This window comes from Dromiciops gliroides, chromosome 3 (genome assembly GCF_019393635.1).
Source record: "Dromiciops gliroides isolate mDroGli1 chromosome 3, mDroGli1.pri, whole genome shotgun sequence".
NCBI classification, from domain to species: domain Eukaryota; kingdom Metazoa; phylum Chordata; class Mammalia; order Microbiotheria; family Microbiotheriidae; genus Dromiciops; species Dromiciops gliroides.
The window spans coordinates 417,314,402-417,602,759 of record NC_057863.1 but is presented as its reverse complement, the minus strand read 5'-3'; the positions used below and the strand labels follow the sequence as shown (position 1 = coordinate 417,602,759).

The 288,358-nt window shown below is 38.7% G+C and overlaps 2 protein-coding genes across 9 annotated transcripts; both read left to right on the top strand.

Annotated features, from left to right (window-relative positions):
• The first annotated feature begins 46,904 nt into the window (after window positions 1-46,904).
• LOC122751351 (40S ribosomal protein S18-like) lies at window positions 46,905-47,335 on the top strand. Its single transcript, XM_043998360.1, has one exon. It carries the CDS (start codon window positions 46,905-46,907, stop codon window positions 47,211-47,213), a length of 309 nt encoding a protein of 102 aa, XP_043854295.1. The 3' UTR covers window positions 47,214-47,335.
• A 7,444-nt stretch (window positions 47,336-54,779) lies between these two features.
• MYO1B (myosin IB) lies at window positions 54,780-283,554 on the top strand. Of its 8 annotated transcripts, none has more exons than XM_043994423.1 (32): window positions 54,780-55,116; window positions 104,920-105,063; window positions 130,442-130,557; window positions 163,042-163,136; window positions 178,970-179,074; window positions 183,577-183,623; window positions 192,334-192,397; window positions 210,376-210,474; window positions 210,734-210,837; window positions 211,890-212,037; window positions 212,372-212,490; window positions 218,050-218,136; window positions 219,283-219,348; window positions 228,762-228,767; window positions 230,561-230,665; window positions 232,762-232,824; window positions 236,168-236,368; window positions 237,717-237,943; window positions 239,351-239,551; window positions 242,509-242,602; window positions 244,506-244,655; window positions 248,573-248,641; window positions 252,552-252,638; window positions 252,917-253,003; window positions 255,683-255,769; window positions 259,966-260,040; window positions 263,324-263,458; window positions 267,142-267,248; window positions 273,681-273,813; window positions 274,959-275,111; window positions 276,812-276,939; window positions 281,410-283,554. In XM_043994423.1, the coding sequence occupies exons 2-32, from the start codon at window positions 104,929-104,931 to the stop codon at window positions 281,531-281,533; spliced, it is 3,417 nt and encodes a 1,138-aa protein (XP_043850358.1). In that variant the 5' UTR covers window positions 54,780-55,116; window positions 104,920-104,928; the 3' UTR covers window positions 281,534-283,554. The 8 variants fall into 8 exon arrangements, with proteins under 8 accessions (XP_043850358.1, XP_043850361.1, XP_043850360.1 ...); XM_043994424.1 differs by lacking the exon at window positions 54,780-55,116 and adding an exon at window positions 81,525-81,565; XM_043994426.1 differs by lacking the exon at window positions 252,917-253,003.
• The last annotated feature ends 4,804 nt before the right edge of the window (window positions 283,555-288,358 follow it).

The window sequence follows — 288,358 nt, the reverse complement described above, 5'->3', positions numbered from 1 at the left end:
GCTATCTATGGAGAGTTAGAGATAGAGCTATATAATGAACCAATCAAACATTTCTTTTTAAATTAAATTTATTTCATTATTCTGAACTTAAAAATAAAACAAGCATTTCCATAACATAGTAGAGTAGGGGAAAACAGATGCTTGCGTATGAAACTACAAATCTATTATGTACAATTTGCCATTCTTCTTAAATATATAATAAAATTACCATGTAACTTTCTTTTTTTTTTCCTTTTCTTCCCTTCCCCTCTCTGTCCTAGAGATGGCTACCACTGGACACAAATGTGTGTATATGTGTGTGTATGTAAAACTATTCCATACATACTTGTATTTATCAGTTCTTTCTCTGCATATAGATAGCATCTTTCTTCATATGTTCTTTGCAGTTAATTTGGGTATTTATAATACTAAGTGCCCTAATGTGTGCCAGGAACTGTACTAAGTACTGGAGATACAAAAAGAAGCAAAAGACAATCCCTGCCTTCAAGGAGCTGACATTCTAATGTGGCAGACAACATACCAACAAATCAGTACAAAGTACATTAGACTTAGAATTAAGTTGGGGGAGGCTTCCTGCAGAAGGTGGGATTTTAGTTGGGACTTAAAGGAAGCTAGGGAGGTCTGTAGGCAGAGCAGAGAAGGGATATCTTTCTATGTATAAAAGAGAGCCAAAGAAAATGTACAGGGTCAAGGGATAGAGTAACTTGTTTGTGAAACAGTCAGAAAGCCAGTGTCACTGGATCAAAGGCTACATGATGGGGACTAAGGTGTGAAAAGATTAGAAAGGTAGGAGGGGACAAGGTTATGAAGGGCTTTGAATACTAGAGCATTTCGCATTTGATCCTGGAGGTCATAGAGAGTCACTGGAGTTTACTGAGTGAGGTGTGCAGTGACATGATCAATCTTCTGCTTTATTGGCTGATTGGAAGCTAGATTGGAGTGAGAGAGACCTGAGGCAGGCAGACCCTCCAGCAGGCAGTTGCAATAATCACAGTATAAGGTGATGAGGGCCTGCACTAAAGTGACAGTGTCAGAGAAGATAAAGGGTAATATTTGAAATTTTGCAAAGATATAATCAATAGGCCTTGGCAACAGATTTTCTTTTGTGACCTGGACTTGCTTCCATATTTTGTATATTTTGTATATTTTGCAGTGAGGAATCCAGGATGACTGGATTTTTTTTTCTTTTGAGCCTGAGGGACTAGGATGATGGTGTTGCCCTCTACAATAATAGATAAAATAAATGGGGAGGGTATTGGGAAAAGATAATGAGTTCTGGTTTGGACATATTGAGTTTAAGATGTCTGCTGAATGTCCAATTCAAGGTATCTGAAAGGCAGTTGGAAATTGTGAGATTTAAAATTGGATATTAGATCATAAATCTCCCCTACTTAACCTTTCCCTTAATTTATCTCCCAGACTAGTAAATGGAAGAAGCTTTTGGTTTTCTAGATAGACCTTTTATTGTTATGGTAGTCACAAGGTGATGGTGATTAGAAGGATAGGAAAGTAGAAACACAATACAAATCGTCTTAAGTCTAAGCTTAGTCTATATTCCTTATAAAAACTCACCAAAACCAAAGGCCACCTTTGGAGAGAGAGAGAGAGAGAGAGACCGTCTGTGCAGCACAGTCAGGAGACCAGCAGAGCAGGAAAAAAGGCCCCACTTCCATTCTCTCCTTGTCTTTTAAGCTCTCACCCCGGAAGTCGAGTGCGTAGCAGGCAGTCTGACGTGCGCAGCAGGCGGACTGTTGGTATCCTCCCCAAAAGGGTTGTAACGATTGGAATGACACCACCTGCTGGAGACACTGTAGAAGAGTTCCGCCCATGAAGCGAAGGTCTTTGAGGGCAAGACCAAGAGTCTTTTCTTTGGCGTCAGGAAGTGACGCAGGCTAGTGGGAGGAGGAAGGAAGAGACTGGCGCTCAGTCTCGCTCTTTTTCCTTTGGACTCTGGTGGAGAGCGGAGCTAGAAATGTGCTCTCCCTTTTATAGATAGAAATCTAGGCCTTTCTCTCTCTCTTTACCAAATTCTTATTCTCCTTAATAAATTCTTAAAAGTCTAACTCTTGCTAAAGCTTATAATTTATTGGTGACCACTCATTAGATATTTTAGACAGTTTAGCTAGAATTTTAGCCCTTAACAGGGTGGTCCTTCAAAAACTGGCATCTTTCAGTTATCCTAACCGACTGTTAAAAAACTTTCATATTTTTTTACCACAAAATGTAAGATTGGAGATCAGCTGAGAGTCTTTAATTACTATAGAATGGTAATTACATCCATAGGAGCAAAGGAGATCATCAAGTGAAGTAACATAGAAGGAGAAGGTGGCCCTGGACTGAACCCTGAGGTATATTCGCGATGTGGAAGAAGACGCAGAAGAGGAGACAGAAGAGCAGTTAGATAGGTAGGAGAAGAACCAAGAGAGAGCGGTGTCCTGAAAACCTAGAAAGAAGAGAATATCAATGAGGAGAGAGTGAATATATATATATGTATATTTTTATAGATAGCAACACATACCTATATAGAGAAATCTATGGACTTTTCTACCTATATATCTGTATCTCTTAATCTATAGCTATGTATCAACATGTAGAGAAAGATAGATATACAGATGATCTATAGATAGATAAATGTAGATGTAGACATAGATGCTGATGGATTAGCTCAACGGCCATGCATTCAACGATATGTCGTAATCTGAGCAGTATGAACTTTTCATCCATTCGGGTTTTCCTATGTGGACGGCTAGGCCAATTCCCTTTTCTGTATATGTCATTGAGGAAGCACTATAGTGTTCCAAGGTTTAATGCCATCTCCAAACAAAAACATTGGAGATCCTCATCATCTAAAGTGGGGTTCTTAACCTTGTTTGAATGGGCCCCTTTGGCAGTATGGTGAAGCCCCTATAGACTCCTCTCAGAATAATGTTTCAAGTACATAAATTAAAACACATAGGATTGGGGGCAGCTAGGTGGCGCAGTGGATAAAGCACCGGCCCTGGATTCAGGAGGACCTGAGTTCAAATCCAGCCTCAGACACTTGACACTTACTAGTTGTGTGACCCTGGGCAAGTCACTTAACCCCCATAGCCCTGCAAACCGCCCCCCCCCCCAAACACATAGGATTATAAAGGAAAACAATTATATGGAAATACAGTTATCAACATATTTTAGAAAACAAGTTCACGGACCCCAGGTTAAGGATGTCTTTCTATACATATCCTATATCATACTGCATGAAATTTCTGGTGAGCTTAAAGTCTCCTCAACATATGTTTAGGTTTATATTTAGTTAGTGGTAGAGAGGCTACTCTCTCATAAATTGATAGTCTAACAAGAAATATTGGTTGCCCTTAAAAATATCCCATTTTCAAATATAAAGGATTTTAAAAGGAATATAGACTATGTATATTTAGTATTAAATTATGAAAATAATAAAATTTTAATTTACAGTTTTCTAGATGGTATAGAGGAGGGGGAAAGAATCAGAGCTATGATAGAAAACTTACCTTAGCAAACCTTTGACATCAATGCAGAATCAGTAGCTGCTCTGAAATGAATAGTCTTAGAGAGTCTCTGAGACCAGTTCTCTATTCCCTAAGCATTCTGGGTATTGGGTATACCAATGTAAGGAAGGCCTCTTCCAACTGCACAAGCCTAGGAAATCTTTCTTTCCACATATTAGCATAAGAAATCTTTTTTTTTATGCCTAGCATCCTAATTTTTAGTAATCACTCATGTATGGCAGATTATAGATTAACACAAAAATTAATTTATGAAAGATTTCAGAAGTTACATAGACTCTATCCACTGGGTGGCACTATACACTCTAAATGAGGGACATCCAAGGGCACACTGTAGTGATGGTGTTTGCCATCTTCCCTGGCAACAAGATTGTCAACCTATGGTTTCTAGGCCTCTTCAGTTACTGTGCCCAGGAAGGCACATTCCTGGGTGTTAGAGAGCCAACAAGAATTGTAAAACAGTGAGAAGATAGCTCTTCAGCTGCCTAGTGTTGATGAATATATTACTTCCATAAGACATTTGCCATTCACATAAAACTCTTGATTGTAGATATGGAACAAGAAGAAAACACATCAAGCAGATGTTGCAATTCAGAAAAATATCTTATTTTTCAGAACTCCTCTTTGTCCAACAGAATGGGTTCCCCTGCCACACCCTTTCCTTCTTCTATACCCTTAGTCTCTTTCCCTGCCCTGGAACTCCCTCTATGCTTGGAACCTCCCAAGCCAGAAATGTCTAGTCTACTAGCTAACTGATGTCAAATGTGGGAAACCAATCAGATCCACCTGAGTGGGACTTTGCCCTTTCCTAGAAAACACCTGGCCTTTCTCAGCTTCCTGGAATTGCAATAATGCTTGGAGCATGACAGGTGTAGCAAGACCTTGGTTTAGCATTCTGGAGACATGATGGACTTTCTCCCCTTCCTGCTTTTGCCTTTAGATCATCATGACTGAGGCTCTTTGGCAACACCTCTGACTGTGTCCCTCTCCTGTCTTTCTCTCCATTCCCCCAGCTGTTGGCTACTACCTGAATTTGGGGGTGAGTGCTGCCTACTAGTGTGCTGGTAACCAACTCTCTTGATGGTGGTGGAGAAGTATGAAGGACATAGTTTAGTCTACATTGTTAATCTTTTCTCCATCCCTTTCTTAAGTCTAGACAATCAAAAAACCAATAAATTAAGCCCTGATTTGCTGATTTCCTAGGTGTGAATGTTTAACACTGAAAATTTAACAATTGGTTTTCCTGATTTTGAGCTGGTTCCAACACACCTCAGTGCTACCCTCGTTTGGAGCTACAAGCTGCTGCTCCAGTTTAAGAGGTGGAGGTGAATACTGCCCCAGCATCCTTCCTTGGTTCCTCCTGCTTCTTCCTCTATGCTTCTTTGGATTTAAGTCAAGTGGCCTCCCTTTAAATGTATCCAACAAGAGAGCCTATTACCTTCAACATTAACATGCTTGTCTAACTATTTGTTATAAGGAAAAATTAGTGGGGAAGGTGGAGGAGCATAGCAGGAAATGATTATGATCTTTTAAAAATCATCTATAAAAATTTCTAAAAAGAAACCATGTACAACAAGACTCTCCTTATCTTTCCTGTAATGTTAACTATAAAAGGAGATGGGGGTGGGGGGCCAGCTAGGTGGTGCAGTGAATAAAGTACCAGCCCTGGAGTCAGGAGGATCTGAGTTCAAATCAGGCCTTAGACACTTGACACTTACTAGCTGTGTGACCCTGGGCAAGTCACTTAACCCCAATTGCCTCACCAAAAAAACCCAAAGTAGATAGGGGACATATATAATAAATTGTTTATGCATCTGAGAAAGAGAGATAGTCATAGAGGGAACTTAACTAATTTTAATTTATTAACAATAAAATAAAGAATACAGCAAGGAGGTTATAGCTGTCTTCAAGTGTGGGAGATTTGTTATATTGGATGTCAAGATAATGGAATGTGATAGATGAGATTTGGCAAATACTCAGGAGCCCACCTGAGTGGATTACTGGCTGATTTGACTGGATTAGTAGTTGACTAGATTCTAAGCACATCTGGCTGGTACTTGAGAGTACTTAAGAAAGCATGGTTCTCAGAATCTAAAAAAACTTTGAACTTCCAACCCAATCAACCAACCAGCTTGAAGAACCTCCCCATTCTGGGAGGGGACAGGAAGGAGTAAAGGGGAGCCTGCGTGAAGAGTGCTGCCTTTTTTGTTCCTGACTTGGTGGTGACGGGGAAAGACAGAGAGGAGCTGAGGAAAGATAGGATTGCGAGGTTGTAAAAATTCTGTTCTCAATCTTTCTCTTTCTATATTTCAATAAACCCTTAAAAATCTAAACTCGGGGGCAGCTAGGTGGCACCGGCCCTGGATTCAGGAGGACCTGAGTTCAAAACCGGCCTCAGACACTTGACACTTCCTAGCTGTGTGGCCCTGGGCAAGTCACGTAACCCTCATTGCCCTGCAAAAAAAAAAAAAATCTAAACTCGTTTTATCAGTGATTTTAGTCAGTTTCCCCCAAAACTGGGGGAACAGATTAGAACCCACATTTAGAATTTTAAATTACACATGGAAAAGGGAATCAATTTGTCCTATTTGGCTCCAGATACCAGAGTATGGAGCAATGACTGGAAGCTGCAAAAATACAAATTTAGGTTTAATGTAAGGAAAAAACTTATAGATGACCATGTGTCTGGCATGCTATGGTGGGGATTCCTATTCCCCTAGGGGATGGACTGTAGGAGATAGCTTCTGAGGTTCTTTCCTTCTCTGAAATTCTGTGACTTAGTAGCATGGCATTCTCTGACATAATCACCTGGATTCTTCTTGTCCTGATTTAGGACATGGTGTACAGTTGTCTTGGCTTTTGTCTTGCCAAAGGACTCTGATGACTGGAGGAGAGAGTGAGGCTAACAACTTTATGAAGTTCTGCCTCATTTAAATCCAATTCACCTTCAGGATATCATAGGTCCTCTTAAAGAATGAAGGACAAACAACAACAAAGGTTTCTGCATTAGACCTCTGCAAAGAGAGAGAAGGACTGCCAGAGCAAGTGTTGACAGTTAAACCTTTGCAAACATCTCTTACATGTTGTGCCTCATTACTATTATATTCTAAGTTTAAGTTACTCCTACCATGGATGGATGCTGTGTATATTTGTAGGAAGGAGTAAACTAGGTTTTAAGGAGAATGTTTTATATTAAGTGTCTTTTTTGATGTGGGATGGAATTTAGGGTCAAATTGATCGTGAGTCGTCCCAAAAGAATTACAAGACTCTGTGACTCAGTTTACCAAGTTTTATTGCAATACTGTGAATGAACACAGGGAGAGAACCAGAAATGTAGAAAGGTATCTCTTGAATAGGGAAAGAAAAGACAGTTATATTTATAGTATGGATAAATTGATTATCAGTCTCATAATCTCCACCTTAGGGAGGTACAGGGGAGGGCCTATCCTAATTTAGAGTTCCTGGGGTCCTAAGCCAACCCCTAAGGCTGGTACCTTTTTCCATGGAGGTGTGTTTTAGGGGTTTACACATCGTAAGGTGAATCTGGGGACAAATCTGACCTTTTCTGAGCATGTCACTTTTTGGTTCCCATGTCTAGTTTCAAAATATTTTCATTTATCAGTTTGAATTTCTATACCATGTCAGTGTATCATTGTTATAGTTAAGGTCTCTATGATCTGCCTCTGTGTGTTCTTGTTATGAGTGGTGATTAATGTGGGTAACAGAGAACCTAGGCCTTGACTTGTATTAATGAAGACTCAAGTTTTAAGTTATCCATTAACTGGGGTCTGAATCCCTTTTAGAGCTCAGATCTAAATTATAGCTTGGCTCTTGGGTTTTTCTGTTAACCCCTTTTTTGCCTCCTACATCATATACCATGTTATCTGCAAGTAGTAGTAGCTGCCTTCTGGGGACCCAATCTTCCCATTTGAGTTGATGAATGCCGCTATTTCTCCTCCTCCTCCTCCTCTTTCAAGACATACCTTATGATGTCACTTGGTTCTCTGAGAACAAAGTACAAACAACAACAAGACTTGAGGTAGCACTAATCAGGCCCACAGAATAACTTGTTATCTGTGGCAGAGCTGCAGGCAAATCTGACTATTTTATATTTAGGAGTAAACAAAAGGCTTACAAATGCAACAGCAGAGAGTAAGCTGACTTCAGACTCCTTGGAATGCACCAATCATGGAGAGGTTTGATAAAGAGGCACACAGGGATTCAATATCTATGCCTTTCCCTGGTCATGTTTTTATAACCATCAATAATGGTCTTTTTCCATCTTTATGTCCCACTCTCCCCTCTGGGAAAAGAGATCTAGTCTAACGAGATGGTCTTATAGTCCCAGGCCAAATAGGTCTTTGTAGGACTACATAATTGTATTTTCTTTTTTCTTCCTTCCTTCCTTCCTTCCTTCCTTCCTTCCTTCCTTCCTTCCTTCCTTCCTTTCTTTCTTGGTGAGGCAATTGGGGTCAAGTGACTTGCCCAGAGTCACACAGCTAGTAAGTGTTAAGTGTCTGAGGCCAAATTTGAACTCAGGTCCTCCTGACTCCAGGGCTGGTGTTTTATCCACTGCACCACCTAGCTGCCCCATGATTGTATTTTCCATTGGAAGTGCAGCAACACATTCCAGCTGTGGTACTCACATATTCTTTTTGTTTTGTTTTGATTTGGTTTTGGTTTTGGTTTTGGTTTTGTGGGGCAATGAGGGTTAAGTGACTTGCATAGGGTCACACAGTTAGTAAGTGTCAAGTGTCTGAGACCAGATTTGAATTCAGGTCCTCCTGAATCCAGGGCTGGTGTTTTATCCACTGTGCCACCTAGATGCCCCCCATGGTCACATATTCTTCAGGAGTCTGTGTGTTTCTTCTCAGGTAAAAAGGGCAGAAAAATATCCAGAGACTTCTGAAATGTTTCCAGGACTACTCTACATCAGTCTGGTCATTGTCTTCATGGGTGGGGCTGGCATTTTCTAGTATGTAAAGTTCTCAAAAAATCCTAGAACTCTACTATTTACTTATCTTGGTGAATTTGCTACATTTACCTGTCTTTCTATTTGGTGGGTGGGTGTCAGGGCAGGAGGTGGTGGAGGAGCATATTTTTCGCCTTTCAGTAAAATGTTGTCTATGTTTATTTAATAGTTAATCTCTTTTCTTTGTTCTGGAAAAAATTTACCTAATTCATGATTTCATTCCTCTTGAAGGCACCAAATGAGTACTAGGCCAGGGTTCCTCCCCTGCAGACTGCTGTTAAAGGACTCAAAGGAAGGTCACTCAGCAAACACACTGCTGAGAAATGGAAAATGTCCCAGCAAGCTATTATGTTTATAAAGGAAGGTAAATACAGTCTTTCAAATAGTTTTCAAAAACCGTCCAGCCCACAAGAATTATTTTTACCCTTCTAAAACCATTCAAATCAAACATGAAATGACAGACTTCTGGGCTTCTTAACAAAGGAAATAAATTACACTGAAATGGTTATCAAAAAAATATATTTTTATATTCATGGATCCCCTGAAATCTATCCACAATCCCTTTAATAAGTCCATGAACATAGGTTAAAATCTCTTGGTCTATAGCAGGGTTTCTTAAACTTTTCAACTCACAATACCCTATTGCCTGAGAAATATTTATGTGACCCCTTAAAATAGGTTTACAAAAAATAGGCATACCCAAATTTTTTGCAACGGCAAATTTTTTGCAATCTCATTTAGTTACACAGTTTAAGAAGCTTTGGTCTATGGAATGGGGATTTAAGGACATTATAAAAAAATCTGCTATCAAGGGAAACATAATGTTTATTTTAAAACATATACATATGTCCTAATTGATACAAATTATCTAAATTAACTGAATTGATTTAACAAATTTTTAAATTCTCCACTTCACTTTGCCTGTGCTGGTGAGAAGTAGACTTAAGTGAGACATTGGAACTCTTTAAGAAAGCTGATTGGAATCTTTCCAAATTTCACATTTGTTTATGTTGAATAGAACAGAAGCTTTCTTACTTGGGAAAACATTTTTTCTATCCCTCCCCTTTTTCTTTTAAAAAAATTCCAACAAAGACCTGTATTAGAGTGGGAAAGATTTTCTGAGTCCCAAAGGAGCCTTTCATTCTTCCTGAAAGATAGCTTAACGGAGTTGCTGATAGGACCGTTCAAGAAGATAAAAACTCTAGCTGAAAATAACTTTTAAGAGCACTTTAGGCATATTTTCTTCATTCATAATAACATTTATCATGTGATTCAATACAAATCCAACACTAGAGATTTTTATTACTCTGCTGTTTGGTTCCTGTACATCCTCTAACATTTCCAACCTCTTCTTTAAGAAGATATGTCATTCTGGATGACCTCTGGACTTGATCCTATAACCCATTTATTCTTTGGGAGGTTTCTTTCTGATTCTCCCTTTGGAGTTTTTCTTTGAGTAGACAGACACATCAGAGGAGCACTAGAAGTGGGCAGTTAGGTGGTGCAGTGGATAAAACACCAGGCCTGGGGGTGGGGGTGGGGGGTTGGGGCTTGCCTGTGGTGCCATAGATAGAACCCTGGACTTGGAATCAGGAGTACTTATCTTCCAAGTTCAAATTTGGCCTCAGACACTTACTAGCCATTTGACCCTGGGCAAGTCACTTACCCCTGTTTGCCTCAGTTCTTCATCTGCAAGATAAGCTGGAGAAAGAAATGATGAACCACTCTAGTATCTCTGCCAAGAAAACACTAACTGGAGTCATGAAGAGTCAGACACAACTGAAATGACTTAACAACAAGTAGAAAGGAGATCGCTAAAAGGACAAAAAAAATTTTAATCATTTTACATTATTTTGCCAACATTTATATCATCACCGTAATAGGAGTTCTACTATACATTACAAAGTAATTGCTGCAGCCCAAGTGCAATTGTAATCAGATTCATTATGTAGAGTTAACAAATGAAATTTTGAAATCATTTTCATCACGCCTGCCTTTCAGCCCCTGATGTAGCGATATAAGGAGTGCCCTTGTCCAATAAATACTCAAGTGCTCAATTGGATCTGTTACAAAACACAGTCATGCCTGCCTGTGTTGTGGAACTCTTGTCCATGTTCTCTATAAGCTTCCATTGTACATCTACCAGGGGGCAGCTAGGTGGCGCAGTGGATAAAGCACTGGCCCTGGATTCAGGAGGACCTGAGTTCAAGTCCTTTAGTCTTCTCCTCCGTCCTTGTAGCCCCATCTCTCATCTGCTTCCCTCCAGTCTCTTTATCTCCAACCTTTCCAATCTTGTCAGCCGCCTCTTAACCTATTCTCAGCGCCCCCCCCATCTCCTTGTCCTAGGAGGGGCACCAGCACCTCCCCCACAGAAGAGACCCTGAGGGCCTAAGGCTTTCTAATCTCAGCCTAAAGGTAGGGTCCCCAAATCAAAATAAATTTCCACACCACCTTCGGACAAAGTCAATAAAAATATAATTATGTTTTGGGTTTGGTTTTTTTGTGTGTATGTGAGGCAATTGGGGTTAAGTGACTTGCCCAGGGTCACACAGCTAGTAAGTGTTAAGTGTCTGAGGCCGAATTTGAACTCAGGTCCTCCTGACTGCAGGGCCGGTGCTTTATCCACTGCGCCACCAAGCTGCCCCAAAAATATAATTATGAATCAATATTTTTTTTTCACGAGTGGGGAAGGACAACCAAATCATGTTTTTTTTTTCTTTTAAATTAATCAGATGGCCAAAATATTCTTCACCTGGTACCCAGCCTTCTGGTGATTGTCTGTTCCTAAATAAGTGACAACTATTTTTCATTTTTGTCTTTGTATCCCCAACACCTAACATAATTTTTTTGTTTGTTTGTTTGTTTGTTTTTGCAGGGCAATGGGGGTTAAGTGACTTGCCCAGGGTCACACAGCTAGTGAGTGTCTGAGGCTGGATTTGAACTCAAGTACGCCTGAATCCAGGGTCGGTGCTTTATCCACTGCGCCACCTAGCTGCCCCCTAACATAATATTTTGCATGAAGTAGGCCATTGATAAACAGTTATTGAATTATGATTGCATAATAGCTTTAGAGTGAAAGGAACCTTAGAGGTCACTTAGCCTCATCTCCTTGCCTTCCCTCCACCCCTCCACCCCCCACCCCCCCACCCCCCGCCCTTTTTATACTTGAGAGAACTGAGGCCCAGGGAGGTTATATATCTTGTCTAAGAGCACACAAGTATTAAATGGCTGAGGCAAAATTCAAATCCAGGGCCTCTGACTCCAGATCCAGCACCATTAAATTGATGTCTCTGTCTGTATGCAGCTGGACAGATCCTCAGGTGGCAGCCACTATCGATCTTTAGGCCAATACTAAAAGCCTTTCTAACTTGGCAGGAGTTGGCATACTTGTGCTCTGCTCAGGCAGCCTTTAAAAATCCAAAGTCTCTTCCATACCATTATCAAAAAAATTACCTAGATAAATGAGGTCTAAATACGTTCTCCTTTGAGATTTGGGCCTTAAGTTCTAAGCTCCAATTATGGCAGAGACTTAAGCTTATCACTATTACTCAATTTCCTTCCTCTAGCATCTCCCTCAGTGTTACACAGACATCATACCTCATAGGAACATTCAATAGCATAACTAGATCTTTGGGTGGCTTGGGGTGGTAGTGGGAACAGGCATCCAGTCTACTAACACTGAAGGGATGTTTATTCTTAGGTGACTGATCTGATAACTTAGATTTTTTTCTTTCCTAGCAGTGAAGACTGTAAGCCACTTGAGGTCAGGCATTCTGTCCATACTTCTTTTTTTACTTTCCTAAATATGGCAAATATAATGTATCAAAAGAATATATACACAGGATGACAAGAGGAAAGCCAAGTAGCAGTTGGGTGGCATGTTAAATTGAGATAGGATGAAGAAAGTAAAGAACCATAGATAGCAATTTTTAGACCTGACATAAACAGAGGAATAGGCTCACTAGGATGTAGCAATCAGCAATTGGAAATGACCCTCCTCCTCCCACCCTGACCCCAAATACCGTGAAATTACTAACCTAGTAATAAGAGAGGAAAGAGGCAACAATCTTTTTTAGGTATCGGCTAAGTAAAAAAGGCAGTGTCACACTGATGTCATTAAAAACAACAGTTATGTTGCAAATGTGTACAATGGAGGAAAAACTTACTGGACTATATTTAGTGGTTGGGCTAAAAATTCTTTAATGACACTTCAAGCAGTAAATAATTGCCCAATTATGTTACAAATATGTTTTTCCTCTGTGACAACAATCATGTCCATGTTTAAAGTATTGAATGTTTGCTTCTGAAATGATTTTAAACCATTAGCATCATAAACACAACCATTTTGGTATTTCTGCAGTGAAAACATAAAATGTTCTTGCAGTTTTTCAACTTGTCATCAAATTGTTTCCAAACTGCCACAAGGGTTTGACACACATTTGAGCACAAACTGATTCCTAACAAATGGTCAGATACATGTGTATACCTTAATTTGTGTTGTGTATACTTCAACAGTCACTTCCTTATTTCTTTCTATTGCCAGGTACTTGTACTTCATCAGCTGTGCAATCATACGATCAAGGTGTTACAAACACTTCTGTTCTTGAAGCACAAATATCAGGCTATTTGAAAACTGTGATTGCTAGGCATGTACATCATAAGGCATATTGAAAACCTCAGGGACCATTGCAAATGATCTGTAGAAACAATTATACTGCCACTCATTGCAGTATTAAGGCTGCTTTCCAATCTATATTTATCTACTATCCTTCTATCTGGAAGATTTTCAAATGATTTTATGGCAATACTGATCACTTATTTAGTAGAGTTTTATTAGTATGTAGCTCGTATGCTAGGGGCAGAAGAGAAAAAATATATCTGAAGAGATTATAAACATTGTCTGTGAAAAGCAATATGCACTTTAAATACATTAATCACTTAATTGCAGTGCTTGTCATTAGCCATAGAAAAGTAAATATATTATATCATAATTAGCTATCCATTTTCATTGATTGGTTAGGTAGCTAAAAAAACGAGTTGATCCCATCTTTCAGCAAGAGAACTGGTACAATTCTCCTACCATTTTCCAATACATGTTTGTGTGAGTAAGCATTTTCACTTTATTCTCATTTTAAATCAAAATATAGAAAGAAATTTCATATGGAACCACATTTAAGATTGTATGATTTTGAGTCAAAAATGCAAACCTTTGTTCATATAGAAAAGCCCAACTTTGAAATTATGCTTATATATGATTATCATATTATGTTAATCATCTTCCAAGTTCATTTAAAATGTTATTTATCTTTTAAAAAATTGTAACATAAATTCGACATGAAGTCTTGCAGTTAATAGTAAGCATATAAGGTCTTATTGAATTATTTATTTTAACTCTTACAGACTTTGAAATAAAATATTTGTAATTTTTTAATAATTTGAATTTTTAAATTTTACATTTTGAGTTCTTGTAATTATAAGGAGAATAAAATTTTATAATTGTATAGTGTTAATTTTAATTTGGAGCTTTGGGGGATATAACATAATTGCAGTTATTGTAATAAATAAAAAATATTATGAATCATATGTTAAATTACTCACAACACATTTTGTCTTATTGAAAGGGGGAAATGGAACAAAAAACACTGGGAGCCACTGGACTAAGAGTCAGAAGACCTGGATTAACATTTTTATTTAAAGTTTTGAGTTTCAAATTCTATCCCTCCCTTTTTCCCTCCCTCCCATCCCCCCTCCTTGAAGTGGTAAACTATCAGATATGTTTTACTTCTACAATTATGTAAAACATTTACATATTACTCATTTTATATAAGAGGACTTGAATAAAAGAGAAAAAAGAAAGAAAGTAAAAAATGGCATGCTTCAGTCTGTGTTCAATCAATATCAGTTCTTTCTCTGGAGGCAGATAGTATCATTTAGTCTTTTGGGATTGTCTTGGATCCTTTTACTGCTGAGAATAGCTAAGTCATAAGTCATTCATGGTTCTTTATCAAACAGTATTGCTGTTACTTTGTAAAACATTCTCCTGGTTCTGTTCACTTCACTATATATCAGTTCATGTAAGTCTTTCTAGGTTTTTCTGAGATCCTCCTGCTTGCCATTTCTTATAGCCCAATAATAATCCATTACAATCATATACCACAGATTGTTTAGCTATTCTCCATGATGGGCATTCCTTTGATATCCAATTCTTAGCCACCACAAAAAGAGTTGCTATAAATATTTTTATGCAAATAGGTCCTTTTCCCTTTTTTTGGGGGGGGGATGTCTTTGGGCTATAAACCTAGCAGTGGCATTGCTGGATCAAAGGATAAACACAGTTTTATAGTTCTTTAAGCATAATTCCAAACTGCCCTGCAGAATGGTTAGATCAGTTCACAACTCCACCAAGAGTGGATTAGCATCTGAGTTTTCCCATGTCCTCTCCAACATCCAACATTTTCCTTTTTTATTATATTTGCCACTCTGATAGGTGTGAGGTGGTACTTCAGAGTTGCTTTAATTTGCATTTCTCTGATCAATAGTGATTTAGAGTATTTTTTTTTCATATGACTATAGATAGTTTTGATTTCTTTGTCTGAAAACTGCTTGTTCATATCCTTTGACCATTTCTCAATTGGGGTGATTCTCTTATTCTAAACAATAGTCTACACACACACACACACACACACACACACACATGCTGGAAATAATTCAGAAGTGCCAAGTTTTGGTGTATATATGTGACAAATCTTAGCCAACTGAGCAATTGTCCTTCCATTCTCATTTTAAACTGCAAGGTTATGTGTGAATCATCTGGGGATATTAAGATCTATTTCTTTCTAAGAAAACTTTCTCGAAAGTTAAGAAGAGAGGACTTCTGGTGCCAAAATGGCAGAATGAGGAAGGAAGCCTCCCAAATTTCCCCTCCAAACAACTAGAAAACTGCCTCAGAATTGTTCCAGGGGCAGGGAAGTGACTTACTAGTCCTGGGGTATGTGTGTGTGGGGCGGGGGGGGGGGGGGAGGTGGTGGGAGGGAGAAGAGCAAGGGCTGAGAGCAGCAGCCTCTCAGCAGGGGCCTGCAGCAAGGCTCTAAGCCTTGTGGTAAAAAGGTTTTTAACAGTCGGTTAGTGAATACGGAAAGTCGACCACCCTTTCAGGGAGGAGACTGACAGCTGTGTATGGGTTACGCACGTCAGTCCGGCTGCTAAGCACTCCACTTCCAGGGTGCGAGCTTAAAAGGCAAGGAGAGAATGGAAGTGGGAGCTCTGGCCTGCTCTCCTGGTCTGATGACTGGCGCGACACACAGACAGACGCGGACTGGAGTTGGACGCGGCCTGGCTCGGCGTTAGCAGCACGTGCTTGACTCAGTCTCTCTCTCTCCCCAAAGGTGGCCTTGGGCTTTTGGTGAGTTTTATATGGAATATAGACTAAGCTTAGACTTAAGACTATTTGTTTTGTATTTCTACTTTCCTATGCCTCTAATCAACATCACCTTGTAACTACCACACAATAAAAGCTCTAACTAGAGACCAGAAGCTTCTTCCATTTACTAGTCTGGGAGATAAATTAAGGGAAAAGTTAAAGAGGGGAAAGTAATGCTCTAGTATCCAATTTTAAATCTCATAGCCTGGAGCAATACATTTGAGAGGATGGACCCTCCTGCAAACCAACAGCCTCCTAGGCAAGTGAGCAGTCTGAGCTGCACAGCAAGGCCCCTCCACACTAACCCCACCCCCAACAAAAGCCACCTGCGAGGCCTTGACCCCACTGCTGACCAGTAGTGAAGCCCCACCCCAAGTGCCTACAGTGAGATCCAGCCCCTGGAGCCTACCAGCAGAGAGACTCTCTTTCCATAGCAACCCAGCAGCAGGGCACCACCCCTGAGGCAGACCAGCAACAAAATCCCTTTTCCAGGGCAAGCCATTGGAAAGACTCTTTTATTACAGCAACCCAGCAGCAAAGCCTCACCCCAGAGCAACCCAGTAGCTAAATCTCACACCCAGAGGAGGCCAACAGGGAGGGTCCAACCCCACCCCAGTACAAGCCAGAAGAGAAACCTTCCCTATAGAGATAGAAAGCAGCTAAGCCCTGGAGCCCAGTGAAAACCAGCAATATAACCTGGAGCCCCAGCACAAAAACTTGGGACAGTCCAGGAATAGAGCCCAATTCTCACATTAAAAACACCAAGTCCCCCACCCCTCCAACCCACCTGCCAAAAGCAGAAATATGAGCAAAAACAAAACAAAAAAGCTTGACTATTATTATGGTGTTAGGGAGGATCAAGGAATAGACTTAGAAGAGGACAATAGTGTGAAAATGAGTATTTCTGAAGCCTCAAATAAAAATATAATTTGGTCTCAAGCAGAAAAAGAATTGCTAGACAAGCTTAAAAAAATATTTTAAAAAGCAAATTAGAGAAGTAGTAGAAAAACTGGGGAAAGAAATGAGTAATGAAAGAATCATTAAAAAAGAGTTAATAGAATAGAAATAGTTATACAAAAATTTACCAAGGGAAAATAACTCCCTAAAAAATGGAATTAGCCAAATGGCAAAAGGAAGTACTTAAAAAATATAATTGGAAAATTGGAAACTAATGACTCTATGATACAGCAAGATATGATAAAACAAAATTTAAAAAATAGAAGAAAATATGAAATTTATTGGAGAAACAACTGATCTAGAAGATAGATCCAGAAGAGATAATATAAGAATTACTGGACTACCTGAAAGCCATGATAAAAAAAAGCCTGGACAACATCTTTCAAGAAATGATCAGAGAAATTGCCCTGATATATTAGAATCAGAGAGCAAAATAGAAATAATCCACTGATCACTGCCTGAAAGAGATCCTAAAATGAAAAATCCCAGGAGCATCATAGCCAAATTCCAGATCTCATAAATCAAGGGGAAAGAATTGCAAACAGCCAAAAAGAAACAATTCAAATACCATGGACCTACAATTAGGATTACACAGGATTGACAGCTTCCATATTAAAGAACCAGAAGGCTTGGAATATGACATGCCAAAAAGAAAAGGAGTTGGGTTTATAACCAAGAATCACCTACCCAGAAAAATCAAATATAATCTTTCAGGGGAGAAATGGACATTTGACAAAATGGAGGACTTTCAAGCATTTCTAATTAAAATATGGAATAAGAGGCTGAATAAAAAATTTGACCTCCAAATACAAGACTCAAGAGAAACGTAAAAAAGTAAACAAGAAACAAGAAAGAGAAAACAGAAATTCAATAAGGTTAAACTGTTTATATTTCTACATGGCAAGATAATATTTGTAACTCAACAACTGTATTGCTTTTAAGAGCAATTAAAAAGAGTATGTGTAGATAGAGGGTGTGGATATAAGGTGACAATGATAGGATGATAAAGAAATTGCACTAGAAGAAGATGGAGGGGGAAAACTGAATGAGGTAAATTATCCTACATAAAAGAGGCATGAAAGAGCTATTATAATGGAAAGGAAGATGGGGGCCATGGTGATAGGCAAGGCTTAAATGTTATTCTCATCAAAATTGGCTCGAAGAGGGAGTAACATACACAGTTGGTTATAAAAAACTATCTTACTCTATAAGAAGTAAAAAACAGACAGTGATAGTAGAGGGGGGAAGGGGGAAAAGGGGATTGATAAAAAAGAGGGTATATTGGCCCAGGTTGGGGAGGGGCACAGGCTCTTTGGAACTAACAACCACAGCACACAAAGTTTTGCTGCCTGGTTAATTAGCAAGTTGGCCCTGGGTTATCTATGGACTATAGAACAGGCCAGGAGAGTGAAGAACCTGCCCCTCCTTAAATCATACCACCTTAGACCCCCTGAAGCTTGGGACAGTACATCCTGGAAGCAGTGCCCCACTTTAATAAGGAGTTAAAAGTCAAGTAAAAGACCAGCAAGATGAATAGACAGAGAAATATGAGGACCATAGAAAGTTTATTTTGTGACAAGGAAGATCTAGGTACACCCTCGGAAGATGTTAGCAACATCAGGGCTCCTACATCCAAAGCTTCCGAGAAAAATATGAATTGGTCTCAGGCTATAGAAGCACTCAAAAAGGACTTTGAAGATAAAGTAAGAAAGGTAGAGAAAAAAATGTAAAGAGAAATGAGAGTGATGCAGGAAAGTCATGAAAAAAAGTCAACAGCTTGAAAAATTGGCCAAATGGCTTTTCCAAATGCTCTCTGAAGAAAATAATTGCTAAAAAATTAGGATTTAGCAAATAGAAGCTAATGACTTTATGAGAAATCAAGACACAATAAAGCAAATCCAAATGAATAAAAAAAATAGAGGGCAATGTGAAATATCTCCTTGGAAAAACAGCTGACCTGGAAAATAGATCCAGGAGAGATAATTGGAAAATTATTGGACTACCTGAAAACCATGATCAAGGAAAGAACTTACACACCATCTTCCAGGAACTTGTCAGGGAAAATTGCCCTGATATTCTAGAAGCAGAAGGTAAAATAAAAATTGAAAGAATTCACCAATCACCTCCTGAAAGAGATCCCAAAATGAAAACACCCAGGAATATTATAGCCAAATTCCAGAGCTCCCAGGTCAAGGAGAACCAGAAAGAAACAATTCAAGTACTGTGGAGCCCTGGTCAGGAGAGCACGAGATCTAGCAGCTTCTACATTAAAGGGCTTGAGGGCATGGAATATGATATTCCAGAGGGCAAAGGAATTGGGATTACAACCAAAAGTCACTTACCCAGAAAAACTGTGTAAAATATTTCAGGGGAAAAAATGGGATTTGAATGAAAAAGAGGACTTTCAGACATTCATGATGAAAAGACCTGAACTGAATAGAAAATTTGACTTTCAAATACAGGACCCTAGAGAAGCATAAAAAGGTAAATAGGAAAAAGAAAGTAAGAGGGAAGTTAAAAGGTTAAACAGCTTACATTCCTACATGGGAAGATGATATGTCTAACTCATAAGAAATTTTTCAGTAGTAGGGCAGATGATAGAAATAAATTCAGACAGAGGGCACAGGTGGGAATTGATTATCAAGGGATGATATCTGTAAAGCATTTATTTTTTGTTTATCTTTTTTTTTTGTGGGGTGGTTGAAGTTGGGTGACATGCTCAGGGGTAGAGTAGTGGGTGAGTGTCTTGTGACCCTGGGTCCAGGGTGGGTGCTTTGTCCACTGTGTCACCTAGTTGCCCCATGATGACATCTTTAGGGTAGAATTGAGGGGTGAGAGGATTGCATTGGGGGAGGAGGAAGCGGAGAGGTAGAATGGGGTGAAATCCCACATGAAAGAAACAGGAAAGGGCTTATGGAGTGGGAGGGAGAGATGGAGGAGGAGAGAGGCAGTGAATGAGCATTACATTCAGCAGAATTGGCTTAAAGACCTCAATCTCATCAGAGTTGGCTCAAGGAGGAAATAACATACATACTTAATTGGGTGGAGTAATCTATCTAACCCTGTAGGAAAGTAGGAGGGGAAGGGGATAAGGAGGGAGGGGTGAAAGAAGGGAGGGGAGATTGGGGGAGGGGGCAGTCAGAAGCAAATCCCTTTTGAGGAGGGATTTGAGTAAATTTGGGGAAGGGATTTTAGAGTAAATCTGGGGAAGGGAATAGAATGGAGGGAAACAGTTAACAATAACTGTGAAAAAGAGAAAAGGGAAAAAATTGTACAAAAAGTATTTATAGCAACTCTTTGTGGTAGCTAAGAATTGGAAATTAAAGGAATGTCCATCAATTGGGGAGTGATTAAACAAGCTGTGGTATATGATTGTAATGGAATATTATTGTGCTACAAGAAATGACAAGAAGGATGATTTGAGAAAAACCTGGAAAGACTCATATGAACTGATGTATAGTGAAGTGAGCAAAACTAGGAGAACCTTGTGCACTGTGAAAGCATTATTTTTCTATGAGCAATTGTGAATTACTTAACTACTCTAAGCAATTCAATGATCCAAGACAATCCCAAAGGACTAATGATGAAGCATACTATTCACCTCCAGAGAAAGAACTGATATTGATTGAACACAGACTGAAGCATGCTATTTTGCACTTTCTTTTTTTTTTACTTGAATCTTTTTATATAAAATTACTGATATGGTAATGTTTTACATAATTGCACATGTATAACCTATATCTGATTGCTTACCACCTCAGGGAGGGAAGAGGGTAGGAAGGCAGAGAATGAGAGAAGGATAGAATTTGGAACTCAAAACTTTAAATTAAAAAAAATACTAAAGAGCATAAGAAAAATGGAACTTACCTTAAAATGATAAGTAATATTTATCTAAAACTATCAGCAAGCATTATCTATAATGGGGATATGCTAGAAGTCTTCCCAATACAATCAGTGGTGAACCAAGGATGCCCATTATCACCTCTTTTATTTAATAATGTAATAGAAATTTTAGCTATAGCAACAAGAGAAAAATAAGAAATAAAAAGAATTAGAATAGGTAATGAAGAAATGAAACTATCACTCTTTGAAGATGATATGATGTTATACTTACAAAATCCTGGAGAAGCAACTAAAAAATGACTTGAAATTATTAACAATTTCAGCAAAGTTGCACGATACAAAAGAAATGCACATAAATCATCAGATTTCTATATACTACCAACAAAATCCAGCAGCAACAGATAGAAAGAGAAATTCCATTGAAAATAACTATAGACAATATAAAATCCTTGGGAATCTACCTGCCAAGACAAACCCAGGACTTATACTAACACAACTATAAAATATTTTTCACACAAATAGAGTAAGATCTAAACAACTGGAAAAATATGAATTGCTCATGGGTAGGATGAACCAATATAATAAAAATTATGATTCTATCTAAATTAATCTATTTATTCAGTTCCAAATCAAACAACAAAAAATTATCTTATAGATCTATAAAAAAAATTCATCTTGAACAAAATCTCAAAGACATCAAGGGAATCAATAAAAGAAATGTGATGGAAGGTAGTCTGGTCATATCAGATCTCAAACTGTATTATAAAGCAGTAACTATCAAAACAATCTGGTACTGGCTAAGAAATAGAGTGGTGGATCAGTGGAATAGAATAGGTATGAATTAAACTATAGTAAATGATCATAGTAATCTAGTGTTTAATAAACCCAAAGATCCAAGCCTTTGGAACAAAACCTCAATTTTTGACCAAAACTGCTGGCAAAACTGGAAAACAGTATGGCAGAAACTAGGTGTAGACCAACATTCATAACATATACCAAAATAAGGTCAAAATGAATACATGATTAAAGGTGATACCATAAACAAATTAAGAGAACATGGAATAGTTTATCTATCAGATTTATAGATAAGGGACAAATTTAGAACCACAGAAGATATAGAGAGTGTTAAGGGCTAAAATTCTAGCTAAACTGTCTAAAATATCTAATGAGTGGTCGCCAATAAATTATAAGCTTTAGCAAGAGTTAGACTTTTAAGCATTTATTAAGGAGAATAAGAATTTGATAAAGAGAGAGAGAAAGGCCTACATTCATCTATCTATTTAAGGGAGAGCACATTTCTAGCTCTCCTCTCCACCAGAGTCCAAAGGAAAAAAATGAGACCAAGCGCCAATCTCTTCCTTCTTCCTCCCACTAGCCAACATCACTTCCTGACACCAAAGAAAAGACTCCTGGTCTTGCCCTCAAAGACCTTCGCTTCATGGGTGGAACTCTTCTACAGTAAGTCTCCAGCAGGTGGCGTCATTCCAATCGTTACAAGAGAATTACAAATTATCAACTAGATAATTTTGATTATATGAAATTAAAAAGCTTTTGCACAAACAAAACCAATGCAACCAAAACTATAAGAAAAGCAGAAAACTGGGGAAAAACTTTTGCAAAAAGTTTCTCTGATAAAGGCCTCATTTCTCAAGTATACAGAGAACTGAGTCAAATTTCTAAAAATATAAATCATTCCCCAATTGGTAAGTGGTCAAAGGATATTGTGAGAAAATAATGGGGTTTTGGATGCCTAGAGGCCCCACTCAAGAGGATTATATTAGGATTGATTGGATTGACTTTCCTGATTGACTGACTTAAAGTTGACTTGATTGAAACCACAAGTAACTGAGAGCCTAACCCTGGGGTGGGGGGAGGGTGGTTCTCTATAACTAGGCACATTCTGCTCATGGACCTCCCTCAAGTCCAGTGAACCAATGGATTTGGGTGATGCTAGCCAATTAGCTTGAAGCAGTGTGGAAGGACCACCTCTAGTTGGGACCTGCAGGAAGTTTCTGGTCACACAGGAGGAGGGACTTCCTTTTTTGGCCTAAGTCTCATAGGTGAAGGCACCTTTTTCTCTCTTCTTCCCTAGATCCTAGTGAGGCTTTCCTAACTTTCAGGGCAATGTGCTCTATTTTTAATAGTACCTAATATGCCTTAATAAATGATTAATGCCCCAAAACTGGTGCTAAAGCTTCTAATTTATAAGTAGCAATATATTAGACACCCCAGCTAATTTCCCCCAAACTTGGGACAGAAATAAGGCAATCACAAATAATTTTACATGTTACAATATGAACAGGCAATTTTCAGATAAAGAAATCAAAACTATTTCTAGTTGTAAGAAAAAATGCTCTAAATCTCTATTGATCAGAAAAATGCAAATTAAAACAACTCTGAGGTATCACTTCACACCTATCAGCATGGCTAATATGACAAAAAGGAAAATGTTGAATGTTAAAGGGATGTAGGGAAACTAAGACACTAATCCACTGTTGGTAGAGTTGTGAACTGATCCAAATAATCTGGAGAGCAATAACTATGCCTAAAGGACTATAAAACTGTGCATACTCTTTGATCCAGCAATACCACTACTAGGCTTATATCTCAAAGACATCAAAAAATGGGAAAAGAAACTATTTGTGCAAAAATATTTATAGCAGCCCTTTTTGTGGTGGCTAAAAATGGGAAATCAAAGGGATGCCCATTAATTGGGAAATGGCTAAACAAGCTGTAGTAAATGATTGTAATGGAATATTTTTGTGCTATAAGAAATGACAAGCAGGATGATTTCAGAAAAATCTGGAAAGACTTATATGAACTGATATATAGTGAAGAAGAGAACAAGGAGAGTGTTGTACACAGTAACAGCAATATTGTTTAATGAAGAAGTGTGAATGACTTAGCTATTCTCAGCAATGTAAGAATCCAAGACAATCCCAAAGGACTAATGATGAAGCATACTTTCCACTTCCAGAGAAAGAATTGATATTGATTGAATACAGACTGAAACATGCTATTTTTCACTTTCTTTTTTTCTTTTATTCAAGTTTTCTGATACAAAAGGACTAATATGGAAATGTTTTACTTAATTGTACATGTATAACCTATATATGATTACTTACTGCCTGGGAAGGGGGACAGGAGAGAGGGACAGAGGGAGTGATAGAATTTGGAATTCAAAACTTTAAATAAAAATGTTTTAATAAAAAATGGTTTCAAAAAAGGAGTAGTAAATGCTTGTTGAATAAGTCCAATGATGTTACTAGTTCTCAAGTTTATTGAGAGGAAGAACTGTGTCCATAATAACTTTAAAGCCCTGGAATCCAGCAGGATGTTGTACACAATAAGCATTGAATGCACGTTTGTTAAAAATTGAAGATGAGGGACGGCTAGGTGGTACAGTGGATAAAGTACCGGCCCTGGATTCAGGAGTACCTGAGTTCAAATCTGGCCTCAGACACTTAACACTTAACTAGCTGCGTGACCCTGGGCAAGTCACTTAACCCCAATTGCCTCACTAAAAAAAAAAAAATTGAAGATGAGAAGGAGGAGGGGAAGGATGCAAGAGAAGGACAAAAAATAAAATGTGAACAAAGGCACAGTGTTGCTAACAAGCCAGGATAATTAATAGGGTTGTATTCCTGGCAGAAGACCCATAAAGGGCAACTTTTAAGCAAAGGAATATTTTTAGTATTCTGAGAGGTGGGACCAAAATGTTTATAAAAGAATTTCCTTGGGGGAAGGGGGTGGGGGGAGATAGCTAGCCTTGGTCAAAGCTGAGTTAACTGCTCTAGTACGAGCCTTTGATGGATACCCAGGGCTTGGGCTTCTGAGGACTACTTTGTGACCCATATGATGAGACTGAGGATTAAACTGGACCTTCCCTGAACCAAAGTTTTGTTTTGAGGTTCAAAAAACGATTCTTGGACAATCCATCCTCACTGGCAAATTCCTTGGCTGCAAACAGCAATCCCGCCTACTTTCACCTCATTTGAATTGGGACTGTTGACAGCAGACAGCTGTCAGTCAGGCACAAAGAGCATGCACAATTGTACTAGCCAAGCTTAAGAGGCCTCCAAAGGCTGAAGCTCCAATTATCCAGCTGTAGTGACTCCATTTCACGCTAAACAGCTGTCTCGGATCAAAGAACTCTTCAGCTATGACTCAACAAACCATCCTCTGCTGAGCCTTAACTCAGACTCATTGTTCAGCCAAGTCAATTTTGTTTCACAGACACAACCCATGGCTGGTACATGACCTCATAGAAAAAAGAGTAAAATGGTAGTATGAAAGGCATAGTTTGAGTTCATTGAATAGTATCTGAAAGAGTTAATGCAGCTTCTCAAATTGCTCAAACTGACTCTCCTATAGGAATGTTCAGGAGCAAGCTTGATTGTTAAATTTCCATTGTGAACATTTAGACCTCCCCATACAAATAAGGGGTGGTGGAGTGGGGGGCAGCTAGGCGGCACAGTGGATAGAGTGCTGGGCCTGAAGTCAGGAAGATTCATCTTCCTGAGTTCAAATCTAGCCTCAGACAACAACTGACTGTGTGACCCTGGGCAAGTCACTTAACTCTGCCTCAGTTTCCTCATCTGTAAAAAGAGCTGGAGAAGGAAATGACAAACCACTTCAGTAACTTTGCCAAGAAAACCCAAAAATGGGGTCACAGAGGTTTAGATGTGACTGAAAATCACTAAACAACAAAAATACAAATCAGGGACTGGTTTATTGTCTTGTTGATTTCCAGACTCAAGAAAATGATAAAGAAAATGTTAGTAATGCAGATTAAACTTAAAAGTATGTTTTGAATACTTTTTTTTTTTTGGAGAGTCAGTTGTTGAACATTTAACTGCACACCCCTGATCCTGTGGCTCCAAACATGAAAGGACTTGTCTTGTCAAGTCATAATCAGAGGAACTGGGTTTGAATGAGGGTTTTGCCACTTACTATCTGTGAACCCTGGGCAAATCCTTTCTCCTCTCTGAGGCCCAGACTCCTCCTCTGAGAAATGGGGTTAATAATAGCTGCTATCTCAAAGAGCTGTTTTTATGAACAAAGTGAAATAACATACATAAAAGCACTTTGCAAACTTTAAAGCTCTAAATGCAGAAATTTGTTTTGATTGACCGCATGTGTTTAGAACACGATTTAGAACATATACTTCTGGCTTTCTCAGTGGGGAGGGAGAGAAGGTAGGAGGGAGAGAAAGCAAGATCTTCTTTTGAAAATAAAATGAAATTTCATTTAAAAAATCTTAAAGGGTGATATAAATGTTAGTTATTATAATAATTACTATAAATGACTCCCTCTGAGCCTTAGTTTCCTCATCTGTAAAATGAGAGGGTTGGATTAGATAATCTCTAAAATTCCTTTTTCTGCTCTAAACCTGCAGGTGTCTAGGTACCTAAATAACATGGTATATGGGGGAGACAGGCACAGAGTATTTATTTATTTGACTGGTTGGATAAATAGGGAACATCAGCTTCCGCATTAGGGTTCAGTTTCTTTTCACAGACACATTTAAACCTTAAAAAATAAACACGTCTGTGATGTGTATATAGAAGATTTCTTTCTTTCTTTCTTTCTTTTTTTTTTTTTTTGCCTTAACAACATGAGGTGTTGTGCTCTTGGCCATAGTCTCTTTCTCAAGGAATGCCTTTCTTTATTCCCCAGTCCAAAATTAGTTCTTTAATTTGAAGCAGTTATGAACATAGTACTAAACTTATCCCTAAAATTTTCTTCTCCCACATCCTATCCTCATCCCACCCCACCCACCACCCTGCAGAACCCCACCCCCGCATTTTTTTCCTTCTGCATTGTTTATTCTGAGTTGTTTTTTTCCTTCAGACTTCATCCACCAGGACCTGCAGTGGTTGGGTTTTCCCAAATCCCTTAGTTACACTCTTTAAAGATCCCTAAATTCCATCTCGACAGAATGGAATGAAATCTCCATTCATTTCAATCAACTCCCAAGTTAAATCTAAACATCAAATTCTCCAGTGTTTTAGTGGGGATCTTAGGGCTCTATTGATTTTTAAAACCTCTTCTAGCTTGAAAATTCTGAGATTCTGGGTCTATATATACAGTGAGTGGGAGTATAAGAATTATTGGGGTGAGGGGTCAGGAAGTAGAGGAAGGTCAGAGGTGGGAGGTTGGGGGTTGTGAGAATGATTAGGGGTGTTGTGAGAATGGTTGGAAAGGATGTGACCATCCTTTTCACCTCTCTTCTCTATAGATACGTGCTACCACTCCACAGTGTGAAACTCTGCCTATGTCTTAACTCAGCCTGGTAGATATGAAAAGGGGTGAAGCCCATGACCCGTGGTTCTCTCACAGCTCCCTTGTCTGCCCTTCAGGCTTCTAGAAACATAGTAAACTTGCATACCCAGCAGCCAGTTTGAATGGAAAACATTCAAACTAGGAATAGAAACAGAAGGATACTTTTCTCTTCTAGGTGGCTAAGGGGACTGGAGGTTGGGGGGAAGGGTTGTATGATCACACATGACCAGAATAGATATTAGAACACAAACCTGTACCAGGTTTTAAAATTTGTGCCAATTATTCTTATATATTCCATCTGTTATGGTGCCATTAAAGTTGTCATAAACCAGATCCATAACTAGGGTGGGGCAGTGAAGGCTTTGACCTGGAATGCCTGTCATGTAAGAATTGTGCTTCTATCTCGGACAATATTTCTGTACCTCATGGAAGCTTTCACCCTGTGCTGCTGCCTCGCATATTCACAAGCCACTATATCTCTCTTCAAAGGGCAGCTAGGTGGCACAGTGGATAAAGCACTGGCCCTAGAGTCAGGAGGACCTGAGTTCAAATCTTACCTCAGACACTTACTAGCTGTATGACCCTGAGCAAGTCACTTAACCCCAATAGCCTTAAAACATCTGGGGCCATCTCCAGTTTTCTTGATGTATGTCTTGCCACTGGACCCAGATGGCTCTGGAGAAGATAGTGAGGTTGGTGACCTTACAGAGCCCTGCCTCACTTAACTCCAATTCACTGCAAGTGATGACATCACCCTGATGTCATGGTCCTCTTTAAGACTGAAGGACAAACAACAACATACCTCTTCCAGGGTCCCTGAAGTTCATCTGTTAACCCATCAATGAATATTAAGCACCTATTATGTGCCAGGCATAATACTGAGCACTAAGGATACAAAGAAAGGAAAGAACTGTTCCTACTCTCATTGCTCACACTCAATAGGGGAGACAACATTATTAACCTCTTATTAATATCATAACTACGTACAAACAAGTTATAGACAGGATAAATTGGAAATAGTCGCAGAGGGAAGTGTCTAGAATGAAGAGGAATAAGGAAAAGTTTCCTCTAGAGGGTAGAGTAATAGCTGTGTGATGAAATAATGAGATTTAGCAGATACTCAAAGACCCACCTGGAGATTAATCTAGACTGATTGAATCAAGTGAGAGTGATTAACTGCTGATTAGCTTACTTCAAGTTAACTGGATTGTAATCACACCTTGAGAACACCTTCAGAACCAATGGATTTGGATGACACCAACCAATCAGCTTGAAGCAGTGTGTAAGGACTGCCTCTGTTCCAGACCTATAAAAAGTTTCCACAATCAGCTTGCTGGAGAGTTCCTGATTAAAGCAGGCTCTTGGAGGAGGACTTGAGGAAGAACCCAACCAGGCTGGAACTCTATGCGAGATAGGCCTTTTCTTAACTTTCTGAACTCCTTGTGAATACCTGTATGCTTTGATAAATGTTTAATGCCCAAAGACTGGTGCTGAAGCTTCTAATTTAAGGCGACCACAATTTAGATTTTAAACATCACAGTTGGGACTTGCAGGGATGAGGAGGGTGAGTATTCCAGGTACAGGGGACAGCCAGGGGAAATATAGAAAGTGGGGATATGGAGTGTGTGTGAGGAGCAACAAGGAGGCTCCAGTGTCATTGGATCAAAGAGTGCTTATCAGATGGAAAGCACATTTTTGCCACATCCCAGGATTAAGGGAAGAAATCACTGCAGCCTTCTCCTACCCCCATACATTTCCTTGATTCCACCTTTGTAGCCTTCCTTGATTCTACCTCCTCCCAATTTTGAGAGTTATGGGGTCAAAGAGCTATGCTTTAGGGCAGAGAACTGGACTCTGGAGGACAAGCCACACCTACCATGGCTTGACTCCACCTAAGCATAGGTGAATGACTCCCATGAAAGTTACCTGTTGGATAATGAATGCGAAGACTTGGGGATTTGGGTTAAGTTGGAATCCCAAATCCTTCCTGCATTACAGATGATCTTCTGGCTACACCTCTCTCTACTCCCATCCCCAACAATAGTTTGGGCTATCCTGAAACCTTTGTTCTCCCTTCTCCAAAGCCCTAACCTATGAGGCATGTCCTAGGGTAGGTACCTCCTCCTATCCTAGCCGTTTGTGCTAAGAGCTTAGGTCTCTCCCTGAGATCTTCTTTTCCACCTCACAACTCATTTGCCCCAATAGCTCATCTTAGCTCTGCCATGAACCAGGAATCCTGAACATGTGGATGGTCTATCAATAAACCAAGATCCATTACACAGTCCTAATGGAGAAATATTTGTTAAGTCTTTTCTCATTTTTTTTTCAGCTTTGCAAAACATTAGTGTTCCTGGGTGGTGAATGACTATACTTCTAGCAAGACCTTTATAAAGCATTTCCCTTGCATTGGTTGGACTGATTTTTCTAATTAAGTCTAGCTAGATCTTATTTGGAGTAAGTCTTTTTTATTTTGGACTAAGACAGATAGTTTAATATAGATTATAGAATCTTATATTTAGAACTAGAAGGGATTTAAAGTCCAGCCTCTTCATTTTACAGATAAGGAAGTGAGACTTAAAGAATAACTTAAATCAGGGTCATATAGTTGTTAAGTGCCTAAGGCAGGATTTGACCCCAGGTCTTTCAGACTCCCAGGCCTGCTTCTATCCAATATACCATGTTGCCTCTCAATGTCTTATTCTTGTGACAAATAATTTTTATTTGATATTATACCATGAGCAGCAGAGCCATGATGGTGGAGAGAAGCCAGTAAACTCCCTGATATCTTCCCAGTTTCCCTCAGAAACAATATTAAATCAAACCTCTAAATGGATTCTGTAGCTATGGAACCTACAAAAAGACAGAGTGAAGTAATCTAGCTTAAGACAATTTAGAAAGACTATAGGAGAGGTTTGTCTCATTTGGATAAGAGGGAAGTGCAGCCCAGTACAGATGGTATCCAGACAAGCCAGCAGGAAGCTCTTAGCCACAGCACAGATTGTCAGCCGAGGCCCTGTGGTATTGGCTCAGCAGTCTAGTGGCACAGCAAGCCAGCTGTGAGGCCTCTAGTACCAGTGCAGCAGATAAACTGTCAGCCTGGGAACCTTGCATACAATAGGCAGAACTAGGCTGGGTCACCCCAGCACAGTGAGCAAGCCACAAGCTCCTAAGGACCTGATACAGAAAGCCAGTGATCAGGCCCTAACCCCAGTACAAGAAGCTTGGGACAGTGCCCACTGTGTCCCAGGAACAGAGTTCAATTCCAAAAGTCATGAAATAGGATAAAAATGAGTGAGAAACAGAAAAGAACCTTGACCATAGAAAACTACTGTGGTAACAAAGAAGACCAAAATACAAACTCAGAAGAGGACAACACTGTCAAAATGCCTCAAAAAGGATTTTTAAAATCAAATAAAATAGGTAGAAGAAAAACTGGGAAAAGAAATGAGAGTTTTGCAAAATAGAGTCAACAGTTTGAAAAAGGAAGGACAAAAATTAACTGAAGAAAACAATTCCCTAAAAATACAATTGACCAAGGGGCAGCTAGGTGGCACAGTAGATAAAGCACTGGCCCTGGATTCAGGGGACCTGAGTTCAAATCTGGCCTCAGACACTTGACACTTACTAGCTGTGTGACCTTAGGCAAGTCACTTAACTCTCATTGACCCACAAAAAAAAAAAATTAAAAAAAAATACAATTGACCAAATGGGGGAAAAAAATCCACTGAAGAAAACAACTCTTTAAAAGTAGAATTGGTGGGGCAGCTAGGTGGCGCAGTGGATAGAGCACCAGCCCTAGATTCAGAAAGACCTGAGTTCAAATCCAGATTCAGACACTTAACACTTATTAGCTGTGTGACCCTGGGCAAGTCACTTAACCCCAATTGCCTCACAAAAAACCCCAAACAAACAAACAAACAAAAGTAGAATTGGCCAAATGGAAAAGGAGGTACAAAAGCTCACTGAAGAAAATAATTCCTTAAAAATTAGAATTAGGCAGGTAGAGGCTAATGACTATGAGATATCAAGAATCAGTCAAACAAAATCAAAAGAATGAAAAAATAGGAAAAAAAATGTAAAATACTTCATTGGATATTACACCACAAGCTTGGACATCTCACAACTCCAGGAGAGTCAAAGAGCAATGGAAGACCACCTGGTTTACATGAGAAGGTTGCAGCATAATATCAATTATAACTTACAAACGAGAGATAGCATAGAAAGCATCAAAGACAAATGTGACTGAAAAAAGGAACTGGGCCAATCATGTGGAGAGAATGATAGCTACTAGAGTGCTAACAACCCGAGTATTGCACTGGTGTCCTTGAAGATTAAAGGACCTAGAGCAGGGGTTCTTGGCTCCCATTTTTTTGTCATGGACCCCTTTGGCAGTCTAGTGAAACCTAGAAAATAATACTTGTGGTCTACATTCATAATTGAAGGAAAAGATAAATTTTAGCTAAAGGATAGTACAAATTAAGATGTAATTTTTTTTCCTATCCAAGATCACTGAACCCCTAAAATCTATCCATGGACTCCTGGAATCTGTGAACACCAGGTTAAGAACCTTTGACCTAAAAGAGGATCTCCCACGAATTGGATAGAACTATGTGGTCTGGTCACTTACCTGAGTGTCAATTTCCTCATTTGTAAAATGGGAATGAGAACACCTGTAGTCCCTATTTCATGGGGTTGTTGTAAAGGCTCAAATGAGGTAATATAGATAAAACGCTTTGCAAATCTTAAAGCATTATATAAAAATCAACTATTTTTATCAGTCATAAGTTCTGGACTTAGAAGACACCTGGGTTTTCATTCCAACCCTGTGGCCCTGCTCAAGTCACATAACTTCTTGCCACCTCATTTCCTCATCTATAACATGGGGACAACAATACCTGTGTACCTGCCTCAGTGAGTTGTGATGAAGAATGAAGAAGAGAATGTAGTGAAAAGTGCTTTGTAAACCCTAATGTGCTATACAGAACTCCACTGAGTGGTGTTGTGGCATGGTTAAATCCTACTCCAGTGTCTGCACTTAATAGCCATGTGATCTCAGACAAGTCATTAAACTGTTTTCAGCCTCAATTTTTTCAACTATAAAATGGGTATCATAACATCACCTAGCTCACATGGTTGTTGTGAGAATCAAGTGAGATTTTTGTAAAACACTTTGCAAACATTACACTGTCTTATAAATGTGGTTACATAATTCTATCCATTACAGTGATGAAGAACCCATTTTCTAGGATTTCAAGTTTAGGACTGGCCTGAGTCATTTATAAAAGGTATGCAACAGTCAATCATGTTGCAGCTGCTGATCTCCATGCCAGGATGGATCTTTTTTGTTCATTCTTTTCGGGTTTTGCCGAGGCTCGTCAGTGACTAGATTCATGGTCATCTTTCTTGGAATCACTCAGCTGAGAAATAAGCACTAAATGACAGGGTGCAATTGATCCATGTGTCACTATGATTGTTCAGTTCTAGGCATGCAGGAAATAGGTGTTTGAAGTGAACCAATAAATCTCCTCTTCCAGGTTCAAAATGGCAGATTGGTTTGTTCATGAAGGTTAGGGAGGGAAATGCCCTATTTGGACTCAGTAAGAGAATTACGGCTATTACTAATAACTGGGGTTTTGTTTTGTTTTGTTTTGGTTTTGTTTTTTACAGTAACTAGAAACCAAGATTTGGTGCCTTGGGATGGAGGTATAGAAGGGCCTAGCAAGAGAACAGAGGATATTGAACCAAATGCTTTCCAGAAAACAAACAGAAAAACTGTCTTTACTCATAAGTGGTTATAGATGTTAACTATACTCTGGTATATTAGGGAAGGGTATTTCACAAATTTCCTAAGAACTTTGATAGCAGATGGAGAGTTGAAACAAATTTTCTAAATATGAGGCAACATGTATGCAACAGGGACCACTAAGAGTGAATAATGGAAAACCTTGCCTTTCTGCCCCATCATATGAAACCATAGATTACTCACAAGGAAACACAGTATGGTGTAGTGAAAAGTGTTGGACTTGGATTCAGAAGAGGTCTAGGTTCAAATCCTACCACTACACTAAATTAAGTGGGAGACCACTGGTAAGTGTTTCTCCATCAGTAACCTGACAGATGATTATAAAATTTTGAGGAAGTGAAAAGTAGACCCTCCTCTGGAAAAATGTTGATACCCCTCTGTTTAAATGACTGAACTTCTATATCTTCAATTTTATGCAGGAAAGATAATATATATTATCATCATGAGTCATTAACAATTTAGATCTATTAATCTATCAGATTGTTGAGCCAGTCTTGGGAAGTAGGTCCTGAATTAATAGGTCGAAGGTCTGGTAAATTTTGATGGGCAGGGTGAGGAGGTTTGAGTGTTCAGGAAAAGTGAGTCACTTATAGGTGGCATGTTGTAAGGGTGATAGAGTATTGGGTAGAATACAGTGGCATGAAAGCATTGGTTGCCTTAGGGTGGGGAGTATGGAAGTGATGAAGAGTCATACAGAAAAAGATGTGGGTGGATGCTGAAGGCAAACTTTACCTTACTGTATAATTTTACCTGGTCTGTCCTTGCCTTCAGCATGTGGGCTCCAGACTTTTGCTGCCTTATATAAAGCTTCCTTAGCACCTATCATAGATACCATCTGGGACAAAAATAACCCAAACAGACCACTGAGTAGTACCAAGTTCTAAAGTCACCACTCAAGATATGCTGAGAGGAAGCACCTAAGACAAAGGAAACGAAGACAGGAAGAACTTCTAAATCAGACCAAATATATAACAAGGTCTGTGCTCCAGGTGACACAATTTTGAGGGCATTCGTGGGTCAGTTCTTAATATATCTGAAAAAGAGGAAGATTAAATGACTGGAAAAAAAATCATGGATGTGACCACTACTGAAAATAGGCATTCAAGGAGGTATCAAAGAAAACTGTACTTGGCCTTTGACCCAGTGATATAACTACTGGATCTATATCCAAAAGAAATTAAAGAAAGAGGAAAAAGACCTATGTGTACAAAAATATCTAGAGCAGCTCTTTTTGTTGTGTCAAAGAATTGGAAACTGAGGGGAGGCTTATCAGTTGGGGAGATGGCTGAACAATTTATAGTATTTATTTATGTGATGGAATGCTATCATAGTGTAAGAAATGAGGAAGGGGTTAGTTTCAGAAAAACCTGGGAAGACTTGTACAAACTAATGCTGAGTGAAGTGAGCAGAACCAGGAGAATACTTTATACAATGACAACAATATTGTAAAACCAAACAACTTTGAAAGGTTGAGGAATTCTGAAAATTCCAAAGGATTCATAATGAAACATGCTTCCCAGCTCTGGGTTGAAAGGCGATGGACATTTTTTTTTCAAACATGGTTAATTTTGGAATTTGTTTGTAATTACATGTTTGTAATAGGAGTTTTGGTTTCCTTGTTTCCTCACTGTGGGTGGAAGGAGAGAAGAGGAGGTAGAAGAGAGAGAAGGTTGATCTTCATGAAAATAAAATAAAATTTAATTTAAAAAAGTCAATAACTACCAACCTTTATGTCTATTTTCCAATCTTTATAAAACCTTTATGAGAATAATCTATAGATTTATCAAGGGCATCTTTCATGAAAAAAAAGGGAACAGCTAAGCTTTCACATATGATATTCTACAGCAGACCATATTTTTTATAGTCATGGAACTGACTAAATTTGGTGACTCTAAAAAAATTGACATAATAGAGCAAAATGCTACTTTAAAAGTTTTCCTCTAGTTAGCTGTATTCCATCCATCCGTAACAGGACACTGACCAATGAGGAATCAGTCCTGAGTGTGTGCACTTGTTGAGTCTGCTTTGGAAGGTCCTGATGATCTATGGGCCTGGCTCTCTACTTCAGAATATGCCCAGGAATTCTATGACTATTTCCTGTTTACTTACTACATGGTGAAGAAAAGCTTTTTCATGGTTTCTGAGCTAGAACTGATCATGCATACAAAAGGTCCCAGTGATTTGTACATACAGAGACCCAATAGACCCTGCCTTCTCTGCCTGGCTGTGTTTGAGTGAGGAGGATGGGTCCTCCAGGTTGGGGAAGGGTCCACTGGTGATGCCCCATTTAGATGTGAACTTGGTGGGGGGGGGAGTGCTTTGCAGAAAACACTTTAAGTTGGAGCCCACTCTCCCCAGGGACCAAGGCAGTATAAGAGAGAGGGTACCTTCCACTGATGGGATGTTTATGTTTCTTTTCTTGCTATGTCTCCTCAGCAAATATCACTTTTGTAAAAGTGTGTTTATGTTAATTAGTTAAATTATACAAAGGACCTAATCACTGGGTCTGTTGATCACACAAGGGAGATATTAATTATAACTGGTGATTGATATTGTGGAGAACACATTGGAATGAAAACTTGAGCCAATAGCACTAGAAAGATATACACCAATACCTCCAGTATACCCCAGGAACCCTAAGAGGAAGACATGATCTTGTTCTGGTGACCCAATTTGCCATGAAGAGTGGAAATCAGGATAAGAACACCCAGAGCACATATGTTTTACACATATAATAATATAAAACATGATTTTCATAGAAAACAGAGATAACCTTGTTTGATTCCTCTTAGTGCTTTTTTTTAAATTTTTAAATTTTTTTTAAATTTTAGTGAGGCAATTGGGGTTAAGTGACTTGCCCAGGATCACACAGCTAGTAAGTGTTAAGTATCTGAGGCCGGATTTGAACTCAGGTACTCCTGACTCCGGGGCCGGTGCGCCACCTAGCTGCCCCTCCTCTTATTGTTAATGTCAAGTGAGGCATAAAACAGGGAGACATTTGTTCATCAAAGTTGGTCACTGTGGTAGAGAATGTTCAATGATGAGTTAAAGTGGAAGAGGGAGTCCCTACAGATGGCAATGTGCTCTGTTTCTATTTATGGATAATGTTGTGTTGATTATATTAAGTCCTAGAATATTACACAGCCTCTTAAAGGAGATCCAGAAAAACTAAAAAGAATTTGGTCTACATGAAAAAAGCCAAGTTAGATGAAGAATGCCTGTAATATAGACTACAACATGCAGTTGAATGAATAGTCCATAGAATAGGTCCATCAGTGCATATATTTTGAATATACACTGCAGATGGAAAAAAAAATACTACATCCAAAATTGATTGACTAAGAAGAAGACAGTGGGCTTTGGAAAATAGGAGAGTGCTTTCAAAGTTCCAAAACTTCTTTTTTTTTTTTTTTTACTCCAATGTTCTTCTGGTGATGTTTTATGGCTTCAAATCATAGAGTACCAGAATCTTTGAGAAATCAAATTGCAGGTCATTCAAAGGACAATGGAGAGATTCATGGTAGACATAAATAGGCTGCAGCATATTATGAAAAACGAACCGTGTACAAAAAACAGGGCAAAAGATATCATCAAAAAGATATGTGACCAGAAAAGGAAGTAGGCCAGTATTGATGTTACAAAAGTACAAGTACTGTCACATACAAGTCAGTACATGTTAATACAAGTGTTGTCATGAAGTACATGTATATCTCCTGTCACAATGTCAGGACACTTAGAGCAAAGCCCCCAGTCTCTTGGGCAGATTCTCTGTGAAGGATTGGCTATAGGACATGGACAAGAGTTGCATTGATAAGAAGATGTGAATGGATTGCAATCTGAATCGTTAGAGGGAGAACCCATGTCAGTGAGGTCACAGATCTATTAAAATATTGAAAAAAAAAGTATCTAAGGGACAGCTAGGTGGCACAGTGGATAAAGCATCAGCCCTGGATTCAGGAGGACTTGAGTTCAAATCCGACCTTAGACACCTGACATTTAGTAGCTCTGTAACCCTGGGCAAGTCACTTAACCCTCACTGCCCTGCAAAAAAAGAAAAAAGTTTTTAAAATAAGGGTGGTAATCCAAGGTGCCAAGCATGACAACTTCTGTCCCTCGTCGTGGGCCCACTCCTGTTTGATGATAGGTCCTTGTGGGGATATCACATCAATTCAGCTATCAACCGATATTAAATTTTCATTAAGATTTCTTAGAAAGGCCAAGATACTGTTATCTAACCTTAATAGGAAAAGGATTCGAATGCAACGAAACTTAAAATTTCTTATTATGAAAGGTCCTAAAGGAGTAGCCAAGGGAGAAAATGGAGACCGCCATCACTTTAAACATACTGGAGCCTGCATAGGAATTCGTGATGTGACATTATCTGTATATAGAACTGCAGTTGGAGTGGGAACTGTAGTTTTCTGGCTTTGTTTGGGGCTGCCAGAACACAGTCATGGTCTTGGGAGCTACCGAAAGAAAAAAATAAAAAGCTTAAGAGTCTCCTGTAACCAAGGCAACAATTTCTACAATGACCATGGTCATGCAAAGTAAAACAACATTGAGAGACAGAAAAACTCTAATTATTTCAATGATCAGTTTTGCTGCCAGAGGATTCATGGTGAAACATGCATCCTTTCTCTTTAGAAAGAGTCTGTGGGTACACAATAAGGCATGGGTGGGGCAGCTAGGTGGCACAGTGGATAGAGCACCAGCCCTGGAGTCAGGAGGACCTGAGTTCAAATCCGGCCTCAGACACTTAACACTTACTAGCTGTGTGACCCTGGGCAAGTCACTTAACCCCAATTGCCTCACTAAAAAAAAACAACAAACACAATAAGGCATGGGATTGGTTGGTTTGGTTATAAGTGAAGGTTACATGGAAAGGGTCATTGGGAAGTAATTGACATGTAGCTTTTTCTAAAAAAAAAAAATCTATAAAATATTTATTTTTTAAAAGAACTTCTTGTAAGGTTCCCATCTCTGAAATGAAGCTGGGGACATGAAGTCCTAGAGACCCCAGTCATTTGAGTGATGACTTGATGACAAGGTCTCCCAGGAGGAAAGGCAGAGACTCCATCCCTCCCATTCCCCTCCCCTCAATGCTGATTGTTAAAACAAAACGAAACAAAAAATTAGTTTCTTTTTGGAATGAGGTTTATTACAAGAGGAAAAAAATCAGCTTGATTTTGGCGTTTTTTTACTGGGAAAAGAATTGTACAAGTATTTTTGTTTGGAAAAGATATTTGTCTTTTTTCTTGGAGTTGAATTGTTTTCTACTGTTGCAATGTTCTGCTCAGGCCCTTAAGCCTTAAGCAGCCTGTAATTTGGTTTATTATTCTGTGTATTTTTTAGGTAGTATTTTATGCAAATTATTCCCCTTCTGATATCCTTTGGTCCAGGATTGAGCCCTGGGTTTTACTTGTATTTAATTTCTATTTTTTTTACATGTTTTTATATTCTTTCCCACAATACCTGAGGACAAGGACTGCTTGATTTTTTGCTTCTATTCCTAGGACCTCATGCAGTACTTGTCACATAGTAGGTGCTTATAAATTATTTATTGATTGATATATCATAATGTTTGATCCTCATTGTAACACTGTGAGGTAACCATTCAGAATTCAGGTTAAGTAGCTCACTACTGCATGCTGTCCATCTTTTTTACAGATAGTCTTTCCCAATGCCATTTATGTTTTCCTTGTAGCTATATAAATTGATCATTAAGAAAATTTCTCATTTTATTTAGTTCTCTGGGAGGATTTTAATACCGGTAAGTCAGTATGTGTGAAAATGCTTTTGGGGAATAAAGACAAAACGAGAGTTTCTTTAAAGGTGGGCAGTATATAAATGAGCTTATATATGCTTGGGGCAGCTAAGTGGCACAGTGAATAGAGCACCAGGCCTGGAGGCAGAAAGACATCTTCCTGTGTTCAAATCTGGCCTCAGCAACTTACTAGCCAGGTGACTCTGGGTAAGTCACTTAAACCCTGTTTGCCTCAGTTTTCTCATCTGTAAAATGAACTTGAGAAGGAAATGGCAAACCACTCCAGTATCTCTGCCAAGAAAACCCCAAATGGGATCACTAAAAGTCAGATAGAACTGAAAACGATTGAACAACAATATATGTTTAGGACCTGGCACAGTGCCTAGCGTGACATAGTAGGCTCTTAATAAATGTTTATTAATTGATGGCTCTTACAAATGCCAAGGCTAAAGAATGCTAGTTAAAGTTCACAGCAAAGAAAGCAATTAGAAAATGTAGTATTTCTCTCCTGTTTATACTTTAAACAAACACACACTCATTTATTTGTTTAACAAACAGGTCCAGAACCCTTCCAGTGGGCCATAATAGCCTCTAGGAGTTAAAATTCCTTTGCATTTCACGTCTGGAAAGGCCCTCAGTATGTTTGTATTCCACTCCAACTATCTAAGCTACTTGAACATTGCTAATGCCTATAATGGAATAAAGTATGCTAAAAACCTAATATTTATCACTTGCAATCACACTATAAACTTGAAGGGTAATTTGTGAATTTACTAATTGTTTTTTTGCTGTATTAACTGATTTCATCTTTAATTATAACCAGTCTCTTTCTCCTATACTTCTCCTTAGGTGGGGGGTGGGGGGGTGGGGGAGCAACTAGACAAGAAGTTTTAATTAGAAAAATAAGAGTGCTCCAAACAACAGTCTAGTAAAAAGAACTTGGTAGGAAGGTTGACAGTCACTTTTTCTCTGTTTGATTTATGCCTTTTGTAAAGTTTCGCCACAATGGAAATGACATGGGCTCGCAATCAATCAAAAGAAGTTTCTCCTGTGAGAAGCAAAACCAAAGATGACCAGATAACAGGACAGACATATTTAGGAATGAAGGGACTATTAAAGTTTAGATTGACCAACTAGATATCAAGACAGACATACCTAAGAAGTAAGGATAAAATTCTATAGCAGGAAAGTCAAATAGATGTGGCTTCTACTACCTGACCAGAGCTAGGAGACAGAGATAACCCCAGAGGTCAGGACCGTCATTTCAAAAAAACCCTCTAGATTCTCAGGAATATGACAAGCATCCAAGCTTTCACCACCCCACCCCAAAAGGGAACTTTCCAGTTTTCAAGTGGACACCCCATCAGTCCTCTGTAAAAGCTTTTGCCTTCCCTCTGTTAGAGGAGGAGAATGTTTCTTTTTTTGTTTTTGTTTTTTTGGTGAGGCAATTGGGGTTAAGTGACTTGCCCAGAGTCACACAGCTAGTAAGTGTTAAGTGTCTGAGGCCGGATTTGAACTCGGGTAGTCCTGAATCCAGGGCCAGTGCTCTATCCACTGCACCACCTAGCTGCCTGAGGAGAATGTTTCTAAGCCCTCTTCCCTGAATGATGAAGTCTTTGACTATCCACTCCAGTCACCTTCCCTAGCACCAATTAAAGACTACTTTAATTCTAATTGGATTGTGTGTAAGAGTATAATTCTTTTTTTGAGGAATACTTAAGAACTACCACAAACCCCCATGTCAGGAAACATCTTGTTACCTCTGCTGAGAGGAAATAAAAAACCAAAACGAAACAAATTATTTTACTAGTGGAAATAGCAAGAAGTTAAATTGCCAGGTATCACAGGGGAAAAAAAAGTTTTGGGCAAATTGAATTCTACTGAAAATGTTTTTTATAATTGTTTGAGGTGTCCCAGAAGTAGTTAAATTGCAAACAAGTAGGATTTCTTTTTTTTTCGGGGGGCAATGAGGGTTAAGTGACTTGCCCAGGGTCACACAACTAGTAAGTATCAAGTGTTTGAAGCCAGATTTGAACTCAGGTCCTTCTGAATCCAGAGGCAGTGCTTTTTTCACTGTGCCACCTAGCTGCCCCCGACAAGTAGCATTTCTATAAAAAAAAATAAATAAAAGTGTTATACTTTGGAATTCTGGTGTGAAATTTTAATGTTTTATTCTGTTAAAATATTTTAAAAGAGACATTGGTTTAGATCTCAAAAAGGTATAGTACATATATTAATATATTGCATATAAATAATAACAAATAATATAGTACATTATAAAAACAGTACAGATAAAAATCCCCTCCATTATTCCTTCCTCAAATCCCTCTCTTCCCATCCTCAAAAACTCTAATTTTCCAGCCTTTGAGAAGATCCATTAATTTTTAAAATGAGTAATTTCATGTTGCCATTTATAACCTAGATTACAAGATTCTTGGAGTAAAAGGATGCTGAAAATGTTACAGAACTATTTTTATAATATCTCCTCTGAATTTCAGGGGACAGTAAAAAAGAAGCATTTATTTTTTTTTTTTGTATTGAAAGTGGTCAAAGGATGCAAATAGTTTTGTGGGGTTTTTTTTGCAGGGCAATGAGGGTTAAGTGACTTGCTCAGGGTCACACAGCTAGTATAAAGTGTCTGAGGCCAGATTTGAACTCAGGTCCTCCTGAATCCAAGGCTGTTGTTTTATCCACCGTACCACCTAGCTGCCCCTGCAAATAGTTTTCAAAGGAATGGTTGCAAACTCTAAATCCTCCATATGACTAATGGTAAGAGAAATGCAAATGAAAATAACTGTAGTTTCATTTCATTCCTTGAAATTTGGCAAAGATGACAAATAAAGGGAATTGGACTGGAAGGACTGGAGGAAGATATAGTTCACCCTATAGAAAACAATGTGGTAAAGGAGGAAAGAATATGGGGTCTGCAATCAGAGGATTGGCTTCAAATTCTGGCTCTTGTCCCCTCCTACTTGTATGACTTTGGGTAAATAATCCATTGGGCAGCTAGGTGGCACAGTGGGATAAAGCACCGGCCCTGGATTCAGGAGGACCTGAGTTCAAATTCGGCCTCAGACACTTGACACTTACTAGCTGTGTGACCCTGGGCAAGTCACTTAACCCCCATTGCCTCGCCCAAAACAAAACAAATCTTTTGGGTAAATAATCTGTTCAGTGAGTGAGTTGGACTAGATTATGTCTATCATCCCTTCCAGCTCTACATCTATAATCCTATAATGTGTTGCTGGTGGAGCCATGAATTAATCAAACTCTTCTAGGTATCAATTTGGAATTACAGAACAAAAGTGACTAAACTGTATTGGGTGTCTAACCCAATGGTGTTAAAGACACCAACCTCCGTCTTCTTTCTAGAGGTCTCCTTCTCTCCAAGGCCAGCTCTTTCCTTGGTGCCAGCCCTTTCCCGCTTTGGCTCTCTCCTGCCATTGGTCAAACTGCCTGATACAGGTGCTTCTCCCTCCCATCAGCCACTCCTGTTCCAGGGGACAGCATGGTGACTCCAAAAGAGAAGACACAAAATGGATGTGGGCCCACCTCAGGTATCAGCTTGCCTAGGCAGGACATATGTGGTGCAGCACCTGCCACTAGACCGTCTAGACACTTCAAAGTCATACTCCTTACTATGAAGAAGACAGAAGAGAGGGGCTCAGCTAAGCGGGGGTGGGGGTGGGGGGTGGGGAGGGGTGTAAGGGAAACTATTTCAATATAAAATGATAGGAGATCTGGCTTAGCTATTGATTAGGAGATCCAACCCAGTAATGAATCATGGTGGCTGCTCTCCCCAACCCCCCATCTTCCATGCGGTGAACACAATTAGCCCCTGAGCACTCTCCAAAGTGGAGGGAGAGGGGAGTACCCATAAATAATAACAAATAATAAAGTACATCATAAAAAATAGTACACATAAAAAAAACCCCCCTCCATTATTCCTTCTTCAAATCCCTCTCTTCCCATCCTCAAGAACTCTAAGATGCTGCACTAGCCTAATCAATAACACAGAACAATCAGTCTAATTCTTTGGGGCCTACTTTTTTCACTCTTTGTCACTTCATACAAATCTTAACAATTCTTCTTTGACTTCCAATTTGTCGTCCCTTATTGCAGCTGTGGCATAGAGCATCTAGCACTGGTGTCTGAATTAGGAAAAACAGGGTTGAAGTCTTGCTTCTGATACTTCTTAGTTCCCTAATCCTGAAAGTCGTTTATTTAACCTCTTGTTGCCCCAGGCAGCTCTCTAAAATCATAAATTACAAAGCAGAAGCTAATATGAATCATACTAAAGGGGACCACAGAGGCCTCTACTTCAACATCTTTGTTTTACAGACAAGAAAGTAAGAGGGCGAGTTAAGGATATCCCCAAGGTTATACAGTTTGTGTGTATCAGAAAGAAGATTTGAACCCAGGTCCTCTGATGCTTGAACCAGTGCTTTTTCCATTGTGCAGATCTTGGTGGTTTTTTGTTTTTTTAAAAGGTTAAAAAAAAACCCAATCCTTTTCATAAGAATCATGTACAGGGCAGCTAGGTGGCACAGTGGATAAAGCACTGGCCTTGAATTCAGGAGGACCTGAGTTCAAATTCAGCCTTAGACACTTGACATTTGCTAGCTATGTGACCCTGGGCAAGTCACTTAACCCTCATTGCCCTGCAAAAAAAAAAAAAAAAAAGAATCATGCACCACAATTTATTCTTCTATACAGCAATTACTGGGCACAAAGACTTTGTTATTACAAACTCCAGTGGTTCCCAGTTGCCTCCAGGATCAAATACAAAATGCTTTGTTTGGCATTCAGAGCCCTTCATAACCTAGTCCCCTCCTACCTTTCCAATCCTCTTCCACCTTACTCCTCTCTCTCACCTACCAGCTAGTTTCTCATCCAGTGACACCAGCTTGCTGACTGTTCAGTGAACAAGACACTCCATTTCTGGCTCTAGGCATTCTCTCTGATTGTTCCCTATGAATTTAGGCTCTCAGATCAGAGTCTATTGTACCCATGCTGCTTCCTAATGCCCTCGTATAGGTAAATACTGAGTATAAAAATACATATATTCATCTCTACTGTTTTAGGAACAGAGGTGTCAAACATGCAGCCAGGCGTGTGGCCTGAGGACCTGCAGAACCAAATTAAAATGTAATTGGGAAATATTTAACAAAATAAATAAAACTGTGACAAAGCATAGATAACATTACATTTTAAAACCAAGTCGACATGTGGCCCATAGGGATCTTTATGTGAGGTTTAATGGCCATTTTTCTATTTGAGCTTGACATGTCTTTGTCACTTCATACATATGACATTTCACAGCTGCTGGGCTGTGAAATGGATAGAGTGACAGGCCTGGAGTCAGGAAGACTCCTCTTCCTGAGTTCAAATCAAGCCTCAGATATTAACTAGCCATGCATGCGACCCTGGGCAAGTCACTTAGCCTAATTTGCCTCAGTTTCCTTATCTATAAAATGAGCTGGAAAAGGAAGTGGCAAACTACTCTAGTATCTCTGCCGAGAAAACACCAAATGGAGTCACAGAGAGTCAGACATGACTGAAAAACAACTAAACAAGAAGAAACATCATGGATGTAGACAAAAGAAATAAAAGTCATGAACCCAGGCTTTAAGGACCCACAGGATAACGGGGGCAGAAAACATGCATACAGGAGAATCATTATCAACCTACATTTTAGTAATTGCAAAATGATGGAGAAAGATTGAATTCTTCAAAATTGAGGGAATGGAAGAAAGATATGATCAGAGGGCATTTGAGTTAATCATTGGTGGCTTTATTCAAGAAAAGCTTGCTTAGAACTTGGTCTCAAAAGAAAATTCATACAAATTGGCAGAAAGGATATTGGGTAGAATGTTAGGAGCAAAGAATAGAACTTTAGAGTTGGAAGGGACTTTGTGGTTATTGAGTCATTTCAGTTATGTTCAACTCTTTGTGACCCCTTTTGGGGTTTTCTTGGCAAAGATACTGGAGTGGTTTGCCATTTCCTTCTCCAGCTCATTTGACAGATGAGGAAATTGAGGGGAAAAGGGTGAAGTGACTTGCCCAGGGTCGAACAGCTAGGAAGTCTCTGAGGCCAGATTTGAACTTAGGTTTTCCTGATCCCATGCCATGTACTCTATCCACTGTACTACCTGGCTACCTGGAAGGGACTTTAGAGATCCTCAAACTCAACATGTATTTTTTACAAAGGAGGAAAATGGTAGTGAGGTGCGGCAGTGGATAAAGCCCTGGACTTGGAATCAGGAAGAGCTGCATTCAAATCTGACCTCTGATGCCTCCTATGTGACCATGGACAAGTCACTTACCCTCTGCTCCCCCACCTCCTCGGAAAAAGGGGATAATATTAGCACCTACCACACAGGATGATGAAGAGTATAAAATGAGCTAGTATTTGTAAAGCTCTTAGCACAATGCTTGGTACACAGTAGTCGCTTAATAAATGCTTGTTTAAAAAAATGTCTCAGAGAAACCCGGTGACTTTCTTAAGACTGTGTATCCAGTTAATTCTAGAACTAGAACTAGAATGGTGAGGTCTTGACCTGCTGTACAGTATTCTTTCTCCTGTATCAGATAAAAATAGGATGAAATCTTTATGCTCCACTTCAGGGTCTTCTTCCTTGCTTCTATTTCCCATGTTAAACTGTTCTAGAAGCTACACAGTGTAACAGAAAGAGTAGGAGTCAAGAAGTGTTGGTTGTGGTGGGGATCAAATGAGATAATATCTATATACATTACCTGGCATAGAGTAGGTGCTTAATAAATGCTTATTCCCTCTCTTCATCAGCAAGGCATTTAATCTCTCTGAGCTACCATGATAATTATGGTAATCATCACCTAATAAGCATAATCATCTTCATATCCATAAGACTCTGGTGGATAGTCATACCTACCTTGACCTCTACAGCCCTGACCTTTAATTAGAGGGGTCATTGAGGTAGACCATAATAGTAGTAATCATTATACATTTGATTTTTAGTCACTTGCCTCTGAGCTTTGAGATCTTTCCTTTTTGGATCCCGTGACTTAGTAAAAAATAATCTCATTATTTTCTCCCCTATATCTTTGCCATACATTCCCTCCATTGACTTCAGAACAACCCATTCAGCCATGATTATGTTTCCCCAGATTTTCATTTTGCCATTCATTAACCTATACCTTGTTCTTTGATAGATTGTTGATTGATCTATAAAATGGGAATAATAATTCTTGTAGTACCTACTTCATAGGGTTCAGAGGACCTTAGATTTATAGTCAGCAGGGGCACTGGAGGCCGTGTCCTTAAACCCCTTCATTTTGGAGAAACTGAGGCCTGGGGAGATAGTGACTTGTCTAAGGAGAGGTACACAGGTCGTAAGAGAGGCAGGATTTCAACTCATCCTCCAACTCCAGTGATCTTTGCACTGTACCATGTTGTGAAGAACAAATATGATAACCTAATTAAAGTGGTATTTAAATGCCTACCATTTTATGAGATTATTATAGATATGTTTAGATGTAAAAATTCTCTGTAGAAGAGAAGCAAGATTTCACTTGTTTTAATCCAAATCATTTCATATTTTCATCCTGGTGAGCATTTTTTCACTCAGGTATTTAGATAATTTATATTTTTCACCCCTAAATCTTAATAACACCCTTTCTGTGTCAAGGTATAAATGGGTGATTATCTTTTTCAGAAGACTGAACCAGACAGTAAAAAGTGATCTACTATAAGTGATGGATTTATTATTATCATTCATTCTTGACAACAGCAGAAAACATTTTCTCTGCTCCTCTCTCGTCAGAGTATTATAGATAGAAGGTTGTAGGGAACCTCAGAAGCCATTTTCTCCAACTTCTTCATCTGGAGCTAAGACCAGGGGAGGCTAAGTGATTACCCAAAGTTATCCGGGTAATAACTATCAGAGCCAGAATGTAAACCCAAGTTCTCCCACTTCAATCAGCCTTCTTTCTGAAGTAGCTCCATGCGAATTACCACCATTCAGCTTTTCGAAATACAAAGTGAGAATAGTTTTGTCTGTTCAGTGGTTTTTTTAGTCTTTTTTGACTCTTTGTGATTCCATAGAGGAAACTAAGGCAAACAGGGTTAAGTGACTTGCCCAGGATCACACAGCTAATAAATATGTGAGGCCAGAATTGAACTCAGGAAGAGTCATCTTCCTGACTCTAGGCCCAGTGCTCTATCCACTGTGCCAGCTAGTAAAAGGGTTTAAAACGCTTTCCAGAGAAGGCTCTCACACCACCATTGCAGCCATGTCTCTTGTAATCCCCGAGAAGCTCCAGCACATTTTAAGAGTGCTCAACACCAACACTGATGGATGGCCATCATAGCCATCAAGGGTGTGGGTCGAAGATATGCCCATGTAGTACTGAGAAAAGCAGACATTGACCTTACCAATAGGGCTGGTGAGCTTACTGAAAATGAGGTGGAGCGTGTGATCACCATCATGCAGAATCCTTGCCAATACAAGATTCCAGACTCGTTCCTTAACAGGCAGAAGGATGGAAAGGATGGAAAATATAGCCAGGTTTTGGCCAACGGTCTGGACAATAAACTTCATGAGGATCTGGAGCAACTGAAGAAGATTCGGGCACATTGTGGGCTTTGGTACTTCTGGGGTCTCTGAGTCCTGGGCCAGCACACCAAGACTACAGGCTGCAGGGGTCGAACTGTGGGTGTGTCCAAGAAGAAGTAAACATCTTCACTGGCCACCTTGTCTATTAATAAATAGTTTCTATCAAAAAAAAAGGGGAGGATTTAAAACAACATTTAAAATCTTAGGATCACAAAACCACAGATTATTAGATCTAGAAGGTCTCTTAGAGCTAATTTAGCTCAAATTCTTTGTTTAAAATATAAGGAAGGGGCGGCTAGGTGGCGCAGTGGATAAAGCACCGGCCCTGGATTCAGGAGTTCCTGAGTTCAAATCCGGCCTCAGACACTTGACACTTACTGGCTGTGTGACCCTGGGCAAGTCACTTAACCCCCATTGCCCCCCCCACAAAAAAAAATAAAAAATAAAATAAAATATAAGGAAATTGAGCCCCACAGTCACATGCTGAATCAGAGACCAAGTGAGTTCTAAAATCAAAGCCTTATTATTAATTTAGGTTATGAGATTTATGAAAAATGATGGTAAACACTTTTATTTATATATCACTTTATGAAGCAGATTGAACTAAATAATCTCTATCTAGGGTTCCTTCCAGCTCTAAGAATCTATGAATCTATTTTACATTAGTGCTAATTTCTAAAAGAATGATTTCCATGACTACTCATGTATAATTTATTTTGAAATGCTTGAGTTCTAGTGGGTGGGGGTGGGAATAGAGGAGGAAGAGAAGTTGGAACAATTTTTTTTTTAAATTGATGTTAAAATTTGTTTTTACATATATTTTGGAAAATAAAATTCTATTCTAAGAGTGAAAAAAAAAAGAAAAAAAAAAGAATGAGACAGACTTCCTCTAGTTATATCTTTATTTGTTGTTGTTTCTAATGGTTTGGTAATAGTTTGGTCCAAGTATTTTTTAGGACTAACATTCAAATAAAGTAACTGGGTATTATTAGGTTTGGAGTTCATTGATATTTGATATTTCTTTTTCAGAGGTTGCAAGAAGAAGAGGAAGGAAGAGAAGGAGAAGGAGAAGGAGAAGAAGAGGAAGAAGAAGAAGAAGAGGAAGAGGAAGAAGAAGAAGAAGAAGAAGAAGAAGAAGAAGAAGAAGAAGAGGAAGAGGAAGAGGAAGAAGAAGAAGAGGAAGAGGAAGAAGAAGAAGAAGAAGAAGAAGAAGAAGAAGAAGAAGAAGAAGAGAAATAGAGATAGAGAAAGGGGAAAGATGTAGGTATGAAAGTGGCAGCTGGGTGGTACAGTGGATAGAGTGCCTGGGCCTGGAGACTCATTTTCCTGAGTTCAGACCCAGACTCAGACACTTATTAGCTGTGTGACCCTGGGCAAGTCACTTAATCCTCGTTGCTTCCATTTCCTCATCTGTAAAATGAGCTGGAGAAGGAAATGGCAAACCACTCCAGTATTTCTGCCAAGAAAACTCCAAATGGGGTCACCGAGTCAGACACAACTGAACAACAAGAAGATGAACATGATAAATGTGGGAGGATAATGGAGATTGGTCTGATTGGTTTACAAGGCAGGTGTTGGAGCAGAAGGAATAAATTGAGGGTGGGGCCAGATTATAAAACCTTGATTGTTAGCAAAGGATACATATGTATACTTGGTGCAGGAGGCCACAGGGAGCCTGTATAGGTCCTTGGGTAGGGGAATAATAGAACAAGAGATCAGTTAGACTAATTTAGGTATGAAGTAAGTACCTGGGCTCAGGAAGTAGTATATCTGACAGAAGTTCTGGATATTCATTAATAAATTTGATATTAGGAATAGAGATGAAGGAGGGATTAGATTTATTCTATCCAATCTCAGGGGGCCAAGTAGGGGACTAATAGAACTTGCAAATAGGGAGATTTTGGCTTGATATGAAAGTAGAATTAGCTACCTTGGAAGGGTAGTGAGTTCCCTGTTGCTTGAGGTGTTCAAGTGGAGGATGTCTCACCATATATTGAAAACATTTTAGAGATTTCTGCTCAGGTAAAGATAGTACTAGATGGCCTCAGGTCCCTTCTAACTCTATGATTCTGTGCTGTATTGCAACTTCCTCTGTGGCCATTCTTTCTATGCCAGCTGACAGCTTGCCAACTTTTTGCACCCATCGAAGGAAGGTGAGAGCCTCATTAAATTCACTTCCTGCTCTAAAATGCCTACTTCTGTGCCTTAGTCATTCACAAGTGGCAGCATTCATTCTCCTCCCAGTTCAGTTCTGCTCTGCCTTTTATGACTTCTGCTAAAAGGGCAGTCTTCATTCTATACTATGTTTTAGGTTGTCATCCAGGAAATGATCCAGCTTGACACATGCTTTCAACCCTCACTCAGGGGCAGGAGTTCCCCAAAGCTCTTTGCTAAGAGTTCTCTCAATATCTTTCTCCCACCGAGCAAACAGAACCAAATCTGCCTTTTACTAAAACTTGGCCCACTTCCAAGATCAAAAGGTTATAGAATTTTCCCATTCTTCAAACCATTTGTTTACATTTTGGTATTTGTGAACCTGTGTCGTGAATTTGTGCTATTTAGAAAGGTTGAACTGTGAGGCCAAGGGCTTAATACAGGTCAGGGAGACTCAAAGGCATCCTCTCTTGTGAACCTAAAATCAGATGAGCAAAGCAGGGAAGTGAGTCTGAAAAGTTTTATTATTAGATGCAAGTCAACTTGTCTACTAAAGAGGCTAGGTCTTCATTAAAACCCTACTTGAATGGCTCTTCATGGTCTAGATTTGATCCTGAATTCATAGGATCATAGATTTGTGGTGAAAAGGGGCCTCAAAAGCCCAACCTCTTAATTTTATAGATGAGGAAACTGAGGCCCAGATATATTAAGTGACTTGTCCAAACTTCCCAAAGTAGAAAGTAGCAGGATGAGATTTGCAACCCAGGTACTATGATTCCAAATACTTTCTCACGTCACTGAATCAAAACCTCACACAGGCTTCTCTGAAGCACAAACTATTTAGTCCAAGGAAGGTGACAGTTAAATTCGGAGAGATTCATTGCTAGGTTGGTTGCCAGGAGATGATGGGGTTTTTTTAGGTTTTTTTTTGGTGAGGCAATTGGGGTTAAGTGACTTGCCCAGGGTCACACAGCTAGTAAGTGTTAAGAGTCTGAGGCCAGATTTGAACTCAGGTCCTCCTGACTCCAGGGCTGGTGCTCTATCCACTGCACCATCTAGCTGTCCCAGGAGATGATGTCTTTTGGCCACAACAACCCATGAAATCTAGTAAAATAGAGAGAGGCTGTGATCCATGGGTCTGCATCAGTGATGGGAGGAGTCACAAAAGAGAAAGAAATATTAGTTTTTGATGTATTGAAGAGAAGGCTGGAATCTCTAGGGCTGTCATAATGCCTTCCACACATACTAATTGAAGATAATGGTGATTATAGTCGTGATTACCTACCTACCATATATCCTTCGGGGTAGGTGTTGGCTTTCAGAAACCCCAGGAACTGAGAATCTCCTTTAAAAGTTCTGAGAAACAAACGCAGTTCTTATTCCTCAGAGAGACTACACACATTGCTATGCAAGGTTTGGAAGTTTCTAGTTCACCTCCTTTTTAACAATTTCTAAATATAGGACAGCCCATTTAAACCCGTCCCCATTTACAGCAATTTATGTTATTAAAGGATAAAGTAGATAGTATCATGAGTAACACCTATTGTTACTACAATGCTTTTTAACACCTTAGCCTAGTCATTCTCACCTCATCCCAGATGGGTTAGGTCAGCACCCTCACCTTTTTCATTGATGAGGAAACTAGGGCACAGGTTAAATGACTTATTAAAGTGAGTCAATGGCAGAACAGAAATAAAAATGTGGAAATCCTGATTCTCAGCCTGGAGTGGTGGAGGCAGAGCCCATATTGAGACCAGGAAAACCTGAGTTCCTACCACAGGATGTCAATTACACGCATATTTTAAAAAGGTTAAATGGTTATAGAATATAGCATGCCTATTTTCAGGTAGTATAGACATTTGTACAGTCCTCTCCTTTTAGTTAAAAAAAAACTATAAAGGGGCACACTACCTATTACTCATTTCTCTCTATCATGTTATGAAAAAGAAAATGAAACTTTTTAGGATTGAAAACTAAGTGTACAGTTTAGCATAATTTCCTTTGGTTCCCTAAGCAATAGGGTTAAATGGTAGTTTTTTGATAGTCAAATTCTTGAAAGCTGAAACTTGTTCCTTCCAGTAAAAGAGAGAAAAGTATTGTTCAGAATGCTCACTTTCTTACTGTAGGCACCCTAAAGGGTGGATGCATCAGTTGCAGAGAATTCTCAGCCTCTGGACCATAAACCCTAAGATCCCACCTACACTATGGTCCATCCTCCACTCAGTTGTCAAAGTAATCTTCCTAAACTGCCACTGTGGCCAGGTCGCATCCTCTCTCCCCCTCAATAAACTTCAGTGACTCTCTATACCCACCGGGATCAAATATAAAATCCTCTTTTTGACATTCAAAGTCCTTAATAACGGGTCCTTTCCTATTCTTCCAGTCTACTTACACCTGACTCACCCCTAGGTACTCTTTGACCAGGTGACACTGACCTTGCTGCTCCAGGAACAAGATACTCCAGATCCCAACTCAGGGCTCTTTCACAGGCTGTCCCCCACAGCTGGAATGCTCTCTCTCTTTTCATTTTTTACTTCTTTACTTCCCTGGCTTCTTTCAAATCCCAGTTAAAATCCTACCTTCTGGGGCAGCTAGGTGGCACAGTGAATAGAGCACTGGCCCTGGAGTCAGGAGGACCTGAGTTCAAATCAGACTTCAGACACTTAACACTTACTAGCTGTGTGACCCTGGGCAAGTCACTTAACCCCAATTGCCTCACACACACACAAAAAATTCCTACCTTCTACAGGAAGCTTTCCCTGGTCTCCTTTCATGCTATTGCTTTCTTTCTGTTTATTATCCCCGATTTATCATAAATATTACATATAATATGTACACACATGTATTTGCGTATATGAATGGATGTCTGTATACATATACACATATATGTATATACTTGTAGACAGATGTTTTCATGTTTTTTCCTGTTGGACTGTGAGCTAACTCCTTGAAACCAGGGACTGTCTCTTGCCTTTCTTTTTAGCATGGTGCCACACAGTTAACGCTTAATAAATGTTTATTGACTGGCAAAGATTGACTGACTAGTGCTGTACTATTGGCAGGCGAGTGGGATCCAAAGGGCATGCTGGAGCCAGCTCATACCACCTTGCTAGCTAATTAAATTTTCGGTGTGATCATTCTTACCTTGGAAATCAGCAAACTAGTTTTGTTGCTCAGTAGTTTCAGTCATGTCTGACTCTTTGTGACCCCTTTTGTGGTTTTCTTGGCAAAGATGTTAAAGCGGCTTGCCATTTCCTTCTCCAGCTCATTTTACAGTTGAGGAAACTGAGGCACACAGGGTTAAATGACTGGTTCAGGGTCATGCAGCTAGTAAAAGTTTGCAGCCGTATTTAAACTCAGGAAGGGAAGTTAGCCTCACTTCAGGCCTATACTCTATTCACTTTACCCCCTAGATGCCCCACATACTTAAGCACATGTATTGTGGAATGTAGATGCTTTGAGAAAAATAATGCTTTCATAATTGTTTTTATATACTCAGCATCTAACAATGCTATGCATATAGTAGGCACTTAAGTGTTGAATTGAATTGGTAGATTACAAATTGTAATAATATAGAAGCAGATTTTTTCCTGTGCTATAGCTCTATGTGGACCTATTTTATCATTTAGAGGTTAAATTAGTTTTCAATGGCATATTAGAGGTACTATCATTGATTATGTTAAATATACATGTATAATTGACATAGGAATATATCTTTATATTTTATCATCCATTCTAATGTTGCACTATATTTTATGTACCTGTTCAAATAAAAAATGTGGAATCACTATCCTGCATCTTTGTCCATAAATTTAATATTCCATAGTGGATGCATTCAGAAAACCACTAGTATTTACTAAATCTGAATGTGTATTTCATATATAACATTGATAACTAATTTAGTCTTGAAATTGTCAAACAGGTTCAAATAAAATCATATGATGTGCAAAATAAATTTCTTTGAATATCTGTATATATACATATTCACATGTTGCTATAGATATGTAAAAGTAACAATTTATTTATTTATTCATTCATTCATTCATTCATTCTTCATTCATTTATTTATTTTTTACGGGGTAATGAGGGTTAAATGACTTGCCCAGGGTCACACAGCTAGTAAATATCAAGTGTCTGAGACTGGATTTGAACTCAGGTCCTCCTGAATCCAGGGCCTGTGCTTTATCCACTGTGCCACCTAGCTGCCCCCAACAATTTATTTTAATAAATTGAAACAAACTATAAATTAGGCCTAAATTTATAGTTTTGTTGATAGTCTAGTTTTAGTAAAGTGATTGAGAAAATGTCAATAACGCAGATCAAATTTAAGAATGTGTCTTGAATACATTTTTTATTTTTGGAGAGTCAGTTGTTAGACATTTAGCACCATCCTCCTGGACTGGGATCCTACTTATAGATTCAATAAAGTGATAGAGTAAATGGCAATAATATAGATTAAACTGAAAAAAAAAAGCATCTGTTGTGGGCACATTTTTAAAATTTTCAGAATTGGTTATTAAAAATTTACCAGGTGGACAGCTAGGTGGTGCAGGGGATAAAGCACAGGCCCTGAATAAAGGAGAACCTGAGTTCAAATTCAACCTCAGACACTTGACACTTACTTTCTGTGTGACCCTGGGCAAGTCACTTAACCCTCATTGCCTCGCAAATAAATAAATAAACAAATAAATAAATAAATATTAGCAGCATACTCCTAATTGAAATTCAATTAAATTCAACAAACATTTATTAAGCACCTTTCATGTACCAGGCATTGTGCTAAGTGCTGAGGATACAAAAAAGAGGTAAAAGACAGTCCCTGCCCTCAAGGAGTTTACAATCTAATGGGGGGGGGAGGACAATATGCAAATATATAAAAAACAAGCCATATAGGATACATATAGGATATAAAGGATAAATAGGAAATAATTAACAGAGAGAAGGTAATGGAATTAAAAGGGTTGGGGTAGGCTTCCTGTAGGATCCCATTTTTCATGCTCATTTTAAAAAAAGCAATCCTGGAAAGCCCTGGTGCTTTTACTGCAGGACACAGAGTAGGCTCTATGGATCCCACAGAGCTAGGCATACAACAAGCACTTAATAAATGCTTCATCTATGGGTGTATGAATGGGGAGATGGGGTGTGGGTGCAGGATTTGGTTGTGAGCTCCTTGAGGGCAGGAACTGTCTTTTGCCACTTTTTCTATCTCCAGCGCTTAGGGCGGTGCCTGGCGCAAAGTAGGCGCTTAATAAATGTTGATGGACTCGATGGATGGATGAACGGCTTGCTAACCTTAGCAGAAGCCACAGCTGGCGGAGGGGCCCGGCCTGCGCTCTGCGCTCACCTGGGGGCGCTGTGAAGCCGAGCGGAAGGCCAGACAGGCGGCGAGCGAGGGAGGCTAGCTGCCTCCTCCTCCTCCACCTCTTCCACCGCGGCTCCCTCCTCTGCTCTCCTCCCCGCCGAGGGGCGACTCCCGGGTGGCGAGGTCGCCGCCCCCGCCTCCGCCTCCGCCCCCACCGGCTCTCCTTTCTGCAGCCGGCGAGGGGAGTGGCCGCCTGGCGCTGAATGACTGCCTCCTGAGAGCCCAGTCGAGCCTGCCTGCCTTCTCTTTGCGCACGGGGCAGACGGACGGACTGAGCGCGTCCCTGCAGCGCCGCTCGTTCCTTCGCTCGCGCTCTCGCTTGGCTCGGTTTGCCGGGGACGCGGGGCTCGGAACCGCTGGAGGCGGCTGCAGTAGCGACAGCGGCAGCAGTCTGTGCCCGCGTCCTGCGGGGAGAGCGGAGGTGTGCGGCGTGGAAAGGTAGCTGGCTCTTTCTTTCTCCCCTGTCCTTCCTCTGCGCTTCGCGTTGCGCCCCGGAGCTGGAGCCGGGAATGGAGACCCTTGCTCCAGGGAGTGCCAAGCAGACAGCCCTCGCCGGCTGCAGTCGGTAGATCCCCTAGAGAGCAGGAGTGAGAGCGGAGATTGGGAGGAAGCGGAGATTCTCTATATGTTGGGATTGCTCTTTTTTTTTTTTTTGGTTGGTTGGTTGGGGCGGAGGGGGGGGGGGTTGCAGAGAGAGCAGAGGCTTGGAAGAATTAAGTTACGCTTAGTTTGTCCGCACCTCCCTTTTGCCCACCGAGAAAGGGAAGTCCAAATTCTCACTCTCCCCCGCGAACTCCCCCCAAACCCCCCAAACAGAATTTGATTGCTTCTCGTTGTCCCTGTTTTATGAACACAAACTCGTTTCATTCAGTGTGGGAATGAAATTGAAGAATAAAGCGGGGTTCTGGGGGGGCGTGTTCGGGGCAAGGGCATTAGGGGTCCAGGTGAAGTGTGCGGTGGGTGGAGGATAAGAGAGCAAGATGGGGTTTCCTTGCATGCAGCTGCTCCTTCCTCCTTTGTTCAGGCACCGTGGCGGGGGTTGCCCTGGGTCCTGTTTCCTTGCCGGGATGGGATTGATTCATGATGGGGATGGGGGTGGGGGCGGCGGTGGGGGGAGGGAGATGGATTGAAACCAGATTAGGAAGTGGAGAAAATTTACATTTGAGGGACTTGTGGGGGAGGGCTGGAGATTGATGGTGTGTGCCTGCCTTTCTGGGGTACAGAGGAGTTGAGGAGGGGTGATGAGAGGATGGGGGGGGGGATGTTCCAGCCGGCAAACCTTTCGTTCAAGGGGCTGTGGGTCTCTTGAGCTGGCTTTAAAAAATGCTTTGTTGAGGTTGTAACCATATGTTTATTGCTGCAACAAGTTTGTGTGCTTTGTGGTACCACTGAGAGTTTCTTCAGTAGTTTGTTGAAATCATAGTTTGCCAGGTATCTTGGAAAGATGGGAACCTTTGGGGTGAACCTGGAGGTTTCTTTTTGTATCCTTTGAACTAGGCAGAACTCCCAATACATTAGGGAAAGCAAATGTAATGCAGATTCACATATGGTTAATTTTATACATCCTAATAGAGGATAGTATAAAAAAATCTCTCAGGAATGTCTGGGGGAAAACCACCAAAGGGACAGACATTGCTAAATGTATGAATCAGATTATGTAACATTCACTAAAACAACCCAATTCAAGGACTTTCCCAGCAAATAATAATAATTATTTGTATTTAAAAAAAAACACAACAAAAAAACCCCTACAAAAATAGTTGAGAGGAAGTGTAGTTTTCATTAGAGAAGAGGTTTTTTTTGTTTGTTTTTTTAATTCTTCAGTTGTGTTCTCTACTGTAAGCATGATGAGTCTGGATAAAGGAAGAAATAACACTTGGGAGTTTTGGGGAATCTGCTTTTATTGAGGGAACATAGCCCTTAAATATAGCACATAGAGCATTAGTTAACTTTATTGAGATTGGAAGCACTGACACACAAGTGGAACTGCATGAAGAAAATTGTGTTTTCCGGGGAGAGGAAGCAAGTGAATGATCAATATTTTTGAATGGAGTATTTCAAACATAACTGTGTCTGGGAGGAGCCTGAAGTTTCCAGGCATTCATGGTTTGGGCCCATGGGACACTGGTGGAAGGGGCCCAAAATTTTACTGAATGTGTGACTGCTGTGGTGATAGAGAGAGACTTTTGAGTAATACTCAGATTGTAGTTAGTATTCCTTGGCAGACTGTTTACCAAAAATTAAGATTGGTGTTTTCCTGGGACAGCCCTTAACTCCAAGGGGGCAATATTTGTTCTTTGAGAGAGAGTGGTACCCTACCTTGGTCCATCTCTGTAAGGTGAAGCAATTTTGAAAGTTGACTTTAGGAGAATTGGGAGCTTGCTCTGGAAAAATGTTTTCTGCCCACCAACTGGTAATGGAAAAGCATTGTACATACTGCTGAGTGTGTGCCTTTTGACGTGGGGATGTGGTCAGCTTTTCAGGGCCTGCCTGCTAAGCAATGGGACATGTCCTCAGAAGCCATTGTGAGTTTCAAATTGAAGTGGGAATTTTTCCAACCAGGCAAGCTGTTTGTTATTATAACACAAAGCTGGGCAAAACATTCTGCCTTCTACAGTTAACAAAGAGTAACTTTTTCAAAAAGTTTCATCATTTTTAACTTTTACAGAATAATTTACATCATTAAGGGAAAAACCACATTTGATTATCTAACTTCCCAAATAACAATTGAAATATTCTTTAATGAAATACACACCACAATAGAAAATGACTGCTACAAAGGAAACACATTGGAGGTGGGGGTTACTGAGGGAGAAGCTGATTTTCCAGCATCCGGCTATCCTATTGTGTGATTGTATACAGTATTAAGGCCTGCTACAGGCTTTACCCCTTCTGAATGAATCATCATTTTGCCAGTATCAAAGACAGGCTTTCGCCAGCTGTGAAGTGGGACCACTAAAGGGAAATGGGATGGGGGTGGTGGGCTGGAGGGAAGGATCTAAGAAGAGACTTCTCTTGGTTAATTATCTCCTATTTACTCTGTGTATAGCTTGCTTTGTGTATATTTGATTCCATGTTGTCTCCTCCATTAGATTGTAATCTTCTTGAGGGCAGGGATTATCTTTTGCTTTTTTTTTTTGTATCTCTAAAGCTTATCACGTTGCCTGACATTGATATTAATAATTTATTAATTGACATTAATATTGATTATTCATTGAGTGAGACATATGATTTAGCATCTCTATTCTCCCCCATTACTAATAGCAGGAAGTGTGAATTTTAATTTCTCACAATCCGTTTAATCGTCAGGAAGGCATTCGAGAAGTTTGGAAGTCCAGATCTAAGATTGTCATTTTTTGAATTATGGCCTTTTATGATGAGATTGAAAGACATAGTGGAAGACTTGGGTTGTAGTCTAACCTTTGACCCAGCCTAGGACCTTGAGTAAATCCTTCCATGTCTCTGTGCCCCAAACAATTCTTAAGGCTATATACAGATCTTCCTATGTGGAGTTATCTACACTGATTAAAGGTAGATAATGACTACAAGTACTAATTTTTTTTTTTATGAAGCCTTTTTTTTTTTTTTTTGGTGAGGCAGTTGGGGTTAAGTGACTTGCCCAGGGTCACCCAACTGGTAAGTATCAATTGTCTGAGGTCAGATTTGAACTCAGGTCCTCCTGAAACCAGGGCTGATGATTTATCCACTGTGCCACCTAGCTGCTCCCAGAAAAGAAACTTTAATAAAAAAAGAGTTTGTTAGGCTGCCAATAAGTAAAAACACACCCTTTCAGTAAGCATGTGTAAAAAGGGAAGGTGTCTAAAAAAGAGAAAAAGCATTTACTTTTGAAATTAAATTAAAAAAATTAACAAAAATCTTTTTTTTTTCTGTCCCATTTCCTCCCCCATTGGGGAAAAAATAAAATAAAAACAAGCCTTGTAACAAGTATGCATAGTCAAACAAAACAAGTTTCTGACGGTCATCTCCAGCAAAAAATACACATATGTTCAGATTTGCACTGAGCCCTTCCCCTCCCTATCAGGAGGTGGGCCGCATGCTTCATCAGTCCTCTGGAATTGTGGTTGATCATTGCATCCATCATAGCTTTTAAGCCTTTCAGATTTGCTTGTTTTTACAGTGAAAGCATCCACCTTTCAAGATGTCTGTGATAGTGAAAGATAATTTGTATCCCTTGGATGGCGTTTCCTAGGACATAAAAATTTGCTCCTTGATAAGGGGAGATTCTGAACTTTTTTCTTAGTACCCAGATTTTTTTTTTCTTTTTTTGAAAGGAGAAACGGGGAAGGAGGGAATGCAGGCACTTAATAAAAGGAGGAAGTGGTTCAGTGGAATTGGAAACATATGAAGTGGTCGTCCTTAGTTTTTTCCCAGCACATGCTTTTTTAAAAGTCCTGGCAGCAGCCCCTTTGTAGAAGACATTTTTCCTTTGGAAAGTGTCAAGGGTCTCTCTTTACAAGATCTTCTGAGATCATCACATTTCTGGGCTCTGTGGGAACAAAATCCCACAGGATGATTTCTGTACTCATCTTTCCCCTGCAGAGGAAGTGAGCCCACTTAGGAAGCAGCAAGAAGGAAGAACAGAAGTGGAATGTTTAGCCTTTGTGGAAGATGGGGGCAGAATGGCCAGTTATGACTGGGTAGGAGACACCTCAAATAGCCTCCGGAGAGAGCTGTTCTGAGAGTAGCCGCCAATGCAAACACAGAAAAGATTTTAACAACAGACACCCTAAATTGTTTATGTCTTCATCTGAGGGATGGGGTCAGAGAGAAAAAGTCAATATTGGTTGTTCTGTACCCAAGATCAAGCTTCAAATCTAGAAAGTTTGACTTTATTTTATTTGGTACTTAACCGTTTCATGATAGGAAAAGTCCATTCAGCGTCCCTGAGTTCTTTGCAGGTGGCTGAGGTCAATATTTTATATTTTCCCGTATCAGAAAATCCTCTTTTGTCTACTTTACAATTCAACTTTATGTTGGGGAGGTAGGTACAAGGTCTGGCAAGCCACAATACATAGGTCAGGATGTTCCTATAACCAACTAGGTCTCAAACAATGAAGATGGAAAAAGATGATTTGGAGAGGGTGTGGACAGAAAATAATGAGGGGAACTGAAGGTAGCTGCCATTAAATGAGGGTCAAACCCTGGGACATATGCTGTTATTATCCTCATTTTTAGATGAGGAAACTCAGGTAGACAGAGGTTAAGTGATTGCCCAGGGTCACACGTAGTTAAGTGTCTGAAACTGGATTTGAACTCAGGTCTTCCCCGACCCCAGGTCCAGAGCGCTATCCATGGCACCACTTAGCTGTTTTCTAAGAGGCAGAGGGGGAGAGAGAGAGCATTTCCAGCATGGGAGACAGGAGGTGGAATGTCCTTTTTGAGGAATGGAAAGTAGGCTTGCATAGCTGGTTTGCAGAATTCGTGGAGGAGTGAATGAAGTGTAAGAAGTCTGGAAAGGTAGGGAGAGGACAGGTCAGGTCAGTGCTATCCAGCTGCACTTTGAACTTCTACCATGTCCTAGCTCTTCATCCAGAAGCCTCACACTAGGTTTTGTTTTTTGGTGAGGCAATTGGGGTTGAGTGACTCGCCCAGCTAGTAATTACTTGCACAGCTAGTAATTGTTAAGTGTCTGAGTCCAAATTTGAACTCAGGTCCTCCTGAATCCAGGGCTGGTGCTCTATCCACTGAGCCACACTACTCTTGTAATTCACTCATTAGAAGTACCCGCCCAACCCTGTGGTCTTTCTCTGATTGGATGACTCCTCCTCCCAGAATTTTTCTTTAAACTGGGGGCCCAGGCCAACCACTTGTCATTATCTGATTCCTCTCCAGGCTGTACTCTCAACTTCTTCTGAAACTTATTAGCATCTCATTCCTGGGGCTTTTTTTTTTTCCTTTTCTTGGACCAACTGTGTAAAAGACTACCAGTGTGGAAATTCCCCTCCACCAATGCAGATCTGCAGCTTATCAGGAACTCTACCACTGCACCAGGAATTCTCTAAGACTGAGCAGCTTGCTTACGGTCATTCATATAGCTCGTATGTGCCAGAGGTAGGATTTGAACTCGGGGTCATACATATTCCAAGGCTTCCTCTCCAACCACTCTGCTTCTCGTGGAACTTACAATACATGGTTGTTGTTTTTTTATTTGTCAGTAAAGTGTTCATTTTTGTCAGTTCATATCTTATAAGGCATATATTTAGTGCAAGACCCTGGCCTAGATATTTTTAGGAAGCAGTATGGGGGAAAATTTGAAAGCTGTGAGAGAAGTCTGTGTCCCTGAAGGGCACAAGTTGAGGTACCTGTTGAGTGAATGCTTGCGAATTTAGTACCTGAGGCTTTGGTGAAATGGATTGCAGTTCATAGCATCATACACCACAAAGCAAAAAAAAAAACCCCAAACCAAAAGAAAAACAGCATCAGATTGGAATTAGTATTTTTTTTCCCCCTTCATTTTAATAGGTTAACAGGCATGAGGTGAGCAAGATAGCTTCATGGAAATGTATGGAGAGAAAAGAGGACTTGTTTTGATACAAAATTTTCACTTTTGTGTGACTCAGGGGAGGTCCCTTAGCCTCTGGTGCTACAGTTTCCTTATCTTTATTTTATTTATTTGTCCCACCCCCCTCCCCCACCCCTCTCTGTGAGGCAATCAGGGTTAAGTGACTTGCCCAGGGCCACACAGCTAGTAAATGTTAAGTGTCTAAGGCCAGATTTGAAGGCAGGTCTGCCAGACTCCAGGGCCTGTGCTCTATCCACTGTGCCATCTAGTTGCCCCTTTCTTATCTTTAAAGTGAAGGAATTGGACTCCAGTTCCTTATGGTTCTTAGTCTGTGTTCCAATGATTCCCGGTTATGTGAAGGAACAACTGTCCCTTTTCTCGTCACAAATTGGTCACAATGGGGTCAGCTCTGTCCTTCCCTCTGATTTTCTCATCTCCCACCAATCTTTGGTAATAATCCTCCCCCCTCCCCTATTTCCTCTGCAGTAGTGAATTAGACCTTGCAAAGATGTTAACCAGTTATGACTATGGCATTGTTGTTCAATCCTGTCAGCCCTTGCCATGGACCATAGCTCACCAAGCCCTTCTGTCCTCCTCTATCTCCTGAAGTCTGTCTTTGCTCATGTTCGTTGTTTCCATGACACTGTCTGTCCATCTCATCCTCTGCCACCCCCATCTCCTTTTGCCTTTGGTCTTTTCCAGGATCAGTCTTTTCCAATGAGTCCTGTCTTTTCATTATGTGGCCAAAGTATTTAAGCCTCGGTATTTGCCCTTCGTTTTTAGTTTGGAAGGACAAATGAATGTGTTAGCCCATTACCAACTATGGCCCTTTTCACTAGGATATTTGAATTTTAAAAGGGTATTCTTGAAGATTAAGGAAATCTTCGAAACCTAAGGTGAGGGGCAGAGTGGAAAGGGAAGGGATGAAGCAGTATGGGGAAAGAAGTGAAAGCTATCAGAGAAGTCTGTTGTCCCTGAAGGGCACAAGTTGAAGTACCTGTTGAGTGAATGCTTATGAATTTAGTACCTGAGGCTTTGGTGAAATGGATTGCAGTTCATAGCATCATACGCCATAAAGGAAAAAAAACAAACAAAAGAAAAATAGTATCGGATTGGAATTAGGCTTTTTTTCCTTCATTTTAATAGGTTAACTGGTATAAGGTGAGCAAGATAGCTGCATGGAAGTGTATGGAGAGAAAAGAGGACTTATTTTGATAGAATCTTGTGTTCAGATAATAAATTGTAGGGTTGGTGTTTGGGTTGAGTGGGTTGCCCACTTTTAAAAAAAATTAAAAAAAATAACGATAATAAATTTATTTAGAATTTTCACCAAATTACATGTCAAAACACATTTTCACATTGATTTTTTTAAACTTTGTGTTCCAAATTTTCTTCTTCCCTCTCTCCCTCTCTCTCCCTCCCTCTCCAGCCCTCCCTAGCTGTCCACTTTTAAGACCAGTTCCAGGAATGGTGACTACAGCTGTATTTAAAAAGAGATGTTCCTGCTAGCAGGAGAGAGGTGTGTCAGTCCTCTTTTCCTGACTGTCTTGGTTGCTGAAAACTCAAGGCTTGGAGTGTCACCAAGGTGACATAGTAGGCAGCCCTCTGATCGAAGGTGTTCCTCCAGGTCCCGTGCTGCCCTCTCTTCTCTTCTTCCTCTATACTATTTCTCTTGGTGCACTCATCAGCTCCTCCTGTGAATTGAATGCTAATGATCTACCTATCCTGCTCCAGCCTCTCTGCTGACCTCCAGTCTTAAATCTCCATCTCCAACTGGATGTTCAGTAAATGTCTTAAATTAAACCTGTCTAAACTTTCCTCTTAACCCTCTCCCTACCCCCTACCTTCCCTGTTACTGTAGATGGTACCTTCATCCTTCCAGTCCCTTAGGCTTGAAACTCTTAGTCCGGATGCCTCACTATCTCTCACCCCCCACCCCCACCCCCAAATCCAATCTCTTGTCAAGGCCTGTTGATTTCTTGATTTTACCTTTGCGACGTCTCTTGACCAACATCTCCTCTCCTCTGACACTGTCACCCTTTAGACACTCATCACCTTCCACTTGGACTATTCCAATAGCTTGCTGCTGGGTCTGCTTGCCCCAAGTCTCCCCCCACTCCAACCTGTTCTTCATTCAGCCACCAAAGTGAATTTCCTAAAGTGTGAGTCTGACTAGAGCAGTGTCCCCCCCCCCCCCCCCGCGCCAAAAAACCCCCCCAAACAAAGCCCCAAACTCGTGTCTTCCTTTGGCCTCCAGGATCAAATAAAAAATACTCTGGCATTCAAAGCCTTTCATAACCTAGCCCCTTCTAACTTTCCAGTCTTCTTGTACCTTAGTCCCCAGCACTTGCCCTTTGATGCAGTGACGCTGGCCTTGCTGTTCCATAAAGAAGACTCTCTATCTCTGGGCTGTGGACATTCCCTCTGGCTGTCCCCATGCCTGGAATGTTCTCTCTCTTCTGCTCAGCCTGCTTTGGCCTCTCTGGCTTCCTTCCAGTTCCAACTAAAATCCCAGCTTCTACAGGAAGCCCTTCCTGATCCATGTTAATCTTACTGCCTTCTCTCTGTTAATTATCTATGGGGGGGGTGGGGTGGCTAGGTGGCACAGTGGATAAAGCACCGGCCCTGGATTCAGGAGTACCTGAGTTCAAATCCGGCCTCAGACACTTGGACACTTACTAGCTGTGTGACCCTGGGCAAGTCAGTTAACCCCCATTGCCCTGCAAAAAAAAAAATTATCTATCTGTCTGTCTATCTATCCATCTATCATCTATCTCTGTTTGCATGTTGTCTTCCCCATTAGATTTTAAGTTCCTTGAAGGCAGAGTCTGCCTTGTGACTCTTTCTGTATTCCCAGTGCTCAGCACAGTGCCTGGCATACAGTAAGTACTTAATAAATGTTAATTGATTGATTGATTTGGGAAGACCTGACTGCAAATCCTCAGGAACTCACCAGCTGTTTTACCCTGGGCAGATCAGCCTTGGTTTTCTGATCTGTAAAATGAAGGGTTTGGACTCTACGGTTTCTGAGGGTTCTCCCAGCCTTAAATCTTCGATCCTATGGCCTCAGTATAATACTGGCAGACTCGACTGGACCAGTTTGCCATGGCATGTCTTGTAGGAGGCTGCCCCCTCTCCCTGCACACCTCACACACTCTTCCTTTTCAAATACAGGAGCGCTTCATGGGCCTAGAAAGACTGGCTGCTACCTCTGCCAGGTTGCTGACCTTTGCTGTATGTTATTTATTACTCTCCCATGGTGGTATGTTTCAGATACACCTCTCAGCAGGAATCAGATTGCTTTCAAGTAGCTTTCAGAGAGTGGCATGTGGCATGTGGAGCCGCTTGCTATTCTTCAGCTGGGCACATAGGTACTTGACTGGGATGAGTACAATTAATAAATGAGAGTGCCGCCCCTGCCCTGTGGCCATGGGAGAAAGGATCCCAGAGCAGAGGTGGAGAAGAGATCCTATAAAGTCTGAACAAGGGATGGAGTGAGAGGAGGTGTGTGTTGGGGAAAGATCTAGTTTTCATACTTACTAGCTGTGTGACCCTAGGGAAGACCCTTGACCCTTGACCTTCACTTTTTTTTTTAACCGAAAAGAAGCCATTTGTACCACTGAATTAAAATTGTACCTTGTTTTGGTCTCTGTGACTCCCCTACCCTTTACCCCTTTCTGATTGGTTGTTGTCCTTTGTAGTCGAAGAGGACCAAAATGACATCACTGTTATGGAGTTAATGTACATTGTGTCTGACTATGGCTAATCAGACCAATATGAGCTTGGAATGCTTTTCCACCGGTCGGGCACAAATAGTCAGTATAAATAAACATTTGGAACGGAGACATCTCTTGTCAGGATAGTAAGTTTATAAGTATCCAGTATAAAGCCACAATAGAAGGAAAAAAAGATCACAATGGGGAACCTAGAAGTCACATATAAACTGTCCCAAATATCCAAGGAGTGTAATTTACAAATGGTACCATATGTTAACCAAAATTCATATCCTGGTAATGTGCTGAATCAGCAGAAGCCACCTAGGAGCTGCTGTCCAGGTCCTTTGGTCCTATGAGAGGTAAATACCAGACAGATACCAGACCTCCAGATCACCAAATGGAGTTGATAATGAATGTTGAGATGATGTCGACATGTTAACTTTAACGGTTTACTGACACCTTTGAGATGATTTGATGTATTAAGGAACTAACCCTGAGGGAGCACAGATATGAGTCAGTCTGTTCCCCCTAAAACCCCGTGAAAATGAAACCTCAAACTCCTGCCCCGAGCACTCTTCTATCTCCTGAGGGTCCATGATTCTCCAGGGCTCTCAGCTCTGATCCTCCCCATCTTCTCCAGCCACCTGCCTCCCTTCACCATTCTAGCTCTGTGTCTCGGAGCCATCTGTCTCGGTGCCCCTTTCCATGCTTGTCTCTCCCCTCTGTGCCTTATTAAAATGTGATTACAGCCCCACTTCCAGCTGCCATCATGGGCTTTCCTGGAGAGTACCCGAAGAATCGAGCATGCCTGCCCCTATTTCATAATTTCAAAGTCAATTATTAATTCAACCACTCCTTTCTCATGCCTGTTACAGGGAAAACACTTTGTAGATTTGAGAAATGCTGTAGAAATCGGATTGGCTACTGTTAATATAGTGATAGTGACTGGGGGTGAGGGATGGTGATGGGCATTCTGCCCATCACCCCACATTCAGGAAACTCTTCCCAACTCAGGTCTGCAGCACCTTTTTCTGCAGTTTATCGTCTTTGTTGTCCTGGGGCTCCCTCATAAGTTCACTTCCTTCCCCAAGGTCACACAGCCACTCACTACACACTTGGAGTGGGACTTCCACTCACATTTTTCCTGGCTCTCTGGGCTTTGCCATGCTGACATTATCACATGTGTGGAAATCAAATAGCAGATTTGGAGACCTCAAAGATTGGAGATGCCAGTTAGAATGCTCATCAAGCATCAATTAGAAACGGGTTATCTAAAAACAAATAAGCAACTCGCACCCCAAACAAACCTGCCTAAAGGCTGGGACTCTCCTTTGCCTCTTTTTCTACCCCTAGGGCTTAGTACAGTGCTTGGCAAATAGTAGGCTTTAATAAATGCTGATTGGCTGTCTGGGTGTTAGGAATAGAATCTTGATAACTTTTAGTTTAGAAAAATCATTAGTCATTTTCATTTTGCTACATTTTTCATAAATCAGGTAAATTTGTTTGAAATGCAAAACTTCATGGGCAGTGTTTTTGACTGACCCCAACCTATATTTTCCATTACTGGCACCCTTTCTGTCTTTTTTGGATTCTCAACCCCCCACCCCCAACCACTTCCAGTAATGCTAGGTGGTGAAAATTGCATGTGGCTGACAGTCACAGTTCCCTAATTGGTCATGTGAAAACTTAGTAAGAAGAGATTCATAATTCCTCCCTTTTATTCTAGGGATCTTAGGTTGCGTTAGGAAAAGGCATGTGGTATCATGAAAGAAGGAATTACTGGTCCCACTTGAATATACCTGCCATGATATCTATATATCTATATCTACATCTATCTATCATCTGTCTGTCTATCTATCTATCTATCTATCTATCTATCTATCTATCTATCTATCTATCTATCTATCTATCAATCTATCATCTATACTGCTGTGTGCAGTTTGGGGCACTACATTTTAGGAAGAGCATCCAAAGAAGGCAACAAAGATGATGAAGGACCTTAAGGTCATACCATTTGAAGACAGCTTGAAGGAACTGGGGGTATTTAAATTGAAGAAGAGCTGAGAAGGAGGGAAGATTATTTAAGGGCCTGTCCCAACCCCCTTATATTTTGCAGATGTGGAAACTGAGGCTCAGAGGAGAAGTGATTTTATGTGAGGTCACACAGCTGCTGAGTAGCAGAGTGAGGATTTGAACCCAGCTCAACTCACTCCAAGCCCAGCACCCTGTATTATACTATGCTTCCTTCCTTCCCGTTGCCAAATTCTTTGACTCTTTAGTGACAGATTTAATGTCTTATAATTGTTTGGCGTGTGCTAATTCATGTGTTCATTTAATTTTGCAATCATTTAAATCCATGGAGGTACATCAGTTTTTATCACTGATAGATTAAATCCAGGCAGAAGTTACTGTCATTTACTGGGGTCATTGTATTAGCTAGGTACTGGATGAACCACTGTTAAGAGTTCTGTCCCAGCCTTGGCCTTGTCACTGATTCGCTGTGTGGCCTTGGGCAAATCTCTTCATTTCCTTTCGGTCTCAGTTTCCTCATCTGTAAAGGGGTTTGATCTCTGAGGACCTTTTTAGCTGTGTGATTTAGAGTGTGATTCTGGGTCACAATTACCCCATGTGACATCCAATTTAAGAGGGTAGGAAATCATAGGCATGTATTTTTAGAGCTTGGAAAGGGACCTTAGAGGTCAGGCCTCTCTCCTTTTACAGATAAATAAACTGAAGCTTGGAAAGTTTAAGGGACTTACCCAGGTTCACACAGCTAATAAGTGGCGGAATCAGCATTTGGATCCAGGTTCTCAGACTTCACTAACATTCTTTCTACGGTACCATACTAGAGGTACCTCAAGTATCTTATCTTAACTTGTTATGGGTTTTCTATTCATGAATTTACTACAGATTCTTGACCTGGGGCCTGTGAACTTGTTTTTTGAAATATTTTGATAACTGTTTTTCAATATAATTGGATTTTCTTGGTAATTCCATATATTTTCTTTTAGCCATTTAAAAAACATTAATCTCTGAAGAGGTTCATAGGCTATGCCAGTCTGCCAAAAAGGTCTATAATGCAAAAAAAAGGTTAAGAAGTCTTCATCTAAATTCTCTTTGAATCTTTCTATTTTTCTCCCTCTAGTAGATTTCATAACTTTGGATCCAGGTCCTCTGACTCCAAATCTATCATTCTTTCCACGCTACTCCTCTGGTGGTACCTTAAGTATCCCTATCTTATTTTAACCTGTTTTAGGTCTTTTAACCATGAATCTATTTAAACTTCAGATTCTTTTTTTTTTTTTTGCGGGACAGTGAGGGTTAAAGTGACTTGCCCAGGGTCACACAGCTAGTAAGTGTCAAGTGTCTGAGGCCAGATTTGAACTCAGGTCCTCCTGAGTTCAAGGCCAGTGCTTTATCCACTGCACCACCTAGCTGCCCTAAACTTCAGATTCTTGACCTGGAGTCTGTGTACTTATTTTTTGAAATATCTTAATAACTTCAATATAATTTCATATATTTCAAATATAGGAATTTGTTTTAAATTATTCATATGTATATGAATTTATCCATATATTTTCAAATATATTTCATATTCAACAATTTCAATATAATTTTATTCCCTTGGTAATCCTATGTATTATTTTTGTGTGTGTGACGCTGTTGGGGTTAAGTGACTTGCCAAGGGTCACACAGCTAGTAAGGGTTAAGTATCTGAGGCCGGATTTGAACTCAGGTCCTCCTGACTCCAGGGCCGGTGCTCTATCCACTGTGCCACCTAGCTGCCCCCCCGCCAAATATATATATATATATATATATATATATATATATATATATATATATATATATATATATATATATATATATATATATATATATATATATTTTTTTTTTTTTTTTGCACGGGGCAGTGGGATTTAAGTAACTTGCCCAGGGTCACACAGCTAGCAAGTGTCAAGTGTCTGAGGTTGGATTTGAACTCAGGTCCTCCTGAATCCAGGGCTCGTGCTCTATCCACTGCGCCACTTAGCTGCCCCTTCTTTATTTGTATTGATGCTACATTTATTTTTACAGTTCCCCAAGCTTAACACCATGGAATCTTCGATTGTTCCTTTTCCATAGTCAGCCAGTCAGCCGATTCTCACTGCTCCTTCTTTCAGGGCCTTAACATCTTGTTTCAAGGTGAATCTTGTGTTATGCCCAAGCTCATCTCCTCACATCCCACAAGCACACTTTGTGCCTTTTTTTTTTGGCCCTAGAATGCCTTTCTCTCTCCTCTCTACCCATAGATATCCTGCCCATCCTTCAACGCCCAGCTCCCAACCCACTAACTTGCAAAGCTTTCCCAGGCCATTCGAGCCCACAATGATCTCACCATCTTCTGAGCTCATGGGGCTCACTGCCTATGCCACTTATTTTGCAATCAATCATTTATTGGAGTAGGATGGTCAGGAACCACACACAGAGGCTCCTAATAAATATCTGTTGATTGATTAGATTCTTCTCTTGACCCACGTTGCTATGTATCCCTGGAGGTTCTGCTGCTGCCTAATAAAGGGGTGGTGCTGTCTTCATTATGGAAGAAGTAGACTCTGGATAAGTGGGGTTTCACTCAAGAAGTGGGAAAGATAGATGGAACTATCTGTCATAACTTTAGCCTCTTATTTAGAAACTACTTTTGCTTAGATCCATGATTTTCAACCTTGTTTTCTCAGTACCCTTTGGGTATCTTCCATGCTATCAGTAAGGATGGTGAAATTCTTTTTTTTTTTTTTGGCAGGGCAATGAGGGTTAAATGACTTGCCCAGGGTCACACAGCTAGTAAGTGTCAAGTGTCTAAGGCCAGATTTGACCTCAGGTCCTCCTGAATCCAGGGCTGGTGCTTTATCCACTGCACCACCTAGCTGCCCCCAAGGATGGTGAAATTCTTAAACTATGTTTTAATTTAATAAAGGAAATGCCATGTAGGAATTCAGGGGGGAATTACTTCAACTCAAGTAAAAAAAAACTGTTGAAAATGCATAAAAGTCAGGGCTTCAATTAAAGTATGGAAGCTCTTTTGGACAAGGACTCATTTTAGGCTTTGCATCTCTAACATCCAGCACAATGCTTGCAGTGGGTACCTAATACATGTCTTTTGATTGATTAGAGGGGATCTTAGTGATCACCTGATCCAACTCTTTTTATAAATGTGGAAACTGAAGCCCAGAGAGGAGGAAAAAAAAAGAGGCAAGGCAAGTTATTAAAGGGGAGGCAAGGGCAGAAGGGATACGTTTGTTTTGGGACATGTTTAGTTTGAATATTGGGTGAAGTTATCAGGTAAGCGGATGGAAATGCATGTCTTGGTACTTCATGGTTTTGCCTGGGGCTGGGCATGTAGCTGCCAATTTGTAATGATAACATTGCTTTCTTAAGTTTTTTTCCCCCCCCTCAAGTTGAACCATTAGAGGAAAAGAAGACATTCTGGAAAATTACCAGAGTTTTTAAAAAAATAGCCACATCAGGCTTGGCACATTTCCCATTGATAAGGAGCCCTATATTAAGCACTTGACTAAATTGGCTTTTTCTAAAAGTTTAGTATGGTTTCATGCTTCCCTTTCATATTAATGTTACTGTGCAGTCATGAGAAGAGGCTTGGCCCTTCCTGCAAAGGAGTGATTTATTTTTTACAGAAATCTCTTCCGATGCAGTAGAATTCTATACATTTTACTATTGGATAATTATAATATTGTAAGTAGGTATAATCTAATATATAAGTATAATATTCAGTGCAAGTTAAACCAGATGAGCCCTACATTGTATTTTACACATGAGGAAAATAGAGGCCCGGGAGACATCAAGTGATTTTTTTTTTTCCTCCCCTCAAAGTCACACAGCTAGCTATACTAGAATCCAGCTATCCTTACTCTTGGTTCTGGACCCCTCCTGCTGCCCATGGTATTGTTGGCTTTGATTTTTGGCATGATAATAGCTTTTGGCAACTATAGAACAGAGCTTACTTAAGGGGGCATTATCACAGGTACCTGGAGCAGATTTAATCAGGGTGTCGGCCCAGCTCAAGCCCTTTGCCAAACCTTTGCCAAGGCTTATTTGTTTGTTTTTGCTATTATGTTATAGAAGTGGTGGTGTTCTTTCTCATTCTTGGCTTTCAAGGTGAACTGTTAAGGTGTTTCATAGCAACTACTAAAGGGGAAAAGCTGTTATATTTTTGACTTAGGTTTGACTTTTGTCTCTATGTTCTGCTCCCTGAATCAGAAAAAAATACCCCCTGCCTCCCCTTGATCAATTATTTTATGAATGTAGAATTTACCTTCTCTGTTTTTCCACCTTCTCTTTTACCGGCCTGAAGTTCTGTCCTATTGTCTGCCGGCAATAGCTTGCTCAGGGCGAGCATTTTATTGGTATATTCAATAATGATTCCAGTTGTACAACCGTACAACTATTTATTATATGTCCAGTTGAATTTATTGGAAGAAGTAATCAGCGGTGTGCAGTTACATGCTATGGGTTACAAGTATGTTCTTATTGGTGGTGGGATTGTTTTTTAGGATTTGGCATTGCCTATTTTAGGTCACATAGGACGGGAAGAATAAATTACGGGTAGAAGAAAGAAGAATAGTATTGTCTCAAAGTCAAGCAGCTAGAAAAGTCACATGATTAGATACCCCCCAATTCCTCCAGTTTTCCACTACATCTTAGAATACAGGTCTTATACCCTCAACACTACCCTCACTCAGTAAACTATAGTGGCTCCCTATTACCTGTAGGATCAAATAGAAAATTGTTTGGCGTTTATGCCCCTTCACAACATGGCTCTCTCCTACTTAAAGTATTCTTGCTTCCCTTGTTCCATTTTGCTGTCTAGCCACACCGACCTACTTGGAGCTTCTTATAACCTATGTGTCTTTTCACTGGCTTTCTCCCCTTCCTGAGATGTTCTTCCTTCTCACCTCCTCCTCTTAGCTTCTCCAGTTTCCTTCAAGACAAGTTCAAATTCTGCCATTTTGTAGGAGGCCTTTCCCAGCCTCCCCCCACCCCCTATCAGCTGCTAATGCCTTCCCTCTGAGATCACCTCTCACTTAATTAGTATATATCTTGAATATACATTTATTTTGGCATGTTGTTTTACCCATTAGACTGTGAGCTCCTTGAGGTCATATTTTTTTGACTAATGAATAGATTTTAAGTTTGCGGAGACCTTAGAAGACTTTTGTTCTTCCTCTCAATCTTTCTTGCATCATTCTTGGATGGCAGTTGTCTCACCTACTCTGCAAGAATATTTCCAGTGATGGGGAGCCAACTGTTTAACAAGGAAGCTTGTTCCTTTGTTGAACTATTTTATTACCTGGGAAGTTCTTTTCCACCTTTTCAGGTGCTGTGTTATACTGTTGGTTCATGTTGGACTTGGGGGTCAGAGGAAACTACCAGACATTTTTCAAATTAGAAGCAAAGGATGAAGAGATTGAAGAAATAGGAAAATTCTTTGGAGTGTTTGATCCCCTATAAATTTAATTATCACATACTTTAAAACTTGGTGAATTCAATGCTAAAGACTCCATAGAGATATGAAGAAAATCTAGCTTAGGATCAAGAAATGAAAGTGGCCAGATTACAAATATAATCTTCTCTCCTGCATATCATGAATATTTATTTCAAGAAAAGAGTTGGGAGGTAGAGTACTTGATAATAACCAAATAACATAAAAAGAATGTGAAAATGATCATATTCAAATGATGCCAGGAAATGACTTGTTGCTGATCTGAGTCAATTCTGAATTTATCTTCTCTTGTCAGACCATCCCATCCAATAGGACAAGTATTTATTAAGTGTGAGGCATTGTGTTAGGCAATGAAATAAGAAGGAAATAGAAAATGGGCCCAGCTCTCAGGGAGCTTACATCCTACTATTTTAGCAAAAGATCAAAATTAATAACATATTAGAATAATGAAAATGAGAAGACATGATCTACCATTAAGATAGATTTAGTCTGACAGTTAAACAAGCTATTGATCCTGAAAAAAGGGGAAATTGATAAAAGTGACAGACATCAATCTGGAGTATAGCACCTTTTAATCATTAATGACTTTGCACAACTGTGCCTCACTTCAATCCTTTTCACAAGAAATATTACATCCGTTTTACAAGAAAGTCAAGCCATCACCCGTGATGTCATTGGTCCTCTGAAAACAAAGGACAGACAACAAAAACAACAAATGAACAACAGAGAAGCCGTAGTAGCACAGAAATTGTCAAGTGAGTGCACATTGATTTTCTTGCTAATCAGAGACATGTAGCAAAGGCTAATATCAGTTTAGAATATTATTAACACATGATCTTTTAAAGGGAGAATGGCAAAACGTTGTGAGTAATTGCCTTGTAAAAACATAAAGAAATGGTGAAATAAAAAATGAAAGCTTGGTGTGAGACCCAATTCAGATCATTCTGAGAGCATTTAAAGGTTGAAATTGGAAGGATAACAAAGGGATGAAAAATAGAAAAGATTTGCTGGTATTTCTATTGTATACTATTTTTTTCTCATGAGTAATAGTAGAACAATCATAGTTGGAGTCTTAAAATCACAGTCCTTGAGAGTACTACCTAATAAAGTGTAAATGGTCCTGAAGAAAACAGAATGAAGTTTGGAAGGTGTTGAAGGATTGATGTTCAAGATATCTGAAAAGGGAAGAGAATAAATACTTGGGGAAAAAAATCATACACATTATTTCTACCAAAAAAGTGACCAAGATATCAACCACAAATGCCTGCCGTATTCCAAACTCTAATAAAAAATTCAGAAGTTTATACATGTAAGAGGACAACCTTGGCTTTTTACAATTGATTTTCAGTAGCAGACTACACATCTTTATAGTCACACAGCCAACTTGAAAGTACAGAGAGCACAGGCTCCCATCATACTTATTTGTTAACTATAAAAAAAGCATTTAATTGGACAGAGCAAAATTTTGAGGCTCTGTTCCAACAAGACATCTTTTGTGCATTTATTAAAATCAGGCAAGATTCCTTGGTAGCATGTTTATAGGCAACTAAAAAATAGGAACTGGTAAAAATGGAAAGGGTTTTGAGGTTTGGAGTAGGTGAGATGAGGATTCTTCTTTTGTTTTTGGCGGGGCAATGAGGGTTAAGTGACTTGCCTAGGGTCACACAGCTAGTGTCAAATGTCTGAGGTTGGATTTGAACTCAGGTCCTCCTGAATTCAGGGCTGGTGCTTTATCCCCTGTGCCACCTAGCTGCCCTTGAGATGAGGGTTCTTAAAGAGATGCCTTACTTTTCTTTGCAAGTAAGGAATATTAACTAGTATTTCTATAGCACTTTTGGCTTTAAATGTGTTTTTTGAGCTTTACAAACATCCTGGGAGGTGGGTACTCCACGATTCATTGTCCATTTTACAAAGAGAAAACTGAGGTTCAGAGCAATTTAGTGATTAAACCTTTGGTCACATAGCTAGTAAGAGTCATAGGTGGAATTTGAACCTGACCTTCCTGAAAGTCCATCCATTTAGCCATGGGGCCATCTCATAGGCTCCTTTGTGTACATGTTCTACATCAGATAGGGCACCGTTGATAGCCTTTTTATCTTCTAAGAGATCAGTTTTTCTGGCCTAAAGATGGTACATCTATTCCTACCCATTTCACTCTCCTTTCCCCTTAGCTCATCCCAGAAGAGTTTGGCTATGTAGGGTAAAAGCAGTACTATTTTGTAGCCATTCCATGAATTTCTTGCTTATTCCTAATTAGTATGCAGCAAAACAAAAGTTTACAGATCATAAAATAATGTGGCAGGTAAATTTTATTGTAACGTTTTATTATAACATTAAACTGTTTCTGCTAAGCTCAGATATCCAGTTTGTGGTTTTATTGGGAATTTCACTTTTAATGGGAACAATCACCAGGCTTGAAATTTAGTACTGTATTTAAAAAAAAAAATTGGCTACAGTTTATAGTTTAGCCAATTTAGTCTGATTTTGGCTCATGGTTCAGGATTGTTCACACCTTAGCCTTAGTTAAAAATAACTGTTTAAGAAATTAGTAGTCTCTGTAGAGCCTAGGGCTAGAGTTGTATTGGAGAAAGTTTCTGTTTTCCCTCCAAAATGGAATTCCTTATGGAATTGAAGTGGTGTGGGAGCTGATCTTTTAAAAGATTCATTGGAGGCCTTTAAAAAAGGAAACAAAGCAATGTGGATAGGTCTAGATTTGGAATCAGAAAGACTTGGATTTGAATCCTACCTCAAACATTTATCAGGATTCCCTGATGTTAGGGAAGTCAATTTAATCTTTCTAAATATTGAGTTTCCTAATCAATAAAATGAAGAGGTTCAACTCAGTGGCCTCTAAGGTCTCTTCCAGTGCTAAATCAATGATTCTGTGACTTTTTTGGTCCTCTACACGGCACAGTGGATAGAGTCCTGGGGCTGGAGTCAGGAAGCCCTGAGTTCAAATCTAGCCTCAACACTTACAAGCTATGTGACCCTGGGTAAGTCACTTAGCATTGTTTGCCTAAGTTTCCTCATATGTAAAATGAGCAGGAGAAGGAAATGGCAAACTACTTCAGTATCCTTGCCCAAATGGGGTCATGAAGACTTGAACACTACTGAAAAAACAGTTGAACAACAAGAACATGACCTTATTATTACTGAGGAGATTCTTACCCAAGAATTAATTTGCATTAAATGGTCTCAGGTGGCCCTTGAAATTCTGAGTTTTTATGATTCTGTGCTGAGTATTATTAATGTTTTTGAAAAGTAATAGGTTGTCAGATGGGAATTTATGTTAAGGTATTTTGACAATGTTTTGCTGTTCCTGGATTGCTTTTGGGTCCATAGTGTACTGTACCATCCTTTATATCTCTATCATATATTGTCGTCTTTGTATTCAATGGGTCAGTGACCACTGGGTGGATACTGCCTTCTATGGTGGTACCTTGTATCCCATCTGCAGGTCCTCTTCTTTTTCCATTCTTGTTCATATCTTCCTCCCATATATCCTCCACTGAAGATCTTTCAAAGCACTGCAACCTTAATGTATGTAAAGCACTTTGAAAATCTTAACATGCTTTATAAATATGTCTTATTCTGCCCATATGTTATGCCTTGCTTGACTGGTTCACCTTCTATTTAAAGGATTGCACATTTTCTGGATGATACTAGAGATTACCAATCCATATGCCTATTTTCCCATCTTTATGACATTTTTTATGAGATTCAGATAAACACATATTAGAGAATCGTTGATGAAGGGATTAGGAGGGACCAGTCATGAATGATGTTTGGATAGCTGACTGCTTCCTTATTGTCATACAGTTGAATGAAAGGTGCAGAGAATGTAAGGTTCTCCATGTGTTTATTTTTGTTGGCTTTCAAATGAAAGACATTTGATTCTGTGGGGGCAAAGTTCTTGCTTTAAAGGATAGGTTCTTAATCTCTTTCGAGTCTTAGACCCTTTTGGAAGTTAGGTAAACCTTTTTTAGAGTAGTGTTTTTAAATAATTAAAGAAAATGAGGATGTAATTTTTTTTCCATCCAAGTTCACAGACCCCCTGAAATCTGTCCAGGGATGTCTGTAAGGCCCCCAGGTTAAGAATCCCTGGATTTTTCTTTAACAAGGGACATAAAACATATGTTATAGTCATACCAAGTTTCTTTATAGTCATGTAACAACAGTGATAACTTATTTGAACTTGATAGAAACTCACCAGTAGTATTTGTCCCTGTTAGGGGAGGATATCTATCACAGAGTACAGATGGATGAGTAATTCCTTATAGATGGGAAAGTCCTCAGGACTTCTTAGGACCTGACTTAGAAAACCAAATGTCAACATTATTTATGTTTAATTTTATTTTTATTTAATTTGTTAAATATTTTCCATTATATTTTATTCTGATTCAGGTTGCACTTGGCAGTTTTGCGGGTCTTAAGTTAGAAACTTCTACTGTAGATGGATAATGAATAGGGCCTAGAATATAATGGGAAAGAGGCATGCTAGATTATATTTGGGAAATTGAACAGTTCTTTTAATGAACTCTGATGGTTCCCTGAAATAGGTGCCCACCTTTTTAGAATCAGTAGTTTTCTTGTGAACTATAGCTCCCAGCTATAGAAAACAAATGTTTCTGAAGAATTAAAGTAGATAAACCAAAGGGCAGTGGAGATTTACCTAGTGGACAGGTTTAAGCTGCAAGTTTATTATTAACAAAGAATTGTTGCACAAGAGCAATGTAAAAGATATGATCAGAGGAAGATATGTCCAGAAAAGGAGACTGGCATGTAGTGAGAACAACCATTGGGCCTTCAATATTCATGCAGTAGCAAGAGATCTAGAGGTAAAACCTAGCACAGTGAATTAGGCCCACACCCACTCCTTTATGGAAGGAAGGAAGGTCTTTTATTTCAGGAAGATATGGGCAAGACACACACTGGATGAGAAGGTATAAATGAGCCTCTCCTTTTTAAGGGAGTTACCCCCCATCAGTGATACTAAACCAGCTTATCTTTTACAAGGAAAATGACAAATGCTGAAGGGGATGTAGTAACATTGGGACACTATTACATTGTTGGTGGAGTTGTGAACTGATCTAACCATTCAGGAGAACAACTTGGAACTATGCCCAAAGGGCTATAAAATTGTACATTCCCTTTGACTCAGCAATACTACCACTAGCTCTGTGTCCCAAAGAGATCATAGAAAAAAGAAAAGGTACTATTTGTACAAAAATATTTATAGCAGTTCTTTTTGTGGTGGCAAAGAATTGGAAACTGAGGGGATGCCCATCAATTGGGGAATAGTTGAACAAGTTGGGGTATATGATTGGGTTGGAAATCTTTTGTGCTATAAAAAATGACCAGCAGGATGGTTTCAGAAAAACCAGGGAAGATTTATATGAATTCATGCAAAGTGAAGTGAGCAGAACTAGGAAAACATCATATACAGTAACAGCAGTATTATAAAAATTTAGCTAGTCTGATCTAAGGACAATTCTGAAGGACTTGTGATGAAAAATACTATCGCCCTCCAGAGAATTTATGAATTCTGAGTAAAGATTGAAGCACACTTTTTTTTTGTCTGTGTCTTTTCTTTTGCAACATATGTCTTATTGCTTGCCTTCTCAAGGGATAGGGAGGGGTGAGAGGGAGAGAAAAATTTGGAACTCAAAATTAAAAAAAATAAAGAATGTGAAAAATTTTAAAACATGTAATTCGGAATTATTTAACAAGATAAAAATATATTTTAAAATGCCTTCTTTCCCCCTTATACTTTACATGGTACCTTGTTTCTTAAGTCTTTAATGCACTAATCATGTAATGTTATGTATTATCAGTCTATGTGATGGTGTCCTAGCTCCCTACTAGGTTGTAAATGCCAAGGTCCTTGTATTATCTAAGCTTTTTATATCTTCCAGGGTATAGCTCAATGCCCTTCACCATGTAAGTGCCGACTAAATTAATAAAAAAATCTTTAAAATGTATTTACACATTAGGAATGGGTTAACGTCATATATACTTAGGTTGAAAGCATTAAGCTATTGGTGCAGCTATTCGGGAAAGCAATTTGGGATTATGCAGCTGAAATGAGATGTCCATGTACTTCCATCCTAAGATATAACCTCTAGGAAATAAAAATAAAAAGAAAGTTCCCATATACACCCAAATATTTTTAGCACCACTTTTACGTGTAGTGAAGAACTAGAAACAAAACATATGCCTCTCCTCTGGGGACTGGCTAAACAAATTTTAGTACATTAATGTATGGGAATGTTAATGCACTCTAAATAATGGTTATTATGAAGAATAAACAGAAAAAAAAAGAAAAAAACCCAAAGAATAAGCAGAAACATAGGAAGAGTTCTTTGAACTGATGCAAAGAGAAGTAAAACCAGGAAAACAGTATTTAGTGGTTAACAATGAAAGGACAAAACCAAAACAGTTCTATGAAATTGTAATGACCAAGCTTTGTCCCAAAGAAAAGATCTCAGAATGTACCCCTTTTCTTTGCAGAGGTAGGAGACAGGATCATGTGTTCAGAATGTCACAGATAATAGACTTGGCAACCTTTGATGTTTTTGGGGGTGGATTTCTTGGAGAGGAAGGAACTTTCTATTTATCTGTGTATATGTTGTTCTCCATATCTCCCCCTCCTCAGAATGTAAGCTGGAAGTTAGGAAATCTGTCATTATCTCTGTGTGTCCAATCATTCAGTCAAGAAGCATTTATTAATTGCTTACTATGTGTGAAGCATTGTGCTAAGCACTGAGCACTCACTTTCTAAAATGTTTATGTAATTGAATTGATTGCTTTTTGGCAAAATCTTTGTTTTTCTAAGAAGTGTGAAATTGCCTTTCAAGGAAAATTTATTTCCTGTGACTGTTTTAGAGAAACAGATAATTTTAAAGTGTGAAATTTAAATATAGTTTTAATAGTTACTTCTTTGTTTATCCTTCTTTTTTAAGTCAGGTTATATAGAGACATACATTCTTGACTTTGGTCATGGGTTTAAAGTGTATTTTGGTTCATTCTTAAATACCTTGGTATCTATTTCTCTGTATTTAGGATAGCATAAATATAGTTTGAGGGGAGCTAGGTGGCACAGTGCATAGTGTTGCCTGTTTCTGCGAGCAGAAGGACCTGTTCAAATCCCACCTCAGACTCTTACTGTCTTTGTGACCCTGGGCAAGACACTTAACCTTGTTAAGTTCCTCATTTATAAAATGAGCTGGAGAAAGAAATGACAAACCATTCCAAGAACATCCCAAATGGGGGTCACCAAGAATCAGACACGACTGAAACGTCTCAACAACAAATACAGTTTGGAAAGACCAACCAGATGACTAACTTGGTAACATGACAGTCAGATTACTTCCCCTTCCCCTTATCTCCCAGCCTCTGAACCTTGGCTTCATCTCCAGCCTTTCTTTCCACATCTGGTCAGTCACCAAGTATTGAAGATTCTCATGTTATGATAGCATTTCTTGCAGTCATCCTTTCCTTTCTGTTGTCCTAGTTCAAATCCTTATCTTGCACCTTTGTTATTAGAATAGCTTCCTTCACTGGTCTCCACCACCATCAGTTTTCCTTTACCTCATTCCTCTTGCAAGCTGCTCTCAGACTAATCTTGCGATCATAGTATCAAATGCTGGAGGGGCTTTCTTAAAGGGCCTACTCATTCCTAATTCACGAGGAGGAAGAGCCACCACCAGGGGATTCTTTCCCTATTTGTATCCCCAGAATTTACCTCCTAAGTGCTTTTCTTTCTTTTTTCTTCCTTACTTCCTTTTATTCATTCCCCACTATAGCTTTTCTAAACTCAGTTTTTCTTTTTTGCCTATTCAGATCTCAGCCTTCCAGGTATTTGGATTGCCAAGTTGACATGTAGCCATGTGACCATGTAGCCATGAGAAGTTAAAATCTACCTGGGTCTCAGTTTCTTCATCTGTAAAATGAGGGGGCTTGGATTAGATGGACTTAGAAATTCCTTCCATTTCTGTTCCTTCTTTTCCAGATCTATGAACTGTATCCTTAAATTTGTGTAAAATGTTTTTTCAAACCGTAAAACACTTTCTAAATGTAAGCTATTAGTAGTAGTAACGGGGTGGGAGTTCTTGCCTCTTCTCCTGACAGCTTTGCCAGACCAAATCCATCAAGGTCTCTCTTTGCTAAATTTATGGCACTTAGTGGCTACATCACTTTTTTCCCCAATTAATAATGTTTTTTACTTTCTTGTAATTTAGGATCATAAGAATCTAGATTAGAGCTGAAATAGACCCTAGAGGACATCTGGTATATTCAGCTCTCTACATTTTACAGATGAAGAAATTAAGACCCACAGAGTTTTCATGACTTGCCTAAGGTCACACAGGAAGTGGCAGAGCTAGGATTTGAACTCATGCCCTTTGAGTCCAAATCCAGTGTTCTTTTTACTATACCATGCCACGTCTCTCTAATTTGACTTTTATTGTTATTAAACTCTTGCATTGTTTTTTTCACTTTATATGTCTTTATTTCCCCAAGTTATTTATATGTTCAGGGCAGCTAATGCAGTGGATGCAGTGGATGGAATGTTGGGTTTGGAGTCTGGAAGACCTTAGCTCAAATCTTGCCTTAGACACTAGCTTTGTGACCCTGGGCCAGTCACTTAACCAGGTTTGCCTCAGTTTTCCTCATCTGTAAAATGATCTGGAGAAGGAAAGGGCAAAACATTCCTGTATCTTCACCAAGAAAACTCCAAATGGGGTCACAAAGAGTTAAATATGACTGAAATGACTGAACAACAACAATTTATTTATTCAATGAATACAGGGAACATTCTTTTTATTTCCCCTTCCACTTAGTGTGTTTTATTACAGAAGGTGATTTATCATTTTGGGGGATTGGTTAAGGAATCAGAATGATAACTGTACTGGATGGAAATGAATTTTAAAAAACCAAAAATATATAAAGAGCCGGTTCTGTTGAAAATGTCAGGCAATTTGTTTTTTTTTTTTCCCCAATGGTTCCCCTCTTATCTATTTGCAAAATATTTGTTGTTCTTTGTGGATATTCCCTTTCGAAACCAGTGTTTTCCCCTCCCCTTGTGAATGATTAAATGCCAGCAGCATAACCAAAGTTCTAGGAAGAAACAATGGAGGGGAAAAACAGTTGGTAAGTGGGTCTGATCTCCAAAGTTAGAGGGAACTTTTGTTAGATTATTTTACGCATCTCTTAAATAAATTTGTATGATTAAAAAAAAAAGTGTAGAGTAAGTAGTATGATTTTTTTTTTTTTTTTGGCACTGGGGTCCAAGGGACTATATTTTTAAGTTAGGGCGGTAGGACAAACATAGGTATTCAACTTATGTATAATAGTTTGTTTTTACATGTGATATAAAGTTTGAATTTTTATGTTCTCTAACTTGGATCCTAGATTCTGATGGTTCCCTAAATGTCATTCTCTTAAAGGACACAAGTGATAAAGTGCAGGAGGAGGGGGAAGTGAAAGTTTTTATCTTCTGTATAAGTACTGTATAGTTTGGCATAGAATGTTGTCTTTCTCCCTCAGGTGAGAGCTTCCCTTGGGAAAAATGCTTTGTTGTTAGTATACTGGCTTCTTCATTTGCCCCTGGGCAATGTGCTTCCGGCTGATCAGCTTGAAAGATTGTTCTATGACTTGAGTTTTGGTGGGCTTGAGAGTAGGGAAGTCGGAATGATTATTTTATAAAGGGAGGGGGGTGTGTGTGTACAGCAGTAAGGTGGCATTGATAGGGAAAATGGTGACCATCAGAACATTACTTCAGATTAAAATAAACAAACAGATAAATGTGTGTATTTTTAATAGATATAATATATATGCATATATATACACATTTGTGTGTATATAGGTATATATTATACATATTGTATAGGTATATATTATGCAGTATACACAAACGTATATATGCATGCATATTTATATATTTGTGTATATAGATATATGCGCATATTATATAATGTGTTGTATATATTTATAATAGATGTATATAGTAAATAATGTATATACAATGTGTATATGTATATATGCATACATACACAACACATACATATATATATATTTCCCCCCTCCCCCTCTGCACCCCCACTCCCCACCAGGGATTTATTAAGCTTCTAAAATGTGCCAGGCACTAGTTGGTTTTTTTTTTTTTAAGTCAAAACATAGGCCTTGCTCTCAAAAAACTCAGTTTTAATGGAAAAGACAATATCAAAACAATTTTGCCCCAACAAGTCACATACAACATTAAGTGGAATTGATAAAGGTTTCTTGTAGATGAGAGTTTAGCTGGGACTTGAAGGAAGCCAGGGAAGCCAAATATGAGATGAGGAGCAAGAGAATTACAAGGTATAGGGAGACATGTTTGTTGACTGACTATGTAGTCCAAGTGACTATGTCATCATAGGGTGTATTTTCTGATCTCTTGATGGGATTTACTTTGGAAAGTAAAACAAAGCACACCTGGAACCACAACAAATTACAGTTTGAGCCTTTTCAAACTGGCTTTGCAAACTCCAGTCCATGGTTACCTTAGAGGTATACAGCTAATAAACAAAATACATGCATTTATTTTTACCTTCTCCATGGATTTTGTTGCTTGCCTTTAGGCAGTGACTGGAAACTGAATAATTTATTTGATGGATATTTTAAAGCACAATGCTGAATTTTTAAAAAAGTTAGTTGCATGGAGATGAAGCTAATTAAATTTTTGAGTACTTTGCCAAGGGGGTTCATGGGTGGTTTGATTTGTTAGTCTGATTTTAAAATTTCATATACTACTAATATGCAAATCTCTTAGGGAATTGAAATGTTGGGACTAAGTCACTCAGAGAATAACTAACCAAGGAAGCAGATTGCAAGTGCCTGCTAACCTAGATTTGAATCTTAAGACAGAATTTTTGCTGTTTAACTTTGTATGTATAAGCTCTTATATCTAACTTTTCTGACATTTCTATTCACCTCTTTAATTTCTTTTTTATTTATTTTGTGGTTAGATTTATCTAATTCTGAGAGAGCAAGGTTCAGATCCTCCACTAGTTTTGCTCTTGTAACTCATTTAACTTCTAAGAATTTGCATGCTATACCACTTGGTGCATATATGTTTAGTATCGATATTACTTCATTATTGTACCTTTTAACAAGATGTAGTTTCCTTCCTTATCTTTTAATTAGATCCATTTTTGCTTTTGCTTTGTCTGTGATAAGGATTACTACTCCTTCTTTTTTGACTTCAGCTGAAGCATAATATATTCTGCTCCAACCTTTTACCTTTACTCTGAGTGTATCTTTCTGCTTCAAATGTGTTTCTTGTAAACAACATATTGTAGGATTCTGGTTTTTAATCCACTCTGCTATTCACTTCTGTTTTATGGGAGAGTTCATCCCATTCACATTCACAGTTAAGATTACTGTTTATTTCCCTCCATCTTCTTTTCCCCTTTGTACTCTTTTTTTTTTCTCTTCTTTCACCCTATTCCTCCTCACCACTGTTTTGCTTCCGACCACTTTCTCCCTCAATCTGCCCTCCCTTTTATCAGCCACCCTTCCTTTTCTTTCCCCTTTCTTCCCCTGCTTCTGCACTCCCTTCTATCAGTACCACCCTTTCCCCCTTACCCTTTTACTTCCTTAAAGAGTAAGCTAAGTTCCTTTATACAAATGGGAGTGTATTTTATTCCCTCCCTGAACCAAATCTGATGAGAGTAAGGTTGAAACAATGCTCACTCCTCCTTTCTTTCCCTCTATTGTAATAGGTTTTTTGTGCCTCTTCATATGATGTAATTAACCCCATTCCACCTCCCCCTCCTTCTCCCCCTATTCTTTTATTCTGCCCCTTGAGTTTCTTGATATCATCACATCAAAGTCAATTTAATATCAATACCCTAATAGAGATACAGATCTCAAGAGTTAAAAGTATTATCCTCCCTCATAGAGATGTAAACCTTATTGAACAACATTTTTTTCCCCACTGTTTACCTCTTTATACAACTCTTGAGTCATGTATTTGAAGATCAGATTTTCTGTTCAGTTCTAGTCCTTTCTTCAGGAAACCTTGGAAGTCCCCTATTTCACTGAATGTCCATCTTTTCCCCTGACAGATAATGATCAGTTTTGCTGGGTAGTTGATTCTTGGTTGTAATCCAAGCTCCTTTATCTTTTGGAATATCATTCTAAGCCTTGTGATCCTTTAATGTTGAAGCTGCCAGGTCCTGTGCAATCCTGACTGTGATTCCATGATATTTAAATTGTTTCTTTCTGGCTGCTTGGAGTATTTTCTCCTTCACCTGATAATTCTGGAATTTGGCTACAATATTCCTTGGAGTTTTCCTTTCGGGGTCTCTTTCAGGAGTGATTGATGGATTCTTTCGTTGATGATTTTATCCTCTGATTCTATAATATAAGTTAGAGATGGTTAGAATTGTCGGTCCTTGTAATTGTAAACTCTTTGAGGGGAGGGACTATCTTTTGCCTCTTTTTTTTTATACCTAGCACTTAATATTATGCTTGGCACATAGTAGGTGCTTAATAAATATTTATTGATTGGGGAAAATTGATGAATGTAATCACCAAGTGGGATTTAAGGCAAGACTGAACACTGCTCTGGCCTGGAGTCTGGAAAACCTGAGGTAAAATCCAGCCTCAGACAATAGTTTTGTGACCCTGGGAAAGTCATATAACCTCTGCCTCAAGTTTCCTCACCTGTTAAATAGGTTTAATAATAGTACCTACCTCCTAAGGTTATTGTGAGTTTGGAGTAAGTTATGATTTGTAAGCTGTTTTGCATACCTAAAAGCACTATATAGGGAGTCCCAAAAGCCTTGGTGCGATTTTAAACTACCAAAGCTTTTAAACTGTTAAAGATTAACACTGCACTTAAAGGCTTTTGGGAAACCCTATAAACAATGCTAGCTATTATTAGTCAACAGTCAGTAAATATTTATTAAACAGCTAGTGCCAGTGGGGATATTTTGTTATTATTATACTGCACTATTAGGGCAGCTAGGTGCCACAATGAATAGCGTGCTAGGCTTAGAGTCAGGAAGACTCTTTTTCATAAGGTCAAATCTGGCCTCAGACACTAGCTCTGTGATCCTGGGCAAGTCACTTAATCCTGTTTTCCTCAGTTTCCTCAATCTGTAAAATGAGCTGGAGAAGGAAATGGCAAACTACTTAATTATCTCTTTGAAGAAAACCCCAAACGGGTATAGTAGAGTCAAGATGTGACTCAACATCAACAAATACATTGTTATCCAAGTAAAGTTAACAAACATTTATAAATGCTTCTTTTGTGTACTAGGGACTAGAGTTATAAGGATAAGGCAATTAGCAGTTCTGCCCTTAAGGATCTTTACATGATATTGATGGGGAGGGAGACAACTTGTACACAATGGAGCTTTTAGAAAATGTATAGATATATACTGAGTAACTTGCCTGGGATGGGAGGAATCAGGAAATGCATTTTGTAGGAAGTGGTGCCTGAGCTTGACATCTTAATTTGCAAAAGTGAGGAAGGAGAACAGCTAGGTGTGGGAGGGACAACCTGTGCAGGAGTATGCAAGAGGCAGATTGAATGGGAGCAGGGCTCTATGGCAATTAAGAAGTAAGAAGGTGTGAAATATACCCCTTCTCCCACAGCTTTACTGGATTTATTAACTAATAGTCATTGTATATATGATTCCACATGCTGAACTTTCTCTTTGAAACATGCTTTGGCAATTCAACCAGTAATATATTGGTAGAGGGAAGTCTCTGGTGTCTCTTTCACATTGGAGCAGTTTTACACTCACTCTGGGCTTGAGGGGTCGCGACTGCCAATTCAAATAAATTCACTTTCTTGGAATTTTTTAATTTGGTGGGCAACTGTTGCCCTACTTGTGTGCAGTAGAATTACCGTGACCTTTGTGTAACTGAGTTTGTGTTTTCCAGATAAGAATGGTATTCTTCTAGCATTAAGCTACCTTGTCCGGCAGGAGCTCTGCTTTTCTCAGACATTATCTCATTAGGCCTTGTAATGTTCCAGTGAATTAGAAAAGAATGAAATACCTCTCCATATTAACCCCATCTATTAAAGTGAAATTGAAATTTGAGGTTAGCCCAATGGGTTGGTTGGCCAGACACCCACTGAAGTGAGTTCAGAGTAAGTGGAATGAGTCACACCCAAGTTCACCTGCTCTGGCTTGCAACTTTCTCTTTTCTTCGAGGTGGCCAAAACCACATTGGACATTCTAGACCTGGGTCATTGATAGGAACCCGGATGGCTTAGGATTTCAGAAGCTTTGACGTGGGCCCGAGATTCAGCAGACCGTCCTTGACAACAGCTTAGCCCTCTGCAGACATACCCATCACCGTGACTCACATTTGTGTGGCCCATAAAGCATTACAAAAGCCCTGTCCACACACTAATCCTGGGAGGTAAATAGTGTGGCTAATATTCCTACTCGACAGATGAGGAAACAGGCTCGTAAAGGTTAATCCACTTTAGTCAGGGTCACATAGCTAGTAAGTTGTGGAACTAGGGGATTCATAGGAGCATGGGTTCTAGAGGCCCAGAAGAGGCCTTGAGGGTCATCTAGCCCAGTCTTCCCATTTAACAGAGCAGAAAACTGAGACCCGTAGAAATTGTGTATCTTGCTTATGATTATCTACAATAATTCTAAATATCTTATTGAGGTAAATATTGCTAGATGTAACCTGCAGAAACAAAAGCTCTTTTGGGTCCTCAGTAATTTTTTTAAGAGTATGAAGGGGGTTCTAAGACCAAAAAGTTTGAGTACCACTGATACACTTCATGGGTTTGCAAAGCACTTCATAAATATTATCTCATTTTATCCTTACAACAACCCTGGGAGGGAAGTTCTATTATTATCTCCATTTTTGTTGTTGTTGGTTTGTTGATTAGTTGTGCCCAACTCTTTGTGACTCCATTTGGAGTAGTCTTTTTAAAATTAAATTAAATTAAAATTTTAAAGATTTTATTATTATTATTATTATTATTATTATTTTTTGGTGTGGCAATTGGGGTTAAGTGACTTGCCCAGGGTCACACAGCTAGTAAGTGTCAAGGGTCTGAGGCTGGATTTGAACTCAGGTCCTCCTGAATCCAGGGCCAGTGCTCTATCCACTGCGCCATCTAGCTGCCCCTGGAGTAGTCTTGGCAAAGGTACTGCAGAGGTTTGCCATTTCCTTTTCCACCTCAGTTTATAGATAAGGAAACTGAGACAAGCAGGGTGAGGTGACTTGCCCAGGGTCACCCAGCTAGTAAATGTCTGAGGTGTATATTCCTTACTAGATTATAAATTTTATGAGGATAGAAAATGTGTCTTGTTCATTTTGATATCTCCCCCAGCACCTCTGCCTCGTACTCTGCTCCCAGTAAATGCTTGCATGCTGTTAAATTGAAATGAGTTCCCCATTGAGAGAAAATAGGAATAGTTGTAAAAGGTCCTGAAAGGAAGCTAAGACTTCTAATGGCACTTAGTGGGGCTTCTTTGAAGGCACAGGGTAGTGGCATTCTCAAACAAGCACTGAAGAGAGAGTAAGAAACCTGGGTTTGACTCCTGGCCCTGCTAGTGGCAGGTCTTTGATTTTAGTACAAAGAACAACTTTTAAACTTCAGACTTTTTCATCAGTAAAATGAAGGTATTGAACTGGTTACATTTTTGGTCCAGACCCATGAGCTCATCTGAGTGGGGACCTTCTATTGTAGAAATTCCCTCCATGGCTATAGATTGCCAAGAGTTGACCACTGGTGGGTAAATATGGGGCCCAACTTGAACCCTGAACCTCACATTCCAAATCTTCTGACTTTAAGTCTTAAAGAGTTGTCTTGGACAGTGAGAAATTGTCACTTACCCATAAGCACTCATGGCCAGTATATCTTAGCTCTTGAATCCAGAGCATCCTGCTTCCAAGCCCAACTCTTTATCCATTATACAATGGTGCCTCTCACTTGGATAATGATGATACCTGGTATGGCTCTTTATTTCATTTGATCATCATCAAATCCTTGTAAGGCATCACTTATTATCTGCATTTGACAAACGAGGAAACCAAGGCTTGCAGAAACAACTAACTAGCTTGTTCAGGTTACCCGGTGAGAAAGTGGTAGCTCTGGGACCGATTCCAAATGTGTTGCTCTTTCCACTGTGCCATGCTGCTGCTCTTGGCCTCTTCTTAGTCTGTGATTTTAAAGATGGTACCCAAGGGATCTGAAATGGCATTAATGATTCCAAATGGTTACCTCCTTCTGTTATACAACTCAGAACCCTGCTGGTTATTATAAAAATAGCCACAGCAGCTAACTCCTACAGTGATCTTGTTTTATCACCAGAAATTCTCAAATTAACTTATTTCTAATATGTTCACCATGTGAGCTTTTTATTTATTTAGAGAAATCTGTGTTATCTGGCATTTTGCCAAACAGAAAGTTTTTGGAAGCAGACATCCAAATCTTTTGTAATTACTTGGAGATGAGGACATCGTAGCATCTCTCTGGCAGATTTTGTGGAGTTTGGGGTTAGACTTTTTCTGTACTTCACTCATTTCTCTCTTGACTTAACTCTCTCCCCTGCCTGCTTTTTGTTTTTATTGATTGATTGATTGATTGATTGTGGGGCAGTGAGGGTTAAGTGACTTGCCCAGGGTCACACAGCTAGTAAGTGTTAAGTGTCTGAGGCCGGATTTGAACTCAGGTCCTCCTGAATCCAGGGCGGGGCTCTATCCACTGCCCCACCTAGCTGCACCGCCCCCCCCCCCCCTGCTTTTTTGATAGTACTTCTTCCTCCTTCTTTCAGTTTCCCTTTATGTGCTGTCTTTCCGGTAGGAATAAGTTCTTTGAGGGTGGATACTATTTTGTTTACTTACATTTGTGTTCCCAGCGTTTAGCATGGTGCCTGGTATATAGTAAGCACTTAATATGTGCTCTAGGTGGAAAACACTGGCAAAGGTCTTCCTAGAATGGTGTGCTCACATCAAAGAAGGCTTTGGGCTCTATGAGCAAAGCAGAATTGCAGTAACTCAAAAGAAATGTGAGATGCACAAATTTAGAGATATCTCCACTTTAGATGTTTAGATGGATTATTTGCGCCCAACCTGTGGGTAGAGCATTCTAAGCTTGTATTGGTCTGATCAGCCACAGTTGTACACACTGTTCCTAGGCCCCAATATAGTGATGTCGATTTGGTCCTCTGAGAATGGACAACAACCGACCAACCAGTCTATAAATCTGTAGAATTGTGGTGCTGGAGAAGTCCCTTGGAGAGCAAGGAAGTCAAATCAGTCAGTACTTAAATAACTTAATTCAGACTACTCATTGGAAGAATGAATACTACTGAAACTGAAGCTTAAATACTTTGGCCACACAATGAGAAGACAGAACTTGATGGAAAAGACTCCGATGTTGGGAAAGACTGAAGGCAAAAGGAGAAGGGGCCATCAGAGGATGAGATGGATGGATAGCTATGTGGAAGCAACAAATAGGAGCTTGGACAGACCTCTGGAGATAGTAGGGAACAGAAGGGCCTGGCGTCCTATGGTCCATGGGATCATGAAGAATCAGACACAACTGAATGACTTAACAACAACAAAATTATCTAGAGCAGAAATTATTTTATCCAATTTATGTATATTCATTATTGTTCCTGCAGATAATCTTTCCTCCATTCCACCATGGCCCTAGCTCTAAATTGAAAGTCTTAGGGGGGCAGCTAGGTGGTGCAATGGATAAAGCACCAGCCCTGGATTTCAGGAGGACCTGAGTTCAAGTCTGACCTCAGACACTTGACACTTACTAGCTGTGTGACCCTGGGCAAGTCACTTAACCCCCATTACACCGCAAAAATAAAATAAAATAAAAAATAGAAAAGAAGGCAAGTAATTCAATATGTTACACTTGTGTAATCATGCAAAACGTTTCCACATTAGATTGTAAAATAACAGACAAAAAAAAAACCCTCAAGAAAAATAAAGTAAAAAAAAATATAAAAAAAAAAGTCTTAGGAACCAAATATAGGGTAGAGCAGATGTCACTAGCAGGGATATGAATGGACTTTTAGCTAATGGGAATTTTGGTGAACAGGTACTCCTATTCCCTGGTATGTCAAATAACAATTCTTTTATGTGTTTATCTTGTCTTAGTGCTGAACATATTTCTTCTCCCTATTTGTTTGTATTCCCTATTTAAATCCATTATGCTTTCCTCATTGCCAACTTTCTTTGTATTCATGTGTATACTCTGGAGCTTCAGCATTAGGAATCATAGCAAAGCACCAGAGCTCTCAATAGGTTGGCACTGTTACCCCACAGAGCATCCCCTTTAGAATGCTTTAGAGTAAAAAGACCCTGACATTTTGGGGCTTTTAATGTTTTTCTTACCTATTCCAATGGATCTGTGTTCTTATCAACATGGTTATTTCCTTCAATGATGCCAATCTCAACTCATCTATGTTACCCATCCTGTTGAACCGTGGTCCATGTTTTCTTATAAATTTATCACAGAGTCTTATTTTTGTCTTGACATGGGGAAGATACCATTGGAGCATATGGGCCAACATTTACACTTGCCATGTGAGCATTCCATCATCTTTTTCATGCATACCTTTCCCTTACTTATATTGTTCTGTATAATTCCTTGTTTGTAGTATGTTGCAGTCTCCTCACATCCGTCTTCCATCTCTTCATGGCCCTTTGTGTGAAATTTCATTTCTTCTCTGTTGCCATACTGCTATGACTGAAAGTGCTATAGAATATACCACTCAGGTATTAATGGCCCTGTGAGCTCATTGGTGGAGAGACTCCATCCAGAGGAGTAGGCTTTAATCCGTGTCTACTCATCCTGTACAATTCTTGTCCATATTCCCATAAAACTTTGTCATGAGGCCCACCCAGTGGTTTGAGAATATCTTTATTTATTTATTCTTGATATTGGAAGGATATTGGTGGAGTACAAGGATTGTCTTATTGGTTGTACCTTGTTCTTTCCACATTCTTGTGTGCAGCAATCTATACAATGTATTTAAACCAATCCACTAAATTTTGTGAACATAAATGACTGATACCAGTGGTGTCAAACTCAAATAGAAATGGATCCCTGCTGGTACATATTGATTTAGAAAACCACAGATTAACATTATTTATGTTGTATTATATTTTTACTTATTTAGTCAAACATCTCAATTACATTTTAATTTTCTTCCCCTTTACTGGGGAGTTTTGTGGAGTTTGACATCTGAATTACACTGTCAAAAAAGAATAGATTTCCAAGTAACTGATTCTCCAAAATGGGTAATATTAAGTAGTCATCATTCTGAGAATGTAATATGGAAAGATTCTTGTTTTTTATTTGAAGTTACTAAGGGAGACTCATGTAGACTTAAAGAAATGTTATCTTTTTGAGTCTTCCAAGTGGTATGCTAACAGACTTTGGTTTGTAATAGAGACTTCTTAATATGTTCTTTTGTGTTTTCTTGCTGTTCTCTGGGAATTTTTGAATAGGTATGGAAATGATGGTAACCATAGTAGTAAGTAGGGAAGGGGAATGACTCTCCTGGAGTGAGTTTTAATGTCTGCCCCAGGGCTACAAGAAACATTGTTTCTTGGGACATTTGGTCATCACATATTGCAGTAGTTATAGTAAGTATCTGCAAGAAGACCACCATGAAAGTAATTGCAGTTTAGGCACCAACATCTGTTGTTGAGGAAAGATTTAATCCTGACTTATTTAAACAAGCTATTGAAAATAAAATGGGCAATAGACAACAGGAGCAATATCTACACGAACTATAATAATTTTATCTAGATATGAAATCAGTATAATTGCTATGACGATAAGACCAGAAGATTCTGGGAGGCTCTTTAGCAGACATTTGACTGACTTGTCTCAGAGGGTGAGAGATGAATGTCATAGACAACACTGGATTAGAATATAAATTCCTTTGTAAAATATTGTGAAGAATAATAGATGATCATGGGCAGTATTGTCTCATAATGCAGAGAGAAGCAGTGAAGGCTAAAACCAGTCTAAATGAAGTTTGGCAGGACAGTCAACTGAGCAAAGCATTAAAGGATGAAAAAGAGAAAGAGGACTCCCAAAAGAAGAAAAATGGGAAATGTTTGTAAAAACTATTACAACAGCTTTTTCCCCCTCCATCAAGAATAGTGGAGCTACTACAAAAATATATTTTATTCAACAGGGAAATAGGAGGGAAAGGGCAATTAAAGGGAGGATAGATTACAGGAGGGATTAGTTCTAAGGAAAACAAACTCTAAGGACATACTGTACAAAAATATTTATAGCTCTTTTTAAGGTGGCAAAGACTTAGAACCCGAGGGGGTTTCCATCAATTGGGGAATGCTGAACAAGTTATGGTATATAAATATGTTGGAATAATATTGTTTTGTAAGTTGAAAATCAAGGGGGTTAAATGTCAACTCTTGGATCTTGGTTGCATTAAGAGGGACATGTTGTTGTTTTTCAGTTGTGTTGTACTCTCCGTGACCCCATTTTGTGGGGTTTTCTTGACAAAGATACTGGAGTGGTTTGCTCTTTCCTTCTCCAGCTCATTTTACAGATGAGAAAGCTGAGGAAAACGGGGTTAAGCCAATTGCTAAGGTTCACATGGCCAGTAAGTGTCTGAAGTCAGATTAGAACTCAGGAAAATGATCTTTACTTGATATTTTATCTACTGCACCATCTAGTTGTCCAAGAGGGACATAACTTTTAGGAATAAGGAAGTGCTAGTCCCTCTGTTCTCTACCTACCCTTGGGAGACCTCATCTGAAGTATTAAATTCAGTTCTATGAGTCAAGATTTAAGAAGGATATTGATAAACTTTTTGGAGTTTTCAGAGGAGGATAGAGGCTAGGATGGTTGAAGGGCCTTTGGTCCATGACCTGAGGTTATCAGTTGAAGGAATTAGGCATTGTTTAGCCTAGAGAAGAGAAGACTGAACCATCTTCAAGTATTTGAAGGGCTGTCTTGTTGGGGAGGGACTAGGCCTGATTCGCTTAGCCCAAGGGTCTGAACCAGCAGTAATGGGCCAAAATTACAAAGGGGCAAATTGTTGACTTGATATCAGGTCTTAGCATAAATGCTCTCTAAGAGTTTAAAAGGCTTCCTTGAGGGGTATTGGGTTTCCCTTTCTTTGGAGGTCTTTAAGTACTACCTGGACCACCACTTATATTAGGTTTGTTATAGTGAGTATTCTTTCCATAATTGGGGATGAATTAGATGGCCCCTGAATTCTCTGTTAATTTTTGAATTCTGCGATTCTCTAAAATTGAGAGAGCAATGGAAAGGTGCATGGTGGACATGAATGGGCAGCAACATATAAATTAACAGTGATCTCTGAGCAGGAACAGGAGTGAAGGATATCACCAAGAAAATATATGGTAGAAAGAGAAGATAGGTTGGTCATGTGAGCTCCTAAAGAGTCAGAGTGAAGGATGACAAGTGGACAGTATATTCCTCTGGTATCCTCATGATACTCAGGACATTGGAAGGAACTTTGGAGTGAACTTTTTGGATAACATGGATGAGAGTCTCACAGAATGAGTAGGCATGGATGGTTTTGATCTAGATGGTTGGAGAGTGTTAAGGGCTAAAATTCTAGCTAGTCTGTCTAAAATATTTAATGAGTGGTCGCCAATAAATTATAAGCTTTAGCAAGAGTTAGACTTTTAAGCATTTATTAAGGAGAATAAGAATTTGGTAAAGAGAGAGAAAGGCCTAGATTCCTATCTATTAAAGGGAGAGCACATTTCTAGCTCTGCTCTCCACCAGAGTCCAAAGGAAAGAGCCCGAGACCAGTCTCTTCCTTCCTCCTCCCACTAGTCCGCGTCACTTCCTGATGCCAAAGAAAAGACTCCTGGTCTTGCCCTCAAAGACCTTCGCTTCATGGGTGGAACTCTTCTACAGTAAGTATCCAGCAGGTGGCGTTATTCCAATCGTTACAAGAGAACTCCCAAATTAATGAAGTCACAGATCTATTGAATTATTTCAGTAATAATGTGCAAAGGTGTATTCCAGGTGCTAGGAGAGATATAAGGAAGAATAAAAATTCCCTTCTTTTAAAGAGTCTAGTAGGCGAAATAGAGATGTAAACAAAAAATTATAGTTATTAGAAGCAGGGAGCACCAGAAGGGCAGTATGATATAGTTAAAAAGAACCTTGGCAGGATCATTCAGAATATCTGGGTTGTAACCTCAGTTTGGACATATCACTTAATCACTGGGCATCAGTTTCCTTATCTATAATGGAATTTAAAATTCTAGCTAGTCTGTCTAAAATATCCAATGAGTGGTCGCCAATAAATTATAAGCTTTAGCAAGAGTTAGACTTTTAAGCGTTTATTAAGGAGAATAAGAATTTGGTAAAGAGAGAGAGAAAGGCCTAGATTCCTATCTATTAAAGGGAGAGCACATTTCTAGCTCTGCTCTCCACCAGAGTCCAAAGGCTAGAGAGTGAGACTGAGCGCCAGTCTCTTTCTTCTTCCTCCCACTAGCCCACGTCACTTCCTGACACCAAAGAAAAGACTCCTGGTCTTGCCCTCAAAGACCTTCGCTTCATGGGCGGAACTCTTCTACAGTGAGTCTCCAGCAGGTGGCGTTATTCCAATCGTTACAATAAAATGGGATAATACAGGAAATATGAATGTGAGCTATTATAAGAACAGTGTGAGCACAGGTAGTGTTAGAGGACACTCCTGACTTGTATTTTCTACATCAAAATTGAATGTAGGTCTTTAACCCTATGGCTATTGAAGCTTCAGTTTAATTCAACAGCTACCTACTCGTGTTGTGGTAGGCAATTAATACTAGGTACATTTCATGTAACTATAATTTTTTTTCCCATTTGGACCAATGCTCCTTTAAATTAAACAGTTTTGGTGACCTAATATTGGGTTTCTATTGTTTGTGTACCGTGAGTTTTGATTGGTATGACCTTAATTCAAGTCCCAGAATAGACTGATTTCAAATTTAAAGTAACATTTATTTTAATCTACTCTGGAAACAGATTAAATGGAAGCTATCCAGATGCATTATTCCAGTTCATGGTGCATTCTTTCTTGGTTATTATCAATTCTGAGTAGCATTGCTGGGTTTTCAATGCTACCCTGGTTTTGAATAATGGGTCGACTGTGCATTTCTCTTGGAAGTGCCATTTGGTCTAGCAATCTCTGAATGTGTGGGTTAATGGCTTGGCAGCTGATGGTCTGCAAATTCCAGAGCACTGATGACGCTAGCTTGGTAGGTGGCTTGTAATTTCAGGGTGGTAACTGAGAGATAGACAAGTTATATTTAAATGTTATACTACAGAAAACCATTTTAAGATGTTATATGATACTTGAACTGCACTTTTGGATGTTAAGAGTTTTCTGAAATGGCATTTTTTCATATTTGAAATGGTGTTCTCAAAAGACCAAAAAACAGATGTCTTATGGTGGGATGGAAAGATTTAAAGATCAGAAAAGGAAAAAGATCAAGGAAATGGCAAAAAAAAAAAAAAAGAACAAGCTGAAAAACTAACAAAGTTAAAGATCTAAGTCTAGGTGTTATGAGTGACCCCTGATGCTTTAGGAAAAGCTAAGTTTATTTAATAGGAGTTTTAGGGACTTTGATTCTTGTTAATTTTTTATCCGGCCCCCCCCCCTTTTTTTTTTTAGTTCTGGCATAAATGGATTGAAAGTATGTGAAATCTTTTCTTGCATTGTTAACATACAGAACCTTACCAGAGCGACTTTAGCTCCTTTCTAAGAGACAAAGTCTCTTATTTGAATATGAAATCACAAGACCCAAGTTTTATCTTAGATGCTACAGCATATAGTCAGGATTGAGAAACTGAGTGATGTACAGACTTGAGAAGGGCTATCTAGTACAGTGAATGTAAAAACAACTGGACACAATGTGTGCGAATTACTTAAATGCTTACATTTGCCAACATCATAAAACAGTGTGAGCTTAATCTGTGGGTGCCAGGGTAAAAACACATTTTCCTTGCCCTAGGATTGGAAGAAGCATCCTCAGAACTGGTGAATTGGCAGCCAGCTTTGAAGTTTCTGTGCATTCCTCAGGGACTGATGTAGAGATACAGGCAGTCAGTCAGTTGGAAGAAACCTAATTTGTTCCCTGGTCTAGTCTCTTCATTTTACAGATGAACAAGTTGAGGCAGTGGAGTAAAGTGTTTGCCCATGTGTACCACACTTGGTCAGTGTCATGAGTCAGGACTATTTTCTGATTCTTCAGACTTGTTCTCTGGTGTGTTTCCTAACTCACCAAGTCATGAGGCCTGTCCCAGTGGCTCAGGAAGCATGAATGACCCCCCCCCCCCCAAAAGAGCACCTACTCAGCTTTCCAGTCTGAGTTCCCTCTTCTCACCAACTATGTAGAGTCATGGGTTTAATTCAAGCCAACCAGCTCTCTAACTCATTGGGTTGAGAACAATTTCTGCTCTTTTTTCCTCACTTATTTTACTAATACCAGGGTGGGGACCCATGATTATGTAAGGATATTGTTTCTAAGCAGTGAACTCTGACAGCAGCATTCAGTAAAATTTTCCCTGCTACTCCTGTGGCAATAAGAAACACAGCCCCTTTGAGAGTAGAACCCCTCACCCTTGATGAAATCATCTGTTTTTAGCCTACAGTATTTAATTAAAAATAATTCACACCTTTTTGCTGACCTCACCAGGTATAGGGCCTATTGTTACTAATGGAGGGGGAGGGGGAGGAGAGAAGAAAGGTAAATATACCACTTCCTCAAAATCATCCATGCAGAAGAAATTTGTGTGTATAGATATAGATATAGATAGATAGTTTTGGGGTTTTTTTCCCCCATGCTCTCCCACCTCTGAGATTAGAGGTTAGAGCTGAAAGAGAGGGACTTCAGAGGCCAACTAGGCCAACCCCTTCCTTTTACAGAAGATGGATTGAGGTCTAGACAAGTGAAGTGACTTACCTGATGTCTTGATCTCTACAATTTCTCTGATGGTCTCTTTCCTTTCTTCTACTGTGAAGCTGACACCAGAAACTCCTTTTCCTCAGGAATTTTCTGTTTTGACTTCTTTTCCTTTGGCTTTTTCTTATTCTCCAAGTCCATAAACAGTCTCTTTTTCTGGCTTCATTTGCCTCAACTGGGATCCCATGGTTAGTCTTTGCAGTGATTCCATCAAGCTGGTTCTGCTCATTTGTAGACCCTGACTGCTTAACCTTATAGTTTGTTTTCTTTGTTTTGAAGTCTTCAACAAACAAAGAAACAAACAACCCCCCCCCCCCAAAAAAAAAAACACCACACACCATAAAACAAAACAAAAACCAGTGCCAATTGGGTCTGCTAAGAAGTTCATGGGACCTACTTACTGTCTGTCTGGATCTTCATTGCTGCTGGGTTTTCTTTTAATTAACTTCTTGTTAATTCCTTATCAGATTCTCCTTGTTAATTCCTTATCAGAACCACAGTTGTTCCATGTCCTCTCTACTATCTACAAGCTCTTAACACTGTCATGCCCTTTAGTTAGATGACTTTACTTTAAAAAAAAATCATTTTAAAATTATACTTTAACATTATTTAAAAAAATTTTTGAGTTCCAAATTCCTTCCCTCGAGCCCCTCCTCCAACTGTTGAGAAGTCAGGCAATATGATATCAATTATACACGTGAAGCTATGCAAAACATTTCCATATTAGCCATGTTGCAAAAAAAGCAAGAGATATAAAGAAAGTGAAAAAAATGTGCTTCAATCTATGCTCAGGGTTTCATCAGCTCTCACTTTCTCTGGAGGTGCATAGCATTTTTCATCATGAGTCCTTTGGAATTGTCTTGGATCATTGTATTGATTAGAGTAGCCAAATTTTTCATAGTTGATCATTGTTAAAATATTGCTATTACTGTGTACAATGTTTTTTCTGGTTCTGCCCAGTTCACTTTATATCAGTTCATATAAGTCTTCCCAGGTTTTCCCCAAAACATCCCTCTTGTCATTTTTTTATAGCACAGTAGTATTCCATCACAATCATATACCATAACTTGTTCAGCTATTCAGTAGCTGATGGACATCTCCATAATTTTCGATTCTTTGCCACCACAAAAAGAGCAGCTATATATATTTTTGTATGTATATGGATAATCCTGCTTTTTTACTTTGCTGAGGAAATCAGAACCATCCTTCTTGAACTCATAGTTCCCTTCTTTATCTTAAAAAATTCCCCAGCCCAAAACAAACAAATAAATAAAACTTCAATAGCTTCCTCCACCACACCAAAATCCTTTCTTCATCCTTGAACTACTGTTGCCTGTTAGGTTCTCCAAGACTTCCCTGTTCACTCACTCCTTATTATCTTCATGTAATCTGGCCTCTTAGTCAACTGTAACTGCATTCTGAAAAAGGTCACTAGTGACCTCCAAATTCAATGACCTTCTTTTCTATTCTTAAATATTTCTTGCTGTAGTATTTGACACTTTCGACCAGTCCTGCCTTTTTTGTAAGTTGGCTTGCAAAAATGGCTGCTTCCACAGTATTGCATTGTCCTATTTCTCTGATGATTCTTCCTCCTGAAGGAACTTTCCCCCAGAGTAATCTAATCTGTTGGGACCTCATTCCATATTAACTCTCTCTCTTCCTGTTAGCTTCTATTCTTGCTCCTCTTCCCTTAACTGTACACAGTATAGAGCTTGTCCAGACCTCCCCTATAGTGCCAGACTTATCTGTGCTTATGTTCTGGACTTTTCTGCTTCTCCTTTGCAACTCACATAAAATGAATCAGCAAGTTCTGTCCTTTTTTCCTTTTGAAGTGTTGGTTCTGTCCCTTCTGTTCTCATCATTCTCGCCCTCTTCATCCAATACCTGCTTGATTTTACAGGGTAGAATGGAGCTGAGAGTGGAGTCCAAACCTCTCATTTTACAGATAATAATAACTGACCTTTATGTAATATTATGAAGTTTATAAAGTGATTTACATACATTATTTACATACATACAATCTTGTAAAGTAGGTATTACAGGTTTTATTACATCACTCACTTTCCTAATGAGAAAACCATGACTTGGGAAGGTTAAGTAAATTGCTCAGGGTCGCATAGTAAGTGTCTTTTATTACCTTCTCCTACTGTACTGGTGAGAAAACTGGTTTGGAAAGTTAAGTAAATTGCTTGTGGTTCCATGGTATCAGGGTTGGGATTTGAACTCATGGCTTTCTGACTTCAGGTTCAGCACTGTATCCCTTCCAACATGATGGAAGTAAGGCAGAAAAGAAAAGTGAAGTAATTTGCTCAGGGGTGTACAACTAATTAGTAGTTGAACCTAGACCAATATCAGATTTCTTGATTCTGTCTAGTCTTGTCTGAATTATTGTAATAGCCTTTGAAGTCTTTGTTTTACCCCTTAAATGCTGTGTCTTTGAGGAAGCTTTGGAAGATCTGTCTTCTGAAGGAAAAAAAAGAAAAAAACCACAACAAACCAGAACAATCTCTGTGAAATAGTTTGTTTGAGAGTCCTTCCATGCTTTTATGTCATATTGTCTATTCTGACTATTGGAATTGGCATCCTCCTCCTACTGGAGTAGAGCTGTGAATTATAGTTTATAGAATCAGAGAATCTCACATTTGGAAGACTCCAGTCCAGGATGTGCCTACATTGGAAGAAACCTTGTCTACAATATCCCTTGACAGGGGGTCATCCAACAGACCTCGAATGAGGGCAAGCAGTCCATCTTATCTTTGCTAGAGCTCTAGTTGTTAGGAAATTTTTACTTCCTCTCTGTAGCCTCCACCTCTTTGCTCCTGGTTCTACTCACTGGGTCCATGAATAGCAAGTTGAATCTCTCTTTCTAGTTGTGTGACCGTGGGCATATCACTTGATCTCTATTTGCTTCAGGTTCCTCAACTGAAAAAATGAGGATAATAACAGCACCTACTTCCCACGGTTGTTGTGAGGATCAAATGAAATATTTGTAAAAAGTACTTAACATAGTGCCTGGCATATAAGAAGTGTTATATAAAAGTTAGCTATTATTAATCTTTGTAAAACGACTTGGCGTAATATCTGAAACATAGTAAGCACTCTATAAATGTTAACTATTATTAATATTTGTAAAGAGTACTTAACATAGTGCTTGGCACATAGTTGGCACTTTATGAATACTTATTTCCTTCTCTTCCCTTCCCTTCCCCTTCTACATGACAACTCTTCTGATATTTGAAAAGAGCTATTGGATCCTCCCCAAAACTTCTGTCTAGGTTAAATACACCCAGTTCCTTGAACAAATTTTTGTATAGCCTGGTCTTATGGTCTCTCATCATCCTGTTTCTTGTATTCCTTTGTATGCTCTTTAGCATGTTGGCATCCTTTTAAAAAATGGTTGCTCAGAATCGAATATGTTACTATAGTGCAAGAATTCTTAACTCTGTGTGTGTGTGTGTGTGAGTGATGAACCCCTTTGGCAGACCACTAATGAAGCCTATGGCCTTCTGAAAAATGTTTTAAAATGCATAGGATTATAAAGGAAAGCAATTATTTTGAAAAATAAAAATCCCACAAGTTCATTGATCTCCAGTTAAACAGAACTTCTGTTTTAGCTATCGAGTGGTCATGGCAAAGTACAATGAGGTAATTATGTCCTGTGCTCTGTACACTCCACATCTCTTAAAGCAGTGCCTACCATAGTACCTTGTACAGAGTATTTGCTTCATCAATATTTGTTGAATTGAATCATATGTAGACTATGCTTACGTGAACTTTCTTGGCTCACATTTTATACTTTTGACTTATTGAGCTCATAGCCTGATAAAACTCCCAGGTCTTCTATTTCTGAAGTCGAAATGAAAGTTGAAGTTTCACACCTTCTAGATGAGCGCTGGAAGGTCCTTTTCAAACCTGTGACGCGCTCTGTTGATCAAGTTCCTCTTGGTCCTTTTTCAGTTGGCCTTGCTTCATGGCCTCAGCATTTTTGATCTTCAAGGTTTTTCTTTACTTAAGACTTAACACAAAATTGTGTGAAAGTAGTGTGAACATTAGAGCTCTTGGGAATATAAACTTTTTTGACATTTAGATGGGAAGAGACGGTGATAGGAAAACCTCCCAGTGGGACTGTTTGGTTTGTGTTCCCCATAGGGATTACAAACCTCAGTTTGCCTTTTCCCCAGTTGTATCTGTAAAAAAGGACTTTCATACAGAAATCCACCAAAAAGCCAAAAAATCAGCATTCCCAATCCATTTCACTTTCCCTTGTTTTAAACGTTAATGAAGTTGTATATATTTTAAACACTCTTTTCAGCTTCACTTCCCTACTCTCATATCCTCCCACATGCCCTACTCCCCCAAAACCTAATCCCTCTATCCATCCCATTCATGCAAAGTTGGATTTTGGGTTTGCGTTGCATGATTTTTGAGCACCTGAAAATTTGACTCGTGTTAATTTAGCACACTGAAAGTTAGTAATTGTCCTATTTTAGTTAAGTTTTAGAGCACAGCCAGCTAGCTACATGTTCAAAGATGTGCCCGGCTCCTTCCTATAGCACCAGGGAATGACTATTTGCTTTACCCAATCACCATCCATTCAGAGACAGAATAAAGTGCCTCATTCACTTGAATGGGCTCTTGACTCCATCTTAGGCCATTATTATTTAACCGTAGTGTCTTGGGGGCTGTCTCTTGGTTGGCATGAAATCTTTACAATGTCACCAATTTTTTTTTTCTTCCAAATTCATTTATTTGGTTCCATGTATGCCATTTTTTTTTTTTAAACTGTGTCACCTAGGTAGGTGATGACATATTTAAGGGTGAAGGGAATGCACTGGGGGAGGGGGAAGGACAGAGGTGAAATCCTACATGAAAGAAACAGGAAAAGGCTTATGGAGTGGGGGAAGAGATGGGAGAGGAGCAGGGCAGTAAATGAATTTTACACTCATCAGAAAAGGCTCAAAGACCTTAAACTCTTCAGAGCTGCCTCTTGGAGGGACTAATACACATACCCAACTGGGTGGAGCAATCTATTTAATCTGGGCAGTAAATGATCCTAACACTCATCAGAATTGGCTCAAAGACCTCAATCTCATTAGAATTGGCTCAAGGAGGGAATAATGTACACACTCAATTGGGTGGAGTAATCTCTCTAACCCTGCAGGAAAATAGGAGAAGGGGATAAAGAGAGAGGAGCTAAAGAAGGAAGAGCAGAGTGGGGGAGGGGACAGACAGAAGCAAATCTCTTTTGAAGAGTGATAGGATGAAAGAAGATGGATAACAGAATAAATATCATGGGGAAGGGAAACAGTTAACAATAGTAATCATGAAAAAGAAAAAAGGGGGAGAAATTGTACAAAAAATATTGATAGCAACTCTTTGTGGAGGCTAAGAATTGAGAATCAAGGGAATGTCCATCAATTGAGGAATGATGGAAGAAGCTGTGCTATAATGATTGTGGTGGAATGGTCTAGGAAATGACAAACAGGATGATCCCAGAAAAATTTGGAAAGACTAATGAACATTGATATATAGTGAAGTGAGCAAAATTGGGAGGACATTGTGCATAGTGACAGCAATATTGTTCAATGAACTACTCTCAGCAATGCAATGATTCAGGACAATCCCAAGGAACTAATGAGGAAGCTTAATATCCACCCCCATAGAAAGAACTGATGAAAAGAACACTTGTGGATTGTACATATATAACCTGATTGTGATTTTGTGGAGGGGGGAGGAAAGGGAGGGAGGGAGAAAAATTTGGAACTGTAAATCTTATGAAAATGAATGTTGAAAAAAACTACCCTTACATGTAACTGGAAAAAAAATAAAATAAATGTTTGTTGCTAAAACAAAACAACAAAACAAACCATCTCTATTATCTTCTTTTAAATGTTAAACACTTCCTTATTTGCCCCCCCCCCACCTGTGAGGATGAATGCCTCAGTTTAATCTTGGTTTTATTTCTTTAGTTGTTTAAGAGCAGAAATCTATGTGCTATTTATTCTCATAGAGACAGAAATGGTATGTGTTAGCCCTGGTGATAGTTCAAGTTAATTACCCGAAGTATCCATGATTCTTGGCTTCTCTGAAGGAAACAGTGATTTAATACAGTTTGACTGCCTTTAAGAGAGATCCACCATAGGGTATGAAAGGCAGTAGTAATGCAGAGGGCATCCTTTTATGCTGAAACACAGAGCAACTAAGCTACTATTTGTAAGGGAGAATAGGTTTCAGCGAGTTGTTCTTTAATGGAAAGACCCCAAAGGTAGTTTTTTGCATTATGTACTGGGTACAAAAGCTGTTCAGAGCCATGTTGTTACCAGTTTAGGGAGCCCGAGGGCCCAACTTAATTTGGTTCCAGAATGCTATAACATTTAAAAAATAATTGTGTGCCTATGATTAAGAGAAAATTTTTGTTCTCTTGAGAACACTCAGTTCTACAGCACCAGAGACGGCACATTTCATAGATGGGTAGCTAGTTTTTATATACTATACACTGGCAATATACACTGGCTTCTAGATATACTTCTGTATACACTGTAAATACACTGGTGATGGAGAATTCTTTTTTAGTGTGCCTCTTTTTCTATTTGGTAGAATCTCTATAGCATTGAAAGGAAAAGTCAGTACTTTTGGTGTGTTATTTTAGCATTGTGCACATACTGAAATTTACCATAACAACATTGTGTGGGATTTTAATTTTACTATTACCAAGAAGAAGCACATGGTTATTTGAATGAAATTTGAAACCACTGAGGTCACTATTGGCACATTCTATAATCCTTGTGAACTGGGCGGCCCCCCCCCCCAACTCTGTTGAATAGGATTGGCTTCAAAAGTTGGTTTATAAGTTAATTGTTTAGAGTTCATAATGCATTTTCCCTAAGAAACAATGAGATAAGAAGAGATTTATTTACCCAGACTAGCCCACAAAAATCTAATACATTTGTAATACATTTGAACTGTAAAACTAAATGCTTTTCATTGGAGTTTTCATGAAGACAGTACATTGTTTTAACCTGAGATGCTAAGAACACATTTGTTGTAGGGGTGGAGGCTTCCTCCATTGTACTTCCCATGGGCATGGACAAAGGCTGGGTAGAAGAGGGTGAGGGATTCCTTCTTGTAGGAGTGAGAAGGTAGAAGGATAGAATCTCTGGTTGTGAGGCTGGAGGAATGGTGCACCAAGCGGTCAGACAAAAAGGAGAACTACTTCTGGAGGGGCTGGGAACTTTTCTGGGAATTGGGGGAATTGGGAGAAAGTAAGAAGTACAGTGGCAAAGCCTAGGTGTGGGGTTTGGTATTAGTATCAGTTGTTCATAAGTTGGGTATGTGGCAGGACCTGACTGGGCCCAAGTTCTTTGTTCTGTCAGATGATGGGGTTGGATTAGATGAATCTAATGTATTTTGTGGCTCTAAATCTATTATTCTGTGGGTGTTTATAATTTGGACATCATCACTATTATGTTTCTGGGAGGCATTTAAATACCTAATGGAAGTGATTTTGCTTATCTTAGTTGACTTTTTGTTTTCCTTGATCCTAGTGGAGAGAAATGGCCAAAATGGAGGTGAAGACATCCCTTCTGGATAATATGATTGGAGTGGGAGATATGGTTCTTTTAGAACCTCTGAATGAGGAATCATTCATTGATAACCTCAAGAAGCGGTTTGACCACAACGAAATATACGTGAGTACAGTCCTTCAGTTGGTTCATTCAACGACTTCTATGTATGGTATATGGTGTGGGTGGTGTGGGTACTTTGGGAAATTTTAGAGGGCCCTTACCATGAAACTATCTATGTACAGTCATTAAAAAAGTAGTGACCAATTTAAAATCTCTGGCTCTTACCTTCCAGAGGAGCCTCCCTTGGAGATGCAGGCTCTAATAGCTAAGGCACTTATAAAATGTGAGCCACTGGCTTCTTTTTACAAGTATGTTGACTTAAATTGGCTCTTTTTTAGATGCTGGGAACATGAGCATATATTAAGTAGACATATGTGTTTGGTGCCTGGAAAGTTTGGGAAATACAGTCATGCCCTATTTTAAGAAACTATAATATGATGAAGTACAAGACAGCTAAATTAGATGAGCAGAGAGGGTGGATTTTATTTTTTGGGGCTTACAAAAAAGTATTCCTCATTGTGTGAAAGTATTCACCAGTGTTAATTTAAGTATTTTTTGGTACCTTTAAATAGATTTAAATCTACTGACATTTAGAATTCCTTGTAGCTTTTCAGGAACACATCTAGTTTATAAGTTATGTTGTACTGATGCATTTAATAGGATCATAAAAAATCAAAGTTGGAAGAAACCTTTGAGATCTTCTGTTCTAGTTCCAGAATTTTATAAGTGAGAAAAATCAAGCACAGAGTGGTTAAGACATTTGCCCAAAGTCACATAAAGTAGTAAAGAGCAAAGCCAGGATTCAGACATCATATATGTAGATTACCAATTCAGCCATGAAAATAGGCATTGGAACCTGTGCTGAGTTTAAATCAGAGTGGGTCAAAACAAAACTTATGCCATTTTCTTATTTGGTTTTTATGAATATTTGTGTTTAGTGGATAAAGTTGGATGTGTTTGCTACAACGTTTGTGGTTTCCTATGTGACTGCGGGGGAATTGGTAGAAGGAAAAACTGAAATAAGTGGAAGGGGAATTACACAAATCACAGACATTATTTTTATGGATAGGTTTTGAAACCTATTTGTAAAGACTCTGCTATACCTGCCCTTCCCTCTGATACTCATGGCCTTGAAGTTAATGCTCAAAATAATGTTGGTGTTCTATGATGTTTCTTCATAAAATAATAGTATAATCTGAGAATTAACCACCTGATGTATTTTTTTTTCCTGAAACACCGACAGTTAAAATAGAATTGTTGAGGATTTTGACAGCTGGCCTGCCTGAACACAAAGACATATTTGTTATACTTAAGAGATGGAGCTCTTCAAAGCCCTTATTTTATTGGGGGAGATAGGAAAGTGCCTTTGCCGAGCAATTAGCTTCATTGTTTGGGTTGGCAGTGACATGTGGTGTCACCTTCCCTTAAAGTATAGAAAGCATTTAGACTTCCAGGTGGGAAAACCCAGCAGTTACACAGCTTTGGTTGTAATGTCTGGTCTGATGCCAAATAAAAGACCTTCAAACACAGATAGACTTTCAACACCAGTCTTTGTCACTGAGGCAGAAGGAATAAATTATATCTTAACCAACTTCACTGATCACTTTTCCTTTTGGCCTCCAAAAAAGTACAATTCACCATTGCATGAATTGAAAATGGGCCTGAGGGTTGAGAGTGGAACATTGCATTCATTCAAATACCTGATCCATTGTGGCCAGTAAAAACAACCTCCTTTTCAGCCAAGTGCCAAGCCGTAGGGTTGTGGGTCTTCCGCAGACGGGATGTCTGGCTCCCACAGCTTCCTAATTTTATTTTTAAGCCATCCTAGGAATGTCTTTTCTACTGTGAAGTCATTGGGCTGCTCTGCTTGCAGCTAGTTTTGTCACTCAGTGAACCTGAGAGTGTTCTTTTGGGCATCACAAAAAATATCATTTCCATATCCTCGATATTGACCAGTTATCAAGTAAACATTTGGAATAATTTTATTTGAATGTAGGGGACAGCTCTATTTTGTTAGAAAGAATTTTTGTTTGGGCTATGATCAGCTGGGCCTGTTTGAAGATAAAAAGGTGGCACATTGGATATGAGTGTTGGACTTGGAGGTAGGGTATCCCGAGGTGTGAGACCCTGCTGTTTAACATCTGTCTGTATCAGTGTCCTCATCTGTAAAATACAAATAATAATTATAGCTACTTACCCAGGGTTGAGATAGTATTTATAAAGTGCTTTGCAAACTTCAACGTGCCATATAAACACTGTTATCATTGAGTAGTACTTTCAAGAGTCCTATGAGACCTTCCTTCTCTATTGAGACACTCAAGAAAATATTAGCAGATATGGCATTCAGTAATCTATTAGCTATTTAGACACCAGCCTTCCAGAACTCTCAGGTTTCTAAAATGGTGGAATCAGATTGAGAAGAATCTAGAAAGTAAGACTGAACTCTTTGGCCACAAAGAACAACCCCCTAAACAAATAAACCCTTTGAGGAACAGAGATCCTGAACATTAAAAGCAAATTCACTGGTGTTTGGTCCGTTTGACTTTGAGTACAAAAGTTCTGTGGTTCACTAGTGATGTCTATAAGAGGCTGATCTTTCCGAATAAAATCTGGAAGAGGAGCTGGAGGATAGTGGGTATGCAACACGTCAGGACATTTGCTTTTGAAAGCATTTACCTCTGATGCTGAGGTTCTGCCAACCAGTACAAGTTAGGCTTCTCGGAGGGCTGATGGCACAGTACCATCATGTGCACATGACACATGGGAGTTAGCCTTATTGTAGAAACCATCCTATGGCAGATTCTAATTATTTCTAACTGAAAGGCAAATGGCAGAATTATGTGAAGGTTGTAGTAACTTTAAGAGAGGAAAATAGACATCTGCCTATGTCTTGAAAAGGGTAAACTGTGAGAAAATGCTGATGAGTCATTCTCATTTAGATCTTCAGGGCATCTGTTGGTTCTTTAAATGACTTTGAATCATCAAACACTGTGAAAAAGCTCTATGAGATATACATTGCTCCTCTCAAGCACTTGGACCATGCAAGTGGCTTTTCTCAACGAAAAGTTTTGAAGGTGCCCTGGTTTCTGGTCCCATTTTAAATGAAATGGGATTTTAAAAAATTGCCAAGGTTTTTTTTTTTTTTTTTTTTGTGGGGCAGTGAGGGTTAAGTGACTTGCTCAGGGTCGCACAGCTAGTAAGTGTTAAGTGTCTGAGGCCAGATTTGAACCCAGGTACTCCTGAATCCAGGGCTGCTGCTTTATCTACCACACCACCTAGTTGCCCTTCCACTTTTACTTTTTAAGGAAGTTTTTTCTTCAGTGGATTTTTGTGCTTCCTTTCCCATTTGGCCAATACTACTTTTTAAGGATTTTTTTCCCCATTGAATTTTTGTGTCTGTTTTACCATGCTATTGACTCCTTTTCCCCCATGATTTTCTTGCATCACTCTCATTTCTTCTTTCCAATTTTTCCTCTGCCTCTCTTAATTGATTTTCAAAATCCTTTTTTGAGCTCCTCTATGGCTTGAGACCAATTCATATTTTGCTTCGAGGCTTTGTATGTAGTAGCTTATCTTCTTCTGAGTGTGTGCAGCACCATCCATTACTTAACAAGACCAATAAAAACTAGTCTAGCTTGGTGACATTTGCCATGTTCTACTTTGTTAGTTGTGCCAGGAAATACTTTGTAGTGCTTACCTTAAGAAAACATTGACCAGTTATCTAGAAATGTATTTTTTTACCATCCTTCTGCCATGTAAATTCTCTGATTCTACCTAATGGTTGTGTCCCATATAGGAGATGTTATTCCATAGATGGATGATAGACCACATTATATAAAAAGAAAGATTCCATGTTTAAAGTTCTTCGTGCCTGAAATTCTTTTAAGACAAACATAAGGGGAGTTTTGTGGAAAATTGTGGATTTGGGTTTAAATGAAGATAGAGAATCTATAGACTTTGGGATTAAGCCTTCCTCTTCCCACTGTATCAACATACTTAACAAGTGAAACAGATGAGTGGGTGCAGGTTGACAAAGAGCAGTCTTTGGTCTTTTGGCTTAGTGATGGAAGAGTCATAGATGGTGTTTTGAATGGTGATAGTAAGACTGAGGACAATGATAACAATTCAGCCAGTGTTTAAGTGCCTGTTATGAACAAGGCACCATGATGTACCCTGGGGAATATGACAAAAGAATGAGGTAATCTCAAGAAATTTGTATTATCTGGGGAAACCATGTCTGCAAATATTAGGGTATGCGGAATAAATATGTACCAACTAAACAACAAGTTAGTTGGGGAACTCAGGAAAGGCATCATGTAGAAGGTGGCACTGTGAAGAAAGTGAGGAATTTTGTGAGGCAGAGGTGAGGAGAGAGTGCATTCCAGGCATGGGGGAAAACCATTGCAAAGTCACAGAGATAGTTGGAGTGCCTTGTGTGAGGTATGGAGGGAAGGCCAGTTTGGCTGGATTGTAGAGTGTGGGAAGTGAAGTCATGTATGATGAGGCTGAGAAGATGAATTGGGGCTGAGGAGTTATAGTTTATTTTAGAGTCAGTAGGTAACTGAATTTTATTGAGTAAGGGAAACTTAAGTTTTTGGTTAGTGAAAAAATAACTTGGGAGAAAGCATCTTTCACTTTTGATTCTCTTAATTAGATTTGCAGAAAGCCAGTCATTTAATTGCAGCTTCATTTATATAAAAGAGACAAATGACCCATGTCAAACTTATGTCAGAATCTTTTTAAGAAAGCAAATTTCAGGGTTGACTGGAGGCTTTATTCATTCAGTCCAGTGCTCTTGACCATCTGTTTAAATCTATATATCTGTCTACATCTTCACTCTCAGTATTGTTAAGTATTGTTAAAAAAATAATTTTTTATCTTTGTTTCATCACTTTTTGCATCATCTGCCTAATTATCCTCATGCCATTATGAGAAATTAAAAAATACTTCTAGAATCAATTTACACTTGCCATGGCAACCAATTTGCCAGGGAAATGCTTTAAAGAGTTTGATCAAATAATCAGTTGAGAAAAAATAGCAAAAACAAATAACTCAGAATATGGGAGCACAATACTCCTAGAATTAACATTGTATTATGAAATCAAAACCATGTTTCAAAATTAGATAGATGAATGAATAGAAGAAAATACACACGGAATAATAAAAGACAATGAAATTCAAACTAAGGAAATCTAAATGAATATGAACTTAATTAATAAGAGTATTATAAAATATAAACTTGATCACATGACTATAAAAAACTTTTACAAATGTTCTCCTTGTTTTAAAAACTAAGTATAAGACACAATCTCAAAAGCATGAAAATCTCTATGAAAATAAACCCATACCATTAATTTCAAAATGTATATATAATAGCATAGAAATCCTATGTAACCTCTGAACTGATACTATTACTCTGAGTGAATTCAGAACACTTTTGATTCCGATATCTAAAATCCCCAATACTCATATCAATACCTTGTTGCTTACTTCTACATTTCTGTACAATATATACCCTTCCATGGCAAAAGAAGTGGAGTCTTGAACTATGGTGATTGTCATTCTTATTCAGCTTAAGTTTTTCTTCTTTAACCCCTCTATATTGTCTGTCATTCTTTTCACCATACAAATGCTTTATAAGATTACTAATTAAAGACAAAAGCAGGTTAGCAAAATTATGAACAAAACGAGCATATCTGGAATTTAAAGAGTTTTCTAAGATTGTCTCAAAAGCACAGCCAGGCCGGGGAAGGGCTGAGCCTGAAGCTGCAAATGCAGGTAGAAAAAGTTGAGCATGAGCATCAGATCTCTGGACTTCCCAGGCAGGGGAAGCTATGGGCTTGGCCATAGGAGGAGTAGAGGGTGGGGTCTGGAGAGGAGGGGAGGGACCAGAGCAATTTGAATCAGACTTGATTTTGAACTCAGGCCTGGATTCCTCTTCCCCCACTTTGCCTCCAGGTGCTAGGGGATTAAAAGCTTCTAGAGGGTGGGTCATTGCCTCCAGGCATGCAAAATTAAAGCAACAATTAGTGTTAGAACTGGGAAAAGCTGCGGGAATCTCTTCAGGTTTCTCTGAAAAAGCATGGTTGGGAAAGGGAGAGATATTTCCTTGTGTGAGTAAGTTGCTGGCTCTTTTAACAAAAATAAAAAGAAAAATAGAAAATCCACAAAAACAAAGCATTAACATGATCTTATCTCCCATTTGTCTGGTTAAACAGACTAAAATCAAAAATAGGATAATTAGGGAGTTTAAAAGGTCCATTCGAAAAAATTTAAAGGAAAACAGCCAGTACGCCAGTACTTAGCAGTTAAAGGGAGAGGGAGGGGAAATTTCTTACCCAACCAGAAGATCAGAAGAAGACTGAGGTTTAGCTTTCCTCTTCGTGGTCAGCCATCTGTTAAGGGTTAAAATTCTAGCTAAACTGTCTAAAATATCTAATGAGTGGTCGCCAATCAATTACAAGCTTTAGCAAGAGTTAGACTTTTAAGCATTTATTAAGGAGAATAAGAACTTGGTAAAGAGAGAGAGAAAGGCCTAGATTCCTATCTATTAAAGGGAGAGCACATTTCTAGCTCCCTTCTCCGCCAGCGTCCTCAGGAAAGAGCCCCAGACTGAGCGCCAGTCTCTTCCTTCCTCCTCCCCCTAGTCCGCGTCACTTCCTCCCGCCAAAGAAAAGACTCCTGGTCTTGCCCTCAAAGACCTTCGCTTCATGGGCAGAACTCTTCTACAGTAAGTATCCAGCAGGTGGCGTCATTCCAATCGTTACAGTATACCATATTGATAATCTTAGTAATTAATCATCAAGCCAGGGTTAATATGGGGTTTTTTAGTACGGATCTGAAAGAAATCAGGAAAATACATTTTAGAAGAGATAAGAAGAAAAAAAACAGCTACGTTTTATAGGTCACATGACTAACAAGATAGAAGACTAGACATTTTCTTCAATTCTGAAGACCTCTCAAACCTCTCCACTTTTGTGCAGAAATTCTGCAGAAGAAATAAAACAGTTTTAGCTGCTTCTGTATTTTAGGACACTATGAACCCTAAAATGAGGTGGGAAAACCTGATGAATTAACAGCAGTAACAAACTCAGTAACCTCTCTTATCACTCAACACTCACCAGGTCTGGGCTTCAAAAACCAAACATGGACTTGTAACAGAACTCATCACAACCACTACTTCCATTGCCATGAAAAACTAAAAGGTAGAAGCTTACCTAGGCTGGGACTGTGGTGCCTTGTGCTGTTAAATAGTATTCAGAGAACTAAGGAACAGAGACAACTGAGGCTTGACACTAGAGAGTGTGTGGATCCACCTGGCAAATGACCCAGCATGTACCTGGGGTTAGTTCTATTCTCCCTAACAGTCTCTTGAGGCAGAGACTAAGGCCCTTGAGGAGGACAGAATTTAAGAGACTTTAAGAGCTAGTTCATTGGGCCTCTCCATTTAAAGGGGAAGGAATAAAAAGGTGAACAATAGGGGAATATAATGGTTCATTGGGACACTTCATTCAAAGGGGATGGAATAAAAAAGTGAACAATAGGGGAATATAAGGAAACAAAGAATAGAATTAGCAAAGACTTCAGGAAGAAGGAATTCCGTTAGAGACCTTGAGCATAAATAGATTAACCAATAAGGAAGATACTATTAACAGAAAGGAATATGACTTCCAGATCTGATAAAAGAGTTCAGGTGTCTATTAATAAGTATTTCAAGACAAAGGAAAGTGAATCAGTGCGTGATGTGGCAGAGAACCCCGTGAATCTCCAAGAGAGCATAGAACCACAAGATTGTTCCTGAATGATTTAAAAAACATATATAAGAGTAGAATTTTTGTCCTGCACAGTAGAAATAGTTGGCTGAATGGAATAACTTGAATCCACAATGGCAAGTCTCATTGAAGAAACAAGAGAAGATAACTTAACTGGAAATGCAAATACTCAGAATTAAAGGATAGTCTGGTAGAATAGAAGCAAAAGCAATAACATTAACATTGATCCCAAAGACAAGATTTGTGAATGCAATTTAAGGATTGTAGATCTACCAAAACAAAATGGACCAGTCAAAAAAACCCAAACAAACAAAAAACCACAACACTCTAAAGCAAGAAATAATACAAGAAAAAACTCTGGAACTTCTGAACACATAAAATACATTTTGAAAGACTACATAGATTTCCTCTAAAGGGAAAAAACCCCTATGCTTTAAAGTCTAATACATGTAGTGATTAAGTCTAACAGTTCCATTGATAAACATCACATTCTGCAAGTGCTTAGAAAGATCTTCAAATATAAAGGAAAGACAATTCATATAACAAAGACTATTCTGTATCCACCAGCAGCCACCAGAGGGAATGTAATAATATATTCTAAAGAGCAGAGGAGCTTAAAATGAAGCCTAAGGTGACATATTCTGCAGATCAGAAAGATGAATGTTCACTAAAAAGAGGCATTCAGAACAGTGCAAGTCACTTAACCCTCATTGCTCTGCCCTCCCCCCAAAAAAGGGAAAAAACCCCAGAAACCAAAGCTATTAACAATAACAAAATAAAGACCAAGAGACCATTAAAGAGATAACTTTCTAGGCATAAATGAAGAGATAAGAGCAAAAGCAGAAGTCAAATAGAAGTCAGAGTATAGAAATTGCCCTGAAACATCGCAGGCTAAACCTCACTACAACCAGTTTTGTTTGTGTTTTTTTGTTTTTTTTTCTCCCCAGCTAAATTACAGACTGTAGGAGTGTATAAAGGGGGCAGGGAGAAAAAAGATATAGGGGAATATGTGATGTCGCCTAATCAAGTCAAAAGCCAACAATAAAGAGAAAACAGCTCCTGTAGTCTTTCAGGAAGAAGAAAGCTTAGGAGAGAGGAGGCAAAAGGAGAGATTGAAAAAGGGAAAAAGAAGGGAGAAAATCTTATTTCAGTTGTGGGAGGGGTTATTACTGATGAATGGTTCTATGGGAGAGACAGATAGAGGATTTATGCTTGTTATTACCTGCCAGGATTTGGTGCTTAGAGAGAGTCCTCATCCTGTTCTTGGGGGAGCTGACACCCAGAAAAGTAGGAGGGCCTGGACCCAGGGAAGAGATTTCAAGGCAAAGGGGGGGGGGATGACCAAAAGGAGGGCAAAGGTCAATAATGAACTGTACAATCATGGCAACAGGAAAATATCTTCTCTGTTATCTTCAAGAATTGATGCTTTTAAGATTGAAGCCAAAAATAATCATAAAAGAGAAGATATTAAAAATTAGAGAAGAAATAAACTGGAAACCAAAATATGATTGACCAATAGCCTTAAAAGCTATTTTTTTCTGAAAAGACTAAAAAAATGGATACACCTTTAGCCAGTCTGATTTTTTTTAAAAAAGGGCAGAAAATCAAATGAAGAAAATAGCAAAAGAACAAGGTGAAATCATGATAAAACCAGAAGAAATAAAACAAATGATCACAACTACTCTGCACTGTTATATGCCAACAAAACAGAACACAAAAGCAATAGAATACCTTCAAAAAACAGATAAAATTTAAAAGTTGACACTTTTAATAGTTAATCCTCTGTTGTTTTTCACTCATATTTGGTTCCGTGACTCCATTTGGGGTTTTCTTGGCAAAAATACCTGAGTGGTTTGAAGTAGTCTTTTTCTAGCTCATTTTATATATGAGGAAGCTGAGGTGAACGGGGTTAAGTGACTTGCCCAGGTCACACGGTTATTAAGTGTATGAGGCCAGATTTATACTCAAAAAGTTGACTCTTCTTGACTTCAGACTGGGCACTTTATCCACTGAACCACCTACCTGCCTTGAGTGAATCCTCATCTATCTGCAAATCTTGTTCAGCCACAATGGTTTATTCCCCGAGTTTTAGATGGTTGAAGTTAGAAATTCCTGTTATTTTTCATTGAAAAGACAAGAAAAAGCAGACTCTGACAGAGATGAATGCATTTGTTACACCTAGTCCCTTTGAGTGTTTGTATTTTCTCTTCTCATGTTACATTTTAAAAATATTTGGTAGGAAGTTATGTGACTTAGTTTCTTCATGATAATCTGTATCTTAGTTCAGAGAGTTGAATTCAGAACTAGAGAACAGGATTCCTCTCCCAAATGAGGAAGTGTTTTTTTTTCCCCTTAATTATAAGAAAGTAAGCTCTATAGTAAATTTATCACAAAGGAATAAACTATGCTGTAGAATCTTGCTTTAAAATAAAATGACACAACACTAGCTGTGTGACCCTGGGCAAGTCACTTAACCCCAATTGCCTCACTAAAATAAATAAATAAATAAAATGATACCCTTTATGGTAATTTAGTCAATACTTTGTTGTCATATGGAACACAGGCTCTGGCTACTTAAAAGGTACTGAAATAGAAGCTGAGAAGTTGAAAGTGACCATTAATTTGGGTGTTCCTTGCCCTCTTCTACATCCCTCCCCACTGTTCTTATTTCTAATGTACATATTGCCTGTAGACTTCAGATGTGGTTGTGTTGTTTTTTTTTCTGGGAGTGGCATATGTATGGTGAGTTAAATTTATTAAATCCTGTAAAGACCAACATAAAACCAAACCAAACCCCAAACCTAACTCCCTTATTGACCGTAGCATTGTAATTTGCAGACATGCTGTTCTGCACATTTTTGAACTGTTTGTCTAAAAAAGCAGCTCTAGGGTTGTACAAAGTCCAAAAACAATGTGGTACCTAACATCTTGTGACCAAATTCCCAGCATTTCAAGCCCAAGGGGATAGAGAGGCCTTGTTTTGACAGTGACTGTTTGTCTATATTGATTGTCATTTTTGAAGGTTCTCACAGGTCCACCTCATGCTGCCATTTGTCTGATGTCCTAGAACATCCATCCATCCGTGTATTATTAGTTTCATTGAAATGTTCATGATGCATTCATCTGATAACTGAAAGTGCTCTGGACACAAAGGCCTTTTGTCAGTCTTTTATAATTTTGTATCATTTGTGTTTATCTCACTGAGTTAGAGAAAGTACAAATGGTGATGTGTCCTGGATTAGGTGAATTGAAGAATACTGAGGATAGAATCCTTAAGACCTTAAAAATAGACATCCTCCCTCCACTCAGATTTAGTGCTTAAAAACATGTTTAAGGGGGCAGCTAGGTGGCGCAGTGAATAAAGCACTGGCCTTGGATTCAGGAGCACCTGAGTTCAAATCCGACCTCAGACACTTGACACTTAACTAGCTGTGTGACCCTGGGCAAGTCACTTAATCCTCATGGCCCCGCAAAAACAAACAAACAAACAGAAAGAAATCACTTGAACACACACCATAGAAAACAAAACCTGTAAGAGAAAAAATCAATATAATTAAATTGAAAAAAAAATATTTAAAAACATGTTTAGGGACCCTACCAAGATTATCAGGTCATAACTTTGGAAAAGTAGTATTGTACAGTGGACAGAGATATCAGAGAGACTTAGATTTGTACCCATACTGCCTCTGTGATCCTAAGGCAGGTCATTTAACCACTGTGTATTCATCAAGTAATTCTCTAAGACAGCAGGTGCTGATCTTCACTGGTATAGTAATTCCCTTATTACTAGAACTTTTCTATAAAAGTCACAGATCTGGTAAGAAGAAAAAAGAAAACAAAAAAGAAAAATAGACTGGCAATCATAGATTGCTTACAGTAAAACACCTAAGTTTATGACTCTTGTAATGCTTTTGTGATTAAGATTTTTAATGAGCTATTGTGGATGCACAGGGTACATACAGGTGACCCCAGAAGCTATTCAAGGTTCTTTTTTATTACTAAACTTCATCTTGACTTGCATTGATCTGCTGAGAAGTGGGCAAGCCTGGTCTTTGTAAACCTTTCTGGCCTGACTTGTTTTTGGTTCATTTTTTCCCCCTTGAGATTGCAGAGATGAGCCCTGTTTGAATTGGGAGATACCGCTATTTCAGCTTTGGGAAGTTTAAATGACATTGCTGTTCTTCCTTTAGCTAACATTTCATTTTTCTTTCTTTTTCCTTCAAGAATTCTGACTCTATCCACCTCCTCTATGTACTCATCACCCACTTTCTACTCCGTTGGCACCAATCCAACTCCCCTTCTACTGAAACTTTACTTTCAAAGATCACTGATAGGGGCAGCTAGGTGGTTCAGTAGATAGACCACCGGCCCTGAAGTCAGGAGTACTTGAGTTCAAATCTGGCCTCAGACACTTGACACTTACTAGCTGTGTGACCCTGGGCAAGTCACTTAACCCTAATTGCCTCACCCCCAAAAAACAAACAAAGATTACTGATAACATCTCAATCACCAAATTCAGTGGCCTTTCCTCAGTTTGTGCTCTCCTTGACCTCTCCGTAACACTTTGAACTTGACCAACCCTTTCTCCTTGATGCCCTTTCCTCAACTAGCATGTGTGATGTCAGACTATCCCCATCTCACTCTATCTTGGTGGGCTCCATGATGGCTCTTCATTTTACCCTCTAAACTGAAGGATTCTTCATAGTTCAGTCTGCAGTTGTCTGCTCTTCTATGCATGTATTCTTTCTTTTGGAAATGTCAAACACACCCACACCTTAGAAGGGTGGGCACTAACATCTTGGAGGTGGTATTTGAGTTGAGTCTTTTTTAAAGTGACTTGCCCAGGGTCACACAGCTAGTAAATGTCAAGGGTCTGAGGCCGGATTTGAACTCAGGTCCTCCTGAATCCAGGGCTGGTGCTCCATCCACTGCGCCACCTAGCTGCCCCTTGAGTTGAATCTTGAAGGGAACTGGGGGTACTAATAGTCATAGGTGAGGCAGAAGAACAAATATAACCCAATGCAGAGGGATAGAAAAGGAACCTTATGTATATATGAGGAGTGGAAAGTAGACTAGTATGGCTGGGCCATTCCGGTTTAAGGAGGGGAGTGATGTGGAAAGCTGGAAGAAGCATAGCAATAGGACATGTAGCGAAGAGCTTTCAATGTCAAACACAGGCTATCTTATTCTGGAGGTAACAGGGAGCCAATGGAGTTTATTGAGAAGAACAGGTTACTATGGTCAGACCTGAACTTGAGGAAAACCAAAGTAGGAAAAAACTTTAAGCAGGAAGACCAATTAGGAGAATATTGCAACAGTACAGATGGGAGGAAAGAGGGTCCCAAATGAGAGTGTTGGCTTTATGGGTGAAGAGAAGAGGATGTATCCTAGAAACATAGAGGAAGAAAGAATAACATACGGCAGCTGGTTGGATATGAGGGAAGAAGGAGAGTGAGGAACTGAAGATGACGCTGAGTTTGGGAACCTGGGTGACTGGAAGGATGATGGAAAATGATAGTGTGATAGGAAAGTTTGGCAGAGTGGTGGTTTTGAGGGGAAATATGATGAATTCTCATATGGTCATGTGGAATTGAGATATGTTTGAGTCATGCAATTCAGAATGTTAAATAGACAATTAATTGGTCGTGTGGGACTAGAGCTTGAGAAAAAGATTGATTATAATAGGACCTAGGAATCATCTGCATCAAGATAATACTTGAAACCATGGGAGTTTATAAGATTGCCATTTTTCAGTTTCCTTGAGCAAACAGAGGCTGATAGTTTAAATAACTTGCCCAAGGTTGTGGAACTAGGAAGGATTTGAACCCATGTCTTCTCTATTGCAAGGTCAGTGGTCAAGTCTTAGATCAAAGTCAGACCTTCCCCCTCCCAAATTTCATTAATATAATTCCTTCCCTCTAGTTTTTAAAAACATTTTGGTAATTATAAATAAATGTACTTTTCTCCATTTCTTTACATGTGTATTATGCAGAAAATGTAGTCTTCCCTCTCCTTTAAAAATTGTATATACAGGGGGTGGCTAGGTGGCGCAGTGGATTAAGCACCGGCCCTGGATTCAGGAGTACCTGAGTTCAAATCCGGCCTCAGACACTTGACACTTACTAGCTGTGTGACCCTGGGCAAGTCACTTAACCCCCATTGCCCCACCCCCCCCAAAAAATTGTATATACAATTTCCTTTGTCCATAAGAGTGAACTCCTTGGGGCACACTTTTTAGTCTAATGAAAAAATTGGCTGAAGGAAAGGGAAGGAAGGCATAAATAACAAAAAGGAAGTGATGCCCTCAAAATTGATTTCAGATTAGAAATAAGAATCATGGAAGAGAGAGGAGTCAAAGATGACCCTGAGGTTTTAAGTCTAAACCACTGGGGAAATGTTGGTATTTAACAACAGGTAAGTCATGGGTTGGGGGGAAAATGATGAGAAGTCAATTGAGGCATTGTTATTGTTCTTTTTTTGTTTGTTTTTTGGGGGTGAGGCAATTTGGGTTACGTGACTTGCCCAGGGTCACACAGCTAGTACATGTCAAGTGTCTGAGGTCGGATTTGAACTCAGGTCTTCCTGACTCCAGGGCCGGTGCTCTATCATCCACTGTGCCACCTAGCTTCCCCCATTGTTATTGTTCTTAATCATTAGAAAAGTTGAGCAAAGAGTTTCACAAGTTGCTTTATAATAATAGTCCATATTTTAGAGCACGTGCCATTTTATTAAGGATTTTCCACACAAAGACCCTATGAGATCATGGAAGTATATGTTATCCAGGTTTTAGAGATTAAGAAATTAAGGTTTATAAGATTAAGAAATTTGCCTACAGTGTTATACTTAGGAGTGAAGAAAACCCAAGTTTGAACCCTATCTCAGGCGCTCACTAGCTATATAACCCTGGGCAAGTAATTTTTTTAAAAAAAGGCCTTTGTTTGCCTTGTTCTGTTTGTTTGCTCAAGGAACTTAGTCTATAAGTATAGTAAATATATACATGCATACACATATACATAGATATGTATAGTAAATAAATAAGTGCAGTAAATATAAATTCTTTCATGCTTACAGGTATATACCCATTTATATGCATGTTATCTCCCTTTTCCCCATTCAAATGGAAGTATCCTGAGGACAGAGACTGTTTTGACTTTTTCTTAGTATTCTCAATGCTTAGTCCTGCCCTAGCATAGGTTAAGTCCTTAATAAGTCCTCATCGATTGGGGATAATAATACCCACAGTATTGTACCCCATGAGATTGTTGTGAGCCACAAATGAAATAATGTGTTAGTATTTTTCAGTTGTTTTCAATCATGTCTGACTCTTTGTGACCCCTTTGGGGTTTTCTTGGCAAAGATATTGTAGTGGTTTGCTGTTTTCTTCTCCAGCTCATTTTACAGATGAGGAAACTGAGACAAACAAAAGTCAAGTGACTTACCCATGTCACACAGCTGTTAAGTGTCTGAGGCCAGATTTGAACTCAAGTCTTTCTGACTCCAATCCTGGCACTCTATCCACTGTGCCACCTAGCACTTTGTGATCTTACTAGATGAAGGTGGTTAGGATTTTTTTCCCTCCACTTCAGTTGGTCTTCAAAGTCCTTTCTTGTCGCCTCTGGTTCATTTGGCTGCATTTAGATTTGGATGTCATGGGAAAATATTGATTCATAAACGGAATCCCTGACTCGAGAAAAGCAGGGTAGCAGATTGTCCCACTTTTGTGTATCTGTGTTACTGCCATTACTGTGAGGGTTACAGAAATGAAGTTACATAAAACAACAATCCAAAGACTTATTTACTTAACTGTGAGTTTGTCCTTTCTTTTAAAAAAAAAAATTATTTGATATTTTATTTTTTCCCAGTTCCATGTAAAAACAATTTTTAACATTCTTAACTGTAAGTTTTTAGTTAATGTGCAGCCGTAGATTGTTTGTTTAGGTGAGTTTATCTAAAGAATTGCAAGGAACGCTGTGTTGGACTGCAGGTTTTCCTCCCCTACTTTCTTATTTTTGCACTTGGATGGATCATTTACTGTCCTCACAAATCTTTGAACTCCTCTCCCTGCCTCCAGCCTTTCTCCTTTTGTAGTCCATTTTCCCACATCACTACAAAATTAAATCTTTAGAAAAAATTTAATTTTGATAAGGTTTCTCCCAGTCTGGAGATAGTGGGGGTAGGGCAGTGGGGGATGCCCACTCTAGAGACTCTCTCCACTAATGCAGATTTAGCAAATAGTCTATATAAGAAGTTACTCTTAGGAAGAGTTGTCTGGGACACTGAGAAGTTAAGGCACTTGTCATAGCCACCATGCTGGTATGTATCAGGAGGACTTAAACCCAGATACTTCTGATTCTAAAGATGCCTCTCCTTGATCCTGCTTTTCCTCTTATAACAAATCTTTGCTGATGTGGAGGAATATGTGCCTTTTGCAGGACGTAATTCTGACTTCTTACCTTAGTTTTCAAGTTTTATCTCCAGCCTATTTTTTTAGTATTTTCTCTTTAATTCCTTTTCATAAAATCTTTGCTCCCCGTGCTTTTCTCCTCACTGTCAGAGACACCCCCTCACCCTTTTGTTTGTTCAAAACAGCTATTTTAAAAATGTTAGTTTAAGTTCGTCTTGTCTGTGAAATCTTTCCCCAGGTCGTTTTAGTCTGTAGTAATCTCCCCCTTATAAACTCATTGTGTTTATTTACTTTATTACTGATTTTACAGTTATAGCATCAATGGCATTTTGTGGGTAAGCGGATAGAGCAAGGGACTTGGAATCAGGGATACCTGAGTTCAAATCTTGATTCAGACTCTACCTTTGATGCAGAAGTTGAACTTGACAGGTTCTGCAGCCCTAAGTCCATATTCTTACGATCTAATGTCTTTGTTCTTTAGTTAGTGTAATTTATTAGTTTGTCATTTTGGTCCTCTTTGAGCATGAAGGGCAAAACCAATCATTTTCCAAGCTTTTTGAAGACAGGGAACGTGGCTTATACTTCTATATACACAGACGCAGACACACCCATATGCATGCATAGAGTATATGTGAACACCCCTCCCCATATATATATATATATATACACATATGTAATACACATGCAAATACAATATAAATGTGTCTATGTAAAGCATACATGTGGTATGTGTGGGTGTGTGTTTACATACACATATATACTTTGTGTGTAGGAGATCCTGCACAAATATGATGATTGTTTATTGATTAGAGGTCAGTGGTGATACCATACAACTTCATTCCATGAAAGGCATTAATCACATGAATTGATAGATTCATCTATCACATTTTTAGGTGAAAGACTCCATTTATCAGTAACGTGATCAAAATCCTTTTCCTTACAGGCTCAGGCTTTCCAAGGAAAAGGCAATACTTGGAGATCTCTACAGTATTATTGTCACATCTCCTTGATGAGAGTTGAGACTCAGTAGTCAGTATTTGATATCTATTAATATGGGGGTAGGAGCTGGTTCTGTGAATTCACAGGATTAGGAGCTAGACTTGCTAGAAGGAACTCCTATAAACCTTTTTTTTTTTTGCAGGGCAATGGGGGTTAAGTGACTTGCCCAGGGTCACACAGCTAGTAAGTGTCAAGTGTCTGAGGCCAGATTTGAACTCAGGTACTCCTGAATTCAGGGCTGGTGCTTTATCCACTGTGCCACCTAGCCGCCCCCTCCTATAAACCTTTTACCAATGCATGTTGGCAGTTTCTTTGAACCGAACAGTCTTACCATTCTGAAGGAATCATGATGAAAAAATGTTATCCACCTCCAGAGAGCTGAGGGCAAACTGAAGTATTTTCACTTTCTTTATTTTTCTTGCTTTTATTTTATTTTTGTTTGTGACATGGCTGATGTGGAAATTGTTTTTGCATGATTTCTCATGTATGATTGATACATTGCTTGCCTTCTTAATGGGTGCGGGAGGGGAGGAGTGAGGGAGAGATTTTGGAACTCAAAAAAATAAAGTCTAAATGAATAAATAATTGGAAAAAGGAAAAGAAACTTAAAGTGTTAGAGAGTTGCCTAAAACAATGAGAGATTAAATGACTTCCCCAGAATCACAGTCAATATGTGTTAGAGGCAAGACTTAGACCTGGGTCTTACTGGCTTCTAGCCTAGTGTTTTATCCACTATACCACATTGCTTCTCCATGATTTCATTAATATGCTTAAACAAACATCTCTAGTTTGTATTGGTTGGTTTGAGATTGTTTAGTTTTATTTAACTGTACCAAAGGAAAACTAATAAAATACTGTCCAACATTACTTTATTCTTTTGAACTTTGGGTCTTTAAAAAAAAAGCATTTTTAAAAAGTTCTTCGTCTCTATTTTTCTCATTCTTTATAGTTTGTGAATGTTGTAATTGTAGTTTGAAACCTAGCGGGCGGAAAACTCCTCACTACAAAAATGTTGGCAATTCTTCTCATAGAACACTGATACCAGGCTGGTTTCCTGTGATGAGGAAAACATCCTGGCAGGTGCTTTCCCTACCTCCCTCCCACCCCACCCCCCTCCCCAAAGCATTTTGGCAGCAGCAGTGACAGCGAGGAGGGGTGTGTGTGTGTGTGTGTGTGTGTGTTTCAGTTAAAATCTAGATCAGTCAAGAGACTTGGGGTTCTAGTTTTGGTTCTTCCATTCACTGCATGATTCAAGTCGCTTACCTTCTGTGTTACTGTTAACCATGAGAAGATGGACAAGATAGTCTGTGGTCAGCTCTACCTCACAAGGACAAGACTCTCCTCTGTTATGATCAAACTGTTAATGCATGTACCTGCTTCTTCTCAATATATCCCCTTCTAGAGGCAACTGAGTAGTGCAGTGGCTAGGGGGCTGGACCTGCAGTCAGGTAGATCTAATTCAAATGTAGATTCAGACCCTTACTATTTCTGTGATCCTGGGCAAGTCAATTTACCTTTGCTAGTTTTTGTTTGTTTGTTTGTTTGTTTTTCAGTTTTAAAATGGGAATAATAGCACCTACCTCTCAGGATTGTTGTGAGGATCAAATGGGTTAATATTTGTAGAACACCTTTCCTTCTCTTCCCTTTTCCCTTTCCTCCTTTCCCTTCTCTCCTTTTCTTCCCCTCCCTTGCTTTTCTGTCCCCCTTTCCCTTTTCCCTTTTCCCTCTTTCCTCTTCCCCTTCCCTCTTTCCTTCCTTTCCCTTCCCTTCCCTCCTTCCTTCTCTCATCCTCTTTTCCCTTCCCCCTTTCCTTCTCTCCTTCCTTCCCTCTCCCTCCATTCACTTTGTAGATTTTTGTCTTAAATAACAGTGATTAGATGCTGCATGAATTCCTTATGGACTTTCTTATGGAGTTACATGCATACAATTTGTGCCAGCTGACATTACAGTGCAAAGGTGGCATGCTTTGGGGTTCTTGCTTGTGTTCTAGATAGCTGACTTTGACAGTAACATGAGCTCCGCCTAGGAAGGTGTTCATTCACAGCATTTAAGCACCCAGAGGGTGAGTATTATTGTTGCAGATCTGATGACCTGTCTCTGGAAAGACTATGAATGTCAGGCAGGATATTGTTTTGTTTGGCTTGGAAACGTTCTTCTGTTCTCTTGATGCGAGGATGCATGGTCTTTGGAGGTTGGGTTAAATTGTTAACCCGACATGCTGCCTTTTTGAACAGAGAATCAAAAAATCAAATATTAGGAGAAAAGTTAAGGCTTATAACTATGTGTCAGCAGCATATTTTGATGAATAAGTAAAAGGTGGAGTAAATCATCTAGGGACCTGTCCAAAGTGTGGCATGACAAGGGGCACAGTCTATACTGTCTGAGCTCATACAATTTAAGTAGTTTCTCTGAGGCCCGAGTTTTATAATCGGTAAAATGGAGGTTTGAACAAGAACAGTTGTTCCTAGGATCTCTGGGGCCCCTATGGGTCCATGGCATTGTTAGGGGCTTGAGAATTCCAGTGGACTCTGAGCATGATCGTTTTGAGCTTTATTTAGCTCCTACAAAATATGTAACATGACTCAGTATAATAAATATGCAAAAAATGCTTTTTGTAGACTGTGTAAACATCTCAAACATATACACACATGTGTGTTGATGCTGTTGGGATCAATAAAGTACAAATTAATTTCAAATTGTTACTGAATAGAATAGCTCTTTGTTGTGCTTTTATTTAATCAGTTTAATTTGTGAATACTACATACTTTCATATAAGAGCCACAACATGGTACACTGGATTGAACATTGGACCTGAATCAGAAAGACCAGGCTTCAAGTGTCAGTCAACTCAACCATTTATAGCTGCATGGACGCAGGCAGGTTGCTTAACTTAAGGTTTTTATTCTGGGACTCAGTTTCTCATCTGTAAAATGAAGAGGTCAGACTAGTTTATTGGACTTGATTTATAGAATGCTGGGCATTATGTAGAAGGATTTGTTTTTTCTTTTCAAATTTTTTGTCACCTAGCTGGTGACAAAATCCTAGCTAGGCTTGAATTCTAAAGTCCCCTTTAACATAGGGAAAATTGATGGAATACATTGGTTCAGTCACACCACAGTAGTCTTGTGTCCTTGTGTGGGCATTTGGAACTTTTCTTTTCACATGCTCTGGACCCTCATGCCATCACTAATGCTCTGCAGTTGTGGGTTGGTGTACCTGTACCTTTCCAGCTCATTCACATAGGCATCACCAACTTAAGTACTGTTGGTGCCTTTCTTGCAGACAGCTCGTAATTTTCTTTTCTTCGTATATTTAGTACTAAAATGGGCATGTGGTACTTAGCCCTTTTAGACATGAGATTGACTTTCAGAAGCATTGATTGCTTTATGACAGTGTGCTTTTGGTCTGGCTCCTGTGTAACAGAATTTTGTACTTTTGGAGCATGATACAATTAGAAAATGGCAACTTTGGATTGTTTTCTGAAATGATAGGTTTTAGAGTGAAAAAGCCAGTGCCCAGTTGTTATTGTTGGTATAACCCAAGATGCTTGCCAGTCTCTTTTCCACATAACCAATGATAGGAGAAATTGCTTTGGTCTGTGCCGGAATGGTTGGTTCCTTCAAGAGCTCTGAGGTTTAAGCAAGCAGTTAAATGACTTAAATGGAGCCTTCCCTGACAGTTTTTGGGCTCTGCTGCTTGGTGGCTTAAATCCAGTACAGCTTCCCCAAACCCCACCCTGTCAGCTGCTTTCTGCTGTGCCTTTCATCAGGGGTTCTCAGTGACTCAGTTTTAGTGAGGATTGTCACCATGAACAGTCAAGTTTCTCCCAAGGTACACATGGGATTACTTAAAGCCTTGGCTAACATACATAGATCTATTTTTTTTTTCCCCAAGGAAGAAGCTCTTTAAATGAGGAATCTGGGAATGATAGTAGATGGCAGACCTATTATCTGGGGGAGAAACCATTGAGTGAAAAACCTGTACTTCCTGCTATTCTTTACTGTAATGGCTCAGTTTTTAACACTCTTGTTTTCTGAGGACTGAGAATCTTAACCCTGGCTGGCCAGTTTCCCAGCTATTAAATTATGTGGGACAAGAGAAAATGAGGGAGAATAATGTAGTTTAGGGATCCATGCAGTGCTAACAGATGGAGAACAGGTTTACTGAAAAACAGTGAGCAGCATTACTCATATTTACTTAGTATTCAATTTCAACCCAGGGATACTTATGATAACTTGTCAGCAGTGGTTTGTGCAGTTCATTTTCTTGGCACTAGGTAAACTGTGTATAATCATCTATAAACCTCAGTTTGGGAGTATGAGACGTGGAGGCTATATGTAGTCTCTTTTCTTTGTAATAATGCTACCAGAGCAGATTTTATCAAGGATTTAGCCACTGTCAAAATATTAAAAGGAGCCTTAAACATCTAAACGTTAAAGGAAACTTTCTGCGTGACAGATCCATTTTCTTTTTTTTCCCTTTAAACAGTGCATTCAAGAAAATACCAAAAAAGATAAAGAGAGTTTCTAGTACCTTGTTTTTCCCTTGTAGACCTCAAGGGAATTTAGTTTTTAGCCTTTCTGCTAATTCTTCCCATCCACCATGGTAATGTCTCCATTTGGCAATGGGTGGATTCTCTCGACTCTTAGTTAAAAATCATTCTGTTAAAATCTATTGTTGAAATAGATGCACATTGGCTTGCTCAGTGGGGAAGGTGTGAGGAGGGGAGGAAGCTTTTGTGCAATACAGGAAAAATAAGATGCCAGCTACCTTCATTGGCAACATACATTAGGTTACCAGGTGACTGATTGTATCTGTTGATCTAGTGATCTTTCTACTTTGAAAAGTTAATAAAAGGAACAAGAAAGATTGAACTGATCTACATAAAATATATATAGTAAGAGTTTATTTGTATATCCAGAGAAAAATAGAAAATGATTATATAAGGCTGGAAATAATTCCAGCCCCTAATGTTCATTTTTGGTCTTGGGTTAGATTGAAGTACTTGTAGTCCATCTGATATCCAACGAAGAAGAAATTTGCTTAATAACATTTTAAATGATATTTAGCAAGAAATATGGCATGGATTAATTTGGGCACAGTTCTTCTCTGGTTTTTTTTTTTTTTTTTTTTGCTATGTTGGTATTCAGATCAGAAGCACATACCCAATTCCAGGAGTCAGTTGATACCTCTTTTGTGGAACTTTTGTAATTAGATGACTGGAAATTGTCTGAGCCTTAGTCCTCTAGTCCAATTATGCCTCAAGAATTATTTCTCTGCTTTTTTTGAAATAGGTTTTTTTTATTGATATCTTCTGTTTTTTCATTGGCTAGCTTTCCTCAGTACCTCTCCCCATATCCCCTCCTGGTGAGCCATCACTTATAGCAAAGCACTGAGATTTTTTTTTTTTTAAGGAAAAAGAGAAAGAGGAGAAAATTTAAAACCATTGCATTGAAAAATTTCCAACAGTATATGCAATATTTTACACCTGGGTTCTCCTGTTCGTACAAAGAAGTGTGGGGAAATGAAGAAATGTCTTTTCATATCTCTTGTGCTTTGTAACTTTGCATCATCCATTCTGATTTCTGTGTGGTAGTCATCCATGACATTTACATTATTGAAACAGTTATGGATGTTGTTTGCTTGCCTTTTTTTACTTCACTTTGCATGAATTCATGTAAGTCTTAGCTTCTCTGTAGTCATTATATTTGCTGTTTCTTACAGCATGGTAATACTGTTACATTAATATGCTACTTTATTTATTACCTTTAAAGGAAAAACTAGCCTCAATGGCATGGGGGTAGATGTTGCTATTATTGTAGCTCTCTTGAATATCTAGCTTTGGGGAAATGTCAGAATAAACTGGGATATAGAAATTAGATGGAATACCATAAAATAGAAAATATGAAAAATACAAAGAAATAGGAAAGAAATTATATGATGTGCAAAGTGAGGGCGGAAGGAGGTTGGCGTAGATGACCTATGATAGTCTGATTGTAAGTAAAACAGATTGAAGAAAGTAGAATCAAAGTATTATGGGTAATATTTCTACTACTTAAAAAAAGTAATGAAATCTTATTAGCACACACAAAAAAAGAGAGATTAGAAATAAAGATGTTGGGGGTAGCTAGGTGGCGCAGTGGATAAAGCACCAGCCCTGGATTCAGGAACACCTGAGTTCAAATATGGCCTCAGACACTTGACACTTACTAGCTGTGTGACCCTGAGCAAGTCACTTAACCCTCATTGGCCCCCATATTATTTTAATTCTTTTGCTAACAGGGTTTTCCCCTCCTTTTATCAAAATGTAAATAGTGGGAAATTTATGCTGTTAAGATATCATTCCTCATTTTCATTGATTTTTTTCTGTTGAAATTGTTACTAAGTAGATGATTATTTAAAAATAATAAAACATCACTTTTCCTCTACCGTTAACCTTCCCCTCTCCCCACCACCACCATTTACACTTAAACATTTTTTTCAGGAGAAGAGACTCCTGTGAAAATATATGTGGGCTTAGAAACTTTTAGGTGGCTGCTCACAAGCCTGACTTGAAATGTTTCTTGTGTATTTGTCTTATATTCTAAAATTACAATCATGGCTAAATGCAAAGTTCATATAGAAGCTCTAATCTCTTTGGAATGTATGATTATGTATTTATGTGAATCAGGCCATTTTTCATGGAAGGTCAGTATCACAAAAAATGAGACATTAAATCTTCTAGCTTCAGAAAATTATTTGATTAAGGCAGACTCATAAATCTTCAATCTGCAATCTTTTATCATGGAAAAAATCAACATAGTGTTTCTTGTTTCTCACTTCCCATTCTGTGAGAGATACACTAATGCTTTATTAATGGAGCTATTAATTAGTGAACCCATTCTGGAAAGCAATATGAAATTATGTAAATAAAATGATCAAAATGTATAGACTCTTAGACCTAAAGACTACACTACTAAGGCATGCGTTGGATGGAGGGCACTGACAAAAGGAAAGACTTCATGTACGCCAATATCTTTGTTTGTTTGTTTGTTTGGTTTTTTTTGGGGGGGGGAATGGGGGTTAAGTGACTTGCCCAGGGTCACACAGCTAGTAAGTGTCAAGTGTCCGAGGCCGGACTCGAACTCAGGAACTCCTGACTCCAGGGCCGGTGCTCCATCCACTGCGCCACCTAGCTGCCGCCCCCCCCAATATCTTTATAGCAGCATTTTGGGGGGGGGGCAAAGAATTGGAAACAAAGTATACCCATTGTTTGGGCAAATGGTTAAACAGAGTGGGGTATGTTAATGTGGTGGATTTGCTGTTTAAGCATTAATAAGATGATATAGAGAAACAAGCTGATACAAAGTGAAGTAAGGAGAATTAAAAAAACACATACACATTAACCACCACAATGTGAATATAAATGTCAGTAAGCAGAAAACAATGAAAAATTAATGTTGCAGAATTACAAACAATAAGCTCAGCCTACAAAAGAAGTGCCCCAACTCCTTTGCTGAAGTGGAGGGGTCTTTGGGTGTAGAGCATGACATTATATAAAAAAAAAAATTGATCTATCAATTGATTTTGCTGAATTTGTTTTTTCTAACTTTTTAAAAAAGTTTCATTTTCAAGGATGGCTTTCTGAGATGGCGGGAGGGGACAGCTAAAGGCACCAAATTGAACAGAGTGATTTATTGCCAGTTATTGGGGATTGCAAGGGAGAGATTGGGAAGACCAAGGGCTAACTGCATTCTTAGCTTATGCTGGAGGTAGAGTACAGGACAGTATAACATGATGAAGAAAATAGGGATATCTTTGATATGCATGGCATTCAATATGTATTTGGGAATTTGTAGTTTTTAATTTTTAAATTTTTATTATTTTAAAAATAATTTACTTTAATTTATGGAATAAAATAAGCATTTCCATAAAATAGCACAATAAAAAAGATAATTGCACATGAAACTGCAAATCTGTTATGCACAACTTGATATTCCTTTTAAATATATAAGAAAGTTATCATGTAAATTTCTTTTTTTCCTTCTCCCCGCTCCATCCTATGTAGTTGTAGTTTTAAAAGTTCTTTAAGAAAATAGATCTCTGCTTCTTATTCATTATCTAATGGAATAAGCAAGAAAGATACATTTTGAAGAGTATACAAGTAATATAGTCAAATGATAGGAATAATGCTGTTTTGTGAAGGATTTTTTAAAATGCTAAAATTTTAACCCACATTGATATTTATCTATACTAATGGATAATTTCTTTTCCTTTTCTACTATAGACGTACATTGGAAGTGTGGTTATATCAGTGAACCCATACCGATCATTGCCCATTTATTCACCAGAGAAAGTGGAAGATTACCGGAATAGAAATTTTTATGAGCTGAGTCCTCACATGTAAGTATGGTATTAAAGCTTTAAGGTTCTCTGTCATTGAAGAGCTGGGTTGTTGACAGATGTGTCCAGCTGTTTTCTGTGAGTCATAGGAAAGTATGTTTTTATCAGTTGTGGTTTTCAAGATAAAAGATTGCAGAATTCATATGGTGACATTGCCTTATTTTAAAGGGAACAGTCAAGTTATTTCATTTAGTGTCCTACTATTTGCGTTCTGAAATGTTTAGTTCCCTGTGGAGAAAAGTTTTCTGGTATTTTTCTATGACAGTAGTAACAGATGTTGCTATATCTTTATAGAAAGTAAAACTAGGATTTGTTTTGTTTGTTTATTTAAAAGCGCACACACAGTGTTATCAAAGACTGGTTGGCCTGAGAAAGGTCTCCAAGTGTATCTAGTTGTGCAGTGGCGGTTGAGTGAGTGGACTCAATCCTACCTTTGGTTTATACAGTGCATTTTTTGAGAGAAATTCTTCAGTGCTGTAAAGACATAATCCAATTCTTGGAATATTTCTACTACACAGAGAAGTTAAGGAATTTGCCCATGTCACAGAGACCCAGGTGCACGCTGCTTCTGTGTAGCACTATAGTCTGAAGTTACTTGTTTGGCTGTTGCTGCTTCTGCTTGTATGATAGAAGAGAGTTATTTTATAAAGATGATTCCTGTATAAGGAATGCCACTGGCTTGGATTTGTAACTGTAATAATAACTAACATTTATATAACACTTAAAAGTTTACAAAGTGCTTTACATTCATTAACTTATTTGAGCCTCACAACAGTTGGATGTTGTAGGAACTCACAGGTATTAGCCCCATTTGACAGATTTGGGTAAATGACTTCATCATTGGTCACAGAGCAAGTATCCAGAGGCATGTTTTGAAACAGGTGTTCTTTTTTTTTTTAAGTGAGGCAGTTGGGGTTAAGTGACTTGCCCAGGGTCACACAGCTAGTAAGTGTTAAGTGTCTGAGGCCGGATTTGAACTCAGGTACTCCTGACTCCAGGGCCGGTGCTCTATCCACTGCGCCATCTAGCTGCCCCCGAAACAGGTTTTCTGATAGCAAGACCAGCAATGTATCCACTATACTACCATGCCTCTCTGTTTCTCTGTATTCTCAAAATGAATGCTTCATAAATGGCTTAAAGAAATGCCCAAGCTCAAGACGGGGTTAAATCATTGATGGGCTTAGTTTAATTTCTAATTAATTAATAATTCTGATTTAATTAAAGTAACACTACCATTGTGTTTCTGGATGCCATAAATCAGTGGTGGGATCAGGAAATGGACCCCTACATTTTCTAATTTCTAGATTAGAAATGATAAAGATGAAAAACTTAGCAAAAAAAGGACCCAAAGAATGATAATGATTTAAGTGCTTTTGTTTTTTCTTTTGGCAAAATGCTGTTGTCCTCTTTGTCATTCTTTTAGGACAGATCTTTCTGACTTTCTTGATTTCTTGATTTGCAAGATGGCTGTAAGGAAAAAACCAACAACACATGGTCAGGATTTTCCCTAAGATAACCAAAGATTTGCTAACTACTAGCCTGCTTACTTGTTTTTAATCTATAATTAATTTTTTAATTCTTGTCAGTTCTTAAAGTGAGAAGTCTCTTGAAGATGAAAATTTCATCAATTTTTTTAATGTATGACAGCTTGTTTGAAAGGGGTAGCTAGATGGTAGAGTGGATAGAGTTTTAGACTTTGAGTTGGGAACACGGGTTCAAATGCTGCCTTAAACACTATTACAGTCTTTGTGATCTGAGAAAGTCACTTAATCTCTGTACTAGTTTCCTCATCTATAAAATAATAAGCAAGATAATATATGTAAAATGTTTTGTAATCCTTAAAGTACCATATTAGAGTTACTATTATTTAGAGTGTTTACCAGTAAGTCTTGGAGTAGGATTATGGGTAATGGAAGTCAGAGGTATTCCTTGAAAACCCAAACCACCTCCAGTTTCAATGATCCATCTGTTGTAATGGAATTGAAAACATCAATGGGCAGCTGTTTGGCAAATGTCATGTATTGTGAAAAGAAAGAATTGGCATGGGGCGTATGTTGAGGAACATTTGAAAGTTATCAGGCTGATTAACAGTGCGTTTGTTCCCTGGAATTTAGATGTTTGCCTGGCACTTATTAGCAACTGACTAAATAAAGGACCTGGTAGAGTCATAGATGGCATTATAGGAAGAAGATTTACTTTGTGAGCTTGAAGACTCTCTCAGTTGGTTTTGATAGATATGAAAGTATAATTCTTTTGGAGCAGCTGTTCTATTTCCAAGTATTTATTTGCTTCCCTTGATATATCCCCAGATGACATTATTGTTCTGTACGGAAGCAGGCATTAAAAATAAAGAATCCACTTATGAATAATTGTTTTAGACTCATTGATTTGTCCTCCAGGTATGTAGGCAAGACTAGACAGCAATTTTGCTTGGCTTTACACTTAAAATGTATCAGGTAAAAAACAGCCTATGAAAATTTCTGTAGAAACTTTAGTGTATCGAGTCCTCTATTTTGAAGTAAATCCATTGCTTTATGCTTGAATTTCTATGCTAGTCAAATGTAATCTTTAGAGAGAGGTTCACAATACCTATTCCGTTCCTCAGATCCTAACCCAGGCCATTAGCTTCCACATCTGGCAGAAGACTTGGGCTTCTAGGGTGGGCCCACACTTCAAGGCAGGGGCAGCTAGATGGTGCAGTAGATAGTGCCAGGCCTGGAGTCAGGGAGACTTGAATTCAGATTCGGCCTCAGATACTTAGTAGCTGAGTGACCTGATCTAGTCACTAATATCTATTTGCCTCAGCTTTTTTCCCCCTATAAAATGAGTATCATAATGGCTTCTTCCTCCCAGGGATGTTGTGAATATCAAATGAGATAATAATTGTAAAATGCTTAGTACAGTACCTGACTAACATAATAAGCACTATATAAATATTAGCAGCCATGTGATACAGCGGATAGAGTGCCAGGCTTGGAGTCAGGAAGACCTGAGTTAAAATCCGGCCTCAGACACTTACTAGTTGTGTGACCCTGGACAAGTTACTTAACCCTGTCTGGCTCAGTTTCCTTATCTGTAAAATGAGCTAGAGAAGGAAATGGCAAACCACTCCAGTATCTTAGCCAAGAAAACTCCAAATGGGGTCACAGAGTCGGATGTAACAATTACTATTATTATTGCTGCTTTCCTTTTCAGAGAGCATTATGAACGTACATATGCCCTTGGGCACCTAACTCCTCCTTCTCATCCTCCATATATAGTTTCTTAGCCATTTGGATCACCACATCTCATTCCCCAGTCTTTTATCTTTCTTTCATTATGCATTCCAGTTTCCACCCTCACTTCATTCTTCTTTCTTCTGTTCTTTGAACATAAGAACACAAACTCTGGAACAAAGTTTTATTCCTCTCTGTCCAGTGGGTGATGCCCACATAGTATACAACACCAACATTGCAGTCTTGCCTATGCATTACCTCCCTTCCTCCATTCTTGGGATAACTTTTCAGTCATTGAGGATATTTACAAGATAAATTCTTTTTCAGTGTGCTGGCCTCACTTTCTCTCTTACACTAGCTGAAATCAGAAGAGGTGTGAAATTAGCCAGATTTGCTTAAATAAAAACTCAGGCTGACTCTTACACAAATGAATCTTAGTTTTATGAGGCACAAGATTAATTTCTAACTTTTTGGAAAACTTGCTAGCTCTAAGCTCCACACTGGATGTCATAGGAAAACCCCCCAAAACGTGGGTCTTGCCTTCAGTTTAAATCAAGACCAGCTTTAATACAGCACTGGCCACACTCTGAAAATTTGGATAATTATTTCTTCGGCCCAGACTTCATTGGAATAACATGTAACTTTACATGAAAGCCATGTACTTTTTGAAGGAAGCCTACAATGCCTTCTGCTTTCAGATGAGCTTTTGCTTTTAGACCCAAATTCTGTTTAAGTCCTCTATTTCTAGATAGTGGAAATAATGCATAAACTCAAAAAAAAAAATCCAAACCAAACCCAAACTGGAAATAATAGAGTGCAGGGGAGGAGGCTCTTACTTTAAAAAGTAGGTTTTAAAATGTTACTCATGTGACATTTGCTCGGGAAACTACCTTGCTTCAGTTTTGCTTACCTGATAACTTTAGGTATATTGTTCTCTCCCTTCTCTGAACTCATAATTGTCATTGTTGTGTTTTTCTGTCACGTATGTCTCTTTGTGAACCCATTTGGAGTTTTCTTGGCAAAGATACTGAGGTGACTTGCCATTTTCTTCTCCAGCTCATTTTTACAGATGAGGAAACTGAGACAGACAGGGTTACGTTTCTTGCCCGAGGTCACACAATAAGTGTCTGAGGCTAGATTTGAACTCAGAAGATGAGTCTTCCTGACTCCAGGCCTAGCACTCTATCCACTGTGCCATTTAGCTTCCCCAAGCTCACATAATACATTATTAGTAAACACATTATTGATTATGAGATTTAGGAACTTTATGTAACTAAATTAAATGAATAGTTTTGAATTGGGCTATTGAATTATATTTGATTTCCCAATGCTTGTGAATACGTACGTCATCATTGACCTCTAATCCCAACATTCCCTGGCCTTTTGTCACTGTCCTCACAACTCTTAAGATCATAAGGTCAAATTTAGAACTGGAAGATTAAACCTTAGAGCAGAGATTCTGAACATGAGGTCTCTGAACTTGTTTTTTTCAAAGCTATTTCAATAATTGAATCCACTGTATAAAATAGTTTCTTTTGTAATCTTGCATGTTTTGTTTTAGGCATTTAAAAACATGGTTTTGAGAAAGGGGTCCATGAGTTTCACCAGCCTTCCAAAGGAGCCCATGATATTAAAAAAAAAAATGCCCTTAAGGGACACCTATAAAGATGCAAAAACTGAGGCTGAAAGAGGTTAAGTGACTTACTTAGGTCACACAGGTAGTAATGAGGAGGAATTTGAACACACATCCCCTAACTCTTAAGTACAGTGCTCTTTCCACCCTTTCATTTTACTCCTCTAAAGGTGGCCCTATAGAGTTTGGTATGGCCTAAAAGGGTTAGGGAGCCTACTTAATTATCTCAAATTATCTGTGACTGTTGAGTAGTTATATATTGGGGAAGCTAGTACTACATTTTACTCCATTTTTATGGATATTTCCTACGTATTGTATTGTTTTAAGAAAATAATACCACCTTTAGAACAGATAAAATTGGGGGCAGCTAGGTGGTGCAGTGGATAAAGCATGGGCCCTGGATTCAGGAGCACATCAGTTCAAATCCGGCTTCAGATACTTGATACTTACTAGCTGTGTGACCTTGGGCAAGTCACTTAACCCTCACTGCCCTGCCCTTCCCCCCCCCCCCCAAAAAAAAAAAGAATAGATAAAATTACCCACTTTCTTTCAAGGCTGACTCTTGTGGGCAAGGAATACAGACACTGTTTTCTTGGAGACCTGGTTGACCTTTGACAGCCAGTGCAAATCTGGAAAACCAGGGCTGCAATAATTTTCCCCAGGTTTACAGTTAGTGCATGTTAGGAAACCCCTCGAAAAGGAAAACTGTTGCTGTCTCCTAAGGTCATTTCAATATTCTTTCTGTGTTACTTACAGAGAAAAAAAAATATTTTAATAGTTTTTAAAGCAGTTGATTAGAAAATGAAACTGATTTAAGTTGTCAGTGTTCCAGAAGAAAGAAATTCTAAACATAAATGTCCTTTTGGACTCTGTTTATCTGACAGATGCTTTTTGCTTGGCTTGTAGAATTTCATCTTTCCCTTTTCTGTGTTCTAAAACCCGATAAATTCTGGCCAGTTTTCATTGCTTCCTCATAGATGTTCTCATAGTTTTTTTTTTTGTAGAATCTAGAGCCCTGTCTTCTTTGTGAGACGATTTTTGCATTCTGATCTTTAGTTTGCCATTGCTTAGTTAACTGACATCTGTTGCATCCCTTAGCCTTCTTGGGGTCTGCAGGTGTCTCTTCTTGTAAAAAGGAGAGGGCTGAATTAGATCAGGGTCCTTAACTATTTTTTGTCATGGACGCCTTTTGCAATGCATGGAGCCTGTGGACCCTTTTTTAGAATACTGTTTTTGACTGTATAAAATGACATAGGCTTAAAAAGGAAACCAAAGATTAGTGGGGGAAGAAAAAGATGTGATTTTTTTTTTCCCCCATCCAACTTCACGTATCTCCTGAAGTCTCTGAGGCTCTGTGGATCCCCTCTTAATAACCCCTGAATTAGAAGGATCTGTAAGCTCCTAAAATTATGTAAGTTAACATTTTAAATATTCGTGATTGACATTGGCTTGGTATTTTTTAATAGTATAACATAGTGCTGGCTTTGGAATCAGGAAGACCTTTGTCTTCCTTTGACAGAGCTGTGTGAACATGGTCAAGTCACTTAACTGTTACTCTGAGCCTCAGTTTCCTGTTCTGTAAAATGGGATAGCAGTAACTACTTGGCTTATCCTCACCTGGGTAATTATGTATCTCTAGTCAGATATATATCACTCTGTAAACTTTAAAGAAATATGTCAATTATTAGTTTTATAAGTTTAATAGGTGAATTTGTGCTATGCACAATTTTTCATATTGGGGAGATATTTTGTAATTGATAGGAGGACAGATTGGCAAATATATCACCTTGAAAATTTTTTTTAAAGGATAAAGAGATTGTCAGTAATGAAAACAGTTTTATTATGTAAAATCTCTTCCTATTCTTGGAATCTTCATCTGGTCTGCAAATTCAAATGTATTCCTGAAATGCTGCCTTTAAAGAAGAATACATTTGTCCATTGTGTGTATATTTTAAGCTCAAAGTTAAGATGGATGGGGAAAGGGGCTAGAGAGTCATTGACAAAAATGTTGGGACTTGGGGATAGCTAGGTGGCATGGTGGATAAAGCGCTGGCCCTGGATTCAGGAGGACCTGAGTTCAAATCCGGCCTCAGACACTTGACACCTACTAGCTGTGTGACCCTGGGCAAGTCACTTAACCCTCATTGCCCCATGCAAAAAAAAGAAAAAAAATGTTAGGAGTTATTGACGACTATTGGCAGTACTACCTGTTGAACATCAAGAAGTTGATTACATACAAGGGAATGTAGTTTGAGATCGTGGCCACATACGTGTGGCATTGAGGTGATGAGTATCTCAGTTGTCCATTCTCTATAGTTTCTATATAGAGTTTCTGTCAAAATGGGAATAAGAACTTTTGCAAACATAGGCTTGAGAACCCATATCAGAGAACCTGCCTCAAACTCTGTTCTCTTAGACATAGTAGCCATGTCTCCAGCTGTTTTGAATAAGATATTCTACTACTACTTTTTCAGGTTGAAACTTAGGTGCAATGAGAGGATGGATTGTATGTATGAGGCTGGAAGAGAAATGGAGGTTTGGGGTAAAACTTGGAAGAGCTTTTTTGACTAGCTGGGATGAAGGGTCTGGCAGCTCAGGGATCCAGTCCAGATAACTCAGTTAAAACAGTAGAGAACAAGTAGTAACCCTGGGCCAGTGGTCAAATTTAAGAGATTGCTTGGAACTGGGAGGACAAAAGTGGGGACCACAACGAGGCAGGCAAAAGTGCAGGTCCTCAGAGTAGCCAGAGGTCAGGACATAGGTGTGGAGACCCAGTTCAACTTCACAGGCTTTTCTTGAGCACCTGCTGATGTGCCAGGCATTGTGCTACAAAACAGACCCATAACCGACCTTAAGAAGAGAGCTAAATATCTTGAGCCAGCTTCCCTCTAATGGAAAAACACCTTGACTTAGTGCCCTGGGCACTGCTAGCCTTATATTGTAAGGAGTCACTTGATCTCTTGGAATTTCAATTTACCCATCTGTAAAAGAAGGGTCTTAAACTTGTTGATTTATACAGTTGTTGTTTGCTCTCTTCTATCCTCCCTCCCCCACACCTACCCAATCTAAGATTCTGTGAGGGTTTTATTCAGTCTTTTCAGTCATGACCCCATTTGGGATTTTCTTGGCAGAGGTACTAGAGATGTTTGCCATTTCCTTCTCCAGCTCATTTCACAGTTGAGGAAATTGAGGCAAACATGGTTAAATGATTTGCCTGCCTGGAGTCACACAGCTAGTGAGTGTCTGAGGCTGGATTTGAACTCAGGATTTCCTGATTCTAGGCCTGGTGCACTAAGCACAGTGCCACTATGAGGAGGCTAGGTCATGATTAGTGTGATCTAGACATAAAATGCCCATATCACTGGAATTTGCACTGTGTAATTCAATTGAGATGGAACCAATGACTATATTTTATATAATTATAACTTTGAATAGTGCAAATACAAATAAATTTGCAACTATTTCATGGAATTCATTAGTTGGAACAAATTGAGAGTGAAGAACTGCAAAGGTGTGATGGAAAGTTCTGTTGAACAGGCAACTAGGGGTAGAAACAATACCTTGTGATACAAGTGCCATATTGTCAGTCTATTTGGATTATTTGGGAATTGGAAGGCCTTCTGAGGCCATCTTCATTGCCCAGAAAAATTGCGAATGGTTAGGTTGAGGGCCAAGTCAATTCAGCCCAGGTTGAGTAGGTTTTCAACTTCTATAGGTGTGAATTTTCCAATTGAAGTTTGCCCTAAAAATACATTTCTGTGTGTATATAGAAAAATTTAAATTTGTGCAGTTTGATTTGTTACTAAAACATTTACAAATCGACATAGAAATGCGATAATTTAGTGTCAAATGATAAAAACCAGGAACTGATGTTAGCAATGTCACAAGATCAGATAAACTTAATATTAGATACATTTTGCTTGAATTGAATGAAGCCCATGTTAAACAAAACTAGAAATTTAAAATGGCAAGATGTATATGGCCAGGAAAATGTTCCTGAGGGGCAGTCACTGGAGGTTTGAATTTAAACCTGAACCTCTGATAACTTAGAACTATAGGAAGGTGTTATGATGAATTTGAGGCAAAGGTGATCTGTTGGAGAAGAGGTAGGACCAAGAAGAGTAAAAACCCGTATACTTCAGATGGTGGCTCCGTGGATAGAGTGCTGGGCCTTGAGTTGTGAAGACCTCAGAGTTGTAGGGCACAAATGTGAGATGACACGTGTAAGGCACATTGTAATTATAATGTACAATATACATATTAGCTGTTATTATCGTGCTACCCATTAGGATCATGGTTGTAGAAATGGAAGAACCTTTGGAATGTAATCCCCCTATTTTGCATTTGAAGAAACATACACCCAGGGATGTTAAGTACTTTGCTTAAGGTCACATGGGTAGAAAATATAGTTTTGTGTATAATTGCTGCATATGGGCAAATCTTGCCTTCCTGCCAAACGATGTGAGCTTTCAGAAAGCACAGACAAATCCCAGTCTATTAAAAAAAAAAAATCCTACAATGCCTAGTACAAATCCAGGCAGAGATAGGTGCTCATTTAAACATTTTTGAGACCCCCCCCCCAAGCTACTTTTTGCTGACCCCACATTTCTTTCTATTTCTTACCCACTGGGGATGATCAGAGTGAGGTTTAAAAGTCTAAGTGAGCCCTGGCAAGGGATTTATCTCCTCAAGGGAAAAGAGAAGGGCCAACGAGGTCTTCAGAGAGGACTCATTTCTGTAGAGTTATTATAATGTGGATTTGATTTTTTGACACTTGGGCACCATATGAAGTAACTATGCATGATTTTCTGTTTGGAGAACCTCAGGTTACAACTTGGAATGAAATTTAATTCCCCTTAAAATATTTTCAAATACTTAACTTTTAATGACTGTGATCACCCCTCCTTTTCATTTCATATTATGTCTGGGGGAGATTATAACACACAAAAAATTTTTCTTCCATCTCAGATGTTTCCATTCTTTGTTATTTCTTTTACCACACCATTCTGCACATATGCCTGGCTCAACCTTAGCTGTTGATTGATTGTGGGCAAGTGGCATGTCAGTGAGGGTTCATGGCATCTTTTGTTCCTGAAGTAGTTTACTTTGTCATTATTTGAAGATGCTCTGATAGTCCAACTTTAGATCCCCCCTTTTTTTTTTTTTTTGCTGGATTCTATCACATTGATTTTCCTAGCACCAATATAATCTGGCTGTAGTTCATAAAATTTATGAGAATTTTTGGGAAATTAGATGTTGATGTATTTGGCATTGATCCACATGTCTACCTTATCAGGACACAGTAGAGCATAATAGAGTACTTTATTCTTCCAAATCAGTGTCTATTAATTCTTTTTTTTTTTTTTTTTTTTTGCAGGACAATGGGGGTTAAGTGACTTGCCCAGGGTCACAGAGCTAGAAAGTGTCAAGTGTCTGAGGCCGGATTTGAACTCAGGTACTCCTGAATCCAGGGCCGGTGCTTAATCCACTGTGCCACCTAGCCACCCCCAATGTGTCTATTAATTCTTACTCTCACCAATAGTTTACTGCATTGAGGTGGCATGATGGATGCAGTATACCTAGCAACAGGAAGATGGTAGCTCAAATCCAGTATTTCCTTAGCTCTGTGTCCCTGAGCAAGTCACTTATCTGTCTCAGCTTCTTCATTGGTAAAATGGAGGTAATAATAGCCCCTACCTTCCAAGGTTGTTGTTAAGATGAGATAAAACATGTAAAGTATTTTACAAAACTTTAAGCTTTATATAAATGCCAGCTAACATTGTTATTATAATTAGTAATTATTAATTTAAAGTCCAGCAAGGGGCCTTAAATTATTTTTATTTATTTGCTGTAATTGTCCTTGCTTGGGGGCACTGAGGCTGGATTTGAACTTAGGTCTTCCTGACTCTAGCATTCTTTCTACATGAATGAACTTTAATGTATAGAGGAGTCATAAAGATACTGAGTTCTTGGGGGCAGCTAGGTGGTGCAGTGAATAAAGTACCGGCCCTGGATTCAGGAGGACCTGAATTCAAATCAGGCCTCAGACACTTGACACTACTAGCTGTGTGACCCTGGGCAAGTCACTTAACCCTCATTGTCCTGCAAAAAAAAAATAATAAATAAATAAAGATAATGAGTTCTTTTCTCAGGGGGCTGAAGTATCTGGGCTTTGACCAGGAAGAACCTCTTAGTGGCACTTAGAACCAAAGAGTATCAGAGTTGGAAGGAATCTGAGAGATCACTTAATAAAATCACCTCTCATCATTTTATAGAAAAGGAAAATGAAGCCCAGAGTAGTCAAATGATTTGCTCTAGGGTTACACAGTAAATTAGGGGCAGAGCCAACACTTCTGCCTCCTAGCCCCATTCCCTTCTCACTATACCTTGTTGCCTTCCCTTTCTGAATAGTAATCCTTCTCCTACATGGTTGACCTTCTCAGTCTGTTTTGAGTGACAGTAGTGAGGTCCATGGTTGTGGTCCTGAAGTGGGAAGAGCCAAGCTGTTGGAAACAATGTGTCCTAAAAATGAGACTAACTTAGAAGAGGCTCCCAAAGCCAGCCAAGGTATGTACTTAAGTTAGCATCATTAATCGGTCCCATTACTACATTTTGTTGTTGTTGTTCAGTTGTTTTGGTTGCATCTGACTCTTTGTAACCCCATTTGGGGGTTTCTTGTCAGAGATACTGGAGTGATTTGCCCTTTCCTTCTTCAGCTCATTTACAAATGAGGAAACTGAGGCAAGCAGGGTTAAATGACTTGCCAGAGTCACAGAGCTAGTGAGTATTTGAGGAGGATTTGAATTGAGGAAGATGAATCTTTCTGACTCCAGGCCCAGTACTGTATTCACTGTGCAGCCCATTGCTATTACAATTAATAATACTATTAGTATTAGGTAAAAAAACAATGTTAGGGGGCAGCTAGGTGGTGCAGTGGATAAAGCACCAGCCCTGGATTCAGGAGGACCTGAATTCAAATCCAGCCTCAGAAACTTGACACTTTCTAGCTGTGTGACCCTGGGCAAGTCACTTAACCCTCATTGCCCTGCAAAAAACCAAAAACAAACAAAACCAAAAAAAAACCAATGTTAGTTTCATTGGAGTAGAGCTCAGCTGAATCATTATTTTCCCAAAAGGCAAGGATAGTGGGAAATAACTTAAGATGCTCCATTGAATTAGGGGCTAGAGATATGAGATGTAGAGAAGGGATTGAACTTGATTTGCCTCAAGTATTTGGCTGTTTGTTATTACAGCTGGGTTGGTGACTTTATGGTAGATTATTGTTTATTATTTCTTAGTGTCATTGGTTGAGCTAAAATTATGTGTGATACATATATAACTTTATGAGTCCATATTAAAAATAGAATTATTAGCCTTGATGATATTCATCAAGGGCTATATTCTAAATCTTATATGCTAAAAATAAGTTTTACAGTGTTTTGAGGACAGTATTTTAAAACCTAGGAAGTGACTCATTTTGATAGCAAAGAACAGCTAACTTAGCAAAGTGTCTTAAACAACTAAGACTTAATGATAGCCAACCCTGATGATAACTTGAGATTTATGTGTTGATAGATTGTTGTGCTGTAAAATAAAACTTGGTATCAGGCTGAGTTGCAATGGCAGTTCTAAGTGTTTAGAGTTTTGGAGGGAGAGAGTTTTGGATATTGACTTGATGAGTTGGAAAAAGACATTTAAAAATCATCGATGGTTCTTGGTCTCTGTAAAATAGTCTTTCAATATTAAAGAAATTTTGACATGTAATAAATAGGAAATGGAATCATCTCAGATATTTTAGTAGGAAATATGTCTTGTTTATGATGTGTCCTAATCATATTTGCTGATGGAATGATTAATTTCTCTATTGATAATCTCACCCAATTTATGGGTATTGAAGAATGGCAGTTCTGTTTACTTAATAGTGTTGCAATGCAGGCTCATTTATCTTTGTGCACAATGATCTTTTTTCATTCTTTGGGCTTGTTGACCTTTCTGTTGCTTTTGACACTTGTTTCCTGCCTCTTGTTCCTTGATAATCTTTCCTCCTTTGACTTCTGTGCAGTATTCTGTTTAGCCTTCTCTGATGATTCCTTTCCAATCTTCTCCACTTAAGCTTTTCCCTCTTCCTGACCCATAGTCTTCCTCTTCCTTTGTTTCTTTCCATCTTCTTATGCATGTTTTCTCCCTTGGCAATTTCACTTAATTCCCATGGCTTAGTTTTTCACCTCTGTTCTGATGATTTTCATATTTGTTTTTCCCTTGAGCCTCTGGTCTAGCATTTCCAGTAGCCCTTTGGACAGATTCATTTGGATGTCCTGCCTTCACCTTAAACTTGACATGTCCAAATTGGAATCCATAATCTTCCCTTCTTTTCTTTTCTTTTCTTTTTTTTTTTAGTGAGGCAATTGGGGTTAAGTGACTTGCCCAGGGTCACACAGCTAGTAAGTGTTAAGTGTCTGAGGCTGGATTTGAACTCCGGTACTCCTGACTCCAGGGCTGGTGCTCTATCCACTGCACCACCTAGCTGCCTCTGTCTTTCCTTCTTTTCTTCAGCCTATTTCTAACTCCATTATCTCTATTGATGTTAACAATATCTTCCCAGCAGTCTAGGTTGGAAACCTTGGGGTCCTTTTTGCCCCCTTCCCCCTTTATCTCACATGACTACTCTACTCAGCTGCTAATCCTTGTCTATTTTTGCAGTCTTTAATACCTTGGACATTCCTGACCCCCTTTCCACTTTGAATACTTTTATTTCTGTCTGCCATTGCTTTGCACATGGATTGTTTTGGACCTTCTTGGAAAGGATTAGGAGGTCTGGGGTGTGTAATTTAAGATTCTAAATGTGAATTCTAATCTGTTCCCCCAGTTTTGGGGGAAACTGACTAAAATCACTGATAAAACGAGTTTAGGTTTTTAAGGTTTTATTGAAAAATAGAAAGAAAAAGATTGAGAACAGAATTCCAACAGCCTGGCATTCCTGTCTTTCCTCAAATTTCCTGTGAAGTCCTCTGCCGCCACCACCACCATCAAGTCAGGAACCCAAAAGAGAGAGAGCTCTCCGCGCAGGCCCTCTTTCCTCCTTCCTGTCTCCTCCCAGAAAATAGGAGGCTCCTCAAGTTGATTGACTGGTGGCCTTGCCCTCTGAGGCATTTTCCTCATGGTGGAGCTTTCCTATAGTAAGTCTCCAGTAGGTGGCATCATTCCAATCATTACAGGGGAAAGAGAAAGCATGGAAAGAGAAATCAGAATTATCTGAATAGATAAGTGACTCAGCAGTGAAATACAAGCGTTCGCAGAGTAAATAATTTTCCATTTTCAAAACCAGAGGTCAGTCAATGGACCCGATGACCTTTAGTAGCTATTTCCAGCTCATCAGTACTTTTAAATTTTATTTTAAAATTATAGCCTATTTTGTACATTAATCTTGATGTTCTGGTCTGTGTTAACACACTAGATTTCCTTAGCCATGTGAACATATTTGAATGTGTCAGTAAGAAGTGGATAAATGGAAAATTTCCAGTCCATTGTTTTTCTTATCTATGCCTTTGATCTAGTTGGCACACTGTCATGTCAAAAGAGTGGAGAGTGTTCCCTTCCCTCTCCATTATCATTTTAAGACCTGTGCATCAATAAATGGATTTCAGCCAAACTTGTTGAATCATTTAACCTTTCATTCCTTTCTACAGTTAAAAAAATTATGCATGGCAAATATCCATTTCTCTTTTTAAAAAAATATTTTTTATTTCCTTAAATATTTCCCAATTACATTTAAATTTTTTTAACATTTGTTTTCAAAAACTTTGAGTTCCATATTCTCTTCCTCCTCCTGCCCCATCCCTATTCCTTGAGAAGATAATCAATATGCTATCAATTATAAATGTGTGAAGCCATGAAAAACTTATTTCCATGTTAGCCATATTGCAAAAGAAAAAACACAGACACACACAAAACAAGGAAAATAAAGTGAAAAGGTATTCTTCAGTTTGCACTCAGAGTTTATCAGCTCTCTTGGGAGGTAGATAGCATTTTTTATTTATCATTTGTCTTTTGGAATTGTCTTGGATCATTGTCTTGATCAGAGTAGCCAAGTATTTCACAGTTGATCATCCTAACAATATTGCTGTTACTGTGTACAGTGTTTTCCTGGTTCTCCTTACTTCACTTTGCATGAGTTCATATAAGTCTTCCCAGGTTTTTCTGAAATCATCCCACTCATCATTTCTTAGAGCATAATAGTTCCATCACAATCATATGTGACAACTTTCTTTTTTCTGAAAACTGCCTGTTCATATCCTTTAATCATTTATCAATTAAATAAATATCCATTTCTCTTGTCATATAACTAGTTTCTGGTGCTGTTTAGACAGCCATGAGGAAGGATCCATTTTTAGGTTATGAAGGACCTTTATTGAGTTGGTCTTTTGCATAATAATAATAATAATAACTCACATTTATATAATACTGTAGTGCCTAGCAGAGTTCCTAACACATAGTAGGCACTTAAAAATGACATGACTTGCAAAGCTCTTTCTGTACATAGAACCTCATATTAGTCCTTTGCTATGGTGCTATTATTATTATTATTACTACTACTATTTTTACTAATAAGAAGATTAAGACTGAATCTTTCCCATGGTGACATAGTAAATATCACAGGTGGGATTCGAACCCAGGTCCCTCTTACTTCCTAGTCAGGCATCCTTTCCATTACACTGCCCTGCTTCTCACGTATTTCAGTGAAAGCTGTCAAGAAGAAAGTCACAGGAAAATGACTATATCAGTTCATAGGTCTAGATCTACAAAAGGATCTCATGGTCTGTCTCACCTTCTTATTTTATTAAAGAGGAGACTGGTATCCAGGAAGAGTAAATATCTTCCCAAAGTCACAAGGGAGTGATTATCTGAAGTGAGATTGGCATGTAGGTCCTTTGGCCTGTGCCAGCACTTCTGCCATTGTACCACAGGTTTTGTCATTAATCATACAGACTGCCATGGGGAAATTTTTAGAGAATGACCTGTGGCATAATAATTTTCCCCCTGCCTAAATGAAATGGGAAGAGTATCTGAGTAAGGGAGAGAAGGTGAAGGTGTTGGGTTTTTGTTTTTGTTTGTTTGTGGGGCAATTAGGGTTAAGTGACTTGCCCAGGGTCACACAGCTAGTAATTGTTAAGTGTCTGAGGTCGGATTTGAACTCAGGTCCTCCTGAATCCAGGGCCAGTGCTTTATCTACTGCGCCACCTAGCTGCCCTGGAGTGGAAGGGTTTCTAAGGCAACACACTTATTAGAAGATTTTTCTGTTCCCAGTAAATTAGGATGTGAAGAATTCACTTATAAAGTCAATAAAGAACAGGCATAACAAGAATTTCTGTGTCCCAGGCAAGTACCACAAATAACACCTGAAATGTAAGCTGCTCACTTTAGCCTGACAACTGGTGGCTTCTTTCTTTAATTTGGCAAACAAGGTTGTCTGTTGTTTCTATGTTCCTGAAGGATTATAAACACAGTCCACACCCTCAAAATTAAGAGCTCCCTAAATCTGGCACTTTGGCCTAAGCTCTTATCATCTTGTTTTAATCCTACCTTTTCTAGAAAGAGATGTTGGATACTTTGTTGAATCCATTGAACAAGGATTATGGAGACCCTACCCTTAAAAACCACTTTTCTTGCTCTTAAAATCCCTTCAAATAACAGGGTGGTTGGGGTGGGGCAAGGTAGGTATAATTCTGACCACTTTGGGAAAACTTGGCCCCAAAATAGAATGTAAATAAGGAACAGTGTGGTAATTTAACCAGCAAGGATGAAGTTGGACTGGGGTGATGGGGTGGTTTGACATAAGAAGAGACTTGAAGATATAAACTGGTCAAGAATGGATCAGTGGACTAGAAAGCCCCTTTTTTTGAAGAAGTACTGAAGGATCCTATAATATTCAGGCTTCATCAAGAGAGGAGAAAAATTGGGGGCAGCTAGGTGGCACAGTGGATAAAGCATTGGCCCTGAATTCAGGAGGACCTGAGTTCAAATCTGGCCCCAGACACTTGACACTTACTAGCTGTGTGATCCTGGGCAAGTCACTTAACCCTCATTGCCCTGGGGGGAGGGGGTGTGGAGAGAGAGAAAGAGAGAGAGATCGTTATTGGCAACTCCCTTTGAGCACCAGTATAATAAATTCTGGTTTTTAAGCCTTAAGGGTGTCTTAGAATGCAGATCTGATTAGTGGGACTTCTGAATCCCAGTATGTAACATAAATCAAGAATTTCAAATGTGGAATGTGAAACAGATTTCTAGATGACCTTTGTTGGGTTTTCAAGTTTTTTTTTCCCCTTTTTAAAAAAAAATAGTCTTGGGAACTTAGACTCTGTATTGTTAAGTGTATATATACACTTTTTATGTTATTCTTTCATTTTCTTTTTCAGCCTTTGGAAAACATAAATAATTATGAGCATGACAATTTCATGCCTATTTTGTGTTGAGTTAATGTAAATATTGGAAGAAAGACCATAGAACTGTTGAATTATCTTAACTTTGAATTAAATTTCCTTGACCCCTGTATTCTTCCAGCATTTAGAATTTTGAAAGTCAAATTGTTTGGCAGGCCACAAGTTCCTAGACCAATGTATTCTCTTGTTCACAAAGGCTATGAAAGTATTATAGTTATAATTTGCATTATTTCTCTATATAATGAATTCTCTTGTGAGATCCCTTTCAGATTTTGTTCATTAGCATATAGAAAGATTAACTTAGCTATTAAACAAAAGAGCTCTGTATTTCTCTCTGCTTCTCTTCCTTCCTGTATAATTCCACTTTGGTGTTTTACATATTCCCTATGGAATACATTTTCAATTAGATTCCAAATAGAAATGACTTTACCTCTCTTAAGTAGCTTGCTTCCCAGATTATGTGTCCTGATGCTCTGAGTCAAATGTGCAGTCTGAGCCCAACCTGTCACTATTCCTTGCATGTGAACCCAATGCTCCAGCCAATTATCTGATTCCCAAAACATGCATTGTTGTCTTCTCCTCCTCTGGACTGTTGATTATACCATTTCCATCGCCTAAAATTAAAATGCCTTTTCTTTTCCCATCTGCTCCCTCTTTTAAAACTATTCACTTCTCCAAGGTCAGCTCATATGCCACTTAAAAATGTTTTATGATTCTTTAAAAATTATTGTCACTTCCCATTGATTTTCCCCCCACTATACCCTCAATATACCTTCCCTTATAACAACAAAGTATAGTCATCCAAAATAAAATAACACTCTGACCATCTATCACAATGTATGCCTCATTTTATACTTTTGTTTGTTTGTTTTTTGTTTTGTTTTGTTTTGGTGGGGCAATGAAGATTAAGTGACTTGCAGGGTCACACAGCTAGTGAGTGTCAAGTGTCTGAAGCCGGATTTGAACTCAGGTCCTCCTGAATCCAGGGCCAGTGTTTTATCCACTATGCCACCTAGCTGTCCCTCATTTCATACTTCTAATGGACCTCTTCTCTCTTGAGAGGATGAAGCCACAGATCAGTCATTTAATTCCACATGCCCTACCATCCACAAACCTGCCTGGGAAGGACCTTTTCAGGTATTATTGACAACTCCTACTGCCATTAAAATTGGTGAAAAAGACTCATGGATTCATTGCTCTCATGTAAAGCCTGCACCATTCATAGGTGAAGAGATTTCAGATAGAGGGGGGAAATGTGGTAAAAAAAAATATGAAAGTTTTTTAACAGTAGGTTAGGATAACTGAAAGACGCCAGTTTTTTTTTTAAGGACCACCCTTTCAGGGAGGAGACCAATGGCATGAGCTACGTACGCCAGTCCGCCTGCTGCGCACGTCAGACTGCCTGCTAGCACTCCACTTCCGGGGTGCGAGCTTAAAAGGCAAGGAGAGAACGGAAGTGGGAGTTTTTTCCTGCTCTGCTGGTCTCCTGACTGCACTGCACAGACGGTCTCTCTCTCTCCCCAAAGGTGGCCTTCTCTTTTGGTGAGTTTTATATGGAATATAGACTAAGCCTAGACTTAAGACGATTTGTATTGTATTTCTACTTTCCTATCCTTCTAATCAACATCACCTTGTGACTACCATAAAAATAAAAGCTCTATCTAGAAAACCAGAAACTTCTTCCATTTACTAATCTGGGAGATAAATTAAGGGAAAGGTTAAGTAGGGGAGATTTATGATCTAATATCCAATTTTAATCTCACAGTCACACAATTCCAGAATTGCAGATCAAGAGTTGGGAGGGATCTCTGTGGCCATCGAGTCCACCCCCTCATCTGAGGAACCCAAGGCCCAGGGAGATTAAGTGACTTGCCCAGGTTCATACAGGTGGCTAGCATTGGAGACAGAGGCAGGATTTGATCTGGATCTTCTTGACTCCAGATCACTTGATCTTTCTTCATTGTTATTCTCTTTTACGTAATTTTGGTTATTGTGTAAATTGGTCTGCTGGTTCTGTTCACTTCGTGCTGAATCAATTCATGGAAACCTTCCCAAGTTGTTCTGTATCTTTCATTTGCATGTCAGTCTTCCAGATCACCCAGGATAGAAATGATCACACTTTCCCTCTGCATTACTGAAGTACTGAGTTCGTAACATCGTATAGTTTTTCTTATCAATTGCCTTTTACAGTGGTTATTTTGTAGCCTACTAAAAGTGGCGAACTACTTGAGCAGATAGTATAGCAATCATTCACTTAATAAGGACCTATTATCCGCCAGGAACTAGACATAATTTTTTTTTTTTAAGAGAAAAACAATAAGAAATGACAAGCAGGATGTTTTTAGAAAAAACCTGGACTTACATGAACTGATGCAAAGCGAAGTCAGGAAAACACTGTACATAGTAACAGCAATATTATATGATGACCAATTGTGCTATTCTCAGCAATTCAGAGATCCAAGATTATTCTGAAGGACCCATGCTATCCACCTCCAGAGAAAGAACTGGTGGAATCTAAATGCAGATTGAATCATAAATTTTAAAATTTGTCTTTATTTTTCTTGTGGGTTTTTTGGGGGGGTCTGTGTTTTCTTTTATAACACGACTAATATGTTTTTGCATGACTGTACAATATATAACCTTTATCAAATTGCTTGTCTTCTCAATGAGGGGTAGGGGAGAGAAGGTAAGAGAGAATTTGGAATTCAAAATTGTAAGAAAGAAAAAGGTTAATTTTATGGAAAAAATTAAATATTAAAAATTTAAAAATAAAAAGAGAGACGCACACAATCCTTGCCCTTAAGATACTTAACTTTCTACTATAATAATATAGTGCTTTATTCATGGTAGGTACTCAATAGAAATTTATTAACTGAATTATCTCTTCCTTTTGCCCCAAACATTTTAAGTTAGAATGATATTGAACAGTTAGGTCATAATAAACCAAATAGTCCCACAGTTTGTTATTTGAAGGTTCAAATGCTTTATCAATGATTTTTTGTTAGCTGATCTTATGTCTCTCGTGAGCAAGCCAATCTAACAAGCATTTCTGAAGTGCTTATTATGTGAAAGGCACTGTGCCAAGGGTGAGGAATGGAAAGAAGACAAAAAACATCATCCCTTGCCCTCCAGGAGCCCACAATCTAACAGGGTAGACAACATATAAACAACTGTGACCCGTGCTATGTTTTTGTGTGTGAAATCAATAGAGGACCTTGTATGAATTATGAGAATTGGGGTGAAAAGGCAGTTTTATTGGCATCTTTCTAAAGTAAATGGCTATAGATTTCATGCTTAAAGCTCAAGGACAAATAAAAAGGTCAGTGAAGATGTACCTGGAATTGAGGCTGCCAATAATAGCCATGAAAATTAAACTATTAGAAGTATTTGAAATAATCTGCATTTGTGGGGGGGAAAAAGCTTTTGAAGTACTTTTGTGGTTTCTGTTTGGATTGTATTTACCTTGGACTTGTAAGACGGTTCTTTATACAATTTTAACTGTTTTGGCTAAGATTCTGATATTGTGGAAAATGTGACTTGGTGTGGAATACATGAATTAAAAGAGGGAAAATTACTTAATTAAGTTAATAAGGGCTTGTTAAAAAAATCTGGTTTGACAGCTTTGGTGAAATTTTCTCTTCCTCTTCACCTTCCTTCCCCCCAAATAAAGTCAGGTGCAGTCATACTTCAGATAACACTGTCTTGTCCCAACTTTATGTCATTATTATGTTTGACCCTTCGGTGGGTTTGTGACCTCACTGATGTGCCTGTCCCCTTGAGAGATGCAGATTGTCTTCAGCAGTGCCTGTCCAATGGAGGACTCTTGTCCATGTCCTGGAAAACTAGGTTCCATAGTGGAGGGAGTACTGGCCCGGGATGCAGGAAGAAATTAGTTCAAAACCGGCCATAGACACTAGATGTGTGACCCACAGTGGGTCAGAACCTGACTATGTTGCTGCTAAATGTTGGAAATGTAGAATGCAAGATCCTTGGGGCAGTGACTTCATTTTTGTCTTTGTATCTTTAAGCCTCTGGCAATGGTGCCTAACCCCTGTAGAAACCAAGGAAATGGTAGCAGGAATTTATATTGCACTTCAAGTTTTACAAATTGCTTTACAAATAGCATCTATTTTTCCCCCTTGGTGTCCTCATCTGTAAAATGGGGGTATTAATAGCATCTCTCTTCCAGGGTTGTTATGAGGACCAGATGAGATAATATTTGTAAAATGCTTAGCAGTCCTGGCCTGTAGTAAATGTTATAAAAATGTTAGCTTTTATCATTATCATTACTATTATTATCCCCACAGCAACCATTTTTCAGGTGAAGAAAATGAGGCAGATGGAGAGTTAGTGATTTTCTTAGGGTCTCACACCTGGATTTGAACTGAGTCTACCCAATTCCATAGTTCATGTTCTTTCCACTGTGCCTCCTGACCACTTCTAAATGGATACTACTAAATAAATACTATTGAGTCTAATTGAAATAGATATGGCAGGTCTTGGACCTGTGGTCTTCTGACTTTCCTCATTTCCATGTGCAAAAATTTCCTGGAGAAGTAGAGCAGAGTACTACACTGGGAAGAATGTTGGCTTTGGAGTCAGTAGACCTGGGTTCAAATCCTACCTTTGATACCCATCGTTCAGGTGACCTTTGAGAGAGGTAACCTAACTTCCCTGGGCCTCAGTTACTTCTTCTATAAAGATGAGAGCTTTAGACTAGATGAACTTTGAGGTTTGTTTGAGCTCCAGACCTATAGGACTTTATGACTTTAGCTTTCATTCTAACTCCAAAACTTATGATTTTAATTCTTTGCAAACCTCAGCTAGGATACTGTTGTCCTAGAGCAGCTTGAGAAACCTTATGTGGTATTTAAATTATGGCCTTGTATTTTGAGAGGGTTGTATAGGGTTAAACAATGGATTACAAATAACAACTTTTAAGCCCCCCATGACCCGGTTTTCCCCTTAACTGTTTTCCTCTCTGTTTCCCTATCATTTGCTTTCCTATCTTATCCAGTCATATACCTTCCTGTAGTAATTTCATCTCTTTTTTATTTTAGTGGTAATCTCATAACACCTGATTTGTTTTTTTAACCTTATCTTTGAAAATAACTCATCACTTCGGCCCAGGACTTATTCTGGTCTGTCTCCTCATAGAAAAACGGTGCTGGTGTTGTCTATAGGAGGAACTGCAGACCAGATAACCTCAAACCCTGCTGGGGAGTTATCCTGGTCAGTTCTGAAACGTAGGGAAATTTGGGGTGTGAAATAATAACTTTATCACTTCAAAGAATATTGAAAGGAAAACTAAGGTCCTGAAAGACCGCCAATGGTTTTGGATTATTTTACATAGCCATCTTCTGAGTTAAAAAAATCAATTTTGTTTTTACAAATACTAAAATGTAGCAGTAAATGTAGCTCTTTGTCCATGGGGTCTTTAAAATAGGCCTACCAGATTTGTGCTGGAATCCGTTCCAGTGGGCTACTGGTTTAAAAATGTTCAGTGTGGGCTTTTGAAATCAGCAAGCGCTATTAATCAGGGTTTGATTGTTTTGTTGATTGTTTATAATTAAGAAAGTGATGGAGAAAATGTTAATAGTACATGGGTGAATATGGAAATATGTTTTGGATGACTGCGTGTATATAGCCTATATTAAATTGCTTGCTTTTTTGGTGGGGGGTGGGGAGGGAGGGAAAGAATTTGGAGCTCAAAATTTTAAAAAAAGAATGTTAAAAATTGTTTTTAGATGTAATTTGAAAACAAATAAAATATAGTTTAGAAGTGTCATGGGCACATATTATTTTCCTGGTTGTTTCAGCCTGGAAACTCGTGGGCCTGCCTTTCCCACTTCCAAACATAGGCTGCAACATATGCAGAGCATCGTTTATGTAGGTTGCTTTCTCATGTACGTGGTTATGTGGGATTTTCTTGATTATGGTATGCTTTTGAGTGCTTGACTCTCTAAGAACATCAGGTCCTATTTAAATGGCCTTGTGTGCATCACACTATATCAGGTTTTCTACTCAATTTGTTTAAAGATCATCCTCTACTTTCCAAAGACCTATGTAATCATTTTAAACAGAGCAGATGCTTTTCTCTGAATATTCGTCATGTCCTATTTAAGAGCCCAGCTTTGAAGATTTTTATTAGTGGCATTCAAAAACAGATGTCATCTCCAAGTGAATCATCACTGAGATATTATTTCTCTGTTTTGTAGCTATTAAGGAATAGTCTTTTTCAGTAACTTAAGAGAAAGCTGCAGACCTGCCTTGAGTTTAAGGATCTCATAATAGATGTAATAGGACTCAGTTGAATGCTGACTGGGGAGGGACCTTAGAAATCATCTAATTCAACACTCTTATTTTACAGATTATGAAAGGTCACTTAGATATTAACCCTGAAGGCCAGGATTCAAATCAATCTCTCCACTATACCAAGCATTTATTCTTCATCTGCTGTGTATCAGGCTCAGTGCCAGGTGCTGGAGATAGGAAGGCAAATAGTTCCTACCCTCAAAGATTATCCATTCTACCTGATTTCAATCCTGTCAGTGAAACCATTGGGTGTTGTTGGAGGGGATTTCCATACTGGGAGTTCCCTACATTAAAGAAATTAACAAGTCTGTCTCTCTCCCTACCCGCCCTGGGAGAAAAAGGTGTTATAAAAGTTTTCTTTTTTTAAATGATTGCATTTTGGGGGTGTGTGTGTGAGGCAGTTGGGGTTAAGTGACTTGCCCAGGGTCACACAGCTAGCAAGTGTCAAGTATCTGAGCCTGGATTTGAATTTAGGTCCTCCTGAATCCAGGGCCAGTGCTTTATCCACTGAGCTACCTAGCTGCCCCAATGATTGCATTTTAATTATAAGGTAACAAGATCTTAGTATTTGCTGTTACCATATTTTGAAAAGGAGATAGTGATGAGATGCTTTTCTTTTTTTACTAATATGTAGCCATACTCCCCTACTTGATAAATTAATCAGTTGTACAACAATGCCGTAAGTAACTCAAGTTAAAGGAGAACTTAAGTTTCAAAGAAATAAGGCCAAATTATTTGTCAATGAACAAGAGACCTGAAGAAACCTCACAGATCATTTTATTCAATCTGTTCCTGAATTGATATCTCAATTTAGCCTCTGCTTATACACATATTTAGGGATCAGAGAAGCCACTTGCTCCCAAGGCATCCCATGCTACTTTTGGACAACTCTCATTGTTAGGAAGTTTTCCCTTACTCTGACCTAAAAATCTACCTCTCTGCAACTTTATCTTTTATGAATATCTTAAACTTCTGGGTTAAAGAAAAAAGAAAAATGCATTTTTTTAAACCAAGCAAATATTTAAACAAATTCCTCAGCATTTCTTGCTCTACACATGAAGAACCTCACTGACTCATGCCCCTAAAGGTAGATAAATGGCTTTTTATAAAAATCTCATAGCATACATTTTTTCCAGTTGCTGTTTATTCTGAGAGAATAGCCTAAATTTGTTCCCTATCTTTTTTTCACTCCAGCATTTGGGTTGTTAGGAATGCTCCCCAGTAAGTACTCTGGCTATAAGTGGATGACTGAATAATGGGGAAAACATGAATATAATGTGTTTGTATTAACATGTTACAAGAAGATAGTAAAGTCTCCTGGCACAGAAACACAATAGGCAACATTCCCAACTTTTAGCTAAAGTTGTGACAGGGTGAAGAAGTGAGTGAGGTACAGGCAAAAGTAGGCAGCTGGAGGGCAAAGTAGATACAATGCTGGGCCTGTAGTCAGGAAGCCCTGAGTTCAAATGCAGCCTCAGACACTAATTAGCTGTGTGACCTTGGGCAAGTCACTTAAGCTTCACTTGCCTCATTTTCTTCATCTGTGAACTGAGGATAATAATAGCATCTACCTCCCGGTGTTATTGTGAGACTCAAATGAGATAATAATTATAAAATACTAACCACAGTGCTTGGCACATGGTAAGCCTGTCATAAAGGTTAGTTGCTATTATTATTGATATTTTATTATTATTACAGCTTAACCATGATGGAGTACATCAGGTGGACAAAAAATTGCTGAACTAAGACTCTGAGGCAGATGAAGAAAATGCAGTTGTTTGCCACAACTGTCATTTATGAAGTGTGGATCACTGTTCCTTTACCACATAGGAAACAGAGTGAGGTTGTTGAGTGAGATTATTGTGCTGAACAATAGAATTTGGAGTATTTGGGTCTTAGCTCTGTTTCACTGTGTCATATGTTGCCCCGCCAAAGAACTAGAATGTTAAACCTGGATCTTAATAATTGACCCTACTTTAAGATTTGCAAAGTATTTTTTTATGGATTCACTTGATCCTAAAAACAACTTTACTTAGATAAATCCAACTCTCTCTCTCTCTTTCTGAATTTAGAAAGGTGCTTTACATTGAGCAGATCTTTAGTTCTGCTGTATATGAGGAAATACTCTTTTTTAGGTGGGGTCTTTAAGTTGAGAATTTTAAAAATTAGGTTTTTGTTTTTGTTTTTTTTGTTTTTTTTAAGAAGAAACTAGAGACTGGAAGAGAATGCCATGGTCAGCAAATCTTTTGTGAGCATTCGTTAGCAAAGAGATACTAGATTAAAATGGTGCTGACAGTTTTCTAAGTTTGGGGAAAGATTCCTGTGGTTGGTTATTGTCAGTAGGAATGAAGTTATGTTCCTGGAGATGGCAAATGAATCAGAGGAGTAGGGGTTCTTCTGAACTTGTTTAAGAGTATGATTCCTCACTCTGTAACCACTTGACTTGGAGACAGGAAGACATGAGGTCAAATCCTGTCTCAAAACACTTACTGGCTGTTAATGCAGTCAAATCAGTTAACCTTTCTCTGCTTCAGTTTGCTTACCTGTAAATGGGAGATAATAACTGTACCTGTCTCAGAGTTGTTGTGAGAACCAAATGAGATAACATGTAAGGTTATATAAAAATGCCATCCCCCATCATCAACATCGGCCACATCACCATTATGACGTCAGGGGAAAGATTAAGGAATTCAAGTGTTTGAAAGAAATGAGGTGGTTAGACAGTGAGGTAACATAGTACAGAACTTCTTAAACTTTTTTCCACTCATGATCCCTTTTTGCCTGAGAAATTTTTATGTGACCCCGGGTGTATAGGAATATAAAATAGTATACATGACCTTTTCCTGTTGCCAAATTTTTTGCGACCCCCACATTCAATTAGGCAACCTTATATGGGGTCATGACCCACAGTTTAAGAAGATTTTTCCTAGTAGTTAGAGGATTGGACTTAAAATCAGGAAGACGAGTTTAAATCCTGCCATAGATATTTATTATCTGAATGATATGATAATAAATATCTTAGCTTCAGTTTCCTCATCTGTAAAGTGCAGAGAGACACATTGGTTACCAAAGTGCCCGTGTCACAGGACTTTGGGGAGAATCAAATGTATACCATACATAAAGCTTGTGCTTTACATTTATCTTTATATATTTATATTAAAAGCATGTATATTTTTAATATAGTTATATATTTTAAAATGTTTACATACTAAATGTATTTATATATTTTTATTTAAATATATTATATCTTTATATTTATTTAAATAAATATAAACATTTGTCACATCATAAATGCTAGATGACAGTGAAGATGATGATTGCATGGATTCTGCTACATTTGAGATACCTGAAAATCATTTGTGTTTTGGAGGCAGTCAGAAAAGCTAGCAGAACATGAAGTTTTGGAGGAGAGGGGACCGCGTGCCTCCCTTTTGTTCATGAGTACCCCAAGTCTTTATAGAGATTAACATTCTGAACAGAAATAAAAAGGGAGGAACATAAATATCTACGAGACAATTTTGAACATGCAATCCAGCATTCCGGTATGTCAAAAAGTAACAGATGAGCCCCCAAACAAACTCCTGAAACCTGCAAGTGATGGATACAGCTGTCTGGAAGCGCACGGCTGGCGTGCTTGGGCTACAGCACATCGGCCTCCAAATGAGTAGCTTTCTGAGCTGATCTGGGACTAAAGGGAAGCTGATGAAAAGGCAGTGCTAAAGCTTAAGGTCTTTCCCTATACTTAGAGCTCAGCTAGAGGACACGGGAGCACATTTGTGTGCCCTTCATGTGGTCGGAGAGAAGGCACATTCGCCCTTTATGTTATCTTCATTACTGGAAACCCTTCATTTTTGTGTGTGGTAAATAACAATGCTGACACACTCACAAAATAATAAGAAGCATATGGCTCACAACTGTTTTTAACTTAAGAACTTCTCAAAAGACTGATTTAGATTCAGTAATTATATGGTGGTTTGGAAGAGTGGCATGTGGTCTCAGTTTGTAGTGTTGGCCATAGTGATGGATAATATGCTAATCTTTCCAAGAAGGAAGAAGAGGAAGATGGATTGGGAGGGTTCTTTGTGTTCCCTAACACTTTGCCACATTCAAAAAATGTTTAAACAATTAAAACTTTAGAACACTTAAAAACTCAACGGGGGTTCTCCTTTCATGTTTCTTTGTGGTGGAGAGGGTTCTTGGGTCTCTAAGGCTATGCTGGTAAGACCCCAAGAACTCTGTCAGCTCCTACTAACATGTGCAGTGCCATTGAGATTTGGGTAGAGTGGTTGTGTGTTGTCTGAAGGCTAGATTCCCTGAGTTTGGAGAGACTCATCACCAGAATTATGGCCCTCCTTGTTTTGACTGCCCTCCCCTCCCATTCCCTTCCCTTCCCTTCCCTCCCCTCTTGCATAGGTGGAAGGAATAGTCACATTGATAAGACCACAGATCCTAAATGTAAATCCTGTGATGAAATCAAAATCTGTCATTTAGAAATAGGAGGAATGTAGCAGTTGTACTTGTGATATATGCTTCTTTTAACCTTAATTGTTTTAGAGTACAAATGAGTACAAAAAATGAATCCTATGAGGCAGTCCTATGTATTTGAATCCCCTATTTGAAGTTATAATTATGTAAAATTTGGCAGTAGCTTGTAGCCCAAAGCCAATATGTGAGTTCAAATGATCCTTCCACTTCAGAGAATTCATTTTCAGTACTAATCTGACTACCTGGCTAGGGCCTAAAGGTAATTTTCATAGGAGATTGTCCCTAAATTCACTCAACTCTTTCAGGTAATTCTAATTTGGGAATCATTGGCTCTGGAAAAATAGACATCCCCCCTAAATATCTAAGATATCAAGAAATAACCAACAGGGATATTCTATATGATATTATGGTACACTTCATTAGGTTTTCATTAATCAAAAGACAGTCACAGAGAAACCTAAAAAATTAAAAAGATGACTAGTTTTACCTAGAGAACTGTACTTTAAATAAACCCTTTACTACTATTTTTATGTTTGGTCCTTTGTAATTATTGTAGGCTTCAGTAGGACTTTTTAATCTAGCAACTGTCAGAGGCACAATGTATGCTGAACTCTTTTTTTTTTTAAGAAGGCAGTATATACATTATGACTGACTTAATTTTTTTTGTCCTCAAGTTAAACAGTGACTAACTGGGGACAGCTAGGTGGCACAGTGGATAAAGCACTGGCCCTGAATTCAGGAGGACCCAAGTTCAAATCCGGTCTCAGACATTTGACACTTTTTAGCTGTGTGAGCCTGGGCAAGTCACTTAACCCCTATTGCCTCACCAAAAAAAAAAAAAAAGGTAACTTTTTTTGCGTGCATATTAGTTCTTGTCAAGTGAATTAGAATATCCTAAGATTGGGGTTGTGAAACCAAATTTATATGTAATGGTTTCAGAGTAAAACTTAAGAATTGTATCAAAAGCATGTAACTAACATTAAATAATTTAATGAACACCTCTAACTTCAAAATATAAAACTTGAATGTGTTTTCTCTTTAGCCTTTGATGTCTACTGTTATAGAATGAAGAAAAAAGTGTGTGACTCATGCCCAGTGTAGATTTTTTTTTTCAAAATTATTTCCTCACTTGGACATTTGGATTCTGTGTCAGTGTTTTCTTCTCAAGTTAGAAAGATATCGGCTTCCCAGTCTCCAACTCCAGCTCCGTTGGATGCCTTAGGTTGTACCACCTGGGTGTCACTAATACGGTAGGTGGTGGATGTCAGAGCAGCATCAGTGAAGAACACCTGGCTAGAAACTAATGAAGAATTTGGTCAAAATTTTGATAGGGGACAGAAAATTGGGCAAGAACCAGTCAGGGATGATACTGTTGACTCCTGACTTACTGTTTCACTAGCTTTACTCCCTGTCTAAGGGAGGGACTTGAGCCAGTTTCAGGCTAAGAACTCCAGGAAAGGGTAAGCGCTATGTTTCCCACGATGTGCTTGTGCTTCTACTTTAGGGCCTGCTCTTGGGTTAACTGACCTTCTCCCGATCTTCCCTCCTGGTCTTGACTGTTTGCACACATGTTGTTGTTTGGGACTTGGAACCAGTGACCATCAGTTTCAATATAGCTAGCTTGGTGACCTTTCAGAGCCCCTTAGTATATTCACCTGTGAAATGGGAATTCTTAATACTTTCAGTAAATAATTCACAAGGTTGCTGTGTAATTCATATTTGATCATAATGTACATAAAGCTTTTCAAGTGCTTTATTTACACTTATTATCATTGGTAGTCCTTCAGAACTGTTAGATATTTTATGGTCTTTAGGCAAAAATGAAAATTAAAAAACTATAGTACTTTTGGACCTTAAATTTAATGTACATATATACATATGTATGGACAGCTACGTTGCAGAGTGGATAGAGTGCTGGGTCAGGAAGACTCATCTTCCTGGGTTCAAATGTGGTCTTAGGAACTTACTAGTTGTGTAATACTGGGCAAGGTGTGTGTGTGTGTGTGTGTACATACATATACATATAAGGCCTCCCCATATATGCACATATGTATATATACACACACATATATTCTAGAACTGTCAGCAATGATCCTATTTATTCATGCCATGCAAGAAATACTAAATGTCCTTTTTAAAGGATAAAAAGACCAGTAACTTGATTAGAAAATTCTCAAAAAATAAAGCACCATAATAATTTCTACCCCTAAATATTTGAGGAATAATTAAAAATGGTAATGTAATAGATATAATCCATTAGTTGACAAGACCCAGGGATGTTTTGCCTTCATTTGTAAAACCCAAATCGTAGGTGATGTTCTGCATCAGTGACAGTGGACCAGCCCCACTGTGTGGGTGGAATTGTCAATACCTGTGTCTTGTGATTGCAGGGATTCTGAAAGATCCTTTCTCCCTCCAAAGATGGCCCACACTACCTGTGCATAAAGTTCCTGACATCAGAATCAACTGCTTTAGGTTAAATAGATACTACTAAAATGCACCTTTGCTACCCAGGAGATAACATATGCACTGATAGGCTCAAATCAAACTCTTTAGAGGAGAGATGGTTACAATGCAGCTAATCTGAAAATCTGAGGGTTTTAGTGGACTTCATGCTCAGAATGAATCATCAGTGTCATATGAGGGCCAAAAAAACTCATGTCATATTGCGCTTCATTAAGAGAGGAATAAAGGGGCAGCTAGGTGGTGCAGTGGCTAAAGCACTGGCCCTGATTCAGGAGTACCTGAGCTCAAATCCCGCCTCAGACACTTGACACTTACTAGCTGTGTGACCCTGGGCAAGTCACTTAACCCCCATTGCCCCGCAAAAAAAAAAAAAAAAAGGAATAAGGAGTAGGTGATGGCCCCTCTGTATTCTGCTCTGGGGAGCTACAAGTTTGGAGTTTTGTATTGAATTTTGTGCACCACAGTTTAGGAAGGACAATAGTAAAATTGGAGATTGCCCAGATGAAGGAGGGGCAGCTAGAATAGTGAAGGTGTTTGGGTCTAAGGGTCAGTAGAAGGAAGTCAGGAGTTTTAGCCTAGAAAAGAGAAAAGGGAGCAAGGGCATTCGTAACTCTCCTCGTATTTGAAAGGTTGTCACATAGAAGAAGGATTAACTTTGTTTTATTTGGCTGCAGTGGGTAAAACCATTAGCAGTGGGTGGAAATTGCAAAGAGACAAATTGAGGTTCGATAGCTGGAAAAATTGCCTGATAATTAGAGCCAAGAGTGGAGTGGGCTGCCTCCAGAGGCAGTGGACCAAGCAAAGATGATCAGTTCTATTTTGGAGGGGAGGGGTTCTTTTTCATTGTATTAAGGGTCTGCCTAGCCTCCCTTTCAACTTTGAATTTTGTCCTTTGCTTGGAGTATACATTAGAATGAATTAGCTAACAAAAGGCAGGACCCAAAGGCAACAGATTTTGGTAGTAATTCATGTAGGCTAGGACTTTAAAGCTGACTGAGTGCTTCTCCCCACCACAACCCTGTGAAGTAGTCAGTGAAGGTATCCTTATCCCTATTTTTACAGATAAGGGATTTTTCTGGCATCACACAACGAGGGATAAGCTGGGCTAGGACGTGGACTCAGGGACCTTTTTTGTTTTTTTCCCACTGTAGAATGCTTCGTCTTGATTGAGTATAGATCTAAACAGGAAGGGTGATCTGGTGAAGTCAGATCAGTTTTGGGTACAGAGGCAGGGACAACAACTTAGGGCCTCTGCATTTCTAGGTACTTGTGGGGAACTTTCCCTGCATTTCAACGGTTTTGCTTCAGGCGAATCATCAAGTGTTGACCATGTGTTTGGAAAGTGGGCAGTTCTATCATTAGCTTCTTGATGTCAGCTACCTGCCATTTGGCTAATGTTAATATTAGCTTGGGTAATGCTTGGAACAGATCTTTTCATCTATGTGACAGAATGTCCCTGTTCTCTGATTGACATTAACTAGCAGATCTTGGTGTTACAGTTCTTGGCTTGGATTATTACTCATCTCTTTGTTTTTCAAGTTTCCTGGGCTTTAATAACAGGTTTAGTAAATATGGCATATTAGACTAGTGCATTAGATGTTGTTAAAGTACAGTCATATTTCTTCTCACTGCGAATACATCTATTTTTAGAGTAAGTTCAATCCATAGAAAATGTCTAGAGCAAAAATGCTAATTAGCCATAGGCAATGTAGCTATTTAGAATTTAGAGGAAAATATTTGGGTGTCTTTTCTTGCTTTCTGAAGCACTTGCAATATCCCCAGGCTCATTATCCATTGAACCTTCTAAATAATGTTGGTTGACTTTGAGTAAGTATTTAATCATTATCTCACTGTGAATTAGCCACTACCACCACCACCAATGGTTGGATTTTATTAAACGAATTCTAAGGATTGTTTCTTCATGTTTTTACAGCTTTGCTCTGTCAGATGAAGCTTACAGATCCCTGAGGGACCAAGATAAAGACCAGTGCATTCTTATTACTGGAGAAAGTGGAGCTGGGAAAACAGGTAAGATCATTCTGTAACTTTTTTTCATCTTCTTTCATTCTTGAAGAAGGAAAGTAGTAAGCAGAATGGCTATGATAAAGGAAAAAGATAGGGGACAAGTTTTGGTTGTGTTCTGTTGATGAAGGAAGATAGAACATTGTTGTCCTATTGTGTTAATTCAGCAAATAGAATCACTGGGATTTTGGAATTGAATAGGCCCTCGAAGGTCATCTGATTATACAGATGGGAAAACTGAAGTCCAAAAAGTGTGACTTGCCTAAGTTTACTTGAGTAGTATATGGCAGAACTGGACCTTACTTTAAATGCTGTTCTTCTGCCTCCAAGACAGGAGCTCCAGGTTCTGTGATTATCCCTATGATAAATTTGGATCTGCTATTAATGTTTTTCCAGAATGAACAAAATCATGAGTGACTAAATGACTGAAAAGTCATTTCAAGAAAGTTCAGCTTCAGTGAAGATGGGATGACAAGGCCCAAAAGACATTTAATTATATAGGTAGTTAAAAGACAGAGCTAGGGAATTGCATGGACCATTGAGGCAGGGCAGATGGTAAGGAAGACCTTAGGAGACATTGGCAGGGTAGATGGTAGGATCTGGTGGCTCTCCCATCTTCATCAGAAGGAATGGAGTTGTTGACTCTGGTATCATCAGACCCAGTCAAATAAGCTGAGGTGAAGTAGTCAGGCAAGGTGGTGGGGGTGTGGGGAGTGTCTAGTACTGTGGTCGTTCTTCCGATTTACTGACCATCTAGGATAGATTTTGGGATGACTAAGGTGTTTCCATACTGGTGGCTCTTCCTACCACTTGGACTATACTTTGCAGTGGTGAATAAAGATCTTTAGGAAGATTACAACTGATCTAGACTGCTGGACAAATTGTTCAAAGTGTGACAAACCACTACTACCATTTAGGAGATGGGGTGGAACATTGGAAAGAGCACTGGCTATAGAATCAGAGAGATCCCAAGTTTAAATACTTCCTCAGACATTCAGTTCCTATGTGACTTTGGACGAATTACATAAGCCTCTCTGAGCTTCATTTTCTTCAACCATAAAAGTGAGGGGGCTGGATTAGTGTCCTTTCTGGCTCTGGATCTTTGACCCCATTGTTCCAGTTAAATTATTTTGGTTGATGTTGAGATTTATCATGTATTCTTGAAATGATACAGTTTTTGGTTTGGGCCGCACATTCTTTGCTTTGTTTTTCCAAAGTTGCCTGGATGATAGTTACATGTATATTAACTCCCCCTCTCTGGAAAAGTCTTGCAGGCAAATGTGCGTGTTCCCCTTGTGATGATTGCTCTGTTCCCTTGAGATTGAGATTTATCCTGCATGTTTCTTGTTAGGCATGTAATCCACCTTAAAAGAAACCCCAAATGTAGGGGCTTCTCTTAGGCTCTCTATTCAGAGCATCTCATGTGATTGATCTTGAATGTGAAACTTGTTCTACACGTGGTGCCCAGCTACACTGCAGGAGACTCAAAACAATTGCCTTCTCCAGGACCAAAGGGGAATACTTCAACAGTGGCTATCAGTGCACTTGATTGGAATGGTGTGGTGAGAAGGAGGAGGAGGAAAAGGAGGAGGGGGCTGAGGAGAAAAAGGGCATTTTCAAAACTTTTAAATTCTGTCAATTGTTGTTTTTCAGAAAAGAATCTGAGTAATCATGAGCATTTTTTGCAGCCTGAAATTAAAAGTATGCACAAAATTAAAAGTTTAAAAACAGACCAATTATGTGCAACATCCTTTCTAATTTGTCTCCATTTCATTCAAGAGGCTGTTTAGTTAACGATAACATTTTCCATTTCCATTGACTAAAAGATGAACCGCTGTCACTGGTATTTCATTCAGTTTCTTGAGCCCAGTTACTTGGGTTACTAGAACTCAGCCAGACAAGATACTTTTAGGGTCTATGTTTGTTCTCCCATCCTTATTTCCAGCTCACTTCACCTTGCTGGTGGTACCAAAGACAGAATACTGAAAATTGTCCTAATTCCATCCCAAGTGACCCCTCTTGGCAGTCAGTCCCAGGCTCTGTGCTAAGCACTGGGGGTACAAAGAAAGACAAAAGACAATACCTGCCCTTGGGGACCTCACAATGAAAATAATTATGGATAAACAGTCTATGTACAGGGTAAATAGGAAATAATAAATAGAGGAAAGGCACTAGAATTAAGACAGATCAGGAGAGGAACTATGAAGTTGTTAAACTATGGGTAGGTGGTCATTCCTTTCAATCTCCTGAATAATAGAGGAATAGGGGTTGGCATACAGGGATTTTAATAAGCAGAACGTTGAGAATCATAGACTCTGAATTCAAAGGAATCTTACAAATCTTCTAGCACAATGTCTTGCCCATTGCAGCATTAATTTCTCTAATATTTTCCACAGGTGGTCATTTGTCTTCTGCTTGAATGGTACTAGTGATAGAGACCTGACTTTTTTTTTTTTTGGGTGGGGCAGTTAGGGTTAAGTGACTTGCTCAGGGTCACACAGCTAGTTAAGTCTCAAGTGTCTAAGGTTGGATTTGAACTCAGGTCCTCCTGAATCCAAGGCCAGTGCTTTATCCACTGTGCCACCTAGCTGCCCCGAGACCTGACTTCTTAATAGGAAAGCACACTTGATTATTGGGTTACTAATTATTAGAAAGTTTTTTTCTTATGTCGAGGTAAACTCAGTGTCTTTGAAGCCAGTGAAGCCAGTGGCCCTAGGCCTGCCATGGGGGAAGGAAGGGAGGGAGAGAAGAAGGAAGCAAGGAAGAAAAGAAAAAAAAAGATAAGGAAGGTTAGTACCCTCCAGGTCTTTGCCCCTGCTCCCTCTTGGCCACAAGTGCTCTTTTCCACCCTGGAATGCGACTTTTTGTTGGCTTTTCCACTCAGAATTTGATTTGGTGTTTTCTGTGGTCATTTTCTAGTAGAGGTTTTGGGGAAAATTTTGGTAGTTACCCTTCACTCTGCCATTTTAGGAAGGAAGGCAAAAAGGAAGGAAGGAATTAAGAACTTATTATGTACAAATCCAAATGCAAATATAGTCCCTGCGCTCAGAGAGCTTATATTCTAAAAGGAGGATCTGATAACCATAGAAAAGCCACTTTCGTCTCAGAGGTTACAGTGATGATGAGTGGTACCCCAAAAAGTAGATTAGCATAGGAACAGAGTCAAAGTTCATTGGATCATAGTTCCAGAACTGGAGGCTGGTGGAAGGTGGGGGCAGTAAGCAAAGATAGATAGATAGATAGTAGAGAGTGAAGTGAAGGATGGCAGGATCCTGCCTGAAGTACTGAGACACATGAAATAGTCACCAATCAAAGCAACAGGAGCCCCATGTTTGAATTTTGGGAGGTAAAAGGTTGAAAACTTCCAGGGCCTTGTTTCTGGTCCAGTCACATAACCTTTGATGGAGTTGTCAAGCAGATGGTCCTAGAGTCAGGAGTACAAAGTTGAGTTGGCTGACCTACTACTCAGCAGCATGATACTCTTCCACTTAATTGAAGTTGGCTGCCATGTCTCCTTGGAGCCTCCTCTTCTACAGGCTAAACATTCTGAGTTCCTTCAACCATGCCATAAGTGATATTCTTTCCATACCCTTTAACAACCTAATTGCCCTATTTTAAACGTGCTGTAACTTTTCAGTGTTCTTCATATAAGCTCAAACCCAGAACTGAGCACAACATTCCAGTTGTGGTCTGACTTAATGAAGGTTAGGGTGTAACTTAATACCTCGTGGGATCTGGACACCACGCATCTATTAATGCATTCATAAATCATGTTCATTTTTTTTTTAAAGCAGCTGCATCACGCTTCTCCCAATGAGTTTTAGGTCCAGATGCCCTGAACTTGGAGACAGAGAAGATCTGTGTTTAATCTTGGGTCTTCCTCTTACTAGCTGTATGATTTGGGACAAATCACTTAAATCTCTTTATCCCTGGTTTTCTTTTCAGTAACATAAAAGAATTGGATTATATAGTTTCTAAAAGGAATGAGGTTACTTTTTTTTTACCTTGTTCATTAAAAAAACCCAAAACATCCATGTTGCCTTCAGTCAGTTACAAATCTATTTTCCTAAGGTGTCAAATGATTTAGTAATCTGTTCTAGAATTTTACTAGGAATTGACATTAAACTTGCCAATCTATTACCTCAATAATCTTCCTTTTCTCCCTTTTTGATGGTTAAAATTCTCCCAGCAGAGACCTGGATTTGAATGTCACTTCTATTAGTAATAACTGAATATTAATGGATTATTCAGATGTCAGGTGGCATAGTGAGTAGAATGTTGGCCTTGGAGTCAGAAGACCTGAATTCAAATCTTGTGTCAGGCGCTTAATAGCTTTGTAGCCCTGGGCAAGTCACTTAGGCTCTCTGTGAAATGGGGATAACAACAACAACAACAATAATAATAATAATAATAATACCTACCATACAGGATTATTAAGAGGCTCAAGTGACATAATAAATATTTGTAAAGTGCTTTCATGCCTTAAAGTGCTACTTAATTTTTATTATGTCTAGATGTTTTGCATGGTTTTTTTTTTCAGATTTAAGCAATTAAGTACTTTTGAAATAAGCCAGCATGAAAAACAGTGTTGACAGACAGAAAGAAAAGGGTTCAGTGATACTAGTAGTATGACCCTGAGGTTGTATATGTGGGTAACTATAAGGATGGCAATGCCTTGAACAGAAATAGGAAAGTTGAGAGGAGCCACAGATTTGCGGAGGGGGGGGAAGGGGGGGGCTTTGAATTTCCTTTTGCATATATTGAATAATTCTTTTCTTTTTTCTGCCTGTTTTCTGCCAATATCACATGTTGGAAGCAATGGGTTCATCTTTTCCTATCTCTAGCCAAACATATATCTTTTTCTTCATTTCATTCTGGACCCTGTCCTTCCTATTTATTTATTATTATTTTAAAAAGTAGACTATACCAATTTAAAAAAGTCACTAGAGAGCTTCCTCCGTGGTGATATTATGTTTTTTTTCCTAGTAACTTTCTGGCTTTCTTTCTCTAGGAGATGATTCACAGTTGTAGAAATTGAATTTTAACTTTTAGCCCCTCCCATATTTCTTTTTTTTTTGTTGTTGTTTTTTTGGGGTTTTTTTGGTGAGGCAATTGGGGTTAAATGACTTGCCCAGGGTCACACAGCTAGTAAGTGTTAAGTGGCTGGGGCTGTATTTGAACTCAGGTCCTCCTAACTGCGCCACCTAGCTGCCCCCTCCTCCCATACTTCTTGAACCTTATTCCTTTTATTTACATTCTAATCTTAGGTTCTTATGTCTTTTCTCTGGTTTTCACTTATTTATTCATTAATTAATCTATTAATTAAATAATGAATTAATTAATTAGTGGTGGTGGTGGTGCTAGGGAAATCTTACTTTTATAATGTCTGGCTGTGTCCAGTATTCCTTTTCTTCACATAGCAATGCCTCAATGACATGGTTACTTTGATATAACGTTCCCATAACTTCCATATCACATATTTATTCTTCCTTGTTCCTTTTACCTAGTCTTAGCTAGATTAAATCACAATCCATCTCCTCCCTGCCTTCCCCCCACCCCCACCCTCCATCCAGGGTCTCTGGCTTCTGCTGTGAGTTGTTTCTAACATTTTGGCTAGGCAAACATAATTATCTCTAATATATCAGGGAAAACAGCTTATGTAATAACCTCCAGCAAGAAGACAAATGTAACATATACCCTGCATGTCACTTGCACAGTTTGCTTAGTGTCTTGTCTTTAGATGAATTGTGGTGAAGTCCATTGCACCTGTTCCTATAGACTTGAGGTTAAATTGACCTTTTATATTGATCCTGGGTCAAAGCTGCCTGTCACTTATTTTGAGTTAGTCATACTCATTCTAGCCTCTAGCTAATCTTCCTTCCTTGCTTTGGAATGTTAACAAATCCAGCAACATTATGACTAGCTCACTAAACCCATTTACCTCCTTATCCTTTCTTACCTGTTTGCAAACAATAGAGTAGGGATTGCCCAAGATTGTTTTATCACAGCTTTCTTTAATTAGTATTGTTAGATTCTAAAGTTGAAGATAATCTAAAATTTGTATCTCATAGAAATAGAAAGAAACACACACAAAACAAAATTTGGGATTAAATTTTGGAGAATAGAAACATGATAGAAATAAAGCAGTAATGTACCACGAAGAGTATTAAGTACTTTTAGAGAGGAAATCCACTTTTTAAATTCCAAATAAGATGTGCCACAGACATTTTGCTTCCCTTTGGAATGGAATTTCACCTTCCTGGGGTACTTAGTTTCTTTTGAGTGAGTTTCAGTACTAAAAATTTCACATTGTGTCATTGGTGCCAACCAATGCAATATTTTTCAACAAATTCTTTACCCAGAATCATGCGCTTTTATGGCTGAGGGATTTGAGAGATCATCTTAGCATGGGAGAATGGCTTAATAAATGCTTGCTGGCTGACTGACTTCCCCTTCCTCCAATGGAACCTAGATTCTGCTCCTGGGTTCCTTGGCTCTGATAGACCAGATTTTGCCTGATCTTGTTGGAGCCCAAGTCTTCATATCATGGCAATAGTCTTTCAACTGTACTACACTTCTCCTGAAGGCACACTGAATAAGTAATCATTTTTTCAGATGGGAAAACAGATGGAAGATTTCCTTTCAAGCTCAGCAATGTGAAGCATATATATACATATATGCATATATACACATATATATTATTTGCATGTTATATCACTGTAGTATACATGGGTGAACTCCATGAGAACAGGGCCTTTTTTGTTTTTCCTTTGTATCTTCTTCTAGTAAGTACAAATCTATTTTTCTAAGGGTGTCAAGTGATTTAACATTTTGTTATAGAATTTTACTGTGGGCAATGAGGTGGTACAGTGGTGGATAGAATGCTGGGCCAAGAGTCAGGAAGACTCATCTTCCTGAGTTCAAATCTGGCCTCAAACACTTACTAGCTGTGTGACCTTGGGTAAGTCACTTAATCCGATTAGCCTCAGTTTCTTCATCTGTAAAAATGAGCTAGAGGAGGAGACGGCAAACTACTCCAGTATCTTTTCCAAGAAAACTTCAGATGGGGTCATGAAGAGTCAGACAGGAAACAACTTTGTATTTCTGGTGTTTTAGAACAGTGACATGCACTTAATGAATTGCTTGTTGAGTTGGGCAATATCTGTTCTTAAACGTGGAGTGTTGTCTTCATCCTTGCACCTGGGTCACTTTCTGTTGATGATCCAAGCATTTGGGGAGGGCCATGAAGTCTTCTAGGTCATGACAACATTGTTTGGTGCCGTGCTACTACTGCTGTAATAAGAATAAATAGCTCTTCAGGAGTGCCAAGTGTTTCCAGGCACTACACTCAACAAATTTCTACCCCCAGTACAAATGGTTTGTAAAGAGTCATTCAGAAGGAGAAAGGAAGGAAGAGTAGGAGAGGGAGAGAGATTAGGAGGGAGGGAAGAGAAGGAGGAAGAGAGAGAAAAGGAGAAGAAAGGAAAGATCAAGAGGGGGAGGGAATGAAAGCACAGTGAGGCAGAGGGAATAAGCATATACAAAAATGCTTCCCAAAGACAGCAGAATAAATTCTGAAATTAAGAAAATATTGTAAATTGTTTGGTTTAGAGTTTTACAGTCACTTGCAGCTTCTAGGAACTCTGTGTGGAACCTTCAGATGAGTGCTGCAGGCTGTTGGACTCATTAAGATGTTTTGGCCCTGAACCCTGAGTGACTTTGTATTACTCCTCTGAGATGGTCTCCATGCTCTGTTGGAGTGAAAAGATGGTGCCTTGACTTTACTGAAGTCCAGACATGGACTGGCGTTGCACAGACGTGGACTGGTGTTACATAAGCTGAAAAGAACCAAGTTGAATGAAGAGTGGCAAAAAAAAAAAAAAAAAAAAAAAGGCCAGAAGAAAACAGGCTGCTTTGCTTCGTTTTCTGAAAGATGAGATCAGAGAAGCAAGCTGTTGGCCAGGAGGAGAGGACCCGTGGTTAAATCCCACTTCTGATTCTTCTTCAGCCTCTCTGAGCCTCAGTTTTCTCATCTCTAATATGGGGATAATAATACTTATAGCTGTGACCTTTCAGGGTTGTTGTGACTCAGATGAAAGGAAGTGGTTTTCAAACATAAAAGTGCTAGATGAGGGTCAGATGTTATTATTTCACCCCAGAATGACCATGAGAAGACCTTCAGCATATGTTTTTTGCCAGTCTTTATATCCTCAGGATCTCACATAGTATCTGACTTATCGCCAGTGCTTTTGAATTAATTTATGTTCAGACAAGGGTCAGAAAAAGTCAAAACTTCCTATGTGCATCCTTTTTATAATGCTTCCATCCACTTAGGATCTGCTCAATTAAAGATTTGACTGTTTTGATGTCTTAGCAACCGAGCTTCTCATCCTCACTCATCCATCCCCAGTATATTTTGTTGATGTGTGTGCATCTGCTCTCTTCCATGTGACTCTTATCTCTGTCTACCATTTCTTTTCTTTTTGGGGGCAGTGAGGGTTAAGTGACTTGCCCAGGGTCACACAGCTAGTAGTGTCACGTTTCTGAGGTCAGATTTGAACTCAGGTCCTCCTGAATCCAGGACTGGTGCTTTATCCACTGCTCCACCTAGCTGCCCCCCTCTGCCTACAATTTCTTAATCTGTTAAGTAAAGTACACATTTTGTTGAAACTTAGGGGGGGAAAATCCTGTTCCAAATGTTGATGCAGTATTTCATCACAGAATGATCTATTCATTAGGTGCAAGAAATCTCTTGTTTCCAGAAGAATGTGAAGGTTATATACTGTGTCATGCCTCCCACACCCTTCTAGGAAGCATATGTATAGGCTGGAGATGAAAGCATAGCTTTCCTGATGCAGTGTAAGATTCTCTCTTTTGTAAAGTACCTTGTAGAAGGTTTTACATTGATGTTAGGGAACTCTCTGGGAGAAAGCTGCCTCCACTAGTGTAGATGGGCAGCTGTTTTGCACTTAAAGAGTTGCCTAGAGTTCTGAGAGTCAGTATATCCCAGGGGACAGGCTGGGGGTAGGGTCTTAAACCTGGATCATCATAGCTCCGGGGATGATCGAATCATGAATTTAGAGCTGGAAGGGACCGCAGTGGCCATGTAATGTAGTCCTCCCATTTTATAGATGGTGAAACTGAGGCTTAAGGGGCTAAATGACTTGCCTGAATTTATATAACTAGTAACTGTTGGGGTAGAATTTGAATCTGGGTCATATTGAATCCAAGGCTGGCTTACCATGTCACACTGTCATGTATTTATATAAAGAGAAACATCATGGTATTAAGGATGGCATGCTCATCTTGGAATGTTGGGTTGTCATTTTAGAGGCACAGAGAGGTCCAGGGTAACACAGCTTGTAAGTGTCTGAGAGGGTGGCACTTGAATGGACTCCAAGTTCTTCCCCTAGTCCAGCATTCTCTTTAGTAGGCCATGGTTCATGTTCTGCCTCTGCAATGTTCTCAATTAAATCTCTTTTAGCCTCAGGCAGTTCCCTGCAACTTTTCTACCAAGTAATAGATGGTTGTGATCTGGCTTGATGAAGGCATTTCCCACACCCATACAGTCAGAGATCCCTGACATTGCTGTATTGCAGAAAGTGGATCAATTTGACTCATTCGCTGTTCCTACCATAAGCCAGATCTGCCATGAATTAGATACAGTCTCCACTCATGAAGATGATGGGGACAAGGAGAATGAAGCTGAACCTGAAAACAAGCGTTGCACTAGAGATTATAAGACCAGTCTGGCTCCCTATGTGAAGTGTGTTGAACAATTTTTGGAAGAACTGGATAAGTCCAGAAAAGGAGAACTTCTGAGGAGGAGTGATACACAAAGAGACTTCTGAAGACAGCAGCTTCCTCTATGCCAAAGTGGATCTCTCTGACCTTCAACCAATATCTCATTACATCCAACCATGTAATAATGTGCTGGACTGTATACAATATAATTATTGGGTCATAGTTTACAATGTGTGTGTGTGTGTGTGTGTGTGTGTGACACGGATATACTTGGTTTTGGTTGGGGGAGGATGTGTTGGAGAAGAGAATCCTTTCGAATCCTGTTGAATTGTTAGAAACAATTCTTTTAAAGTCCATTTAGTTAGTATTTTTTATCATAAAAGTATTTTATTATTTTCCAGTTACACATAAAGATAGTTTTCAACTTTTTTCTTCCATAAGGTTTTTTGTTTTGTTTTGTTTTTGTTTTTTTGTGGGACAACAGGGGTTAAGTGACTTGCCCAGGGTCACACAGCTAGTAAGTGTCAAGTGTCTGAGGTTGGATTTGAACTCAGGTCTTCCTGAATCCAGGGCCTGTGCTTTATCCATTGTGCCATCTAGCTGCCCCCTCATAAGGTTTTTAGTTCCAAATTTTTCTCTTGCCCTTCCCTCCCATTCCCCAAGTCAGAGAGCAATCTGATACAGGTTATATATGTACAATCACATTAAACATATTTCTGCCTTAGTCATGGTGTAAAAGAAGGATCAGAACACAAGGGAAAAACCTCAAAAAAGAAAAAAAAACAGCCAAAAAGTATAAACAGTATGGTTCAAACTGCATTCAGAATCCACAGTTCTTTTTTCTGGATGTGGAGAACATTTTCTATCATGAGTTCTTTGGAATTGTCTTGGATCATTGCTTACTTAGTAAAAAATACTAGTATTCACTCCCAAATGGGTGAAATTAATTAGCAAGAAGAATTCTCCTTCTGTCCTTAAGTGGAGTATTTTCTTCTTATTTCAGAAATATATATGAGCATGAGGAGGGGTGGAAATCTGTGATCTTGTCAATGTAGGGATATCCTAGAAGAGTTGCACATAGGAATCATATTGTTGTATGTTCTTGGTGCTTGAAGAGGATCAAAATGACATCATGATGTCAGGGTCAAATCAGGGTTCAAGAAACATAGATCTAGAGCTAGAAGGAACCTCAGAAGCCATTTAGTCCGATCATTTTTATTTTATAGGTGAGAGAATCTGAGGTTAAGTGACCGGCAAAGAGTTACGTAGCTTTTGTTGCTGTTCAGTTGTTTTTCAGTCCTGTCCAATTTCACGGTCCCATTTGGGTTTTTCTTAGCAAAGGTACTGGAATGGTTGGTCATTCCCTTCTTCAGCTCATAATAACACATGAGAAAACTGAGGCAAATAGGGTTAAGTGATTTGCCTAGAGTTACATAGCTAGTAGGTGTCTGAGGCCAGATTTGAATTCAGAAAGATGAGTGTTCCTGAGTATTCTTTCAAATATAAAAGAATTGGTAGCCATGTTCAGTTCTTGTACTTACTTAGTTTGTTGGATCATAGACTGAGAACTCAAGAAGGAGCTCATCCAGCCTTCTCAATTTTTTTTTTTTTTGGTGAGACAGTTGGGGTCAAGTGACTTGCCCAGGGTCACACAGCTAGTAAGTGTCAAGTGTCTGAGGCCGGATTTGAACTCAGGCCCTCCTGAATCCAGGGCCAGTGCTCTATCCACTGCGCCACCTAGCTGCCCCTCAGCCTTCTCATTTTACTGTTGAGCAAACTGAGGCTTAGAGAATTGAAGAAGTTTGTTCTAGAGCACAGAGTAGATGACAGAGCAGAAATCGAAGCCCTTGTCCTCTGATTCCGTAATCAATGCTTTTCCCACTCTTTGGTCATTAATAGAAATGATTATGTAAAGATTTGATTTGGATAAAGTCTTAAGTATTTGGATACAGATCCAAATTTATCTGAACTTTGGCGCAAATGGACAGAAAGGAAATTGAGCAGAAAACCTCCTGAGATTACTATTATTTCCTGTTTTCAGAAGGATTCAACACTGAGAACAGACTGTAAAAAATTATGTTCACCAAACATTCTTGGATCTCAAAATGCTGCCTTACTGGTTTGTTCATCTTTCTAAAGTAGTGCCTGTTTCTTGGACTTAAGTTTTGAAGATCAGGTATCACACCGAAAAAAAAAAAGTAGTTGCATGAGTTGACATTTTTGGTCAACAAGGCCTTATTTGGAGAAAATTACCCCTAAGCCCTGCTTCCAAAAATGAATTGCTAAAAACAGCTCCAGAATCCTTGCCTGAAGACATTTACCAACATGAACTCAAGAATTTCTGAACTGAAGCTTTAAAATGATTGATTCAGAAATACTATAGTTTTAAAAAAATTATCTTGTCCTTGGATTATATAAATAGGTTTCAAAGGAAATGATGACTGTATTTTATTTCTTCCATTTGAAATAACCTTTCTTTTAGTATTTTCTGGCCAAGAGCCCCCACTTGACCTGGATTGTGAGATATTGCTTCTTTAAGGGCCACCATTAAATGCTGTAAGATTGTATGCCATTGAACCTACAGGTTAGCCTTGGAGTGGCTGGAAGTTACTGTTCACAGGTTGCATGCGAAACCTTCATTCATTCACTTCTTTGCTGGTAGAAGGTGGAGGCTATAGTTGCCTCTGGAAGCTATTGTTGGGTGTGACTAGCCAAGACCTTCTCTCCTCTGTGTAAGGGCCAAATTTATTATGGGGAGAGTTAATTGGATAGCTCGCCGTAATATTGGGGTTCAGAAAATAATGAGAGACCTCTAGGTCCAAAGTTTCCTCCCTTCCAAACTACCTTTTTTAGTTATTTCTCCCAGGCTAATAAGAAAGGAGATTAACAGCCTCTTTTCCACAAACAAACAAGGTTTTATTAACGGGAACAAAATTTACAACAAAGGTGAAGTTAATAAAGCCAGGGACAAGGGAATAGGGGAAGAGAAAACGAATAAGCTCCCTGGCTCTAGCAAAGACTGACTCAAACCCCAGACCTGTTTCCAGCAAACTCACCACCTGGGGTCTGTAGTTTCAATGAGAGTCAGCTGTGCAGTCACTCTCTGGTACACTCCGAAGCTCACCAAAAAGAAAGAGTTCTTCTATGAGCGAGCATCCCTTTCCTAGTTTCTCTCTCCCTCCCCCAAAGGGGAGATCCTTCAAGCTGGTTGTCTGAGAGTCGTCCCCTGCTGATATCAGTAGTACACCAACATGTCGGCCAGGTGTGGCCTCCATCCAATCATCCCCAAGTAGGTACTTAGTCAGTTTCTCATTTTCACCCAATTCAAACAATACTAAGGCAATCAGGTGGGGCTTCTGGGTGTCTGCCAAATTCCATTATTTTATCACATCTGTCATCTCTTTGATCCAGATCTTCATCACCTCATATACCTGGCTTATTGCAGTAACTTGTTGCTGGGTCTGTCTGCCTCAGGTCTCTCTAATCCATCTTCCACTTAGTAACTCAAGTGATTTTCTTAAAATAAAGCCTGGGTTTGACCATGCTGCTTACATCCTCAATAAACTCTAGTGGCTCCCTATCACCTCCAGCATCACATACAAAATCTTCTGTTTGACATTCACAGGCTTTCATAGCCTCAATCCCTCCTATCTTCCAGTTTTCTTACAACTTACTCCCAGACACTTACCTTTCGATCTAGTGACATTGCCCTCCTGTCTCTTCCACAAACAAGACACCCCATCTCTCATCTTTGGGCATGTTCTCTGACTGTCCCTCATGTTCCTCATGTTGACTATTTGTGACCCCATTTGGATTTTTCTTGGCAAAGATCCTGGAGTGGTTTGCTCATCTTACACATGAGGAAACTGAGGCAAACAGGAGGGTGAAGCAACTTGCCCAGGGTCACCTAGCTAGTAACTATCTGAAGCTGGATTTGAAGTCAGGTCTTCCTGACTCCAGGCCCAATGCTCTATCCACTGTGCCTCCTTTAAATCCCATCTTTTTACAGACAGCCTTTACTTTGAATTCTGGTAGCTTTCCTTTCAGTTATTTCCTATTTATCTTGTTTATAACTTGTTTGTATATATTTACATATGGTTTCCCTCATTAGATTGTGTCCTCTTTGAAGGCAGAGGCTGTCTTTTGCCTCTTTTTGTGTTTGCAGTGCTTATCACAGCACTGGGCACACAGTGACTTAATAAGTGTTTATTGATAGATAATACATTCATATATAAGTACACAAATGTATTTATATTTCCATATATTTATATACATGTAATTTATATAGATACATGCGTACATGTCTATACCTATGCACAGACCTAATAATTATTAGAAACTTAGCAAGAATAATGTGGGATAAGTGGAATAAGTAGCACCAAGAGTAGTATGAAAAGTAATATAGATATGAACAACGAGAATGCACCTAAATCAAACTGTTTCCTTCACAATTTTTCTTGGTCCAGCCCCAGATTCTACCTTTGCTAATTTTCCACCATAGCCCATTCTAGCTTAATAGAGATGTGTGCACTGGAGTAAAGATCTCCAGGACTGTTGTGTGTGTGAGATTCTGTGTGTTCTTAGTAATTAAATTCATGTTGACATGAGGCTTTGGTAAATATGGCAAATTATTAAGCATCTGCTATGTACAAGGCATTGGAAGGGGGAAGGCTTTTCTTTTTTCTTTTTTTTTTTTTTAAATGACACAGTATCTGCCCATGGGGAGCTAACATTCTTCTTCTTCTTAGGGAAGGGAATTGTAATGAAATTTATGCAACTAAGTATAATATACAACAGAGTATAATGGGTACAAAAGGTGGGATCCAGACAAAATTCCCAAGGAAAATTTTAAGAAGTCAAGAAATTTAATTCTCAGAATCAAGAGCCTATTTGAAAGCAACTCATATGTGATATAGTTTATATAGTCTTTGCCCATGGTTCATAGAGTGAGATTAGAAACTCTTGAGTTGATCTTACAATAACATTTATGGAAAATTTTACAGTTTATAGAGTACTTTATATTCACTATTCCATCCAGTTCATTAGAATATGCCAGTTGGATCTAGAATGTTAATATAAAGTTTAATTGATGCTGACTTGCAGCTGTAATCATTACGTTTTAACATTTAAGCATGTAGTATTTGCTGGATTATGGCCTGATTTCATTGCCCAGATTAGGTATAAATCATAGGGAATGAGTGGTTAGGTCACTTTTTAATTTGAAGACTGAATATTTGCTTCTGGCAGAACTGTAGAACCATGAATAATCAGTAACATTTCACTAATTCAAGTAGATTTGAAGAGCTAGCAAGTATGGCTAGAGACAGATTTTGAAGAAATTATATTTGTGATCATTTAGGTGCATGTAGCAGCAAGAACAAGGTTTACCAAAATGTGGCAGATCATCTGATGGTCATGAGTGTGTAGTGAAGGCTACTTTAATCAGTGTTTTAAGGACACTTTTAATTAGACTAGTGATTACACTTAAACCTGGAGTCTTTAAGTTCTTTTTCTTAAATATCCCTTCCGTATACCTACCTCTTTTTCTTGGCAGAAGTGGAGGTCTATGGGTGTGGAACATTGTGTGTAACATCAGTTTTTGTTTTTTTTTTAATATGTGGATTAATTTTGCTACTTTTTCCCCCTTCTTATTTCTTGTTTAAAAATGTATATCATTCTTTGTCATAAGAGATGGCTTTCTGGGAGGGAGAAGAGGAGCAAATGTAGGTGATATAAAACCAAAAGATATCAATAAAATTTTATTGTAAAAAATATTCCTTAGATCTTTATGCTAGCATTTTGCTTAGCATAAAGATCTCAGAAGAAATATTTTCTTAGTAACCTTTTCCCCCCATAATATAGAGTTTAACTTAGTCTAGCTGAGGTCTGTCTGAATTAACATTTACTCTAAATGAAAATTAAAAAAAAAACTTTTTAGAAAAGACACTGAGAATATCCTACAATTGAAAATGGGTAGACATCCTCCCCCCCCACCCCAAATGGAGGGGAAAAACCTCTTACTGTGAGTACCACCCATTAAAGGATTTTCAAGATTTCTGTTTAACTCATTATGGTGGCTTGATTCTCATCTACAGAAGCCAGCAAACTTGTGATGTCCTACGTTGCTGCAGTTTGTGGAAAAGGAGCTGAAGTTAATCAGGTCAAAGAACAGCTCTTACAGTCGAATCCAGTACTAGAAGGTATGATTTTCCTATATAGCTATGTTTTAAAAGGTCTGTTTTCTTCGGGTATCACTGTGGTCCTTGTGGTTGAGTTCATTTTAAGAACACTTCAAACACCTGGCATTCTGGGAGGAAAAAGGAATGAAGTAAGAGAATTTGGACCAAATCCTGCAGAGTAAATAAGCCCCAGCCTAGATACTTTGGGCTGTGCACTTGTGGAGTGCGTGGAACAGTTTAAGTGAGAGAAACTTGCCCACTATTAAGCTATTATTTGTCTTTCATTTTCAAGGTTAACCATGTAACTTAAATTTCTTGCCACTGGTGGTGGTGGTGGGGGAACCAAACCATCTAAACCCCCAAATCTAGCTGACATTTGTGGCTTTGATTTGCTAGCTAAGAAGAATCCAGCAGGGAAGAACAACATTGATACAATTCAGTTACACTCAGATTAAGAACCAGCCCCTTGATACATGAAGACAAAACTGAAGTAGCCCCTTCCATCAAGGAACTTACATTTTAGAGGGAAAAATGCATCAGAATTAAGGTGGGAGCTTCTTAGCTAGCTAGCTGAGCTGTAAATGAGGCCCAGGTCTTGGATATGAGCATTCTGAAGCTCATTGCAGTTTGTTCTTCTTGGCCACAAATGTCATCCCTAAACCCGACCATCCATCTTCTTATCGCATGTGTTTGGATAGAGTTAGAAGTGAATAGTACCCTTAGTCCTGTGGGAGACCAAGCAAGAGTTAAGGCAGCACAAAATCAATCACCACTATTGGAAAAAGCATCTCAGAGCAGATCATGTGGGTCACTCCTATCACCTTCTATTCTTCAGGATGGCCAAGGTAGTCCGTACAGCCTTTGAGGGCATTTGGCAGACTTGGGAACTGAACGGTCTTAATGCCATTACTAAGTCACTGTGTGGGTGGGTTGGCTTCTCTGAGCTTGGGTTTCCCAAATTTATAAAAAGAGAAGATGCCTTTTACCCCCCTATCTCCAGAGAGAATGAAATAATAAGCATAACAATGTGTTATTAAGGCATAAGAAGATTGCTAAAGAGTCCAGGGTGTTATTATTGGCAGCTTCTATTACTTAACCATATCCGAAGCCTGTGTAGAAAACTCTTGGTGTGGAAAACTCCCTTCACTTAAGTAGATTACTAACTTGTGGAATCATAGAATGAGATCTTGAAGAGACCTCAGGGGCTGTATTGTCTAATCTCTTCAAGTTACAGATGCAGAGACCAAGGGTAAGGCAGGTAAATGCATAATTTGCCCAAGATTACACAGGTAGTAAATCAGACATGGGAGTTGAAACTGGTCTTTAGGCCTGAAACAGATTCCCTCTTCATCTGCAAGATAGCCTTAAAAAGTTGCCTGTGGACAAATTGACTAACATGGAAATGTTTTACATGATTGCACATGTATAACCTATATCAGATGGCTGGCTCACTGTCTCATGGAGGGGAGAAGAGGGAAGGATAGAATTTGGGACTTGAAAAAAAATCCAAAACTATGAATGTTAAAATTGGTTTTACATGTAATTGGGGGAAAATATTGTTTAAAAAATACACACTCATTACCCCATGCTCCCACCACCACCAAGTTGCCTGTGGATATTGAGAGGCAGAGTTTTTTTGTCCATTAGCACACAATGTGTGTCACGTGGACCACTTGAACCCAAGTCTTTGTGACTTCAAGGCTTTGCCACTATGGATGGAGTGCCAGGTCTCTTATAATTTATCATTCCATTCTTTGGATTTTTCAGTTATTGACTTCTCTGTTCCTGCTGAATCATAGGCTCTTGCCTTAATATTTTGTTCAAGGTATGCGCTGTATATCTCTGCGTACTTATTTTAAGAATGCCGTGCCAGAAAGTAGGAGCATTCTTATGGTCCTCTGGTCTTCCTTTGTGTTTAGAATCCATTCCTTTATTCAGTGGTATTTGAAACTAGACTCGAACCTAGGAAATGGGAGAAATGTACGCTGGTGGGCATGTGGTATCTTTTAAGGGAATGCTCTTTGCTTTCTAACTAGAGCAGCTACTGGAAATGAACATGGGAAACAATGAACTCAGAAAAACAATTGAGGAATGTGTCTCAAGCATTTTAGAATAGAGTGCTTGTGTTTGAGTCGGTGCTCCACAATGAAAAGCCACAGTGTTTGGATCTGTGCTTAATAATATGTAACTCAGACTCGCTAGATGAAAAGATGATTTATGGCTTCCAAATGGCACCCTGAATGAAGTCGGGGTTTTTGGAAACATTTCTTTCACTTGCCCCTGTCCTTCTCTTCAACAAATTGCCATTTTTTTGGTATCAGCTCCTTAAGTTAGAGCTAAACTCTGCCCATCTCTTGACTAGGGAGCTATGTCTATTCCCACCCACTGAAGCTGGAGCCTTAAGAGAAATGCCAGAAATGTTAGGTTTTTCTTATTATAGGTAAGTCAGAGCTCACTATTATCAGCACTGCATTTATGAAAATCATTAGCCTGCTGGGAGAGTGACAGGACTCCTACCCTCCTCATCAAGCATGGTTTTTAAAATATAATTTCTCCCCTTCCTTCCACACCAAGCAGTGCATTACAGTTGATTTTTTAGTTCATATGTGAAATTATTTGCTGGGAGCTGTTAGTTCTAATCCCTGAACTGAATCCCATTCTCCAAAAATTTTGTTTGGAGCTGTGTTGTTCATTTTGCTTAGTTCAAATAAAAGTGAAATGTTTTTGTATAAAACAAAGAAGCCAGCCAGAGTAAAACAGAAAGAGCCTTGCCCTCATCTGGTTTAGATACTTCCTACTCAAGGGACACTCTCCTCTCCAAAAATACCTTTTGGTCTTTGGTTGTTTGACTGCAAAATGGTAGCTGAGTCTTTGTAGCTCTCAGCTAAGCCCAAAGTCCTCAGCTTTGAGCTTGAAATCCTTTGCTGCTTTTGTAAGTAAAGGAAGAAAAGGAGCATTCATCATGTTTAGAGAGGTGGTCTAGGTGTTTAGAAGATCTGGGTTCAAATCTTGTCTCTGATACATACTGGCTGTGTGACCCTGGGAAAGTCATTTGACCACTTCTCGTCCCTCAAGACAACTCTCTTAAGACTATGAATCAACTCAGGACACTGACCTGAGTTGGTTAGAAGGACTTTCTTCAGTAGGAGTCCCCTCCATCCAAGAAGTCTCAGGTCCAATACAAATTAAACAACAAAAACCAACCAAATGTGAAACTATTGAATTGGTTTGTTGTTTAAATTACATGTCTTTTTTTTTTTTTTAGTGAGGCAATTGGGGTTAAGTGACTTGCCCAGGGTCACACAGCTAGTAAGTGTTAAGTGTCTGAGGCCAGATTTGAACTCAGGTACTCCTGACTCCAGGGCCGGTGCTCTATCCACTGTGCCACCTAGCTGCCCCAAATTACTTGTCTTTTGCAAGTAAGGATTGTTTCATTCTTTTTAGTTGTATCCTCAGCACCTAGTGCAGTGCATGGTAGGCACTTGATTATTAAATATTATTAAGATTAAACTATAAGCTTTAGTAACTTAGACCTGCACTAAGACTTCTGTGATACCCTGTATTAAGGATTTGTTTGTATTTAGGAGAATGTTGAGTTTTTCCAGTATTTTCCTCACATCTTTATGTTGGGATTTTTTTCTTTCCTAGAACATAACACACTGTATGACTTGGTGAGAAGGTCTTGTGATCTTCTTACCATGTCATTGCCCATGTGATTGATGTTCCCAGGGCAGTACTAGTGGGGAAATCTGGAGATCACTTATTTAGGAGGCAATACTGTTTTATGCTCTTCTTCTTGGAGCTATTGGAATGAACTTGAGCTGGGGTGAATCACTTGTCTCCCAAAGGAGTTTAGGAATAGAAAATAAGAACCTCTACAGCATGATGTTTTTGTCCATTGTAAATTGGTTGTCAGTCAACATCTGTTAAGCTACTACTCTATGCCAGGCACTGTGCTAAGTGTGTGCTAGAGGTGAGTTCTGTCTATCACTTTGTCCTTGGAGGACTTACTTACTTAGCTTCAGTTAACTAGATTGTCTTTCTTTTCCATTAAAAATGCATAAATTTCTTGTGGTTCTTATAGCCTCCATCCAGTGCCACAACCCCATGCTTCTTACTTTATATTCACTAATGATGATAAAAGGGCATAGTCACTGAGGTTTGACATTACTAAATTGACTAATATCAGAAAAACCTTAGAGTCATTGAAATTAGTGACATCTTATGAAGCACAATGAAGCCTTACTATGCCCCCTAACCTGGAAATTTGAACTAATAATGAGACTTGCAAATTTAAGACACTTCATTTAAAACCTTTCAACCTAGACATTTCCAGGGAAATTTCATGGGGAAAAAAAAAATCAAATCAATTCTACATTAAAAATATCATTGCTAAGACTCCTCAGAACATGACTGAGTTCTTAAATAGGACGTTTATATTTTGGTCTTCTTGCTTCAGTTTTTATCTTAGATTGTCAACATCTTTTAATCATATCAAATTATATCTTTTTGTTTTCTACTAGCATTTGGAAATGCCAAAACTGTAAGGAATGACAACTCCTCTAGATTTGTAAGTATTTGTATAAACACCAATGTTTGATTCATTCCTATTGAAGATGAATGAGATGTTTAATATTGTCTTGATGTGTGTGTATATGCGTGTGTGTCTGTGTGACTGTCTTTAAAATATAAAGAGAGAAATCTATTGAAACAGTGGTGATTATGATGGGAAATGCTTTGATGCCTCTGATGTCTTACCCTGTAATTCTTTTTAGAAAGATAGCAAACCATTTTGCTATCACATTGTCCTTGGTACTGATGGCTGTTATAAAACATCAAGGGCAGTTTTAACATGATGACATGTAATAACACCCTCACCTTCACCTGATTGGAACTCAGCCAAGAGCCAGGAATTGAAACAGAAAAAAACCCTAGGACTCCCCCCCCCCCAACCTTCCTAACTAAAGTAAGATAACTTACATTAATATGGCAGTTTAAAATCTACAGAGCAATTTTCTGTAAGATAGGTAATGTGAGTATAATTGTTCCCACCTTACAGATGAAAAAACTGAGGGGTGAATTGGCTTGCCCTGGGGGTTATAGAATAAAGAAATGTCAGGGCTATACTTTACAAAGTCCAGACACTAATGGTTATGTTTTAGGAGTTAACTTGTACAAGGACCCACCAAGCCCTCATCCAGCCTGTTTCCCCTTCTTATGCACATTTCTGGGCATCTAGGTGGTACAGGAGATAGAGCAACAGCCTGGAGTCAGGAGTTCCTGAATTCATATCTTACTTCAGACACTTAATAGCTATTTGACCTTGGGAAAATTACTTCTCTTTGCCTCCATTTCTCATCTTTAAAATGAACCAGCCCTCATTGCCCTGTTTTAAAAAAAAAACACACACACACAGAAAAAGTAAATAGATGTACAACCATCATGCAAAAATGTATAAAATAGTAAGAAATTGTTTGGGAGTCAGCTAGGTGGTGCAGTGGATAAAGCGCCGGCCCTGGATTCAGGAGGACCTGAGTTCAAATTTGGTCTCAGACATTTGACACTTACTAGCTGTGTGACCCTGGGCAAGTCACTTAACCCTCATTGCCCCGGGGGGGGGGGGGACGGACAAATGAGCCAGAAAAATAAATGGCCAATCACTTCAGTATCTTTGCAAAGAAAACCCCACATGGGGTCACGAAGATCGAAATGGCTCAACAGCTATACAAAGTTCTAATAAACAATGATTTCTAAGCTAACTGCAAATTAAATGAAGGGCAAAGGACTGGCACAGTGACAATAACAAGAGAAAATAGGGGGTTGTACCACAGGAGCTCTTGAGTTGCAATCATAGAATCAATAGATTTCAGAGCTAGAAGAAACCACAGTAACCCAGAATAGTCATCTGGGACCATTTGGTAAGGAATCATATAGCTCCGCATATCCTCAGTAGACCCTGAAGGTATCATTGTATTTGAGCACAGAGCAGCAAATGATATTTTGAAGTGAACCAGAGTCGTCAAGAAAAGGTTAGAGAGTGTTCATTATCCTGTGTGAAAACAAAACAAAACAAAACAAAAACCCAAACCAAAACCTCAGGTGGAGTGTAGTGCATTTCGTCCAGCTTGGTTATACAGGAAACTCGGGTCTCTAAAGCAATTGATCTTGAAGGGTTCCAGTAAGCCAAGGTTTCCCCAAAGTAACATTTCTCCTGTCTCTGCTTTGAAGCCACAGACAGAAAGAAGAGAATGGAAAAGTTATATTTAATATTTCCAAGCTCTTCTTTAGAAACTAAATTGTTTTTGTGCTAGCTGAATTCCCACTTGGTGGATAGTTAAAGGATTCTAGGTTTATGACTTTGGAGATTAGGGGTCTTGGTTCAGTGACTTTTCCAGTGACCCTCCTCTTTCTCCTCCTCCTCTACCACCTCTTCTACCTCATCCACTTCTTACATACACTCTTCTACCTCCTCCTTCTCGACCTTCTTCCTCTTCTTCATCTTTTGGGGGGGGGGGAGTTGTGACAGGGCAATGAGGGTTAAATGACTTGCCCATGGTCACACAGCTAGTAAGTATCAAGTGTCTGAGGCTAGATTTGAACTCAGGTTCTCCTGAATCCAGGGCCAGTGCTTTATCCACTGTGCCCCCTAGCTGTACCCTCTTCCTCTTTTTTCCTCCCTCTTCCTCCTCTTCCATTTCCTCTTGTTTTTTTTTTACTTCCCTCTTCCTTCTCTTCCTCCTTCTGTCTCCCTCTTCTTCTTCCACTTTCTCCTTTCCTGCTTCCTCCTCTTTTTCTATCTCCCTCCTCTTCCTCTTCCTTTTTTCTCTTCCCTGCTCCTCTTCCTTTTCCATCTCTTTCTCTTCCTCCCTCCTTATTTATTTATTTATTTATTTATTTATTTATTTGTTTATTTGTTTGTTTGTTTGTTTTTTAGTGAGGCAATTGGGGTTAAGTGACTTGCCCAGGGTCACACAGCTAGTACGTGTTAAGTGTCTGAGATCGGATTTGAACTCAGGTACTCCTGACTCCAGGGCCGGTGCTTTATCCACTGCGCCACCTAGCCGCCCCCTCCTTATTTATTTAAAAAAAAAAATTTTGGGGGGGCAGGGCAATGGGGATTAAGTCACTTGTCCAAGGCCAGTGCTTTATCAGCTGTGCCACCTAGCTGTACCCCCTCCTTATCTTATTGATGAGAAACTGAAATATTGGCACCCAGTTCAGACAGCATAGTGATGGAGACTCTAAAATCTGGCTCATACAATTGCCCAAATAGTTGTTCTTACACATAGACCATGTCATGTCACTCCCCTATTCAGAAAGATTCATGGGTTCACTTTGCCTCCTTTGTTAAGTTCAGAGTCCTCACTCTGGCATAGAAAGCCCTCCACAACATGGTGCCGCCCTACCTTTGAGACCTTCTCTTATTTCCTCTCCAACCTTTCCATGCTCTCCAGGACCCGGCAGCAGGGGCCTCCATGTCTTTCCTCCCACGCATACACAGCTTTTCTTCTCCCAGTTCTGCCTTTCCACTGGCTGTCCTCAAACCTCAAACTGGTTCTCCCTTCTCACCTCCACCTCTGGCCTTCCATTAAGGCTCAGCCTAAATGCCACCTTCTCTAGGAGGCCTCTCTTGGGCTTCCTCCCAACGAATGCCTCTTGTGTATATCTTGTATGTACATAGTCGTCCTGGCCTCTCTGTCCAGGCCCAGAAGGGAGAGGGCCGTACCGGAGGTCACACAGCTAAGGAGGAGCAGAGCCAAGACTCAAAACCTATGTGTATAGTTGTTGGGTACATAGTTCTTTTTTCTTTTTTTTTTTTGGTGAGGCAATTGGGGTTAAGTGACTTGCCCAGGGTCACACAGCTAGTAAGTGTTAAGTGTCTGAGGCCGGATTTGAACTCAGGTACTCCTGACTCCAGGGCCGGTGCTCTATCCACTGTGCCACCTAGCTGCCCTGGGTGCATAGTTCTAATGAGACTCTCATGGACCCGAGTAGACTGTGAGTTCCTTGAAGGCAGGGACCATATTTTTTCCCTTTATAATTATCCCCATGGCTTTGATCAGGGCAGGGTCCATTATAAGTGCTTAATAACTGTTTGTTGACTGACTAACCCACTGGCTATTACTTCTCTCTGTATTTTATCCTTAAGCCAAATGGATCTACTCTTCCTTTTCTCCCCACCCCTCCCCCCTGCACTTTACCTGTTCTAAGCCTTTGTTCATTCTGTCCCCTATGCCTCGATGCCTCCCCTTTCCTTCTCCTGGTGACTTGAGCTTTAAAGAGGGGGATAGCAAAGAAGGTGCTGCTTCTTCCAGTAATCTCTCCTCTGATCGCTCCTACTCAAAGCCATCTTTTCTTCCTTGAACTTTCCCTAGCATTTTGTTTTGTATTCTCCGGCACACCTCTTATATACTGTTATATATTTTTATTATCTGTATATGTGCCCTGTTCTCTGGTGGTATTTTAAGCTCAGTGAGGGCATGCCTTCACTCTAATACTGTGTTTACCCCAGTGTCCAGCGTAATTCTCTGCACACAGCTACTTAACATTTTCCTATTGGATTGAAATGAGGTTAGCCACAGTTGCAGGAAACAGCTAGAGGTTCTGTGTTCCAGACTTACAGTAGAACTCATTAGGAGGTGGGGATGGCAGAGAATTTGCCTCCTTTGTGCCATGTAAAATAGAGAAAGGTGAATGGAAGCTAGCTGTAATTTGGGCAAAGGTATGTGTGTTTGCGGTGGGGTGGCAGTGGGGGTGGGGGCTCAGATCTTTATAGAAGATCAGACTTAGAAAAGTATAGTTGATTGTACTTACTGTATGTTTGGAAAGTTCTTTCACAGAGTCAGTGAGGCTGACTCCTCACTCAAAAGGAAACAAACTAAGTTTATGCCTTAGTTTGTTCTGCAGCTATTCTTACATTGGCCAACCCTTAGAGTCACAGAAAGACAGGGCCACGCAAGGCCCCCGACATATTTTTAGATTTTATTTAACTTATGTAAAGCTTTAGCATATTTAATACAGAAGCAGGATATTAATCATTTAGCTCAGAATTGCTATGATGAAACCAAGTAGTTTATATCATCCTGAAAAAAATTGCAAGTTGCACAATAAGCAGTAGATGTTTACTGTGTTTCTAGAAAAGGGAAAGATTTGGTGGTGGTGGTAGAATACTGTTGTAATTTGGGTTCATATAAATTTAGAACTAGAAAAGACATTAGAGAGATCATCTGGTCTAACCCTCTCATTCTGTAAATGAGAAAAAAGGTTGGTTAGCTCAGGAAGATGTAAGTTCAAATCCAGCCTCAGACACTTATTAGTGTGTGACCCTGGACATATCACTTAACCCTGTTTGCCTCAGTTTTCTCATCTGTAAAATGAACTGGAGAAGGAAATGGCAACCTGCTCCAGTATCTTTGCCAAAAAACACCAAGGAGGGGATCGCAAAGAGTTGTACATGACTGAAACAACTGAACAACAAGGCACTGTGGTGGGAAAACCAATGGCTTTGGAATTTAGGAGACCTGGGCTTAAATTAAATCTCTCTTCTGCTTTTATGACCTTGGGGAAATTGTTTAACTTCTCTAGGCCTTAGTTTTCTCGTTTGTTAAATGAGGAAATTTGACTGGGAGTTGCTAAACTCCTTGCCAGTGCTAAAACCTATGAATTACTCTGACTAATGATGTAATACAGAGGTGTCGAACTCGCTACAGCACTCCAACCCAAATTAAAGTGTCATTGGGAAATGTTTAACAAAATAAAAAGCTGGTACAACATAGATAATGTTAATTTGTGGTTTTCTAAATCAGTAAGCACTTGCAAAGATCCCTTTCTATTTAAATTAGATACCGCTGAGACAGGCTAATCCTTCTTTTAAAAATCTTTTCTAGTAAAATGTTCAACTGCTGGAGGCAGAGTAAAGACGTGAGAGCGATTCAGGAGGATATTTTAAATTTCATTAGCTGTCAGAAGGCTGTGATATACCAGTTTTTTTATGCCTGAACTTTTTTCTAATACCTAAATGTGTGTGTATGTGTATGTGTATATGTGTGTGTGTGTGTGTGTGTGTGTGTGTGTTCGTATGTGTGTGTTCAGTTGTTTTCAGTCGTGTCTGATTCTTCATGACCCCATTTGGGGTTTTCTTGGCAGATATACTGTAGTGGTTTGCCATTTCCTTCTCCAGCTCATTTTACAGATGAGGAAACTGAGGCAAATAGGTTTAAATGACTTGTCCAAGGTCACACAGCTAGTGAGTATCTGAAATCAGATTTCAACTCAGACAAATGAATTTTCCTAACTACAGGCCCAGCACTCTACTCACTGTGTCACCTAGCTGCATGTATGCATGGATATATACATACATACATACATATGTGCACACATATATTTTTGCATGTGAGTATATATTTGAATGGTGTTCTTTTAATCTAGTAAAGAGGATTACTCAGCTTCATTAAGCATAAAGTACCTTCCAGATTTAAAGTTCATAGGATCATCAGATTAGAGCTAGAAGATTTATTAAAGTGCATCTAGTTTAACTCTGTCATTTTACAGAGGAGGAATACTTGGCCCAGAAAGGTAGAGTATCTGTCTCACCTAAGGTCATACAGATAATAAGGAGCAAAGCTGAGACTCAAACTCCGGTGCTCTGAGTCCAAATCTATCAGTCTTAACCATATGCCCACACTGCCAAGTAATTACTAAGGATCTCATTTGTGTAAAGAAGAAAAAGGGGAAATAAATGAATGACCCCTGCCTCCCAAGGAATTTATAATGTAATAATGAAATGTACAGAAATCACTTTAATCCGAGTTGAAATCATGGTGTCTCTTCCCATCTCTGTTAGTTTATGTCATGCTTTATTTTCTTCCATATAACCAGAGATGACATTTCATGTTTCCTTCACAAGCATTTCCAAAAGCAAAGGCATTGTCCGGCAGAGTGGGGCAAAAGGTTGTGGTTTGTGTGAGGTGTCAACTGAGAGTAGCTGATCTGTGGTCTAGATTTATATGAATGGATGAGATGAGTAAAGGTATAGAGTGCATCAGAAACTAGACTTGCTTACTTACTGAGGAAGATATTTATTGCTCAGATCCCAGATCCAGGAGTTGTAAGGGTTTTTCTAACCAAAAGTCTGTTACCGGCTTTTACCTGATCCTTTTACTTCTGTTTCAGTGATTTGGTGATCACGTCGTTTTGAGTATTCCCTTCATCAGTGCAGGTCATAGCCCACCCATCCATGTTCCCCTATAGATTATCTTTAGGCCTTCATGGACCCCAGGTTAAGAACCTTTGCTCTAGATGTTTCATTTGTTTTTGTTTTTTCCTCTCCTTTTGCGTAATGGTATTTTACCCCAGGCTAACATGACTGTCTTACCTTTCTGATAATGCTTTTCCTGGATGATGATAAGATATTCTTACCATATTGGCATCCTGTATCCTTATCTTATAAGAATAAGACATTCTTATTCTAGATCGTCATTGGAAAACATGCTGAAGCCTACTTATGTCTCCTTTGTGTTTTGGCTCACCTGCAGTTTTGATTCTTTTTTGTTTTGTTTTGTTTTGTTTTTTGCGGGGCAATGGGGGTTAAGTGACTTGCCCAGGGTCACACAGCTAGTAAGTGTCAAGTGTCTGAGGCCGGATTTGAACTCAGGTCCTCCTGACTCCAGGGCCAGTGCTCTATCCACTGTGCCACCTAGCTGCCCCACCAGTTTTGATTCTTAAAAGGGAAAATCTGGTCCAGGATTTATAACCATGTAACATCACCAGGGCAATATTGGTGTTTAAATACCCTTCTCATAAACCTGGCAGCAGCTTTCATCTCTTCAGATCAGCCATGGAGGATAGAGAAGAATAAAAACAGCTTTTTTCTTCTCATAAGTCAGGAAGAAATGTGATTTTTGTCCTTCTTATTCCATGTCTCCTTTCCTCTTTTTCCTTTTTGAACCCCTCTTTTCTCCATCATCTTTTCCTCCAAGTGATGCCTCTTTCCCTCAGGCCTAAATGACTACTTTTCCTTTTGATAGGTCATTACTTCTCAGAAGTACCTGAGTTCAAATCCAGACTCAGACACTTGACACTTATTAAATATGTGACCCTGGGCAAGTCACTTAAACCTCATTGCCCTGCCCCCCCCCAAAAAAAAAAAGACTTTATGGTCAAATTTCCTCTCTGCCCCCTTCCCCCAACCCAGTTATTTTGAGAATTAAGAATTAATGATGTAAGCTTCTTGAGGAAAGACTTGCCTCATCCGAACACAACCTATTTTTGGGGGTGGGGTGGGGCAGTGAGGGTTAAAGTGACTTGCCCAGGGACATACAGCTAATAAGTATCAAGTGTCTGAGGTTGGATTTGAACTCAGGTCCTCCTGAATCCAGGGCCGGTCCTTTATCCACTGCGCCACCTAGCTGCCCCCATCACAACCTATTTCAAAGGAGAAGCTGCCAACTGGATTACTTGCTACTTGTAACTTTATAATTATAGGCCTGTCCTTAAAAAAAAAAAATGGAGCATGAGATTAGGTGTGTGTGTGTGTGTGTGTGTGTGTGTGTGTGTGTGAGAGAGAGAGAGAGAGAGAGAGAGAGAGAGAGAGAGAGAGAGAGAGAGAGAGTGTCGGTCTTATCTACAAAGTGTGCTATGATGTTGGGCCACGGATTGTTTTATAATCAAGATCAAAAGTGGGGAAAAAAATCTACCATTGTTCATACTCTGTACCTATTGATTTTTGTTACAGGATGGATAGATGAAAAAGTAAAAACCTGGAGATTGTTTTAGGGGTTTTGCACAATATTTTACTTGCTAAGATGCTAGTATGAGGGAGGGAGGGTGGGAAACTCCCATCCTGTGGTTATAATTTTTTTCTTCAACATATAAATAAGAACTATTATTTATTTTCAACAGTCATTTTTATTATTAAACTAAATACCCATCACCTAATTTACTTAGGAGTTTGAAATAATAGTTTGACCTGGAAATCAAATGAAAGAACTATTTTTCTGTTAACAAAATGATGCATTTATTTTTGATGTAATGCTGTACTTTACCTGACATCATATAGAAGATAAAAAAATACACATATGGCTCAAATTAAGACTAGGTTGTATCACTTGACCCCTCAGCCCTTCCTCATTATATTTCACTTAACACATAAAATGTGGTCATGGGCTTTAGCAAAGGTAATCATCTAAGAAGACCTGCAACTTGGAGGTATATTTCTAGATAGATAGCTATATCTCTGTATCTGTCTCAAAGCTAAATACACATGAAATATCTTTTTACAGGGCAAGTATATGGATATTGAATTTGACTTCAAAGGAGATCCACTAGGAGGAGTAATAAGTAACTGTGAGTATTGTTCTTGGTTTCATTTAGAAAATGTCTAAGTAGTTTTATAAAAAAAAAAAAGAGTAAAAGTTTAGCTTAAAGCTTTGATTTTGAAATATAAAGTTGGTATGTTCTAACCAGAGGACAATTACCCTTTTGTGCATAGAAGTTGGAGATTTGAATTACAGTTCATTTTTGTTTTTTTGTTTTCATATATTATAAAATGCAGAATATGGACATTTGAGTTCCATATATAAGTGTATATAATAAGTTAATAAGTTGTTAAGCTACTACGGTAAAATGAATTCTAAAATCACTTACTCCTTTTCTTTGACCATTTTTTGTAAATCCATTTTTTAAAAAATGTATCAAGTGCCTACTTTCTGCAAGGCATACTCTAGAAATAAAGTGGCAAAGAGGAAATGAATTCACAGTCAGAGTACACACTGCAGGCTTGAAATGTGTCTTTTCTTAACCTCTTCTTCTTTCTCCTTTCCTCTTTAAGGAAACACAGCATATAAAAGTATGAGTTTAAAAGAAAACAAAGTTTATTTTATAGAAAGGTTTATATTTAGAGGCTTTCAAATAGCAAGCTCTCTTAGCATATTTTAAATATTGTTTATCTTTACATAAATTTTAATCGCCAGACTCTTCAGCAAACGATTGTACAAAATGAAAAATAGATTTGAGCTTGAATATTTACTCCAAGAAACCTTTTGACACCATTATGTCTAGGTGAATTAAATTTCATAATGGGTTGGATGGAATCTCAAATTCACTCTCTTTGTTTCTGCTTCTGTGCCCACTGCTAATCCGACAGTTGTCTCTCCATGTAACTTCATCTACCTGTATAGACTTATACTGAATCATTACTTTAGAAGTAGCCATTTAGTAAAGAGATGACTTAGGGGGAATGCATTACTATTATAAAGTGGCTAGTAGCATAATCAACTCAATCTGAATCATTCTGTACACCATATTTGGGAAAAGAAGAGTCTGGTTCATGCATGCAATTCACGATGTAACAAAAAGGATACAATTGTTCCATCTGACAGACTAGCTAGGTTGGCTCCATTCCAAGATTCACTTTTGTTGTCATTCAGTTGTTTCAGTCATGTCTGACTTTGTCTTCTTACTTGGGGTTTTCTTGGACTTCTCTAGCTCATTTTATACATGAGGAAACTAAGGCAAAATGTTAAGTGACTTGAATAGGATGCTAGTAAGTGTCTGAGGCCAGATTTGAATTCAGGAAAATGAGTGTTCCTGACTCCAGGCCCAGCACGATATCCACTGTATCATATAGCTGTCTGTTATTTTGATTCATAAAAAAAAGATAAAAATTCGTCTGTGTGCATGTGTATACACACATGCATATATATACATATATACATGAATGAATGTTCCAAATCAAGGTTCATCAGACATTTATGTTATCCAAAGCAACTCTCTAAGATCCTAAGTTACAGAATGGTTATAGATCTGGGAATCGCTTGCCTGATGATGTCACAGATCCAGCCTTCTTATCACCAAGAATGTTCAAGGCATTGGGTTCATAGAGGTAGAAATAAAAAGATGACATAGTCCCTGTTTTGAAATGGCTTATCATGTAGGAGTCAGGGATAAAAGCGCATATACAGATTTCCATGATGGAAGTCAAAATATAGCTAAGTACATTTGAAGAGTGAATGATATGAGAGATAGGGGGAGGGAGGGATAACATATTCTAGGTAGGCATATCAGGGAAGGGGTCAAGGAGATGGTAACAACTGAGCTTGAGCCTTGACTACGAAGAGAAGTCCTCAACCAGCTGCAGAGGTTTATGAATACTAGTCTGAGAAGTGTTACTTTTTTTATACCCTAGTTCAAAAATTCTTAAGTCTCCAGCACTTCCTTTTATGTATTTAAGATAATTGAAAATACTGCAACAACAATTGATAATAGTAATGTTGCTCAATTGTTTCAATCATGTTCTCTTTTTGTTACCCCGTCTGCGGTTTCCTTGGCAAGGATACTAGGGTGGTTTGCCATTTCTTTCTCTAGCTTATTTTACAGGTGAGGAAACTGAGTCAGATAGGGTTAAGCGATTTCCAGGGCCACACAGCTAATAAATATCTGAAATTGGATTTGAACTTGGGTTCAAATGACTTGACTTCAGGCTCGGCTCTGCCTTTAGATAATAGCACTATATGTGTTTTTATGGAAAAGTAAACACAATTAATGATATGTTGCAGGAATATGAATATCACTTTATTTTAGACCATTCCTAGGCAAAGTCATTACTTACTCTCTGCCTCAGTTTCCTCAACTGTAAAATGGGGATAAGAAGAGAATCTATTTTCCAGGGTTTTTGCAAGGATCAAATGAGATAATATTTATAAAAGTTCTAAGTTGAAGTCTAAAATAAAATATCAACTTGTTTGTTTAGTTTTTCACAACTTGATCTTTCCATTCTCACTGGACATTGCCACCCTACCCTGTCTTCTTCATTCCAGCCAAACTGGCCTTCTCTTTCTTTATCCTTCCCATGTTACATTCCTTCTCCAGACTCTGCTGTATCCTTCACTCAAGAGTTTCCTCTTCCTTTTAGATAGAATCCAGGCACTGTCTCCTTCATTGAAGCCTTTCCCTGTTTTCTGCAACTGCTCATTGATCTCTCTCCCAAATCACCTCGTGTTTAGCCACTATGTATATATTTGTATTTACTTACTTTATATTTTTGTTGTGCATGTTTTTTATATGTCATCGTTGTCTCCTATTAGAATGTAATCTGGATGAGAAGCAGAGATGGTTTCATCCCTTGTACTTGGATCCACAGGGCCTAGTACAGTGTCTGGAATACAGTAGGCATTTAATAAATACAGATTGATTAATCAGCAGGTGAAATTAGCCTTTGTTTTCTCATTTTTCTTGAAGAAACATATGGAGAGGAAGAAGCAACTCAGTATGGAATAGAGTTCCTTTCTCTTAAGGGAATAGATTTCATATGTTTGTATTCACTAGCATTGGTTTTCATAATGAAATTATTTTGATAGTTGTGGTAATGGGAAACACCCAATCGATCCTAAATATCCTTTCTTTCTTCCTTGAGAAGAAAAGGAATGAATTAGTGGTTAAAGCAGGAAATGTCTTCCTATAGGCATCAGTGCCTCATAGGATGCTCATGAGTATAGCAGTCAGCCCTGTTTCTGTAAGCAGATGAGCAGGCTATCAAAAGGAATATAAAAGAATGGAGGAATGTGCTTCCTTCCTCCAAGATGTGTGGCATACCCCTGAAATATAAGCATACAAATATAAGTACCAGGGTTGAACCCTCCACCCCCTACAAATACTCCTTGTTTCCAGAAAAGAAGATAAGATCCCTGGAGTTGGCTGGTAATGCCTCCACACAGGGAATGCAAAGGATTCTTCTAAGCCTTACTTAATCCCCTTTCTGGCCAGTTGGGGAGAGGCGTGAAGTCAAATTTCTAATGATCTTCTCTTAAAACAGCCTCCCTGGGAGATCTCATCCACCCTCATGTCTTTAGTTATCTTTGGGCAGATGACCCCCAAGCCTTCTATCTCCGAAGACCTTTAGTTCTTTCCGGATGCCTGTTTGATGGCCTCTGCTTCCTTTGTCAAACTTCAATCTAAAACCAAACACAGTTTTCTTCCTAAAACCTATCCCAGCTCCCTGCTTCCTATTTTCTGTAATTGTCACCATCATCCTCCACTACAGTGTGCCTATTGTGTGTGTGTGTGGGGGGGACAACAGGGGGATACTGGTAGATGTTTAACAACTGTCTCTCACGTTTTTCTCCAAAAAAAAAAAAAAAGTGCCCATGACACAATTTTAAAGTTTAATCCACATTATTAACACTTTGAAAAGTCTAGACCAGACTAATCAGTGGCACCAGCAGGGTACAGAAGTTTAGATAAAACTCATCTTCTGTCCCCTGGGAGATTATATATATATAGTCTAGTGGGGGTGGGGGGAGATAAGAGACTTGGGAAACAACGTGCTTTGTGGGGTGTGGGGAGGAAGGCCTTTTATTGAATCTTTACAGATTCCCCTGGCTTTTAAAGCCATTTCACAGCCTGCCTCTATTTTACCTTTTCCACAGCCTCATTATGCGTTGCTTGCTTTCACACATTCTGCAGTTCAGACTGGCCTTCGAATGTTGCTCAGCACATGAGTCCCTCTGTCTCTCATTTCCTGTGCCTTTGCCCAAGCTGACCCTTCTGCCCATCCTCACTCCCATACCTAGAATGAATGCTCTCCCTTCCTTATCTCTGCTACTTAGAATCAGCTCTTTTCCATCAGAAAGTGCTACTTCCCACAGGAGATTTTTCCTGATTTACCTGGACCCCCTGCCTCCCTCCCCTGACAGCTGCTTGTTCCTCTCCTCCTCCCTAAATTATGTATATGTACTTACAAATATACATGTTGTCTCCCTAGATAAAATGTAAACTCCTGCCTGGCACATTGGTGGCCTGTAATAAATGCTTGTCAATTGATTTATCAACCAGCGGGATCAGGCAACACTTCCTGGAGGTGGGAACCTTTCCCTTAGGCTTTAATTAAAGATTGGGTTCATGAGACAAAGGTTGGGGGGGAGCAGCTAGCTGTTCTGAACAAAGGGCCTTAGAAGTAAAGAGTGCTATGCCAGTTTTGACTCCTCATCCTCCCTTTGTTGCTAGCTTCTTATACTTCTTGACTTTGTTGTTCAGTTCAACTCCTTGTGACCCCCCCCTGGACCATACTCTCCATGTTTTCTTGGCAAAGATGCTGGAGTGGTTTGCCATTTCCTTCTCCAGTGGATTAAGGCAAAGGTCTCATAGCTAGGAAGTGCTAAGTGCTAAGTGCAGCCAAATTTGAACTCAGGTTTTCTTGACTCCAGGTTCAGTGCTCTGTCTACTGAGCCACCTCAGTGTCTTTACTTCTTGACTGAGACTATCATAATGGCTTTTTTATGAGAAGGTGTCCTTGCCTTTAGGATCTCCTTGTCCAAGTCCATTATTCATGGTGTTACCAGCAATTTTCCTATTGCATTATTCTGATCCTCTCCCTTTAACTGCTTAAAACATTTAGTGATAATAGACTTCCTCTCCCTTTCCTTGCTCCTCCCACTACTGTCTACCACATTAAGGTATAAGCTTATTAGCTTAGCATTCAAGGCCCTACACTCTAATACAATAATTTGCACTTAATAGATGCACCATCAATATTTGTTGGGTTTAATTAGGTGTAAGATAATGGGAACCACATTATTTCTCAAGATAAAAGTATCATTGTGCTATAAAACTTGAAGTTTAAATTACAGGAAAATTTTGGGTGTAAAAGTTAAGATCCCTTGCAAAATCATTTCTTTAGGCAACATGATATAGAAGAAAAGGCACTGGGTCTATAGGGAAAAGGCTTAAATCCATATCTCACCTCTGATGCTTACATGGTGCAGTGGATAAAGTGCTGGGCCTGGAGTCAGGAAGATGCCAGTTCAGATCTGGCCTCAGACACTCCCTAGCTATGTGATCTGGTCAAATCACTTAACTTCTGCCTCAGTTTCCTCATCTCTAAAATGGGGGTAGCAATAATAGTATTTACTTTTCCAGCATTGTTTTGATGATTAAATAAGATAATAATTGTGTTTATCACAGTGCCTTAACTCCATAGTAAGCACTATATAAAGGTTGACTGCTGCTGCCGCTGCCGCTACTGCCACCACCACCACCACCACCACCACCACCACCACCTGAGTAACTTTTTTTTTTTTACACCTGAGTAACTTTGGGCAATTTACTGAACCTCAGTTTCCTTCTCGGTAGGTAGATCTGTGTAATCCAGTGATTTCTTAGACCTATATGAGGGAAGTTAAAACATTCAGGTTTTTAAAAATATTTAAAAATATTTCATGACTTAAACATTGATACAGCTACTTACTTAGAAAATTAAAATAAGCTTGGAATTCTTGAGCTTTCATTTTATTTTTAATTAGCTTGAGTCTAATTAAGAATTTCGATTAAATTTTCTCATTGTAAGGAACTGATTCTTGTTAGCTCCAGCAGCTTTTAAAAAATTAGCTGTATGAAGGCAAACTTATCAAGTTTGCATCTGTAAGTCAATTGTAGGGTTTGACCTTGAGGCTAAAAGGGAGAGGAGGCATACACCTGTCTCAACAGGCTCAAGTCTACATTCTCCTTTCTTTGACCTTGTTACAAAATGTTTCTCTAACCCCTGCCATCTTTTGGCAGCGAGTAGACAGCCAGTCAGTTCCATCATTTAACTAATGTGTGCCGTATGTTTGAGGTTTAATTCACTTTCATATTTTGCTCCTTACTGCCATAAAAATAATATTTTCTGGTTGTCAGTTCTTAAAATAATCCAAAATAACTGAAATTTAAAAAAAAAACAAACTACATTTGTGGAGTGCAGTCATCATCATCCATTATTTGGTTACTGTGGTTGATAGTCAGCTTAGAACAGTGGGAAGGGCAAGTTCTCAGGCTCTGTAGTGTTATCACATAACAAGAATAAAATAGCTGAGCCCTGCTAAGAAAAGCAGTGACAGGTGAATACTAGTATGTATTCAGCCAGATTAACACTTGTATTCCATACCAATTCAGTTGTCTCAATCCTTTGCCTTTCAAGGGTCACACACATGCACATTCAAGGATGCTGTCTCTATACTTATGGCTCCTTTTTTTTTTTTTTTCAAAGAACCATGTCATTGGGAATTTGAAACAATCAAGTGTAGCTCTTAAGCTGTCCTTATAACTGTTAATAAATGTAATTGTTTCCTGGGATAGCCAGATGATGCAGTGGATAGAATGCCCAGCCTGAGGTTGGGAACACTTGTCTTTTCGAGTTCAAATCTGGCCTCAGACATTTAACCAGCTGTATGACCCCCTGCAAGTCACCTAACCCTCTTTGCCTCAGTTTTCTCATATGTAAAAATGAAGTGGAGAGGAACATGGCAAACAGCTCCAGTATCTCTGCCAGGAAAATAGGATCCTAAAGAATGAACGGCTGAACAACGCAGGCAAAATATTACGGTTATCAAAAGATGATCAGCAGCATGGCCTAGTAGATGGGTAGACAGCCTGCCTTGGAGGTTGGAAGACCTGGGTTTAAGTCCTGACTCTGGCACTTAGCAGTGCCCTGGGCAGTTTTCTAGGACTATAAATTACCGAGAATTTGCTGTTCTGCATTGATAGTGGGAACTTCCAATACTACTGAAATTATAGGTCCCATCTTTAAATTAAAAAAAAGGTAAATTATTCTCTCAATTATGCCTTACATCCAGTTACATTAATTAATGTTTTTTTTTTAAGTTGGGGAAAACACAATGGGTTGCTATTTCAGGATTTTTTTAAAAAGGACGCGCCATTCACTTATAGAGGTGAATCACCATGCTACTTTCTATTGGTTTACCTTCATTGCAGGGTTTTAACAAGTTTGTACTCAGAGAGTGACATTGACAGGCAGGCCATTCTTATTTCTTGGGACAATTATAATACAGTGTAAGACTTTTTTTTCAGATGAAGGTAAGTACCATTATCAAGTGATATTTATTTTTCACAAGTTAATTGGTAGAAGAAATAAGACTTAAACTAATTGTATAGACTGATTGTATTTTCTGCTTAAATGAAAAAGGCTAAAACTATGTAATGGGTCCCCATTATATGCTATATTTTGGATCAGCTAAAATAAATCAGGGCAGCTGTGTTTTGTGTCAATAAATAAGCAATAACGGTGACGGTTTTTTTTAAATTTAAGGGTATACTTTAAATGTCAACTTGTGACCATAAGTGAATGTGTGTGTGTGTGTGTGTGTGTGTGTGTGTGTGTGTGTGAGAGAGAGCCCCACTCCACGTTCAAAAATGTCAAGACATTATTTGGTAGGTAAATTCTGAGCCAAAGTGTAACTCACTGTATGCCAGTTTAAAATATTGAGAGATTTGCATCTTTGTTGTTGGGAGGTGGTTTAGGGGAGGAAAAGGTGTTAAGGGAAAAACACTAGAGGACACTTTTAATATTCAAAATTCCGTATGTGTCCACAGAAAATACAGTTCTACTTATTGGTCCTACCCTCTCCCTTTCCCCAGTTTGACTTAGGAACATCTTGGGATGGGAATGAAAATGACTGGAGGGAAAATGTGCAGACTATGAACTCTTTCTCTTTTCCCCAGGAGACTTATATGGAAAAGATATGTGTGTGTCATTGCTCTTTCCCCATCTCCCCCCTGCCCTTTTCTCTCTGTTCTTTTCTTCTTTCTCCACCTCCCCCTTCCCCCCCCCACCCAGTGTGTCACTGAAGTATGCCTATTTTTATGTTTTTCTCCTTTGCGTTTATTTTGTTCTGTGTCCCCTAAACTGTTAAGTTCCTGGAGGTCAGGAGGTGTGACTTGATTCTTTTCTTAGCAACTTGGGTGCCAAGCACAGTAGTTTAAACACAGTGGGAGGACATGGACTCCATTGACTTACAAGGGGTAAGTTAGACAGTTGTTCCCCAAAGGCTTAATGTAATAAGAAATTCTTGTATTAGCTTCATTCTTCATCTACACATTTGAGTTTTGTGATGTAATTAAATGAAGAAATAAATAATAGTAAGTTAATGTATATAGAATTGAGTCTGTCATTGGCTTTGTTTACATACTTCTGTGCCTTGTGCACTGTCCTGCTCCTTCTGGCTCTGCTTAGGAGGTGAGGGGGAGACAGGGAACTTCCCTTTATGGTGTCAGAGGTCAGCTCTATCAAAGGGAATGAATTCCTATGAGATACTTGGGAAGCAACAAGAACTACACAGGCAGGAAGCTGCTAAAGCAAGTAGGTGTATTGAGCACATACATACTCACATACTCAAATAACTTGGACTCGGGAAGAGATGTCACCATTATGGGTCAAACTCTGGTGAAAAATAGCACTAGAGACTTTTCCAGGGCTTAGGGAGGAGTGGGTATGGGGCTTTTCATAGGTGCTAACACAGTTAGCGCAGTTCCCTCTTTTCTTGTCCACCCTTAGTTAAGGGAGTTAGGTGTGGCCAGGGCCTGATACCAAAGGAGCCTTCCTGGGACAACAGTGAAGAGGGTGTGTATCATTGGTTAATAGTGGGGTATGGGGCTTGTATCCTACTATGCTAATTAAGCCTGAAGTGCTAGGGATCCCTGATAGTGAAGGGGCTCAGGATGCCCCAGAGTAGGTATGTATATAGTGAATTCTTAGTAAATATATATTGAATTAAATTTATAGGATCTCAATAGTTCAAAGGTAGTTCTGAGATCATCTAAGCAGTTCAAATTGAAATAGAAAGGGTACACAAATCCAATCCCTGCGGGCTTTACTATATTTTTATTTATATTGTTAAATACTTCCCCCTTACATTTTTTTAAGTGAGGCAATTGGGGTTAAGTGACTTGCCCAGGGTCACACAGCTAGTAAGTGTGTGTTAAGTGTCTGAGGCCGGATTTGAACTCAGGTACTCCTGACTCCAGGGCCGGTGTTCTATCCACTGCGCCACCTAGCTGCCCCTCCCCCTTACATTTTAATCTGATTCCTGTAATCTAGACTAATTTGAGCAAGAAATCCTGTTTATTAGGTGTCATCAGGAGCCGTTGAGGTATAGTGGGTAGAGTACCAGCTCTGGTGTCAAGTCAGTCATGGCCGTGTTCCTTGTAGGACCAGTATGACTTTTGACAGGTCACTTAATTTCCCTGAGACTCAAGTTTCCTCATCAGTAAATTGAAAGGTTTGAATTAGATGTAGATGCCCTCTGATGTCCCTTCTGTTTCTTGATGTATGATCCTATGCCCCTCCCAACTTGAAGTTGAAGATGGGCAATGATAAAAAACTCACTACCTCTCAAGGTGGCCCAGTTAACTTCTGAACAACTTTATTAAAACAAAGTTTAAATTAAAAATTAATGAGACTAGCAGACTGGAACTTGTCACATTTCAGCTATTGGGAAACAGGAATTAGCTAAAAAACCTAAGTAACTCATTACAACAAAATAGTATATTTATAGTGAAAAGACAACAAGGGTTTGCAATCTGCACCAATGCAAGGATTGTCTACCTCAATGAGTTCACAGATCCAATTTAAATAGAAGAGACTTTCGGGCTCATAATTTTAGTTATTACAAAATTATAAACAGTTGGAAAGCAAGAGCTGATTAAAAACACTAAGTAACTCACTATCTAGTTCAATTTACTTTGAACTAAATGTAATAAATCATTTAGATACAGAGAGTGCATTCTTTTATGACTAATTTATATATGTTTAATTTTGCCTACAGGACTTTCTCAAAACTTTTTAAAATGATTTGTGCTTTTTTCTTATAGTTGCATTAGACCCAAGAAAATCTATATCAAGTACATGATAAACAATTAGAAATTAAAAATTAATTGTCTTACACAGACACTGTGCCAACTTTTCAGCATATTTACTTAAAATCTATGTTAATTTTTCATGAGCACAAAATGGAATACCTTGGAAACTTTGTCATTCAGCCTACCCAGCTGTCTGGGGGTTAAATTGGATAACTTTGTCATGGTGACTTAGTTAAGAGTTTTAGTTGATTTATGAAAACCCTGGAAGAAGGGAGAGGGGAAAATGGTTCTTTTGTTACTTTATTCCAGATGTTTTAGCTCCATTTTGTCAGTTTGATTTTAAGCTGCAAGTATATGAATAAAGTGCAGAAGTTGGGCTGCACACATTAACCTTTGTTACAACTAAGACCTATTTCTTTGAACAATGCATATTTTGTGCAGAGTTTTGTTATCTCCTAAGTGTTGTAAGAAGACATTGCAGGCAATTTTCTGCCTTTGAATTTCAGATCATTTGTCAGGCATCCTTATTTTGAATTCTGAAGATGCTACTTCTGCACCCCTCCCCACTTCCCTACACAGGATACAGAAAATTAATTTTAAATGGAGCCAGAAAACTACTTTTGGATTAACCAAAAGATCCTGGGTGTTGCAGTTCATGTGGAAGTTATCTTTTTATAATGTAACGTAGGACACTGTTAACACCCACTGACTGCTCAAAAAATGTTGCTCTATTTTAATTATACAGAAGGACAGGAAGAAAATGGAGAGAGAATATAGTTACTTGGCATCAGAAATCATATGATTAAAATGTTAGAGACAGAAGGGATTGTTGAGGATGCTCTCATCCAGTCTCCTTCACATTCAGATAAGGAAACTGAGGCTTGTAGAATTGGGAACAATTCATCCTTTCAGGTTTGAAGGGTATAAAGAACTAACATACTGAGGCTAATTTTTATGCCTTAGGATCCCCATAACAAGTTTGCCCATTAAACCCTAGAGATGTAACAGAGAAAATATTTTACCATGGTACCTGAACAGTTTAGCTGGCCTCAAGCCAAGGGGTTTCTTCTTGGCAATAACTGTGTTCCATTAGGCCTGTTACCTTTATTTTATTTTATTTTATTTTATTTTATTTTTTCAGGGCAATGAGGGTTAAGTGACCTGCCCAGGGTCACACAGCTAGTAAGTGTCAAGTGAGGGGGCAGCTAGTTGGCACAGTGGACACAGACACTTACTAGCTGTGTGACCCTGGGCAAGTCACTTAACCCTTATTGCCCCCCCCCCACACACACATACACACACAAAAGAAGAACAAGGAAAGAAAGTGTCAAGTGTCTGAGGCTGGATTTGAACTCAGGTCCTCCTGAATCCAGGGCCAATGTTTTATCCACTGCACCACCTAGCTCTGCCCCCTGGCCTGTTACCTTTAAAAAACACACAAGACTTCCTCTTTCTATAAGGTCTGAAAGAGAAGCTTGATTTCTTTCACTGTTCTGCATATCTAATATGCAAAAGAGGAGCATTGTGGCAAAATAGAAAAAGGGGTGGATTCAGTGGTAGAAAAAGTGGAAACCCACTTCTGTCATTCTCTGTGTGACCATAAAGGAGTCACTTGATTTTCCTAAGCCTTAGTTTTCTCATTTGACAAATGGGAATAATAATACCCGTAGAACCAATTTCAGGAAAGTGGTTGTTGTAAGGATCAGTTGAGAGAATGTATATAATGCATTTTGAAAACTTTAAAATAATACAAAAATGGCTGATGATGATGATGATGATGACGACGACGATGGTGACGATGATGTTCAGCCATTTTTCAGTCATGTCTGACTCTTTGTGACCCCATGTGGGGTTTTCTTGGCAAGAACACTTGGAGTGGTTTGCCATTTCCTTCTCCAGCTCATTTTATAGATGAGAAAGGTGAAGCAAACAGGGTTAGCTGATTTATCCAGGTTCACATAGCTAATAAGTATCTGAAGCTGGATTTGAACTCACTAAAGCGAATCTTCCTCAGTCCAGGGCCAGCATTCTATCCACCAGGTTTTCTAACTACTACTGTTGCCGCTGCCGCTGCTGATTAATAACCTGCAGAATCTACCTTAGGAGAGTGGTGGTTGTAAGGATCAGTTGAGAGAATGTATACAAATCATTTTTTTGCAAATTTTAAAATACTATAAAAATGTCAGATGATGATGATATTAGCATGTGCTGTGGAGACCGATAAATGATCAAAATTGAAGAGAAGCACCAACTGATTGTGTGGTGCCCCCACACAATGTGTAGCACATAGTAAACACTGAATAAATACTTGCAGAATGATTGAATGGAGTCTTTAAAATTTTATTTTATTTTTTTTAACCGATGCCCAGGTTGTAGTGAGAGGGGAACATTCTGGTATTAGGATTTTTTCCTGCCCCCAGAATTTGATAGTTAAGTCCATATGCTGGTAGCTTAAATATATGCTAATATAAATGGGGATTTATTTCAGTTATGTGAAATGCTTACAGATTCTTTCCTATATTGAATCTCTTTGTTAAATGTGGAGGCAAAAAAAGCGCCTAGGGCGGAAGAAAGTGCTGTGCCAATTTTCTGTTTAGACATAAGGCAGGGAGGCTTTCAAATAAATGAAAAATGGTCAGGTGGTGGGTATTTGTAAATAATGAACTGAATTTATGTTCAGTATCTAAAGTAATCACCTGCTGGGACTTCATACAGTTCTATTGTGAGTATGCACACATGTTTGTGGAAAATGCCAAAGAATGCTTTTAAACATTTGCATCGATTTTGGACAAGCTATTTATTAAACAAATTACTTCTCTAGCTAGCAGCTCATAACTTCTAAAAGAGAGTGGAGAATTTGAAACTGGAGTCTCTGTGAATATCCTAATTCAATTAAATTCAGCACAGGGTTTCTAAGCTCCTCCTGGGTGTCAGGCTTTGTGTTAGGTAGTAGAGCTACAAAGGTGAGAATCAGTACTGTCCCTAGCCACAGAAAGCCTACAGTCTAGCAAAGGTATGAGACACACATGCAAATGCCTGTAATGCATGTTGGAAAATGATTAGACTCATGAAGCAGGGCTAAAAGATGAAGAAGAGGAGGATCGGTTTTAGCTGGGACAATGAAAGAAACACCAGCAGAGCTGGGTTTTGAATGAAAATGATTCTGTTCAGTTCAACAAGCATTTATAGGAAGGGTGTCAACTGGTGGACATCCAAACGAAGGCACATTTTGGTCATGGATGAAATAGTGGGACAAAATTAAATTAGGGAACAAAAATGGTCCAGCTAGTCAGCAAGCATTTCTTGATCACTTACTCTGTTCTAAGCACTGGAGATGGGAATAAAGTAAACAGCTGCTCTTTCCCTCAAGTACCACCGATTCTAATGGGAGAGACAACTTGTAAAGAACTTTGTGTACAAGCTGTCTACGATTTATAAAGTATTCAAACGAAGCACTATGACTTGGGATGGGGAGGATGGCATCAGGCCGTGAAGAGCCTTGGAAAACAGGACAAGGAGTTCATATTTTTTCCTGAAGGCCATGGGTGTCCCCTGAAGGTTTTTGCAAAGGGGGATGATGTGATTGGCCAGACTTGCACAGTTTATTCTGGCAGTGGTGGGGAAAAAAAAATCTGGAGTGAAAAAAGCCAAATTAGAAGCTGAGAGAAGAGTTGAGACCATTATAATCATCTATTTTTTTCTTGCTTTCTTGCTTGCTTGCTTGCTTGCTTGCTTTCTTGCAATGAGGGTTAAGTGACTTGCCCAGGGTCGCACACCTAGTAAGTGTCAAGTGTCTGAGGGTAAATTTGAACTCAGGTCCTCCTGACTCCAGGGCCGGTGCTCTATCCACTGTGCCACCTAGCTGTACCCCCATTGTAATAATATAAAAGAAAGTCGACACAGGCCCAAACTAGGGTAGAGTAGAAAGGATTGGAAAAAAATAAGGAAGGGGTGGCTAGGTGGCGCGGTGGATAAAGCATCAGCCCTGGATTCAGGAGTTCCTGAGTTCAAATCTGGCCTCAGACACTTGACACTAACTAGCTGTGTGACCCTGGGCAAGTCACTTAACCCCAGTGCCCCATTAAAAAAAAAAAAAAGGTGTTTCAGAAGAAGGAATCTGTTTTATCTCACCTGGGTTTTCAAGTTGCTTTTGTTTAACCCCCTTTTCTCCAACTGAGTTCTACTTCCTTTATTTTTTCTACTCTATTAGCAACATTTGGTACATTGGAGTGAGGGAGAGGGAAATTCAAAGATGCCTAAAGTTTTCATCTTGAGAGATTGGAAAAAAATTGGTACCATCAGCAGAAATGGGAAGGTTATCAAGATGAAACATGCTTTGCATGGAAGATTTGTTTAGTTTTGGATGTGTCAAGTTTGAAGCATTGGCCAGATACTTAACCAGAACTGCACTGCAGAGAGGAGGAAATAAGGGACTAGGGCTCAGAGAAGAGGCCAGAACTTGACATAACAGGTTGAAGGTCTTCTCCAGAGGGGCGACAAACCTTTGTAGTGGATAAAATTTCATTGGAAAGAGATTAGAGAGGAGAGGGCTTTGGGGGCTACTCACATTAAGGTGATAAGAGAAGGAAAAGAAACTAGCCATTCATCACACTGGTCAGTGAGGTAGGAGGAATGAGAAAAGCAGTGTCATGGAAAACCAAGAGAGGAGACAGTATCAAGAACAACAGATCAATCAAAATGCTGAGCTGAGTGCTGGCAATACAAAGAAAAGCAAAACCACTCCCTACCTTCAAGGACCTCTGATCCTAATGAAGAAGACCATATGTAAATAACAAGATATATACAGAATAGACCAGAAGGAATCTCAAAGGGAAGATACTAGGAGCTGGAGTGACCAGGAAAGTCCTAGTGCTAAAGAATGGATTTGAGCTGAGACAGAAGCAACAGAGAGGTCAGGAGGATGAAATTTGAGATGTGGCCATACTTTAGATTTGGCAGTTAAGCCATTGCTTTACTAGTAACCCTTGGAAAGAACAGTTTTCAATAGAATGGTGAGATTCGAAGACTTTATGTAGTTGGTAAAAAAGCTTAGTAGCCTTGATAGCTAAGAGACAGAGCAAGAATTATAGCTGGAAGAATGGTATCAGGATCAAGATAAGGTTTTTTGTTTGTTAGGACAAGGGATGATCTGACCATGTTTGTTTGGAAATATTGAAGATGGGGGTGGCGGTGAAACCAGAAAGACATGACTAATGGAATGATCAGGTAGGTGGTGTAATAAGTAGCACATTGGACTTGGAGTCAGGAAGACCTGGGTTGAAATCCTGCCTCAGACACTTAATAACTTTGTGATCCTGTGCAAGTCACTTAACCTCTCCCAGACTCAGTGTCTTCATCTGTAAAATATGGATGATACTGCCTACAAGAGTTGTTATGAGGATCAGATGAGATACATGTAGAGTGTTTTTTAAACCACAAAATATTATTGGGGCAGCTAGGTGGTACAGTGGATAGAGCACCGGCCCTGGAGTCAGGAGGACCTGAGTTCAAATCTGGCCTCAGACACTTAGCACTTACTAGCTGTCTGACCCTAGGCAAGTCACTTAGCCGATTGCCTCACCAAAAATATAATAATAACAATAATAATAATAATATTTATTATTTAATAATATCTATTATTAGGTCCTAGAAAACATGGGAGGGGTGGAAAGGCTCACAGTTGGGTATAAGGTGAAAGATGAAGACACCAGTGTGAATCTCCACAGTTACATGTTGTAGTAAAAGTTAAAGTCATGTGTTAGAAGAGAGGAGAACAGATGTTGGGGCTCGGCATCTTGAGGTTTAGAACAGCTGCTGTGGGGGATATAACAGGGAGTTAGTAATGCATGTATAATGGACCCTGTCAGCATTGCTTGGGGACATCCTGTAGCACTGCTCCTCTTCTCTGGAGTAGAAGTAAAGAAAATAGATAAGAGAGGTGATGAAAGGTTGGTATTACAAGGATAGGAATCACAAGTGTGGCGCAAAGGTCTATCATTGAAATACCTCACTATAGGTTCAGAGTTGTTAAACATAGATGGGAGGAAGATGCAGGGAGGCACACTGAGAATAAAAAGCAAGTTTAGGAGGTGTCTAAAGCTGGGAAGACTGTAGGTTGTGGCCCGAGAGGGAAATAACAAAGATGAAGATTTTGGAAATTGCCTAGCTTCCTGAATGGTGAGCTCAGTCCGGGTTTTTGTTTTTTTGTTTGTTTGTTTTGGTTTGGTTTGGTTTTGGCAAGGCAGTTGGGGTTAAGTGACTTGCCCAGGGTCACACAGCTAGTAAGTGTCAAGTGTCTGAGGTCAAATTTGAACTCAGGTCCTCCTGAATCCAGGGCTGATGCTCTATCCACTGTGCCACCTAGCTTCCCCCTCAGTCCGGGTTTTGATAATCCTAATAGATAGCAAAAAGGATGGAAGTCATAACTGATGAGCAGGTTAAGGAATTGAGAGACTAAGGGATGCTGAGAGGATCATCAGTTTGAACATTATTATTCACAAAGATGATGATGGGATAGAAGGGAGAAAAGAAAGTAAGCTGAGTCCTGAAATCAGTGAGGAAAATGAGAGAGCATCCCAAAGGTTAGGGTAGCAAAAAGCACCTGGAGAAAAAAGGTAGAGTGAACTTCAAAGGCGCAATATTTGTTGAGTAATCATCCTTGTCTGCTGTACTGTAACAGATATGTATTATTGTGGTTAAAATGTGGTTTAGATGTAACACTCAGTTGGCATAAGAGGCCTTCTGTATCTAGTGAATTAAGGCTTTATATTTAATCCTCTCTCTCTCTCTCTCTCTCTCTCTCTCTCTCTCTCTCTCTCTCTCTCTCTCTCTCTCCCTCCCTCCTTCCCTCTCCCTACCCCCCCTTCTCCCCTCTCTCTCCCTCTTTTCCTCTCTTCCTCTCTCCCTTGTAAATATTGAATAGACAGATTACTCCAGCAGCTCTTTCCATGTCTGGGCACATATGAATACCATTCTTTAATTTGTGGCCACAGCTGCTGTTTGCAGAGATCCTTGCTTTTGGCACCTCTCGCTTTTTAACTCTCAGTTGGCTGAAATTCAGTCTTTGTTCCAAAAGAGCCAGCCGATTCCTGATTGCTGATGGCAGGGCTGGTCTCTGTGTTGCTGTTGCAGTTCATCATTATGCCGTATTGCCGGGGATTAGGATTCAGTGAGTCTCGAAATATTGCTCATATTCATCCTAATGAACTCATTCATGCTGCCAAACAAGGCGAATCTGAAGATGCTGCTCTTGATGCTAGGAGTCACCAGCTTGTGGCATATGTGGCAAAGGTGATACAAAAGATGACTTTTTTCAGTGCAGATGCCCAAAGAACCTTTCCCCCAAAGCTCTGTTGCTTCTGGAGCTCATTGTTTCTTGTCATGTTTATATGACCCGGCAATCAAAAACATACTAATTCTGTTTCTCACTTAGGCTCTTCTGGTCTCCACAGATTTTCCCTTTGAAAAGGGTTAAGATGGAGTCTGATGTGTGTGATTATGAATTCTTGTGTAGACACAGACCTCTGTGGAGGGCTGCCTGGCCCATGAAAGCTGAATGTGGAAACCTAATCCTGACTATTGGCATCTTTGGTTATAGGGTCTGAGCGAGACAAAACAGAAAATGAAAAAGGAACATGCTGAATTTGAGAGAGAGATATCCGACATTCTATCATTTGTCTCTTTTTTTCCCCCCTCAGATCTCTTAGAAAAGTCTCGTGTTGTTAAGCAGCCAAGAGGTGAAAGGAACTTCCACATTTTCTATCAGCTCTTGTCGGGAGCCTCTGAAGATCTGCTTCGTAAGTATTGGTCTTCTTCGTGATGCTGTCTCAGCAGTCACTTTGAGAGCATCCATGAGTTCTATTCACTTTTTTATTTCCCTTGAATTCTCATGTCTAAGAGAGGCCTGCAGTATCTCAAATGGTTTCACTTTGTTGCCATTAAATTACTATTAGGCAGAAGAGGTGGTAAAATGAGTGAGGCAGGCATCATGGAAGTGAGTTGAACCCAGGTACCTTATTGATGATGCCCGGTGTGTTTGTGTTTATGGTCCAACAGAGAAGCTCAAACTAGAACGGGACTTCAGCAGATATAACTACTTGAGCCTGGACTCTGCCAAGGTGAATGGAGTGGACGATGCGGCAAATTTCCGGACAGTTAGGGTCAGTACTCCTATTTATGATGACACATATCCCAACACTGCATCTCTGAAACTGACTTACTGATGTCTATGGAAAACCCAGAATGTTTCTTATAATATAAACTTCTAGGGTGGTGAGGTGTTTTAAGAATGCTTCAGCTTTAAAAAAACAAAACAAAAAAAACCACTTTATTTTTGTCTAGGTTAGTGATTTCATCACCAATGGTGCTTAGAATTGATGAAAATCCTCCCTCTATGCAAGTTAGCAATTCCTCTATATGTTAGAGTTATAAACAGCTGATTAGGGAACGGAGAAATTAAGGAGTTTGCCTACAATCATTCATAGAATTTGTTAGAGGCTAGACTTGAACCCAGGACTTTTTGATTTCAAGTCTGTCCTTGTATCCATTGCCATGTTGCCCTCCTCTCTCATGCTTTATTAACTCAAATTAACGCAGTGCCACAAGGGTGGAATTCCAGGAGCAATATCACCAAAAAAAAAAAAAAAAAAAAGGAGCAAGAAAGTTCCTTCTTAAATTACCCCAAGGTTCTCATCTTTGAGAGCTATTGAGCATTGAATCATAGGTGCAGTTATCGATTTGGAAATGGAAGGGACCTTTAAGACCACAGAATTTCACCCCCTCATTTTATAGATGAAGTTAAGGCAGAGAGAGATTAACTCAATTACTAGGTGTCTGGGGCAGGAATTGAACCCAAAATTTGTTGGACTCAAAAGTCCAACACTCTTTCTACCGTGGCTTTAGTTCCAGTGTATTTATAGTCAAAATTGAGTGATTTGTTACCTCGGGATAATGTATGAGAGATTTTATAAAGGAAAAAATGACAAGACTTGGCAACAAATTGGATATGGGAGTAGGGTGGTTGAAAGTGTGAAACAGAATGACTCGTAGATTGTGAGTGATGGGGGGGATGATGGCGCTCTTGACGGGAAAAGCAAAGTTCAGAAAGTTCATATTTTCCCATTGCTTTTGCTCCTAATGTATTTCTTTTCAGAAATGACTTTTAAAAACAATTCCCTTAAATTAATGAAAATCACATGCTTCCTTTTCCCAGAATGCCATGCAGATCGTGGGCTTTATGGATCATGAAGCCCAGTCTGTCTTGGAAGTAATAGCAGCAGTGTTAAAACTGGGGAACATTGAGTTCAAGCCTGAATCTCGAGTGAATGGTTTAGATGAAAGCAAAATCAAAGATAAAAATGGTAAGTCAGTGAACTTTTGTGTAGCAAGTTTGCTTTGAACTTCTGCCCAGTTTTAAGTCTCAAACATACAATGATTGTACCTATATATCTTCGGTCGCTCCATCTGAGCATTACTTTGCCTGGTATTTAAGCTCCACCTAATTGTAATCCTAAGTAAATTCTGAGCATATGAATGCTTGGGGAAAAGTCACTTGGAATGAATTGGTAGTGGAAGCTAATAGAGAAAGCAGTTAAAATTCTTATGATAAATTTTTAGAGTGTGTTTTGCATCATAGAGTCACATTCTGGGTTTTTGTTTGTTTAGTTTTGTTTCTCTTTTTTTTTTTCTCCACAGAGCTGAAGGAAATCTGTGAGTTGACGGGCATCGATCAGTCGGTCCTAGAAAGGGCATTCAGCTTCCGAACGGTTGAAGCCAAACAGGAAAAAGTTTCGACAACACTAAATGTGGCTCAGGTAAAACCCCAAACCCTAACTGGATCCCTTTGTTGTCTAAGTGAGGATAATAGAGGCACTGCCCTTTTTACTTCAATTTTCATGAATGTGGTGGACTCGGGTCCCCGGCAGCATGGACAATCCAATCTAGTAGTCTCCATAATTGTTACATATGGAGTCACTTTTATTTAGGTGTTTGTTTAAACAAAGATCTTACTTAAATCAATTTTGTGTTTCTTTTTTTTTTTCTGGCTTAATCAGAACAAAAACTGTAAGCATGTCCTTCATTTTCTCTTACAAGGATATTAAAGTGAATGTTTCCTTTATGTGTTAAAATACTGAGTCCTTTCTCGCAGTGAGATTGGCATTAACTGGATATTTAAGTGATTTTTTTTCTTTCTAACAATGGTAGTAATAATAATGATAAGGATATTCTATACTTGCAGAATACTTTTTTTTTTTTTTAGTGAGGCAATTGGGGTTAAGTGACTTGCCCAGGGTCACACAGCTAGTAAGTGTTAAGTGTCTGAGGCCAGATTTGAATTCAGGTCCTCCTGACTCCAGGGCCGGTGCTCTATCCACTGCGCCACCTAGCTGTCCCCAGAATACTTTTTGAATTTCAAAGTGAATTCACATGCATGATATAATTTTGATCCTCTCTGTGTTCAAGATAGGGAGTGTAGGTGTTCTTATTGTCCTCTTAAAAATGAAAGAAACTAAGATACAGCTTAGGTCTGTTACCCAGTTTCTCACCAGTCAGAAGAGTAAGAGCTAGACCTGGGGTTTCATATCTCTTCATTACTGTATTTACTTAGTTCTTGTATATGTTTTAGTTTAGTCCCATCTCCTTCAGAGTAGTGGAATGCAGGGTATGGTTCAGCTTCAGAGTCCTCTGCATGCCTTCCTATTATATATCTGGAATAATGGTAGATTCAAATCACAAGCTTCATATGATTCTACATTCTTTACAAAGATGAATACTCCTTTTTGGGTAAAAAAAAATACGGAGGTTTTGTACTTTGTATAAGTTAGAGAAGAATTTTGTCTAACACCTGAGAAATGCTAGCAATATATTTTCCATTAAAAAAAAGATTGGCTATTTCTCATTTTAGAAGAGGTTTTTTTAAAAAATTGTACTTCGCATTGTGTTTCTTACTGGGTGAATACAGCTTGTAGTCACTTTTTTTTTTTTTTTTTAGTGAGGCAATTGGGGTTAAGTGACTTGCCCAGGGTCACACAGCTAGTAAGTGTTAAGTGTCTGAGGCCGGATTTGAACTCAGGTACGCCTGACTCCAGGGCTGGTGCTCCATCCACTGTGCCACCCAGCTGGCCCTGTAGTCACTTTTTAAAAAGAGGATCATGAAGTTAGAGCTTGAAGGGTCATGTAGTCCAACCCTCATTTTATAGATAAAAAAAATTGAAGCCCAGAAAGGTTGTCACTTTCCCAAGATCCACAGGTATAGAAAGTGGTATGTTTTATATTCAAATCCAGATTTTTAAAAATTAATTTTGGAGTCAGTGGTGTTAAATGACTTGCCCAGAGTCACACAACTATTAACTATTTGATTTCATATCCTTCTGGCTCCAAGCCTGTTGCTCTATCCACTGCAGCACCTAGGTATCCCCAAATGCATCACTCTTCCTACTTTACCAGGCTTCTTTAGTCATTAATTCTTTGTGTGGGGTGGGGGTGGGGGGGCAGTTGGGGTTAAGTGACTTGCCCAGGGTCACACAACCAGTAAGTGTCAAGTGTCTTAGGTCGAATTTGAACTCAGGTCCTCCTGACTCCAGGGCCAGTGCTCTATCCACTGTGCCCCCTAGCTGCCCCTTGTCATTAATTCTTTCTGAAATGTTTTGAATTTTGAACCCTGGCTTTTGAGCCTTCTAGCCAATTATGAATAATGTGAATTATTTGAGGAAAGGCCTCAGTGAGAATGCCATTTTCCTTTGTTTGTTGCTTTTCCTTTGTGCCCTTAACCATTTCCTCCTTAACCAAGTCCTGTGTGTCTCTCAAACTAACTTATGAGCTTTTAAAAAAAAAATTGCATGCATCACTGCTGAAAAAAAGTCCCCACATTTTCTCCTCTTATTTTTGGTATGAAATAGTTCATAGAATCATAGGCTTAGAGTTGGAAGGTGGGTCAATATTCAACCAGACCAACCTTCTTCCCAAAATATAGATTTTTTTTCCTATGACATCTCTTTGTTTGGGGGGAAAAAAAATCAAATATAGTGATAAGTTTTTTAAAATGTGTAAATGTGTTTAAAAAATATACATACATATTTCTGCCAGTCCTTTCATGTCAAATGGAGGGGGTTTTTTTGTTTTGTTTTTTTACCACTCTTCCCCCCCCCCCCCAGCCAAATGAGGATTTATTAACTTTTCCTCATACCTTAAATTCTTCCAAACTGGTATCATTTTTAATGCCCCATGGCTTTCACTCCCTGAAGAATTCAGATCTTTTCTTTGATATGGTGACTCATACGTAATTAGCATTTCAAACATTGTATGATATTGAGCAATAGTCCAGCTTCCTCTGACCAAATCAAGGCTGAAACCTTGAGGCTCTCTAAGATAATTTCCCAATGAGGACCCTTTACTCTACTCAAGTCAGTCATCTCACTGGCCTTCATGTGTGCCTATGCCATGCTAATTGCTTTCCCTGAATGATATCAGAAATCCCTCCACTTGGAAAATGAGCCTAATATCTGCCTCGCTTAGCTTTCACTGTTGTTGTGAGGATCTGCTGTGAGAGTAGGTGCAAAAGTGCTTTTAAAAGCACCAAGGCTGATTCAAGTATAAGGCATCATTATTCAATCAAGGCCATATGGAAAGGGAGAGAGTTGTCAGAATCGGAACTGGGTCTGGGAAAGGTCAGTCACGTTAAGGTGGCGGCGGGTAGTAGAAACTGAGACCGAAGGTGATCTACACATCAAGGACATTTTAATATAGAGGATGGGTCAGAAGTCATGATGTTTTAATAACTTTTTGAAAATTATTTTTCTTTGATGCCATTTATGAGATTAGATTTTTCACAGGTAATGTAAATTCATGTCCTATATATACTGTATATGACGCTATGGGATTGTAAATTAAAGACAAAAAATAAAGGAATTATTTAATTTCGAAACCCCCTTTGTGACTTGTGGCCCACCGTGTATAAGAGGAATGGAAGGAACTACATAAATAGAAGTAAAGGGTAAAGCTATTTTAAGGAAGTGAAAGCTGGGGGAAAGAACATTGGGCCAGTGTTTGGGAGGGGAGGTATCTGTCAGAAAGTTTCCAACTTATTTGGGTCTCCTATTTCTGTTTCTGTTATATGCTTCCCATGGGGAAGTCATGGCTTTCCTTAAACCAGTATTAGGGAGGAGGACTTTACTGTCCGTTGTCATGTTAAACAAAGTATATTTGCAGCTCCTGACTGGCAGAGAGGTTATGGACTTGGGATGGAGGGTATGGCAGGGAGAGTGTCAGATGGAGGCAAAGGAGGAAGCCACCTAGTCTGAGTAAGGGAAAGTCCTCTTATCTGCTGAGGTCTGGAGTGTCAACCAGGAAGTATTGACACCTATAGTATAATGAGTACTTCCTGTTTCCCCCATTAGAATATCAATTTGCCATAGTTAGGTCACCCACGTGACAGATAACAGAATTGTTCTAACCTTTTTGGAGAAAGCCAAAATGCTTATGTATTTTAGGGGACTTCTAAAACTTTAAATTATTGAGAATAAGGAAAGTGAACACCTATAAAATAGGCCTGATTTTCCTTTTCTCTATGAGTGGCCTTTGAAACTTACTAATAATAGCAACAACAATAATAGTACTTATAATGCCATAAGATTTGCAAAGTGTTATACCTGTTGTCTCATTTGAGTTTCACAACAACCCTGTGATATGGGCGTTATAGAAATTAAGGCTGTGATTTGCCTGGGATCACACAGCTAGTCATTGTCTGAGGCAGAATTTGAACTCAGGTTTTCCAGATTCCACGTCCACCATGCTTACCATTGCATTACCTACCTTCTTAACCATAGCACAAAAACTACAAACAGTAGTAAGGCTTATTTTAACAAAGAAACAAAGCCAAGAATCTTGTGAATTTAGGAGATAGTCTTCAGGGGCAGCTAGGTGGCGCAGTGGATAGACCACCAGCCCTGGAGTCAGGAGTACCTGGGTTCAAATTTGGCCTCAGACACTTAACACTAGCTGTGTGACCCTGGGCAAGTCACTTAACCCCAATTGCCTCACTTTAAAAAAAAAAAAGGAGATAGTCTTCAGGTAGAGGGAGGAAATGGTGTTATGGGAATCTCTGGTCACAGAATTGGTTCCTAAAAAAGTTTGGGAAAGAAAAATATAATTTGAATTTCTTTTAAAACATTTCTAGGGGCGGCTAGGTGGCGCAGTGGATAAAGAACCGGCCTTGGATTCAGGAGTACCTGAGTTAAAATGCGGCCTCAGACACTTGACTTACTAGCTGTGTGACCCTGGGCAAGTCACTTAACCCCCATTGCCCAGCCAAAAAAAAAAAAAAAACATTTCTAGTGGGGCAGCTAGGTGGCACAGTGGATAAAGCACCGGCCCTGGATTCAGGAGGGACCTGAATTCAAATCCGGCGTCAGATACTTGACACTTACTAGCCCTGTGACCCTGGGCAAGTTACTTAACCCCTATTCCCCTGCCCAAAAAACAAAACAAAACATTTCTAATGAGTGTATGTCTGTGTTTTACTTATTTTTTATTCATTCTTTCTTTCTCCACTGCAGTTAACCAATTTTTATCTCTCCCTTTCTATTTCCTTTTGATTTTTTTTCTCTATGGATAGAGTCTGATCTTTTGAAAAAAACTAACTTTGTCTCTCATTTATATAATCTAGACTTTTTATGCTTCTTTTTTAAATAGTGCATTAATATGTAATAGTGTATTATATAGTAACATTTAATTGTTAGCCATTTTTATTATTTCAACATTTAAAAGGATTTAGGACCTAGAGGAGTGATCTAGGTTAAGGTCAGGCCCAGGCAGTCTACCTTTTCTTGTTGTAGCTGCTACTAAACAGTTCATTCATTCAAAAAGCATTTATTAAGTGTATTCTAGTCACTGTAGTAGGCACTAGGAGTACACAATTGAAGAAGGCTGGAACCTTTCTATTTTGTTCTAAAGCAGTGGATTTTAATCTCTGTGTGTATATGTGTATTTGTGTGCTCTAAAGATGAGGCCTTTAAAATAATTTTGTAGAGATTGGTTTAAAGGAGATTTGATTGGCATGTGAATAAAAGCATTTATTAAACACTTGCTATGGACCAATCACAATTTCAGGAAATAGCTGAAATACTCCTTTACTTTTTTATTTTTCTGTTTTAATATCAAAACATTTTTTAAAAGATATTATTATTACTGTGTTTGCTTGAGCTATTATTCCTAATTCCCTCACTAAGGATCTCTCCATGCATCTCTGGAAGGAAATAAAAATCTTTTTAAAGGGGCCAGATTCTTTCTGCCTAGTTTTAAATAGTTAAACCTGTTTTCTCATAATGCCTGTAAAAGTAGTGATTACAGTCATTGTGTCTGTGTATTTTTAATAGGCTTATTATGCCCGTGATGCCCTGGCTAAGAACCTTTACAGCAGGCTGTTCTCCTGGTTGGTGAATCGAATCAATGAAAGCATCAAGGTAATAACTGTATTTGGACAGAACAATCTGTTGATATAACAGTGGAAACTTAAAGGCACCAGTGGATTAAATATTACTAATTATAATTGAAATGAAACCTAATATTTTCTTAAGTGATCAGTGGCATTTAAAAAATAATTTTGTAGAGATTGGCTTAAAGGAAATTTGATTGGCTTATGAACAAAAGCATTTATTAAATACTTGCTGGACCAATCACAGTTTCAGTAAATATCTGAAATAGTCCTATCCTCCTTTGCTTTTTTATTTTTCTGTTTCAATATCAAGACATTTTTTTAAAAGTTGTTTTTAACCATTATTTTAAAATATCTCAGTAGAAATAAGCAATTAGTAAAAGAAGTGATAGACTGAATGGGTTTTAGAAAATTTGGATTCTGGCTCTTCCTGCTGCTAACCAGCTATGTAAACCCTTTTCAAATCATTTAGCTTATTTGTACTTTTGTCACTAAAATAAGGAGGAGAGGAAGTTTTATTCAGAGCCAAGAGTAGGAAAAATCAAAAGAAGCAACTAACTGCCTCAAACACAGCAGGTAGAGAGAGGTGGTACGAGTTGCATATTTTATTATTGTACAGTGCAGAATATGATATGACGTTGTAATATAACAACAGAATACAACATGACATAATGCAACATAACATAATGTAGTGTAACATGATAACTACAGAAAGGTCTACTCTCCATGACACATAGGAGGAATTTGTCTCATAAGTATTAAATTGCAGTGAAGGCTTCAAGCTCAGATGTATAGTGACATGAGGTGCACAGTTTTAAAACCTTTCATTGAATGTGCAGATATGTTGTATGTCTCTTGTTTGAAGCCAGAAACCTAAGGGGACCCTTCTAATTCTAAAATGCTATAAATCTGTTTTATTAAATTAAGGACTTTGATGTCACATGGACTGACTTACTTACTAGTAAGATTTCTCGAAGAATCATTGCTGATTTATGATCTTTTTCATATACTTAACAAATTAAGCTCATGCCCTCCTTTAATATTAGATGCTTTGTAAAGAAAACCATGGTGTAATGAATTCACGTGATTGGTCACTAATCCTCGTTTTGCTTTGCTAATTTTATGGTAATGATTTATTTCATGCTGAAATTACAACTCTTGTTTCTTACTTAAGGCACAAACAAAAGTGAGAAAGAAGGTTATGGGAGTTTTGGACATTTATGGCTTCGAGATTTTTGAGGTAAGTTGGCTGAGAATTAAATGATTTGGTGGTAAAGTTACAGTACCCCTTAGTATCCATTAGCCCCAGGTCTGAATATATCATGAACATCATGCAGATTTAGTGTAGGATTTTTCTATAGTTGAGCCACCACTGTGTTGAATGCAATGCTGTTTTTAAACAATTTATTCTTAGAATAGCAAGTAAATTTTAAAAACACAGATTCAAACTTTGGACTGTGATCATACACCTCCAGACTACCTAGATATTTATAGCATGCTAATTTGTGTGTTCATTTCCATAATTTATGGGAGAAGAAGGTAGTATAGTACTGTGGAAAGAGCTTGAAAGGTACACCTAAATTTTATTCCAGCTCCTGTCATTAAAAAGTTATGTGAGGGGCAGCTAGGTGGCGCAGTAGATAAAGCACCAGCCCTGGATTCAGGAGGACCTGAGTTCAAATCCAGCCTTAGACACTTGACACTTACTAGCTGTATGACCCTGGGCAAGTCACTTAATCCTCATTGCCCTGCCCCCTCCCCCATCCCCCCCCAAAAAGTTATGTGCCCTTGGAAAGGTCCCGTAGTGTTTCTGATCCTCCATTGCTTCATCTATAAAAAATCGGTTATGTCTTCTCTAAGATCCCTCCTTAGTTCTATTTGATGCCATAGATGTGATTCTGTGATCTGAATTATTCTGCGAAGGCTGAAATAATTTCTGTGTGTATTAATATTCATCACTGTTGAATAGACCAACATATGTAGAAAATATGACAATGTACAAGCAGTACCTCCTGCTTGCTCATATATGATTCAACATTGAGAATGCATTTCTTCTGTTTTTTTGTTATTGTTTTGGTTCTTTTGCGGGGCAATCCAGGGTTCAATGCTTTCAATCCATTGCACCACCTAGCTGCCACCGAGAATGCATTTCTTATAGAGTATTTGGTAAAAAATAATTCTGTGTTATGTGACTAAATGGTAGTACTTTATATGCAGATATAAGATAGCTTATTAAAGTCTAAGAACTCATGTTCCTTGTTTAAAAAGAAATGAGGTAGATTGGAGTCTTTGTGTGGCCCTTAAATTCTCTTTTAACTTGAAAATAACTTTTTTTTCCTCCATGGATTTGCCAGTTCTTAACACTTGTAAGCCCTGCACAGGATCCAGCAAAAGGCCTTTCAAAGAGTAGACATTCAATATGTATTGATTCATAGAATCGTAGAACAGTTTGGAATGTCTGGAAAGGTCAGGTCACTTTAGCCTAATACTTGTCTGAAGGGATTAATTGAATGAAATGGACTTGGTCCATTTCAGGAGTCCGCCTCTTAAAATGTCTAGCATGAGATGGCTAATTGCAACCCCCACATCAGGCTACTACCTACCTACCTACCTACCTACCTACCTACCTACCTACCTACCTACCACTCTCTCTGTCTCTCCCTCTGTCTCTGTCTCTGTCTCTGTCTCTCTCTCCCCCCCCCCCCCACCATCACCCCCTTACTTATCAGGAATTGAAATATTAATCCTTCACTTCTCTCCCCTCACTATCCATGCCATTAAGTAAATTTGGAAAATGCAGCTGTTCCACCATAATCCTAGATCATTCCACAGGAAGGACGTGCCCACTGGTGATGTTGTGTATTGTGATCCTGGCTTGGGACCAGCTACCACAGATCACTCTTCTATTGCTTGCAATCTCATGTCCTGGGTCGGTCAGTTTGTCCAGGCATCCCTCTCCTCATTTGTAAAATGAGCAAGTTGGACTAAATGATCTCTAATCTAAATGGTCTCTTCTAGCTCTGAAATTTTGGGGGGGTGGGGCATTGAGGGTTAAGTGACTTGCCCAGGGTCACACAGCTAGTAAGTGTTAAGTGTTTGAGGTCGGATTTGAACTCAGGTTCTCCTGAATCCAGGGCCAGTGCTTTATCCACTGCGCCATCTAGCTGCCCCCAGCTCTGAAATTCTTAATCCTGTAAGGGTGCAAGAACACCAGGGATATTTTAGAGCCAGCTCATATGAGCAGCCAATTTCTAAATTTTCAATGTGAGCATTTACGTCTCATAAATCAGCAGATGATACAAATCAGGGTTTGATTTATTGTTTTGTTGATTGTCTAGACCTAAGAAAGTGTTCATTGTGCAGGTTAAACTTAAAAGTGTGTTGTGCATACATTTTTTTTTTCTGATGAACCAGTTGTTAAATATTTACCAGCATATGGAAGATAAAGCACTTCAGAACAATCCCTCCATAGGTTAGAGATCTGTGATCCATTAGCAGATGTTCTCTTTGCAAAGGGCAGCATAAGAAATCCATTTCAAGAAACAGTTATCTTCATTCACATTCTATGAGTAAGGAAATACAGATGCAGGGTTGAGATGTCTGCATCAATCTCCCTAGAAAAGCCTTGTACAGAATTTGGCCCCTTTCTAGCAAGACTTTGCCTCACTCCCACTAAATGGGAAGAGGCATTACGTTTCATAGTTGGCAGAGACAGAATTTCTCTGCCTGGCATACAGCTTTTCTGAATTTTGGCATTTTTGATAACAGGGCAGATGGTGAGCAGAGCTCTCATTGAAGAAAGTTAAAGGACATGCTTCGTGATGTTTTGAAAAACAAGGAAACTGAAGAGATTTTCTTTGCTGTATCAGCAGAGTATCTCTTAGATGATTCCTCCAGTCCCTTCCAACTCTGGATTCTGTGACCTATATTCTAACTAGCCCAAATTTAATAGGACTTAGTTGGGGGGAATTTTCTTGGAACACCGTAGCATACAGCTTCATAATGGGCGGATTATGGTCTTTCACTTAAGTTTTGGTTTAACTGACATCGTGTCTTCATATAGTAAAACAGACCTAAAGTAGGGAGAAATACAGGGGTTTTTAACCTAACCATAGCTGTGTTCTCAGCTTCTTGACTGTGCCTGGCTCAGAGTAGGCACTGAATGAATGTTTTTGAGTGATTGATGTGAGGTTCAGAACTCTTTTAACTGAAAATATGATAGTTTCATTTGTTTTCCACTTGAACTTTACCTTGTGATTTACGTGGTTGGGGGGGAACTACCTTTGGAGAAGAACCAAGGGCAAGGAAAAAGACAGTGCTCATTTTGCTATTTCGGATTGGAAAAAGGAAAGATACCTCTTTTGCCAAGGAGAGATTTCATTTGTTCCAGAACTGTGGTCTGGGGCTCAGTTTCATGACAGAATTAGTGCTTCAAATTCTGTTATGATAGGAGGATGATGGAACAAGAAAACTTTAAGCTCTGCTTTTAATAGGCTTAACCGCTTAAACTTAGAAGAGACTGCTTTATGCATCTAGAGGCCAGTGTATTCTTTTGTGATAGGAGACAAATATATCTTACAGTATCCTAGTGATTTGTTGATCTTATGATGTAGGCATTCCCACTGTTATCCATATGCTTGTCCATGTTCTTTTGACACTGTGAAACAGATAGGCGGCCATCATCCAGGTGGCATAGAATTGGAGTCAGGAACACTTGAGTTCAAATCCCACCTCAGACACTTAGAAACTAACTGTGTGACTACTGGGCAAATTTCTTAAGCTCTGTCTCAATTTCTTCATTTGTAAAATGAGGATGATAATTATAGCACCTCCATCCTAGTGATACTTGTATAGCGCCATATAAATGCTAGCTTTTTTTTTATCATCCCTTTTGCTGTGTGAATTCTTCCCACTCCCACCCTAACCCTTTTTCTGGTTTTATATCTCTTTGATGATATCCTTAACATCACTCCTGTAATTTTTGTTTATGGTGTATTGCAATGTAATAATACCATATGCTTCGCCATTGTGCTTTGGGTGACTCTCAACTTTCCTTCTTTGGGCACTATATTATTGTGTAACTGACAGAACATCAGTACATAGGCATTTATTAAATACCTACTGTTTGCCAAGCACTGTGATAACCTTTGGGAAGATACATAGTTTAGATAAAACCACAATCCCTGTTTTTAAGATTGTTGTTTGGGAAGGGGTATCCTCATAGATAACTATTCCATGATAAGTCCATTAGAGAAATGTTATGTGAGGTCCTGGGGGAAAGGTTTTTACCATCTGGAATGATCAGGTAAACTTGTCTAAATAACTCAGGATGGGGTTCTGTTGCCTGTACCAAGTGGATGGTCCACTCAGGAGCCCAAATAACCTTTCTTATCTAAGGTTATGTGTGTGTCTGATTGAAGCAGCAGAAATTAGATATGCTTCAGGAATATTCTCATCCAGTTACCTGATGACATCACCTTCTTTGATTCAGGGATATTTCTGACCTGAAAACCCTACTGTAGTCAAAGAAACATTGCATTTGGAGTATGAGGGCCTGGGTTTAGCTACTGGTCCTATATGACGACTACCCAGCTGACCTTGGGGAAGTGACTGAACCCTCTACGGGCCTCACTTTCGCATCTGTATAATGGGAGTGGGGAAGGCTTGGACTAGTTGGTATCTAAGGTATCTTCTTACTCTAACCATGTGATCCTGGGAACCAGTCTTCTGATTAGATTTTTTTTTCCACAAGGGGCCCTCATTTTCAGGACCTTAAACTGTCATCTCAGACCTGATGATGTCACCCTTTTCTCAGGCCTCTTAAGTGTTGTTGACTGTTAGTAAATGGGCCTGGGGTAAGCCTGGCACATGACTCTCCTTTTATTAAGGCAAAACTACCTCAGGCAGAATCCCAGCCCAGAAAGCACTGCTGAGGTATGTGCACTTAAGGGGAACAGAACACTCAAAGGGCGTGTATATGGGATTCTTTACAATGACAAACTCTTAGTTTACTTACACTGCATTTCTAAAGGTTTTGCTCATACTTCTCTGGGAAGACCTCCCCTCCACACTAATCCATCCTCTGTGAGTGTGAATTCCTTCCATTTTAGGCCAGAAGACATTGCCTTTCACAATGTCCACAGACTCTGTGTGTGTGTGTGTGTGTGTGTGTGTGTGTGTGTGTGTGTGTGTGTGTGTGTGTGTGTGTGTGTGTATATATATATATATATATGTACATATGTATGTACCTATATAAGTGTGTACACACACATAATTTAAAGAACCAAATTTGATTCTTCTGAATCAGAACTATTAGATGAGGGCTAAAAGCCATATTGTTTACATAAAGCACTTGAATGACCCATAAGGTTGATAAAAAGTTAATTCTCCTTCTCTGAACTGATTCTTTTATTTGCCTTTTCCTTTTGTTCTTTGAGAAAAATAAAAATGTTAGTTTTTATAGTTGATTGTTCTGTGCTTTGCCCTTTGTATGCCTCCTCAGATTAATCCTTCAGCTATCCTGGTGCTCAGTGATGGGAGATGGGGGTTGGGGGGGGGTGGCCTGTTTTCCTTTCAGGAAGTCTCAGGACAGATTTGGCTTGTTTCTTTCATCTTTTTTTGAAATAAAAGTGGAGACTTTTTTCATCTGTTCCATGTTTGTCACTAGCCCCTACTAGTACCCTGGGATTTTACACAGTGAAGAACTAGGAAACTTACAAAATTGAGTGAAGTAATTGCAAATCAGGAATAAGCATTTATTATAAGCATCTACTATGTGCCTTACTCTATGCTAAATGCTTTACAAATATTGTCTCATTTGATCCTAAGCATTCCAAATATGTTGTGTTTAAGGATAAAATAGACTATAGACTGCAGCCTGTCATTTAAGAGGCTCTCTAGTATGCTTTTTTTTTTTTAGGGCAATGAGGGTTAAGTGACTTGCCCAGGGTCACACAGCTAGTAAGTGTCAAGTGTCTGATACTGGATTTGAACTCAGGTCCTCCTGAATCCAAAGCTGGTGCTTTATCCACTGCGCCACCTAGCTGCCCCTTCACACACACTCTAATCTCTCTCTCTCTCTCCTCTCTTCTCTCACACCCCCACACACTCCCTTGTCCTTAAAAACAACTAATGTGGTCCACTAGAATACTGGGCCTGGAGTCAGGAAGACCTCAGTTCAAATCCACCCTCAGAGGTTTATTAGCTCTATAACCTTGGGCAAGTCACTTAGTTTCAGCTTTTTCAACTGTAAAGAATGTTTGTATGAAAGTATGCAGGGGAGGCTCTTCCCATTTGTTCTTCTGTGCAGATTTTATTTTTCTACTTAATTCTGAGTGTCCATTGGTGCTTTGTAAGATTATAAAAGCTTTGGAATTATTGATGGTTTTAATATATTGGCTTGGATTAGCCATATTTATTTCCCACTGTTTCTGCCAACAATTGCTTCTATGCCTGTTTTGTCTTGGTAGACTAACACTCAGATATTTAATACATTTTGTTGTTATTTCCATTTCTCTAGCAATTTTCCCAGGTTTTTGTGATATATAAAAATGTCACCCCTTTTTTCATTGTTACCTCCATGTCTTTCAAATTCAGTCTTTGTCATGTTCATCTGGTCCATAATTTATTTTTGATCAATTATTGATGGTGATTGCATTCCGTTAGTGGGGGGTTTTTTTTTGAGAATTCTACTGTTGCTAATTTTCTGTCTCTTCTTCTAAGCGTGCTAACTTTTCCATTATAAATTTAATTGCTACTTGAAACACATATTCAAAACTGATATGCTTTTGTTATCAAAGGCATTTTTAGGCGTTATAGGTTTTAGTTTTCTCTCTAACTGGTTTGAATTGAACTTTGTCAGCTATCATTACTGCAGCTCCAGATTTTCTCAAGCTAGCATAGCCTGGTAAATTTTAGTTCAGCCTCTCAATTTATATCCACTTACAGCTTTTGACATTAAATTGTAATGATGGTGATAAGCATGTCTCTTCCACTGAAAAAGCATTTTAAAAAATTAAAGGCTGACCCAACATGCCTTTCGTTTCTTGTCTCTTCCATTTATTCAGAAGTGAATTGAGTTGAAAAAGAATTGTGGCTGTTTAGTTTCAGCCGCTAGGCACTTCCTGCTGTTACTCACGCCATTCACTTTTTGCCACAGCCAACTCTGCCACAAAATGGTTCTTTCTGGCTGACATGCCAAAAGAAGCTTTGAGCAGATTGCTGTATATTTTCTACAGAACACTCTCTGCCTTATAACATATATAACTAATTCCAGGAGATATTCTTTCCTCCCTAACCTGCTGCTCACCCCACCCTAAAAAATAAACCCAGAACATCAAAAATACCTTCCATCATATATTCCCCAGTACTCTGTGATATCCTTAAAATTAGGGATAGAATATAAAGTCAATTTTGATTGGGATTTTGAGAACTATAAGAGGAGGAATAATAGGAAATAGCACAGGAAAGGTGAGTTGAGCTCAGATTTTACCCAGCCTTGAATATCAGGACTAGGAGTTCATATTTCATTAGCAAGGCAATAGGGAGCCGCTGTTAGTGGTTACTTAGCCCCTAAAAAAGTTAGACATGTAGGTGCTAGATAGTGGGACTTTGCACAAAAAGACTGAAATAAAAATCCCCTTTCTAGGGGCTGCTAGGTGGTGCAGTGGATAGAGCACTGGCCCTGGAGTCAGGAGTACCTGGGTTCAAATCCGGCCTCAGACATTTAACACTTACTAGCTGTGTGACCCTGGGCAAGTCACTTAACCCCAATTGCCTCACTAAAAAAAAAAATCCCCTTTCTGTCCTATTAGGAATATCACAGAAACTGGGTCAGAGTTTGGCTTGGTGTGATGGAGGAGAGAGGTCTGAGGACTGAGTTGGGGGATACTGTGGAAAGCAGAGCTGAAACCAGAGCACTGGTGATAGTGCTGAGGACTAAGAAGGAAAGGGAAAGGCATCCCAGGCAACAGCCATCAGAAGAAGAAAATTTTAAGCCTTGTGGTGGAGTTAGGAGTGTCTGGCCATTAGCCCTCTATGAGGCTGTAGTGCTTAAGTAAACTGGAACCTTGCTATGAAACCATTTACAATGCAAAAGTAAATAAGGGTAGTTTGTCTTGGGTTTTATTTAAGGGAGTTTAATTACTCAAGTACCAGAAGAACCTCTCACTCTCATCACATGTATCCCAAGGCTAGAGCTATCTAACTGGGCTCTAGTGCATAATATAAGAGAGTCTAGATCTCATGTGATATGTGCTAGATGAGTAGAGTGTGGCTCAGCCTTTCCTAAAGACTTAATTTCCTTTTTCTGTTCAGCCTTGAGGGATAAATCCAGAAGTGACTAACAGTTCCAGGTATACAACTGAAGTGGAAATGGCAGGGTGGGGGAAGAATAAGGAAGAAATAAATGGAACCAGCTGTCCCCCTAGTCTCCCCTAGGAGGCTTTGGGCCATGAGATAGAGAGGCTGGAAAGAAGTAACCTGCTTATGAATAATTTTGTTCCTTCATGTTTGGGGCTTTTATTATTTATCAAGTTGATTTAGACCAGTCGACTGGAACTGATAGCTTTTCTAAGACTCTAGACAGACAGTGGCATCTGGGGTTTTTGTTTTTTTTTTCCCCAGGGCAATGAGGGTTAAGTAATTTGCCCAGGGTCACACAGCTATTAAGTGTCAAGGGTCTGAGGCCAGATTTGAACTTAGGTCTTCCTGAATCCAGAGCTGGTGTTTTATCCACTGCACTGCCTAGCTGCCCCGAGACAGTAGCATCTTAAAAAGGAAAGAGACCCAATGTAAACCTGACATCATTTAATGTTGTACAAATGAGAGGAAATAGTCTTGTTCTAGATGGAACTGAAGACACAGTGTTACCTTTTGTAGCACAGTCCTACTTACTTTACATTGAAAAACATAATTTTTTAGAATACAAATTAGCCAGAATTTTTCAGATCAAAATCGTTTGTGTGTTGGGTAAGTAAATCTTCTATCATATATTTGTAGTGATGTGTTTGTGTGTGCATGTATGTGAGAAAGAAACACACAGAGATACACACTCCTGAGTATCCACATTGAGATGCTCAGTGTTTTAAGTCCAAAGAATGTTATTGGTTATAATTTCTCTTCATAGAAGCTATCCTGGAGGAAAAAAAATCTCCTTTTGTTTAGTTTTTATTTGTTCTGAAGTGGAGAAGAAACCCTTTGCCCCTGGATCTCATTGCATCTCACCTTCTTGGCGGTGTCTGTTCACCTCTTCCTCAGGTTGTTATTGCAGGTGGATGTGGGATGTGTTGTTGGGCCTGTGTCACACAGACTTCATTTATCTAAGAATAGAAGAATATTAACCCTTCTGTACTGACTTAGGCTTCGGGGCATCAAGACAGTCACTCAACACTGTTTCAGTCAAACCCTTAAAAAAAATTGAAAAGGCCTGTCACAATAGGACCTTAGTGAATAGCACCAAGTGGAAAGTAGGACTCAGTCTTAAATGGTTGGTTGGTCTATGACACATAACCACGTGTTCTGTGCAAAACAGAGTAAGTTTGAGATGTGTGTATTTGCCACCTTGAATAACTTAACAATAACTATTTTGTTTCTTAAGTTCCTTATTCTTAAGAACTGACAGCATCTTATATAATTTGTCTTTTTTTGCATCAGAATGCAGTAAGTATGACATGTTTGCGGTGCCGCTTTGTTGCATGCTACATGTTAATCTCTTCAGCTGTGTGAATTTTGCAGCAAATAAACCTTAGTTAAGCACGTAGCCATTAGGGCATGTTGAATCCCAATAGGAATATGTTTGTGTGTATATACATATATATAAAATATATATATTTGAGTCTGAAGGGCAAATATAATTTGCCTTTATCTTAATTATTTAATTGTTGTGGGTAATTTGTGCAGCTTTGGTCCTTGTTTCTAATCTGCGTGTGCGTATTTCATATTCCTTGTTTTGTAGCTTAGCAACCAGAAAAGATTATATTCTCTTGTCTAAGAAAACTCATTGCCTCTCCCACCTCAAAGCTTGTCAACATAATGAGAGTATTGTAAATAGCGTCATGGACACGACTTCCTGAATAACCTCAAGGACTTTGTGGTTCATTGTATAAGATCTGATGAATACATTTTCTAAATTAGCCAAATGTCTATAATTAAATAGTTCCAGAGTAAAACTTTTAAATATCTAGGAATTAAAAGCACTTTTAAAACTTTGTGTAAAAATTAATGTTAGGAAGAATGCACCTTAAAATATGTATGGTGGAGTAGCAGAGACTACTGAATTTGCTGCCAGAAGACCTAGGTCCAGTATTGGCTTTGTCCCTAAGCCTCAGTCTCCTTATATTTAAATTTAGGGGTTTAGTATCAGTCTCCAGGGTTCCTTCTTGTTCTAAATTCTTTGATCCTACAAACCTGTGATTGCATCCATTTAAAACATTAAGAACTACTTTCAACTTTTTAGTCGAGTATTTCAGTTAGTATTCAGGAGTATTTAGGATTTTTCTACCTTTTCTCTATTGCTTTTTCCTTAACAAAGTCCAAATGGGATCACACTATAATGTCATATTCATATCATTTGTGGGTTAGAGCTGAATATTTCCTGTCACCAGCTCATCATCGGTGACTAGAAATCCCGGACTGGCTTCCTGAAGAAAAACTAGGTCCGGCACCAGATTCTGATTTCTTCCAGCATCCACACCCCATTTCCTTCCCCAGCTACTGCTTCTGTCTTATAAGGCTTCTTCCTTCATCCCTTCTTAGAATGAGGAAACCAGAGCTTCTGTCATCAAGAAACTGAACAGAAGTTCTGTGATGAGCTGCCACTGTCCCAGAATGAGAGCAGGTCAATAAATGGATGCCAACAAACCTGGGCTGGAGGAGATAACAATACATAAGGGTTAGCAAGAGTAGGAGCACCTTCCTGCCTTCTTTATTCCCACTCCACCACCATCCAGTCTGCTCTAATTATCCCTCATCACAAAGGGATGCTACGTAAGTCCAGGTGGTAGCATCTGCCTCTCTTGGGAAGACTTGGGCCCCATTTAAGATGCCTGAAGGGATCTCACTTCATCTGTCTGCTGGTTTGTTGTCCTTCATACCAGAAGACGTATAAATGCCTGTGAGAACTTTAAGTTACATAATTAGGAATCCTATTCTCTCTAACCTTTAAGATCGGGAAAAAAGAAATGCCATGGTTTATATTTCTTCCACCCTGGTGCAAGACCAACAGCATACCTACATCCCTACAAATGGCTTCATTTGTGTGCCATTTTTCCCCCCAGTTTATTCAACCAACATTTACTTTGTGCCTGCCGGGCCTAAGTTGTTGTCCATTACCCCACTGTAGCTGAATCTAAAAAGCTCGTTCCTCATCAGCTCAGCTGTCAGAGTGTGGGCGCTGGAAATGCACTGAGTTGTGCTTTGTATAAAAACACTGTTGCTTTTTTCTTCTCCTGTAGGACAACAGCTTCGAGCAGTTCATTATTAACTATTGCAATGAAAAACTGCAGCAGATCTTCATTGAACTCACCCTCAAAGAAGAGCAGGAAGAGTACATCCGAGAAGTAATGTCCCAACCTTTTTTTTTTTTTTTTAAGTTTCTTTTGCCAATACTAATAAATACACGGGTCATTTCAAACTGTTAATATCAGCTACAGTCTGTTTAGCTGTATTATGTTTGGGACCACTGGGTTTGAATTCTGACTTTGTTCCTTACTAGCCAAGCTAAACTGTGAATTTCAATTTAAAACTAATTCTTACGCTACCACCTGCCTTGAAGGGTTGTTTTGAGGAAAGTACTATATGAAGTGATTTATTGTTCATTTATTTATTATGTAGTACAACAGGAAGAGCTCAAACATAGAGCTCTGAAATAATGGAGTAATCGGAAAGGTATCCTGAGAACTTGCTTTTCTTGGCTTATTTCCTGAAGAAAAAAAGTTTATTTTCTAAAAATAGCCATTTTAGATCTTGAATAGGTAACATCTGTCAGGTGCTATCAGCCTTAGTTGAAAAAGAGGAATATTTTGATTCCCTTGTCTTCTCTCTCCACCTTTCATTCTTCATGTATTTTCTAAGTATGAACACGTCTCAGTTTGAAGAAATTGTAATAAAGTCCCCAGGACTCAATTTCTTTTTCTTCCCTTACAAATAAATAAGTAATAACAAAAAAGAAAAGAAAGGGGAAAAAAAAGACAAACAAATAAATAATGAGCCTTATGCTTATTAAATGATACCATTATTGTGTGGCTTAGTGTTCTCAAAGTCAGGAAGTCCTGGGTTCAAGTTCTACCTTTTAACATATATTGACTGTGTGACCCAGTGTCCCAAGCAAATAAGAGGATAAGTTATATAGCAGTTGCCAGTCTGTATTGGTGGAGGAAATTTCCTCCCTAGAAGTTCCCCATACTAATGAAATCACAAGATCAGTTGAAAACAATCACCCCCCAAATTTCTCCATTATTATTTCTTCAGGTCTAATAAAAGTTGGGTATTTGTTCACTTCAGCTGCCTTTGGTGTTCATATCCCTGGTGGACATGGATTTCACCCCCTTCCCTGACCCTGACCTCCCTCTATGTTGATTTTTCTAATGTGGTAGTTTTCCCCCAGTGAACTCCTAAAGCAAACTATCTACTTTTTTGCTTTGAGGATAAATTATAAATATTTTGTCTTTGTTTTACAGGGAAGTCATTACACTTTAGTAATATGTTTTAAGTGTCTGGCACCTTTTGGCAGCATAAACATTTTATAAGCTGGGCCTAGTTCTCTTCCTGTCTTCTCATCATAAAGAAAATGGTGGAGCTTTGATCTGTAACTTAAAGTTGTTTGTACAGTTTGACTAGAACACTTCTACAAGTATATAGAAAGAACTGTAGTGGGGTGCATGAATTAAATTTTATCTTCTTGGAAGAAAAATGAATGTTTATTCATATGTAGCTTGAATATACAAAGGGAAAGTGGATTCAAAATGATCACATCTTGTTGCATTGAAGTTTTGGCTATACTGACCTGATAGAAAAGACTTATAGTTTTCCATACCTTTAAAAAAACTAAAAAAAAAAAAAAAAACTTAAAAAATTCTAATATAAACTGTGGACTAGCATTGGGTTATCTCATAGTTGAAGTGGTTAAGTATTATGCTAGTGAGTATTCTAAAATATTTGACCGACTTTGATTTTTTAAAGTATATATTCATAAGATTGTATCTCCATTTATTTTTTCTCATGTTTGAAAATACAGAACAAAAAAAAAACCTAGGATCTCAGATTCTTGGGCTCTAATTTTGACTTATTTCCTTATAAACATTGTAAGTATACACAAAGCATTATTGACCCAAGGATTCTCAGTATAAATATTTGGCCCTTTGCCAGTGAAGTGCATGGGAAATTGACACAGATTGGAGAATGGAATGGAAAGCAAGCCTGGAAGCAGTTCAAGGGTATCCATTTTGGTCAGATAATGTCAGTGGTGGACCACTTCACTCAGATAAACATTTGGGGACCCAAAACCATGTTTATAGGAATGATTCTATAACATGATGAGGTAACATAATGAAGTAACATAATGAGGGGACTTTAAATACACTGAGATGAACAAGATCTGCATTATTCATGGCATTTTACATAGGATTCCTTTCTTTCCTTTTTTTTTTTTTTAAAGGATATAGAATGGACTCACATCGACTATTTCAATAATGCTGTAATTTGTGACCTCATAGAAAATGTGAGTACCTGAGATACAACTTTCTGAAAATGCTTTTGGTACAATAATGATCTTTATATCATTGTGTTGGGTTATACAGTTTTTGTTTTGATGACTTGAATTGACAACTAGGAATTAGTGAATATATGTTTAAATTAAATGTCAAGTAGGACTGTATCTAATCCAAATAGGTACTAGTACATTGTTGAGGTTCCATAACAGGCAGTTAAAACAAAGTGAATTGTTGAGTATCATGTGCTCTGGCAAACACTATAGTCCAGCAATCAAGTCTTTTGAGTATCTCTTACCTGCGTGTTTAGATCCTGGGCCAAATTCAAGACTTCTGAGATTGTGGGTCCAAACCATAGTGAGTTCCATCTGTTTGCTACATCATTAGGTCCCCTTCACTTTCACAGTAGTTGTATGGCATCTCTCTAAGAAATGGGTTAGTTCTGGGACCCCTTTAGAGCTTAGGCTCAGGAAATGGTGAAGTTCCAGGGGGAGTGTGGAAAGTGGTATCGTGGTAGATAACTTCTACTTTCTCAGCTCTCCTTAGACCTTCATTCACTCCTTCTGAGTATGTACCTTAAGGCCAATTGAGAACCAGAATGACCTTCTCAAGAAGGCTATAGTCCAGTAGCACATACTCATTGTAGGCCCAGCCATGTATTTGGTGGCCATTTGCTCAATCATTTTATATACCCCTAAAACAAGAATCATTGGATTGTTGCTACCTCAAAGCCATCCCTGGAGACAAAAATTCTATACCATCTCTCCCCACAAAACTCATACTACATTGATACACATTAGTACGTACAAACAGACTAGTGTATGCACATCATTGTTTACCCCATCAGATTTTCTACAATAAATAAAAAAAGTTAGCAAAACATAGTGGAACTGATTGGACCAAGCCTGGGGACCTGTGTTCTTATCTTAACCCAGTCACACCATTCTTAGACGTACTTTCTAGGTATCTTCTTCTCTCTGGGGTCTATTTCCTTATTTATAAAATGGTGGGATTGAACCATATGATCTATAACATCCCTACAAGTTCTAAAATTCTCAAAATTTGAAGGTACTGTGATGATATAAAATGTTAAGAACATCGACATGCTTATATGCAAAAGTAATGTTTCCTAAGAGACTAGAATGCCAAAACAAAACAACTCAAAATGATATGTTTTAATAAGTTTTCTTTGTCCGTCTTGGGCTGCAGGAGTCCAAGAGTCTGAATTCTTTCAATGTTTTGTTGCCTTGCCGGAAAAGCTATCTTAAAATTGAATAGGTTGTTTTGGAAGTTAGGGGATTTCCCCTTCCCTAGGGCTTTGCAGGTAAAAGCTGGATGGTCACTTAAAGAAAGGAATCCTTTAGGAGTTGGACTGTATGACCTCTGAATTTTCTTCCAACTCTGAGGTTCTGTTTCTATAAAAAGTATTATGGGAGATTCATCTGTTCTATAAGGAAGTCAGGACACTGATAGATACTAGCATGATATTCTGTATGCTAGAGTAAGATCAATAGTTCCTATTGGCTTGAGTTGCCCCACCCCGTGTCTGTTGATGCCTTGATAGTGATGACAGTTAGAATGATGAACACTCCTCATTGATGTTATTCAGTGTTACTCTTCTTCCCTTCCCATTCTTCTGATTTACCTTTAAAATATGAGTGTTGATGTATCTCTTCAGTTTGAGTCCTAAAATTCAATGCGTAAGGGTTCCCAAACTTGTTGATGCTTGTGCTAGCTGGTTCATAACTGTTTACAATAAACAGCAACTCATCTATTTTGTGACTGATTTAATTTGCTCCAGGAACCATAACTTGTGAAATTCCTGACTAGCATGTTTCCCTTCTTAAAGTTAACATTACACTTAATTACTTCCCTTTAAGTTTTGGAGGGGAAAGCCCTGTGGTAATGTGCTTATTCAATCAAGTTATCTCAGCCCAGAATACTTATATTGTATATATGATGGAAGAAACGTATGTTCACCTAAGAAAGAACCCTGATACCTACAGGAAGTGTTTCCTTCCAGCATTAAGTTCAGAAATCCTGTTTATTCTTGTTGCTATTGTAATTACATTGTACTTCAAGAGAATCTGTACTTCCCCTTGGTTTCATCTGAAATGAATACGTACTGTTGAAAGGATGTCCTGACTCCTGTGGGGAAGGTTAGAAGAGAGTAAGGAATTTTGCATTGATGAAAATAGGTGGGGTTTCTTTTAAGTATCATAGAGGCTGTACCCTTGGGAGTTGAGGTGGCTATCACCATCTCTTTGGGAATGGAGTGACACATGAACACCTTCATAAAGTACACAGTTGGGGTTTTCATATTAAATTTAGACATGAGTACCATGTCTCAGTCTTGGCACTTGAGATTAATGAAAAAGTGACAGATTCTGAAGGCACACAAAAGTAGTCCTCTCCTATCCCAAAAAGGGAATATTTTAACATTTATGTTAATGAAGATAATAAGTTTTTAAGCTACTTAAGTTTAAAAACTGCAGTAAGACTTTTGGGACACTTGAGTACACAAATACATATGTGTGTGAATACATACGTATATACACATATCCACTTCCATATGTTTGTATCTACAGATTGTCTCCTCCAGTAGAATCTAAGCTCAAGGGCAGAGACTGTTTTATATCTGTCTTTGTATCTAAAGTTCCTGACATATAATAGTTGCTTAATAAATTTTTGTTGATTGATAATTGTTTCCATTAAATTGGCTGGATTGAGCTTTTAGAGCTCAATCTTTCATAGTCTCTCCCTGAACAAATACAAATATGTGAATGTGTTTGTGTGTTTCTCTTTAAAAAGAAAATGAGCATCGTATTCTTTATTATCTGTTTGGGAAGTTTGGTAAATATCTGAAACAAAGTTCTTAAGTTTTCTTCCCAAAGTGAAAATCAAATGATGGCTTGAAAATTATCTTTCATAGACTAACTCCCATTGAGCTCTACTGTGTGATTCAAGATCTCATAATATAAAAATAAAACAATTAACATTGATTTCCATTTTCAAGATTAATTGCTATATCGCTTTTAAAAAATAGGCCTCAAAGGAAGCTTTTTTTTTTTAACCAACTGAATTGTGTTAATCTGCAGGATGTTAAGAAACCCATTCCTCTCCCCTAAAATGAATTTGGGTTAACTTCTCTATGACTCATATTCTTCTAACCTTGAAAAAAAAAAGTTGGCCTCTGTGTTTTTTAGATTTAAACACTTGAGGTAGAATGGTTTTGTTTTTCAATTAATTGTGTTTTAATATACTGGTTACAAATAATTATTAAAACAATTGACTGAGGAAGGAAGGAAACCTTTTTTTTTCTTTCTTTCTTTTTTTTTTTTAAATCAACCACAGAATACAAATGGAATCCTGGCTATGCTGGATGAAGAGTGTCTCAGGCCTGGCACGGTGACCGATGAGACCTTTTTAGAAAAGCTGAACCAAGTCTGTGCCACACATCAGCATTTTGAGAGCAGAATGAGCAAGTGTTCACGGTTCCTAAATGATACCTCTTTGCCTCACAGCTGTTTCAGAATTCAACATTATGCGGGCAAGGTACTGTATGAGCCCCTAACTAGTGGGCGTCCCTCATTTATATCTAGGACAAGGCCATAATCCTCCAGGTTAGGCAGTCTCACTGCTATTGATTGATTTCAAGGGTTTGAGAGTAAAAGAGTATCTGACAGTAAGAAAGTGATTGAATAGTGAGAGTTCTCAGATCGCTAAAAGTTCAGCAAAAATCAGAACCCCCAAGCCATATAGGATAAATTCCTGTAATGTACTGGCAAAACAAGTTTGCCTTAATACTAATAGCTAACATTTACAAAGCTTCCTTTTATATACCTGGTACTGTGCTAAGTGCTTTTAACAAAAAGTTCTTGATTTTAAAAAGGAATTCAGCTCTGTTACTTTCAGATGCAATGATGTATCTCAAGCTATATTTTTAGATGGTCTTTAAATGCTTAGTAAGTAAAAGAAGTTGCTGATAAATGAAGCATGTTGATTTTAAAATTGAAAGTCACAATAAATGAACAATAATGCATAAAATCAGAAAGTCCAGTAGAGTACGAACAATTCATTACTAGGCCCAGAAGTTGAAGGCATGGTATTGGAATCTATAATTTATCACCTATCATTAGGGAGGATTTGATGCTACTTATTATATAAGAAAGGTAGTAGAAACTAATTTTGGCAGCCCTTTGGCTAACTTCCTAAGCCTTTGGTTCAAGAGGGTTATTATTCATTTTAGTCAGTTTTCCATTATTTACAAGTATGGTACTAGTAATTTAGAAGAGAAATTATTTTGAACTTTATCCTCAGTAAGAAACATGTATATTGTGTCTGAACTAACACACATTGCAAATTAGTGCAATTAAAAATTAGTGAGGTATTATTACATTCCTTTATTCTTCCCCTGGCTTCTGACAAAGGTATATTTCTTGATATCAAATATATCCTGTCTGTGGCACAGAATACCTAATTAAGAAAATACAAATAATATCTAAACCTCTCCCCCCACCCCCGCAAAACACACACACACATTTTTTTGGTGAGATGGCTTAATGGCACAGCAGGTAAAATAGAATCTCAGAAGATGTGTTTAGGCAGTAATAGAGCTAAACTTGGAAAATGTTAAGATAACATATTTGTAGTTCCTGCAAATCTTGGAGGGTAAAAAAAATATTTTGAGATCTGCCTATTTAGACAGATGGAAGATAAACTTAGAGGTTTTCTTGAATGTTTGGAGCTAATTTGGTATTACAGTATGACTAACTAAAGCATCGGATTGTTTTATGGAGAGGGAGGTATCTGAAAAACAGATTATCTTGAAATTTTTCTTTAAAGAATTTTAATGTTGTTGGATCCAGCATGCCTGCTACCAACTTCCATGTATTTCTTACAGGTTATGTATCAGGTAGAAGGATTTGTTGACAAGAACAATGATCTACTCTACCGTGATCTGTCCCAAGCCATGTGGAAGGCCAGTCACTCTCTAATAAAAGCGTTATTCCCTGAAGGAAACCCTGCCAAAATCAACCTGAAGAGGCCACCTACTGCAGGATCCCAGTTCAAGGCCTCAGTGGCCACACTGATGAAGAATTTACAGACCAAAAATCCAAACTACATTAGGTACTTCAGGCTTATCAAAAACTCTGGAAAGTCACTTATGAAGCAACTCTAGAGTAGTGATGTCAAAATCAAATAGAAACAGATCCCTGGGGATTCATTTTTACTTAGAAAACCACAAATTAACATTATCTGTATTATATTGTATTATTTTTATTTCTTTTCTTAAACATTTCCCAATTACATTTTTATCTGGTTGGGTTGCTTTTGACCCCTCTACTCTAGACGGTAGAATATTTTCATGTCTTATTTGTTTACTCATAGTCTAGTGTATTTAATATATTCTTAAACTTGAGGAAACCATCACTGAAGTGATAGTTATTTTTCATTTGTAATCATCAGTAGTCTTTTCCTTGTTGCCAGCAGGAATTGTTTCATTTTTTGTATTTATATGCCTAGGTTCAGCACATATTAGACATTTAATAAACACTTGTTGCTGGAAATGAACACAAAACTGGATCCAGTTACAGATGAGGAGTTTGTTAAGGGAAAAGTATATAGATTTTTCCAGTGAGAGTTGTTAACCAAGAATAGGGTAAAAAGAAACAAGTTTGTATAATGTTGAATAATAACCTATCATAAGAATAGAAGACTTCATTAAGAAGTTAGTTTACCCATTCTTTTTGCCTCTGGGCAGCAACAGATTATTTCGGATTCACCATTGCTTATGGTTTCAGTAAAGGCTAGGTCTTAGTGTAGTAGGCTGTATACTTGATGAGCTTTATGCCAAAAGGGATATTTTTGGGTGGAGAAGACATCATATCCAACGTCCAACCTCTTGAATTACGTTTGGTGGAGATTACATTAGTAAGGCGACTGTAACTGAGGGGACCAGTGGACAAAGCACCTTGCAGCCTAATTCATTAAAGTGAAGGGCCTCTTGTAAACCTATATCTGTATTTATACATACACACACACACACACACACACATACATACAGATACATATTTATATGTTGATGACAAGAATATAATTTTTAAAAAAAACAAAACTCGTGAATAAATACTGTTGACATTTTAAATTAACATCATGATATTTTCAAACCTAAAGGGGAGAAAGTAAAATTGGCAAATCAGACTAAATGAAATGAGCTATAATTCTATGGATATTTATCAGTGATATGTGTTTGTGTTTAGGGTAAGAGTGTAGGTGTGAGATATTTATTTGATAATCCCAGTCTGGACATAAGCAATGGTAAATGTTTTATACTTGCTGTTTCCATGGATTTATCTACAGGGTTCTTTTAAATGAATTTCAAATAAAGTAAGAAAGTATCATTCCTAGTCACATGTTTTTATCTTGTTATATATAGAAGAAATATATTTGTAAGAAAGTGTAATGTGTCATTAGGTTATTTTACTTTTAAGAAACACTGAATGATTTAAAATCTAAATACTCTTCATTTTTCAGGTGTATCAAGCCTAATGACAAAAAAGCTGCCCACATCTTCAATGACGCCCTAGTGTGTCACCAGATCAGATACCTTGGTCTCTTGGAGAATGTCCGTGTAAGAAGGGCAGGCTATGCCTTCAGGCAGGCTTATGAGCCTTGCCTAGAAAGGTACAAGATGCTTTGTAAACAAACATGGCCTCATTGGAAGGGGCCTGCCAGGTAAGAAACTGGCATATTTCATCATGAACTTTTAAAAGGAGAAAAGCTTGTCTTTCCCTTTGTGCTGTTAGCCAAAATGTTAAAGTGAAATTTTGAGCATGATAATCATAATAGTTGGCATTTATACATGTTTACCATTATTAAGATAGAATTTGATCCTCAGAGCAACTATGAAGGGTAGGTAGCCAATGATGCTTTGGCTGAGGCTTAGAAAGATTAGGTGAAACAGCATCTTATTGGTAGAGCAGGGACTCAAAAAAGGAATTCAGAAATCCAAGTTCAAGGCTCTGCCTGTCCATTACACCATGCTCCAAAACAGGTTAACTTCTACAGGGTGAGCCAAAAGTTATGAAAGGGCCTAATGTTAACTTTCTGAAAATTATTTTTTCTTTATTTTTCACCTTTTACAAGGTTTGATTTTTTTTTACATGTAATGTAAATTCATTTCCTATATATACTGTATATGATACTATGGTATTGTAAATTAAAAACAAAAAATAAAGGTGTTATTAAATATTTTTGGCTTTTGGCCCACCCTGTATTTTACCTCCTCTCTTTTGAGGATATTTAATTTTGGAAACCAAAGAAGATTCTTTTAATCTGTTTTGTTGCATTGTATTATATGGGGAAGTTTAAAAATAGGCTTATAGCAGATGAAGAAAAAATTGATCAATGACTCCTGGTAGAACTTTACAAAGCGTGTCTTTGAACACCTCCATTTTATAGGGGAGGGTCCAAAAAGGTGGACCCAGTTAATTGTTGGCAGAGATGGGCAATGATACAACTTTGAGATTCCTTTTTTTTGGGGGGGGGCAGGGCAGTGAGGGTTAAGTGACTTGCCCAGGGTCACACAGCTAGTAAGTATCAAGTATTTATGGCCAGATTTGAACTCAGGTCCTCCTGAATCCAGGGCCAGTGCTTTATATACTGCACCACCTAACTGCCCCCAACTTTGAGATTCTTCAGGAAAAAAGTGTTCTTTCTCTTTACAACCTCAGTTCAACAAGTCCTTTTCAAGCATCAGCCGTGTGCAAGGGATAGGTACTGTTCCAGGTTCCAAGGGCACTAAAAGGAAATAGAGACCAGTGCCTGTCCTCAAGGAGCATTCCATCAACATTTACTTCATCTTTCACATGAAATTCCACCAGTAGTTTTGATGTCCACCTTGTGCCATTTGATTACTTTACAATTAGAGATAGAAAACCATAGAAAGATGGTGTGGTCTCATGAAAAGTTCAGCATACACATTAGTGCCATATCAAACTCTGATGTTAATTTTCAGAGTATTATGATATAAAATTCCTGTATGGGGCGAGAGGGGAGAAATTGAATTAAATAAGCTCAGAGGTCACTTCTTATGCTAGTTCTATCCTTCTCTGAATCCAAGTGATTTAATTTCTTTGTGTTACATTTTTTCCACACATGTGAAACAAAGGCAGAGTGGATAAAGAGCTAGCTTAGGAATCAGGAAGACCTGAATTCAGATCCTGCCTCTCTGACACATACTGGTTGTGAAATCCTAGGCAAAACATGTCACCTCCTGGTGCCCATGGGCAGTCATATGAGAGTATAAATGAAAGAGCAGGTACTGGGTAGAGGGGACTTCGTTATTAGGAGTTTCCCTCTACCAATGAAATCATATGTCTGGTTTAAAACACACCCACACATGCACATACACAAAAGAATTAGAAGCAATGAAAGCATATACCTTTGCCCTGCCCAACTCCTTACCATGGAAATAAAATATCGTGAGCATTATGCTGATAGTGTTAGTCGTGCCTAGGAATGACTATGCTTAAGAAGTGTCTGTATCCTGAGTTTCCCACCACCTGACACCTTTTCTCTATCCTCCTTTCCCCACTCATACTCCAGGGGATGGAATGTTTTAAAAAACATTCAGTGGGTTAACTGAGAGGGCTTAGAATAAATCCTTGCCCACATTCATTTGACAGTCCTCTTCTCTTCATTGCATCATCCCTTCTGTGCAAACCCACCTGTGAATGGTACACAAACATGAGTACATGAATGCAGGGCATTGCTGTTATTGGCCAAATACAAAAAGAAATTGGCTGTTGGTCCAGGTTTCCATTTAAAAATCGATGATAATTATTAGCTGTGTGACCTTGGGCAAGTCACTTAACCCCCATTACCCCCACACAAAACAAAACAAAACAAAAAAATCAAATGATAAACCTCAATAGACAAGTATATACAATTGATTAAGAGGATTTGGCTCAATCTGTGACACTAAGTCTCTGATAGTCTTTCTCCTTGAAAATTAGGGGAGGGGAGTGTGGGAAGAATGAAAGAAAATAAATAAGAATGAAAGGACTAAAAGAAGGCTTTTTAAAACAAGCAAAAATAAAGTTGATAACACAGAGTTTTTTTCCCCTTAGCACTCTGTAAATAACACAAAGGCATAGTTACATAAACAGTAGTTTAAATAATTTTTGTGTTTGCTTACCCTATTTTCTACTGTATTTCATTTGTTCTTGTTTGTATAATTTAATTGTATAATTGTATAGTTTGGCATAGTGGAGACAGGGTTGTCCATGGAGTTGAGACAGTGTGTGTTCAAGTCATCCCTGTATGATCTTGGGCACCTCAGTGCCCAGATGGCATTTGACATTGCATTAACATCTGAATTGGTAGAAAGAAGGGCTCCCTAAACTGATGAAATCCTTGGTCTGAACCCATCAAAAATTATAAAGTTAGAAAAATGTAATGGAATTATTTTTAGAAATTATCTTGCAAAAATATGTTTTTGGTAAGAATAGTGACAGTCTAAGCATGAAGTTTTTGGAGGTTTGGGGTTGTTTTGTTTTTGCTTGCTTTGTTTTTTTGTTGTTGTTGTTGTTTTTCTGTACCAAAATGATGCAAGACAGTTTGTTTAGAAAAAAACTTTTTTGTAGCTAAAAAGTGAGGGGGAAAGGCCTCATTATTTTTTATTTTCCTAGAGCTGGAGTGGAAGTGCTGTTTAATGAATTAGAATTCCCTGTGGAAGAGTACTCCTTTGGGAGGTCAAAGATATTTATCCGGAATCCAAGAACGGTATGTGACCCAAACCATCTTCTCTGAGGATTTATAGATTTGGGTAGACACATTCATGAGGAAAGTCTAACTAAAACATTACCTGGAATATTTCTAATACACTAATTTGGGGGAAAGACATTGTTTTCTCTCTCTCTCTCTCTCTCTCTCTCTCTCTCTCTCTCTCTCTCTCTCTCTCTCTCTTTTAAGTTGCACAGACCTGCTACTGCTCTGAGCAGAAACATTTTACATAACCTGATGACTACAGGAACTTTTAAAAGTTTTGGGGTTTTTTCCCATAATATACATAATATGAGCATTTCCAATGAAAATGGAAAGCCTGCATATATCTGATGTTATTTATTAATTGAATGGTGCAGTAAAATTTTGTACGATCAGAATGTTCACATCATCATTCACCATTTAAAGTGTATGGGGCTTTGAGTCTATCTCACATAATTGCAGGTTTCTGTTGCTATATGACTCAGGTAGCAGTCACTCCAGCCAATTATTGCTTTCCATTCTGTTTGAAAATTGGAAGGCTGCCTATTTAATTCCTGAGGAAGCCCAGTGGCCAGCCGAGATCACATGAGCCAACTCAGTGGTAGTTGATAAACCAATTAGAATACCCAGAGCATCAGGAGAGGAAATCAAAAGCAACTGAGTAAATAGTAACATAGAATCCAGTGTGTGTGTGTGTGTGTGTGTGTGTGTGTGTGTGTGTGTGTGTGTGTGTGTGTGTGTGTGTGTGTGTGTGTGTGAGAGAGAGAGAGAGAGAGAGAGAGAGAGAGAGGCAGTTGAGGTTAAGTGACTTGCCCAGGGTCACACAGCTAGTAAGTGTAAAGTGTCTGAGGCTGGATTTGAACTCAGGTCCTCCTGAATCCAGGGCCAGTGCTCTATGCACTACACTACCTAGCTGCCCCAATCCTTTGTTTTTAAAAGAGAATTTCAGCTGTGCAACAATTCAGTCTGCAAGGGATCACCTTAGACTGCGTAGCTTCACATTCACATGGCTTAGAGAGAACACTAGAGAAAAGCCAATCTAGTCATGTAAAGTCTACATTAATTTAATACTTTGCAATAGAGTTTTATAACTTAAAAGTCATACAGAAACTGGAATGAGACTAACAAAGGACTGCCTATTCCAGATCCTTAATGGGCCTACCTTAATGGCTTGTTCAGAATAATATATAATTAGCATACTTTTATACCGTGTTTTGAAGTACTGTAGAAAGTACTTTAAAGTACTTACTTCACAACAGTTAGTATTATTTCAATTTTTCAGGTGAGGAAACTGAGGCATAAAAGAATAAATACCAAATGACATGTCTCTGGTCATAGACAAAGCTATAAGTGACAGAGCTGATAATTCTTTTTAAACTTCCTATTTTCCCTAACATTTGTAAACAGTAGGCCCTTAATAAATATTCATAGGAAGATAAGATTTCAACCTGGAAGGCGCCTTAAAAAGGACCCAGTTCAACTCCTTCAATTTTAAAGATGAACAGAGAGGCCTAGAGAGAGCAAATAACTTTCTCAGGGTCACAAAGACAGAGCTGAGGTTTGAACCCAGATCCTCCAGCTCTCAGTCCACCACTGTATAATGCATTAGATTTGATAAATTATATAAATGTCAATTTCAGCCCATCCCTGATGAATTGCCACAGAACAAATAAATTCCACATTAATGGGGTTTTACTTTTTCTATATTTACCAGCCTAGTTTTTACCTAAGTTAGTCCCTGGTTTGTTGTAAAACTCAAGTATTTAAATGTTAATGTTGCTGACTTAATTGGATTTTTATGTTGGCTTCTTAACCATTATCTTTATATGTGATATTCTGAGTTTAAATAGTCTTTAAAAGAAAAAATCTATCTGTCTATATATCTATCTATCTATCTATCTATCCACACACTACTCAACAGCTATTCAAGTTAGAAGACCTAAGAAAACGACGTCTTGAGGACCTGGCCACTCTCATTCAGAAAATTTTTCGAGGTTGGAAGTGCCGGACACATTTCCTGTTAATGAAAAAAAGTCAGATTGTTATTGCTGCCTGGTCTAGAAGATATGCGGTAAGCTAGCACTCTGCAAACACGTGGTCTTCCTTATTGTGTGATAAATTGTCTTGACTTTTACCCTGTGCTCATTTCTCTCATCTGTTAAATGAGGGAGTTGTCCTAGATGTTATTCCGTATCCTTCCCATCTCTTAAATCAACAAAACCATGACATGGGAAATTACACCTGTATTTTGGTCACCAAAAAGGGAATCTAAAATTACTGACCTGCTGGCATTGATTCATTTAACCTTTAGGAGATGGGAGCCTAATGATTCCAGTTTAAAATCTCTGTTGTAAACTCTCCATTTTCATGTATTGGAAAGAATAAAAAAGAGTAATAGCATTTATGGTTGGCAAACTGCTGCACATATGCTATCTCAGGCTTCAGACCTGGGCTGAAAGATTTTATTTTTATTGATTCCTGGGAAAATTCATCTGTGTTGATAATAAGTGCAAAAGTATGCTTATCTAACTGCTAAAGAATTGTAGTCATTTGCTTTTTCATGGATTAGAGATTCGTCATTATAGTTAATGAGATTTCAGGGACTTGTTCACCTTTTTTTGTTTTGTTTTGTTTTAAACTCATTAGCAGGTGAATTGGAAAATGAAAATTTAAGTACATATATCTCCCTTGGAACACTACCTATTTTTAGTCAGTAGACATGTTCAACACCAAAGCCATGTTAAATAAATGACAAATTTTGCTGACATAACTCCCATAGTGCATTTTAGTACAATACAAATGATCTTGAAGTTTTGGGGATTAATGAAGTACTTAACTACTTATTGGTTTACCCTAGGCAGCAAAAGAAAATCCGCTTGATCTTCAGCCCTTTGAAGACAAAGTATTTGTTTGATTTAATATAGTACAGTTAAACACAGCAGAACTTCAAATATGAATGTGTGTAGACAAGTTAATGCTTGATTCATTCATGGCATTTTCCTAAAAGATGGATTGTTTGGTTTCATTATTACTAGATGGTCCAGCTCTAATGGATTTCCCACTGGGGAGAACTCTAGTTCCACCTGACTGGATTAAAAATTATAATGCTGTGCTTTGTATTTGAGATAATAATAGTGTAGAGTCAGGTCTGTGTTGGCCTATAGTATTATTTCCCATTTTGAAATCATGACTGGAGATGAAAAATAGGACACACAATCATATTATGGCTGTTGTATTATTAATTGCTTGTGTGGTGGTTGGATGTCCCAGTGATATTAATTTTTTATGTTTTTAAGTACTAAGAATGGTCCATTCTCTAAGGAGAAACTGAATTTTCTATGAACCTATCACTCTGTTTCATAACTAAAAATAAAATTACTCATCTAGTCCTTAGACTAAATATTTTCCTTCTCTTGTGGCTGTTATTTCCATTGGGATGATATTCTGAAATGATTTTCACTTATTTGACAAATCATTTTTAGGATAAAATATCAGTTCAAATCAATATAAAAATCAATACATAAAAATAAGGTCCCATGGTTCCTTAAGAAAAACTTTAGAAGGTAAATGAATGAAGTTTTCACGGGAAGGATGTCTTTATGCAGTCAAAAGCACCCACTGATTTGCCCATTCATTCAAGACTTTTTTCGAGGGGCAATTGGGATTGAGTGACTTGCCCAGGGTCACACAGCTAGTAAGTGTTAAGTGTCTGAGGCCGGATTTGAACTCAGGTCCTCCTGAATCCAGGGCTGGTGCTCTATCCACTGTACCACCTAGCTGCCCCCCATTCAAGACTTAAAAAAGTTGAAGAACACTGAGGAGGTAGAAGCTGTGGGAAATAGTCCAAGTGTCTCATTACTCCTATTGATCCAGAGAAAGTAGACAATATCTCTACATTTGGGGAGCAGATATGCTTAGTATTTCATAGTGGCTGAGCAAAATACTGCATCCTTATTTTTGTGCCAGCTCCCCGATTTATATTGTCTTTTGTTAGTAGAAAATGATCTGATTTAAATAAATACTTCATAATTTAAAAAAAAACTATCTTAAGAAGTATAATTTTGTTTGTTTATTGAATACTTTCTCTATTTCTTTGCAAAATGTATATCATCTAAGAAGAATAAAAACATTTATTTTTTTTTTCAACAATCTGCCACCGAAAGGTGACCCATCTTCAAGATCCACTTTGACCAGGAAAGCCCTAGTTTTTTAGGGACTATACTAAATGAACAAGTATCCTAGGAAGAGACCTAGCTCGGTTCCACTCATTGGGAAGGGATGTCCTTGGAGCTATAGGAAAATAATACTCTCTTTGTTGCTTGGTACATTGTTACACTTGAACTAAGCTTCAATTCAAAGAACCTTTATTAAGTAAGTAAATTCTAGCCGTGTGTCCAGCACTGTACTGAGTTCCAGGGATAACAGAGATAAAAAGTTAGCATTCCTTGTCCTATGGGGACTTACATTCTGTTGGTAGGCAGAGATTATCACATGGGTAGACTAAATAAATAAATGAATGAATGAATGAATGAATGAATGAATGAATGAATGAATGAATGAATGAACAAATGAATAAATGAATGAATGAATGAATAAATGAATGAATAAATGAATAAATAAATGAATAAGTAAGTAAGTAAATAAGTAAATAAATAAATGCCAGCTAATTCAAGGATGAAGCATCAGGCCCTGGAGAGATCAGGAAAGGATTCACAGAGGATTTGGCACCAGAATCTCTCCTTAATGGAGACTATGGATTCTAAGAAATGGAGGTGTAGAGAAAATACATTCCTGTCATGAAGGACACCCCACATAAAGCACATCAGGATTCAGGAACCTCTAGTTTTTCTTTAGATTATGTGGTGAAGAACAATATGAAATAAGCTTGGAAAGGTATATGGGACCCAGATTATGGAGAACCTTGAACTTTGTGTATTATCTTAGAATCAATGAGGAACCACTGAATAATGTTGAACAAGGTTGGGGGGGGGGTATGACATGGTCAGACCAGTGCTTTATGGTTATTAATTTAGTAGCTGTGTGGAGAATAGAATGGATAGGGAAGACTCAAAATGGAGAGAAATAGTTAGGAAGTTATTCCAGCAAGAGGTGATAAGAGCTAAATCTAAGTGGTTGTATGAATGAAGAGAAGGGCATAGGTGTAGAATTAGTAAATCTTGAGAACTAAGTGACTAATGCTGGTGAGGGATAAGAAAAAATTAAAAGATGACTGAGGTGAAATCTAATTACGTCCTATAGAAAATAGGCAGGGTTATTAGAGCGAAGAATTCTGTTTTGAGATGTCTGTGATGTAGGCAGGACCAGCATGGAGGAGAGATTAGGGCTGGATCTTAGCTATGAAAGTCATATGAAGAGGACTACTGAGGCTGTAGGAATTGATTATATCACTAAAATAGGGAGTATAGAAAGAGAAGAAAAAAGCACCTGGGTCAGATCTTAAGGGACACCTGTGCCTGGTGGGTGGGAGATGCTTGATGATTAACACGGTAGACTGAGAAGGGGACAGACAAGTGGAAGGAGAACTGAGAAAGAACAATGTCTCAAACTCAGAAAAACCAGAGGAGACAGGAGAGCAACACTGTCAAATGGCGCAAAAGAGAGAAATCAGAGAGGATCTAAGGATGAAGAAAAGGTCATTGCAAAGATTGAGCATCATTGGTACCTTCAAGCCTAGCCTCCAGTTTGACTATGAATTCAAATCTGGAATTAACCTTTTTTGTGGACATGAGTTCTTGTAGTTCCACAACCCCTTCTGCTCAGAACAGGATAGGGGAAGGGGTATAAAGGGGAAAGGGGACAGCAATAACTGTAAGTCTGAGAAGATAGAGGAAGTAATTCCTTTTCATCCTCTCCCATACCCCAAGAGTCAACACCTGCCTTTGTTCAGCCCTAAAGCTTGTGTAATTTTATGGGTTTGTAAATAGAACTCTTCACACCTTTTTTTTTGTGTTTTGTTTTCACTTGCAGCAACAAAAGAAATATCAACAGATAAAGAGTTCTACCATTGTGATACAGTCTTTCATCAGAGGATGGAAGGTGAGTTTGAATGGAATGTAATTTCCTTGTTTGGAATCCTCAAATTCTTTACAAATGATGGGACTTTAGAGTTGATTGAAGAGGAGGAGGAAGTCTCCTTATTCTTAACTCTACCCCCTTAATCAACCAGATGGAAAGTAATTCCAGTTGATGGCCAAGCTGATGACCTAATGCTTCATTATGCCAAATTCATTCTAGTCTGTTCTCTGAGACAGGCTTGGGTAAGGTTAGTGATAGAAAACTTACCCTGCCAAATTGCTGTATTTGGGGAGCTATTGTCCCCAGCATTGGTGCCATATTGTCTTAGTTTTAAAATGTCGTGTTATCGATGTTTTATTATATTTTTATTTATTTTTAAAAATATTTCTCAATTGCCTCTTAATCTGATTGTGGCCATGCTGGGGGACTCCTGCCCTTTCATCCTGCCAGGTTGTGGGGCACCTACATTTTTCCCTTCTTCTTTCCTCACTCTCCAACCCTGGGGTGGACTCAAGAATGCCTGAGCTATCATAGAGGGATGTATTCTGGGTCCAGATCAATTCTATAGGAATGATATGGGGGAGAAACCGATAGGAGAAAGCACGTGGGTCCTTAGGATTCCTCTGTAAAGAATTACACTCTCGCACAAGACCTAATTAGGAATAAAAGAACAGGTTTATTGGGGTACAAGAGAAACCGGTTGGGAGGAAAGTTTTGCCTGAACAAAACGCTTTATTCCCTGACTAGCTTGAGGAGCGCCATTTTATAGGGTTTAGATGGGGTGGGTAAGAGTCTCTTCTTAGGTGAGGGGCTGGTGGATAGGAGGAATCCCTCGTGAGCGATCTGGTGTTGGGTGTCAACTTTGTCCTGATGGGTCTAAGGAGTCTGCTGATGGGTAGTTCCAGGTGGTCTTCTCCTGGATTACCTCATGCAGATGCTTAGGAGGACTGGAATGTAGGGTGGTGGTCCTGGAGCATGCCACTTATCTCCGTTGGGGTGTGTGTGTGTGTGTGTGTGTGTGTGTGTGTGTGTGTGTGTGTGTGTGTGTGTGTGTGCGTGCGCGCACGCGCGTGCACACTCGAGCTTGATTGAGTTCAAGGAGAGGCCTACTTGATTTCAAGGGAAAATCCCTGAGGTTTCAAGGAAAAAGTTCCTTGAACTCCCCAGAGAACTGTTGGGGTAACCGGGGCCCATAATCCTCCCATGATATTAATCATAGGTCAGTTGCCTGCTTTTAGGTCCTTCCTACCAAAGGCTTGTGAGAAATAATTATTAATAATTTATATTTTGGGAGACCTTCTTTTTTAGTCCTTTCTCCCTCCCACCTCCCCCCTTCAAAGTCAAGTTCTTCTCGAGAGATTTCATCAGATCTCTTGATCTGGGTCAAGCCCAAGTCAAGCTTACAAAGGAGCCTTGGGTGGAGACAGCCTTTTTGCCTAGATAATTGAAGTACTTTGCCCTGCACAAGCACACCTAGATGGAAACTATTTGGGGCAAGGGGTCCACATTCCTTGTCTGATATCAAGAATTGACTGACCTGAGTCCTGTGAATATTCCCCAGACTTTCTTCTTCCTTCCTTCCTTCCTTTTTGCAGGGGCAGTGAGGGTTAAGTGACTTGCCCAGGGTCACATAGCTAGTAAGTGTCAAGTGTCTAAGGTCAAATTTGAACTCAGGTCCTCCTGAATCCAGGGCCAGTGCTTTATCCACTGCGCCACCTTAGCTGCTCCCCCACACACCCCCAGACTTCATTTTAATATAACACACTTCCAAATCATGTCAAGCAGTTAGATTTTATTGCTATGTGATGGACCTCCTACAGTTAGAAAAGCATATAAACTGAAACCCCACCGCCATTAGGGGTGTTTGGTCTGAGAGAGATGGCCAACAGACCTCCTTTTATTAATAACCTGCTGGCCTATTAATAAAATGATTAAATTACCCAGAGATTGTCTCATATTTTTAGTCATCACAGGCTAATTCCAGGACTATTCTAATGTCCTTTTTCCAAGACACTTTGAGCTGTTACTTGGTCACTGCCCTGCCTTAAAATGCCCTGGCTCAGACTCGGATAAAACTTTTTGATAGTGGCCCAGGCTCAGAGATTACCCTTCGGGTTGGCTATAAGCCATCTCCAAAGTTGTGGAATTTCTGTAGGGGCCAAGGGCTAGGCCCAGCCTTGGGAATGATTAGCCTTTGTAATGGACTGCTAGGGTTGATTATCCTGAAAGCAAAACACTCTTCATTGTAACAGATGTCAAAGTGGAAGTCTGAATCTAAATAATAAGCGAAATGGTCATAGTTCCTCCCTACCATCATTCCTAAATCTGGATCCTCCCACCATTGATTAATGCCAGTGTTCATCCAGTTTGTCCTGACATTTGTTCCAGCGACAGCTTCTCTTTTCACCTGTTAGCCACGTTTGCCTACCTTTCTTCCCTTGGCCCACTCCCCATGGTTTCAGCTACTTTTTTTGTGCATACCAAGCCAGCCTTAGCTTTCAGCTCTTTTCTGGATGAACGTCATGCCTTTACCCCATCTCTGCCAAATCCTTTGTTCTTTCTGCTATACAAGCAAGTTTTTTGTTTGTTTGTTTTAGTAGAGAGACATCAAACAAAGGAGACATCCTTTTCATGCAGACTGGTGGTTATCCTTCCCTTTTTTAGATGATTTGTCTAAAAGTTGTGGTGATGTGCTCTGAGTTTGTCTGATGTGTCAGAACAGAGCTAGTCAAAACTTCCTTTCCCTACTCATGGTGATTGTCACACTCCTTTGGCCTAAATGTTGTATAGCTGGGACAGAGACATCGCTCTCAATTACCATCATCACAGACAATATAAAGATACCTGAGATCTGTTGGGAATAAGAGCATTGCTTTTTCTAAGATGCCAATGAGTTGGTGACATTCTTTCTGGTGTATATAAAATGCCCTAAGTTGGTCATGCCAAAAATTGAGATATCGACACTGTTACATTTCACACATTACTAACTAAATGGGACCACACTAACCTTAATTTCCAAACATACACGTTAATTTAATTTCCAAATATACTCTTCCTTCTGCATCCCCACCCAGAAAGCCATCCTTTTTAACAAAGAATAAAAAAAGAAGGGGGGAAGTGGTTCAGCTTAAAACTAAGAAAACCATCCATGGAATCTTGACAGTATAGGTGATGTTTCTGGACCCATAGTCCCCTCCCTACTTCTGCAAGGTGGTAGGGGCATAGTGCATTTTTGCTCATCTCTTCTTTGTGTCTGTTAAAGGAGAATGGATGTTGATGATCATCTCTTGAAATTTTAAAAATTATTATCTTTTTTAAAAAGTATCTATACCTCACTTACTAGGTGCCAGGTACTTTACTAAGCACTTTTTACAAATATCTCATTTGATCCTTCCAACAACCCTGGGAAACAGGTGCTTTTATGTATGTATGTATGTATGTGAGGCAATTGGGGTTAAGTGACTTGCCCAGGGTCACACAGCTAGTAAGTGTCCAAGGTCTGAGGCTGGATTTGAACTCAGGTCCACCTGAATCCAGGGCCTGTGCTCTATCCACTGCGCCACCTAGCTGCCCTCGGTGTTATTATTATTATTATTATTATTATTATTATTATTATTATTATTATTTGTTTGTTTGTTTTGGCAGGGCAATGAGGGTTAAGTGACTTGCCCAGGGTCACATAGCTAGTAAGTGTCAAGTGTCTGAGGCCGGATTTGAACTCAGGTCATCCTGAATCCAGGGCCGGTGCTTTATCCACTATGCTACCTAGTTGCCCCCGGGGCTATTATTTTTACAGTTTATCTGGACATGTGATCATCATACTCCATTGATCTCATTTGACAGTTGAGGAAACTGAGGCAAAAAGATTAAGTTTTGAGTGGGGTGAGAGATGTTTTTTTTTTTAATTCTTTTTCTTTTGGATGCACTCTAGGCTCGAAAGATTCTACGCGAATTAAAACACGAAAAGCGCTGTCAGGAAGCTGTCACCACCATTGCTGCTTTCTGGCACGGGACACAGGTAGGCGAGGTGCTGCCTTACAAAGCCAGTGATTGGGGAGAGACATGGGAACAGAGAAATATATCACTGGCTCGCACTCCCAAAACTTGCGTTCATTTCCCTTTTTGCTGCTTGCTTGTTTCTCAGCATTTGGGGCGCGGAACAGCAGCACATGCTTTCGAGTTAACTGTTTTATACTGACTCATTTCTCTCTTTCTTTTTTTCTTTCTCCATTGGGAACCAGCAGTAACCATTTCTGCCTTAAACTTTTCTATAACTCCTTTTCAAATACACCACAGGCGCGAAGGGAACTGAGACGACTGAAGGAGGAGGCTAGGAATAAACATTCTATTGCTGTTATTTGGGCTTACTGGCTTGGACTTAAGGTACTTCCTGCACACATCCCATCGCTCCCCTCTGTGACCCGATGGTCCCCAACCATATTCAGTAGCACATAGAGAGGATTAATGACTAATGTTAAAGTTGGCTAATATTGGTGCATGCATTTGACGCCACAAAAAGACATTTCATGTCAGTAGTGTTTGTAGGAAGCTCAAGCATGTCCAGACAAACAGTACTAATGGCTTACTAATGAGTTGCTAGTGTAGAATTTTTTAAAAATGTTTTAAATTTAAAAGAATACATTTTGAAATTGTCTGAACTAAAACGCAGCATGCATGTTTCTTTTGGCTACTAGCCATTACATTTAACTTTTTATGGTAATTTTTTTTTAACGTGGATTGTATCTCAGGCAATCTCTTTACAATGGAAATGTTAAAAACTAAAAATACATATATACTTTTAAAAGAAATTTGAGAATGAAGTTTATTTACCAGGCCTACAGAGACAGCTATTAGCTATTGGGAAAGAAACATTACGAATATAAAATATCATCGTCTAAGTTTGAACAGAATGCTGTTTCCGTGCAAAACTAGGCTTATGGCCCCCAAGGAATCCTTGGAATTTCAGCATCAGCTGTTTGTTTTCAGAAACAAAGTCCTCCTGAAATACTCTTGCTAATCCCCAGCCTAGAGTTGGAGGCTGTGTGAATGCTGAAAATACTCCAGGGAGCAATATTTTAGATATTTTTATTACTTTAAACAGCTAAAGGTCTCTTTGCTCAAAATTTGGATTCCATTTTAAAGCTAAAATTGTTGGTGTGGCCCTCCTGAGGCATCTCAATGTGATGAATAGAGCAATGGACTTAGAAAGATCTTGATTCAAGGCCTACATCTGACACAGACTTTCAAATGCTATATAAATGTCAGTGATTACTACTATTATGCCTGCAAACTCAATTGAGAAAAGTCATATGAAGAGCTCAAAGCTATCTAAAGTAAATTTACACACAACCCATTATATTAAGATATATTATCAGAGCATCTATTAAGAATAGGCTGTGGGGGCAGCTAGGTGGCGCAATGGATAAAGCACTGGCTCTGGATTCAGGAGGACCTGAGTTCAAATCTGGTCTCAGACACTTGACACTTACTAGCTGTGTGACCCTGGGAAAGTCACTTAACCCTCATTGCCCTGCAAAAAAAATAATAAAAGTAAAATTTAAAAAAAAATAAAAGAGTAGGCTGTGTACCAAGCTCTGTATATTCACTGGGAATACAACTAAAAGTGACTAATCCCCCTACATTCAAGGACTTTACATTCTAATAGGAAAAGACAGCACAAAAGCAAAAGTCAAAATGGGTACATATAGTGACAGAGCTCTGTGTATCAAGAGTAACAAAAACTTTTAATCATGTCTCAGCCCAGTCGGTGAGGTTTGGTTTTAAGAATTTCATAATAAAGTATTCAAGACTGTGTTATTCCAGTAACTTCAGACATGAATTATTTCTTCTTGTAAATCAAAAGTTTTTTTCATCTCTTTCTGAGACAAATAAATAGTTCTTGAAATTCCAACTGTAATTGGAACTGTGTCCATTTAGTTATGTTTTTGTCCATGAGACCTATATTTTTCAGTGAACTCCATAATTCTATCCTTGAGCCATACATATATACCTCTTTTGAGATGTGCACAGTCAGAAACAAGTCAACCACTCATTTTATATGAAAAAAATTAACAGTATAAGTACATAGCTATATCTACATCATCAAAAATCATTGTTCCCACGATTGTTAAAAATACATAAACACACAAATAAATAAATGATTTAGTAGTTGAACCTTTCCCAAAAGCTAAAACAGAAATCTTGTGAACTTCTAAAAAGGGGGAAAGTAGAATTCATTATTTTGTGTATAATTTCAATGAAGTACATGGAATTGGAAGGTGGAAAAATTTCCAGTATCTTCTTCCACCTGGTCAGTCCATCACTGTTTATTTTTATGGCAGAATAAATACTTAAATCCTAATTAAGAATTGAGTGCTTATGAGTAGCTTTACAACTGTGTAATTTCTTCATTTTTTTTTTCCTTGTTCCAAACTTTCTGAGGTATGAAGTTAACTCTGTTGTATTTCCTTTTGTTTTCTTGGCTATAACAGACTGAATTTTCATAAAGAATACTTCAGATTTTTAATACAAAAGAATTTTTAAAAGTAAAATGTAAAGGCCAATCTAAAGGGAAACAGCCTCTATTTGTTTTTCCCTTTGTAGTCATTGTTAAGGGTGCTTACTTTAAAAAAAAATCTTACTTTTTAATTAATAAAACCCAAACAAAGACATGGCTTCTTTAGTCCTAAGTTCCCCAGGTATTTTAAGGTGTAGTTGTGCAAGGAATACAAAAGAATAAGGAAAAAGAAATAAAGAGAAAAGGAAGGAAAGAAAAGAGGAAAGGGACAAAAATCAAAAAAGAAGGGAATGGTGGTAGAATGCTGCTATTCTTTGGCCTCAGGTACCCCAAATTGTGCAGAATCTTGTTCCACTGAAAACACTAGTGACCTTTGTACCATTTTCACACTGATCCTTTGAGTGTAAATGGTCACATCCTGTTCTTCCCTCATTCTTTAGCCTTTAATTCATAAATCAGCTGTTCTGTTTGGGAGTACCTTTTTTTCTGGACATTGTGCTATCTGCATTGGGCTGTCTCTTTTATTCACTATCTAAACCTTTTAGGCTCGAAGGGAATTGAAACGCTTGAAGGAAGAGGCTAGGCGTAAGCATGCAGTTGCTGTCATTTGGGCTTACTGGCTTGGACTGAAGGTACTCTCAACCACTCCTCTCTCTCAACGATGAACTCAGTAAAGCGTGGCACATACTAACATCATCAACTGTTTTTTGGGGGGGTTTTTTGTGCTTGCTATTATCTGCACTATCTTTTAGACTCTAGTCTCATCTGATTTTTTATTTCTTTTTGGGGGATAAGCCATGTAAAAGATTCTCTGATTTTAATGTATGTTTTGATAATCTTTTTTTTTTAAGTGACACATTTTAGAATGATCTTTAGAGACATTTTTATTTCATCAAACTTCTGGCATTGATTCAGCTGAGTTAAACAAGTCAACATCTTTAATAGTATTATTAGCCTCTATTCCTTTGATCAGCCTAATTTTAGTGCCTTAAGATTTATAGAAAGAGATTCCCCCAAAACACAGCTTTCCTTAAAACACTCATCAAAGAGTAAATTCAGTATGTAATTCAAATCATGCTTCACTACATTTCTTCATTTAGATGAAAAAAAGGCAATCTATGTTTGCCTTGGAGGCTTGGCTAATGGACCATTCAATTTAAACCAGGACACTAAATTCAGAAAATGTGTTTCCTTTACAACAAGTTTTATGGCATCAGAATCATGGTGTACAAACTACATATGGCTTTAGACTTCAGAAAACTTTCCAAACGATCCACTCGGAGGTGTTTTTAAGGATTTTTTCTTCCTTGAAATGTGTGTCAAAATCATACAACCTTTGTTGAAATATGTAACCACAGAAATCAATTTGTTCCCCTAATTATGAATGTCAAATGAGGCTTAAAACAGGTAGATAGATCTATTCTTATCAGAATCATTTGTCACCCTCCTAGCAGAGATTCGTCATCAGGTATGAATAAAAGAGGAATTCCCTATAGATGCAAAGGTAATCCAAATAGTCATTTTTACGGATGTCATGATGTCTAATGAATTAAGCCCAGAAACGCTGCAGAACCTCTTCAAGGAGATACATCATCACTCTCAAGACTTTGGTCTTAGGCAGTAAGTTAGAACAAAAACTTAAATTACCTAAATTATTTTTAGGAAATCGTGCCACTTCTTTTAATGACCTCAAACATTTCCTAGAGCCAGCGGCCTTTCTTTTTAACAACAGTATTCTTCTAGTAATTCTGCATAAACACAAATCATGACATACCAGAGTCTCCCAATAATTAAGAATGGAGAATTGCCCATCAGGACATGAAGACAGACATGGCAGGTGTTGATTAGGCCTTGTCAAAATACTAGCAAAATATTGTATGTTAAAAATGCCATAAATAACTTTATAAGAGATGTTATTGAATGAAAAAAAACCTATTATGAGGCAGGTAACCAGATGTTTATAGGACCTAGAATCAGGAAGACCCGAGTTTTTGTTTGACCTGACACTTCCTGGTTGTGTGACTTGGGCAAATCACTTAAATTCTCGCCTCAATTTCTTGATCTGGAAAATGGGAATGATAATAACACCTACCTCCTAGGATTGTTGGGAGGATCAAGTGAGGTAATATTTAGAAACCTTATAGGGCTATCTACATAAATGCTAGCCATTATTATTGTGGAGCAAGAGTGAGTATGCTCCATTGATGTCCACACGGTGTTAAAAAGCTTTAAGATGAAAATCCTCTAACACATTGGGCAGACTCTACTTGGGGAGAATTACAGAAGGAAATAGAGAGGAGCTGTACATTGTGCTGGCATGAATGGGTTTCATTCTTCATCCCTGGACGGAATACCCACATTGATGAGGCTCCAGATACATTAAAGAGATGTGGGTGCACATAGTCATTGACTAAAGCAACCTATTTTTGCCCTCTCTGATGTGGTTAGGTTGTTTTTACTTTCATCTTTCTATCAGTATTTTGACAACTATACCTTGTCAGCAAAGTGAAGTATGTTGCAATTTACTTTTAGCCTTGTTCAAGAAAGAGAAAATTAATTATGAAAATAGGACTTAAGCATTCTTTATAAAATCCACAAGTTTTTTAATTTGAATAACCATAGGAGTTCTAAATCTCTGCTGTGAAGAATCTGATTCGGATTACTAATTCTGTACATAAGATTTTTAGCAGATTGCCATTTCAATTAATTTATCTGAAATTTAAAAATAGAGAAGTTAGCTAAGGAGCATTGACAAAAATGCCTTAACAAACAGCCCAGTGTTCTCATTGTAGATACACTGTGTCCTTAAGAAAGAAAGAAAAGAAAAATTTTGACAAATGTCACCTCTCAAATACTCAGGAAATGTACTGTGTGGTCATTTTATTTTTTGTTAATTTAGTAATCCTTTTCTTTTTTTCTCATCTTATCTACATGTTATAATTTGCATATTTTCTTGCTGGGTAATCAATGATTTTCAAAATAAGAAATAAATCACATTAAGTTGAGATGGTGGTTAGGTATAATCATACCTAGCTAGTCACTATTATGTGATTCGTTTGCTTCATCTGTGTAGTTTAATTCATTTTTCACCTGGGATTTTGGAAATATTAGAAATAACAGCTATCAAAATAAATGACTTTTCCCATTTAAAAATAATTATTAAGGGGCAGCTAGGTGGCGCAGTGGATAAAGTACCAGCCCTGAGGAGGACCTTAGTTCAAATCTGGCTTCAGACACTTGACACTTACTAGCTGTGTGACACTGGGCAAGTCACTTAACACTCATTGCCCTGGCTCCCCCCTGCCCCCCCAAAAAAATTCTTATTATTTCAGTGATATGAGCTTAATATTTCAAGTTCAAGAATTTTATCCAGAGTAAGTTATAAAGAACCTGAGGGTGGTATTTTCATTCCATGGATTGATTTGCTACTTTAATTAGTACCATTTGGAAATAATTTCGAAGTACATCAGAAGCCCCTTTATATCTTATCACAGTGGACAAATCAGAATTTACTGAATTTCACAAATTGGTTCAAATTGTAGATCTAACTCCCATTTTTCAGGCTATCCATATTCTAATGGGATTTTACAGGCTTGTTCTCTGTACCCCGCAACCCCCCCCCTCCAATTTTAAGGATAATGTTTTCCATATAGTATGATCTACCATGAGGTACCAATGAGCCTGTGTTATAATGGAGTTCTCCTCTTTCTAAGATGTGCCTTGTCCATTTGTACAAACTGTACTATAGTGAAGATATCTATTCATAAATAACTTTTAGATTTTAAAGTTTGTCATTTTTATTCCATTTTTCTTGTGGCCAAAGATGATTACTGAATGGAGGTTGAAATTTTCTATTAATTTGGTAACTCTATTACTCAGGAGAAATAATGGTCATTGATCTCTTAAGATCTAAAGAAAAGCAATAGATTACTGTAAAATGCAGAGGAAAGTATATTTGGCTCTTGGATAGAGGATGAAACTTTGCACTTGTAAAATTTACTGTGTTTTATTAAGAAAAAAAAGACAAAGGAAACTGTCCATTTAATTATTTTTAAATAAGTCAAAATTTTGATAGCTAAATCTTGATTCTTGGATTCATTTTAATATGATGACTGTTTGAAGCAAAATCTTTTCCTTTTGATTAGATAATTTAACTTCTTGCATAGCATTTAATGATAGCATAACTTTAAGCACTATTTATTTGTATGTATTTTAAAACATTTATATTCATTTTTGTCAAAATTTGGTTTTAGGTAGAACTATCTGGATTACTGAAGTCCTGATTATCTTTTCACTTATATATGTATTAGAATTTTAACATTCTTATTTAATCTCTTCTGAGTAGTTTTCTGGCATTCATTTTTCTTTTTTTTTTCCATTCATTTTTCTTTTAGAGAATAGTTATATTAAAGCATTATCTTGTGTATTTTTTCTGAAATATATACATTTGATTTTTTTTAGGTTATATATGTACAATCACGTTAAACATATATCCACATTAGTCATATATATTTAATTTTAAGGGTTTACTTTTAAAACACTGAACTCTTACAAAGTTATTCAGGGTCTTTAAAAAAAACACCACCACCAGAACTATTGAAAAAAATCAAGTATGGCCTCTTGGCATCTTTTCTAACTCTTACCCTCCCCCCTTTTTTCTTACCTAATTACCACTTTTTTAGTATGCTTGAATTATTTTGGTTACTTCTGGAAAGCATGTCTATAAGTTCACCCTTTCCCAATATTGTTCTCTACTAGAAAAATACTACCTTTTATGAACAAATGCCAGAAATTAATCTATTTAATCATCCTAACCTTTTCTCTTAAGGTACGAAGAGAATACCGGAAATTCTTCCGAGCCAATGCTGGCAAGAAAATTTATGAATTTACACTTCAGAGAATCGTAAGTTCATACCATTTGTACTTTGTCTTTGTCTTATTAAGAGTACCATATCATGATAAACAATATTAACCATAAAATGAGAGGATCACAGGGTTGTTTGGGAGAGCACAAAGTATATTAGTAAGTTCCAACTTTAGTTATACTAGTTTTTAATGATACTCTTCTGGCCAGACTATAGTACAATTAGATAGATTCAGGAATGGTTAAATGAGAAAGTCATTAATAATTTGATGTCATCCAAGAAGGGGGTCTCTAGTAGAGTGCCTCACAAATATGCTCTTGCTCTGTTTAATACTTTCAACAATAACTTGGAGAAAGGCGCTGGTGGTTTGCTTATAAAATTTGCAGGTCACAAAAAGCTATGGGAGGTACCTAACATTGGATGTCAATCAGAATTCAGAAGATAAAAATAGAAATAAATTTTTAAAAAAATAAATAAATTTTTTTTAAAAAAAGTCAGGAGATCTTAGGCTAAAACTTTAGTTAGCTCACACTTGATTTAGTGAAATTAAATTTAAGGTTTTATATTTAATTTTTGAAAAAAACAATTTCACAAGTACAAAATGAGGGAGAAGAACATGCTAGAAACAGCAGTTCCATCTGACAAAGGTTTGGGAGTTTTGTTGAAATATATGCTCAGTATGTACCTGGAGTGAGGAAGACCTGAGTTTAAATCTCACCTTAATAGAGCTGTGTGACCCTGGGCAAGTCACCTAACCTCTGTCTGCCTCATTTTCCTCAACGGTAAAATGGGGATAGGATAATAATAGCACCTACCCCACAGTGGGGTTGTGAGGATCAAATGAGATAACAATGACAATTTCTTAGCATGTCAGCCTGGTACATAGTAGGTACTATATAAATGCTTATTTCCTCCCTTCAGTGTTTCTGCTGTTTGTTATGACAAAGATAAAAGCTAATCAGTCTTGGACTTTATTAAGAGATGCATAGTCTGTGAGACTAGGAGATGATAGGGCTGCTGGGCTCTCTTCTGGTCTGTTAGATAGCCATTTGGGAAAGTCCTTGATAAACCTGACAGTGCCCAGAAGAGGGCAGCTAGGCCTTAAGATCATGGCACATGAGAATCAGTTGAAGGGATTGGGGATATTAGACTCAAGAAGAAAAGACTTGGCACAGGGTAGGGGGACAGACACATAGCTACCTTTAGGCATTTGAGGCTATACATACGGCAGATCCATTATGCCTTTTCTGCTTGGCCCCAGATGTCAGAACTGTGAGAAATGAAGGAAAGTTGCAGGGAGGTGTATTTAGGCTTGATGTAAGGATAAATTTCCTAATAATTAGAACTATCTAAAAACGGAATGAGTTCTTTGATAAATTAGTAGGTTCTTTTATAATGGAGGTCTGTAAGCAAAGGCTAGGTGACTCCTTGGTAGACTATATTATAGAGGGCACTTTTTCAGATACAGATTAGACTAGATGGGCCCTGAGGTCTGTCCTCTCCAGCTCTGAGAGTGTTGTCTCCCTGAGGAAGCACAAAGAGAGCTGTGTAAATGCTAAACTTGTGGATCTGTAGAGAAAACTTCTAGTGGCAGAACTTTAATCATAAGAGGAAGAGGTAGGACATGATTTGCTGATTTAAAGTCTTCTAAGGGCCTCTGTCTCTGGTCTGAATACCAGCCTACCAAGATTATGGAGAGATTTACCACCAGCAGATTAGCCACTTCATGATGAATTCTTGAGCCATGATCACCCACTTTAGTCACAGGGTGGACTACAAAATGTAGATAATGAGCTACAGCTGTGTTTATCATTGGTGGATTCCAAAAAAACATTTGGATGAGAGAGAAATGCAGCCTTAAAGACTGTTCCAATGTGTTGTGTCCCATGTAAATGTTAAGATCATGTAAATATTCTTTAGTAGATGCAGGGACCGAGATAACATTGTTCAGCCATCCTCTTGTCATCAATATGAAATGAGGCATGAAGTAGACAGATACTCACCCAAAGTGTTTACCATTGTCATGGAAGGTCTCTGACACAAAGTGCAAATGGAGCAGGTTCTCTTGTGTTCTAGACCTCTGTGGAAGCAGGATTTCTATCCATATGTACTTTCTTTTCCTTAAGTATAAAAACAAAATGTGTGAAAATATATTAAAAGAAAAAAAAAACAACCATACACATTTCTAGTCTTCTGACACTTTACTCCTCATTGTCTACTGGATAGTACAGCTATATGGTTTCTCACACACAACACTCCATCTCTTGTCTCTGAACCTTTGTCTTGGCCATCCCCGCTGCCTCATCTCCCACCTAACCTTTGAGCCCTGACTTTCTTCCAGATTCCTTGCAAATCCTATTTTCTGTAGGAAGATTTCCAGGGTCTCTCCAGTAGCTGGTGCCTTCCCTTCTGAGTTTATCTCCCATCTACTCTTGTATATATCTTGTATTCTCCTAGTTATTTCCATGTTTTCTCCCCTATTAGGCTGTGAGCTCCTTCCTCTGGAGCATGTTTTTGCGTTTCTTTGTATTGATAGATCTTGGGTAGTACCTGGAAGATAGTAAGGACTTAAATGCTTGTTGACTGACCATTGGACTAGACCCTGGTAATATAAAGACAGAAAACAGATAGTCCCTGCTTTCAAGGAGCTATATGTTATATCAGGAAAGACATGCATATGTATAAATAAATACAGGATAAATATAAAACAAACTAACTGTAGCCAACAGAACTTAGTGAGCTAAAGGATGAGGGTTGGAAGACAAAACTAAGGATGTGAAGCAAGTGAAAAGGAGGGGTCTCTGTGGCTATATAGAAGGGGAAAGAGGAAGGGAAGGGAATAAACCTTTATATATCATCTACTCTGTGTCACACACTATACTAATTGAGCACTTTACAAACATCTCATTTGATTCTCACAACCTCCCTGAAGGGTAGATGCTGTTATTATCCTTAATTTTACAGTTGAGGAAACTGAGGCAAACAGTGGCATCTTTTGTGCAAGATCATAGAACCAGTGAGTATCAGAGGCTGGATTTGAACTCAGGTGTTCCATACTCCAGGTCCAGTGCTCTCATCACTTCATCACCAAGAAATAGCCTGGGGTTCCATTTCTTTCCCTGTTGTTCCTCAATCAATTGGTAAAGACTGCTTAAAATGCCTATTCAGAAAAGTTTAAAGGAGGGCTTAAAGAATTTCAGTCAGAAGGATAGCAAACAAAATCTAAGCTATTAGAGAGATTTGGCTTGTGTTTTATATATGAAATTGCATTTCCGTGGTTAATGCGAATGATCTAATCTTCTCATCTTAAACTTAACACAGGTGCAAAAGTACTTCTTGGAAATGAAAAATAAGATGCCTTCTTTATCCCCGATAGACAAAAATTGGCCAGCAAGACCTTACCTCTTCTTGGATTCTACTCACAAGGAACTAAAAAGGATTTTCCATTTGTGGAGGGTAGGATGCCATATGCTGCCCCTTTCAGGGAATTTGACTTTCTGTTAAGTTTATATTAAAAGTATATTTTTAAGAAATATTCCTTCCAGAATTGCAGAGAATAGTCCCAGGACTTTCCTTTTGTCCTTTATATTTGACTTGCTATGATAACCTACCCCTTGCTCCCAACCCTAGTGTCTCCTCTCTGAGAATTTCTCCCATTTACCCTGTATGTGTCTTATATATACATACTTATTTACACCTGTCATCTTCCTTCTTAGACTGTGAGCTCCTTGAGGGCAGGGTCAGTGCTTCCACCTTTCTTTGTATCCCAAGCACCTTAGCACAGTGCCCAATTGTGCAGAAGTATTTAATAAATGATCCTTCACTGACACACCTCATAGCAGCAGTCAAGCAGCTACGGTGGAGCCACATATTAGCTACAGCTCATGGTGAGGAAAAGGTATTGTAAGGGCTCCTGCTGCTTGTTAATTAGAAATGCCCTCTCTCTCCTCCCCTGCCCTGGGGCACGGGGGTGGTTTCAGTTTAATTGTCTTCATGCCTGTTAATATTCTGCACACCTGGAAAAATTGGATGAAGAATCATGTACAGTTTGTTTTAGATGTTATCGTGGAGATGACAAAAATCTACCTGGTGCTGACACGAGAGTTACTTTTTCCTTTCTCTGCCTTTTAAAGCTTCCTATGCAGTCTTCACAATTAAAATTCCTTAAATTTCTTAAAATTTCTTTCTGCAAGGAATTAGGGTTATTGGTAGTAAATGGAGTGTCTTAGAGTCAAGAAGCCACCTTCCATTTCTTCCTCTTACATATGAAGAAGTACATGCCCATGGGCAAGTGCCTCAGGCACCTCTCTCAGGAGATGGGTTATAGATAAGTATTGGTGTAGTCATCTTCCACACTGGAGGTTTCCCAAGCCAGTGAGGTCAAGGGTACTGAACTTCTCCCTCCCCCCAATTTCACTCTGTACACGCAGAACGGAGTTTAGAAATTGATGAGTTCTGTCCGCATTCCAATAGCACGAAGCAGTGCATGCATTAGACAATTTTTTACACATTCACCATAACCTGCCTCCCTCCCTTTTTTTTCCTTAGCTATTTTTAGCCAAGGAATTGAATTCTACATTATGGATGGAGTTTCTCTGTTCCACTTGCTTTCAGCAAATGCAGTTGTTTCAAAGAACATGCCTGGGGGAAGGACTGATATGAGCCTCAAAGCCAGCGAATTAGAGCAGAATCAGATCATGGAGGGCCATTGGCATCAAAGACACATTTCAGATTTTCAGATTTAATAAGTCACATCATAGGATTTATAAACCTCTGCCGTAGAAAGGCAACAAGACTTTGAAGTCCCTCGCGTTTATGTAAATTTCCTCCCAATGGAGGAAGTTAATCCAAAAAGCCTATTTTTATATAATCTTGGGCTTGGAAGGTAGATGTCGAGCTTGCGGGCATCTCAGAAGCTATCCGGTCTCCCCCCTCATTTCGTAGATTAAGGAAACTGATGCTTGCCCAAGTTTACTCTCACAGATAGGAAGCAGCAGACTAAGATTTTAACCTATGCCCAAGGATTCCAAACCTAGGTTTCTTTCCACATTACCTCTTTTCAAATCTGCATTTTATTTGACAACATGATGTGTAACTAAAGTGTTTCTTGTAAGAAAGGTCCTTTTAGGTAAGGTGAGATATGGGGAGTGAATATTAAGGAACCTGAATGTGTGCTTGAAAAGAAGCCTTGTATAGGTAGCATGTGTGAGAAATGCATGATTTGCTGAACCCTGCATTTATATAAGAGTTTTGCTGTTGTTGTTGTTGTGGTGGACTCACTTCAGTCATGTCTGACTCTTTGTGACCCCATTTGGGGTTTTCTTGGTGAAGATACTGAAGTGGTTTTCCATTTCCCTCTCCAGTTCATTTTACAAATGTGGAGACTGAGGCAAAACGGGGTTAAGTGACTTTTCTAGGGTCCCACTACTAGTAAGTGTCCAAGACCTGATGTAAACTCATGAAGATGAGTCTTCCAGATTCCAGGTTTAGTGTTCTATCCACTGCGCCATATAATCTCTATATAGCTAGCCATTAAATTCTCAGTGTGAGCATTTACACCTCAGAAATGGGCAGACTAAAATCAACACGATTTATTGTTTTATTGATTGTCTAGACTTAAAAAGAGATGGAGAAAATATTAATAGTACAGACTAACTTTAAAACCATTATTCAAACTTTTTTCTTTCTTTCAGAGATCTGGGTGTTAAATATTTAACAACATATCCCAGCCTTGGGTATATCCATTAAACTGTGATGCCTCAGTTTATTTATCTGTAAAAGGGAGGTCTCACTAGCTAATCTCAATGGTCCCTTCATATCCTCTACTCATGTTGCCTTCTTCTTGGATTGTGATCTTAGATATCATCAAGTCCACTGGAAGTTTAAGGAATCACAAAGTTAGTGTGTGTCTCATTTGAGATTGGATTCCAGATCTACCTGAGTGGCCAAAACATTTCATAAATTATAAATTTCTATATGTGAATTATTATTATTGCAATGATAGTAACTGAATAGATGGGATTAGAACAGCATGTTAACAAACAAAAATCAGACTTTTTGAGTTTTCTTCCCAATTCCTCCCCTAGCTACACATATGAACTTAGGAAGAAGACCCATCAAGCTAATGTTAGTTTCTTTCTTTAGAAAGTGTATGATGGCATCTGTCTCACAGATATACCTTAAAATTTAAGAAGTCTTCCTTATGCGTCCCCAGGGTTCCTGGCTCAGCTCCCAACCATGTCTAGTGTCTGCATATAGCTTCAACCCCACCTTATTGATGAAAGATAAGAGATTGCTAATGACTAGAATGAACTGAGCCTGAGAATGGGGATATGGTGCTCTTAGAACCATTCCTGGAGAAAGGACTTTGTCTATAGTACAGAAGAAAAAAAAAGTATAATGATGGGGGGGAATATTATACTTTATTACTTTTTTTTTTTTCCAAGAGACTAAGAATTTTTTTCAGGGAAGAGGGGAAAACAATAGCTCTAATTTCTTCTCTGTAGGAAACTCCCTAAAATAGCTAGGTGGTACAGCAGATAGAGCATGGGGTCTAGAGGCAAGAAGACTCATCTTCCTGAGTTCAAATCTGGCCTCAGACACTTACTAGCTCTGTGACCCTGAGTAGGTCACTTAGCTCTGTTGGCTTCAGTTTCTTCATCTGTCAAATGAACTGGAGAAGGAAATGATAAATGACTCCAGTATCTTTGCAAGGAAGACCCCAAATGGGGTCATGGAGAGTTGGACAAGACTGAAACGACTGAACAACAACAAAGGGAACTCCCAGTGAGAAAACTCCCTTTACCAATGCAAATTTGCAACTGTTGGGCAACTTATAGCTTTAGAAAAAGACCTGAGATCTTCCTGATTCCGACTGTTCTTCACCATTGCTGCAACTGTTGGATGACTATAGTTTTAGACAATGACTTGAAGTCTCCCTGACTCTTAACACTCACCCTCTCTCACTCGATCACTGTGCCTATTGCCATTGTTGCATTGGTCTTAAAAGCAAAACTCCATTGTCGTTTATCTCTGCGGTTGTTATTGTTCAAATGCCCTCACCGTGCTATTTAAATGTGATCCATAATCCAGCAAGAAAACATCATGTCTGGTTTTCTCTTTCATGTGATACCTTGCAGTGTAAAAAGTACAGAGACCAATTCACAGATCAGCGGAAGCTTATCTATGAAGAGAAACTGGAAGCCAGTGAACTCTTCAAAGACAAGAAGGCGTTATACCCATCCAGGTACTGTAGTTTCTGTTTTACGCACAAAAAGAATTAATTTAAAAGGTTTGACAAATAGATGTGGAGGCAATAATTTCAGGGGTATTTTAGTTCTGTGGCAAATAATTATTTCCTTACGTCTTGAATTGTTTTTGGTAACCATGGAAATAAGAATGTTTATTACATACATATGTATTTGTGTACATCAGTCAGTACAGTAGTGAAATAGTACTGAATGTTTTTCTTCTAAATCATTGGTAACGTGCTCAACACTTTATGAAATAATTAGGTAGGACCCATCTTTTAAAACTCCTAATTATTATGAACATTCATTTATCTGTTTATTTATTTATTTATTCATTCATTCATTCATTTATTTATTTTTGGTGAGGCAATTGGGGTTAAGTGACTTGCTCAGGGTCACACAGCTAGTAAGTGTTAAGTGTCTGAGGCCGGATTTGAACTCAGGTCCTCCTGACTCCAGGGCCGGTGCTCCATCCACTGCGCCACCTAGCTGCCCCTATTATGAACTATTCAGCATCGAGATTGAATACTTTCTGTTGGATTATGAGGCACTCTTCATAATTCCCAGAGAATAAATAAAATTTCCATTGGCTGTTTTATAGTAATTATTGTTCAAATTGTCTTGCTTTAAAATAGCCACAAAATTGGTCAGAACTGCACTTACATGATGAAATTAGAAGAGGGAATCAGTTTGGAGCTTTTTGAGGGTTGCTTAGCCCCCATAAATGGTGCCCTTTAGTTCTCCTAACTCATTGTGCATTGGTTAATTGATGTACAGCTAGCTGATTCCCTGTGTAATAGGCCCACAGCTCTCATAAATAAGGAACAAATTGCTAATTGCAGGTGCAGAAAGGGAAGCCATTCTTCTACTATTGGATGCCTTGCCCTATTTTTCTAACCATCTCTCCCAATGGTTATTTTTTTCTTCTGCATAATCTACATTGCAATATATTGCAAAAAAGTAGCTTGTACAGTCTTAAAATATGTTTTATGGCAATTTTATCATTTGCTCCAAAAAGAGCACCTGAAAATGAAAATATATTGCCCTATGTTTTGTGAAGGTTTGCATGGATCAGTTTGTTTGAAATATTATTCCTCTTCCAATGAGCAATAAAGACGGCCAAAATAATGATAAAGAATAGCTGGCTTGTAAGTTAAGTTGGAAACTAAGTTTTTGTTAACAAAATGTGTTTTGGAAATTGATAAGTTTTTTTGATGAAGTTTTCCTGAAGGTAGTTATTTAGAATCAAATAATGCTAAGGATACTAATAGCAGAATTTATATAGCATTTAGATTAATTTAAACAGTTGTTAAGGGTTAAAATTCTAGCTAGTCTGTCTAAAATATCTAATGAGTGGTCGCCAATAAATTATAAGCTTTAGCAAGAGTTAGACTTTTAAGCATTTATTAAGGAGAATAAGAATTTGGTAAAGAGAGAGAGAAAGGCCTAGATTCCTATCTATTAAAGGGAGAGCACATTTCTAGCTCCGCTCTCCGCCAGAGTCCAGAGGAAAAAGAGCGAGACTGAGCGCCAGTCTCTTCCTTCCTCCTCCCACTAGCCCGCGTCACTTCCTGACTCCTGGTCTTGCCCTCAAAGACCTTCCCTTCATGGGCAGAACTCCTCTACAGTAAGTATCCAGCAGGTGGCGTTATTCCAATCGTTACAGTCCCCCCTGTTGTTCCTCAAGAAACAAAATGTTTCCTTGACGGAACAGTAAAAACAATATGATAACTATTGCTAACTAATAATATGTGAACAACAATATAGAAAAGGAAGAGAGGAAAGTTTTGTCCAGAGGGGCGATTTTTTTTTTGTCCTCATGAACCGACGCTTTGACATTAGTCTTGCAAAGGGAGGGCCTCTGCAGAGAATACATGTTACAGATGGTGTATATTATAACAGAAAGAGAAAAAAACCAACAAAAAGAACAAATCAAAACTGTTCATTTAAAGTCTCTGAAAGTCTTTTCTCAGATGTCCTCTAGGTGTAGTCGTGGAATGGAAGTCTTTTCAGGGGTTGATGTGTGGATGCTGGTAATCAGCCAGGAAAATTTCCTACAAAATTGAGCTTAACACAACTTTAAAATAGCTTTGTCAATAATCAAATCAAACAATGAAAGTTCTCAAAAACATGTCTAAGGGAATTCAGAATCTTAGTTGTTACACATGAAACATATAATAAAACAAAAATTGAACCATTCTTTAAAGTTATAATATTACTATAGTCCCCCCCTTATGGAGGGTAATTGAGAAGACAATTGCTGCGATATTAATTATTAAAAATAATTTTTTATCTTTGTTTCATCACTTTTTGCATCATCTGCCTAATTATCCTCATGCCATTATGAGAAATTAAAAAATCTAATATAATTGGTAACAGGTGTCAAGGCCAAATTCAACACTGTATTTATCATGACACCTGAGATAATTATGGGGGTTACCATAAAAGAACAGAGAAATGATGGGATATGAGCATTCCCACACTTGAGCGATATGTACTGCCCATACAGTATGCCAGGCTTAAAATAGGTGGATGGAATATATGTCCATGCCACCAAACATATTGGAAGAAACTGAGTCAGACTTAATCAGATGCATGGGATTGAGATGTCCATGGCATCAGGCATATAGGAGGGAGCATAGAAGCCAGGTGTAGAAGTGAGATGGGTGGGATGAATACTTCCAGCCATCTGTACAATATTGTGGGGAAAAAGAGAATAAAATATTAAACCAAGAGAATCCAACCTCAACATTTGTCAAAAGCCGTTCCCTCGGCCATACCTTGACTTCATGCATGTCTCCCCTCATGTGACAGTTCAGTGTCTGCTCTTGCATGTATTCCTCTTGTGATTGGATGGCATCTTGGCCAACTGGCATCTGATAACTCAGAATAAAGGCAATTAATTGTCTTAAATGATAAGTTCCCATAATCCAAGTCTCATATGGATTTAAAATTGAGGATAATAAATGATTGCAAAAAATGTGAATACATCTTGACTCAAAATATAATATATAATTATGCAACAATTTCAAATAATACCCTTTTTTTTTACTTAGTATACAATTACTTTTGTGAAAAATCAGAACATACTTAAATACAAGTTAAAGCACAACAGAATCTCAAAGAACTTTTTTTTTTTTGAAAAAAGAAAACTTTTACAAATGTTCCCCTCTTTTTTTTTTTTTTTTTTTGGAATATGCTTATCAAAAATAATACTTCTAGAATCAATTTACACTTGCCATGGCAACCAATTTGCCAGGGAAATGCTTTAAAGAGTTTGATCAAATAATCAGTTGAGAAAAAATAACAAAAACAAACAACTCAGAATATGGGAGCACAATACTCCTAGAATTAACATTGTATTATGAAATCAAAACCATCTTGCCATGTTTCAAAATTAGATAGACAAATGAATAGAAGAAAATACAAATGGAACAATAAAAGACAGTGAAATTCAAACTAAGGAAATCTAAATGAATATGAACTTAATATCAATAAGAGTATTATAAAATATAAACTTGATCACATGACTATAAAAAGCTTTTACAAATATTCTCCTTGTTTTAAAAACTAAGTATAAGACACAATCTCAAAAGCATGAAAATCTCTATGAAAATAAACCCATACCATTAATTTCAAAATGTATATATAATAGCATAGAAATCCTATGTAACCTCTGAACTGACATTAATACTCTGAGTGAATTCAGAACACTTTTGATTCCGATATCTAAAATCCCCAACACTCGTATCAATACCTTGCTGCTTACTTCTACATTTCTCTAAAATATATACCCTTCCATGGCAAAAGAAGCAGAGTCTTGAACTATGTTGATGGTTGTCATTCTTATTCAGTTTAAGTTTTTCTTCTTTAACCCCTTTATATTGTCTGTCAGTCTTTTCACCATACAAATGCTTTATAAGATTACTAATTAAAGACAAAAGCAGGTTAGCAAAATTATGAACAAAACAAGCATATCTGGAATTTAAAGAGTTTTCTAAGATTGTCTCAAAAGCACAGCCAGGCCGGGGAAGGGCTGAGCCTGAAGCTGCAAATGCAGGTAGAAAAAGTTGAGCATGCGCATCAGATCTCTGGACTTCCCAGGCAGGGGAAGCAATGGGCTTGGCCATAGGAGGAGTAGAGGGTGGGGTCTGGAGAGGAGGGGAGGGACCAGAGCAATTTGAATCAGACTTGATTTTGAACTCAGGCCTGGATTCCTCTTCCCCCACTTTGCCTCCAGGTGCTAGGGGATTAAAAGCTTCTAGAGGGTGGGTCATTGCCTCCAGGCATGCAAAATTAGAGCAACAATTAGTGTTAGAACTGGGAAAAGCTGCGGGAATCTCTTCAGGTTTCTCTGAAAAAGCATGGTTGGGAGAGGGAGAGATATTTCCTTGTGTGAGTAAGTTGCTGGCTCTTTTAACAAAAAGAAAAAGAAAAATAGAAAATCCACAAAAACAAAGCATTAACATGATCTTATCTCCCATTTGTCTGGTTAAACAGACCAAAATCAAAAATAGGATAATTAGGGAGTTTAAAAGGTCCATTCGAAAAAATTCAAAGGAAAAACACAGCCAGTACACCAGTACTTAGCAGTTAAAGGGAGAGGGAGGGGAAATTTCTTACCCAACCAGCAGATCAGAAGAAGACTGAGGGTTAGCTTTCCTCTTCGTGGTCAGCCATCTGTTAAGGGTTAAAATTCTAGCTAGTCTGTCTAAAATATCTAATGAGTGGTCGCCAATAAATTATAAGCTTTAGCAAGAGTTAGACTTTTAAGCATTTATTAAGGAGAATAAGAATTTGGTAAAGAGAGAGAGAAAGGCCTAGATTCCTATCTATTAAAGGGAGAGCACATTTCTAGCTCCGCTCTCCGCCAGAGTCCAGAGGAAAAAGAGCGAGACTGAGCGCCAGTCTCTTCCTTCCTCCTCCCACTAGCCCGCGTCACTTCCTGACTCCTGGTCTTGCCCTCAAAGACCTTCCCTTCATGGGCAGAACTCCTCTACAGTAAGTATCCAGCAGGTGGCGTTATTCCAATCGTTACACAGTTTGGGGTTTGACTTTTGAATTGCCCCTCAAGTTTAAAAAACAAGAAGAACAATCTAAGCCTTTTTCCTTGGCCATTTGGTTGGTGCTAGGGTTATTGGTCTATAATACCGACAGGAATAGAATACTGTACTAGTTCCCGAAACTTTTTACTGGTACTGCAACTCTTGGGGAACTGAGTTTTTCATGACTATCTGTAGAGAATTTTCTTCCTCAAGTCTCCTAACCGGTTCTCAAGCATGGAGAATTTTATTTGCAATTTCAAGAACTCTTCAGCTCAGATCAAGGCTTCTAGTGCCCTGCCAGCAACTATGGGCCCTTGGTTTTCATAAAGAAGCTCATGTCTGAGGGTCAACTTTAGAACAGTGGAAAGAACATGGAAAGGATCAAAAGATCTGCCCCTGATTAGAGTTCAAATTCTGCCTTTGGGCCTTCCTACTTGTCACATTGAACAAGTTATTTAACCTCCCTGGGCCTCAGTTTCCTTCTCTGTAGAATGACATGGTTGGCCTGGATGTCCTCCTGGATCCCTTCCAACTCTGGATCTATAATTTTATCATATATAAATGATTACACCTTATTAGAATTGTTAAGAGGTAGATAATGTGTTAGGTAAAACAAAATGACTGACATTTTTCTTTTGGCAGCATGTGTCCCTTTCTATTTTGTTCTGTGAAAGTGGCTGAATGTGTCCCAGGAGGATAGAACTGCAGTTTTCTCATGTATTTCCGATTCAGATCCTTATTTAAAATATCTGGAGTGGGGAAAGGCATGTCATCTCCTCCTATATTAGTTGTTCTGCATGGAGTTATTCTAAAATGTATTTTACTCCTGTGCCCAGAAACACCTATTGAGTTCCCTTCTTCTTGGAGACTGAACATTAAAGTTTTTCATTGTGTCAGGCGGTGGTAATTATCTGTACCCTTTCTTCCATCACTACCCATTGTGAACAACAGCTAATAAAGGCTTTGGGGACAGCTGCAGGGAAGGCTTTCATTTGAGCTGACAACAAGGAGTGACCCTTTATTTCATGCAGTGTCTTGTACCTATTCTGTTATGTTCCTTAGGTGATTTCCAAAGTTGAGTGCTTCATGAGGTATAGGATAAAGCCACTGATATTGCCAGCAAATGTTATGGCAACATAAAAAAATAGATGTGAATAGAACTAATATGCATTTCTAACTGGGCTTCAGGACCAGGTGCAAGTGATAAAACACTGTAATATATGAAAATTTAAATGTCTGCATTTTTATGAAGGTGGCACACTATTCCTCTAGGAGTATTAGGTTTCAGTTCCAGATTGAATCTGACCGTTTTGTAACAGTGTGACGTCCATTTAAAACCATTCACAAAATAGAGGATTTTGTTTCCTTTTTTTATTGTTGTAGTGTCGGCCAACCATTCCAAGGGGCTTACTTGGAGATTAGTAAGGACCCCAAGTATAAGAAACTCAAAGATGCCATTGAAGAAAAAATCATCATTGCTGAAGTCGTGAACAAAATTAACCGAGCTAATGGGAAGGTAAAAATGCTAACAGTGAAGATTTACCTAAAAGTGTGAATCAAACAGAATCCTTTGACATAGTTTCCCAAATATTAATGAATTACTTATGCTTTTGCTTGGGCCGTCATTAGGGTCACTGTGAAGGATGATACAGTGTGGTATCGGGGAGGGAGCTGTGGGATTTGGAACCAGTATGATTTAGGGCGAACCCTTCCCTCCTCTATCCCCCTCCTTTTCATCAGGGTTACAGTAGAACAGTTGGAACTCTGCCTTTTTAAGATTTACAGCTTAGGGGCAGCTAGGTGGCGCAGTGGATAAAGCACCGGCCCTGGATTCAGGAGTACCTGACTTCAAATCTGGCCTCACACTTACTAGCTGTGTGACCCTGGGCAAGTCACTTAACCCCCATTGCCCCGCCCCTGCTCCCCCCCCCCAAAAAAAAAAATTTTACAGCTTAGTATTACTCTTTGTCAGGAAGAATTATGGTCGGCGTGTGAGGGGCCATTAAGTTTTGACTAGGTATGTCACAAATGAATCTCCCACCTCCTCTGAATTGACCATAATTCTTCATGGCATCAGATTAGACAATGTGATAGAGCTGAGAAAATTTTGACACGAGATAGAATTTTAAAGCTTTGGGAACCCTTCAAGTTCACTTAGTACAAGTCCTTTTTTCTACGAGTAAGAAAACTCAGTCCTAGGGAATTGCAATCAGTAGCCCAAGCTAGCTAGTGGTAGAGCTGAGGCTACCACCCAGTTCTCTGATTCTGCATTCATTTTTTTGTTTGGTTTTTGCTGGGCATTTGGGGCTAAGTGACTTGCCCAGGGTCACACAGCTAGTCAGTGTTAAGTGTCTGAGGCCGGATTTGAACTCAGGTCCTCCTGAATCCAGGGCCAGTGCTCTATCCACTGCGCCACCTAGCTGCCCCGATTGGTTTTTCTAATATATCATGTTGCCTCTCATGCAGTGTAGCATGCTCATTAGATTTACATGCCTGTGTGCAGAATAATATATTATGGAATCAAATCAAATTATGTTCTGGAAATAGCTATGTTGCTCATGGTTTTTAATGGGTAGGTAGTTGTTGCCAATCCGTTATTATTACAAATCCTTCATTATTTACATCTTGATCTTTCTTCTTGCCTTTTTTTTTTTCCTTCAGTGTGCATCCAGGATTTTCCTCCTCACAAATAATAATCTGCTTCTTGCTGATCAAAAGTCTGGAAATATCAAGTCTGAAGTCCCTCTGGGTGATGTTACAAAAGTGTCTATGAGCTCACAAAACGATGGCTTCTTTGCTGTCCACCTAAAAGAGGTAAGTTTGAAGTGAGTTTTCTGCTGTAAAGCTGATTGTTTAAAAGTAGGAAGATCTGATTTCCATATATGGTCCATTGTATAATTTGAGGTTTATGCTGAATCTGGCCATTATCGAATTACTCATTTTGGATGAATGGAAACCAGCTTGTACAGCTCAGACGTGGACTTTTCCAGTCATTAAGTGACTCCTCAACTTTAATCCTGTTTGATGATATGTTCCCTTAACCATTCCCTTATTGAATAACTTTTTCTCATATGTGTATGTACAGTGAGTGGATACAAGTAGTGTGATACACACATCCTTTTCTTCCTTGTCAGCACACAATCAGCAAATGTTAGACATGTGAAGAAGGGGGCATTGAAGAAAGAAAAACCTTATGGTGATCACAGTTTTTCAGTTATGCTCTGTTTTGAGTCTTATGACTGACTACTACATCATCCCCTGGACCTTTAAGAATGTGAATTCAAGAACTAGTAATGCCCCTGAATCTTACCCCATGTAATCTTAGCTCAGAATTCTTTTTCTATCCCAGCCTCCCCCTTTTGCAAATAGAGTGATTCCTTCTGAGTTCTTTGGAGGGCAGTTGGGAGAATGCTAGGTAAACTCAGTCTAGGACTTTGAACAACTTGGAAGAAATGCTGGTTTTGTAAATATAAGTGTCTGAGGCCTAAGTCTGCTCCCAAGGGGTGAAAAAAAACAGTTCCTAAGCGCCTGTTGTTCATTTGTTTCACTTGTGTCCAACTCTTCATGACTCCATTTTGGGGTTTCCTTGGCAAGAAAAAAAGTAGTTTTCCATTTCCTTCTATAGTTCGTTTGACAGACAAGGAAATTGAGGCAAATAAACGACTTGCCCAGACTCATATAGCTAGTAAGTGTCTGAGGTTGAATTTGAACTCACGTCTTCCTGACTTTAGGTCCAGAGCTCTATTCACTGTGCCACCTAGGTGCTAGAATTCTGTGTCTTTTATCTTTTAAGTCAGGGGTTCTTAACCTGGGTACCACAGACACCTCCAAATTTTAGAGTCCCTGAACTTGGATGGGAAAAAAAAATTACATCTTCATCTCACTGTAATTGGCTTCCTTTGTAATCCCAAATTTTATGCATTTTAAACATTATTCTGAGAAAAGGACCTGTAGGTCTCACTATACTTCCAAAGGGATGCGTGACACAAAAATGAGTAAGGACTCCATCGCTAGGTGCAGTATCTTTATTTTTTATCCAGTAAATAATAATGACATTGACTCAATATAACAGACTCTCTGTCCCACTCAACTAGGTGCTGCATTGGTTAGAGTCCTGGGCCTAGAGTCAGGAAGACCCCAGTTGAAATCTAGTCACAAAGAATTTAACTGTGTGACCCTGGGCAAGTCACTACACCTCTATTTGCCTTTGTTTCCTCATGTGTAAAATGGTGATAATAATAGCACTTCCCTCCCAGATTTGTTCTGAGGATCAAATGAGTTAATTATTGTGTGCCTGGCACACAGTAAATACTATATAGATGTTATCATCATCATCAGCCTGAAAACATATTCTTTGTCATTAATGTTCATTTGTGATTCTCATGGCAATTATCTTAAAATTGTGTTCAGTTCCAAAGTGAACCCAGTTACCCTTAGACTCACCTCTGCCACATCTCTTTGCCAGCTTCCTCTCATTGTGCATTTTCTAAAAACTCTCCTTCATTCTCTCCTAGGGCTCAGGAGCAGCTAGTAAAGGGGATTTTCTCTTCAGCAGTGACCACCTGATCGAAATGGCCACCAAGCTCTATCGGACCACTCTCAGCCAAACCAAGCAGAAGCTCAACATTGAAATTTCAGATGAGTATGTTTAGATGAACTTCCTTTGTTTCTTCTATGTCAGTGAAGACTTCCAACCATTATCCTTCTTCCGAAATGTTTTTTTCCCCCTTGGATTGCTAATGGTTATATCAGTTTGAATGAGTAATATTTTAAAACTTTGGAATGAAATATTATCAGTACTCATCTTCAGGCAGAACTGGGGAATAAAACAGTGAGCATCACTTTTGGATTCATTTGAAAGTTTCTTTCCTTATGGGAACAATGTTGAAATGTCAGAAGATCCCTATTTGTTAAGTATGTGGATGTGTTTTAAAAAGTTTTGGGATTTACAGTTTTAATTTTGTGTCACCCTGAACACTTAACCTCTCAGTGCCTCTAGGCTGTTCTCTAAGACTATTGGTTGTAGAGAAAATGCCAGCTTGCCTTGGTAGGGGAATTTTCCTCATTGAAGAATTACCTTATGCTAATGAAATAACAGGTGCCAATCCCTATTTTAATTTTTCCTTGATTCAGCAAGTGGTTTATTGTGCATACATTTGTGCATGGACACAGGTGCATGGTACATACTCTTCCCAGCAGCAATTAAATCTAAATTAGCCACAGGGCTCAAGGTTTAATAAGTTCTGGTTAATTTATTTTTTCAGCTTAGCTAAGAGCTGACCAGAGAACCCTTTGTGTTCTGGCCTTTGCCGGAAATCTTTCTAAAATAATGTCCTTCTCTTTCCTGTCCTTATTACAGAATACATAGGGAGCTTAATTCAGACTTTCTTTCATTGAGAGTCTCCATCTTTACATTTTAGCTCTACTGGAGCTGGTGTAGGCCAGGAGGTAAATGTGCAGTTTGAGAGCTGGAGGGATGAGACTCTGGCTACCTCAATAACGTCCAACTGAACTTTCTGCATAGACCTAGGTGTATTTAGAACAGGGACCATTTCTTCTAATATGTTCAGACACTGCTCAGAAGTAAAGTGGATAGAGTGTAAGACTTAGGAGTCAGTCGCACCTGAGTTTATATCCTGTCTTGAGAACTAGCCATTTGACCCCCCCAGGCAAATCATTTTCAGTCTTTTCAATCTTCATGTCTTCATCTGTAAAATGGGATTGTGCTAGAATCAAAAGAGATGATCTTGTATGTGAAGTGCCTTGCAAACCTTAAAGCAAAAAATTTTTTAAATTAAATTTAAATTAAAAAAAAAAGATGAGCCAACCTTAAAGCATTGTGTTCATGTTAGCTGGCATCATCATCATCTTTGAGATCACCTCTTCCTCCAAGGGCTGAGTACAATCTTCTGTACACTATGAACCTCTATCAAATGTGAAAGAAAATTAAAGTTGGAGGAAGGTATAAATCCATCCATGTCCACATCAGAGCCTAGAATAGGACTGAGTATCATCTTCATAGTAATAATAATAAGGCATTTATGGGGCGGCTAGGTGGAGCAGTGGATAAAGCACCAGCCCTGGATTCAGGAAGACCTGAGTTCAAATCCGACCTCAGACACTTGACACTTACTAGCTGTGTGACCCTGGGCAACTCATTTAACCCTCATTGCGCGCCTTCTCCCCCCCCCCCCAAATTGCCAAAAAGCCGCCAGTGGAACAAGCATCCCAGAACAGCATTGTATTTTTTTCAGTTCCAAATGGATTCATTTCCACTTTACCATTTGTCTTTAGACAGACACTTTTAGGTTTGGACTCAGTATCTTTTTTGGAAGTAGAAGTAGTTATTTCCAACACCACTAATTTCTGTAACCAGTATTGAGCAACGGATTTGGCAAATTACAGGGAGAATGGCAGAAGGCGAGTCCACCTCTTATTACAGTGTTGTCTATAACTAGAAATTGGATGAGACAAGGGAAGGCTACAGATAGTTAAAACAGGCAAATACCCAACTTCTCCAGCTACCTGCATTTCTCTTGCGCTTACAGAAGTGACGTATATAGGACATTTCTTTTCCATCTAATCTGTGGAGGATATGGTGATCCTTGGAATAAGTTTATTGTAAGCCCCAAGTATGAGTGATTTTAAGGATTAATGAATTTTGCATGAAAATCTACATTTTTGTAGACGTTACTAATTCAAACAATGGGTCTGTATATATTTTACTGTTCAGTCATTTCAACCTTGTCTGACTCTGTGACCCTTTCTGGGGTTTTCTTGGCAAAGGTACTAGAGTGGTTTGCCATTTCTTTTAGCTCATTTTACAAATGAGGAAACTGAGGCAAACAATTAAGTTGCTTGTTCAGGGTCACATGGCTAGGAAGTGTCCAAGGCCGGATTTGAACTCAGGACAATGAGACTTTCTGGTTCCCAGTTCAGTGCTCTACTACACCACCTAACTGCCCCATATATTTACTGGAAACATACAATTCACAGCATTAATATTCTGAGAGAACCTTTTGGAGTGGTACCTGGGGAACTCCATAAATTGGTGATATAGCTTGTCAGAATTACTACACTCTTTTTTTTTTTTTTTTAGTGAGGCAATTGGGGTTAAGTGACTTGCCCAGGGTCACACAGCTAGTAAGTGTTAAGTGTCTGAGGCCGGATTTGAACTCGGGTAGTCCTGAATCCAGGGCCAGTGCTCTATCCACTGCGCTACCTAGCTGCCCCTACTACTACATTCTTCTTAAGGGGTTTTGTGCCGAAAACACATTGGGAAAAAGTAGTTGCCACCTCTATAATTCATAGAACCTCACAAAGAGATCTTGGGGTTCATTTTAGTCCAGCTAACCTAGACTTAAGCTGAAATTTCCCTGAAAGTATTCCTTAAGAATGAAAATGTAGGGGCAGCTAGGTGGTGCAGTGGATAGAGCACCAGCCCTGAATTCAGGAGAACCTGAGTTCAAATCCGACCTCAGACACTTAACACTTACTAGCTATGAGACCCTGGGCAAGTCACTTAACCCCAATTGCCTCACAAAACAAAAAACAAAAAAAAGAATGAAAATGTATTGATGTCTGTGATGTCAATTAACTGCTTTCAGTATTTTAGATAAACTTTCAAAACTCTTTGGGTCCCCACTTCCACCCTGCCACCACTTTCAGGAAGAGTAGTACAGAACAGTATGTGAGAATAAAATCCTTCCTTCTTCTTACACTCTTGGCTTCAAAATATCCAACCCATTCAAAGCCACAGGAAGTGGTGTATTTTTAAATTAAGGCTGAGCCAAAGCCCAGCATATCAAATTTCATCCTACTATGTAATGTCTGAAAGAATTGGGTTGTCCAGCCTTTGAAACTGAGACTTTACTTAAAAATAACGGAACTGTTTACATCTTCTTTGTTGCTATGTGTTTCTCAGTGGCTGTGTCAATTTATTTTCTATGTACTTATACCAGTAAAATTTCTACAACTGGTTCATGAGAAACATATAGGAGATCCCATCAAATTTAACTCTGACTTGTGCCTGTAGGCTGTCTAGCATAGTGTACAGAGTGCAGGACTTGGAGTCCAGAAGCGCTAGGTTACAGAATTTGGTTGGGGCTCATCAGGATCTAGTGGTAGAAATATATGATTTGGATTCATAAGATCTCGGCTGTGCCACTTACTAGTTGCAGGTGACCTAAAACTATCATCACTGGCCTCAGTTTCTTCATCAGCAAAATGAACGGATCACAATAGATGGCCCTGTATTTCTTTCTAGCTCTGAATCAATGATCCAATGAACCTACCTCTGATAACTAGCTGTGCAACCTCTGGGAATCATTTAATCTTTATCTTCCTGAGGCATCTCACTAGCAATTACCTACTAAATGAAATCACAGTTATTCAGTCCTTTCAGCCGTGTCCAGCTCTTTGGGAACCCCATTTGGGTTTTCTGGAAAGATACTGGACTGGTTTACCATTTCTTTCTCCAGCTCATTTGGCAGATGAGGAAACTGAGGTAAACAGGGTGAAGTGACTTGTCCAGGGTCATATAGCTAATAGGTGTCTAAGGTCAGATTTGAACTCAGGTTTTTTCCTGACTTCATGCCTGGTGCTCTATCCATTGTGCCATCTAGCGGCCTCTTTATATATATATATATTTTATATATTTATATATTATATATATATATTATATATATTTTATTGTGCCTATGAATCAGTCACTAAACATTTATTAAATGCCAACTTTCCCTATTTTTGATTAATTAAGTATAAAATATGTGTACAAAATTTAAAAAAAACCCACAGAGGAAACACAATATATTTTGTATGTTTAGCTTTTCCACCTCAGAAAGTGAGACTGATCATTCCATGACTTTCTGACCTCTGATGGTGATCATAAATATGAAATAAGTTAATATGCATCATTTTCATTAGAGATAAAGTTGATGATAATGTAATATTGTCAAGTAATACTGGTGGAGGATGGAGTGCTAATGACATAAGAGAAAATACTTTATCTAGTGTTGTGGCCAGGGTGTTTGTTGTTAAATCATTATTTAGCATACTCTGTATTTTCTGCTTGCATGCTTTACTTACCAGTTTGTTTTTTAATCTCTTGTAGGTTCCTGGTTCAATTCAGGCAGGACAAAGTGTGTGTCAAGTTTATACAGGGCAACCAAAAAAATGGTAGTGTCCCAACCTGCAAGCGAAAAAACAACCGTCTCCTCGAAGTGGCTGTACCTTAACTGCAGTCAGTTCCACTCTTGGTCTCTCATGGACTCGTTTCTTTGTCATAGTGCAATTTTAGGGTTTTATTGTGGGAGGATTTGGGTGGGGGGAGGCAGAGTTGTCCACTTGGGGATTGCCAGTGGCTAATAGTGTTAGAGACCCTTGGCAAAATATTTTGACTAATCAACCTTTAAATCTTTTCTTACTGGAGTAGTTTTAACCCCTTAAATGCAAACTCTGTCCAGCGACAGGATTTTAGAAACTAACAATGCTTGTACTCTCTATTTTAGTCGTTCACCAGCCAGTAGTACATTCTGTAAATTGACTTGTGACTGATAAAAGATTAACGTGTTAGCATAGAAACCTGACTTAAAAGGTCCTACCATAAAGGATAATGAAACCTTACTTGGACTTTTTCCCCCCAACACATTGCCTTCAGGCATTTTCACTAGTGCTAAGAGTTAGCTAACTGTTAGACTGGGAATGTTGACAAGAAGACGATAACTGTTCATAGTAAACAGCATTATTATTAAGATCTGCGTAATCTGATCATTAATAGAACATAGTGCAAGAAGGACTATTTCCATGAGGCAGAAGGAATGTAAGACAGACTGCAAAGAAAGCTATGCATCTGGTTTCTATTTGAAGAAGAAAATCTGGTGTTTAGAAAGGATTTTTGAATTTTATTCAGATTATTTGTAATGGCTTAAGTTGTAGAAAGTGTCATATTCTTATTTTAAAAGAAGTGACAGTAGATTTCCTCTCATTTTCCAAAGCAGTGCAGTGAAGATATATTTTTCTCTGATGCATATTCCTTTGTTTTTCAGTTAACATTAGATGAGTCTACATAATGCTAATGCCTGCAAAAGTGCTATTATCACCAAAAATCAGGTGGCTGTTTAAATGGCTAGTTAAGTGAAGGGTGAGAGATACTTTTCAGATATTGGCATATGTACTTACAATGTGCAATAAAGCATTCAAGACCTTTTTTTTTGAAAGTTATTTATAATACACTTTTGTGTATGAGAGGTGATTGGTACAGTGTGCATATTTTATGCAGGGATTAAAGTGGGTTTGTGTTATTAATTGTAGGATTTTTTTTTCTTCAAATTTACACTAAAGTTCTCAATTTGGAAACTACACTTGGAATTAAAGAGTTTCTTCATTTGGGGAGATGATGTATATAAATTAGTATTGTTAAATAATAAAATTATTCTAATTCGGTGCTTTTTTTCCTATGTTGTAATCATGCTTTGTATTTCAAACTGTCTTCTTTATGTTTTGTGCTTGATGTAATGTGTGCGCGCATACACACGAAAAAATCCTTCACAAAGTTTACTTTATGTTTTCAGTGTAACTGATTTCCCACTTATCTTTATAAATCAGAAATGTTTGTTGAAAATATTAGTTTTCTTTTTCATTTCTAGATGGAAAGAACTATTCACATGAAGAGTTTTTTGAAGTCATTTTTATTTGTTGATATATGGAAAAGCATTTTTTTTCAGTCAGATATATCAAAATTCCTTCAGTGGTGGGTTAAGTGATGATCTCTGAATTATGGAGTGGAAATATAGGTCTAAAAGGCCAAGATGACAGGAGTATTCGAGTTTTTATTGGTTTATTTAAATTCAGAACCAACAACTAAATACCTCATTATTTTCAAGTCATTTCTTATACTTTCAAACAGTTAAGGCTATTGTTGCCATATATGTGTGTTTGTGTGATATACACACATATGAATATATACACAGACATACATACAAACACATATATATATATTTTTTTTTACATACATACCCTATGATAGTGTTGCTAAAACTTTATGAAATATACCGTGTTCAGCTCCTTCAGTTGAAATACTTAGTCTCAAATGTTTTGTGGAATGTTTTTATATGACCTTTTTTTACTAACTAGAAGAATTTTCAATAATCATTTTTCTTCCATAGAGATGTGTCATTTGCTTCAAATGTGGTAGAATGAATGAAAGATTCTTATCAATAAAGGCTCACATAGTTTTTGGTCACTTTTTTTTAAATCATAGAACTCTCAGGATGGTGATGTTTGACTTTACTGGGTGAAAATAAGCTGTTCATCTTTCTCAGGAAAGCTCTCCCTTGGTCTCTTCTTTGAGTCCTCAGGCTAAGTTTGCAGGGGTAGATATAGTATCTTTAACATTGAGTGGGAGTTGATTGCCTTCTGGGCGCTCTGATTGAGGAAGTCACAGATTTAGCAAGAAGATGGATACAAGTTTTTTTTGTTTTGTTTTGTTTTAATAGTTAATAGGCATTTGAGTCCAATTTTAAATTCCCCTGAAGCAATCATTTTATCATTTTCAGCATGTAAAAAGAATAAGAATTTTTGTGGCCTATCTTAAATTAAGGCTTGCCTGCCTCTTAAATTAGCCAGATCATCCCCTTCCTGGAAGTGGTCCCCAGGATGGGTTTACAAGCTTGGAGAAGGAGCATTGCTAGTCTACCAGAACTGAGAATAAAGAGAGAAACTATAGAGTCAGATTAGTCAACACAATGAACATGGTGTTTTTGTTGTTGTTGTTTTGTTTTTAAAGATGAACTACTCTTTATATTATAAACCTCTATTTCTTGTTCAGAACAAGGCCTTAAAAATAGTTAAGAACTCTTCTGCTTATAGTGGCCAAGCATAGAGACTTACACCTATCTGAGATGTGCTGCAATGAGCAGGCTCCAGAACTTCTGTGGAATCTGCCCTGACCATGAAAATGATTTCCCCTATGAGCGGTCATTCTTTCCTAAGCCTGGGGACTTGACTCACTCAGTTGCTCAAAATCTATTTTAAAAAGAGGTTTCCATTCCTGTGGGAAAATGGAGCAGGGGGTAGTTGAGAGTTAACAAAGGTCAGGTACCAGCAGCTACCTGCTGGGATTAACCATAAGTGACCATGCTCTGCCATGTTCTGTTAACCAGAGAGAAGCAAAGAACCTTCTGGGAACATAGGAGTTTTGCTCTATATTAGAATGGCATCCTGGAAGGCAGAGAGGTAGACTTACATGCCCAGGGGTATGAATTAACTCCAGTTTGAGTCCTGTACATGTGTGGAGTCTGGGCTTGTTGGGCACCATAGCCAGAAATGTAATTGAAACATCTACTAGTAGTCAAGGAGATATTTAAAATTCGCATCATGAAATGCATATCATACCACATACAATTTTTTATGCTACATACATTCATATAATCTTTTTGTTTTGTTTTTAACATTATGTGAGGTTATTTATAATATAAAGCTTTTTTAAAATATCTAATTGGGTGATATAGTACAGGGATAAATTATAAATTTTTATGAATGTATTTATTCCTTTACACCAAACTTAAACATGATTTCATTTTTATATGCATTCTCATTACCTGAAATACAAAATCGTGAGATTGAGAGTATAGGATAGAAAGAGCAGTGATTTTCCTGGAAAATTTCCTTGCTCAAAGACACATACAGTAAAATACAGGAAAGATAGAGGAAACTAACTTGGCTCTTCTCTGGTTTCGTGGCTTTTATGCTTCTCCTGCTAAGGAGTTCAAAACCTGGCCGTTTGGGATATTAGCAGATCTCTTTGGAGAGTTCAATATCATTGAATCTGCTGTGTGTTTGGGGGTTCGGATATCGACCCATCACCATTGCTGGCTATCTCATTTGGCTGAAAGGATCCTGTAACCAGAGGTAGGCTATCATAGCTCATTAATCTAGTGGCAATAAACAAGTAGTATAGGACTTTGGGGTTTTTTGGGTTTTTTTTGGTACTCCTGAGTGGTGTAATTATCCACTCATTTTATTTGACGTGGAGAATGTTTTCAAAATTTTACAAAAGCCACCCTTAACTTTTTTTTTTTTTAAGTGAGGCAGTTGGGGTTAAGTGACTTGTCCAGGGTCACACAGATAGTTAGTTAAGTGTTAAGTGTCTGAGGCCCAATTTGAACTCAGGTACTCCTGACTCCAGGGCTGGTGGTCTATCCACTGCGCCACCTAGCTGCTCCCACCCTTAACTTTTTTTCAAAAGTTTTCTGTCCCTAGAATGAGGACTCCGCAAGATCTTGAGCTAAAAATCTTAACTTTGTAATGAGGGAAAAGTCCCTTCAGCCTCTAAGTGATCTTGAAGATATCTTGGACCATTATTTGGGAGAGAGATCCCTCTTCTTGAATCTAACCCCCATCATTTTACAGATTAGGAAATTGAGACCTAAGATGGTTAAGCGACTTCCCCAGGGTCATATAACAAATGTTAGCACCAGAATTTAGCACATCCTCCAACTGCAGAACCTGTTTTCCTTTCCCTATGTCATTATGTCTTTGTGAAAGGAAAAAAAAATGGCATCCAAATAGGAAACCCACTTGTCCTTTGCTTTCCTAAATTCATAGATTTCGTTTGTTAGCTGGTTTTTTGTGGGACAATGAGGGTTAAGTGACTTGCCCAGGGTCACAGCTAGTAAAAGTCAAGTGTCTGAGGTCAGATTTGAACTCGGGTCTTCCTGACTCTAGGGCCGGTGTTCTATCCACTGCACCACCTAGCTACCCCTAAATTCATAGATTTCGAATCAAAGGGGACCTTAGTGATTTCCAGCCCCTCATTAATAATAGATCTAATTTTTTTTTTTTTTCCGCGCAGGGCAATGGGGGTTAAGTGACTTGCCCAGAGTCACACAGCTAGTAAGTGTCAAGTGTCTGAGGCCAGATTTGAACTCAGGTACTCCTGAATCCAAGGCTGGTGGTCTATCCAATGCGCCACCTAGCCACCCCTAATTTATTCATGAAAAGTGAAATCAATAACCTTTTTCTTTTTTAACCTTAAGGAAAGGCCCTAAGTCAGTGGTGGTCAGGAGATCAGGGTTTAAATCCTGCTTCCTCTACTATGTTTTTGATTTGGTGCAAGTAACATAACCAACCATCCCATACTTCACTTTCTTCACTTACAGAGAAATGAAGAAATGAGAGGGGTTGGGCATTAAGGGGCCAGGCCTGACTTTCCATGATTCAAATGAATGTGATATGTTAATGCAAACCTAGTTTTTCATAGTAGTTTTACAGCGATCAGGATAGAGTCAGGTCTTTTCTTTAATGTTAATAAAAATCACATGTTTTGAAATTGGGTTTTTTTTTCTTCCCCCCTCTGGGGACATTTTGGGGTGGGGTGTTCTTAATGGGATCATGCAAGGAAAATATTAGAAAAGTTTCCTGGGGAGAGTGGAGTTCTGTACTTGTTATGTGGCATTATGGTTTTCCATGCATTCTGTGGTTTCTAACCTCCCTATTACTAACAGGTTTTTTTTTTCCCCCTGTGTTGGCTCCCTAAAGTTACTGGCTTGGAAATGCACATGAAATTTTATTTCTTCCTTAGGCAGATCTAAATTGAGTGAAACTTCACAGGCACTCAGATCAAATTCCCTTCCCTTCCCACTCCCTTGTTTTAGATCTGGTACCTTTTCCTGGGACCTAATGAAAGGGACATTTTGGGGAAGACCGGCTGTGATAGAGGAAAATGAAAAATTAACTCCTTATCAGAGGATCAACAAATCATAGGATCATCAGATCAGAGATTTAGAATTGGGGCCGAAGCACCAACCACCCTCTACAAATAAGGAAATAGAGGTGGTTGTTTTCATTTTGTGGTTCAACTGTCATTTGTCAGTGAAGCTTAGGTAGATGCTAAAAGTGAGATTTATGGGTAATTGGGTTACTCATTTTCCCAGAGGCAGCTGGTGGTACAATGGATAGAGAGAGTGCTGGGCCTGGCATTTAGAAGACCTGAGTTAAAACTGACCTCAGGCATTTACTAAATGTATGACCCTAAGCAAGTCACTTAACCTCTGTCTCAGTTTCCTCAACTGTGAAATGGGGATAATAGCACCCAGGGTTGTTGTGAGGATCAAATGAGGTATTTGTAAAAAACGCTTAGCACAGTACCTGACAGGCACTATATAAATGCTTATTCTCCCCCCCCCCCATTTTCTTTCTTTCTTTCTTTTTTTTTTTGGTGAGGCAATTGGGGTTAAGTGACTTGCCCAGGGTCACACAGCTAGTAAGTGTTAAGTGTCTGAGGCCAGGTTTGAACTCAGGTCCTCCTGAATCCAAGGCCAGTGCTCTATCCACTGTGCCATCTAGCTTGCCCCCCCCCATTTTCTTGAAAAAATGTTCATCCTTCCAAATGTTTTCTGAGAAATTCAACAATCAATGCCCCACTGGTGAGTGTGTTACATTGCTTTCTCTAAACTAATCTGCAAGCTCAGCTTTTCTGATGTTTGGATTTAAATGAGCTGCCCACTATACACAAAGTGAAGATTAACCTCACTTTTTAAAAAAGTTGACATAAAATGCACACACATCATTTTCCAGAAGTTGGGATTTTCATACATGGTATGTCAGGGAAAGCATGGGACATTTTTCACTCCATTATTTTGGAGAAAACTTAAAACACCATTTGCCCAAAAAAAGTCATGTTGTGATGCCAGTTAAGTGAGAAATTCAGTTCAAACTTTTTTTTTTTTGCTGATAGGTTAACGACAGAAAATTTAGGTATTAACTTACAGTCAGTGTATGAGGGGTTAGACAAAATGATAAAAAACAAATACATATAATGATTATACATAAGTAGTTTTACAAGGTGCAAATTAAAATGTTATATGAGATCACATATGTGTGTGTGTATATATATACACACACATATGAACATACTATATATATATATATATACACACACACACACACACCTATGAACATACTTTGCAAACTATGAAGTTCTGGCCATATAAGTGTTAGCTATTACTCTTCTAGGGAAAACATTAAAATAGAGCAGGAAATTAATTCTTTAGGAAGGAGGT

Excerpts from the sequence above, each read along its gene's own strand:
- MYO1B (XM_043994423.1), top strand. The coding sequence starts at position 104,929 with ATGGCCAAAATGGAGGTGAAGACATCCCTTCTGGATAATATGATTGGA. Across the intron at positions 210,475-210,733 it reads AGCCTCTGAAGATCTGCTTC|AGAAGCTCAAACTAGAACGG; the intron begins GTAAGTATTGGT and ends ATGGTCCAACAG. Across the intron at positions 267,249-273,680 it reads AAGGCGTTATACCCATCCAG|TGTCGGCCAACCATTCCAAG; the intron begins GTACTGTAGTTT and ends TTATTGTTGTAG.
- LOC122751351 (XM_043998360.1), top strand. The coding sequence starts at position 46,905 with ATGGCCATCATAGCCATCAAGGGTGTGGGTCGAAGATATGCCCATGTA.